We start from the raw sequence: 288,358 nt of genomic DNA on the forward strand, positions 1-288,358 counted from the left end.
GAACAGTGTCCATGTCTTATCCAGCTGATCTTTCGGTGTCTGCTTTGAAGGCTCACTTTTTCTCTCTTTGGCTATATCTCATGCTATCCAAAATATTTCACTTGATTCAGATTTGGTTTCCATAAAGAAAAGGGGGGGTGATTTCTTAGAGGGCAGCATCTTTAGCCAAGAAAAATGAAAGGAGACACGCTGAGCAGATGTGGAGGACCATTTCTGCTCAAGGTGTGAAGGGTTGGGTGGACATTCGTGATCTGGGGGGAAGCAGTCTCCATTTCTCTAAGACACCCATTCCCATTTCCTGGAAGCAAAAAGGGCATGTGTTAATGGCTAACATCACAATATTATCGCAGTGCTATCCTGGCTTCTCCCGGCAATGTCACAATGCACTTCTTTTTACCCTTAAAAATGTGTTTCTTCCAGGTTATCCTCAGTACCATTTCTCTTAGGTCTCCAAAAGGGGAAACATTGGCCAACCCTCTGATTTGGGTTGTCCACATCTTTTTCTCTCTTCCTGAAATTTATTTATAATTTGCTCTCCTCCGAAACTCATTCCCATTTATAGGTTTCTCTACTGAACGTTTTCTCTCTTCCTCCTCAATCTCTCTCCCTCTCTTCCTCCCCGCTCTCTCACTGTCATGGATAAAAAGGCTGCCATGGATCAGAATGTGGTCATCTTTGCAAAACAGAATCATAGCAGAGTGATAAATATGAAGAGTGTATTTGGTTCTAGAATAACAGCTTTGCTCCATCGCTTCAAGTTTTGTGTGATAATATATGATTAATTTTGGATTTAAATATTACTAGAAGAGGGAGGGAGATTTTTATCAAATGAAGTCAGGTTCTAAGTGATGGTGAAGCCCTGCCCTGGTGGGACTCAGAGCCAGAGAGACACGTCGTATTTTAGCACCTTCATTTCCTCCGTATGCCCATCATACTTACATTATTTTCCTAAGGTCCTTCTACTGATGGGAGATTGGAACAACTAGTGATATCGGATGATGAAGATTCAATTTTCAGTTTTCCATCAGACATTTCAGTGTTTGTTCTACACTAACATTTAGGGGGGCAGAAATCAACTTATCTTGATTTGCCTCGATGGGATGTAATAGTGTCCTAAATGATTTATGTTCTCATACTGTTCCCCTCTTGGAAAGGAAACAGCTTTTGAAAAGAATCGCATATACTTTTTAATCTCTAAGTGGAATCTATAAGGTTCATTTTTTCAATTTGGACTCAAGAAATAGAGGTTTCAGATACAAAGTACTGGATCATTGCACTTACCGGTGGCTCATTGAATACACACACAATCAGTGTTTTGTCCAATTGAAAATTAAATGTCTTTTTTTTTAAATATTTTATTTATTTATTTGATAGAGATCATAGACAGGCAGAGAGATAGGCATAGAGAGAAGGGGGAAGCAGGCTCCTTGCTGAGCAGAGAGCCTGACGTGGGGCTTGATCCCAGGACCCTGAGATCATGACCCGAGCGAAGGCAGAGGCTTAACCCACTGAGCCACCCAGGGACCCAAAAATTAAATGTCTTAAGTTCTGTCACCCCACCACCAATATCTCCTATATAGTCAACATGTCATTAAATCAAATACCCACAAGATGCAGGCATACCTTGGCTATAGATGACAAGTCTGAGGATACATCTGTGAGCAGGCATAGTGAAGGGGGACACACAGAGCTAATCATGCATATCCTCAGAGTTCTGATAAGTCTGAGCATGTGTGGATGGTGCCTGAGGGATCTAGCTACAAGAAGTTTATGGGAAGTTGTTTATCTGTATGGAAGGAAATCGCATTAACGAGATTGAATGATAACAATTCCATGTAACAGAAAAAGCAACAATTTAGGGGCTACACGAATGACCTCATGCCAAGGACCTTGTACCCAGTGCCTCCAAGGTGAGGCAATGGTGAGACCACCCTGCAGCCCAGCTGCCAAGGTCCTGTGGCTGAGCAAGGGCTGCGCTCCTCTCGGGAGGGAGTCCGAGGGCACTGCTGCTGTTGTCTCTCGGATACCCATTCAGTGGGTTCTGTAATGTATCCAGAGCTTCAGCTGATCTCTAATGCATGTGTTTCTCTGTCCAGGTTCCTGTGTCTGTTGGTTAGATATCCTGGAAGCCTGAGGTAGAGAATCTCTAGAGGAATGCTGTTGCGTGAGCGTTAGCTTGAGATTGAAGGTTTTCCCGTCCTGGGACCACTTTTCTGAGTCTGTCAACTTTTGCTTACTTCCCTTGTCTCCGGTGTTCTAGTCTTTCTTCATCCATGGACCATCCACCCAAACTACCCTGGTTCCCATGAGTCAGACTGTATTCCTACCTTGGCTATTCTCTCTACACAAGATGAGTGAAATAGTGTCCACTGGGTTGCTGCTTTTTGCCCTGTTGATCTTCAGGACCACTTCTCATGCTGGCTTCAATGCGGCCCACCTCCCATATTAGCTTGCATGCTCTATTGACCATGCAAGTAGTAAGCGAGCTTTGCCTTTCTCCTTCTCAGTTGTAAGTAATAGGACAACCCAGCGTGGGCATAAGTTTGAGCTGAGGAAGAAACCACCGTGGGTGGTTTCCAATAGTGGATAACAGGGAGGTAGCCTACCCAGGAAGCTGATTTGAGTCCTCTCATTCTGTTTGTTCCTGATCTGGAATATGCCATCTCTACCTCATGACAGACATCTGCTGGGTCACCCTCATCTTTGACTTGTTGTCTTTCCCAGAAACTGGATTATGACAGACCAGTTCTTCTCTCATGGTCTCTTGAGGGAGGCATCTGGATGTCAGACTTTCAGGTGTATAGCTCTCAAGAGCTATTTTTTAAATCATGTACAACGATGTGCTGCCAGTGTCCCAAACTGGGTCATCAGCCTAGAGTTCTTTGTGGTTTTCATGCTGGGGATGCCAGGGTATTTTCCAACCTCCTAGAGACCTCTAATGTCCATAAGAATTCTGTTGTTCCAGTGGTAGGGCTGCTTGAATTGTCCCCTGGACCTCAGAGCCCTTTCAGATTCTGAATCCCACTCAGAACGGATGGTCTTTCCTGTCTCAGTCATCTCGGGCTGCTCTAGCAAAATTCCATAAACTGGGTCTGTGTCGAACAGCAGACATTTATTTCTCACAGTTTTGGAGGCAGCCAAAAATCTTTCTGGGATTATTTATGAGTCTTGAGTTTGTCTGCTTATTTGTGTTGTCAGTTGTTTACAAAGGTTTTTATTATCATGATCAAATTAAAATAATGAATGTGTGATGTATGAAACTGAGTTCTACCATTTTTGGGGTTTGTCATCTAAGGGTTCAATTTCCTTAACAAATTAAACAAGCGTTACCATTTTTATTTCATATAATTTGTTGTAAGGAAGCAGAATTAAATCAACTAAATATACACAGGGCAATATATTGTTTTAAATTATGTATTTGAACACAAAATCAAAATTGATATAAGTAAATTTGCATTAGTAATAGCACAAGATCTATCATTCTCTATAAAGCCATATCTCAGCATCCTCTGGGCATCTGTGAAATATAATCTATTCAGAAAGACTGTACTCTTTTCATTTTCCCCCAGATTGTTGGCACTGAGACATATCAGAACACCAATTAGGCTTACTTTGGTAAATCATATATGAAATGTGATCTCTCGCTAATAAGCACATGGATAGTATTATGCAAAATTATATTTCATTTAATTTAAATGCTTCAATTTATGTGGTTGACATAATCCTGTAGCTTCACATTTATAGCTAGGACAAAACAATTCTTTATTCAAGGATTTTTTTCAGCAGAATGGATTGCATTTAAATATAAATTCAATTTTATGAAGCTTAGGAAATATGTTTTTTTGACATGGAGAAATTTGAAAAAGATAATGAAATGAACTGATGTAACACAAACAAGAATAATCCCTCAAATCTTAATCAGCTAAAGAGGGGGTATAGTTTCATTAAAGAAAAATAGTTATATTAAAGTCAGAAGTAATTTAAATATGATAAAGAAAAATAAAGAAAAATTATATCATCACTATATTTATGTGGAAAGAAGGAATTAGCTAACTCTAAATTATTATAGTAAATCATCTGCTGGAGTTTTATGAAGCTTTTTATAGTAATATTTTCAATTTTTGCACATACCTTTTTTGTGGTCTAAGCCTGTACTTTCTGTGTTTTTATTATTAAAAATGATAATATATTGCTGCTAGAAACTGGGTATGTCATGTGCACTTAAGTTCAATAAATTTTCTAAGGGACAGGTGCTATCTTGTTATACGTACATAGATGAGAAACAATAGAAATAATGCTTAGTAGTACTTGGAGATAGCAGAGTAAGAAACCATCAGAATAAAACATATGATAATTCTCATTTTGATTAGGGATAAACTCAATTGAACTGATACTCTGAAATGTTTAAAAGCCTGCTCACTTGTATAGTTGCAGTAGGTTACATAACTTCCAAAGAATACTTTTACATTTATAGATCATGTAACATATGAATATTTGATTCACTTGTTAAGTGGAGTAAAATACACGTATGTTACCTTTGTGTTCCAAGGAAAAGAAAGAAGGATCCTACTGAGGCCATTCCATGATTAGCTTCCATAGTCACATTGAAGGTTCTTAGATCACATAGAATTAATGTCAGGGTTATTAACACCAACAGTGAGTTTCAGGCTTTCAGTTTATGGAAATTTCCCACTTTTGCAACTGTGTCTAACTGATGAAAGCTGTGGAAATAGTGTTGCCTAGCAATATTTTTATTTCTATTGTTTATTTTCTTTATTTCACAGATGGTCACTCTAACAGTGTAGAACCTATCACAAAGTAACAGCAAGAACTACAGGATACCTCAACTACATTAGTGTTTTTACTGGGAATACAGTTGGTCAGTAGGTAGCAGAGAAAAGTATAATTTGAAATATCTGACATGTGCAGTCTAGGGATTTGACAAGTGAGTTATGCTGTCTTAGAACATTGAACTAAAAAAAAAATAGTTTTTATTTAAATGCCAAACAACTAAAAGCCAGCTTCACATTTTCCTTCATGTGGCAAGAAAACTTAGCTGTACAGTGTTTTAGAATCTAAAATGCATACCTTCAAAACATTTATATGGACCAAGTCATCAAGTTATTAGAGAAATTTTTGTCAAACATAATTCACAGAAAGTGTCTGAGTACACTACATAAGTAATAACCAAAACTCATGTAAATTTATTCAGTGATGGTTCTGCTCTACTTTTGGAAGCATTTCCTATGGCAGGGATATTAATGTACACTCTTCCATTTGTTAGAAAAAAAAAAACTGGAGTCAATAGCTGGTGCCTCATAAGGTCCATTTTCAAGTAATGATATAAATAGTATGGGATTTAATCACCACTCCTATGACTGAGATTTTTCCCCTCTATTGAGCTTACTCATTTTGGTATGAAAAGCCCTATGTTCTCTTTGCTTTTACTAGGGGTTCTGGGAAACCTACAGATTAACAGATAGATCCTACTAATAGGGTTTCAGTGGAAGCACACATCTTGAGCTGACCACATTTTCTCATCTCATTTTATAACTTAACACTGTGGTAAATGCAGGGGTGCAGATCTAATGGCTTTCTGAGGCACACTGTTATAATATCAAGGTGTAAACCCTCTGAAATTCTTCTTTAATGTCATGTGTGTTGCCCTTGTTGGGGTCAGATTTCTACATAAATATGGTAGGTTGATTAGGCACTTTCACTTCCACCTCCACTGAATCCCACTGGTGACAGGAAGGGACTTTTCAAAAGACATAAGATCTCAGGAAAAAAAGAGAACAGAAGAAGAAAAAAAAAATTGTGAAGACTGAAAGACAGATGCCTAGTCCAGAATCCTAAATCAGCAGTGGATAGAGTAAAACAGGTTACCCTACTGCATCTTCCAGGAGGCACAGAATAGCAGCATCTAGGACAAACTGATGGCCAAAATTGGGGGTAAAACTGAATGCTTACATTAAGTTTGTTTGTTTGTTTGTTTGTTTGTTTTTAATGTTAAAACCTTCTTTACTTTGAGAATCTGGACGGTTACTCCTCTCTCATGGGACAGAATATTCGAAGTATGTTTTCTAGAAAACATAAAGCAGAATGGGGAACAGAAGGCACAGAAGCAGTGTAATTAAAACAGGGCCATGGGGCCATGGATTGAAATTTACTTTGTGAATACTGAGTTCCCACCCTTTTCTCTCATTTGGTTCCTAGAATGATGGCGGCCAGATCGACAGCTGTTGTATTGCGGATTTGGTGTACAGATGGAATATCACCATCCAAAAGGAAAAACCGTTAAATGTAGTAAGATTCCCCCCACGAACAAACAATACCAGTGAGTCCCACAGTTACCAGCAGCCCACTGTGGACACCAAACCTCCACTCAGCTTTTACCTAGCCGTCTCTTAATAGAGGAGCAGGCTGATAAAGACTGCCATATACTGGGGCGCCTGGGTGGCTCAGTGGGTTAAGCCACTGCCTTCGGCTCAGGTCATGATCTCAGAGTACTGGGATCAAGCCCCGCATGGGGCTCTCTGCTCAGCGGGGAGCCTGCTTCCTCCTCTCTCTCTGCCTGCCTCTCTGCCTGCTTGTGATCTCCGTCTGTCAAATAAATAAATAAAATCTTTAAAAAAAGAAAAAAGACTGCCATATACTTGATGAAGCCACTATGTCAAAATCAGAGACTAAACAAACGAACACAAAACCAATTTGGAGGAAAGAGAAGAAACTCAAAATGTATTTCAGTAATATCACTAGAGGAGAAAAGCATCATTAAGTAGGAAAGACAACACTGGGCCATCTCACATGCGAATAGGTGGCTTTTCCTTGCCTGCCCCTTACTGACCCTGGAGGGAGCAGACAACAGCCTGCCCAGCCGAGCAAGCCAAGAAGAAGCCACTGACATGGGCTGCGCAGACTGATTTCTTGGTCTGGGTACCGCCATCCACAACAGCTCTGCCAGGAACATACGATTTACTCTTGTCCCAGGGAACTCACGATAGTACCACGTTTCACCCTCAACCGTTTCCAGTTTGGAAGAACACTTGGATGGCCATCTTACTCAGAGTGCAGCCCGCCTATCTCAGCTCACTGTTAGCTCAGCAGCCTGAGATCAGAGAGCGAAGTTCACCAGGGATTCCTCTGCTCATTACTGAATCCAAGCCGTTGGAGGATCCGGACCATGGCTCCCACCTTAGGATGGCCAGCAGGCTCTGTTCTGAGCCTTCGCCTGCCAGGTGTGAGCTCTCTGCAGGCTCTGCTCTGTAGCCAGGATCAGGAGGCACTGCGTTGTCCCAAATCCAGCCTGTACCTGCCACATGCAGTCACCCGTCCCGTGATAGCTTCCATCAAGGACCAGCAGTGGGCCCAGGACTGTGCTGGGCTTTAAGGATAGAGTTTTTAGCTACATTGATTCCTTTCTTCTGAAAATCTTCTAGTAAGGAATCTTTGAAAGGGTATCTTTAAATTGCTGAATAGAGAATTAACATAAATGAGTTCTCCATTTCTGCATTGGCTTTGTTAGTTGGAAAGAAATTGTTTTACTAATGAGCCAAAACACGCCATTAAATGATGTGAATTCACCTTCTCTGGGTGCCTGGGGGTCCAGTACAGAAGAATTTGATTCTTTGGACTTGAGTAGGCTAACAGCATTTCTGTCTTCCCTAAAATGATTCAATCCTGGACCGAAGGAGCCAATAAATTCCACTGACCACAGTGCAGGGTGACTAGAGATCAGAAGCACACTGTTTTCTCCTAGAGGAAATCCCTCATGGCATTATCATTCCTTAAGAACAATGAGATTTATCCTTCCTTTCAAAACCTACAGCTCCAGAGGGAAGAGTCAGCTCTGATATATAGTCAGCCCAGTGGGGACTGTTGAATGAGTGACTCTCCTTTGGCACCTGCTGGAAGAGCTGAGGTCTAGGCAAGGTGTGCTCTTGGCCATAAAAAGGAGCCAGTGGACACACACACAGCCCATTGCACAAGGCTGCACATAGAGTCCCAACAGGCATCTGTGTGGGGAGGCTTTCTGGAAGCCCGGTGCCCGAAGCCAGGATGGATGGTTCTGACATGCCTCACATGTGGGGGCGCTTGTTAGTGCTAACTTGAGGCACCTGAGCAAATGCTGAGTCAGTCATATTTGCTGAAATGAGTAGCATCCTCTGCTTTCCTTGTGGCGTTACCTTCATCACTCTACATTTCAAAAGTCCACATGTATGAAATCACACCTCATTTTGTTTTTTCAGAGCTTAAAAAATGATAAAAAGTAAAGCGATAAAGTAAAAGATCCTGGCTCATATTTTCTCTTTCACATCAAAGCACCAAATGAATTTTTTAAATTAATGTTTTGTCAGAACTTAAAAAAAAAAAGGTTACATGGAGCAAAGATGAATTGTTCAGATTACGGCATCTGTGGCTTCTTTAGACCAGCTGCTGGTCAACCAACCCACTAAGCCGTAACCGGCTGCAAGAGGGCAAATGAGCCAGAAAGCCCACCCACACCGACAACGATACCCCACAAATTCATGAGCCAAATAAAGACTTCCTATTTTATGCCACTGATGTTTTGAGTTATTTGCCATGCAACGTTATCATGGCAGTAGACCACAGATATCACTACATGTACTTAAACGCTGGAATTGTCGCCAGACGCGCAACCATAGACAGATTTGAGAACAGATGAGAAGGACTGATGGGAGCAGAGTGGTGAGCAACTGCTAGGGACGAGCCTGCGAGGGAAACACGAGGACAGGGAATCGATTGTGCCATCTCTGGGGAAGTAGAGGTAGGTTACTGTACTTAACAATTATTTGTATGTAAGTATATACTATGCTTATAAAATATATTAACACGTATTTGGGATGCCTGGGTGGCTCTGTGGTTAAAGCCTCTGCCTTCAGCTCAGGTCATGATCCCAGGGTCCTGGGATCGAGCCCTGCATCGGGCTCTCTGCTCAGCAGGAAGCCTGCTTCCCTTCCTCTCTCTCTGCCTGCTTGTGATCTCTGTCTGTCAAATAAATAAATAAAAATTAAAGAAAAATAAAATATATTACACATATTCATATTTTACATACCATTTTATATACTTATGTAATTTCTATATAATACAGATTGTATTCATATTCATATTACATACTACACATAAGTCTATAATATACTGGCCAATATACTACTGTGTGTTGACCACCTAATATTTACAATTGGTGTTGAATGAGGGAATGCATTTCCACTTAATAGGGATTGAGCTTGGGGCGCCTGGGTGGCTCAGTGGGTTAAGCTGCTGCCTTCAGCTCAGGTCATGACCTCAGGGTCCTGGGATCAAGTCCCGAATGGGGCTCTCTGCTCAGCAGGGAGCCTGCTTCCCTTCCTCTCTCTCTGCCTGCCTCTCTGCTTACTTGTGATCTCTCTCTGTCAAATGAATAAATAAAATCTTAAAAAAAAAAAAATAGGGATCGAGCTTGGGTTTTTAGAGGTTAAATAGTGGGGCTGATGTCAAATTAGCAAGAAGAACCAAAACCCCAAAATATACCTGATTCCAAAGTCTGCATTTCTTTGTCTCTACGTTGTATTGATGGCATATCCTGGGCCCAGGACTATGCTGGGCTTTGAGGATAAAGTTTTTAGCTACATTGATTCCTTTCTCTCACATTATCCACAAACATGAATTGGTTTGGGTATTTCTAAGGGGAAAACATTTTGTTTTTGTTTGTTTGTTTTACCCATTTCAAGAAGGACACATTCCCAAGATCTGGCCCTCTCGGGAAACAAACATCCTCGTGTAGCTGACTGTTAATCCAGAGACCCCTGGACACCTTTATATTGAGGTTCACGGTCAGATGTCAGAGTTAACGTGAAGTGGAAAACTGAGGTAAAAGGGAATAAGGTGCGGGGGTGTTGGGTTGAGGAATCAGGAACTGAATTTAAAGTTAGAAACAAAAAGTCCAGGAAAGAAATGTTCTCATGTCTCACAATGGACAGGCAGTTGGGCTCCCACACAATGAGTTCGCAAGCAATACACTTGTTTTACTGGTTACTATCAAAATACACACCACACACTCACATCCACGCACACACAATAGGTCTAAACTACATAATCCTATTTATTAGGGAAGGCACGTGTTCTTCATGTAACCTATGCTATCAAATACAGAATTACAATTAAACAAATGTGTTTGGAAAATTATCTTCTGCTGCAGTCATGCACTTGAAAGCTTTCTTATTTACAGCCTAATGTGGGTGGCTGTTAAAGAAAATTGTAACACAGCATTAAATTTTTATAGCACTGCTCAAGTCCCCAGAAAAGAGGCTTAGCAAAATTCTTTTGTTTTCGGTGAGTTTAGTGCTGGCCTTTGACAGGTCACAGAAGAAATCAAATGTAACACCGTCTGTGGGCTATTAGCCATTTGTACAAATCCAGATTTGATTTTGGCCCTGTTTATTTCCCATGGCCTCATAAACATATAATTCCAAATCTTCTGCTTGCTCCCCACTCCTAACCCAGGATGTGGCTAATCATTGAGGAAATACATTAGGAGGGAACTTTTGAATGTGGCATTAAATAGTACCTAGGCATTTGTTCTTGTGTGTGTGGCAGAATGACTGATTCATGTTGGCAAGTGACTATGTCTAAGATGAATTTGCTGGGGTGTCTCAGAAAGAGACCCACCATTTTGAATACAAATAGATGGACAGAAATATACACGTGCATACATGAAATACACTTTCTATCTCTGTAATCTCTACAACTTCACTAATAGCTTGCACATTTGGAAAAGGAACCCAGGCACATTCTCAACAGGGGAGTGGTGTACCTGTTCTATAATATTACTTGAATATTGGTGCATCAGTAAAATTTCCTCAAAAATATGTTTGTTTCTTGCTAACAATCTGGCAACTACTCGGTTGAACTGCCCGCATTTTTAGTTCATTACAAAGCCAGTAGATTCCCCAGAACCACATTAAAGTGCAATCATGCAGGCAAACATTTTTTTTTTTTGATTCACACTTATGTCTCTTGTGAGAGTATTGATATATTGCGCTTTATCCTTAATATGATGGATCTAATGGAAGTTTGAGAAAAATAAGAAAGAGTTTCCTTATTTACTTACAATAAGCTCTCACTCAGACACTTACTGGAAAATATTAATTGGGCAAAATCCTTTATTCCTGTTAGAATCCTATACCTGTAAAATTTATGATTCTTAAATATGAATATAGATGTTCACCAGAAAGATAAAAATAAATTATAGTAAAAGCAAGTTAATATGACATCAGTATGTTTATGTGATTAAACACATTTATAGCATTTTACAGAATTTTGTAAAGTTTATAAAACATATCATGAAAAAAATCTCATTGTGGTCTTGCATTATATTTTTATTAAAAAGTTAGAAAGTTTTGAAACTATAATGTATTAAATTAATAAAATAAATTTATGAAACTTAATCCCATCTCTTTTTTAAAAGATTTGATTTATTTATTTGACAGACAGAGATCACAAGTAGGCAGAGAGACAGGCAGAGAGAGAGGGGGAAGCAGGGTCCCCGCTGAGCAGGGAACCTGATGTGGGGCTCGATCCCAGGACCCCAAGATCATGACCTGAGCTGAAGGCAGAGGCTTAAACCACTGAGCCACCCAGGCACCCCAAAACTCAATCACATCTTAAGAAAACTTTCTACCTTGCAATTCATGTTAGTAATATTCCTTTCTGTATAGGGATTACATCACTACTCTTGCAAAAGCAAATGCAACCTCAATATTATGCATATGTAATAGCTATCTACTGAAAAATGGCTAATGAGTTTGCATCAACAATGTGCAAATATGTGGTGAAATACAGTTATAATACTAATGATAATTGCTTGGTATGATTCTGCCCTTAGACATCTAGTAATATGTTTTCATATTTAGGTCAACACTTGTTATATTTCCTGCCATCCTATTGGCAAAACTGTGCATTTACTATAGGGCTACAACATCAAGTAAAATACACCATTGAAGAGTTCTTTGTTTTATTCTCAATGAATTCAATAAATATTGACATATCAGTCATTAAATTCTAGTTTATAAAATTGGCTCATATGGTTTAAAAAAGAGATAATTTCTGTCCTCAAACAACAAGATAAAATTAAAGTGAGTAAGGGGAGAAGTTCATATTTTGATACTTTCATGTGGTGCTGCAGTGGAGGGAAGAACAGGTCTGCAGAGTGGAAGGATTTGAGGCCCCCAAGGTGTCAGGAGGGTTACAACGATGGAGAGCAGAACAAGACCCAGGCTCACAGTGTGCACTCTGGTGCCTGAAAGCGTAGTTTACTTACTTCAAGATTCGTTTGCTGTTCCCATGGTTGGTGGATGAAAAGAAATTTCTTCCTCTTTCTGATTGTAAGCACCACCTATTTCCAAGTAGCTAGTGAAAAAGTTGCATTCGTGTGTAATAGACCTTTTCTCCCAATGCGAGAGGCAGAGAGCGGTCTTACTAACACTGCACGTTTGCCCATTGGGGTCCACCAGCCACGTAAACATACATTTTACAAGTGTGTTAAAGACTTCTTCAAAAGCACTCAGTGAGTGAGAACTCATGTCCTAACTGGTATTTAATTTACTACTTAGCTTCAAATACACAGAAAACTCTCAAAGTCTTACACTTTTTGAAATTTTTTAAAAAATTAGTTTTTCCCAGTAATTATTGATCAAGAAATTTTTCATCACATGGAAACACTGACAGTTCTTTGTTGTTTGTTTACGAATGTTTCCACAGCTGGCCTGTTTGGAAAACATTTAGGAAGTTTATTCAATTTCTTTGAAGAACATTGCAGCCTCATACTGACAACTTCGTGTGTGTTGAATATAGAATACAAACACTTTTTAATGTTGAATCCACTGGTTGATAATACCTAGTTTTAAGAGGCAGGCCCTTCCCTCAACTGTGTTTTGTTTTTTGTTTTTTTTAAGATCAAGCAGATGTTGTTCAAGAGGATAAACTTGCAGTGAATAGTAAATAATTCCTAGAGATTTAATGCACAGTACAGCAAATAGACAATATTGTATTACAATCATTAAACTTGCTAAGAGATGAGATCTTAATTACCCAACTACTAAAAAAAATTATAATCATGTGATGTGATAAGGTGCTAATTAGTGCTACAATGGCAGTCTTATTACAGTATAGAAATATATCCATCAACATGTACTATAATGTATGTAGATCCAATATGTGTAGATCCAATATGTTTCAATTAGTATATATATCCAGTATATTTATGTTATAAATATTGGATATATATTATATATAATATATTACATATTAATATAATATATAACACATTAATATATTTTAATATAAATGAATTAATATATTTATATAATATATACACTATACTTATATATTTATACAATTAAAATAATATACTATAATAATTAGTATTACATATTAATATAATGTTTATATATTATATAAGCATACATATTATATATAACATATATCTGATATATTTCAATTATAGAAAATATACCAACCAAACTCCTGAGGATCAGAGCTCTTGGTAAAATTTATAATTTTGATAAATATTAAAATAGAGTATTATAACGTAAATAGACTCATAATTTTATTGTAAAAATGACTAATTTCTTTTATTTTAAGATTTTTCTTTATTTGAGAGAAGGAGAGAGAGCACAGGCAGGGGTAGCAGCAGGCAGAGGGTGAGGAAGAAGCAGACTCCCTGCTAAGCAGGGAGCCCCACCTGGGACTTGATTCCCGGAACCTGAGATCATGACCTGATGCTTAACCGACTAAGCCACCCAGATACCCCCCAAAATGACTAATTTCTAATCTATATATTAACATTATAGATAAGGGAACAGATTCAGAGAAGTATATTTTTGGACATTAAGTGCCATGTATTACAGAGAATGTTGCTGCTTCTATCTGTAGTTCAAATCGGTTGAAGAATATATTTGAAAATACTATCCTTTGAAAAGTATCAGAAGGATAGAATTCAATCCAGTTTGACAAATATCATTGCTTAATGGAATGGAAACTATTTATTTAAAGGAAAAATTACTATAATTTTTTATTCGCAGTGTTAGTTTTATCCTAGTTAACAAAATAAAAACATAATTATTCAGTTTTGGGTTTTTTTGTTTGTTTGTTTGTTTTGTTTTGTTTTGTTTTTTAATGAGAACTGTTTTCCCCAATCTGATGTTATTAACAGTTTTGGGTTGTGTGTGTGTGTGTGTTTTAAAGATAGAATGTACAGTTCTCATATAAACAACTGATGTCAGGAAAATATCCAATCTTGTTTATCTCATGTTTTGCCTTGACAGTGGTTTCATACAAAAAAGGTAAAACAATATTACTCTGGTCCTTGTGTTTCCATGGGAACAAGCTGACACTAAAATATTTTAGTGTAGCTTTGTTGTTGTACTTACTGGCATCATTCAAATGTGCTCCAAATTTTCCCACCTCAAAGGAAGTTCTGTGATACCTGAGGGGAAATGGGCGGTGGGGACAGAACGGCTTGGGACCCCTCCACCCCTCCTCTGCACCCAAGGGTCCCTGGGACTCTGAGCTGCTCCTACAGTCGCTCCTGGTTGGGTGAGTGGGGTGGAGGTTCTATGAAGATGGGAAATGGTGCTGGGCTAGAGCCTCTCAATACTTTTGACTTCTTCTTCTCGCTTCTGGGGTTTGTCCTGGCTCTTTCCCCACTTCAGTAAGGTTGGCACTGATATTTTTGTGCTGCTCAAAATCTCCACCAACTGACACCAGCACATGCACCTCAGTGTGTTGAAATGAATTATCAACATCAGCACCTCCTAAATTAGGATTTATTTTGAATTTGATTGTACTGACAATTTCCAGTATATTCATCTAGCTTGTCTAGTATTCTAGAGTATAACCAGGAAGGTGATATTTTAGATATGTGACACATGAATCAAGGCTATTCCATGTGGCTTTAATTAAATAGTTTCTTTAAGAGCAGTGACAAGATTTCATGGGCCTGCATTTTTCTAGTAAGGGGCCATTTAGTTCATTGTATAAATAGGGAAGAGCCTGTAGGTAGGCAATTAATGTTGGTAATCTCATCGGAATTGGTTTAGGATTTTCTTTTCTGTTTCAGTTAGACCTATACTTCCACTGAATTGGAAGAATCTTATCATCAGCCTTGCTCACTTCCCTAAATCGGTGAGATATGTGCCCCCCACATTTCTGTTCTTTTTCTCACTTCCACCACCCTCTCCCAGGTCATGTCTTGTACCTCGCTGTGTCCTTGTGCCTGTTAATTATGCAAATCAAGGTTTATGCCTTTGAGATAGGTTAGTGTCATGAATAAAACTTAAGTTTCTTTTAAAAGAGCTATGATTAATAAAAATACTGATTATTTTAGCTAATGTAAACAAAACAGGCAAGAAAATTATATGAGAAAATATACATGTAAATTAAATATGTCACAGTCCATCAAAATTCTGATCTTATCAATATTTCTATACCACACTTACAAAATTAGAGAATAAAATATCAGTAATTTTGACAGTATTTAGAAAGATAAATTTACCCTCCAATTCTGTAAGAAAACAATAATGTAGGGAGAGGGAGACATTTATTAGAGCAAGAAAATAAAAAGTGTTGTCAAGTATTTCTTGACAAAGGAAATCACTTTCCTCCCAGCAGCAGTCAGGCTCAGATGCAATGATGAACCGCCGCCTTCCAACACACTCTTCTGAGAGTGACTTTGGGCACTCAGCATCTGGTCCCTTAGTAGAAGAGATGCCCAAATTGACCTGCACAATCCTTTTTGTGGTGGTGAGAGAGGCAAGAGAAACCAAGTCACAGAATTCTTATCCAACAGAAGTTAATTTACATCTTTCCTCAAGTGGGACTTAGGTATTATTTCCTTTTATTTCATGAAGTTCATTCCATGTCTGGCTTTCAGCACGCGCGCGCGCGCACACACACACACACAGTAATTTTCATGACTTTACCATTTCTTAAAAGATTTTATTTACTTGTCAGAGAGAGAGCGAGAGCACGTGCGCACAAACGGGGGAGTGCCTGGCAGAAGGAGAAGCAGGCTCCCCACTGAGCAAGACGGCCAGATGCGGGACTCCATCCCAGGACCTGTGATCATGACCTGAGCTGAAGGGAGATGCTTAACTGACTGAGCCACCCAGGCACCCTATATTTTTACCGTTTTAGAGATAATTCATATATATTCTCACAGAGGGAACACGATGTTATAGGCAGAGCTGAAATAATTGGTAATGGATCAAGGCTCAAATCCTAACTGCATCAATCATTTGTCTGTAGATGGTTCACCTAAATTTTCTTAACATAATTGCTTTATGTGGGGGGTAAAGAGGTTGGACTAAATAAGTTGCACCATCTTTCGCGTCTCATCAGTCTGTCAGCATTTTAAAGCGACATCTGTATTGGAAACTGCAGTGTCCGTTGCAGTGACTGTGTGCGTATGCTCATCACATTCCCGCGGACGCAGCTGCATTTCTCTCTGCTGCTGGAGGGCATGTTACCATGAACTTAGCGCATGAGGCAATACACACTTACTATCTCACGGTCTCCATGGGTCAGGATCAGGGCTCGGTCTTGTTGGGCTCTTGCTCAAGGACTCACAGAGAGAAATCACATTGGCTGGGCTGTGTTCTTATCTGGACTCTCAAGGAGGGACATGTCCATTTCTGAGCTGCTCAGGTTGCTGGCAAATGTATTTCCTCATGGCTACAGAATTCATGTCAGCATGCCTCTTCAAAGCCCACAGTAAGGAGCAAAGTGTCTGCTTCTTCAGATCTCTGCTTCCAGAAAAGGCCTGGAGCGTCTTTTATGGGCTCACCTGATTCTGTCAGGCTCACCCAAGAAAAGCTCTCTCTGGGGTAACTCACTTGGTTGATTAGGAGTCAACCCAACTCACATGCAAAGCCTCTTCACTTCTACCATATACAATGAGACAGTCTTGGGGGTTATATCAGGCAGTCTTGCCATATTTTCTTGTTTGATGAAGACCACCTGTCCAACGCACACTCCAGGGGAAAAGATTGCATATAGACATGAGCACTAAGGAGCAGAAATCATGAGGGCCTCCATGGGGTATGCCTGCTACACCAGGTCTGTCACAAGCACTGTGCTAAACCCTAAGATTAAGAAATATGAGTAAGACAATGTACTTTCCCCCCCCAAGAATGTATTATCTAAGCACTGGAGACACAAGTAACACGCACACAGGCATGTAGGGATAACCAGCACTATGAGAGAAGGGACATGAACGAGCAGTTCCACTGAAGCTGGAGACAGAAGCGAGTGTGGAGATGGTGATGGGTTCTCAGGAGAGGGAACCCCTGTTCACAGACATGACAAGCATTAGATTGAAGGAGTGGATCTTCTTTAGAAGAAGAAATAGAAAAAAAAATTGAAAATTGAAGAATTTAATGAAGAGTGGGGGATGTGGGAAAGCTTTCTTGATATCACTCAGATATCAGCCTTAGAATGCAACCTTTCAGAACTTCTCTCTACTTCTTTAAAATGCAAGTTTGGGGAAGTAGTTAGCTGTGAAGGAGTAGTGCAGAGAATTTGATTAGCCTTTCCTCTGTTCTGCCAAGTGACACGTTCTAGTTTGATTGTTTTTAAAGCTGTTGCAAAAGCACAGCTCCTTCCACCTTTAAACTTCAGCTCTTCAAATAATTTATTAACTTGTTATCATGAGAGGCACTCAATAAGAGTTTAACAGCAAAGGAAAAACACATGCTTTGTATTAATATATGTTTTCTGTTCTCCCTTCAAAAGGAGGTCAATATGCTAAGGCAGAATTGTGAACACAGAGCTTGAAGACGTTACATATGACATGTACACAATCCATGTACCTGGGGAGGCTGTTGGGTGAGAATTACAAGAAAAAACATTCCAAAAACTTGGATTTGGTGTTTTTACTTATTGACCTACAATTCTAAGTTATTAGATTGGCATTGGATTCAAATTGTGTTCAATGTTAATAATAAAGATGGAAAAAACCCAATCAGTCCATCCATGTATGAGAAATGACAGCCCCGCATTGAATTTGGTTTACCCTATCAGGAAAATTTCATTTACTTCAGCTAATAACAAAAGCTGCATTTGGAAAAAATAAACAAACAAACAAACAAACAAACAAAAACAACAACAGTAAGTTTAAGTAAGATCTTTAATTAGTAACATTTGCTTATAGTGTCATGCAAAGTAAAGCTAAAGATACACGCCCATCTCGATATTTCCTGCAGAGGGTGCGATGGAGTGGCTCAGAGCAGAGCTAAAGTCATCTGAGTGCTTCCTCACCATGCATCAGACAGTTGATGTCGGGATGGCACAGACAGCTGGGGATTGGAAACACTGGGGGCTTCTCGGATGACCCCATCCCATGTGGTCTCTCCAGCATAGAAACTTCAGGGAACTATAATTCTTATGGGTTAGCTGAGGAATCCCATGGAGCTTGTTGAGAGAGAGCCCCGTGGAAGCCATATTGCTTTTGGAAACCTCAGTGTGAATATCAGGTGGCCTCAGTTGGGCTGTCCTGGTCCATGGGGTCCCAAAGATTTGCCCAAGGAGAGAAAACAGCCCTCCCGCTCTCATTGGAGGTGTATTAGTGTCACAGTCTAAGAACAACACCGAAGATGGGCTGTGTATTGGTACAGCCATCTTTGGTCACACCCACTTGGTTCAGCATTAGAACAACTGGGGTTAACATTACTATGTTCTAGTTTAAAGGGTCCATGGACAGTTTTTCTAAAGTTACTGATCTTTTTTATTTTTTTTCAAATTTTATTTTATTTTTTCAGTGTTCCAAGATTCATTGTTTATGCACCACACCCAGTGCTCCATGCAATACCTGCCCTCCTTAATACCCACCCCCAGGCTCACCCAACCCCTACCCCTACCCCTCCAAAATCCTCAATTTGTTTCTCAGAGTCCACAGTCTTTCATGGTTTTTCTCCCCCTCCAATTTCCAACTGACTTCTCCTCTCCTTCACCCAACGTCTTCCGTGTTATTCCTTATGCTCCACAAGTAAGTGAAACCATATGATAATTGACTCTCTCTGCTTGACTTATTTCACTCAGCATAATCTCCTCCAGTCCCGCCCATGTTGATACAAAAGTTGGCTCTTCTGTTCACTACATCTGTATCTTTGGAGTAAATACCAGTAGTGCAATTGCAGGGTCATAAGATAGCTCTATTTTTAATTTCTTAAGGAATCTCCATACTCTTTTCCAAAGTGGCTACACAAACTTGCATTCCCACCAAAAGCATAAGAGGGTTCCCCTTTCTCCACATCCTTCCAACAGTTGTTTTTTATTGTCTTGTTAATTTTGGCCATTTCATCTTGTTAATTTTGGTATCTCAGTGTGGTTTTGATTTGAATCTCCCTGATGGCTAGTGATGATGAACATTGTTCCATGTGCTTGTTAGCCATTTGTATGTTTTCTTTGGAGAAGTATCTGTTCATATCTTCTGCTCATTTTTTGATGTGATTATCTTTTTTGAGTGTTGAGTTTGAGGAGTTCTTTATAGATCTTGGATAACAGCCCTTAGTCTGTAGTGTCATTTGTGAATATCTTCTCCCATTCTGTGGGCTGCCTCTTTGTTTTGTTGACTGTTTCCTTTGCTCTGCAGAAGCTTTTGATCTTGATGAAGTCCCAAAAGTTCATTTTCACTTTTGTTTCCTTTGCCTTTGGAGACGTGTCTTGAAAGAAGTTGCTGTGGCTGATGGTGAAGAGGCTACTGCCTATGTTCTCCTCTAGTATTCTGATGGATTCCTGCCTCACATTGAGGTCTTTTGTCCATTTCAAGTTTATCTTTGTGTATGGTGTAAGATAATGGTCAAATTTCATTCTTCTATACATAGCTGTCCAATTTGCTGAGCACTATTTATTGAAGGAACTGTCTTATTTCCACTTTTTTTTTTCCTGCTTTGTCAAAGATTAGTTGACCATAGAGTTGCAGGTCTATATCTGGGTTCTGTACTCTGTTCCGTTTGTCTGTGTGTCTGTTTTTGTGCGAGTACCATGCTGTCTTGGTGATCACAGCTTTGTAATAAAGCTTGAAATCAAGCAACATGATGTCCCCAGTTTTGTTTTTCTTTTTCAACATTTCCTCAGCAATTCAGGGTCTCTTCTGGTTCCATACAAATTTTAAGATTGTTTGTTCCAGCACTTTGAGAAATGCCTGTAGAATTTTGATTGGGATGGCATCTAAAGGATAGATTGTTCTAGGCAGTATAGATATTTTAACAATGTTTATTCTTCCAATCCCTGAACATGGGATACTTTTCCATATTTTTGTGTCTTCAATTTCTTTCATGAGTGTTCTGTAGTTCCTCGAGTACATATCCTTTAACTCTTTGCTTAGGTTTATTCCCAGGTATTTTATGGTTCTTGGTGTTACAGTAAATGGAATTGATTCTCTAATTTCCTTTTCTATACTTTCATTGTTAGTGTATAAGAAGGCAACTGATTTTTGTACATTGATTTTGTATCCTGCCACATTACTGAATTGCTATATGAGTTCTAGGAGATTGGGGGTGGAGTCTTGGGTTTTTCATATAAAGTATCATGTCATCTGCAAAGAGAGAGAGTTTGACTTCTTCTTTGCCAATTTGAATATCTTTTATTTCTTTTTTGTTGTCTGATTAAAGTTACGGATCTATTAGGAAATATCAGGTGACGTGATACATACCATAAGCACAATATCTTATGCTATCTTCCCAATAACTTTATGAGATGTTAACTAATGTTTTTCCCATTTTGCAGAAAATATTTAGGAAGGTAGATAACTTTCCATAGGTCCATGGGAATGGACATTTTGAATTCACATTTGACTTCTGAGCAGTTGCTCCCAACCACTCTGCTTTAGATCAGTAGATTTACTCATGATCACACAGTTCTGTGGCCACTGACCCAAGACTAGAGCCTAATATTCCTGAATCCCTGCCCAAACCAGACTGTTCCTAATGAGTAATATTGAAGTGAGCAACCTTGATAGTTTACTTGCAAGAATGTTTTGGAAGGTGACATAATATTTAAATGGATCAGAGTCGGGCCAGAGTTTACTCTGGATAATAAGCTGGGCAGGCCGCCAGATCCTTGATGATCAGTTCTCTTGATGGAAATGTTTACAAAATTGCTCTTATTATAGTCTCCCAGAAACTGTGCCAATATGTGCTTATGCACCCCTCTTACCTCCAGATGGTGCCCTCAGCCTTCCAGAAAGCCCTCAGCTGACCCTGGCCAGTGAACAGAATTCAGTGTGAGGTGTGCCCCCTCTCCTGGCCACCTCTCATCCTGTGACCTTCCCTTTCTGCCTTCCTTCAGCTTCAGAAGGCCATTCTCTTTTTCTTCTATGAAGATTGGATTTCAATCAAACCAAAAGAAACCTGGGTAGTTTTTAACTGTGTGTGTGTGTGTGTGTGTGTGTGTGCGCGCGCGCATATACATACACATATACATATACATATATATACACATATATGTGTATATCTATAAACACCTGAATTTCAAAACAACCATTTGTGATAAAAGATTTAACCCATTTTTAGGTTAAAACTTCTGGGTATGAAAATAACATCCTAAGTATCACACAAAGACAGAAGATTTGAACTTGAGATTTTGAACTAAAAAAAATAGTTGTTTTCACTCTCCAAATTTACTCCTTTTATGTGAAATAAATCTGTCTTCATGTCCCTGATTTATGCTTGTAGTCCTGATGTCACTGGAACCAAAGCACTCTTTGACCCTCAACATGTCTTAAAGACAAAGTCAGCCTTCCTTGATGCTCTGGAAAACCAAGCCGAAGCCACTGCCTCCCATCCTGGCACCCACATGGTGTTGACCTGAAGGGTCTCTGGTTGGCTGGAACCATCTTCTTTCTGTAAAGGAAATTCAGACATCAGTGAATGTGTGTGCGCACACACACAAATTTTCCCTCTTCAGGGGTTTGTGAGTGTCATGATCTCACAATCCAAAGAGTGATGGAGACACCCTGAGCACTTCTAGACCCAGTTGAACTCCTAAACCCTTTCCATGATGTTTGATCTGAACCTTAATGCACATGGCCCATATGTTTTAGATAGAATTGTATTAGCTATGTTGCAAATTATAAAATTGGCCTCTCTTAAGCCAATTTAAACCAACAGAGGAATTTAACATCACATAACTGAAAAGCTCACAGGAAGTGGTCTGCTGGAGCCACTTTGGAACCAGACCTCCAATAATGTCCTTAGTTCATTTTATTCCGTCCCTCCCTTCCTTCCACCTCTCTCCCACCTTCTCTATCTCTCCCTCACTTTCTCCATATGTGCTTGCTCTTTTCCTGTAGGGGCCCTTATTATTCTTCTCAAGAAGTCTCATTTACTGCAGTGACCAACAAGCAACTCCAGGCTTAGCTTACACCAACTATACCTCTCTTTTTCACTAATACCAGCAAAAGCTCTGGGGTCTGATTCTTATAGGGATGATGTGGGTCACATGCTCATTTCTGAACCAGACTCTGTGGTCAGGAATAGAGAACATTCTAGTTTGCCAGGCATATCATCGTGTGTTCATCCTTGAGTCTATAAGCTGATATTATTTGATACTAACCCAAAGACATAGCCAGGAATTGGGAGAACAGTATGTCCCTAAAAGAAGTAAGAATGGGGAAGTGGATGGGTGCTGGGAAATTAAACACTGGCCATGCATGTTCTGCTTTGTTGCTCAAGTTAAAAAGCAGACAACTAAGTGGGCTGGACTTTGTGTAACTAGAAAGTTGTTATTTTTTCCACAAATGAAACAAATTGACACCCATAAGTTAGTTATATTTTAGGGAAAAATAGGTATTTCCATGCTTTTTCAGATTTATGGCTCTAGCTTTTCTGTCCTACTTGTTCTAAATACCTAGCACAGGTCTTTCCAGCTTGGGACACACTTGACTTTTTTTTTTTTTTTTTTTCCTTTTGGATATGATTCCCCCTCACTCTCTATCTCTCACCACTGAGACTCTGGTTAAGAGATACTCCTTTCCTCCTTTGCCTTATGGGGTGTGTTGAGACCAGACTGTGTATGTCTCGTTCTATAGGACAACAGTATTGATGGCAGAACGAAGTTTTCATGTTTACTAAGGCTGGGGATGTCTCATCTTGGTCTCACCCTGCACCTCCTACTAGCTCCTTGTACAATATGCCTCCCCTGTTGTAGGCAAAGAGCAAATATCATAAGCCTTTTGAATGGCACATATCTGTTCTCAGATTTTTAGTACACTCTCAATAAAAGAAGTGATTGAAAAGAAGATACATTTTCTTAGAAACAGTGCTTCATTTTACAGGAAAAAAAATCACACTGTCAAAAATTCAGATTTTTTTTTCTGCAAGAGAAATTAATAGAGAATTCAAACCAGTTTGATTTATTTGTGATAGAACAATTTACTGGGTGCCTCCATTTTGCCAGATCTGTATTATCTATAGTGAATTGCAAAAGGTCCCTTGTCTCAGAGAATAGTCTGTTGACCGAGGCACACAGATGGAGAAAACCATGAGCTAGCAGATGCTCTTAATAGGGGTGAATATCAGATTTATACAGGGAACTTTATCAAAATGCACAGGCCTTGGTGGGGTGCCCCCAAACTGGGGAGGTCTGGCGAGAGTCCTGAGTACCGCTGACTTGTAAGTTTCTTTTCAAGTGATTTTTGGAAGACATGCCTCATTAAGTCTGTATATTGTTTTTGAAGGTGTTCCAGACAGAATGGCTCCAATATCCCTTGAGCCCTTTCCAGCTCCACGTATGCAGGTAAGTAGCAAGCCGTTCCACTCAAACACCACTCCTTGAAGGGATGATGCAAACATTGGGATTTCTCAAGATTTTCGAACTATTGACTTCGTGGGGATGAAATACACAAAATCGTGCAGATAAATAAAAGTGGTAGTTAACTTTTCCATTTTGTTATGTTGAGGGTTAATTCACTGAGTTTGCCTTTGTTGCAATCTTAAATTTAGATCTACTATATTTCCCAAACATTAATATTGTTACAGTTATTTGTATGTGAGGCAGGGGACCATTGGGAAGAGTCATTAAAATGCCACCATTGTCCAGGGGAGTTAGAAACACCTGTAATTGGAATTCAGACCTCCTCCTTCTCCTTTTTCTCCTTTTTATTTAAAAGTGGCAGAAACCAAATTGAGACAGAATGGGAATTTATTAACGCATGTAGGTTAGTACAACCAAGATTAGAGGAACAAATCATGTGCTGTGTCTCCCAATCTCCCAAACTGTATATGAAGGGGAAGAAGGGGGGAAATGGCCATGGTCAGCTGCAAGTTTGCATTATGCCAGTGGAGCAGCTTAGAGAAAAGACAGTCTTCTTCCAAGTGGGCATCAGAAACGGAGGACAGGCTCTGCTCAGCCCAGCGGGTGTCATGGGCCCAGTCCTGGGGACCATCACCATGGCTGGTCAGCGGCACACTGTGATTAGAAACTTGGCCAGAATGATGTGGGATGGAATCAAGAGTCACAGTTCCCCTAAAGGGTGTATGTGTGTCTGTGTATGTGTATATGTGAATGTCTGTGTATGTGTGTCTGTGTGTGTGTTTGTGTGTATGTGTATGTCTTTGTGTATGTGTCTCTGTGTGTATGCATACCTGTGCTTGTGTGTCTGTGTGTGTTTGTGTATGTGTATATGTGAATGTCTGTGTATGTGTGTCTGTGTGTGTGTGTATGTATATGTCTTTGTGTATGTGTCTCTGTGTGTATGCATACCTGTGCTTGTGTGTCTGTGTGTGTTTGTGTATGTATGTGTGTGTCTGTGTGCATGTGTATGTGTGTGCATGTGTATATTTCTGTGTGTGTGTGTCTGTCTGTCCATGTGTGTCTGTGTGTGTATATGTCTGTCTATGTGTGTCTGTGTCTGTGTGTGTTTTGGGGAAGAGTCGATGTGGGAGTTACCCCTAACAGAAGAAGGAGAGGACAGGCACTGAGCATAGTAAATCCACAAATCCACAGTGCCCATTCTGAGCACTAATTGTCCCAACTAAGAATGTGCTTTGCAGTGACACTCAGACCCAGCAGTGAGAATTCCTCAGCAAGAACTTTGTTCTCGGGGATGGTATATTAGGAAGCCTACAGAATTCACAGGAAAATATTGGCTTAATTTTATGTTTAAAAGAAGGTATTATGGACACTAAAATAAAATACAGAAGTCAAAGACTTCATTTAGTCGTATTGAGGGTATATCCAAGGGGTTTTTTGTTTGTTTGTTTGTTTTATAGTTTTCCATTTGTGGCCAATGTAGTAGCCCCAGATGATGTTAGTGTTCATTGCTGGTTTCTGACCTGAGACGGGGCAGTAATGTCAGCATCAGGGTGCCCAGCTCCGGCTGTCCTAGCAGCCAATCCCAGAACCCAAAGCCCCTGACCAGGGGAAGCTTCCTTGATTGTCCCTTCTTTTCTCCTCCATCCTTGAAATCTGCCCCCTTCAATATACGCAAACAAACTTAACTTTCCTCACGTAGCGAGCAGAGCACAGCTGCTGTCACATTTTGCACTCCCGGACAGGACACATAAAAGTGTCCTCATGCTTCTATTCGCCACTTAAAAAATATTTTAAAATCTTTGAACTAAACTGAGTTTCACATTTGCTATCAAAAGAGATGTGCTAGCTTATTTCTCTTATTATCTCTTCTTGAAAATTTCTGATAGATATAATGGCGTAAATCATAGTGAATAGCATTGTTTTACCAGAACACTATGCAACTAACTTTCATTGAATGGAGGACCTGAACAAACATGTCTTATTCCAGAATAGGATTAGAATGCCTGGAGTTTAATCCCCACTTCTGCTTTTTAGAGGCTATTTTCCTTGGGGCAAATAATTTCATCTCTTTGTCCCTCAATTTCCTCACCTGTACAATAATAATGCTATGGTTCTGTTACAGAATTGTTGTGGGAGTTATATTAGTAGTGAGCTGCTTTGGCGCAGTACTTAGAATGGTGCCTGGCATATAATAAGGATTAATATGTATCGAGTATCGTATCTGCTATCTTACTGCAATTAGGCTCATTCTCATTACTGCTCGACTGTTGTTAAAATTCAATCTGCAAAGAAACCATTTATGTAGCAACAGAAGAAGCCGATGCTTTGTCTTGAAATGGAGATAGCTGGACTGCTTAATCCATCTGCTAGTAAAGTATAGAACACGAGTGGATGGATCAACTGTTGTACAGAAAGGCCCATCTTTTATTTTAAATTTAAAAGAATAAAAATCAAAAGTAACTAAGAGTTGGATAATAGGAAAAGTGACAAAGTGACATTAGCTAACGGACATTACTGTGCCATCTTCAATAGAAAGCTTAGTCAGGAAATAACTGCAACTCAATTTTTAAGAAGCCTACAGACTAATGCTTCGGCTTTTGACTATCCGCTAATCTATTGGTACAAAATGTGAGGTTTTTTCTCCCACGTTTTAGAGTCAGTTGGAATAACAGTACACCTGGGAATGTGTGAAAACTACAACAGCAATACAGCTTGATGACCTCACTGAAGCCTGATTGGATTTTCACTGGTGGGCGCTTCTTGCTATGGGGATCTGAGATCCTACAGTGACACCACACACATCATTCCAGTCATAATATGCTATGATGCAAATCCAAGGGATTTCTTTTTGAGACAGAGGGGGAATAATTTTTTGAAAGAGATACATTCGGAGGAACATTACTTTAAACATAAGACCATTAAAAACACTTTGGCTTTAACATAAAACCCATTTCTCTCTCTTTTTTAAAGATGTTATGTAATTTATTTGAGAGAGAGCATGCGTGTGCATGGAGGGAGCGGGGAGAAGCAGATTCCCCACTGAGCAGAAAGCCCACTGGGGGCTCAATCCCGGGACCCTGAGATCATGACCGGTACCCCAAAACCTGTTTCTCTTAAACAAAAAAAAAAAAAAAGAAAAGAAAGAAAGAAAACATTTATGTCTAGATCCTTTAGAGACATCCATTCACTATGTGGAATATCTTTTCCGCTTTGTTTGTGTCATTGTTAATTCTTGATTTGTTGTTGTTGTTGCTGTTGTTCTATTCAATGTAGGGTTCTAATTCCAAAAACTTGGGGTTTGGTGGTATGTTAGAAGGCTGGTGACATAATTATAATAAATAATAGCATACTTTTAACTGGCAGAAGAAAATTAGTGCACATTTCTGTAAATCGAAGACTTTCAAATACATTCCAGTCACATGTGTTTGTGCATGTGTTCTGCATAATATATAATTGTAGAAAAATTGAAAATGTTTTTGTATGTCTTAATACACAGCAATTTTGTATGGAAAAGACTTAGCATGCACCAAAGGAAATGTCCACTACGTGTAACACTGAACACAGAGCCCAGACAGGTTTTAACATACAGCAAAGCACGGAGAATCAAATCTTGTTAAAGAACAGTTGTTTATCTAATTTTGCCTTATTTGGACACCAGGCTCCACGATGACATGGTACTGTCATCTTCGCATGACAGTTCTCGAAATGATTCCTTAGTTTGGAATTTGAGAAAATATGAAAATAATTTTTGGAGAGTGTGCTGATAATAATATATCATTAAAAACATAACCTCGTTCACACTGACCCACAAGAATATGTACCAAATTTTGGCATCAGTATTCAGTCCTCCTGTTCAAGAATTTTGTGATAACCCTTTATCCGTTGACTGAGGCAATGGTTCTCATCTGATCTGGTGTCATAGCCCCCCCCCTTCTGCAACCCACATCATTGTGTTCAATACCATCCTATGCATCTGATTCTTTTTTCTGGGTTCTAATCAGAGACAGAATATAGCTGCTAGATTGCAGAATTTGGCTGGATATTCACAGACATTGATAATTTGTCATACTTCAGAAGATAAATATAAGGGTTTTAGTACAGTGCCTTTTAAAATTGACTTCTGAGCAAGAATTTTCTTCCTTCCATAGCTTTTTTAAAATGCTGGCTGCTTGCTTCTCCTGATCTCAGGAATGTCTCCAAGAAGCTTCAGATCTTGGTCCCCAAGCCATGTGTGATCTCCTCCCAGATGGGTCTTCTCCACCCTTGTCATCAGCCTTCATACATGGCCATGAAAGTCCTGTTTTAGAATCTCTTTGCTGGAAAAATCAATTTTTGTTTGAAGATAGCTTTGAAATTTTTGCTCGTATTATCACATAAGCATTCATGTCAATATTGCAGAACATACATGTATTAAAGGTTATAAAGTCAAGAGAATAATATTATCATTTAATGAAACATTGACTCTCAACTCTTAACTGCCAAGGTCCATGTAGAATACCAGAGAAGATGACCAAATAGGGAATTTACAGTTTTTAACTGCTTTAGCCACATCACAGAGGTAACTGATTAGATGTTAGGTATTTGGTGGGAATGTACTAGTTTGGAGGCGTCAGCTTCCACAGTTTATCTAAACAAATTAGACCTGAGAAAATAAAATGGAGTCATTTAGCCTGGAGGTGGCACAAGGGGGGACCACCATATCATCTGGCACGTGCAAGGCTGGGACTGGACTTACATGTGAGGTACATCCAAAGGTATCCATAACTTTATGCCTATTTTTAAAGGGATCTGTAATCAATGAATGTTTAAGGACCGTTCTGATAGTTCTGAAGCCAACTAAGTAGAGGAAGAGTGACTGCACGAAGAGTCCTTCTGAAAATACCATGTGAGTCGAGTAAGAAGACCAAAAACTGTGTACACCCATGATAAAGGAAATACATATGTTTACCTGTGAACAAGGAAAATAATTGCACATCTACTAGATATCTCATTAACTTTTAAAATTCCAACTTTACAGATACTAAATTTTCACCAGGTCAGCTAAAAATGAACTTTTAGGTCCAATAGCAGAAAAATAATCCTTGTACTTTCTTGTTTCCCCAAATCCCTTTGTGTTCTGGTAAGGGATTTAAGGTTTGGAAAAGTTAATCATTCTAGGTCTCAGTTTCTATGAATAATGAATAAGTATACAACAGAGTGAGGAGGATTAAATGAATAAATGTATGTAAGGCTTGCACAGGACACTACTTAGAACTTGCTAAATTCTTGATAAATACTAGCTGTTGTTGTCATGAATGAACAGATGATGTTTTTCTCTGAACATCTTCAGAATGTGGAAAGATTATTTCTGCAATCTATAATTTATAAATCCACAGTGTAACAGTTGCTTTGTAAGATTTGATTGAGTCTCTGTAGACCTCGATCATTTGTCCTACTTCAGAGCCTCAGTAGCATGGCAGAGGTTCCAATCTATTTCAGAATCCTCATAACAACTCCAAGGGAGTCCCTCTGATAATACCAAGAAGGATGAAAAGGTTGAAAAAGGATGAAAAGACAAACTTCAGACTTATTTGCAGACCATATATCCAACATAGGACTAGTATCTAGAATATATAAAGAACTATCAAGATGCAACAGTAAAAACATGGCCCAGACACCTGTTTCAACTAGGAAATGAGCAATGGGCATGAATGCACCTTTTACTTGGAAGCATATATAGATGGAAGATATGCCCATGAAAGGATTTTCAGCGTAATTAGCCATGTGGGAAATGCAAATTAAAGCCACAAGGGGATATCACTGCATATTTATCAGAATAACTAAAATAAAAAATTGTGACAACACTGAATACTGGCGAGCACGCAGAGGAGCTGGGTCCCTCACAAATTGCTGGCAGGGAGGTCAATGGCAGGGTTACTCAGGAAGAGAGTTAAAATCCCCTTCAGACAGCTAACTGTAGCTCTGGAGTTGATCTCTTGGACGTTTAGCTCACAAAAATAAAAAGGTATGATCATATAAAAACCTCTCCACAATGTCAATAGCAGCTTTTTCAAAATAGCCCAAAACGTGAAGACAATCCAAATATTCTTCACAGGATGAGCAGTTAAATAAGCTGTGACACATTCATACCTTGAAATTCTTCGCAGCAGTGAAAAGACTCAAACCCATGACTCCTTGACCTGGGACTTCCCATCCCTCGTGCTAATGGAAGGGTTCTGTGTTCTGACTGTGCTGTCGGGAGTTTGCTAACCTGTGCATTCATGTGAGGAAAGTTGACAGAGTCAAATATACATGTACACACACTGAACCCACGTAAAACAGGGAAATCTGAATGACATTGTAGAGTGGATTCAGGGCAATATCTTGGCTGTAATATTAGAGTATCGTTTTGCAAGATGTTACATTTAGGGAAAACTAAAAAGTATGCAGATTCTCCCTGTACCCTCTTTATAATTGCATGGAAATTTAAAATTGTACTAATACTATTTTTTATTAAAAATGACTTAAAAATAGGGGCCCTTCATCCTCCTTGTTAAATTATTTATGCCTATTTTTATAATTTGTGTTGTTATTGTTATCAGGATTTTTTTACCAATTAATTTGGACAGATTATTCAAAGGTAGACAAAGTCAAAATAGTCTTTATCTGAGGAAAGTAAAGATAATTCAACATCATTGAACTATCAATATAGTTTATTCTATTTTCAATTATGGGAGGAAAAAAGCATTCTTTTACTACTGTAGGTGGACCTCATCTAACAAATTCCAGTATGGCTGTGAAGTATAACCTGACTACCAGCATAGGTTAACTCCTGCCTCTGTCTGTGTGAAATCAGCTTGAATTATACATTATGTCTACACTCCACCTGCCCGTGGGGATTTAATCTAAGTCACTTCAATTTCATGGGAGTGAGGTGTTTGAGGACCGTCGTGTCAGTGTCTATAGGGAAGAGTTCCGGCTGTTCTTTGTTACCTGGACACGCTGAATCCTTTGAGATATGCATTTCACCATTTCATACTGTCTTTTATCCACATAACTTATTGATAAATCACCCTTTTTATCTGCGCAAGGCCTCTGAGGTTTTAGCTTTCTCATAATAAATGTCATTCCGCTCTCAAGGGTACGGAACCTATTTGGTTGTTCTCTCTGCTGTCCCCATCATTCTGGGTCTGCATTAAACTTGATGCGACTTAAGACTGTGCACTTGCTCAGGGTTATCTACAGATAGAGCGGGTATCATTCCCCGGTATCAGCACCGGGGAAGAGCCTGTGGCAAATCATCTGCAGAAACAGTGCGGGTCATGAGAGCTGCACGAGTTTTCTATTGTTTTGTAAAACAAAATAAAACGTAACACCCACACACACACACACACACAAATCAAAGATAACACCTCAAAACTTAGTGGATTAAAAGCACAAACATATTCCTGGGATCAGGAATCCAGGCCAGCGGTGTCTCGGCCACGGGGTCTCTCACCACTGCAAGCAAGATGGCGTCGGAGGCTGGAGGCGCACGGGCGCGTCTCCCATGGCTGCGGGCAGACCTCACATCCTCACCTGAATTCGAGGCTTGTTTCCTCCCTGGCTCGATGAAGAAAGCAGCCATTTTAAGGCAAGACCACCTCACAAGGAACCGCGGGCTGACTCGGGAAGCCGAGGACCTTGTCTTACTACTACAAGGACCACGGTTCAGCCGACAACCCCACACGCTTGGAGGGGAGCCTGGAGTCTCCGAGGAGACGGTCGTCCCCTGACACCTTGACTGCAGATTCACGACTTTCCGCAGCAAAAGACCCAGTCCGGCGGGGCTGAGACTCGAAACCCATGGGCACTGAGATAAAAAGGTATTTTTGCTGTAAGCTGTGAGCTGTGAGGTAATGGTTTTCTCAACACCACAAACCTGATACAGAGTTTGATGCCTGGAAACATCGGGGCGTCTGAGGGCAGCTGTGGAACAGGCAGTAGGCAGACGCTGAGGTAGGTTTGAGGAACATGAGAGAGAAAGTCTAAATTACCTTGAACAGCTGTTAGTGCAAATACGGACATGGAAGGTATTGCCCGTGAGGGCCAGGAGGAGGGGGATCACTGTGCTGGACCCTGGAGGAAGGGCGGTCCTTCTTGGCCGGTGACAGGAAGGCCAGTGACAGGAAAGCAGGGCAGACAAAGGTCTCCTCCAGGCACTCAGGAAGCAGAATTTAACAGTATCGAGCGTCTTAGGTAGTGAAGGGCATTTCTAGGCAGTGTTGAGAATGCCACCCAATTGCTTCTTGCTGTTTATAATAAAACAGGAAAGGAGAGAGATTGATTGAGGGAAAAAACTAGTAGACAAACAATGAAACCAAACAAAACCGGGGCTTGATGGTTTAGAAAATTCTGTTTCTTCACATGGCAAAAGCTGTTAAAATTAAGAAATTGCTTCTGAAAGTATGACATAGAGAAAGAGGATGTGCCTGTAAAACCTTACTAAAACCATAGGAAAGTCAAACGGTCACAGAGTTCACTCACACACAGGCCTTCAGAGGGCCTACATGGTCAAACCACATGGTCACACCGCAGGGTCTCTGGGAATCTTGCAGGCACTGCCCTTCGGTCATCAGAAGTGCCAAAGATAGGGAAAGGGTTTTCATAAAGTGATATTATCAAGAAGTGGAAAACAAATCCATTGCAGACCCCCAAAGTTCTTGAGAAAACCGTGTCAGCAGAACACCCGCCCTATTAACCTGAAAATACAAGGAACACAAAATGGTAGGACCTATTGGACCCTCCAGTTGCCATTGTTGCAAAACACTTTGATAAAACTACTCAGCTGCAAACAGATCCAAACCATGTCATACAGCAAACAGCTCTACCATGGACCTTGTGTGAGATGGGGACAGCTATTTGGAATGTTCAGTTTGCCAAGATGGTATAAGTGTTTTCCACTGAGAAAATTCACTGGAAGAATGGGTGGGGTGGGGGACTGTGTCTTCTACCGTCCTCTTCGCAAAGGTTTTCAAGATCTTTGTGATACTATCAGGAGTTTTCTCAAACTGCACAGCCCCCCCCTTCCATGGCAGGTGGGGGAAATGATAACCAAATGGGGCTTCGTGATGCATAGTTTAATTATAAAAAGACATTTTGAAAAGGGTGGTTCTGTAGAAGGTTTACTAACAGTATGTTTTTCTGCAGAAAGCCCCCCAGGGCAAGAGATCGGTAATAGAGAGCAGAAGAATGTAATTTACAGAGGTGGTTGGTTAAGTCAAAGCCAGAAGCTTCCTGGCCAAGATGGGACCAAGGACCTGAGCTACCACTGAAACCTTGGCCCCTGGATTAGGTTCAGCACCCATCACCATAAAGACCAGTGTTTCAGGGGTAGTTGCACAGTTTATTAAATTGTCATTGGTCTGCATGATTCATTAAATAACAGATTATTTAGTAAGTCCTGTCTATGTGCTAGTATAGTTGGGTAAAATGTAAATTAAATTATCCTTATATAAAAACTGTGACTTCTGATCACACTCAGGATAACATTTAAAAACCAGTAAGATTTTACACAATATACTCCCTGCCTATATGGTTGCCCTTTTTCTCTTATCACGCCTGACTAGGTTATGACTTTGTTATTTTGTATTGTTTCGTCTCTATTTCTTCACTTGGATCCTCTATGTGCTGGAATGGTCACATCAGGATTTTCAGAAAATGCAGTTTTCTCTGGCTGCAATCCTCTGATTTATGCTCCCTCCTTACACACACACACACACACACACACACTCTCTCTCTCACGAGATCTCCTTACAAAGCAATTCCTGCTCAGCATTTGGCAGCTTCTGCAACCCCACCTACATTTGGTCTCCCTCATAGCATTTCTTTTCCGTCATTGCACTAAATGGATTTCACTATCATTGTGAGTTCTATTGTTCTATATGTCATTCCTTTTAGGCTGTAATTTCCATGAACAGAAGGCTTTGCTTTCCTTTTCATGGTTCATATGTGTAGGGTATTGTACATGGAATATGTAAAATATACAATGAGTATTTGAACATAAATTAGAAATGAATTATTAAAAGATATTTTATATAAATACATATATGCATATATATTCATCCTTAATATAATATCTGCATTAGCACTCTTCCTCTCCTTTTTTTCTTAGGGACCTGATATCTTTTGAATGTATTAGAAATTTTAAACTTTTGCTTACTTGATTATACTTTGCCAATTCCCAGTTAGACATGTCCCCTTTCCCTCATGCGCTCTGCTCCTAATGGGAACATCCTCGTCAGAGGGGCAATACCGGAGATCCTGAAACTAGGAAGCAGCAAGTCTTGCATGATGTTGGAACCAGTAAAATAATTTTGATTAAAACTCTGATGCAGAGATTCTCTTTTATATTCTACTGTTTATGTGAGGACGATTCTCGCTCAGCCTTCGCATCCTGTCTCAGTTAGATTCTCTCCTCCATCAGCCTGGCCATAATTGGGAGCCTAGAGAGCACATTTGTTCACTGCTGCTCATGTGTTTCCAGCAAAGTCCTTATCTGTCACCTTCCTGGCACAAAGAGCCCCTACAAAACCTCCAGCGATCCAGATTCCAGAGCAGAACACTGACCGTACCACTTGATACACTGCCTATGCAAAGGTGCACTGTTGGGAGAAAGGGGAATTTGAATCATTTAAGATTTCATCTATATACCCTGTTTCCTGGCAAAAGATACCCAGCAGTATCACCCTCTACATTTCTATGTTTGTTCTTGTTCTTTAAAGCTTTATCTACCAGCATCGTGTGGGAGAAGCCTGGAAGGATGAGTTTGAGGTTACTCTGACAGACTCATTAATTTAGTTAAGATATTCCCTCTTTTTTTCTAAATTCCAGTGTTCTCATCCGCAAAATTAATAAAATATGTTTGCCTAAAGCCAGAGTATAGAGAAGGCCCTCTGTCATAGGATCGGCCCCTGCTTACAGCAGGGAACACAGGGCATGTCTCACATTTCACACCAGAAAAATCTCAAATTGAAACGACAAAAAAAACAAAACAAAACAACAACACAACAAACTCTGTTTGTTAAAAGAATTTTAATTTAAAATCACTGTAGTAGATGTCTCCTCTTTTAAAATTTTGGTCTTTCCTTCAGCCTGTCAGTTGATTGTGTCCATGTTGCTTAATAATGATTAAAAATGGAAACTATTGTTTTAAAAATTCAACAAAGACTTGCCTATTTAATTACTCAGGCTTTCAATTTACTTTTCACCTCTCAAAGTATGCATTCTCATGCAAAAATGATGCATTAAAAACAAGTGAATCTTCAGCCATTTTACACTCTACTTCGAACGGGGTCTTGAAGTCTGTGAATACTCTTTAATGCAACAAAAAGATTCTGGAGTCTCGGCAATCCTGGGTGAATGGATTTGACTCAAACACAGGGCAGTTCTAAGAACTGTTATTGTCTGATGGCTGCTGGTTGCTTAAAATGCCTGGAGTTTATGACTTTATCCATCCCCCGCTGGGGAGTGGATGATGACTTTAGCAAGAGAAAACAACAACAAAAAAAAAATTTTTACAGGATCTGTAATAGGTCCTGAGCCCTGAGGTCTTGGGATTTGAAACCAAAGTTGTGGGGGGACAGACTGTACCCCACATCAGGTGCCAGGGCTGCTGTTGGTCGGCATCTTTGGGGCTGGTACAGAGTAAGGCATTTCTGATCAATAACATCCGAAGCCATTGCCAGCAGTGCTGCTTGGTGACCCAAGTACTGAGCATCTGCGTTTGCTCCCTAGACACAGCTCCCTTCCTCTGGCTGATCCCCAGAATCTCCACAATGCTTTTGCTACATTATTAGTTGCCAGGACCCATTACTAAAATGGGTCTGTAGTGGGGCCTTGGGATCTGAGCTTTTCAAAAACAACTTTCCAAAAGCCAACATAGATTTAAAAAAAAAAGAAAAGAAACTTAACTTGGCAGAGGCCGAAATAGTAGTTTGTCCTATACCTCAGAGATGTCTTTAAAATAAATTTAATTCTAAAATGGATATATGAAGTTATAGAAACAAAGAACGGTTGCAAAATATAATAAGAAAAAAAAATCACAAATCATTTATAACATCAAAGCAAAATATAACTATTAATGTTTTTTTATTGTTTTATTTCTAAAAATGCCCTATTACATGAAAAATGTACTTTATGCATATCATAAAAATATGGTAGCATTTTCTCGTGCCATTAAAAATTTTTTAAAATTATATTTCAATGGTGACAGTTTTTCATAATACAGGATTTATGCGGTAAGTACAGTTTGTCCTCTCGTTTTCGATTTATATTTGTATTTATGTAAAGGACTCTGACAAATTCTTCCATCCATTAAGGTTGGTCCACATTTTCCTCACCTCCTGGAGCAGGAGGTTGAAGACTCACACTGCACTGGAGAACCATGTGGAAGGCAGCCAGCACCTGCCCCAAGTCTGACCCTGCCCGAAGGGTCTGGAAGGTCAGAGGGACAGGACAAGTTATGTGAGCACCCCAATAGCATCCTAGATTCTCCTTTACATAGAACACGATGAGAGGGTTTTTGTCTTCAGCAAGGCTGTACTCCATGGGTAAAAAGGTTGCAGCATTTATGCCATGTAAGTTATCTTCCCTGCTCCCTCCCCCTCACGGGCTCTTTGCACACCTGTGGGCATTCTCAGAAATTTGTTGAACGCTTGGTTAAGAGAGGTTAATATTTGGCGAACGCAAGTTTGAAGTGTATTTGATTATATTTTTCTGAGACAGGTTATTTCAGTAATTCGGCAGTATAATTGCTATATCCAGGTACATAATTGAAAATAATTGACCTATATCTTTTAAACAGAAAGGGAAACCATTTCTGAATATCGAACAGACAACCTTGAGTTAGGACTTCTGACATAAGCTTGAGACCGGCTCTCTTTCTTAATTTTTGTAAATACTGTTGTTATTTATTTTATTTTCTCAGTGGTTTGGTTTCTGGAGACCTTTCACGCTGTTTCAGTGCTTCGCTGACAAGGGATTCCCTGGTGAACCCATGGTTCTGCAGTGAGCCAAGGTTGCCCAGTCTACCTAGGACTAGACTAAAAGTCACTCTGGAAGAACTCATTTTAGTGGTTGGTTCTTAATGACAATTTCTAGGCAGTGAAGTTGGTTTAACTGGCAAATACAACCATCAGAGTGAGAAATGATTAAAAATAAAATGGGGATAAACGTTAAATCGGCACATATCTCTTATACAAGATAGGCTAGACTGAACACTGTCTCCCTTCATCTCCTGGGTAGGGATTCAGACACTAGCTGGCTTGAGCCTTGTCTACTCCCCTGTGTGTGGCTGCTGTACGCAGAGAAGGGGGTCCTGGATGGACCGTCCATTTGCAACCTTTTGAAAATACCAGTCTGAGCTGAGCTCCAGCTGAGCTCCATAACAGCATGCTGAAAACACCAGCTTTCTAATGACAAGACAGGATTTGCAAGCCCGATGGGCAACAGTCTTCCACTAAGACTCGCTGGGTAACAGGAGGCAGATTATTCTCAGCAAGGCAGCATGTTGCTCCTACACGTGTGGTTTTGTCATTGTCCACCCACTCCCCACCCCTGCAGTCCCCTTGGTAGGGAAAGGGCCTCAATATGCATTGTAAGGAGAGCAGCCCCAGATCCTCACCAGCACCTGGGCCCTGCTAATTGTACGTACAGTTCCTAGACAAATAAATAACAATTTCCAGTATTTTAATTGTGCACTTAAACATTCATGAGAAACTTCCTCGTGTCATACTTAAGAGAAGTCCAGTGAATCGACGTGGCCTGTGGAAGCCTGGGGAGCTAACGTGGGGCCCATGTCCTCGCTGTGATTTTGGTGCCTGCAGCAGTCTCTGCTCACACCGTGGATGGAGACAGGCCTGGATAGTTGGGTTTCAGTCTGCTGGGCTGTCAGATCCTTCAGAGCCTCACGGACCCACATCTGCTTTTTTTTTTTTCTTTAATTATTTTTATTTTATTTTACACGGAGAAAGAGATCACAAGTAAACGGCGGTGGGGGGAGGGAGAAGCAGGCTCCCCACTGAGCAGAAAGCCCGATGTGGGGCTCAATCCCAGGACCCTAAGATCATGACCTGAGCTAAAGGCAGAGGCTTAACCCACTGAGCCACCCAAGCACCCCCCCATCTGCTTTTCTTATCAACTGTTCTTGTTTTGCCGAAAACTATTGTTTCTCTTCTTTCAGAGTAATGAAGAAGCGAGAAATTATGGACAGAAATTTAGAGGTTAAACCCAGAGCAAACGTTAGCATGGTTCTCATTATGACACTTAATCCAATTTCTCAACCTGGTTCAAACTTCTTAGTGTGTTCTGTGTGTTTTTAAATATATTCTCAAGGATATTTTATGATCTATGGCTTTAAAGACAAAATTCTGTTTTAATTAATGCAGCTTATCTTTCTATTTTTTACTTCTGCAAGTGTTATGTATCTACAAATTATATGTTATCACAAGGCCCAAAATCTCTCTATTTAACTCAAAGTTTCTATTTAACTCAGCAGAATGGCAAAGTTTCTATTTAACTCAGCAGAATGGCAATACTTCCTTTCCTTTTTTTATAAAACGAGAATGTGCCTAAATATATTCCTAGTAAAAAATATCTTATACGGAATAACTTGGACATTGAGTAAAATATAGATTATTATTATGCTGCCTTTTAAAATAGTTTCATGTTAAGTAATCATGAAAATTTGAATAACTATGTGCAAATAATGTAAATTAATATATTCTGTTAGTATCACCCGAAAAATTTCGCTTGCCCAAATTTGATCTGTTAACTAGATGGAATTCCAAGCAAAATCTTGTGGGTTTTTTTCCCCCCAGAAAAATTGAAAGGCTAATTCTTTTTTAATTTAATTTTATTTTATTTATTTATTTGACAGAGAGAGAGAGCACAAACAGGGGGAGTAGCAGGAAGAGGGAGAAGCAGGCTTCCTGCAGAGCAGGGAGCCTGATGTGGGACTCGATCTGAGGACCCTGGGACCATGACCTGAGCTGAAGGCAGATGCTCAGTTGACTGAGCAACTCAGGCACCCCTGAAAGGCTAATTCTTAAATTTATATAAAAATATAGAAATAATAGTTAAGGTAATTTTGAAGAAGAAAAAGAAATTGTAGCACTTGAAATACCCAATATAGTTTTATGATAAACGTGTGGTAATAAAAGTGCTATGGTAATTGCTCTCAGATGGAAACAGACAAATGGGAAGAATGAAGTTGAGAAATGATGTCGTACGTATGTGAGCTTGTAGTTTGTTACAATGGTCTTCCTGAAGAACACAGTCAGAAAAGGACATTCTGATCAATGTCCTGTATAAAATAATGGGACGCCTGGGTGGCTCAGTTGGTTAAGCCGCTGCCTTCAGCTCAGCTCATGATCCCAGGGTCCTGGGATCGAGTCCCACATCGGGCTCCTTGCTAGGCAGGGAGCCTGCTTCTCTCGCTGCCTCTGCCTGCCACTCTGTCTGCTTGTGTGTACTCTCTCTCTTTAAATAAAATCTTAAAAAAAAAAAATTAACATTAGCCTCTTCTTCATATCATCAGCAAGAACCAATTCTATGTGGTTTTTAGATTTAAAATTTTTTAAAAGATTTTGTTTATTTATTTGACAGAGATCATAAGTAGGCAAAGAGGCAGGCAGAGAGGGGGGAAGCAGGCTCCCCACTGAGCAGAGAGCCTGATGCGGGCCTCGATCCCAAGACCCTGAGACCATGACCTGAGCCGAAGGCAGAGGCCCAACCCACCAAGCCACCCAGGTGCCCCTAGATTTAAATTTTTTAAAAAATCGTTTCATGACCTTGAGATGGGCAAGATTTCCCAAACAAGATACAAAAGGTCAATAACTGTAAATAAAACACTGTTAAAATAAACTGCATTAAAATTAGAATAGTCATTCATCAAAAGACACAATTTAGGATCTACAGTCTACAGAGCTTGAAAAGATCCTCATAATACTGAGTATAATTCACAAAGGACTTGTATCAATTATATGAAAAAGGCTTCTACAAAGCAATCAGGAGAAGACAGACAACCTGACAGACGACGGACAAGAGCTGAGGATGAACCCCTCATAGAAAAGGTGATCTAAGTCAGCAGTCAATGCAGACACAGCAGCTCGACCTCATTAAAACCCGGAGGCACAGAGAGAAGTCTCAGTCCCACACCTACAAACGGCCGTCAGAGTGGATGAACTCAGGCACTGAGGACACTCAGTTTGGGCAAGGCTGTGTAGCAAAGGGAACGTTTGCATGCAGCTGGGGCAGGGGCACTTCTTAGTGTGTAGATTTAGGAAAATTATTTATGGCTCCTTAATGACGCTAAAAACACAGCTCCCCTTTATACCACTGTGTAATATTCCACAGATAACGCAGATGCCACAGTTATCACCATGAAGTTGTTCACAGGTTTTCATCATTATCTTGTAATGTCTTGAGGATCTGCTGTGAAGTCCCTCTTTGATTTGTAATGGTTTTCCCTTCCTCCGCCCTCCCCCTCCTCCCCCTTTTCCTGCTTCTCTTCCTCTGGCTCCTCCTTCCTCTCTTCCTGCTGTTTCTCTTCCCTCCCTCCTCCTCCTCCCCTCCTCTTGCTCCTCTTCCCCTTTCCCGCTCCTCCTCCTCCCTTTCTCCTCTCCCTTCTTCCTCTCCCCCTCCCCCTCCTCCTTCTTACCTTGTCCACCCCTCCTCCTCTTCTCCTCCTCCTCTCCTCCCTCTCCTGCTTCCCCCCTTCTTCTTTTTCTTCTCCTCTCCCCCTCCCCTTCTCCCCATCCTCCCCCTACTTCCTTCCTCTCTTTCTGTCTCTCCCCTCCAGTATTTTTTAACAACTGCTTAGCTCTAAGCCTGTACAGAGCCCCCCCCCCGCCTGCTCTCTGTGCTCCCTGGGTTAGCTCTTGATTATACAGATCCAGGTAGCTGCTCTCTGCTTCAGTGCTCCTTTCTCCCTGTTCCCACGTATCTCAGAATCACAGAAACTTGGGGCCTTACCTGCAAGCAAGAAAACGCCTCCTCAGAAATTACAGAATTACAGCCATTCACAATTGAGTATCTTTTTACCCCTGTCATAGTGAGACTACAATTCCAAATCTTCCTAGCAAAATTTATGTATAGAAAGAATAACAAAAGACACTGCTATTCATCAGTACGTCGTGATTTAAATTTTCAGACACATTTGGGAAATAGAATCTGCAGGGAGAGGGAGAAGAAAAACAAATCATGGAAGTTTTAATGAGGAGACTGTCATTTTTCATAGAGGTGAGAACAGGGCAGGACTCCAATGTATATAAAAAGAAAGGACTTGGTATTTGATAAATGGTCAAGAGGACTTGGTAAGGAAAAGGGACACATTTTATTTTCCATCTTGCTTTGTGCTACATTGTTCATTCGTACCTCTAGACTTAAAAAGACTGTTCTGCAAGCCTTAGCTCACTTTGTTTGAGGTCTGATTACTCAAAAGAGAATAAGAAATTAGGTGACATAACTATGAAGTCAACAAAATAGTATTGGAACATAGATTAATCACAGAAAAGTCTACATTTATGAAAGTTCATTTAAAAATTTTCTTTTATAAAACTGCTTTGTTAGTATAATATTTAAGAAAAGTGTTTTTTTAAAGGGTAGAATTAATATTTTATTGTAACTAATAATCAGATGGCAGTTGGGTATAGAGTCTTCATAAAAGACTTGTAAATAAATTTTAAAAAGTCAGAAGTTTTCAACAGCCAAGGGCTGCTTATGTTTTCAGAAAACATAATTAGATTAATTCATTTGTGGTGGCTTAAAATTTTTCCTTATTAGCTCCAGAAAATTCACCCACCTTCTGTCCCTTTTTAAAAAAACTGGAAGGTCAGCATGTATTTGACCTCACACCAAATGGACATCCTGACAGTCATCCATGTCTACTTCAAGGAACACCACATCGGAATACATCTCAGAGAGGGAATGAAAGAAAGGCTTGATCATTGCAAGGCTCAGACCATGTGGTTGAGAAGTCAGCTACTAACAGGTTTATCCCCTGCACCGTCCAAGGCTTCCTGAAAAGCATACTTGCTCTCAATCTGCCTTATCGTTTTGGCGGCTGGCGGTCTGACAAGCAACCGTAAGAACTGATGAAAGTGGATCCAAAATACAGGACGGAGCTTAAGAAAAGTGTTTTGATTTTCTTTCTCTTTCATAATATTCCTTATTTTCTCATGACTTAGAAATATTCAGGATCCCCAAATCAGGAAGCTTCTTGTCATGGCACAGTCATTGCTGATCAATACTTAGTCTTAATAGCTTGCAGCATCCATTCATGGCCCTTTCCGTATGTGCCCATCCACTCATGACTCATTCAATCCGGGGGAGCAAGTGAGTCTGAAACCCACTGGAATGAAGCCGCAATGGAAATTCAGTATTTCCACTATGCATTAATTTCCCTCAGAAATGAAAACAAGGCATGCAGAGGTTGTGTTACAAGCCTGGAAGGAGTTGTGCATTGGTGGGGAGAGACAAGAATTAAAACATACACTACAAGTAATGATCAGTTTGTGCTAACATGACAGCTAACATCCCATGGGGAAAAACAGTAAATGTCTTCCTAACCCTACAGTGCATGGAATTAACAGCTTTGACTGTCCGCGTTCTCCTGGACCAAGACCTAGGTAATCTTGGAAGATCTCCACCACAAGCACCAGCAAAGTCCCACAAGGGTTTTATATTACATTGCACAGTGAAAGACACCAGAGAGAACTTCAGTAAGCTCATGGTTGAAGAACTTTAATTTTTAAGGACTGTTGGTCCTGTTAGCATGATAGATTCCATCTACTAGCATAATCAGCATTGGGATCCAGCTTTGTAATATGATAGGTGAGATCATTTGTTTACTCCTTACAAATGCAGTTTCTGTACAGTTACTGTAGGCAGGGTTTTGTTTTTCTTTTAAGATTTTATTTATTTATTTGTGAAAGAGAGTGAGAAAGAACACAAGAGCGGGGTGAAGGGCAGAGGGAGAAGCAGGCTTCCCACTAAGCAGGTAGCCTGATGCGGGATCCATCCCAGGACCCTGGGACCAAGACATGAGCAGAAGGAAGATGCTTAACCAACTGAGCCAGGTTTTTTGTTTGATGAGGTAAATGTAAAGATTGATGAAATGTATTTTTTGCTGTCGGGAGTTTGTAGTCTATGATCCTGGTTTACAGGTTTGTTATCTTTGGGCTGTTCACTAATATCCGAGACAAACAGTAGGGCATGTGCCTTGCCCTCATTTACAAAATGTAAATCTTGTGTTACTTCCCTGTAATGACTGTTCCTTTACTCTTCACATGGTAACAGATAAGTACCAAATGTGAATGTTTCATCAGCCTGAATGTATGATTTTTTTTAAAAAAGTGTCATGCAGAGCCCTCTGACACGTCAGATGGCTACAAAGTTTGAACAAAAATCTATTAATATTTGCTACTTGAAGCCTGAAGTTTCATTGTTGCTGTTATTATGGCATAAAAGAATATACCATATTCTTTTTCTCTTATAATCCTACTTATCTCCAGGATCCTCATCTCTCCTCTAGATGGTTCTATCCATGAGCTTACTTACTGGATCTGGGATCCCTAGTTTGCAGGCAGCATATCCAGAACCACAGCCATGCTCCCATGAGTGGGGAGAGAAAGGAGGTGCAAAATCACTGGGGCTCCATTTGTTACTGCTCACCGGGGGACAAGTTTGGCACCAGAGGGGAGACTGAATGTGGTAACAAGGCACAAACCAAACATGTAGTCTGACTTTACAAAAGAAATGGGAAAAGAAGAATGGATTGGAAAAGTCCTACAACAGTGGGAGAACTCAGGACTCATAGAGGGTGAAGGTCCAGAGAAAGTAAGGAGCCTGGTGCTCATCTTGGGTGACAATGGTATTGGTAGTGGTACCAACTGACATTCATTGTGCCAGAGAGTTAGCTTAGTACACTCTCTACTTAACCTCATTTATCCCCAGTAACAGCCTTACAAGCCCAGTACCATTATTTCTGCCACTTTAAAAATGAGCTTACTGAAGATCAGAAAAAGTTGAAGATTTGCCTAAAACTGTCATTATTAAGAGAAACTATGATTCAGGTCCTTTCAGGGTGTGTCCAGAGTCAGTACTGTCTCCAGTGCTGTTTTTCCTCAATTAAAATGACAAAGAAGAAACCCATGCACTCTTTTACTAGGAACTGTGTACAGACATCAGTTTGTGCCTTTATTCAAAGCTGAGATCTCCCTTTTCATGTTTCTCTTTCTAATTTAGTTCCTACCAGCTGCTTATACCAATTCTAACTTTGCGGGCACAGAATGATTCGTAGAGAGTTGTTGGCTTGCACTGGCTTGGCCTGAACCCCAGAATCTTGACTATCAAAGAGTGAGATGAGCACCATCACATTTCAGGAGCTTTTACAACTTAGGAAATGAGAAGGAAAAAACATTTTAATTGGTTAAAGGCTGAACTTACTCTTTTAAGGAGAAGTACGCTTATTACACCTCTTTGTTCTTAAATAATGTATTTTTTAATTTACTATTTCTGATATAGGTACCTATATTTATTGCCATTAGGCTTAATTTTCCTCAGCTAGTCTAGTGGGAGTAATAGTTTGAATGCTTGCCTGGTGTATGCTGCTTCAAGGTATTATTGCAGAGCCTTATACTTCGTTACTGTAATTGTTTTTAATATTGATCATTATAAAATTGATTTCTGTGGACAATACTCCTTCCCAAATATCCCCCAGTCCCAGCAGCACAAGCACTGGAAACCTAGTCAGTAAAGCATCTAGTCCGTGCAATATCCCCGGTTTGCAGAATGTTTGCCATAGCCAGCGAGAACTCTGTGGCTTGTCTGTCTCTGTTAACTCTGTGATTCAACAATAGGGAGACTTCCTTAATTTGGTATAAAGAAAAGAACTGCTGTGTTGACATAAAAAGTTACCAGTTCTTTGCAGTTCCCAAACTTCAAAGATAATCTGGTTTTTATCCCATGATTTCATAGCCCAAAGTTTTGCTTTGCAATGATGTCAAGTCAATTACATCTTTGCCAATCATGTGTTCATATGGCCTGGAACAGGGACAGCAAATGGTGTCTATTTACTAGGCCAAGATTAGACATTTGGGAGCAACTACCTAACCCAGGCTAGAAAGAAAATGAGGTTAAAAAAAAAAATCTATTGTGCCTGTCATGTTGTAGGAGGGGAAAGACAACTTTAATACATTAGCATTTCTCAAAGACATTTGAAATGTGATAATATTAACTTATAAAGTCATTTGTCTTCACACTTGTTGTATACATTACTTTTTATATTGTTTAACAGACTTTAAAATGATATATATGTTCATCTTGTAATGTGCTTTAACATTTGCATTCAACAAAAAAAGACAAAGAAAAAAACCTTACTCTTCTAGAAAAATTGAAATCAAGGAAATGTTAGGTCGTGTCTGTATCAATCTGTGGTCGTGCTCACTGCTGTTAGCAGAGCGTCAATGACAATCATCATCTTAGTGAAGGAAGTGATTCCTGGCTCAGTCAGCTGTGTGTGCCCTACAGACTTCCCTGGTTCTTCTAAGCCCAGAAAAAGAAAGAAATATGCATTCACTGGATGCAAGGAAAATCCTCACCAACAATGTGTGAGAAGAGAGTGCCATCGCCTTGAGCTACCAACATGGGAGTGGTTTTTCATTTCCTTATTTTCATTCTCCCTGAACACTCTTGTTAGCGCAAATGCTAGGTCTTGCTGTGGAATTATGTATTCACGTTATATCAATCAATGTATGATAGGCAGTGTAAACCCATGCAAAACCAATGTAGTCTTTTGTAGGCCCGTAGATGGACATCGTTAGTGCAATTAATATTTAATCAGTTTGAGAAAGGTGTTACAATTTGCTATGCATGCTTTTTAATTATTTTTTTTCTTTTGGAATAACAAACAACAAAATGCTGATGAATTCTGTAATTTCCCAGATGCTGTTTTTCAGTGAACAATGAACAATGAGCAGTACCTGCAGGCTCTCAAATGATAAATACAAAATGATCTTAGTGAGAAACAAACAACTGAAGACATTCCAGAAGAATATTTTATGGGGTCTATAATTAGGAATAATCTTTCAGCAAAGTAGGAGTTAGACATTTCTTTGGGAAATTATTTGCTTTGAAAGTACTTAATTTTTAGTTCATGTTTCGTATGTCTTTACCCATCCTTCTGATCAACTGTGAATATTAGCTATATACCTGCGGTTGTCCCATAACATCTGTAAGTTTCAGTTTTTACTTTAGTCACTAGTAAAGGCTGTCATGACACTCAGAAGAAAGCATGAATATAAAATTATGGGATGGACAGAGCTGGGTGGTTGACTGCATGGGATTCACATTCATATAGGCCCAGCTTTAGCCCGGATATCCTCACTAGCTCTCAGCTGGGTGTGGTACCTGAAGTCTCTAAAAGTCTCTAAACCTGAGGTCCTTCCTTTGCAAAATGAGGTTACCTTTAGTACCACCTCATGGAGTAGGGTAGGATGTTTGGAGATAACGCCTGTAAATGACTTAACCTGGTGCCATGTGCATAGAGACCGACGGTGGATGCTGGCTCTTAACCCTTCAGTTGTAGAAATCAGAACATGAGAGAGATTGTACTATTTCTCATTAATCTTTTATCTTTTACTTCTTCCTTTTTTTAAAATTTTCTAAAATTTTTAATTTTTTAAAAATTTTATTTTATTTTTATTATGTTCAGTTAGCCAACATATAGTACCTCATTACCTTTTATTGTATTAAGGAAGGCACATGTTGTGATGAGCGCTGGGTGTTCTTTGCAACTATTGAATCGTTGAACACTACATCTTCCTTCTTTCATTATTCAGCAGCCTTAGGAATGGTCAGCTCAATCCCGAGATTGCTTTCTTTCCATCATTCTTACACACTGGTCTTTCAGTGGCCTTTCCCCTCACCTCTGTGAGCCTAATATGGTAGTCTGAGCTCTTGGAGGCAGAGTTGTGTGTTGTTTCAGTGGCCTGGGTATCTTTTGTGTTCAAGTAGTAACTACAGCAGAACTTAGCTGTTACTCCCTCTAAGCCTCAATTCATTCTTATATAGGGAAAAAAAAAATAAATGTATATCGGCATCCTGTAGGGTTTTATACAGTCAGAAAGAGATAATAAAGCTCTTAATACAATACTTGGTATGTAAGGTCCATAAATGCTAGCTAATTGTATTCTCTTGCTAAAGAGCTCCATTTCAGGAAGTTTCTCCTCATCCGTCTTCAAAGTTTTCTTACCTCCCACATATAGTCTTGGGTTTCTAGTTACCCTTTGGAGTACCATTAGGTTTTTTATATTCATTTACAGTGGAAATTTCTTCAAAAGCTGTTCCTTAATAAGAATGTTTGAGGATGACTGTAAGTTTGCTTTAACTATGAACAAAATACTACTTATATTTATTCAAATAGACATTCCTGTCCAATGATTTATGATGTTTTTAAGGGTCAAGTCAAGAATGAATACTCCCCACTAACAAAAACCTGCAGAGTAATGCTGATGGAAAACTAGAAGAGAGTGGGAGAACTCTGCTTAGAACAGATGAAAGGGAAAATCATATTGGCGTCCCTTTCCATTTTTCAGTTGCTTCCACCAGTGTCTGATACTTTTCAGAGTACGGGTGTTTCATTGTCTTTGAGTAATTTTACAACTGTGTAAATCATAGGAAACTAAGAGTAACACAGACTATTCTTGTAGAGAGAAATGTAAATTGTGTGATGAGGAATGTAATTGATTATTGCCCTGTGGATATTGACCCACTTTTGATCAATTTATAATTCATTTTGGCATTCCTTATTTGACCCCCTATGTACAGTGATTTGATGTTCCTTTCAATCTGGTGATAAATCACTGGTCCCTGCTCTAATTAATGAATTAAGTAAAATCTTTGACATTCAAAAAGAAATTCTGTCTCTTTCAAGCTTTGATTACATGTATGTTACCAGAATTTACCTACAAGTTTTATCAAGCTTCCCAAATGCATATTGGTTACATGCGTTACCAGAAGAACCAACAGGATTGCCCGAAAAATGCCACCCCTCAACAATGTGTACCTATCAGGATTGATATGTAACAGTTAACCTATGCGAGTCACTCTTGAGAATACATATTTTATCTCATTTCATTTTCACAACAACCCCATGAGTTGTGTACCATTATTATCTCCTTTTCAAGAGGAGACAAACAGGGTGAGTAACTCCCAAGGTCACATGTTCCGTAAAGGGTAGTAGGGCTGTGGTGAAAACCCAGGCAAGAGGCTAGCTGTAGTACCCATGCTACATTTCCTCTTAAAATACAACTTTAAGACAATCTGCTGGGGTTTTACACTAAGTATTAATGTTGATCTCAGTATTTTTAGTCGCATGTTTATTTGTTAAATTTAATTCTCTAAATGTTGCTGTTACTTGCTTGCTGCTTCTCTTTTCCCCCCACTTTTCTTCCATTTGAGTGTTTAATCCCACCCTTGCTTGGATCTCACGTGAAAATAAATTTTTTTAACTGTGTCAAAGTGAATCCTATTTCAGGAGTTTAAACTTTCTCCTGGAGTGCTTTTTGTAGGTTTCTTATCACTTCTTGAAACCTCAAAAGAGGTCATAAGCAAGCACTTCCCAGAAATTACTCATACATTAAAGGCCAGAGAGGGTAGTTTAAAGACAGTTTTTTGAGAAGATTTGCACTGTGAAATCTTTAACTACATCTAAGCCAGTAAAGTATGCCAAACCATGAATTTTCTTGAAAATCTCTCTTTGATTCCATTTATTGGGGAACTACAAAAAAGTGTTAATAGGATTAATAGGAGTAATTCAGAATCTTTCTAAATTTTCCTAAAGGCAAGGGAAACATATTTGTAGGACTTTATAATAACACATGAAATGTATACCCATGTGCTGATGCAGTCATTCAACCAACATTTACTTACATAAACAAGTAAGGGTTTGAATTTTGGCTTATAACTTATTAGCTCTGTGATCTGGAACAAGCTGCTTGATGGTTTGAGTTCCTATAAAATAAAATAAAAATACAAATTGTACCATCTTCAAGGAATACCTTTAGGTCATTTAATGAGGAAATGTGTGAAAAAGCACATGGACGGTTTGGTATATATAGTAAGTTACTAAATTTTTCTCATCTCTAATCTTTCTTTTACGATCTACACAAAATTTCACTGCCATGTGAATAAGACTGTGTCACAAGGCCCATCTGTAAGTGTCACAGTTATCTATTACTGCATAACAAATAGTCTCCAGACTTGCTACCTTCTACACAACAGACTTACTATGCACACAGTTTGAGGGTCAGGGATCTGTGAGGAGTTGACTGTAAGGTTCTGCTTGGGGTCTGTCCTGTTGTTGTAGTCACGATGCTGAGTGGGGCAGTGAGTGCTGCCAGACTACTCCTGTAGTTACCGGTGGGACGTTTCAGCTCTTCACTGTGTGTGTCACTATAGGGCTGCTAACGGCATGGCTTCCCCAGGAATGAGTGACCAGATGGGGAGACAGAGGGACAGAGAGAAGAAGATGGCGTATACTTTACCGCCTACTCTTGGAAGTGGTGTGCATCCATCTGCCATGTCCTATTGGTCACACAGACAGAATGGGAGGGTACGGAAGTGTGCCTCAGAAATGTGCGGATCCTGGTGAGCTGGGATCACTGCAGGCTCTCCTGGGGTGAGTTCATTTCCCCTACTAACAGAACTTGAAGAGGCTCCCTTGTTTTTCTGAGATGGAGTTTTTTTTTAAGATTTTTATTTATTTATTTGACAGAGAAAGATCACAAGTAGGCAGAGGCAGGCAGAGAGAGAGAGAGGGAAGCAGGCTCCCCACTGAGCAGAGAGCCCGATGTGGGACTCGATCCCAGGACCCTGAGATCATGACCTGAGCCAAAGGCAGCGGCTTAACCCACTGAGACACCCAGGTGCCCCTGAGATGGAATTTTTTAATTCTTGTTTTCCATCATGCTGACAAAGGTCCTTGACACCATTCCCCTGTGTCCCCACGCTCCTGTCTGGTCATGTTTCCCATGACTGTCACCTGTGGGTGGCACAGTCATCCTCAGAAAACCATCCATACCACACAGTTTCAGGATTGTGTTTACTACATTTTTTTCTGCTAAACTTCCCTATCCCCTCTTTGCCAGGGATTGAAACTCTCCCTGTGGTTGAAAGTCCATTTAAATTCTGTCTTCTCCACAAGAATTATCTCAGTCTTACAATAGCTGGCTTCTCTCTTTGTGAATCCTGATTGACTGCTCTATAAGTTTCTTGTATGGTAATTTTCTTATGCTAATATTCTGATATTTCTGTTTTACCCTCATCCTCATAAACTGATGAGGTGAGGTCATGAGACCCAGTCATCTTTGAATCCCCTTCAGTGTCTAACACACTGTGTAGTGCATATAATGCACACATCAAATATTTGGTCAGTTGAACTAAGTGAATTAATGCATGCTGGTGTGGAGAATATGGTAAAGGAAGGGCAGCAGCAGGACCTTCTGTGTGACTGAGTTTTTCGGCTGTGGTCATTTCCCTTTACTTTCGCCAACAGATGGGCAGGTAGCAGGATCATTAGGTTAATTTTAAGGATGTGGATTTGGTTATGATATTGAATGGACATCAGCACATTTTGTTGTGAATAGCTCTTGAAATGTCCTTTAATGGGATGCACTTAAGCAGAGAAATGTCCATTGAAGGCAATGAAGAGCAGATAATAGCATGGAATCTCTACTTTTTATCCTCCACAGCAATTTTCTAAGTATGGCTATCTACAGGAAAACTTACTGTATTGAAAAAGTGGGTCACTAGGAACTTACGTGGCTGCTGTTCCCCAAGACCATCTCCCTTACCCATTTCTTATCCAAGTCCCTCCCTGAAATCCTGAGATCAAATGAAGTCCTTACAACATTTGACCCCATGGTGAACATTGGCCATCCGTCTGTAGAGGCAATATGAAGAAATCCGTTTTGAGGTTCTCAGTCCAGTTGATGCTGAGCACCCTTGAAAGGTTTTGGGGGAAGCATTCATGAGTTCTCACATGTTGTTTTCCATAAGACATCCCCCAGTAGACACCCCACACCCATTTTACCTGAGTGATTTGTACACGTGGTCAGAAATTGAGCCACACTCTCATGAAGGGCAGCTCTGGATGGTCGTTAGCCATTTGTGGGCATGAGAGGAGCAATATGTCTGCATGTGGGAAGGTTACAAGGGCTGCATGTCCTGGCCAAGCCCCACGGCATTTGTGACACTCAGGAGCACACTGGGGGGCATTTGACTATGTTGGTGGAAGGAATCAAAAGCAAAGAATTGACTTTTGGTCTGGTAACACATGAGAGTGCAGAGCTGAGGTATAGCAGGAAACTGTGCAGCTGGGTCACTTGAGGATGAGAATCAGACTCCTGTAACTACATTTGCCAAAAGGAAAGACAAAAAAGTTTGGAATCCCTATGTATTTTGTAATTACTTATAATCATGGAAATCTTGATATAATTATGCCATTAGGTCACGTTCCTTTCTTTTCCCTATAAGAAAAATTTTATGGTCTTTTGTCCAAAAAATATACTCTGGAAGAATACCTAAGAAGTCTAAGATAGAAAGTAAAAATATATCATGGAGTAGTATCTAAACAATCTAAGATAAAATGCATCCTACTATTCTAATATTTGTCTAGATTTTAACCCCAGGAGATTCTAGATGTGGAGGCAGTAGTTTGTATATAAATTCTAGGAAGAATTTTCCATTCCATGTAAGTTCTAAGTCTCTCATTACAAATTAACACTCAGGATCCTATGACTTAATTAAGGTAGGAGTTTTACCATTAAAATATCTAGGCAAATTTAAATTATATTTGCTAAGAACTTAACATTAAAATGTATTGTTACCAAGTATTAAATATTTCCTCAGAGCTAAAAATTAAGCATATAACAGTCACTTTTCTCAGTTAAAAAGTACAGAAACATGTTTAGAAGAACATAAATGTGCCTGTCATGTGACAGGCACTCCAGACTCCATACTGATTTTTGATGCTGTATATTTCTGCATAGTTGACGACTCCTAAAACATTATACTAGTGAATTGAGTACAGCATTTGTACTACACCTCTGCTAGGCATTTCCTTGTCGATAAAATAGACAATGGAGTACAATTAGTTCTTTGGCAGAACTCTATGTATATAGCCTGTCTTCACTAATCTTGTCTTAACTCCGCATTGCCTGAGTGCATCTCAGCAACAGGTCAAAAGACACTATTCATATGAGCCATTTCTTATTCTTTTTCAGGCTGATAGATTTCTTTCTGATAGTTTTTCTTTCAGCATTTACTCTTCAATGCTACAGAATTTGAAATTGAATTTAAATCTTGAAATTTAATCACTGGTTCCTATTAATGTATCTTACGATCACACTTGGAAAATCACTGTTTCCTCTGCTTCTGAATTTAACACGTATATTTTAAACAATTTTGTTACAGTTTTAGACAAGAAACTTCCAAAGCAACAAATGTGGGAAGGTGATTTTTGTGCTTTTGGGGAGATATATCACCTTCTTTAAACAGGTGAAATACAAAAGACCTATTTATATGTAAATAAGGTACCTATTAAATAGTATAATGTATAAATGGGGACCATGGGCACCTACTTTTTAATTTCTATCTGTTACCCCAGGATGATTGTAAAAAACATTTCCTTTCAGGCAAAAATATATTTGGTTTGCTGGTGATTCACAGACATGTACCCCTGGGGATAAAAATATATGTTTATAAAAAATAAAAAATTAAAGTCTAAAAAAAATATATATATATTTGGTTTGGAGGACAAATTACATAATCATCCTAGATACATCAGTCTGAGAAGAAAGTGACAATCACCATCTATTTAGGTACTATAAAGGAGAAAGTTGTACTGAAACCAAATACTTCAACATCTATTTGTATATAAAATAATTCATATATCAGTTGAATTGTGAATTTAATAAATATTTCATTAAGTCTCCGTAAGCCAAGCAGTATGCCAGGCATTTGCTAATTATTAGTAATACTAGAGAGAAGATGGTGACAGGATGGTTTTACATCTCGCTGAATACCAGAATACGACAGAGACATCTGGGCACCGGAAATAAAACAGTCACAATGGAACAGGCCACAGGCTCCAAACACCAACACAGATGGCTACAGAGGTAGCATGCTATCTGCATCTGCTGGAAAGAAGATGTTTCCATTGAAACAACAGGGTGTCTGGAGATCCTTAGATGCTGAGAACCCCCAGACTTCCTTCCAGCCAGCTCCAGAAGGTTCTGCCGACCAGAACATGGAGGTGGGAGTGCTGCTTCTCCAACTGTGAGTGAGCCAAGGAGGTATACAGCCCCACCTGGCTCCTTCCCCATCTGGGGTCTGGGGTTCTGAGAGACTGAGAAGATGTTGAAGTATAGAATCAGATCCCAGTGGGAAAGCAATGATGGGAACAGAAGCTCAGAGAGAAGCAGGGACAGAGCAGTCACGGAATCTTGAAGCCAAGAACCTGTCTTTTTACTTTATAAGGAAGTAGAGAGGGAGCTCTGGACTCTATAGGAGAGCTACTCCATATCACAATGTTCCTTAAACATTCGGAAAAATGAATTGCAAATGAAAATGGCAACATGAAAATTACATACAATATCAGATTATGACAAGAAAAAAGAAAAGACAGAAGCGTACCAAAGAGACACATCCAGGGAACACATCCAAACTTCAATTCCTATTTCCAAGTGAATCAAAGACACATTACAAATAATGAAAAACATAAGCAGAGCTCATAATACTTTCAGAAAAATAGACAAGAGGGAACAAAATGAAAATGAAATCAAAGAAAAAAGATTTTAAAAAGTGATTTGAGAGAAATTGATAAAAATAAAGATTAGAAAAACACATCCAAATATGGATAATGAGAGTCCCTGAAGAAGAAAAGCAACATAAAACAGAACAAACTAGAACTAAACAAAAGATTTTAAGGTTTGGTTACAAAAATTGACAGTATGTATGGAATGAGCAAATCACGTGCTTAGCAATAGTAACACAGAAAATCACTACTAACTACATACAAACTGCTGGAATGTCCAATAATTATTTTTAGATCACTAGCTGACATAGCTAGTTAGTTATAAGGGAATGAATTTTTAAAGGACCCAAGGGAAGGTAACGTAATAAAGCCGTTCTGAGGTCATGTGGTCAATAATTCTGGAAAGAGTATCCGGAGTTTCTCTATCACACAAACATGGGCACACGTATGTATGTGCAGACAAGGACACACAAAATGCATGCATGCACACACACACACAGTAGAAACGGTCAGCAGGGTGTTCTGACGATTAGCATGAAGTTCGTTTCTTTCTCAAAAAAAATTGCAATGCCAATTTTACTCTGTGACGTGTGGGTCAATTTGATATAAAGAAATTCTACTTTGAAGAACCTACTGGCAAAGTTGGAACAATTTAATCTTCAAAAAGGATAATAATTAAAATTTATTGAAGCCCATCCAATAGGTTTAAATGCATAAACTCATAATAATATTTTTAAAAACTAGTTTGAGATGTTATTAAGAACCAATTATTTCTCCTGAAAACTGGTGGATAAAGGGGAAGAGTCAAGAACTTATTTTCTCTTTCCTATGTGAGCTCACTACTGCTGCGTGGTCAAAATAGAGGAGTAGAATTTTCTCTTTACATTTGCTAGTGAGAGTTAGAATATCACCACTTAGCAAACTCAGATGGAATGACCAATCTAAGCATTGCATTTCTACATCAGCTAAGTACATAAAGGACAACCAGTCATAACGGGCCTTCTGATAAAAGAACACAACAATTTGGTCAAAGGGACCAAACCTGTGGGTCCAGCTTCCAATTTGGAAAAGTTACAGAGGTTGTTTCTCTGTCAAATTCTACAGGACAAGTGCTCTGAACTCTTCAACAGATAAAACTGAAGGAGGAAAAATGGTTGAACAGGGAATGTGTCAAATAAAAGAGACCTAAAAGCCCTAAAAATAAACTTTGAAAAAAAAGCACAAGGCAGGGACGCCTGAGGGGCTCAGTGGGTTGGGCCTCTGCCTTCCACTTAGGTCATGATCTCAGAGTCTTGGGATGGAGCCCCACCTCGGTCTTTCTGCTCAGGAGGGAGCCTGCTTACCTGCCTCTCTCTGCCTGCTGCTCTGCCTACTTGTGCTCTCTCTGTTAAATAAGTAAATAAAATCTTAAAAAAAAAAAAAAAAAAGCACAAGGCGGTAGTGGCTGTACTAGTCAGGTAGGTAATGGTTATTCTGGGAGGAGGGAAGGGAAGCAGCCTGGTGAGGGGGCTCCGTGGTGCCTGTTGGAGCGAATCTTCATGGCGCACAGACCTAAGAGCATTCATCTACACTGTGCAGTACTCATTAAGCTGTCCATTTGTGTTTTGTGATTTCCTGGGTCTCTGTTTTGTGTGTATAAGTTTTTAAAAATAAAAATGGGCGTTCTGTTCAACCCTGTGGTGTTATAAATACTTAATGTGCACATTGTTTCTCTCGGTGTCTATAAGTGCCTGGTTGATTACTTTGTAATGGACAAATAGAACCCATAACATCAAATTAATAACAATAATCCCTTCTATTGACTGATTATTATATGTAGCTGGTACAGCTGCTCCCCATCTCCCTGAACCTCGGACCCAAACACCCAACCTTGCCTGGGATGTCTCTTCAGGCAAAAAGTCATAGAACCACTAATCTTCCGTCTTTCATTAGTTTCCCAAGACCCAAGAAGCCCACCTGCGTCCTCTGATGCCTAGAACTGAATGACTGTAGCGGTGTGTTTGGAGGGCTGCTCCCCCCTCCCCACCCTTCCCCACACCACCTCCCACTTGTCTGTAGAGTGTCTTTAGTCTAGGAGTTAAAACCACAAGACAAATGGATGAAATTCCCCTCCTTCAGGCTCATCGCTGCCCCCCAGTCGCTGTCTGCTTTGTCTCTTCCTAGAATTGTTGTGTCCCGAACATTTTGCCTGGATTACATATCTGAATGATGATTATTTCAATAGGGGCTATGATTAGGAGACACTGATTTTATGGTGGCTGAGTGACTAATTTCTGTTTTCAGACATGTGTTTTGATATCATATAAGTTCTAGGTGGGGTCACCTGGGTGGCTCAGTAGTTAAGAGTCTGCCTTTGGCTCAGGTTTTGATCCCAGAGTCCTGGGATAGAGTCCCACATTGGGCTCCCTGCTCAGCAAGGAGCCTGCTTCTGCCACTTCCCCTGCTTGTGTCCGTGTGCTGCCCTTTCTCAAATAAAAAATAATATCTTTTTTTAAAAAATCCCAGGTTACACTATACTCTTGTTAAAAGAACAGCACTAAGAAGAAGCAATGCCCTGACTTGGCCAAGAATATTTCTGTAAGGAAGGCAGACATTAATAATTTTGACGAAGGGATGATTACATACATGCAGAATCCCTGAGAGTGTTTGCTTGCTCAGTCATTTCAAACAGACCAATCAATAATTACTTGGGTTCACTGGGGAAATAGCACTACTAAGAATAATTTAATGCAGTTGGAACCAGAAGATGAATTTGCATTATCACTCCCCATACTGCAAAAAAGACGACGTTAAAACATGAGTCATACTCTCTTAGAGCACAGAATTTATATAGGTGACAATAAGCTGCTTTTGTACTAATTGTCTCACTTAGCATTTGCCAAATCTATCATATTTTTGATACAATAAATTACTCTCCATTTCTTTTCTTTATATCTTTCCTTGGTTAAAAATAAAAAATGGAGTGATTTTTTTTTTTTTTTTTTCATTTCAACCATGGCGTGTCCCTTTAGGATTTGGAAGCATACTTTCTATGATTTCTAATAAATTTTACTTTTTTCTCTACATTAAGTTGACCCTAATCCTCAGCGTAACAGCATATTCCTATCATGAAAGGTCTAAAAACAAGTATTGTGGTTAAAGTTAGATATATCAGATACTCAAAGGAGGATAGAAGTAATACAAAAGATAATGAAGTAGCTAAAGTTGTTAGAATTTAGCCTTCAACAAAGTTTCACAAGACATTGTAAATTCCATTACATTTTTCTTTTTCTGAGAACACAGACTATTACTTCCAGCTTCTTTTGTAGTTAAGTTTGAGATTGTATCTGGGTTTCGCAAAAGATACATCCAGAAATGTCCTATCTTCTTTCAAATTCAGTGCTTCAGGCATTCCATATGATTCTTAAGTTCTTTCTTCACATTTCTCACTGAAATGTGGAGATTTGTGTCCCTAAGGAAGGGGCTCATGTCAGATGGGAGACTCCTTTCAGCCTGGTTATGGAGTGACAGGATGGTGTGATTTCCCACTCCTCAAACCACCAGTCATTAACTCCAGATCTCGCATGAACAAGACATAAATAAACCTTTTTATGGGCAGCCACAAAGACTTAATGGCTACTTCGTTTTCACACCTGAGCCTCATGAATCCTGCGCAGTACAGAAGAAATATGGTGGCAATAGGCCAAGTCTTGGGGCTCTGCCCTCTGAAGATTAATTTAACCAACTTTGTAGCTTTTAATTATTACATTATATCTTTTTTCTTTTGAACCCTTATCTTTAAAAAGATTACAGTCAAGTGCTGTTACTTAGCAAAGGCCAATTTAGTGGGTTGGATTGTTAATTCTAGTCCATTCATGAATCTGCATTTCCAGAAATAGACAGAATGTCAAAATGCCCATATTTTCAGTCCCTTATGACTGAGTTCAGTCAAACATGGTACTTCTGGATTTCTGTTCTCTACAGACTTAAGCTTTTTAACTTGGGTTGCCATCCTGAATAGCATTTTTCATAAGGAATACACCCAAATTTAGTTGTAAAAAGGAGAAAAAAAGGCATTTGTTCATAGGTTCTGTGGATACAAAATTTAGAAAGGGCAGAGAGGAAGCACCTTGTTTCTGCCCAAGATTCACTCATCTGCTCCAAAGATTTAGAGCTTGGAGGTGACTTAGTATTCAAGACTAAAGTGCTATAAAGTCATATTTTGTTCTTATATCTGGCCTTAGGACTATAAGAGCTCAAAGACTGGGACTCCAACCACAGATCCTATGACACATGGCCCCTCCATGTGGGTTGGCCTTCTTACTGTAGGGTGGCCTTGGGTTAGACAGACTTCTTACAGAACAGCTCAGAGTCTCAGGAAAACAAGGGGGAAGATGTATTGAGACTTTATTTTTTGATTGAAGTATAGCTAACATGCAATATATATGTTTCAGGTGTACAAGATAGGAACTCAACAATTATATAATTAGGAAGTGCTTACCATGATAACTGTAGTTACCATCTGTCAGCACACAATGTTCTCATACTATTATTGACTGCATTTCCCATACTTTAGTTCTCATCTCCATAACTTACTCATTTTATAACTGGAAGAGTTGTACCTTTTAATCCCATCACTACTTCAGTCAGTCCTCCTGTTCCCTCCCCACTGGCAACCACCAGTCTATCCTCCATATCTATAGTTCTGTTTCTGTTTGTGTGTGTGCCTGTTTATCCATATAAGTGAAATCAAATGGTGTTTGTCTTCTTCAAGGTGTATCAGTTTTTGTGACCCAGCCATCATTGTCATTCCTGCATGTTCTGTTGGTTACAAGTGAATCACAGCCCACTCAGCATCAAGGAAAGCAGTTTTAGACCCCTATCTCTGAAAACAAGGATATCAAGAAACTTGTGACTATTTATTTCAAAACTGTCATAGTTGGGAGCCCCATGAGCTTCTTGAATCATGAATCACCTGAAATATATGCATATGTTTTACATACATACATTTTCATTTTTGAGTGGGTCTAAAATACTCATCTTTGAAGCTGACAGCAGAATAACAACATCTTGAGCATTATTCTTATGGCTGACTCTGCACTTATAACATCAATAAATTGAGAACTATTGCTCCCACCCACTTAGTCCATAAAACATCTAAAGTAGTTCCCTGAAAATACATGCAATAGTATAGTGGTATGAATGGCTACAAATTAAAATACACATAAATGTAATGCTAAGGGAAAGTTCCTTGGAGAATGTGTTGATCAGAAACCTAGCCAAAGGTGTTAGTATGTAAGCTGTATATAAAATGTCTGGATTAATTTAGCCTTTCTACTTTGTATCTGATGCTTCGATGATGTTAACACAGCTCAAAGAATTTTTCTTCGGAAGTCAGCAGCCCATTCTCAACAAAAAATGTTTTCATTAGACGAAAATACTGATGCCTATTACATTTCAACAGATGTCTAACATTTTTGAAGATGTAGTAGTAGCTCTCTTTTCATGTGATTCTTTTTAGAGCTACAAACATAGTGACAGATACCATATATATTTTTAACCATGGTTGATTTGCTTTTTTAAAAATACTTTCTGACTAAGACACAGAGCGTCCTTGATAATAGATCCCTGAAGCATTCCCTGCAGTTATCCTGTTCATAATCTGCCAGTAATTCCCATTTCCTCTTGCTGAGGATACAAAGTGTGGCTGTTCAGACAGAAACAGGACATTGCAAGTTTAACAAAATGGACTGAGTCTGTGAAGCCATCTACCTGCTGCTCACCTCTCTCTTCCAGAAAACCAACTGACCTAATTTTGAAATGCAGGGAGATGCCTAAATCTGGCCTTAATAATCAAAAGAAGAAAATAAACAGACAGTAAAGCAGTGGCAGCAGTCATTTTGTGTACCAACATCACATCTGTAGCCTGAAATACAGAGATGGACTCACCTCTCTTTTCTAGGGTTCTTGTTCTTGCAGACTGACTGGTTCTGAGCTTCCAGAGGCTGTGGGATTGCACAGGTCAACATGGGGTGGGGAAAGGATACATCAGGAAGAGAGGAGCATGGCCGAAAGCAAAGAAGGGCAGGATGTCCTGGTCTGGGAACAGACACATAACTGCAAGGAAGAGGTATAGACACAGCCCATAGGTTGGGGTCGTAATGTTAAAGTCCTTGAAAGTGGGACCACCAACTGCCTTGGCTTTTCAACTACATGACGGCCGTTGTGCACAGAGAAGACCAGCCTGGAAGAGGGTTTGTGTCTGAATGAAGAGCGGGAGCCACATGAAGCACGGTTAGGACGCTCGCTGGCTGGAGAGCTGGTACCCTTCAGGGCATCGTGGTCAGAGGCTCGCTCTCCAACTCACCCAAACATTAATGTAGATTTGAATTATTTGAGGAAATAGGTGCAAATAGTGATTTTCCTTTCCACTCAACAAAGGGAAACCACACACACATCTGGCTCTTTGGTAATATCTTCAGAAACCTGGTACCTTTATTATGTATGTACGTATGCATTGCATTTCTCTGTAGCTACTCATTTTGCCAGAGGGAAGGTTTAGAACTCATCTTTCCAAATAATCAGCTCTTCAGCAGCCCGCAGAGATAGACTGCCAGAGTGCAGTGGATTTTGACAAAATCTGAAGGGAAAAGGCAATAAAATGTTAATAGAAAATACAGTAATAAAATAGGAAACAGTACAGATTAAGAATGAGCAAGCCTTAAGACCTCCTATGTTAGAAAGTGAGGCCTGGACTTCTGTAGAAGCACAGTGTTCAGTGAGAAAAATGCTTGAGAAAACTGTGAGTAGGCAAGTAAGATGGGAGATCAGGTTTGCCCCGAGAAATGTGGCTGTGGGGCTAGAATTGAAGCTAATTTCATCCCCATTGGGCCAACTGCTGCTGGCAAGCAGTCTGAAGACTTTGGCTGCTAATTCATTGCCACGTATATAAATCTGATGCTCATTTCCATGAGGTGGGTTTTCCCAGGAGATCAAATCAAACTGTGCATAACTTAAGAGTGGCCTACCTTCCATGGCATTTTAAGGCTAAAAGGATGGAAAGAGGAAAATGTTGATGGAAATCTAATGAGCTAGATGTAATCACAAAAAGAGTCATTATGCAGAAATTAAATTGATCTGTTGAGTGCCAATTCTAGTGAGCAAGCCTGCAATCAAATTAGAAATGAAAGTGAAAATAGACCTTGCATCTTCTCAAAAGACCCATCAGGCTATAAGGGACCTGAACTGATCAAATGATTCTAGACTGGTAAGCTACCAGTAAATAACAATAATGTGGGTTTTTAGCAGTATATGAAATATAGGACTGAACATTTCAACTTGCTTGAATTCATTTAGTCCACAACAACCCGATCTATCATTAATTACCCTCAATTTATAGAAAATTGGAGGCACATATTAGTTGAGAAATGTGCCTGAGGTCTCACAACTCATAAGTATTTGTGGAAAAACTGGAATCAGGACAGCATAGCTCCTAACTACTCTGTTGCCACAATTTATTAAAAAGGCACAAATCTGGGATAATGACCCCTCCGTAGTTCATCTTGGGAGTGCATTCAAGTGTTTGAATCTAACAATTTTTAAAAATTATCCAAAAATGCATTTCTTGCAAAGTCCCAAAGCAGTATAGAAAAAGAGATGCTAACTTTCAGGAGAGCCAAGAGCTCTTGTATGGCTGCGTTCATTGAGTTGTGACTAGAATGGAGCCTGACACCATATTTGAATACTTACCCCGCTCCATCTACTGCATCAGACCCTCATCTTCAGAGCTAATCCTCTCAATCTGATGCTCAGAGAGATCAGCCAACTGCTCAAAGTCACACCACCAATTAATGATAGATCCTGTCAGCCTGCTTCCAAAGATCATGTTCTGTCCTCCTACACGTTATGGCACTCTTGTTAACCCATTCTAGGGTGACTCATTAAATACACAATTTTCAGTATACCCATAGAAAATCTGTAATGCTAGGAAGGTAGACATTTGTATCATTTTAGTTAATTGTATTAAACTTTGCCTCAGATTTTGCTTGTGTTAACCCAGCATCGTGCAGTAGACAAGATAATATTCTGGTGCTACATAACATGTTATGTATTATGTTAATTGTTAGCTATTATGTTGTACTTTTTAATTCTTAGACAGCAATATGCTAGATTCCATAATTATCAAATACTTCATCAAACCGAGGTCCTATTACAAATATATAGTACTCCTTTTTGCACATTTTTTCACTTAGAGTTCTTGAAGAAAATTTAGAAGATTTTTTTTTCTCAATTTATAAAAATAACTACTGATGTTTCACTTAGTTAAGTAAATAAGTACAGGAATTTATATTAAGGTATCAAAGATAGAAGTAATAGAATAACCTAGAAAATTCTGAATAACAAGTTTACAAAACTGCTCCTAGGTTTTTATGCAGATTTATTATTATTATTATTATTATTATTATCAGAAGGAGGCTCATGTACCAGGGGCAGCTGGGTGGCTCAGCCAGTTTAGTGAGTTGATTTTGGCTCAGGTTATGATCTTGGGGTCCTGAGATGGAGCCCCATGTCTAGCCCCCACACAGGGCTCTGTGCTCAGCATGGTGTCTGCTTGAGATTCTTTCCTCTCCCTCTCCCTCCCCCACCGCTCCTTCCCCTGTTCTCTCTCTCTCTCTCAAATAAATGAATAAAATCTCTAAAAAAAAAAAAGGAGAGAGAGAGAGAACCTCATGTACATATATAAACAATTCAATACTTAAATGTGGTGTGCCTTCTCAGCCTTTCCTCAACACATATATCTGGGGAAAAAATCAATTTTTAATTTTTTTTAAAGATTTGTTTTATTATTTATTTATTTGACTACAGAGATCACAAGTAGGCAGAGAGAGAGGAGAAGCAGGCTCCCCACTGAGCAGACAGCCTGATGCAGGGCTCGATGCCAGGACCCTAGGATCATGACCTGAGCTGAAGGTAGAGGCTTTAACCACTCAGCCACCCAGGCGCCCCAAAGATCAATTTTTACATTTCAGATTCAATAAGGGTTCATTTCTACACATGCCCCAGAGCTCTCTGGATCCAATCCAGATTCTCTCTCCTGGTTTGGGAGGATTAGATAACAGTCTTTGCCAAAACCACAAACTTTTTTGCTCCTTAAAACTTCACATTTAACAAGGTCAGTTATTTGTGTGAGGCTTTCAAAGAATTCACCACAGGGAAGCTGGAGTGTCTGCTGGTGTTTTTTGTCCCTTCTAAGTGGTCACCTACCTGGCCACCCAGGATATTGTCCCTTTGAATTAACTCAAAGTCAAACAGATCAGAAATCTTAATTACATCTGCAAATTTTTGCCATATAAGGTAAAACTATCCTAAGAATGATATTCTATCATATTTGCAGTCTGCCCACACTTGAGAGAAAGGGAATATATGAGCACCTGAGCCATTGGGGGTCATTTTAGAATTCTGTTTATCACAGATGTATTTTAATTAAAAATAATCAAATTGATTTTGTATATTCTATGCATATGTGTACACAAGACATTTGCACCATTATCCAATAACTTTGAAGGCATTTTTGCATACATTTTTACCAGAATGTACAGCCTATTAAAATTTTATAAATGCAGTTATATAAACTGCTTATTAGGCAGATTTGAAATAATGATTTCACTTATTGTTTCAGTGCTCCCAGAGTGGGATAACCTATAATTCAAAATATATTTTGAACAAATTATGTACTTCCATTTTTGAAGTTAATACTGTTGATAATCAAGAAAAAGGTTGTCTCAAGTTAATTCAGATTTCTTGCCCACTCACATTCCTATCCCAAGGCCCAACTTATTGGAATGACAAACCACAGTAGACACAGCTTTAATACAAACCACACAATCCAAATGTAAATTAAAGCTGTTCATGAGGTGGGAGTTAGAACCATATTAAATTGCTTTTGTATATTAAAGTTGGAGTATGCCTCTAGAATAATGGTTGCATACAATTATTAGTAAGTAACCATTAGCTCTGCTGCCCGTGTGCACATTTTCCTGAGGTGATTGTTTGGTGATTTGATTCATCTTATACATTGGTCTTTTCCTTCCCCCAATTATCTTCACAGTTACAGATACATTATGCACTCTTCAATTCTTTCTACTTAATAGTTCTTGACTGAATCATAACTAAAGGAGAAATCGTTTCTTTATTACAAATAATATTACAAGGTCCCTTGGCAATACACTTCGATAAAGCTAAAGGATTTCATCAGAGAGCATATTTAACTAAATGGCAATTTTTCTATTTATCCACATTGTTCAATATCTAATTATTTGTTGAATTGTTTATTGCCTTTTTTTTTTCATAATGATTAGTGTCAAAGAATTTAATTCTGACAGGGGACTTCTACATCATTTGAAATAAGCTTCTCCCCAGGGGAAGGTCACCTGCAAAACATTCCTCACCAAACACCATTGTATTTCATTTAATTCCATCAGTGATGGATAAAACCCAACACTCAATGCAGCCATTTCTATCATTGAACTCCTGCAGTTATTCAAAAATGACTTCCCATTTTAGTAGAAATCTTACGCATTGTGTCTGTTTCAACCTTCTGGAGGAAGAGAAATGTATTTATGTGGTACGTCCAAACCTATATATTCTAAAGGAATTCACCCCAAAGAACCATACTCTCAGGGTTTCTTCTTCTTGGTCCTTTCGACCACCCAGGTAACCCATTTCACACCCTGTCACGAGGCCCCAGTTTGCTCATCCTAGCTAGGATAGAGAAACCGATCACATTTATAGGCTGCCACATTGGTAGCATCAAAGTCAACTCATAAAAGCCATCAGGAGAATGAGCACTGTTTTCAAGCAAGGGGCACTTGGGTATGGTAATTCTAGTCAGGTGTGGATTCATGAGCATGTGATTTATTGATACTGTTCTCATATGAGAGACATCCCTGAGGTACTTAAGAAATTACCCACATGAAGGGTCCTACACAGTGCCTTTTAGAGACATGTCAGTACTCTCACCTTCAATCCCTCCCTTTTTCCCATGTGCAGGGCCTCATGGTCACCTGGGAGCCCTTTTCCTGAGATGCTGTGAGTTCAGAGTATTGGATCATGCATCTGATGATACCAAACAACCTTGTTCTCTGTATTTTGACAGCTTTCTCAATACCTTTTGGATGGAGACTCAATGCATGTCATAGTATCTTAAAATAATTAAGCATCCTGCATTAATATACATAAGCATATTTTCTACAGTATTTTCACCAAATATAATTTACACATTTAAAAGGTAACCAAGTGATTTGCCTCTTTTATTCCAATAAATTATATCTAAACCAGTATCATCCACTTAGATCCCTCAATACTAATTTTGGATTCAAATACTGATTACACCACTATCAGCAAAATGGCCATGGAGAAATTAATTCTATAAAATGTTGATTAAGAATATGGATCAGTGGTGCCTGGGTGGCTCAGGTAGTTGAGCGTCCGTCCCACTCTTGATCTCAGCTTAGGTATGATCTTGGTCATGGAATCAAGCCCCACATCAGGCTCCATGCTCAGCTGAGTCTGCTTCTCTCCTTCATTCTCTCCCTCTGCTCCTCCCCAACTTAAATAAATAAATCTTAAAAAGAATATGCATCACTTGGGTTAATATGAAGACTGAAGACAGCATGTGTAAAATCACCTAAAATATTACTTTGATTGGGGTGCTTTGCATGTTCTTGTTTGTCAACCAAAGATCCTCCTCCTCCTCCTCTTCCTGTTAAAGCAAATTTTCAATATCAAATTTTAAATTTATTTCCGTTTTCTTAAATATGAATGTAGTTCTTTGATTTTTGTCTGGTCCAATTCATTTTGTGATTGTCCATCTATTTTAGGCCAATGTTGTCATATTTAACAAAATGTATCTGTTTTAGTTTTAAGTTACTCACAGATTTGCTCTGCATGCCTTTTCATTTCTAAATGAAGTGAAAGGTCGGTCATAAAGGTGTTGACTATCCCAGTGCTACTCCTGTCACTTCCAGCTCCAGCCTGTCCTGGTGCAGTGATGAGGACACAAACTGTCCATCTATATCGTCCCCAAACACCATGTTATTGGCAGTTTTTACTACTAGTCCTTATTCTGCAATGTACTTGCTGATTTAATTGACTGTTTTCTCCAAGTGAGCAGGCATGTCCCTTAAGGTCAAGAGCACAGCTTGTTCAGGATCCTGCCCCCTTTGTCTCATTAGCCCGAATTATCAGCCTGATTCCTATTCCTATTTTCCTCTTTCCAAACTGATGGTGATCCACTTACCAACTCTTTTTTTTTTTTTTCAATCAGAAAGAAGTTTCACATCAAAGGTATTGAAAACTTGCACACCCTGCTGTCTGCTTTGCTCTATTATGATCAATTACAAAAGGCAGGAAGGTATTATCTCCTCTCCTCACCCCACTCCCCCCCCCCCGCCCTGTTTTTTGTTGTTGTTGTTGTTGTTGTTGTTTGTTTGTTTGTTTTTGGTCATTACTGAACTTCCAGAAGTAATCCTGCAGCTAATAACACTGACAACCATGGCTCCTTGCTTGTCTGGGGTTTCTAAGGCCCCTTGGTTAACAATCTGTGTCTGTTGGACCATGTAGGGCTGCAGTCAAAATAAAGACAGAATTCACAGTTTAGAAATGATCCAGTGTAAGAAGCACAAGTAAAATTTAGAAAGTATTTTATTGTGGTTTCAGAATAGGTTGAAGAGAAGAGATGAGAAGGAACTGAGTAAGAGGGGGAAGGAATATAAACCCATTCACATGGCCAGTTTGGGCAACTTCATTAGGGAGAAAAATTAGTACAGAAACTAATTCGAAAGAGTCAAGGAAAATCTTAAGAAGCTCTGTAGTGTTTAGCAGGAGATAATGAAGATATAAAAACAAAGAGACTGAAAGTCATGGACACAGACTGGAGAAAAGAGAACCAATCTCCAGATAGTCTGCTTTGATGAAAGTGAAACAAGAGCTATAATTAAAGATGTAAGGGGATAAAATGTGCCAAATGGAAGATAATATATTCCAAACCAAGACGTTTACTCCAAAATTAATTCCGCATGCATTTATAAGTAGATATTAGAACACCTTAAAATCAAAAAAATAAGAATAATGGTTTTTAGCTTTTTATAAAAGCAAGATAAGAATTTTTTTTTAATGTAGATAAAATCAGATACATAGATCCCTAGACTTAATGTCAGGATCATAAAGAATTTTCAGGCATATTTTGTAATCACCAGATACACAATACTGAATTCCCTGATTATTCAAAGAGTGAAGTGCTTTTTCAGATGTTCACTGCCATATGGATTCTTCCTTTGTGAATTTCAAGTTTTACCTATTTTTGTGAATCGTCTGCCATTTTGCTACTGATTTGTTTGGTTTTATGTGAAAATGTAATCTAACTCCTTACTATCCATTTAACTCTTCTGTATGTATTTTAATTTCTTTATACTGACTAGTTATTTTCATGACGAGTTTGGTCCATGTAAATTTAGTCAAGCATTAATCAAAGTAAAAGTTCCTATTGTGTTCCTTGAAAGCATTTAGAATCTTTTTACATCTAATATTCTGTAATTTTGTGACTCTGTGGGTATAACTTTGTTACAGGTATTTGATGAACACATTCATTCTGAAGAACAAGTTTTTATAATTCTCTTGTATTTTTGTTTTAATTGTTTCTTCTATGTTCTCCATTTTAATGAAACATTTATTATCTTTCTGTTGAACTCCCTGGGCTGATCTTTCACTCATATTTCTTCCTTCTCTCTCCCTTTCTCATGATTTTCAATGGAATGTCAAAATTACTTATGATAACATCTAATTAAATATTTTTTCGGCATTTTAAAAATTTTTCTAGATAATTTCTTTTTTGTTTTCTGTTGGTATTTTTTTTTCAAAATACCTAATTCTTGCTTTGTGGATTGAACGCTGTATTCAGATGTTTCCATGCATACAATATAGTTTTTTCTACCATATTTTTTCTGCATCTCAAGGGGTAAAAAAAAAAGCAGTTGCGGGGCGGGGGGTGATTGACAACACTGAGTTCAGCATGGGGGCTTCTCACTGAGTGAGTTTCACTGATGATGAGGGATCCAAAACACCAGAAATCAGAAGCTTTTGTATTTCCTACCCACTCAAGCATGCAGAGATCCCAGAGTTCAAATTTATGTATAAACCCTTCCATATCTTTCATGTATTGTTGAGAAGAAAATCGCAGTATTTGTAGTCACAAATTTCATTCCTATCTACTTAGTGCCTCACTGTTCTGTGCACCAAGAGCCTCCAAGTTTTTGCCACACCGTCTTGCTCTTTCTAGATTATATTTTGTTCTTCACATACTCCAGGCTAAACATTTTTCTGATCTATCCTTATCGATTACCATATTCTTCTCTTTGTCCATTAGAAACATTGACATTTTTGCTGCATTGATGTCTTCCCTCCCTTCTCTTCTTAACTGAAGACTTGTACTATTCTATGTCTTTACCCTTGCTTAGTGGAATGTTGGTAGAGAAGCATAGCTATGTAGTCTTCCCTCTATGCTGGGAATTGCACAGTACTTTTTGACTGAGGACCTAAACCTCCTTGGGAAAAACTGAGAAAGGAAGAGCTTCTAGTTGCAGCTTCATACAGTCTGGACAATGGATGTTAGATAAAGTCCCTGAGCTAAATGATGGAATATAGGATCAGGATGGAGAAGGCTTTGAGAGCAGTGCAGAGTGGTTTTATTATCATAGCTTCGTGAGTCATCCTAGTCATCAGACTGCATCTTTTTATAAAGGCAGCTACATTATGAAATCACTGACTTAATCCTAATCAGCTTTTATAGTTAACGCAGAATGTAACTTAATAGAAAAGAACTGAGTTTGTGCTTGTTATAGCTCCTGAGTGCTTGTGGAACATTCCTCTAGCGGATTTTATGCCCGCAGCAGAGCTGGGCAGGGGATGCCCTCCGAGCTCTTGCGGAGCCTCCACGTCCATGTTTGAGTGACGGCGAAAATGAGGATCTAAAGCCATCATATCCCTACTTCACCACCAGAAATAAAGGGCAGGAATAAAGCCTTGCATTTTGTCAACTTGTCACCAAGGCAATAAAAGAAGGCCCCGAGCCTGAAGACGTGTGATAGGGAAGGGATGGATTGGTTTGAGCAGGTGAGGAGACGTGCTTGTAAGAGAAATGTACTCCCTCGATTAGTATGCAGCAGACTGTGGGACGCAAAAAGGGCTGAGATAAAATTAATGGCTTAAAAAATTCTGAGAGCAGAAAAAGCCATTAACCATTATGCTCACAAACAAAGCAAGCACCTGCTGCAAGGTGTCTTGTCAGGGCGTGAGGCGGCCACCGATGTGCTGGGAATAGCATCACGCCAGGAACCATCTTCCCCACTGACAGAAGTTCTCCTAGGACTTTCCATAAAGAACACACATGCGTTTTCTTCAGTGCCTTGGACCAGACTGATATCGTTTCATATATTCAAGTAGTTAATCTTGGGGTTTATTCAAATTATGGTGCTAGATGAAGCAGTAAACACTTGGGATCTAAGTTCTCTAAGGACCACTGACATTGGTTCCTGTAGTGACACATGAAATACCCACTAACATTACCATTTCCTCTTTGGAAATGTACCTGATGAGATTCCGCTGGGTGAGAAGGACCAGTATGGACCAGGTCATGGAATCAGTTTATATGTTATGAAATGGTCAGCAGAGACACTCATGAAACACTAACAAAAAAGTTTTAACCTGAAAAACTCATTCTTGCCCACGTTCTGGTAATAATTGTTCATTGTGATTGAATTGCCAAACAGGTAGGAGGGACCACACCGAACTTTGAGAACCAGCCAACAGGATGAATAATAAAATAAAGCACAAAATAAACGTGAGTGGATTACAGTTATCAACGAGCTTTTACTAAATGAAGCTGAATAGGGAAGACCCTTAAATATCGTGCACTCAAACTAATACACAATGCACCATTACAGGATGCATTTCAAAAGCTGGAGGTCACTGTGACAAGCAGCGTTTACCTCGCTAGACTGAAACAAAAGGTTGGCAAACCGTGGCCTGCAAGCCAAATCCAGTCAACAGCCAACTTTATAAATAAAATTTTATTGACTGTCGACATTTCATTTTGTTTCTCTGTTGTGTACAGGGGTGTCCTTCACTGAAACAGCAGAGTTGGGTAATTTCAACAGAGACCCCCTGGCTAACAAAACCTGGAATACTTATTCTCTGGCCCTTTATGGTAAATGTCTATCATCTCAGCACAGTGATTTGGCTGCAAGGCAAATGATGACTGTTTCTTATAGGTTTGGTGTTTGGAGAAAGTTAGTGAGAACCCATGATTTTCTCTACTTAGACTGTACTAGAAGCATAGTTTCCATGCACATTTTAACAGGAGGAAAGTACATGGTGTCCCAAAACAGGATACCATAGCCATACAAAGGTTTGAAATAATATTTCCGGGATGCCTGGGTTGTGCTCTGACCCTTGGTTTCTCTCAGGTCATGATCTCAGGGTCGTGAGATGGAGCCCCATGTTAGGTTCCTATGCTGGGCATGGAGTCTGCTTGAGAGTCTTTCTCTCTCTGCCTTCTTGCCCCTCCTTATGGCTTGTGGGTGCATGCTCTCTCTTAAATAAGTAGTAGTAGTAGTAGTAGTAGTAGTAGTAGTAATAATATTGTCAATTGTGGATGAAAAAAAACCATGGAGGTGTTTTTATCTTACAAATGGGGGATGGTTAGGGAGGATAATTCTGGCGAGTAAATTCCATCACATTTTAGGAAGTCTATCATGTGGAGGGATTGTTTGATCTCATCTTGGATCATTTAAAAGGTAAGCCCAGAGATTATAAATTTTACAGAAAGGTGTGTTTTGGCTAAAATCAGAAAGGACATGCAAATGTTTAGAACCATCTGAAAATGAAAAGGGTTGGGTCTGTATGAGAGCCGGGCGGATAGATCAGCTGGCTAGCTACAGTCAGGAAAGTCACAGATGTGACTGTTGCACAAACCTTCTAGGAACAGAGAGGAAACTTGTCAGAATCCCTAATTAGATTGTATTTATATTCTCTGTATTTAAATTATATATGTTGACATGCATTTTGAAGCTATTTAATTGTAAAACATAACCAAAACAGTGATGTTTCCTTTTTTTTTTTTATTAAGTAGCTTTAAAATAACCTTTCCCTCATTACTTAAAAGATTTAATTCAGATTTCTTTTATGACTCCTCCTAACGTTAGCTCATCATCTCAAATTTTGTTCATTTGATGAATAATCTCCTTTGGTGCATAAAACATGTAAACATGGGACTTTAAAAAAATATATGGTATCTACATTCTCTCTCTCTCTCTCTCTCTCTATATATATATATATATATATATAATTTTTTATTTAAAAAAATTTTTTTAATATATAATGTATTATTAGCCCCAGGGGTACAGGTCTGTGAATCGTCAGGCTTACACACTTCACAGCACTCACTATAGCACATACCCTCCCCAATGTCCCTAACCCAACCACCCTCTCCATACTTCCCTCCCCTCCTATCCCCTCCCCTTAGTTTAACTCTCAGTTACACATGGGACTTTTAATGAATACTATTTTTTAAGTAGTTCAGAGGAAAAGGCCATTGAATCCACATACATGTAGAAAATGAAACATAGACTCAATCAGTAACTTCTGGGGATAAACAGCTTGACTGTTTTAACAAAGGAGTATTTTGAATGTATGCAAGAGCCCAGTCCTTGGGCATCTCCAGGTACCTCCAGCTAGGAACATTATAGTGTCAAATATAACAAAAAGGCTTCTTTTACATGATTTGTTGATCAGAAGCCCACAGGGGGAAGGCCTCTAACGTGTATGGGGGAAGGGTCCATTTGTTTTCCTCTTGTTGGTACAGAAGAAGAAATCCTTTTCCTGCCTGTGTCTCCACAGATGGCACTAAACCTTCAAAGCTAACACGGGGGGGTGCCTGGGTGGCTCAGTGGGTTAAGCCGCTGCCTTCGGCTCAGGTCATGATCTCGGGGTCCTGGGATCGAGCCCCACATCGGGATCTCTGCTCAGCAGGGAGCATGCTTCCCTCTCTTTCTCTCTCTGCCTCTCCATCTACTTGTGATTTCTCTCGGTCAAATAAATAAATAAAATCTTAAAAAAAAAAAAAAAAGCTAACACAGGGGAGCATCAGGTAAGCTGCATGGGTCTGTTAGTTCATAGCAAAAATACTGGTTTTAAACATTTCTAATGCATAAACTGGATGTTTCCTGATCGACATATTTTTCATCTCAGGCTTTTTTTTTTTTTTTTTAATTCCGTGTGTATTTTTATTTTCATTTTTACTTTGGTATTTAATGCCTGCAGAACTCTCAGGTTTCTTGATTTCTTTCCCAGAAATGTGTCTCCGATGCTGACAATAGCACAAAGACCTTATGTTCTGTGTTGGGAAATACTTTGTGTCTTAAGAATAAAAATTTTCATTAGAGTTAGTCCATGCATCATGGATATTATCCTTCTTGGCAAGAGGAAAAGAAAGCACAGACATTGTGTTGGTCTATGGTTCTCAAAGGAAAAATAAAGCTTTTCAAAATGTTAGTCATTGCCACGGTAGATGTTTCTGTAAGTCATTTTTACAACCTGTTTTGATGGATTATAAGAATCCATGTGACAGTACTTTTCCTATAGCTTACTGTTAAAATCAAATTCATAATATTGACTGTTATTCACTGAGTACTATGTACCAACATTATGAACCGAAAAGTAATTTATACTTAACCCTCATAACACTCCTGCAAAGCAGAAATTATTATTCCACATTGTAGATGAAAAACAGGCTCAGAAAAGAGATAATTTACCCGCATCACAAAATTAGTAAGTGGTGGAACCAAAATGCAAATAGGATCTGCCTGGTCACAAAGTCAGTGATTTTTTCCTCTGTAGCAGGTGGATGCTATAAACCCTCTCCATTTTAAGTGAAATGCACTCAGTTTAACTGAAATGCACTTAGCTAGTAAGTGGACATGACTGTCAGTGTGACTGTAATTATAGAAAAGCCCCCTCCCCGAAAATGTTGAAAACAAGACAGTGCAGCAGCCTTCTAGGAATAGACCCATGTGGACAAGCAACACAGTTACCTCCCCGCCCCCGCCCCCCGGGCTGAGTATTCACGTCCCATGTACACGTATCGTATTTCTGTAGGTGTTCCTTGATAACATTCAGATCTGCCTCTGATGAATAAGAGTTTCTTATGAAACCTAACCTTAGGGACAGGGTTAGCTTCAGGTAAAACTGTGAGTTGCTAGCTAACAAAAGTGGGTTAATATTTTAACTAAATGCCCTCCTATTAAACAAAATGCCATCATTCTTTACATGGATTAATCAGTTTAATTGCCAGGGGAGCCTGGGTGGCTCAGTGGGTTAAGCCTCTGCCTTCAGCTCAGGTCATGATCTCAGGGTCCTGGGATCGTGCCCCACATCGGGCTCTCTGCTCGCAGGGAGCCTGCTTCCTCCTCTCTCTCTCTTTCTCTCTGCCTGGCTCTCTGCCTGCTTGTGCTCTCTGTCTGTGTGAAATAAATAAATAAAATCTTTTAAAAAAATAAGTTTAATTGTCAGCATTCTGTTATTACCTACCATTTAAATGATCATTTAACAGAAACGCTGAATGTCTTACCCAAGGTCATCTTGCAGAAGATCAGAATTTCTTTTTTTTTTTTTAAGATTTTATTTATTTGACAGACAGAGATCACAAGTAGGCAGAGAGGCAGGCAGAGAGAGAGGAGGAAGCAGGCTCCCCGCTGAACAGAGAGCCCAATGTGGGGCTCCATCCCAGGACCCTGGGATCATGACCCAAGCTGAGAGCAGAGGCTTTAACCCACTGAGCCACCAAGGAGCCCCAGAAGATCAGAATTTCTATCTCAGTTGTGTAGACTACTCACTACATGTTAATCATTAAACAGTCACGTGTGGATACTCAGTGTCTCCCGGCCCTTCTGTTGCTTGTGGCATCACCTGGCTCCTTCCTTTGCAAGACAACTCCCCTGGACTCTCCTCCATACCCCAGAACTCCTCATCCTGCTCACTCTCTCATCCCCTCACACACCTCTGCATGGTAGCCGACATGAAGGAACTCATACCAAGGCGATGACATGCTCAATTTGTAAAATTTTCCAGAGTTAAGTAGCTAGGGTGAGGGGTTCCATTGTCCCTCTATAAACAATGCTGAATTTTACTTTAATGCATAATAAATACAATTTTGACATCTAATTCACCGTCTTCATGAGTGATATCCTATCATGGTCCATATTCTCACATGCATACATTAATGGTTTCTACACCCACCCTTAGTCAGCCATCTCCTCTGCCCCCATGCATTAGAATGGGTCTGAAAACTAAATTTTGAAAAGAAGTTTGAACATTTTGAATGTTTCTTTATTTTTACTTAAAGAAAATGATGAATAATAACCTGATTGTCTGAAAATATTCTAGGTATAAAGGAGAACGATCCTTCTGATAATAGTTGGTATAAATTGGCACAGGCAGTGTCCGACTCTGTTATAAACAATTACTCATGTTCCTTGCTTTCCATAGTTTATTTTCATTCTGTCGCTGTTGATCTTCAGGAATAATTTCAATAGTCCAATCTGTTTAATTCGTCTGATTCTGGAAACATGAGCTAGAGCACAAATCCTTCAGTTTAATCCATCAGGTCCTGGGGAACAGATCTGAACATGCCGGATCTCTGACTCCAGATCTCCAGAACTTAGAAATTTAAAAAACAATTATCTCTAGGGAAATAACACGTCTTGACAGCTTCCAGGTTAATGGGGTGGAGAGAGAATATAGCGTCCTGGAGCTGACAGGCCAGCAGTGCAGCACACTTAGAGACAAAGGGCAGGAACAGGCTACTCTGAGCCCTGTGGAGAGGCTGGAAATGTCTTGTCCTGAGAATGAGTGAGGGAACAGGTGAGATCTACCTGTGGACAGCCCAAGAGGAGACTCACGGTTTGCAAGCTCCTCAAGGAAAACCCCAGAGTCTCTGGGATGGATGCACCCCCTTTCTACTCCTTTGTTGTTGCAAGGTCCTAATACCTGTCAGAGGCTGAGTTCTTAAATAACAAAACACTTAGGAGACAAGAGGAAGTCCCTCCCTGATCCATATGCTAATTTTAAGGATTTAATTAGGGACTTGTGATGTTATTTTACTACAAAAGCAACTTTTTCTGTCACAGAATACAGATGTTCTAACACAGAGTGAGTTATTTATTTATTTATTTATTTTCTTGTTCCTTCACAAAGGCAGAGGTTCCCATGCGGCAATAATCTCTAGAAACAGAGGTTTCTGTGAAAACAGTGCATGGCTCTTTCTGGCTGTTTATATAGGCATGAATAGCATTTTGCTTTTTAGCCTTGGAGATGCATCATATATGGTACTCTGACCCTGTTGGTATAGCTTCCTCAAAAATTACTTGAATATAAGCAAGCGTGCACTTAATGTCTAAAATATACCATAGTATCGTATTACTGCTTTGAGAAATATGGGAATTCAATGATGAAATATTGTAGCAGTCATTCATGTTCACAGGAAAATTGGTCAAAGGTTTTGAGATTTTGACAAGTTTGAGGCAGGAAAGGAAACAGAGGTCATGCTTTGTACTGCAAGTCACCTGTTCTAAATGATGTTTCTTACAAATCGGCTGCCAATCAGCCACAGTCTTAGCAGATGTCTACTTGAGCCTTGGGTTTTCTATGTGTTTTGCTGTTGTTCTTTTTAATCAGAAAGACAGAGTGCACAAGCAGGGGAAGCAGAGGCAGAGGGAGGAGGAGACTCCTGGCTGAGCAGGGAGCCTGATGCGGGGCTTGATCCCAGGACTCTGAGATTATGACCTGAGCTAAAGGCAGACGCTTAGTGACTGAGCTTCCAGACATCCCAGGTTTTCTCTTCTTTCCGTCTCTTTCTGTCTCCTGGAAGATGGGACACAGCCCCCATGGATGGCAGGATGCCTGTCCTTCAAGCTCTCAAGGCAGCCAGAGCTCCCCTTGAGTTCATACAGCATCTGTTGTAAGGAGGTTAAAACTACCACAAGAACTCTATTCCTTTTAGCAGAAGGACAACAGAAGTGAATTTGAGTATTTCCTTGAAGAGTGCTGCTTTAGAGAAAGCACATTTTTGTAGCCACTAATCCCTAGTAAAGGGACTTGGCTTCCAGGGTTGGTTTTGCCTTTAGGCAAGTGGCTTTGTTATTTACTTAAATAAGCCCTTAAACCCTTCTGTTGGTCTCCGTTCTACCCAGGCCCCCTGCTACCTGTAATCCTGCAGGGATAATAGGAACAAACTTGTTGTTTTAAGTATGTGAAGGTAAAAAAATGCTTGGCATTCAAACTGGCTCTGTATGATACCCACCAAGTGGCAAGTAGTTATCCTCAGATTACAAATCAGGATAAGGAATTAGAGCCTTGCACCCTCCCCCCAAATTCTCTGTGATTACTTAAAAAGTAGTGAGGAGGAAAAGGGTACTGGCAAGTTCTTGCAATCTCAACGCACATCCTAACTTAATGGCCATGACAGTGGTAATCGTGGCCTTTAGGCTGAAGGATTATCTTCCTCCTCTGGGACTGTGAATACTGGAGGAAATTGGGATACAAATCCTACAGCTACAGTAGGTTTCCAGTGCTCACTTTGACTTTTTCTTTGATGATGTTCTTCTTAAATGTGTTATTATTCCAGGGAGAGGTAAGAAGTAAGCTACAGAACTGGGGGAGGCTGTGGAGAGTGGTATTTGCTAATAAGGATGTTATTTAGGGAGAAGGGCTTATGACCATCCTCAGCATTTATGCATATGATAGATCACATCGAGTGCTGCTGCCTTCTTCATTGCCAAAAAGAAAGCAAGTATAATGGTATTGAAATGGTATTGAAATCTTAATTGGATTAATTAGGCCTTCTGAGGGTATACAACAGGTCTATTAAATTAAAGGGCAGCTCTGCCAACGTTTTTGTGAAATAGAAACTGTAGAAGAAACAAGATTTTAAGGGACATTCCTGTATCCTTCTGGCATTTCCTGTGACTTTCCTTCCTCCAGCCCCTTCCCTAGCCCCAGGTCCTAATGTCATAAACACAAGGTTGGATGACATCATGGCTGTGAGAATTCTGACAGGGTCGTATCAGAGAGGATGAGTCTGATACTGAGTATGAGAAATCACTTCTTGCTCGCATCTTACCTTTTCATATTTCAGACTTCCCTGCTTTTTTAGAAGGATTGAGAAGACACAGAAAGCTGCTTCTTTTATGACTATAGGTGGATTTAACAATTCATTAAATACGTATTGGATGTGCAATACCGCAGAGGAAAGAAAATTGACATAAGAAGAGTCCTATCTTCAAGGACTCTAATCTACTCCCAAGAGGAACTCTAAGACACCACAATCAAACAATTATCTTCTCTCTCTAGCACAGATTATGATGGTCTCCACTCCTAAATCCAACATAATAATCGTACATTTAGGATCTGATATAAAAATGCAAAATAAAATTTAGACCTTTATTTGATGTAAGACTTCACTGGGTAAATGTATTGGTAGCAGACACTGCAAAGAATTTAAATGCACCTACTTCCTTTGGAAGGCAGGAAGAACTCATTATTGTCATATATACGCTCATGCCAACCAGTGGATTTATATGGAAATTCTAGAGGGGGTCACAAGTAAGTGGAGTAACTTAATAGCCCAGTAATCTAAAAACACAAAACCAGGGAGACAATACAACAAATATGTACAGGTCAAGGATTATTAAAAATAATGTGTGTGAGCATAGATTAATATGGAAATTAATATGGACCATTGGGTCTTTTCACAGGAAAAGAGGGATTAAAATAGTCCAAAAATGAATTATTTACCTTTTGAATAATTTAAACTGTGTATTTGGAAGCTTCGGTAAATATCTATGAACTTATAAGCACACCCATATATACAAATGGGTAGAAAGATTAGATGCATAATAATCGATTCCTTTAGTAGCCAAAAAATATTTTTTGGAAGTAGAAGATGAAAGAAAGTGGTATGGAGAGAATCAGAAGATCCTTCTTATAACCCAATCAGGAACAGAGAGAGAAAATAAGTGATGAGAGCATTCAGCTACCAAAGCAAAATTATTTCCATTTCTAAATTTTCATACCCCAAAACCTATGTTCCCCCAAAGGCTAACCTCATCTTAGTGGTGACATGCCATCACTCTGGCTCACACTGTTGGCCACATAGGCCAACCTGTTATGCCATGGGAGGGAACTACACACAGGTGTGAATGCCCAAAAGTAATGACCACGGGAAGCCCTGTCAGCAGCCAGCCAATATTGCCTGCTCCCTGGTCCCCAATTCTTCATGCCCCACTAACAGCATTGCAAGTTCCTGAAAATCTTATTCCTTCACAGAGTCTGCTGGAACCCAGAGTCTTTCACTGGCAAGTGCAGGGGCATAAATGTTTCTTTGGGTACCACTTCTTGAGTAGAGTTTCCTTCAATCTGAAGGCATAGGAGACTGAAGATACGCCTCCTCCCACCTCCATCATAAAATGGTGCAATGGGCATAGAATAATCCCCTTGGGCACTCTAGCTCAACCAGGGAGCATGAGAGGCGTACAGAAGGCCTGGGTCCATGAGAGTTCTTGGAGTCTCCTTGACTAGGATTTGGTGCTGCGCCTGCCCAGAGACGACCCTCCACACCTCTCTGTTCCATGCTCCAGGCTCTTTCTCTGTCCTTTGAGCCGTCCCGCTTTATCTGTGAAGGTTAGCACACGTTTGAGTCCGTGGGCTCTACTCAACCTACTGCCCACTGGAAGAAATTTGGGGAAATGTTTTTGAAATGTCTCCATCTCTTTTCGGCCAAACTGTCAGTTTGTACAGATGTAATTTTCTGTAAGACTTTTTGAGCTGACTGTAATTCTTATGGGGCTTCACTCTATTAAACAAGTGCAGACCCTTTAATCTCTCCAGAACCATCTCTTCTTCACATCAGGCTTCTGTGGAGAAGGCTGTGGGATGATATCCAGGCTCTATTGCTTGCCTGAGTGTCTCCAAGTATCACTCACTTTACATTGTAGAGAACGTTTTGTTTAACTCAATAGCCTCCCAAAGCACCACCTTTGCTCTGTTTGATATTGAAGAATTTTACAGTTACAAATCTTTGGCTTCACCTTTGGCCATCATTTCCCAGCAGTGACTTGGATCTGACCTGTATTCAAAAATCACTTCCTCTGGGCACCTGGGTGGCTCAGTGGGTTAAGTCTCTGCCTTCAGCTAAGGTCATGATCTCAGAGTCCTGGGATCAAGCACATGAGGCTCTCAGCTAGGCAGGGAGCCTGCTTCCTCTGCTCTCTCTGCCTTCTGCTCTGCCTACTTGTGATCTCTCTCTCTCTCTCTGTCAAATAAATAAATAAATAAAAATCTTTAAAAAAAAAAAAATCGGGGTTCCTGGGTGGCTCAGTGGGTTAAGCTGCTGCCTTTGGCTCAGGTCATGATCTCAGGGTCCTGGGATCGAGTCCCGCATCGAGCTCTCTGCTCAGCAGGGAGCCTGCTTCCTCCTCTCTCTCTGCCTGTCTCTTTGCCTGCTTGTGATCTCTCTCTGTCAAATAAATAAATAAAATCTTTAAAAAAAAAATAAAATAAAGTGGCTGCAGCATTTAAAAAAAAAAAAAAAAAAAAATCACTTCCTAACCTTAGCATCACTTCCATCTGTAGAAACAGGATTTTCAAAGCTATCAATTCCATTATTTCTCCACTTTATTTTATTTTTTGTGTACAGGGTAGACGACTGCAAGCAGGCATGAAAGATCAACCTTTAGAGGCTACAGAATATCTTAGATGGAACTTTTCAAGATATTTACAGAATATCTTAGATGGATCAGTGTTGTGTTATGCCAAAAAGAGACAAAGTCCGTACTTTCATAGTGGTTACATGAGATTGAGGGCAGACAGATAATAGTGAATACTTTAAAAAAAATTTTAGGGAGTACAAAGACAGTGAATCAGGGCAATGCTCTAGTGATAGTGGTATTCTCTGTTTCAGTGTGGACCATCAGGAATTGGCCGTCATGACTCAGACAGAGGAAATAGGAAACACCTATCTCTGAGACGTCATTTAAGCGAAATGATGAAGACCAGGCAGCCACATCATGGTCCTGTAGGATTCCGGATAAACAGTGGTATGTGCAAAGACACTGGGATGGGAAGAAAAAAAAAAATCTTCGTATGTAGTTCTTCTGTGAAATTGTAGTTTAGATACGGGATTAAAATAGAGAGAGAGAAAAAAAAAAAAAAAACTATGTCTTTTTCCTAAGAGGAAAACTTCAACTGATAATTTCATAAAATTTATAATTTTAAATTAATAGCAATTTTTATTTCCTGAGGATTCTTTGCTGTGAAAGTACTGGCTTACAGTTTATCTTCATATATTTTCCCTCCATGTCACTGAATCTCTAAGATTATCGCTTATAGTATTGCTATGACTGGTATCATAAACTAATGAGTTGTGTCATCCTTTCCTAGCTCAGTCATTTTCCACAAATTATATCTTCTGAAAACATATATCTTCTGTTTAGATTTGACAAGGCAAAGACGTGGAAAAATAGAAGGTAAGATCACAATGATGAGTTTTTGATTGTTTGTTTGTTTGTTTTTAAAGATTTTATTTATTTATTTGACAGGCAGAGATTACAAGTAGGCTGAGAGGCAGGCAGAGAGAGAGGAGGAAGCAGGCTCCCCACTGAGCAGAGAGCCCGATGCGGGGCTCGATCCCAGGACCCTGGTATCATGACCTGAGCCGAAGGCAGAGGCTTTAACCCACTGAGCCACCCAGGCGCCCCAATGATGAGTTTTGAACGTCTATTTTAACTTTTCTTTTGTGATAACTTGTACATGTATGTGCGTGTGCATTGGAAGTCTTTTCCCAAAGAAAGCATTGTCCCTGCTCAGACTTTAAATATACCTTTTCTGATCTTAAATTTTACATAAAAGATATATATATATATATGTTTTGTAGTTATATATTTTATTACCCTCCTGTCTCCATTAGACACACAACATGATGCTTATCAAACATAGACTCAAACCATAAAAAATATTGTTTGCTATCTGAAAGAGCACGCAGAGAACTGGAGAGCTGCTATGGGAAGATTTTCACGGGAGTCTAAGAGGAAATAATAGAATAAATGCACCACTTTCTCATTACTTCCTTCTAAATACTTGCTTCACTTTGGTCAGCACCAACTTTCTATAATTTCTGCACAAGCATATGCAAACACGTACCCATGAATATTTTTTAAAAAGTCACATTAAATGTGTGGGTAATTAAGGGTAAGCAGATGGGTTATTCATGGTTTTTATTTTAAATTGTATTTTGATTCATTCATGTAACTAATAAATTTCCATATAGAGTGTGGACCAAAAAAAAAAAAAAAGCCATTAGCTGCATTTACTGAGCCCATAAAAATTAACATGTAAATATAGGAAACATAATTGCCAAATTATTTATGGACCTCTTGTTGGCATAAATATTTTTAAGGCTGTGTATTTCCAGGTAAATCTGACAGCAGACGAACTGAATAAATCCAATCAGGAGATACAAAACCATGTACCCCACTCCACATCCCTCAGTAATATCCTGGGATGAGTGTAGGCAACAGCGCCTAGGGCAGATTGAAGCTTGCTGGCACTGAGGCTGCTGGGTACTGGAATTTAGAACAAGCAAAGACTTAGATAGACTCATATACGATCACAGTTGAGGTTTGTGTAGTTATCACGTCCTGGAATGAAGACTCGAACATCCAGAAGATCAAGAAAAAAGCCAGCACAAGATACTAGGTTTTAAAAACCATGTATTTTAACACCCTGGGGGTAGAATGCCATTCTTGCCCACTGCAGAAATAGAATCAAAAAGTCAGGGAAGATTAAAAAAAATAAAAAATAAAAAGAACAAAAGCAAGAAATCATTTGTAAATTCTTTCCTTCTAATAAAGATGGCCCTGAAAGAAAGAAAAAAAAATCAGGGAAAGAGAAGACATTTTGATTGGTGGATTCCTTTTTGACACGTTCAACGAGGACTATAGGTGCAGTCTGAGCACATGACCTGGAAGTGTGGCCCAGGGGTGAGAGCTGGCTGGGAGGCTGGCGCACGGGACCGGAGAGGATCCCAGGTGAGAAGAGGACTGCTAACAGGTGCCTGAACCCTCGGTTGCAACAGACAGCATCTGTGTCCTGTTTGCTTTTTTCAGTGCCAGAGGAGAAACCCACAACTTTTCTATTTCGAATCGACCAAGGACAAGATCTTTGAAATGTGTTTTTGGTTATCTTTCATTCTACGTCTTGAAAACTGTAGATGAGGCAGCTCTCCAGTGCGTTACCGCCAACGTGTATGGCTTGAAAGACTTTCGTAATGGGAAAGAAGGACTAACTGGGTCTCATCTTTAGAGGTCTCATCTTTAGAGGCTCATCTTTAGAGCCAGAGCATGAATCAGAAGTTGAAAGAGCAAATATTAATAAAAAAAAAATTACCTTTCACCCTAGCTATCACATTTTAGGATGAAAAAAAACATCAGTTACTGGTATCATACTAAAGGTATTGTTTTATAATTTTTTCTACTTTTATCCATAATTAGGGCGACCACATATGTTCTTGTCAAAACTGGGACTCTTTAGACATGGGAGGAGGGGGAGGAATAGGTGCTTAGCCAGTCTGGTCATCAAGACAGCCCAGGTACAAGCAAGAACCTGCCGGTGGAGACACAGGGGGCCCGACTCGATGCCTCCTCTGTGTTTCACATTTTGCGGTCCTTGTTTCAGTGGCATCTCAACATCTTAATCCGAAATCTATTTGTAACTCAGTAGCTTCTCTCCTTATTATTATCTGTGGTTTTCCCCTAAGGTGAGCATGTGATAGAATCATAATAAGCATTCACGGGTGACATTGTCGGTACCATCAACTTCCTCTGTTTGATGAGAAAACAGGTGCATTTTCTATCACACGAAGCTTGTTTGTTTTCATTTGCTGGAAAAAAAAATACACTGGAATCAGAAGTATGAGAAATACTTGACTACATATTTTCTTTATTTACAAAGGGCTAGAAGTGGAATACTTCTGGAATTTCTGTAAGAAGATGAAAGCAAATATTTGTGTTTCGCCTAACTAAAATTCTGTCACCATCTTCCTAGAGGGAAATCTCAAGAATGTCCTTTCTTGCTTTTAAAAGTTAATAATGTGAAAATTTTGGTCTCAGCTTCTCCGGAGACAATGAGAAATGACTCATTCAAAAATTTACATTGATCTCTCATCCAACTATATTCCAACTGATAAAATTGATTTCCTTTTCCTCTGTAAATGTATTATTCAGTCAAAAGAGATTTCTTGATAGGTTAATAGTGATTTCCCACTGTCTGCTTGAATAGTACTATTGAAATATCAGTTTGTTAATCATAACCGTGTTTATTTGTGTATTTCTTTTTGACAAATACTCCGCTCTGTTTGCTGCAATTTTAAAGAGGAAAAAAAAAAGAGCTTTCTCAGCATCTCTACGGTGAGAGGAGAGAAATTACACCCAGAAAAGGAGGCTATAGGCCACAGCTCACCCTGTTGGAGCTGTCAGAGGCCAGTAAAATGCTACGTAAGGGATATGTATTACCAGGCAGGGGGAGAGCTCTGCACCCACTTCCTAACCCTCACAAAATCCAGTTGTCAATAGCTCGACGCAGAACAACTCGTGAAACAGGAATTCCAGTTGGAATCATTAATACTAGACATATCCATCTCATCAGGATTAGCAGTTCTTGGTGGTTAGAAGGATTTTATTAAGGGGTCTGAATTGAGTGACACTCCCCATCGAAATCGGCTGAGGAAGTAAGTGGGTAAGATCAGCCAGAGAGAAATGAGAAAGGTTTTGGAGGAGAGACCCAGGGACATGGGTGGTGGGGAGTTATACATGGTTCCCTCCGGGAAACAGAAGAAAGAGAAATCTTTGATTTCACTGAGCTGGAAGTGGAAAGGAACAACTCGGGGAGAGACTGCCCTAACCCAGCTGCTGTTCCTTGTGCATGAACTGGAAAGGAAATGCAGAGAGCCTGGACAACTTGTTAGGGATGAGGAGACAATCTCCATATTTGAGAGAGTATGCCAAATCCCCTCTGGTTCAGGAAAAGTTATTCAGAGGGACGACAAATCTGGACGTTCCTTTCCCAGAGACTAGCTCACTGACTCCCTCCGGGTGGGGGTGGTCCTTGTTTCCACTGAGCCCAGAACATCCGGCCACCGTGTCCTCTGCTCACATCCCCTAAGTGTCTTCACACCCTTTTCCACACCTGTTCTCTACCAACCAAGTCCGTGTTTCCCATGGCAGGTCAGAATAGATCTGTTTAAAAAATCATCAGCTGGGTGAAGGTGGACCCAAGATTGGGTACCAGTCTCTTATTATAGATCCAGTTCTCTTTCCATAGCATGGTCCCATGTTAAGGAAAAAATTATTTAATTTAATAAAGTACCAAGAAGATGGCCAGACATGGGGAGAAGCTCTGCACCCACTTCCTAACCCTCACAAACAATGTCCAGAAGCAGGAGACCACCTCCTCCCTTACTGAATTCCAAGACATTTTGCCCTGTTTTTCTTCACTCTGCTTATTTTTTTATTGTGTTTTCATTAACATAAAAACCTAATACAATTATGATACATTAGAATGTGACTCAATCTCAAAAAAATATAGGACAGACATGGTAGGAATATAATTTCACTAGTGGAAAGTGAATAATTACAATAGAACTTAAGTTTGAAAACTTTTCAGGGAGAAAAACATTCTTTCTCTTCTCATTCTATTTCTTCATTCATTTTGTGATAATTACATTCATTTTGCAGATCTAGATGTATTTTTTCACAAATATAAAATGTGCTATTACATATATTTTTACATTTTCAGTTAAATATATCCTGCGTTTAATTTTTTTTTCTATTTAAATAAATTCACTGCATGTAGGAACACACAACCAGTTTCCCTTCCTGCTCCCCTGTGAAGTAATTGAGTGTTGGTGTGTGTTAATAAAAGAAAATAGTGATTAAGTACAAAGAACTTCTTAATTCAAGCTAAAACCCTTGTTCTTGAAACACAACTCTTATTTGTCTATACCATTAATAGTAATAGTAACATACTATTACTTTTAATGTCCTTTCATGATCCATGCTTCTGGACAGAGCAATGAGATAAAAAAGCATTGTAATTATCTATAATAGGAAATGCAATTTCATTTCCAAAGAACAAATACATCATAATACTTAAACATTGTAGAAAGAATACGACTGATCTAATCAATAATTAAATAGTCAAAGGAATGTGACCTTCAAGGCTGTGGCTAGATAATTTTGAATGGTTCAGAGTAATGGAATCACATTCTGTTTCAAATTGAAAAAGTGTACGTATTGGTCAGCTCAGGCTGGTGTAATAACATACCACACACTGGGTGGTTTAAACAACAGAAATTCATATTCTTGCAGGTCAGGAGCCTGGAAATCCAAGATCGAGTTACCGGGGCAGAAGAGGACCTCATATCTCCCAGGCAAGCAAAAGAAGCCTGAGCCCAAGCCCAGTGTCCCAGGTCTGCGGTGCTGCCGGCAGGAAGGGCTGGATTCTTTGTCATCTGCTGTAGACTGTGACACACAGGTATGCCCGGGAGATCTGAAGGACACAGAGAGCTCAGTGGTTGAGACAGTGTAAGAAAAACACAGTAAACGTTCTAACTGGGAAATTACATGCACAGGCCCAGAGAAAATGCATTTTCAGAAAAGGTTTGCAAGGCCTCCCAAAATCTCTAGCTGGGCTGACCGGTGAAGGTCTTTTCCTGCATGAAGCCACCACATAAGAATGATAGAGGGGCTGCTTTCAAATGAGTGATTCCAATACAAAATTATAGGGCACACGGAGAAAAAGGAAAACACCTCCCAATCAGAGGAACCAAAGGCATCCTAATGATATTAGCATAATAGTATTTTAATGATGTGTTTATTTATTTCTCCTCTGTTGACAATTTTATTCTCACTTCCACGATTTGTATAGCACTCTTTATATCAGGCCATGAGTGAACTGGGGCCAGGAGAGTAAACACAGGTAGCTCAACACATTCCCAGTGACTTCTCACGTAAAAAGTTTAGGGGCTAATGGTGTATCAACAATTGTGTTATCCATTAAATGAAATATCCACAAGCTGGGCACAGGGGCTCCAACAAAGGCACAGCCTGCATTAGCAGTTGGAGGGGCATTAGCCGTGACATGTTAGTCCTTGACGTTCAAAGGCATTAGCCAATGTGTGGTTTTTGACTCCATATGTAAACGTATTTGCAAAACCAAAGGATGTGACCAGCTGCTCACAGGTGAAAGCTCTCCAGTACCTTTCATTCTTGGCAGTTCAGCGGCTTTGACTCATGCCCCACATATGCCATCGATCTGGAAAATGTGCAGAATCTCTGTGGTTTCACACCAGCTCCGTGGCCTTGTTGCTGTTCCCACCGTGGCACAGCTGTGGCAGCAGGTCTGAGGGCCGCCCCCATGGTGACAACGATAAGCTTATGAGCAGACCCTTTTAAGTAGAGCATCCGTTGTGACTTCCAGAAGCACTGTTTGAAAGCCACAACATGCAGGACTGGAAAGAATCACAAATTTTATGCAAAGCCTTTTATTTTATTAAAAAAAACACATAAGTTTAAGGAATATAAATTGATAGTCAATGATTCGTCATTAACACAAGTGAAGCGGGTATTCTTTCCAAAGTGTCATGTTGTCATTAGAATAGCCCATTGGCACCTAAAATGTTCCCAGATCATTGTGAAATGCTAAGTATGTAAAAATAGAAGTTATAACCACAGCTTTAAAATTAACAGCTAAGGGGCGCCTGGCTGGCTCCGTCAGTGAAGGGTCTGCCTTCAGCTCAGGGCTCAGGTCATGATCCTGGGGTCCTGGGATCCAGACCCGCACTGGGCTCCCTCCTCAGCTGGAAGTCTGCTTCTCCCTCTCCCTCTGCCCCTCCCCCAGCTTGTGCTTGCTCTCTCTTTGTCTCTCTCAAATAAATAAACACACTCGTGAAGGAAAAAAAAAGAAAGAAAGAAATACCCTTCCTGAGACTTAACTTTTAGCTTATGAAGTTATTACTCCTTTCCCAGGAACTATGATTCTGAGAGTCAGTGAGTCTGATGTTAGCTACAGCTAAGCTTTCTTGGAATTTTCAGATCAATACACAACTTGTCATTTGAGGGCGAATCTCCATGTTTAGCATCTAAATTGCGGATCATAAAGCAATTCTTCCCTTGATTTGCTGGTTCCAGATGGATAGATTCTGACTTAGACTCCGTTCGGTTCCCTATTTCAGTCCGTTGTGCCTCTAACAATGCTCGGCATCCTTGCAATTTGGACACAGACCATCAGAACTAAATTGCAAGACCCCCTTGAGAAAGGATGTCTCGCTAGGAGCAAATGCCCATGAAAGCCTTTTGAATCTTTTCTAATCACCATCTCACCCTCCAGCTTCTTCCTCTTTGTTTTCTGACAGTAATGAACCAGAACACAGTGATGAAAGTCTGAAAGCTAAAGGGATTATTTTTAATTCTGAAACTCATTTTTATGGATCGGTTGCACTTATAATCATGTTTAGATTGTTCCTGTTGCTTTCCCTCTAATTTTCAAGGGAGATAATTTCACTTTCTGTAAATCTTTCCCTTTCAGTTTGAGAAGAGTTATCTGTTTCCCTTCGTAGACGAAACTGAGGGATAAACTGATTTGGTTTTTATCACTGAACAACCTTCGAGACTCATCCAGGAAAGACTGTGCCCCTAAGGTGCACAAAGTGAGTGGCCTGGGGAAGAAAGAGGGACAGACACAATTCAGAGGTTCCCCCCACTTCATTCATATCCATCCACTCTACAATACTGCAATGTTGCCACAGAGATTACTAATCCCTTTGAAATTATTTTTGTGTTTATACATGACAACGGGAGAAAAAGTCGTAAGTCTTCAGGTCACTTTACATTTCCATTAAGTCAAGTGCATTAAAAACTAAAATAATAGTCAGCCCCTTTATATCTCACAGATACACTATGTCCAAAAACAACATGATTTGAACCGTTATTTTGGTTTCCAGAAAGTAAAAATTGTTTAAAGTCCTGGTGATGGCAATGCAGGCTCTCCCTATTTCAGGGTCCCAAGGTACTGTGCTGTTTTAAAAGTAGCTATTAAGGGCGCCTGGGTGGCTCAGTGGGTTAAGCCGCTGCCTTCGGCTCAGGTCATGATCTCAGGGTCCTGGGATCGAGTCCCACATGGGGCTTTCTGCTCGGCAGGGAGCCTGCTTCCCTCTCTTTCTCTCTGCCAGCCTCTCTACCTACCTGTGATCTCTCTCTGTCAAATAAATGGATAAAATCTTTAAAAAAAAAAAGTAGCTATTAAGACTATACTTGCAGGGATCATTTCCATAGTTTGTTAAAAGTAGCTACTTACTGGTATTTTTTTTCAGTTATTTTGGCAGTTTTAAATATATGGATATCAATATTTTTAAAGTAAGGTGTACAAAGATATTTCATGTATTATTTCATGTATTTCAATTTTATATTTCATGTAAAATTTCAGTTGAATAAAAGTACATCAAAAACCCCTCCACTGATTAAAATTTTTCAAATTATTATATTACTTTAATTATATTTCCCTGGATATCTAGTAAGATCCAATTTTTTTCTTAATTCTATTAATGATTTTTGTTTTCCAAAGAGCCAGTTAAAGTCTCTATCAAGTTATAGGCCTCCTCGAAGGAACAGTCTTAGTATAAGAATTTGGGGAATATGAAAGATATCTGAAGGACACAAGTAGAATCTCCTTCATGAAGTGTCTGATAAAATATTTTGCCCATTTTTAAATGTTGGGTTTGACTTCCTCTTACTGAGTTGTAGGTGTTCTTTATGTATTCTGAACACAAGAACTTTGCCAGATGTATGTTTTATAAAAAATTTCTCTTCAACTGTCGCTAATTTTTGCAGTTTCTTAATGGCATTCACAAAGAATATACTCTAAAAAATCCAACTTGGTCTTAGTTTAATTTATAATGTTTTATTTTGTGATCTGTGCTCTCATATGTCTCACTCCAGAAATATTTGCCTAAGCCAGGGATACAAGGATTGTCCTCAAACGTCTTGCCAGAAAATTTGTTTGACACCCTCGTTTATATCTAAGATCCATTTCAAGTAAGTTTTTGTGTGTATGTTGAGATAAGGGCTGAGGTTCATTGGTTCATGTTAATATCCAAGCAAGTTGGCACATTTTGTTGAAAAGATTATCTTTCTCCTTTATTTTGGCAATTCTGTAAGAAAGAAATGGATCATATCTATGTTGGTCCGATTCTGGATTTTATATTCCACTTCATTCATCTATTGGTCTCTTCCGATGCCAATCCTGGAGTCTTGACTACTACAGTTTTCTATTAATGCTGGTAATGAGTTAGCGTATACCCACTAGACTTGTTCATGTTCAAAATGGTTTTGGCTATTTCAGGTACTGTAAATTTCCATTTCCATGGTATAATTGACATCACTGTCTTTAAAGGATTTCCTTAGATTTGGATTGTGTTTGCATGGCAATGTCTAGATGAAGTTGGTGAGGATCCCATATTAATAACATTGACTCGTCAAATCCAGGAACATAAGCAACTGTCTAGTTATAGATGTGCTCTGCAGTTACTCCAGCAACACTTGGCAGGAACGCTTCCTGCACTTCCAAAAGTTTTCCCTATTTCTTCTAGGTTATGTACATTATTGGCATAATAGGGTTAATGGTTTTTCACTATCTTTTAATGTCTTGGACATCTGTAATGATGTTCTCTCTCCATACCCCTCGATTCCTCTAGCAGGAATTTTAATGGTTTGTAGATTGTTTTTTCATAAATGGCTTTGGGTTTATTGACTTTTCTCTATAGATTTCATTGTCAGGGTCATCGAGGTAGGGTTGTAGGTCCGTTACTCCCTGGAGGATCCTACACATGTGAAAGAGCTTGTGGTTAGTGGCGGGGTTCAGATGGCCCAATTCTGGATCCTTTCCTGCTGTGTAGCCCACGACTGGCTGCAGGTGGACCGCTGAAACCCGCCTGCCCTGCAGGCTTGTCTCCTTTCAGCTCAGGCCTTTCTCCTCGTGGTGATGACACTCTTCTGGTTGGTGCAAACGCATCTGAGACCTAAATTACTGCTGGTTGGGAAACTGATGTTCTCATCATTATGTGATGTTCATATTTGTTCCTAGTAATTTTATTTGCTCTTAGAACTGTTTCTTCTAGTATTCATATAGGCATTGTTGTGATTTGTGATTTGCAAAATGTGATTTGTATTACATTTCCCATTCTTTTACTTTCAATCTATTTTGTTAGGTGTGATTTTCTTGTGTACAGAGTATAGTTGGGTCATGAGTTTTTTTCTCTATTCTGCTAATCACTGCCTTTCAATTTGTAAATTTAGACATTTTAATATATAAGTTAAATTTGTATATGCTGAGGCTTAATTTTGTCTTACTTGTTTGTATTTTTCTTTTTTTTTTAAAGGTTTTCTTTACTTATTTGACAGAGATCACAAGTAGGCAGAGGGGCAGGCAGAGAGAGAGGGAGAGGGAAGCAGGCTCCCTGCTGAGCTGAGAACACGATGCGGGACTCGATCCCAGGACCCTGAGATCATGACCTGAGCCGAAGGCAGCAGCTTAACCCACTGAGCTATCCAGGCACCCCTGTTTGTATTTTTCCTTGTGTTTCTTGTTCCTTCCTTCTTTTTTCCTTCATGTCCATCTTTAGGTACCTTAAAAATCTTTTAGAGTTACATTTTGATTTATTTATGATGATTTCGAGTCTATCGATTTGTACAGTTTCTCTGAGTGATTGTTATACTTCTTGCTATGATGTGTATAATTTATTGCAAGCTATTGGTGTCAGTGTTTCACAACTTAGAGTGGGGTGCAGAATGTTTGTTTCTCTTTAGGTCCCTTTCCCTTCCACCCTAAAAATATAATTGTCTTAATCATAATATTATTAAAACTTAAATATTATTAAATAATATTTAATATCAGTAATATTAATAAAATAATGTTCAATATTATTCTATTATATTAAAATATAACTAGCACCACATCAGTTATACCTTTTGTTCCAGCCAAAATATTTGAAAGAAGCTCTCATGCAGTGAAGAATAGCCTATTATATTAATAATTAATTTTTATATAAATTATAATAAATATATATAAACATAATACAATTTATATACATTATAATACATTATCATACTAATAAATTATATTATATTAATAGTAGATGGTTGGAAGAAAGGCAGGCAGGGACAGGGGCCCCCGTCCTAAGAGAAACCACCCTTTAAAGATTTTACACCACCCTGCAAGGAGCCCCCCACTCTCTCCCAGGTGACAGAAACCTGAGTGCGTGACAGATGCATGAGAGTTAATCAGATTAAAGCCGCTCACCAACAAGCCCATAAAACCCCCTGGACTTAGAAACTCTGGTGGCAACCCTCTGGGGTCCTCTCCCTCTTCAGAGCTTTGTACTGTCACTTTGCTATCACTTTGTTGACCATCCCTCTGTCTGGTCTCCCTCTTTATTCTTCGCAGAGGTGTGACCAAGAACCCTGGGCACTGGCAGAGAAATATTCCTATAACAATACTTCCTCCCATGTTTCCCCATCCATCATTCTTTCTCCTTTTCTGAAGATCCCTTCTGCCTCTGTCACCATTTCCTCTGAGTTTAGAGAGCTTCCTTTAGGTGCCATTTAAGGGTAGACTTGCTAGCAAATTTTCATGTTCCTTTGACTGAGAATGTCTTCATTTCCTCCTTACTCCTGACGGATAGCTTCATTACTGGATATAGAATTTCCAGTTGTTGTTTTTGGTTTGAATCTCTATGTTAATGACTTTTTACCGAATTTGGGAAGTGTTCATTGTTCCTTCAAATACTTTTTTTTGAGTACCACACTCTCTCTTCTTCTGTGTTCTGAACACGGAAGAAATTTTTAAATTTTTAATTTTTAAATTTTAAATTTTTCTACAGAAACTTGAGACAGTTAGTATTTGCTATGCATTGGTCAAATTGAATCAATTCTGTTGACCCACCTTCCCATTCAGTGATTCCGGCCTTTGCATCAGTATTCTGTTGAGAACAGCGAGTGAGCATTCTCCAAAAACCTCAGTTATTGCAGTTTTCAGTTCTCTAGCTTCCTTCCTGTTCTTTTATAGAACTTCTATTTCTCTGCTGAGGTTTTCTATTTTCATGTGTTTCAAGACATTCTGGAATTGACTTATAAAGCCTTTATAAGAGAGTTGTTTTTAAATATTTCCAACATTGGATTAAACTCCACATCAGAATTTGTTGGTTGTCTTTTTTCATGAAATGGTGGTTGTCCTGTTTGCTGGTATAAGGAGTGATTTTCTGTTCTACATCAGGCACTCTGTTTATCTCGGTCGGGACTCTTGTTCTTATCTAACTGCCATATCCCTGTGTATCCCTCAAAGGCAGCAACTGTGTTTATGTTTAGGCTGTGAGTTCTACTTAATTCTCTGAACTTTAATTCCCATCAGAATTTCGTTTTTGAGTCTTTGCCATGTCATGCTTGTCGGCTTGGTTTTCAGGTACTGCTGGGACCCCTGCTCAAGCCCCACCAGTGTCATGTGGGGGGTCCCCAGGCAGTTTTCTGGGGTAGAGAGAAGCCATGGATGGTCCTGGTCCCCTCATCCCACCTGGGGGAGGTCAGGGACCCTCAGGTTTTTGGCCCCAGGCCTGGCTCTGGACCAGGGGTGAGGTAGCCATGTCTCTGTTGCTTCGCCTGGGGCATGAAGCAGGGACTGCAGCCTAGGCCTTTGCTGTGGTGACTGCTCTTGGTGGTTTGGATGACCAGCAAAGGCCCTGCTGGAAAGAAGCTTGTGATCCCCTCGGTCTCTGCTGGATGGCTACTGTCCCAGTCCCTCAGTCAGAGAGAGCAGAGGTTTCCTTGCCTTTCTCTCCCTTTCTCCTTCTGTTGTCTACCCCTTCTATTCCTCGTTGCCTCTCCATTCATTACACAGCCCGGAGTGTGTGGAGATGGAAGAACAGGGGGTGTTGTTCCTACTGACCCTGCACTCCCCAGAACTCCCCAGTCCAACAGAAGATAGGTGAGATACAAACTATTGAACAAGCTGGTCATTGGAGTGCTGTAACAAAGAGTAACTAAATATCTGTATGTACTGATGTATGCCCCCTCTTGACTATCTCAGTGTCTGAAATTACCAATCAGTGATGTTTTAAAGTTTCAGAAACCATGCATATAAGGCATACACATTTTGGAGGGTAATGCTCTACTACTTCACGTAGGTAGAACAGGACAGGGACAAAATAGCAAAACCACCGCAACTCAGCTTTCAATACCTTGGGAACCAGGGAGCAAGGGACATGCTAATGCCTCAAGGGGACACACTGCCCAGACCTCTGAGGTCCAACTGCATTCGGTGCAGGTAAGAGAGAGAGCGGCTTCAGTGTCCCACAGATGAGTTTCAGATGTTGCTTTGCAGTTTACTACTCTGTGGCCTTGTCTAAGTTACTTTGACTAGTTACGCTTTCCTGAGCTTCTGTTTCCTTTCTTTTAGTTTGGAAATGATAAAAGTTAGTTCAGACAGCGTCTGTGTGGCTACTAATGAAAATGTGTTTATTATTTTTTAAAACCTAGTAGAGTGCTTTGGGATTAATAAATGTGAGTTTCATCCATCAGGCACAGAGTTTCCATAGATGCCAGGTTTGGTCATTTTCTTTTCCAAATCTCAGAATGAGCACCTCCGTTGAGAATTTGCTGTTGCTCTTTTCAGAACACTAAGATGATTGGCTCCTGAAATTTTCAGAGAGTGTATGTTTTCTTATATTTTTATGAGGGGAAAAAAGTACCTAATGGGTCAGAGCAAATTATCTCACTTTATCAATATATTACCATGTCCTGTTAATGAAATATTTAATCTCTGTGCCTACTTTCTATTAAATAAGGTGAGTTATTGTGTCAAGTTCTTTTAGTTGAATATAAAATTCTTTCCAAAAGTCTAACTGGCCATCTCTCTGTTTAAGATATTTATCTAGAGAAAGAAGAATTTACTGGCCTAGAATTTGATCTCGCCAGCTCCAGAATATTGTGGAGACACCCAGTAGTTGTTGGTCCAGTGTCTAAGTCTGGTACTTAGTCTTCTCTAAAAATTATTGGCAGCCAACCTTTGAAATGCCATATGCTGGTAAAAATAAAGGTAATTAAAAAAAAAGAAAAACACAAAGGCAAAGAGAAACCATACCACATACCTTGAGATATAGAAAAAAAAAATCCATCAGCCAACGGTCTAAAATGATATAACAGGGCACCTGGGTGGCTCAGTGGGTTAAAATCTCTGCCTTCAGCTCAGGTCATGATCCCAGGGTCCTGGGATTGAGCCCTGCATCTGGCTCTCTGCTCAGCGGGGAGCCTGCTTCTCTCTCTCTCCTGCCTGCTTCTCTGCCTACTTGTGATCTCTCTCTCTCTTTCTCTCTCTCTGTCAAGTAAATAAATAAAATCTTTAAAAAAAATGATATAAACATAGAAAAATATTCCTATGTTGAGGACCTCAGGAAAGAGAAAACACTTTGACAGTTTTATTTCAATAATGAATATAATTTAATACATTTTTTGAAAATGTCCTGGCACAAATCACTATTGCTTTAGCCTCTGAATTAATAAAAATCACAGTGGAATTACATGTTAGTAACCTGTGCATGATTGTGACATGGAAGGAAAAAAAAAAAACAGTGATTCTACAGAGAAAAAAAGCTAGCTTTAAAGTTCTAGGAAAAGATATATAGGATTTAAAAATATGACTTTTCATTTGATGTTTATGGTGTAAGATACACAAACACACGCATAAAGACGTGTGTGAAGACAGAGATAGTTAGGCAAATAGTTACAATATACATACCTATTTATATGCAATGTTTTATTCATTGGATTTCCCTTGATCTATTTAGAGGAACTCGTCCCAGGGCGCAGAAGTTCTGGAAATGCAACTTCAAATCCTAAAACAATGCTGGGAGAGGTGGACATACCCAATAGAAGTTTCTGTGCAGTTGGAAATCAGTGCCCAAAACATGATTTATTGTCTTTAATGTTTTATAAAGTACTGGAGGAGTTTTTCTGTGGTCAGTTGCAAAGACACGTCTTATCGCATTACTTATATTTGCTTATCGCTCTATGAATTTCGGATGAATCTTCCCCACAATCACTTCATGTTTCCTGAAACAACAGTTGATATTCCATTTGAATGCTAGCCTAAGTGCTACTTTCGAAACCATTTCACATGTGGTACACAATAAAAGCTTCAAAATGAGTGAGGAAATTTTCTGTTTTCGGGAGTGTATGCTTTATTTTTTCTACTTGCCACTTGTTCAGTGATTGAATAGACGTCACCATCTTAAAAAGGAAAATATAATTCCCATGTCAGTTATTTACTTAAGGGACTTCACTTCCTCTCTGGTCATGCTCTTACTTCTGCAACAAATGAAGATTGGTTGATTGGTTGAAGAACACAAAATTTCTATGTATAATTTATGGAGGGCTTTAGGGTTGGATTAGATTCAAACAAGCACTCCTTAAAATTATAAACACGTACAGTCTGTGTATGGGGAACTTCTTTACTGCAAATGTTACATTTTTTAAACTATGGAATTCTTTTTAACCTCCCGGTTATGTTGAAACTAATGTACATATAAACTTTTGTACACGAAGTACAGTATATACATGTCTAATATACTTACAATTTATTTTTGAAACACTGCTTCCATCAGTGGAAGTATTCTTTCTCTCTAAGATTTTATTTATTTATGTGTGTCTGTGTGAGAGAGAGAGGATACAGGAGCAGGGAGAGGGGCAGATAGAGTAGGAGAAGCAGATTCGCCACTGAGCTCTGACCCAGATATGGGGCTCCCAGGGCGGGATCTCGGGACCCTTAGATCATATTTGGAGGAAACCAAGATTCTGCACTCACCAATTGAGCCACCTCAACTCCCCATCTCTGGAAATACTCTAAAATTTTCATTGTCTGGCATGACAGAAGTTAGTTATACATTGCTACCACTCATTGAAATGTTGCTAATGTGATTTAGAAACTAATTTTTAAAATTTTAGCTAGTTTACCCTAACTGCTAAATTTAGATGTAAGATGAGGTCATTTAATATATTTGGGAAAGAATGATTCAAAAGTCAGTATTTCCATGGAAGTTTATAATAAATAGATAAAAGGGACCCAAACCTTCAAACACAAACAGATTAACAAAATCAATACTCATCTAATCAAATGTGTCTTTTTAGAAAGTATCATTTATTTTTTTATTTTTAAATATTTTATTTATCTATTTGTGAGAGAGAGAGAGCATGCACAAGCAGGCAGAGTGGCAGGCAGAGGAAGAGAAGCAGGCTCCCCACCGAAACAAGGATCCTGATGTGGGACTTGATCCCAGGATCCTAGGATTATGACCCGAGCCGAAGGCAGTGGCCTATCCCACTGAGTCACTCAGGCATCCCTAGAAAGCATCATTTAAAGAAAAAAGAATCATTTATTTTATATATGTAAAATATTTAGAGTATTAAAAAATAGGTTCATCAAGCAGGAAGAACTCTTAAGAATCAGGCAGGAAGTTTTTTTACTGAAAGCAGAGGCATATCACATTACAAGTATGTACATAATACAAATTACAGTGGAGTTTATTAAAACTTCATTGAAGAACTGATTTGAGAGTTGGCATGACCACATTCTAATGTATTCTGCCAAAATTCTCCTAAGAACGTTTTGTATAACATACTTGCATTTCTTGGCTTTAATGCTTCTATGCAATCCGCCTCATTTAAATTCTGTATAGCCTGGTTTCTGTGTTCTTAGAACTCCATCAAACATCTCTCACAGTGGGTACTAATAATCACCCTGTCGCTAACTCCAGTCAATAATTTCCATCCTGTCTTACTTCACTGCTCAGTATCTCTCTCTTTTTGGAAACCTTCTTTTCCCTTGCCTGCAGCATATCACACTTGATTGCATTTATTTTTTAATCATGGCAGACTTTTCTTTCTTCTTAAAAGTCATCCTTTCTCCATAAATCCATAAAACATCAGTTACTCAGCTGTATTGGTTCCAGCCACCTCTCCTTTTTCATTACATACCATCAAAGATGGCTTCAGTTCCCCCATACAATTATAACTAGGAAATGCATATTTCCTGTTCTACCCTTCTTCTACATTCTAAACCTCCTTGTCTATGAATCTTAAAAACATCCACTTGCTCAGCCGAAACACTGAAAAGTTCAGCAGAGACAGGTCAAGGATCTTTCCCTTACTCCCCAAACAGGATTCTCTTCCAGAAATGGTTATTTCAAGAAATGGCCACATAATTCACCCAGTTGCATAGTCAAAAATCTAAGCTCATGTTTGATATGCAGTTTAGCAACTTCAGTATATCCAGATCCACTCAATCGTAACATCTATGGATGATTCCATCCGGATACATCAAGTTATTTCTGTTTCCACTGACTCTTCACCAAACAGAATCCTATACTCCAGAAATGTTCTCATCTCTTCCTAAGACTACTGGAACAGTATCACTTTGCAGTCTTTTTTTTTTTTTCACCCAGAATTCAGGTTTAATTTTACTATACTGAAATCTGACTTGCCATCTAATAACCAAGAAACCTTCAATAGTTGTAATTACTCTTATGACAAAGCTAGCATCCTTAAAATAGCCTATTAAGACCTTGCATAAAACTCTCTCTCTCTTACAATATGTATATAACAAATCATTATTAATTGCTTACCATTGGTTATGAGCAAAAATATATCCAACTCATGCCCTCAATGAGTTTACTGATTAGAAAAGGAGAAATATATCATTCAAGTAATTGTATAATCGAATGTAAAAATGCGACTACCATCAGTATTAAAAAGTCCACAGTTTTGTGAACCTATGATAAAGAGGCTTGATTTAGGCTTATAGGTAAAGGATTTTGAGCAGAAATCTAAGGACAGTTTAACAGTTAACTTGATTTTTTTAAAAAAAATAGAAAAGACTGCTCCATGAGAGCACATCATCATTTTTAAAACATGTAGAGGAAATTATTTGGATCCTTTACAGACATAAAACACACTTTGTATGCTTCTGTTCATTTGTATTTAAGATGCATTTTATGACCCATAATAAGGGCTTGTTGGATCATTTGGTGTGCACTGGGGAAGCATGAGTATTCTGCTGTTTCGTATAGTATTCTATCAAATATTGTAAATTCCTTACTGCAATCCCAGCTGTAACTATAGATTTATTTCTCCATTCAAATCAGCCAGTTTTTGATTCACATATTTTGATGGTCTCTGATTTGATGTGAATAATCATTTATGAGTATTAAGTTCACATGATGAACTGACCACTTGATGATTATGAAATCACCTTCTTTATTTCTGGTAGTATTTTTTTGCTCTGAATATACACATATATAACAAAATAACCACCCTACATTCTTTTAATTAGCCTCAGCATGACAAAATTTTCCCCGCCCTTTTACTTGATCAATTTGTCTTTATATTTAGTGCATTTTTTAAAAGATTTTTTATTTTAGAGAGAAAGAGCACATAGAAATGGAGAGGGGGCCAGAGTTTGAGAAGAGAGAGAAAGAGAGAGAGAATCCTCAAGCAGACCCCGGCCAGTCGCATCCCTCCCAGGACTCTGAGATCATAACCTGAGTGGAAATCAAGAGTCAGATGCCTGACCATCTGTAGCACCCAGGTACCCCTGGTGCTTCTCTTAATGTAATTGCTTTGCTTTTAGATCCAATCTGATAATCTCTGCCTTTTGTATACTTAAGGCACCATTTAATGCACCTATTCATATAATTGGGCTTAAAGTCTATCATTTTGGTATTTGTTTTTTATTTCCCTCATCTCGTCTTCCTTATTCCCTTTTTCTGCTTCGTTTGGATTTGTTACTATTACTCAGATTTTATTTTATCTATTTTATTGGCTTATTAGCTGTAACTCTTACTTCCTTATTTTAGAAGTTGCTTGTACTAGTTTTCTATTGCTGCACGCAAATCACCACAATTCAGTCTTTTTTTTTTTTTTTAAGATTTAATTTATTCATTTGACAGATAGAGATAACAAGTAGGCAGAGAAGCAGGGGGAAGCAGGCTCCCCGCTGAGCAGAAAGCCCAACTCCCGGCTTGATCCCAGGGCCCTGAGATCATGATCTGAGCTGAAGGCAGTAGCCTTAACCCACTCAGGCACCCCACACAATTCAGCGTCTTAAAGTAACACTCATTTGTTATCTCCCACATGGGTCAGGATTTCAGGCAGTTTCCATAGGACAGGATTTTTGCATTCTTTTCAGAGTCTTATAAGGTGGCCGTCAAGATGTGAACCTGGCTGGAGTCTTTTCGGGAGGCTCATTTAGGGAAGAATCTGCTTCCAGGAACCACTTTACCCTCTTGTGGTTGTGTAAGGAAGGGCCCCAGCTCACCAGCCATGGACTAGAATATATTTCTGCTACTAGACATCCCCCCCACCGCCCGGCCTCCATTTTCACCACTAGCAGTTTGTTTCTTCAAGGCCAGCAGGAGGGCTCCCTCTCTGGTTTGCTGAGGAGCATGATGTCATGAAATGATGTCATCAGAGTGACCTGTTTTGCCTAATGTAGCCTGATCAATAGATGAATACCCCGCCACCAGTACTATATTCTATCATGTAGAAACAAGTCCTAGGTTTCACTGGGAAAGATTACGCAAGACTGACTCATTCGTGGTCACCCTGAGGGATATTAGCACCACTTCTAAAAGAGTTATAATCCATCGCTTTATTTTACCTGAATCCACTTTTACCCAATATGACATAATGTGTCATACCCATAAAAGACAAAAATGTGTAATTTACTTTTGTTTCTCCCCCCCACCCTTTTTGTGTGCTACATTTTACTTTTGCGTATGCTATAAATCCCACATTATTGCTATTTGTATTAATGTAGTTCATTATCTTTTTTTTTTTTAAGAATTTATTTATTTGAGAGCAAGAGAGAACATAGGCAGGGGGAGGGGCAGAGGGAGAAGCAGACTCCCCGCAGAGCAGAAAGCGCAATGCCAGGCTGGATCCCAGGACCCTGAGATCATGACCTGAGCCAAATGCAGAGGCTTAACCAACTGAGCCACCCAGGTACCCCTGTAGTTCATTATCTTTTTAAAAAAGATTTAAGTATTGGGGTGTCTGGGTGGCTCCATTGTTAAGCAACTGGCTTCAGCTCAGTTCATGATCCCAGGGTCCTGGGATTGAGCCCCTCATCCAGCTCCCTGCTCAGCGGGAAGCCTGCCTGCTTCTCCCTCTCCCGCTCCCACTGCCTATGTTCCCTCTCTCTCCGTGTCTCTCTCTGTCAAATAAATAAATAAAATCTTTAAAAAAAGAAAAAAGATTTAAATAATGCATTTGTATACGTGTAGTTACTATTTCTGGTGTTTTTCATTTCTTTGTATATATTCAGATTTCAATCTAATGTCGTTTCCTTCTGCCTAATAGACTTCTTTCACATTTCTTGTATTGTGGATTTGCTAATGATAAATTCCTTCAGCTTGTGTATGTCTGAATGTGTCTTTAGTTAACATACATTTTCTGGAAGGTTCTGCAACAGTTTATTTATTTATTTATATGTTTACTAATTTATTTTCTAGCAGTACTTTGAATATGTTGCTTCACTCCGGTGTTTATTGCATTATTTGCAATAGGAAAGTTACTATAATCGTTATTTTTGTTTCTTTGTATACAACGTGCCCTTTCCCTGGCTCCCAGCCCCCCCCACCCTACCCAAGCTGCTTTCAAAAATAAAAAAGTATAAAGATTTTCTCATATCAATGGTTTCAAGCTACACAATTATGTAGGTCTTGGTTAGTTTTCTTCATGTTACTGTGAATTTACAGTTTTCATCAAATTTCAAATTCTTTGTTCATTATTAGTTTTTGTCCTCTTGCCTCCTTCAGGGACTTCCTTTTTAAGTATATTAAGCTTTACAAACTGTCTCACAGCTTACTATTATTTTATTCTTTTTATTTCATTTTAACTTTCTATAATGTATCTTAGCTTTTAAGTTGAAGTCTTCAATTTCATTTTTTTCTTTATGTAATGTTTAGTCTGCTACTCCCCTATTTCATCTTTCACATTGTAGTCTTCGTCATTGTAATTTTCACAAGTTTGATTTAGGTGTTTATTATATGTTTCATAACTCTGATTAACTTTTTAAGATTTTATTTATTTTTGACAGACACAGATCACAAGTAGGCAGAGAGAGGGAGAAGCAGGCTCCCCGCTGAGCAGAGATGTGGGGCTCTATTTCAGGAGCCTGAGTTCATGACCTGAACAAAAGGCAGAGGCCTAACCAACTGAGCTACCCACACGCCCCTCTGATTAACTTTTTAAAGAGCTTTATGGAGACTCATTTAAAGTATAAACCGAATTGCTCTTTGTATACAATTGTGTAACCTCTCCATAATCTAATTTTAGGACATTTTAATTTATCCCCTACAAAAAACGCCATGTCCCTTTGTAGACCCTCTGCATACCCTAGCCACCCCCAACCTGTGCCCCACCACCGCTCCCATCCCTGTCCGAGCCCCGGACAACCATCAGTCTACTTTCTTATTTGGATTTGCCTATCTGGACATTTCATCTAAGTGCCATCATAGACTATGGTCTTTTGTGACTGGTTTCTTTCACTTTGCACCATGTTTTCAAGGTTCATCTGTGCTTAAGCACGTATACCTCATTTTCTGTTTTTACTGAAAAATACCCCCATTGAATGATGTAGATTTTGTTTTCCAGGTCATCTGCTGATGGACATTTGGGTTGCTTCTACTTTTTGGCCCTTGTAAATAACACTGCTGTGGACACTCGTGTACAAGTTTTCTGCGAACACGCTTTCATTTCTCTTGGATATATACCTAGAAGTGGAACTGGGGTCCATATGGTCACCCGGTGTTTAACATTTTGAGGAACTGGTATTTCCCGAGCAGATGCATTATTTTTATATTCCCACCACATCAGCATTCCACACTCTGCACATCCTAACCTTTTAATACTTTTTATACCTCTGCTTATTTTTTTTGAACATAACTTTTCCTTGCCTGTTTGATTCTAACATTGATTTCTGTTCTGTTCAGTGATTTTATTTTTTTCTTCTCATTATGGTTTTTCTTTTCTTCCTTATTTTTTTTGCAAACTTTGTGGTTTTTAACTGGATGCCAGACATGGTAAACCGTACGTTGAAGGCTGCTGTTCCGGCATGCCGGTCGGAGCGCTCTTCCCAGGGCCCCCAGCTGGTGCAGCTTTCGGCCTTAGCGGGAGGAGCCGATCCCGGTTCCTGCCTCTCAGCGTCTTCCAGTTCCTCACGTCCTTTCCCCGCAGCCCCCCTGGGGCCGATGGTGCCAGGCACTCAGCTAACCCAGAGCAGCGTGCGGAACAGGTTCTCCGCCGCGGTCCGGGGCGGATCCCGGCCGGCGGGCGGAGCCCCGGAGTGGCGAGCAGGCACTGGTGGGGCCGGGAGTCGGATCCTCGGACCGGTCCGTCAGAAAGCGACGCGTTCCGGCGCTGCAATCAGCGGCCCCCTGCGCCTCTAGGATCCCTGTTCTTTCCTAAGAATGCCAAGCGTCGGTGGGAAAGCACGCCCACTGTTCTCCCTCTACCACAACATAATTTTTAAAGTGATCTCAGGGCTTAAAGACTCCCCTAAACCCCGAACTCAGAGACTTAGTCTCCACGTCCTGTCAAGAGCGAAGCGGCCGCGCTCCCTTGACCTGGCCCAGAGAACACTCGCAGCCTACAGCCCGACTACGGGCTGCGCGCAGGCGCAGAACTCGGTGCGCCGGCCGCCAGGGCGCCGGCGCAAACATCCGGCGTTCCAACGGCTCGCTCGTCAGCGCTTACCAATCAGAGTGCACGCTGGCCCTTGGTTTCCGCCCCCTGGCCCCGCAGCCAATCGCTTGTCCAGGCGCGCAGCCGCGGCGAATCCAAACGGCATTGCGGCCTGGCGGCGGAAGAGCCGAAGCCCACCGGCTGCAGACATGGAGGGGCGGGAAGCCGGGGTGCGAGCGCCAGCGCTAGAGTAAGCTAGGTGACAGCCGGGAGCGGGAGAGGTGGACCCTGCCGCACCACGCGGACCCCCGGTGGTCCCGGCACCCAGCTGTGCGGGCCGCGGCGACTGAGGGAGGGACTTCCCTCTCCCCGCGCGCGCACACCCTGGCCTGTCCCCGCGCACCTCCACGTCCCCTCGCGGTTAGCTGCGTCCACGCAGGACGCGTGCGGCAGTTACTTAGCTTCTGTGTCCCCTCCGTCCTCGCACACTTCCCCACCCCTGCCTGCCTGCCTGGGGACGCTTTAGCCCCCAGGGAGGAAGGTCCAGGGAGAGCCTGGACCACCCTCCTCCAACTCTGCCCGAGGTTGCTACCTGCCTGGGACTCCCCTGCGCGTCGGAGCGGGGGCCCCTTGTCTTCCTGTCCCTGTGCTGCCTTGACTCCCCTTGCTCTGCTTAACTTATTCAGGGTGTGTATTGCCTTTATACACACTGGCCAGGACTAGCACCCAAGGAGTCTCCCTTTTCCCCCGTCTTCTTTCCCTCAGGGCCCTGGCCAAGCTGGCAGACATCATGGAGCCCATTGGCCGGCAAGAAGAGACAGAGCTGCCGGCCCAGATCCTGGCGGAGTTTGTGATGGTATGTGCAGGATTGGCCACCGGGGGCTCTCCTGGGTCCTCTGGGTGGGGGGTAGTGGGTGGTGGGGATGGTGAGCACACAGGAAGGCATTCTCAGCCTACCAGGGCACACAGGTAATGATGTTCCCTGACTTTGCCTGCTCTCCAAACAGGACTCCCGGAAGAAGGACAAACTGCTCTGCAGCCAGCTTCAGGTAGTAGACTTCCTGCAGAACTTCTTGGCTCAGGAGGACGTTGTCCAGGGACTAGACCCCTTGGCTTCTGAAGACACCAGCCGTGAGTGGGGGTGGGGGAGGGATGGGAAAGGAAGGAGCTGTCAGTAGGGTCAGCTGATGGGAAAGCAGAGGCCTCAGTGTTGTAGGCAGGCAGGTTAGTCTCCTTTATGTTCTTATCTTTGGTGGATCCTTTCAGGGCAGAAGGCACTTGCAGCCAAGGAGCAGTGGAAAGAGCTGAAGGCCTCCTACCAAGAGCATGTGGAAGCCATCACAGGTGCCCTGACCCAGGCTTTGCCCACAATGGTGGAGGCCCAGAGGAAGCGGGCGCAGCTCCTTGGAGCCCTGGAAGAGCTCCAGGCCAAGGTGAGCCAGGCTGAGGAGAGAGAATGTCAGGCAGAGAGGAGGGAAAGGGCACACATGCTGAGCCTACTGGCCACCTCCCAGAATCCAACCAGAAAAACACTCCTCCTCTTCTTGTTCCTCTCCTTTGTTTCCCTGCAGAAGCAGGTGGCCATGGAAAGACTGAGAACAGCCCAGAAGCAGTGGCAGCTGCAACAGGTGGGTCCACATCCCTAGGAAAATCTCCCTTCCCTACCACCATGTCATTGCATGAGCTAAATCCTCTGCCTGGAGGACCTTCTTTCCCCTCCTCTCTTGTGAGGCATTATAGCACAGGGGCCAGCATAACCACGTCCTGTGTTAGGACTTTGGGCAGTTCCCTCACTTCCTGTGCATCGAGTCTTGTCTGGAGTGGAAGTGAGGTTAGCACCTACCGTATGGATCTCAGTTGATGAAGTCGTTAGCAGAGCAAGTGCTTACATGGCCACATGGCACTTAGCAGGCTAGAGAAGTTATCCTATATGTGCCCTTTTCCTTCAGAATGCTTTCCACTGGAATAGCTCATTCCTTTTTCTCTAGGGCCCCTGTTTTGCCTAAAGCGGCTAGGGTCCCCCTTTCCATCTGTGCGTCTGAGCCCCAAGCCTGGAGGGGTTAAGAAAATGGCTGTAAGACCTGCACATCCAAGGAGCCACGTTTGCCTTCTCATTCCCGGTAGGAGAAGCATCTGCAGCATCTGGCAGAAGCCTCTGCAGAGGTGAGGCAGCGGCAGAGAGGAGCTCAGCAGGAGCTTGAACAACTGTCTCAGGAGCTTGGAAGTCTGCAACAGCAGGCAGAGAAGAAGCGGGACACGCTTCACAGGTGAGTCTGGGAGTGTGAGCTACAGATTCAGCCCGGTCCAGTTTCCCTTCTTTACAACTCTCTTTATCCCTCTCCTTCAGGCACCAGACCTTCCTCCAGCTGTTATACACTCTGCAAGGGCAGCTGCCATTTCCTGAGGCAGAGACAGAGCTGCCACAGATGCTGGATCTTTCTAAGGATAAGCCCCAGAAACAGAACCCTGGGGATACCATAGGGGAAGACAGGAGTATGCTGTCCAAGGTGAATGAGAGATGGGCTGGGAGCCAGGGAGGTGGAGAAAGAAGCTGGGAGATAGGCTTCACCCACTACCCATACCCTGTCTCTGTCCCCAAGGCTGATGGCCCACAGCCTGCTGGAGATCCGAGCTCACCTGGACTTCCTGAGGGACAACAACATGGGAAAGGAACCTAGAGCAGGTCCGACTCTGGACTCTGGTGTCCCTGGACTGCAGGTATGGAAGGAAGGAGGACCTCTGGTCTCTGTCTCTGGGCTCTGTTTTCACAGAGGGGCAGAAGATGGGAAGGATTAATCTATGGCTGAAGCTTATCGCTATATCCTGTACCCAGCTGCCTTGGGCTAACCCCTTTCTCTTCCTGAACTCCCTAGTCCCACCCTATTGCAGGATGGACTAGGAATTCCTGACCAGTCTGGTTTCTGACCATGACCTAGATGGGGGTGGGCTCTGGATTCTGTTGATTAAGAGCCCTAGAGGTCTGTTAGTTATCTTTTTCCTGTTCCTGTGTTGGTGGGAAGAGCCACACTTGAAGCCAGCAATATGACAGGTGCTGGGACTGGTGTGAATAGAGAGGGTGCAGATGGGAAAGGGGCCCTGGCCTGGAGCCTCATGGGTTGCTCGTCCAAATTCATATGAATCAAACATGCTGAGCTGATTAATTCAGTGAAGAGGAGAATGCTTTGTGCAGGTGGTTAGATACAGGAAGATAATTTTAATTGCTGACCCAAATATCGATTGAATCCATGCTTTGTGTCAGGGCCCTTGCTATGAACTGGAGCTATAGCAGCGGGCTTACCTGACTAGTCCTTGGCTGGCTGTGGGGAACATAATGATCATGAGCAAGTAAACAGGTCGATACCTGATTGCAGAGTGTGGTAAACATGGGAAAACAATAGTATGGTAAATTTAGAGCAGTAGTAACAGAGAGACCCTTCTTTGCAGGGGGGTGTGTGTTCTCTGTCAGTTTGCCCCCTCTCCTCCACGGGTCTCTTGCTGGGCGCGGGAACAGTGGGGATATGGCTGCTTGGGAGAGATTACCTCTCTGATTGGGAGCGAAAGGCTGCTTGCGAAGAGAGGGAGGAACACCAGTGACAGCTGCAGTGGGAAAACCATTCTCCCATTGAAAACAGGACCCTCCTCTGTGAGCAGGACTCAAGCATCTCTGAGAAAGAGACAGTGAGGCTTTGTTTGTAGTGAGAGAGTTTCAAGAGATGCTGCTGCTCTCTGCTGTGTCTCTGACCAGGGGCCTCCTAGCAGGTAGAGATTGAGATCCTTGGGCACGCTGGTCATTTCCTCTGCCTTTCGGAGGTCCCAAGTGTTCTAATTGTTCTTTTGAATGTGTTGGCCCATTGTGTATATATGAAGTGGGACAGATACCAGAGGTCTTTGATGACTCCACAGTGACAGAGTGAGAGGGGTGGTGAGGATTGAGGATTTTTCTCCAAGGAGCACACAGATACCTGAAGGGGTGCTCTCCATCTGCCCATCCAGCCACTCACACACGGTCCTGAATGTAGCCTTCTAGCAACCCCCATAGCAGTCTAGTCCTTCCTCTGCTTCCCACTGGGTGGGCTCCCCTCCCCTGCATTCTGGATCATTTTTGTAGTCTTGTAGACCCTGAAATTTTTACGGTATGTAGGGCAGAGCAGAAATACCCATAGTGAGGAAGGAGGGCCTCCTAGGGGGCGCTTGGGGTATAGGTTGGGCTCCTGTGGACTCACCATGTCCTTGCACACATGTTGACTGCCAGAGAGTCAGCAGAGACAGGATACTCTGTGGAGCCTGCATGTGCAGGTCAAGGAATGTTTTGAGATGCTCCATGTCAAGGTACAGGGGAAGATATTGGGTAGATGACTAGTAATCCCACTTAGACATCTGAGGAACTTCTGGGAACCAGCTTTCTCTCAGGGAGTACGAACAAGTCAGTGCACACATGAGGCCAAAGGGGAGGGGAGGCTCGAGTGTTCTGTTGGCCAATGTGGTCCATGGTGTTGGTGCTCTGCACTGACAAGCTCAGGAATTGGGATTTGTTTTCAGTTAGGATAGCTACTCTGTCTTCACTTAGGTTCCCCTAAACACTGTCCTGTTCACTATTTTTGCACCAGACATCCCTGTTTAGGGTGGGAGCCTCCCCCTGGGAAATTGTGGTCTCTGCTGCCTGCTGAATATTTCCTCTTCCTCTTTTCCATCTGGTGGAGGGACACGGAGACCATTAAGGCACAGGGAGGGATGGACACTAGTAAGGACCAGGAGTATCCCTGATAAACAAAATGGACAGTAGGCTTAGTCTGATTACAGAAACACTCTCTCTGATATCCATAAAAACAATGTTTTCCTTTTAAACAAAATTTTCTTTTGTGGTGAAATACATTTTGCTTTTTTCCCAAGTTATAATTTCATATTTCCTAGCTACTGTTACATTTTTCTAAGAATTTTTCATTTCTAATTTTTTAAGGTTATTGGTATAAAGTTATGATTTTTTTTTTTTTTTACCCTTTTAATGTCTGCAGTCTGTTGTAGAATGGCCTAATGTTGGACTCCTGATATTTTTGTGCCTTACCTGATTTTCTCGCTGACCTATTTTGGATGTTCATTCAGTTGCAAATATCAATAGAGTCAGAGATTAGCTTTTGTGATCCCACTGTCATCTGTCTGTTTTGACTCGATTGGTAGTCCTTTCTTGGCCATTTCCTATCTTCTGTATTTCGGTGAAGATGATGTACTTTTTTGTAAACTTCTAATATGTATCAGTTGATAGGCTTGTGCATTTGGTTCTTCGTTCATTTTCTCAAATAAACATGTAAGGGTATACATTTTTTCTGGTTTTCTCTAAGTATTTTCATGGTCATTCAATTCACAGAATTTTCTGTTTTCCATTATTTGATTCCTGAGTTTCTTAGGAGAATAATTTTGAAATTTTCTACTTTATGTGGGAAGATAATCCTTCTAAGTTTATTCTAAGTTGGTCAGAAAATGTCATCTATATGATGAATTTGGTGTAGAGAGCAGTTACAGCCATGAATGTAGTCTCTTTTTTTTGTTTGTTTTGTTTTATGTTTCACATGGATTCGAATAGAGTATTTGTTTTGCAATTGTCGCGTTTGCTGTTTTCTATATATCTTTTAGGTGGTGCTTGTTATGTGTTTGGTTAATCTTCTGTATACTTAATTTTTTGTTTTCTGATTATTACCTTCTGAGAGGTGTGTTCAGGTCTCCAAGTGTTGACAGTGCGTCAGTTTATTTCTCCTTGCAGTTCTGGTAAAGTTGGCTTTTCATGCTCTGTGGCTACTAGAAGCCACGATGCATTTACATGTGTGTCTCTCTTCTTAATGGAACTGGACAGTCACGTAGTGGCCTCCTTTATCTCCAGGTGAGTGTTCCTTAGCTTGCAATACAATGGATTCTGGTACAACCTAGCCAGCTCCGTGGTTGATCCCTCGCCTGCTACGTCTCTCCTACAACCTTCTGAATTTCAACATTTCTTTACCCTTATGTTTATCACTTTTGTACCACATTTAAAGATGTTTTTAAAGATCCAGTTTCATAATTTTTGTACCTAAGACTGTATTTGTGTCAGTTTTTTCATTCACTTTTCCTTGTTTCTTATATATTCCTTTTTTGCCTTTGGTTTCGTTTATTATTTATTTATTATAATTTTGTTCTCGTTATTTTTATCTTTTTCTCCTGAAGTTCTTCCTGATTATTATCCCAGTTTAGCTTTGGTAGTTAATAAAGTCTGCAGTGAAATGTAACAAGTACTGAAGCTGAGAAGACTTGACCATTGATCATACTATAAACTTCTATAAGATACTTTTGTCCAGTTTATTACTTCTAGCTTGTTCTCTTCTCACAAATCAGACTTCTTGTTCTCTACGGTGTTGTGTTAATGTTCACTCATTTATTTTGATTTTTTTCTTTTTCCTCCTACTTGATTTTTAGAAGTCAGCTTTCATATGGCATGATGGCCCCATGTGAAATACATGTATTGGGCTTTCTTATAGTTAGGGTCCAGAGGCTCTATAACACTTATTTCTTACTATGAAATATTTTTTATTTTATTCTCATTCTTTTTCTTTTTTTTTTTACGACTTTATTTATTTATTTGAGAGAGAGAGAGCAAGAGAGCACACGCAGGTAGAACTGCAGAGGGAGAGGAAGAAGCATGCTTGCCGCTGAGCAGAGAGCCAGATGTGGGGCTCCATCCCAGGACCCTGAGATCATGACCTGAGCTGAAGGCAGACACCTCACTGACTGAGCCACCCAGGAACCCCTTTTATTCTTATTCTTAAAAGATCTTTTTGGAGAAAAGCACTTGGTTACTCTGTCTCCCCAGCCTCCAGCCACTGGTGCTTGGAGAGGAGCGCTCGGTCGCTCCGTCTCCCTGGCCTGCAGCCGTGCTCTCAATTACTCTGTTTCCCTCGTCACTGGCCACACTCTGAGCTCACCCAGCCTGTGCCCAGTTCAAGGTAACCGGGAAATACAAATCAAAATCACAATGAGATACCACCTCACACCAGTCAGAATGGCTAAAATTAACAAGTCAGGAAATGACAGATGCTGGCGAGGATGCGAAGAAAGGGGAACCCTCCTACACTGTAGGTGGAAATGCAAGATGGTGCAACCACTCTGGAAAACAGTGTGGAGGTTCCTCAGAAAGTTGAAAATAGAGCTACCCTATGACCCAGCGGTTGCACTACTGGGTATATACCCTAAAGATAAAAATGTGGTGCTCTGAAGGAGCACGAGCACCCGAATGTTTATAGCAGCAATGTCCACAATAGCCAAACTATGGAAAGAACCTAGATGTCCATCAACAGATGAATGGATAAAGAAGATGTGGTGTGTGTGTGTATATATATACACACACACACACACACACACACACACACACACACACACACACACACACATATATATATATGCATATGCAATGGAATACTATGCAGCCATCAAAAGAAATGAAATCTTGCCATTTGCGATGACGTGGATGGAACTAGAGAGTATTATGCTTAGTGAAATAAGTCAATCAGAGAAAGACAACTATCATATGAGTTCCCTGATATGAGGAAGTGGAGATGCAACATGGGGGGTTTGGGGGGTAGGAAAAGAAAAAATGAAAGATTATGGGATCTGGAGGGAGACAAACCATAAAAGACCCAATCTCAAAAAAATAGACTGAGGGTTGCTGGGGGGAGGAGGGGAGGGAGCGGGTGGTGGGGATATGGACATTGGGGAGTGTATGTGCTATGGTGAGTGCTGTGAAATGTGTAAACCTGGCAATTCACAGACCTGTACCCCTGGGGATAAAAATACATTGTATGTTTATAAAAAAAAAGAGAAATGAGAGGTGATCACAATCCACGAGATGAATAATTCTGGTTGGGAAGCCATGACTTGCCAATGATTCGAGAGGAAATGAGTCCATGTTACCTACCACGGCAACACTGACAACTGTGTACTTGTATGCAGTTTTTCTCCTCTTTTGTCTCATTCTATTTGTACTTCTCAGGATCACTTACCACACCTATATTCGAGTTGGGCACTGTCTTAAGAGAATAAACTACATCAGAGGATTGTATATTCACTTGAATAACCAGTGACACCTTTTTTTTTTTTTGCCCAAGAATAAAATGAAAATCTCTAAAAAAAAAAAAAAAGGGTGTTTTTGTTATGTAGAGAATGCTGAGTAGACAGGTACTTTCATTTAAAATTTAAAACATTGATGACCGGGACACCTGGGTGGCTCAGTCCGTTAAGCGGCTGCCTTCAGCTCAGGTCATGATTCCAGCATCCTGAGATCCAGTCCCACATCGGGCTCCTTGCTCAGCAGGGAGCCTGCTTCTCCCTCTGCCTCTGCCTATCACTTTGCTTGTGCTCACTCTCGCTCCTCTCTCTCTCTCTGACGAATAAATAAATAAAATCTAAATTAAAAATAAAAAAATAAAAATAAAAATAAAAGATCTTGTTCCGTGATTATCTGCTTTGACTTTGCTGACAAGTCAGCTACCTGTTAAAAGCTCTTCCTATACTTCTGGTTCATTTATTCATTCATTTGTTCTGCTTACAGTTAGTTGGCCTTGCTAAATCTGAAATTGCCAGTCCCAATCTTTCAACAGTTCTGGAGTTTTTTCAGGTTGCTTAAAAAATGGTCTTACCTCTTCTGCACAGGCTTCTTCCACACCAATTAGACATCAGTTAGATGTTTTAACTTCATTCTTCATGTTATATAAACTTTGTTTTATATTTATAATGTTTTCTCTCTATAATGCATTTAGATGCTTTTCTTTATTTTGTTACTAATTTGTGTGTTAATTGTTACATTTGTCACATACATTTGTTACTAATCTCTTGTTTTATCATTCATTTCTTAATTTTTGTTCTTAATTTTCAAGCAGATACAGTGACCCCAGTCTATGTTATTTGGATTTTTGTTGTTATTCTGGGCTACGCTTTGAGTTTGTCTTTTCTTACCGTAATACAATATATACAGGCCTTTTGTCTGTGTTGGAAAGCTTCATGATTTCCATCTTTGCAGGGCTGGGTTCTTTATCACACACACTCCTTGTTTCTTTGCATGGTCACATTTGATGGAACTCTATTGAGAATTCTTGTGGCTGGTTACAGAGTTGAGAATATTTGTGTTTACTTCTGTCAGTCACTTGTAGATAGCAGCAATACAACCTTTAGAAAAAAATGTTTCAAGATATATGTTAATGTTCTTTATGGCTTTCCTCATTTTCATTCTGTTCTTTGAAGATTTTTTTTCTTTTTATTAGTATTTCTCAAAGATATATTTTTTCCTGTTTTTCAAAATCACAAGCTTTTGGCATTATTTTAATACTGTTTTAATGTTCTTTTATTACATTAAATTTCCAAGGTACCATCCTGCAATTCTCTATTGAATTCTATTTTTATGTGACTGACTTCTTCCAGGAAGATAGTCTTGTTAACCCTTGGATAGTTTCAGCAAAGTTTTTTTTTTTTGTTGTTTTGGTTTTTTTTTTAGATTTTTATTTATTTATTTGACAGAGAGAGATCACAAGCAGGCAGAGAGGCAGGCAGAGAGAGGAGGAAGCAGGCTCTCTGCTCAGCAGGGGCGCGATCCCAGGACTCTGAGATCATGACCTGAGCCGAAGGCAGCGGCTTAACCCACTGAGCCACCCAGGCGCCACCAGTTTCAGCAAAGTTAATCCCTCATTCTTTCTTTACGATGCTAAGATTTATAAAACTAAGGTTTCACTTTGAATATTTTACCCTACTGTGAAAAAAAAGCTATACTAGAATAAAAGAATAATATAAAATATATGTGTTCTAGAATGACAAATTATATGATTGGAAAAGAAAGCTATTATAACCATTCTAGGATCTCTGCTAGTACCCCATTCTTACCTTATACAATTTATACACCTTTTTGTATTTCAATTTGTATGTATCTTTGAGGCAATTTGTGTATATTTTGAAATACAAAGTGTGAAATTAAATAATTTCATTATTATTCCTAGCCTAGTACTTAAATGGATCTTTTGCTAATTTGAACACTGAGGAATTTAGTATTTGGGTCTTGATATACTTTGTTCTTGAAATGTAGGGTAGCCTAGGCATTAAGTGTCAGTCTCAGGAATTAGTGTCTTTTATGTTTGTTTCAGGCCTTTTTAAATAGTTTTTGGGGGATTGTACATTTTTTTAATTTATGTTGTTAAGTTGTATTTATATAACTGTTGATGTAGTTTTTAAAATAAACCTTGTTAATGTTCATGGAGCTCTGAAATATACAAAAATTAGTTGTCAGATACCATATTCCCATATGTTTCTAAATTTTAAATTGTCCGGTGGACTTTAGCGAACAGGCCTATATACAAGGCATGCATGATTTCATGTCGCCCTGCATTTCTTTGTTATTAAGTGAAGGAGTTGATAATTACTTAAATGGATAATTACTAAATGCCTAAAATAGTGTTTTGAAATAGAAAACAGGGGTAAACCCAGAACTGTGCTTTCAGAGGATGACCAGACTATTAGAAATAAGAGATTATCACACGTAAACATTATAAAAGAAATAAGCCAAGAAAAAATATATATGTGTGTATATGTATGTGTAATCCAGTGCATAAGAACTTATTCTATTTACACCATGCTATAAAAAAATGATGGGAAAAAAACAATATGAGTTGGAATCATCAAAGTAGGGTTTGTTTTTGAAAGAAGGATTGAGTTTAAATTATGCTCTAGATTCTTTGTGTTATGAAATTGTATTGCAAAGATTTCAGGTCTAAACTTAATACCAATCATAAATAGTAAGCATATCAGTTTAATTAATTAAAATACAAGTTTAAAAAGTAGGTATATTAAATTATCCAGTTTTTCATGTAATTTTTCAGTGGACAAGAAGTTATGCTTTAGGGGCGCCTGGGTGGCTCAGTGGGTTAAAGCCTCTGCCTTCAGCTCAGGTCATGATCTCAGAGTCCTGGGATTAAGCTCTGCATCAGGCTCTCTTCTCAGCGGGGAGCCTGCTTCCTCTTCTCTCTCTGCCTGCCTCTCTGCCTACTTGTGATCTCTGTCTGTCAAATAGATAAATAAAATCTTAAAAAAAAAAAAAAAAGAAGTTATGCTTTATGTGGCTTTGAGAGAAAGAAATACAGGGACTGAGGCCAGTCCACTCTCTCCATATCTGTGAGGTCTGGATTATCTGGCTCAGATGTTCTAGAAATAAAAGAGGAATTTAAAGTAATGTGTTCAGTGAAGTTTGGCTTTATTTCTGGCTGTTTGATTGGATCACTCCATGAGGACAGACTCTGAAGAGCATGTGCAGCTTCGTGTTTGGAGACTCTGCTCTTGGTGATGACTGAGACACACTTTGTGTGTCATTATCAACATGAGAAAGGCAAGTTCAGTCCCCAAAATACGCACACATAAACCAGGCAGAGAGCATGTAGATTCGACGGAGGAAGGAATTACACTGCTCTTCTCAGCTCCAGATCCTGCCGTTCAGCACTGGCACTCTTAGCTCCTCTGTCCAGGAACATGCATAACTTCCATCCCCAGGTGAACACCTAGCAGTGCCTTCATACTTTAAAAGGACTTATTAAATATTCACTGGGTTATGTTCAGGGAAGATTTCCCAAAGAGCTGCCTCTTGAGCTCAATTTCAAACAAATTATCCAGAGGTTGATTTCATCATTTATTGAATGTTAGCTATGTCCTGAGCATAAGTTTAGAGAATTAAAAGAAAAAAAGAAAGAAAGAAAAAAGATGATAAAGACAATGTGAGTTTAAATTTGAAGACAGGAAGGATGACTCTGTAAAGAAACTAATTCCATGGGTACTTGGGTGGCTCAGTCAGTTAAGCTCTGCCTTCAGCTTAGGGTCTTGGGATGGAGTCCCATGTTGGGCTCTCTGCTCAGCAGGGAGTCTGGTTTTCCCTCTCTACCTCTTTAAAGTTAATAAATAAAATCTTCCAAAAAAAAAAAAATAGGTAGAACAGGGATCACAATTATGAGCAAGTGCATGTTACACCCACCAGAGCCATCATAAAAGCATTTCAGTAACACTAGCATTCCTGGATGGTGGTAGTTACCCATCAGAACAATGTGTACCGGGGCACCTGGGTGGCTCAGTGGGTTAAGCCGCTGCCTTCGGCTCGGGTCATGATCGCAGGGTCCTGGGATCAAGCCCCGCATAGGGCTCTCTGCTCAGCAGGGAGCCTGTTTACTTCTCTCTCTCTCTCTCTCTGCCTGCCTCTCTGCCTGCTTGTGATCTCTCTCTGTCAAATAAATAAATAAAATCTTAAAAAAAACAAAACAAAACAAAAAAAACAATGTGTACCAACTAGAAACTGATGAACTGCCTTACCTGCGGCTCACTGCTTTTTGGTGTGTGAGTCGCTGAAAGCTCGTGACTTCCTGAGAATGTTGGAAAGCATTTACAACAACGCAGAATTATTGTGCCTGAGTAATATTCTGCTTATCAAGGTTTAGGGCCGAACACTAACTGCTTGGTGGGGAGCCTGCTTCCCCCTCTCTCTGCCTGCCTCAGTACCTACTTGTGATCTTTCTCTCTCTGTTGAATAAATGAATGAAATCTTAAAAAGAAAAAAAAAATCAGCTGTGATTTAAAATGTTTATGATAAGGATTGGTGACCAACTTCCCATCAGTTTGCAAAATGAGTATGTTTTTTTAAACAATACCCTATGACTACCATAATAACTTTAGTTTTTAATAATTATGTTGAAAGGTATTCAGAGATACTGGAATGTACAGATGAGAGGAGCTTTACATGAGGTTCCCGAATCACTCTTGGTGGTAGCAACAGGCTGTTCTTACTCTTGAAAAAGAATACGAGAAATCTTATTTGAATTAAAAAAAAAAAGTGGTTGTGATTTTAAGAGATTATTCTGTTTTACCCCTTCCACTATCTCTATCCCATCTCAGGAATTTTTGGGAACTAATTCACTAACTTTAACTCTGTTGTGTGGTGGTGGTCTGAAGAAGTAGGTAGTGAAACAAACTTGAGGTTTATAACAACAAAAAGGAAGGGCTATTAGATATTTATGTAGTTCTGATTATCATTGTTATACATCGAGTATCTTTTGTTTTGAAGAATGACTAAAACTGTGGGGTTCCATGTGCCTCAAGGAAGCAGTTTTGTTTTCTAAGTAATGAAATAGGTTCTGTTTGGTACTGGATATTCTACAACAGTGTAACCGGTGTGAGTCTACCTGTAATTTACCACTCATGTTGTCCAGCTTGAACAGGGGATAGTCTGGTGGATAGTAGTGAGGATTTCCATATGAGGTTTACAGTTTCTGGGAAATTTCTTGCCTTGTTTGCTCTTTTTCTGAAAGTGTGTGTGTGGGCGTGCACATGTGCATACCCAGTCATATTCATATAAGGTGCTTCTTTATAGTTGGAGGTTAAGTTGATAATTACATGCAGATTCAGAATTGTACTACTACCAGGTAATTTTTCTGTTAGTATGTATTAATGATGCACTTCAGCAAACTTTTCTGAGCACTTATGTGCCAGTTACTCTTCCATTTTTTAATAAAAATATATTTGACATATAAATATGTTTGTAAATATATGACATGTAAATATATTTGACGTGCATAAATTTAAGGTGTAAAACATGTTAATTTGATAGTTGATATACTGTGATTGCCGTTGTAATGTAGAGGTGCCATAATTAGCACCTCTGTCACATTATTTAATTATTATTTCTTTTAGTGGTTAGAATAATTAAGTTCTAATCTCCTAGCAAGTTTGATGGTGATCCTACAGTATTACACTGCATTATATCTCTAGGGCTTATTTACTACTCCTTGTAAGTTTGTCCACTAAGCAATAGGACTCTAAGCAGTCCTTAGATGAGTCCACCCCTCATACTTTGGTAATCACCATTGTGTTGTGTTTCCATGAGTTTGGCTTTTTTAGATTCCGCATATAAGTATACCATATTTTACTTGGCCTTTCTCTTCCGACATACCTCACTTAGAATGATTGCTCAAGGTCCATCCACGTTGTCTCAAATGGCAAGATGTTCTTCTTTCACATGGTTGGATGATATTTATGTGTATATACGTGAATATATACGATACATATGGGTAATAAATAGAATGTAATATATATGCATCACATCTTCTTCATCAGTTCCTCCAATGATGAACATTTATGTTGTTTCCGTATCTTGGCTATTATGAATAATGCTGCAGCGAAAATGGGAGTTCAGAAATATTTTTGATATATTGTTTTCATTCCCTTTGGGTGTATACACAGCAATAGTGTTGCCAAGTCATATGGTAGATATGTTTTTAATTTTTTGAGGAACATCTGTATTGTTTTACATATTGGCTGAACCAGTACACAGTGGGAAAGGTCCAGGGAATATAGCTCAGAGGTAGAGCATTTGACTGCATTGGGAAGGGTTCCCCTTCCTCCACATCCTCACTGTACTTGTTCTATCTTCTTGATTCTGGTCAGTCTAACAGGTGTGACTTGATACCTCATGGTGGTTTTGGTTTGACTTTCCCTAATGATGAGTAATGTTGAGCATCTGTTCAATCTGTTCATGTACCTGGTTGCAATTCGGATGTCTGTGGAGAAATGTCTGTTCAGGTCCTGTGCCCATCTACTTTTTTTTTTTTTTTTTTTATATGTTGTTTGTTTTGTTATTGAGTTGTCTGAATTCTTTATGTATTTTGGATATTAACTCCTGTTAGATATATCTGGTTTGCAAAAATGCCCCCCCCCCACCGTAGGTTGCCCTTTCATTTTGTTACTTGTTTCTTTTGCTGCACAGAACCTTTTAATTAAGTGTTATGTACTCCCATTTGCTGATTTTTGTTTTTGTTCAAAGTTTGTGCTTTTGGTGTTATCTCCAGAAATTCATTGCCAAATCCAATGTGAAGGAGCTTCTTCCGTACATTTTCTTGTTACAGTGTCGGGTCTTGTGTTTCAATCTTTGATCCATTTTCGGTGAATTTTTGTGAGTGTTGTTAAGAGAGCAGTCTGATTTCTATGCTCTGCATGTGTTTTTTCAGTGCTGTCAGCAGCATTTGTTAGAGACTTTTTCTCTGTTGTGTGTTCTTGGTCCCATGCGGAATATTAATTGACAGTATATGTGGAACTTTAATTCTGAGCTCTATATTCTATTGTCTTGGTCTCTCTGTCTGTTTTTATGCTAGTGGCATATTGTTTTTATTACTGTGGAGTGTAGTATACTCAGAAGTGTGGTAGCTTCAGCTTTGTTCTTCCCCAGTGTTGCTTTGGCTATCCAGGGTCTTTTCTGGTTCCATACAAATTTTAGGTTTGTTCGGTTTTGTTTTGTTTTTAGTTTCTTTGAAGCAGTTGGAATTTTGATGGGGATTGTGTTGAATCTCTCTATAGGTGACTTTGGGTAGTATGGACATGGTAACTATTCTTTCAGTCCATGAACTCCATGAACACAAGATGTCTTTCCACTTATTTGTGACTTCTTCAAATTCTTTCAGCAAGGTCTTGTACTTTTCAATGTACAGATCTTTCACTCCCTTGATTAAATTTATTCCTAGGTATTTTATTGTTTTTGAAGATATTGTAAATAGGATAGTTTTCTTTATCTCATTTTTGGATGTTGCATCATTAGTATACAGAAATGCAACTGTTCATCATGCGCAGATTTTATGTCCTGCAACTTTCCTTAAGTTCTGACAGTTTTTTGATAGGTTTTGGGATTTTGTATATACGAAATCAAAACATATGCAAATAATGGCAGTTTTACTTCTTCCTTTCCACGTTGGATGCCTTTTTTGTCTTGATTAAATGCTCTAGGTAGGAATTCCAGTAGTGTATGGTGTAAGGGGTGGGGTGGGGGGAATGGGTATCCTTGTCTTTTTTTTTATCTTAGAGGAAAAGCTTTAAAATTTTCTATGTTGAGTATAATGTTAATTATGGGTTTGTTGTATACAGTCTTTATTATGTTGGGTTGTATTCTTTCCATGCCCAATTTCTTGAGGGTTTTATCAAGAAAGGATGTTGCATTTTGTCAAATACCTTTTCATCATCTATTGTGATGATCACATGATTTTTAAAAAAATTTTTTTTTATTAATTTTTTATTTTTTATAAACATATATTTTTATCCCCAGGGGTACAGGTCTGTGAATCACCAGGTTTACACACTTCACAGCACTCACCAAAGCACATACCCTCCCCAATGTCCATAATCCCACCCCCTTCTCCCAAACCCCCTCCCCCCAGCAACCCTCAGTTTGTTTTGTGAGATTAAGAGTCACTTATGGTTTGTCTCCCTCCCAATCCCATCTTGTTTCATTTATTCTTCTCCTACCCACTTAAGCCCCCATGTTGCATCACCACTTCCTCATATCAGGGAGATCATATGATAGTTGTCTTTCTCTGCTTGACTTATTTCACTAAGCATGATACGCTCTAGTTCCATCCAAGTTGTCGCAAATGGCAAGATTTCATTTCTTTTGATGGCTGCATAGTATTCCATCGTGTATATATACCACATCTTCTTGATCCATTCATCTGTTGATGGACATCTAGGTTCTTCCCATAGTTTGGCTATTGTGGACATTGCTGCTATAAACATTCGGGTGCACATGCTGCTTCGGATCACCTCGTTTGTATCTTTAGGGTAAATACCCAATAGTGCAATTGCTGGGTCATAGGGCAGTTTTATTTTCAACATTTTGAGGAACCTCCATGCTGTTTTCCAGAGTGGCTGCACCAGCTTGCATTCCCACCAACAGTGTAGGAGGGTTCCCCTTTCTCTGCATCCTCGCCAGCATCTGTCATTTCCTGACTGGTGTGAGGTGATATCTCATTGTGGTTTTGATTTGTATTTCCCTGATGCCAAGTGATCACATGATTTTTTAATCTTTCTTTCTGCTATTGTGCTCTATTACATTGATTGGTTTGTGTATGTTCGAACCATTCTTGCATCCCAGGGATGAATCCCGCTTGGTCATGGTATATCATCATTATTATGTGCTTTAATCTGTTTTGAATTTTTTTAATGTATTCTTGAATTTGGTCTGCCAATATTTTGTTGACATTTTTTGCATTTATATTCACCAGGGATATTGGTCTATAATTTTACTTTCTTGTAGTGGTTCTTTTCTGGCTTAGGTTGCATGGTAGTATTGGTGTCATAGAATGAACTTGGAGGGGGCGCCTGGGTGGCTTAGTGGGTTAAAGCCTCTGCCTTTGGTGCAGGTCATGATCCCAGGGTCCTGCGGTTCCCAGGGTCCCAGGCTCCACGTTGGGCTCTCTGCTCAGCAGGGAGTCTGCTTCCTCCTCTCTCTCTCTCTCTGCCTGCCTGTCTGCCTACTTGTGATCTCTACCTGTCAAATAAATAAATAAAAATCTTTAAAAAAAAAGAAGAATGAACTTGGAGGTGTTCCCCACTCTTCATTTTTTTGGAATAGTTTGAGAACACTTGGCATTAATTCTTCTTTAAATATTTGGTAGAATTCACCAGTGAAGCCTTCTGGTTCTGGAGTTTTCTGTGTTAGATTTTTGATTACTTATTCAATTACTTTACTAGTTATTGGTCTGTTCAGATTTTTTTCCTCTCTTTATTCAGTCTTTGTATATATTGTGTTACTAGAAATTCATCCATTCTTGTAGGTTATATTTTTTGGCACATAATTATTAATATAGTCTCTTAAGATCCTATATATTTCTGTAGTATCAGTTGATTTCTAATTTTATCTATTTGAGTCTTCTTTTTTAATTAGTCTAGCAAAAGGTTTGTCCATTTTGTTTATCTTTTTGAAAAATGAGCTCTTAATTTCATTGATCCTTTCCATTGTTTTTCTGGTCTGTATTTCTTTTATTTCTGCTGTGATCATTATTACCTTCTTTCTTCTAACTTTGGACTTAGATCTTTTTCTAGTTCCTTGAGGTATAAAATCAGGCTTTTAATTTGTGATTTTTCTAATTTTTTAATATATACATTTACCACTATAATGTATAAACTTTCTTCTCAGAACTGCTTTTCAGCATCCCATAGGATTTGATATATTTCCTTTTCCTTTGTTTCAAGATAATTTTTTTTTCCATTTTGATTTTTCCTTTGATCCAGTGGTTGTTCAGAAATGTGTTCCTTAGTTTCCTTCTATTTGTAGAATTTTCACTTTTTTTTTTTTTTTAAGTAGGCTCTACGCCCAAAGTAGGGCTCAAACCCACAACCCCAATGTCAAGAGTTGCACATTCCACTGACTGAGCCAGCCACCCCCCCCCCCAACTTTTACTGATTCCTATTTCATACCATTGTGGTCAGAAAAGACCCTTAGTATGATTTTAGTCTCCTTAAATTTGCTAACATGTTTTGTGTCCTATCATAAGATCTATCCTAGAGAAGGTTTCATGTATACTTGAGAAGAATGTGTATTCTGCTGCTGTTTGTTGGAATGATGTATATATGTCATTTAAACCATTTAGTCTAAGATGTGCTTCAATTCTAGTGTTTCTTTGTTGATTTTCTGTCTGGATCATCTATCTATTGCTGACAGTGGAGCATTGAAGTTCACTAGTACTTTTGTAGTGTTGTCTCTTTCTCCCTTCATACCTGTTAGTATTTGCTTACTGTATTTAGGTGTCGCAGGGGTAAGTGGGTATGTGTTTCCAATTGTTTTATCTTGTTGATATTTCAAACCCTCTATCATCACATCACAGCCTTCTTTGTCTCTTATTAGTGTTTTTGGCTTGAAGTTTATTTTCTCTGATATAAGTATGGCTACCCTTGCTTTTTTTTAGATTTCCATTTACATGGAATATCTTCTTCCATCTCTTCACTTTGAACCTCTGTGTTGAGAGCTGAAATGAGTCTCTCTAGGCAACATAAACTTGAGTCTTGTTTTAGTTTAGTTTTTTTTTTTTAATCCATTAAGTCACTCTATACCTTTTGATTGAATAATTCAGTCCTTATTTTGTAGTGATTATTGATATGTAAGGACTTGCAACTGCCATCTTATTGTTTGCCTTCTAGTTCTTTTTCATAGTGATTTGCTCAGTGCTCTCCCCCCCACCCTCATTTTGAAGGTTTTGTGAATCTAGTCTGAATTTTTGCAGTGGTTACCATGAGGTTTATGTAAAATATCTCCAAGATAAAACAGGTCATTTTATGCTGAAAGCAGCTTCTCTTTCTTCCTATATAAAAGCTCGGCCCTTTTATTCCTCCCCTTTATGTTTTTAATGCCACAGTTCACTGATTTTATGCTCTGAATTTGTTAACAAATTATAGTAGCTGTAGGTTTTAATACTCTTTTCCTTTAACCTTTATACCTTAGTTAAGTGACAACAGTGCTAATACAGTTACTGTTTTCTAGTTCTATAGCAGAGCAGAGTGTGTTTTTGGGTTGCTGATTAGCATCTTTCCTTACAGTTTGAAGAACTCCCTTTAGCATTTCTTGCAAGTCAGGCCTCATGATAGTAACCTTGCTTTAGCTTTTATCTGGGAAAGCCTTCAATTCTCCTTCATATCTGAAGAGTAGTTTTGCCAAACAAAGTATATTTGGCTGGCAGTCTCTATCTTTCAACACTTTGAGTGTCATTCTACTCTTTCCAGGCCTGCAGAGTTTCTGCTGAGAAATCTGCTGAAAGCCTACTAGGGTTCCTTTTTGCAAGATTACTTTCCTTTCCCTGGCTGCCTGGAAGGTTCTTGATCATTGGTTTTTGACACTTTCATTATAATGTGTTCTGGAAAAGATTTTTTTGCATTGAGATAATAGGCTGTTTTAGTCGTTTTGTGGAATCATACCAATTTCTTGCCAGGTTTGGGAAGTTCCCAGCTATTATTTCTTTTGTCTGCTTCTCCCCCTTTTCTCCTTCTGGTATACCAGATACTCTTATATTTGCCTTTTTGACCTTTCTGATTGAAACTGATAGCTCTTGCTGGGTTTCTTCACTATTTTAAAATCTTAGTTTTCCCTCCTCATCAAACTGAACTATTTCTCTATTCCTATCCTCCAAGTCACTTATCCTCTCTCCCATCTGGTCGGCCTGGTTACTCATGGTTCATTCTCCATCTCATTTATCAAATTCTTCAATTCTAGAATTTGTTTGGTTCTTCCATATAATTTTAATCTCTTTGGTAAAGAACTGCTGTGTTCATTACTTTCGTTCCTGAGTTCCCTGAATGACCTTTCTGAGTTTTCTTATAGCTTGTTGAATTTCTTCATGACAGCTATTTCAAGTTATTTGTCAGAGTGTGGTATTCTGTGCCTCTGAGTTTGGTTGCTGGAGAATTAGTTTCTTTTTTTGTGATACCGTATTTCCTTGATTGTTTGTGGTATTTGAAAACATGCACATCTGCTTTAGCCTTTGAGGTAGCGTTTTATGTTTACTTTGGATCTTACTGTTCAACAGGCTGGCCATTAGAAGCCTTTCTTTTCTATTTTGGAAGGTGGCGCTGTAGCTCGTTTGTGGTTTCTCCTCTAACAGCTGGCTCTTGTGAATGCATTTGGTTGGTGGCAGAGTAGGGGGTGTTTTGGCCTTGGCAGCTGGGGTTTTGGGGTGTCACTGGGCCTGGCGTGAGAGCAAGTGTGACATATCCAGAGGCCCATGGGCAGTCCTGCTAACCTCCTGAAGCAGACAATAGGAAGCCCATTTGGTATTCTTGACTGCCTCCTTCTCTTTCCTCTCAAACCCCTCAGTCACAGGTTCCTCCTCAGAAATCCAGGTGCTGCTGGGGAGAAAGGGGTCCTTCCTGCTGCAGCCTGGACAGCTGCCTCAAACGTCATTCCCCTGACCAGTAACAGGGTGTTGGCCTTAGCCTTGCGGTCTGTGTATCTCTAGAACTTAGTTCCCAGTCACTAGGGGGTCACTTAGAGGAAATACCTTTGTTAAATGACTCTTCCACAAAATGTATTTTCTATCAGATATGTTATAATATTTAATTTTTGTTTGAAAACTTAAGTTATAAAGCTGCTTAATGTTGTGTTTTGTTTTTTCTAGCTAGGTATCCTGAATATCACATTTTTAAAATATATATGCATTTACATATATTCTAAACTGTGAAAACAGGTATTATTCTCGCTTTATAATTTAATTTTCTTTCCTGTTATTTTTTAAGGAGTCATTTATTCGAGTCATGAAGACACATGGACACTATGGGAAATCTTTCTCAGTTTATTGCAGTACTGACCACTATTTGTGGTCTGCTGTTTTTTATGAGTGTTCAGTTTATTTATGAAGAAGTTGAATGGACATCCTGGCTCATTTTAAATTTTGTATTAGGAGTGGAGTTCACATTTAGCGCTGTCAAAAAACTCAAGAGATGTTTGCTTCTTGGATGTTGTTAGTTGGACAGTGTTAAAGTTCTGCGACAAGAACAGTGCACTTATTTTATTTAGTGTCATTTGAAGCCTATCTAATATTTCCTAGGTGGTTAAGTATATGAAATGATATATAATACAAATTATAGAAAAATTAAAAATCTAATGTCTTCCTCCAGGCATTATTGTCTTCACAGAAGTATATATGCCTGGCAGAAATGTGGATGAGGAATCTTCTTCCTTGTAACAAATCCTCCAGAGAATTCAAAAAAGTTTCGTACTTTAAGTCCTCAGTCCCTTGAATTGCAATGTCTCTAACCCCTTGCGGCATTTGTATTAACATTGAACTTCACATATTTCTTTGACCAACTGTCTCATTGATTTTATTCTTCTTATGAACTGTTACTGCTCAGACTTCATCAGCAGTGGTTGCTTGCTTCTTTAATGATGGTTTTTGCTGAACAACTGAAACCTGGGAAAACAGAGAAACCTGAACTTGCTAAATCTCTATTTATTTAACCTCTGCTATCCTAAGTATATCTGGCATGCGAACAGCCCTATGAAGGCACCCAGAGGCGCTTTGAACATTGCATTTGCCTTCATGAAGTGATCTTTCAAAAATCCACTTGAAATTCATGGACCAAGAGAATGAAGGACTGAGAGAAGCAAATGAAACTCCTGTGGTTTAATCATAACAAACAATTCAAGTATCCTTTGAGCACAGACATCACTGACAATCTATGACAGTGGGTTTTATGATGTGAATTTAAATGAAAGCTTGCTTCACTGTTCGGTGTCCCCGATTCTAACTGGTTATGAGCCCTGTGGGTCTGAATTGTTCAGTGTAGAAGTTACACAGAACGGACGTCCAGTCAACCTTGGCCCTTCCCAGACGCACGCAATATGGTAGATCACCCCCCACCCCACCCCAGCACCCTGTTGAGCCACTCCTGATTGATAGACCTTGGCATGTAAGAAAACTATTTTTGCTCTGCCTACTAAAATAGGTTGAAATCAGCATGCTCCAGAAATATGTGAGGTAGGGAGGTAATTCCCTGGAATAAACCCAGGGGATGTTTGGAAATAGTTCCTTATTCCTGGTACAAAGGAACCAGGCCTTTTTAAAAGGTACATTTTGTCAGGGAATTTTAGAGTAAAGTAGACTAAACAAAATTCCACATATAGGGTAAGTAGGGTAACATGAGACTGTGTGAAGGAGCTTTGACAGCCGGATGTGATGCCGCCGGAAGGCTGTGGTATATGTGGTGTCCCCGGGAGACGTTAGAGGCCAGTGGTTGGACAGAGGGCACTGAATGACATCCTCAGATGCTCAAAGGTTAGAGACGCAGATGTTGAAACAGTGAATTTTTATCTGCTTGTCTTCCTATTGATTTTTGTCACATTTTTTCTTAGTGAAAAAAGCGGATTTTTGTCAGTTTGCAACTTTTAAACAGATTGTCAATCCATAGGTCAATATCCAATGCTTTCAGGTAGTAACTGGTTAAATAGTATTGTTACTGTTTGTAGACTAAGTAACTGGGTCCAAATTCAGGGTCGTCACTGAACTTCAGCGAGGGTTTTTTACAGAAGCGTCAGTGCAAGGTCCCTGTTGATTAAATCATGGGCCATTGGTGATCACCCCTGACCCCTCAAGGATGGCCGCAGGTGATTCTTCCTCCTCTTTCAAGCCCTAGAGCTGAAGCCCAGGAGGTCAGCAAAGGACGACCTAAAGAAAAACAACAGCCATGGTGTTGGGGGCTAGTATGCTCCATTTCTTCCCCCACGTCATTGACACACACACACAGTGACTCACTGTAATAGACCCAGATATATTATCAGGGAAGATGTAAGGGTAACCCTTTGGTTCTTATAATTTGATGTGTAGTAGAGTCACCTCGAGGTGTTTCTTAAAATGTTGATTTCAGTTGTTTTTGAAGATTCTAATTCCCAGTTCCTGGTTTAGATGTTGCAAATTTAACAAACACCTCCAGTGATTATGATCCAATGGATTTAGGGTCCATTTTATGAGGAACACTTTGCTCTTTCCCACCAAGACTTTAGCATTCATCGTATTATCAGCTCGGAGGTCATCCTGGAGACCATGAAACAGTGGACTCACCCATTTTGAACTGGGCTGGGTACCTGGATGAACTGGAAGTGATGTGGGGATGGGAGGGCTGTGTTGTGGCACAGTCTGTAGTGGGAGGTGAGAGCAGCGGAGGGGAGAGCAATGAGGGCTAAAGGCAAACGTGTGCTGTCAAGGGTTCCAGCCTACCTGTGCGGTCCGGCACACGAGCCTGGAGGGCAGACAGATCCCTTCTTGTCCTGTTCCCAAGGAAAGTAAACTCTGGAACTGAAAATGTTGATCTATGAAGAGATAAATTGCCTAAGTTGATTACAAATAGACATTTATGAATTGAGCCTCAGGCCCACAGCTGAGCACATTTTACTGTCCTGTCACATTTGGTGAGGCCCTTGTGTCTAGACTTCACCTAAGATGGGACAGCAGTGTGACATCAGGCCTGGCTGGGGAAGACCCTGGCACTGGCTGAAAAGGACACAGGTGGCGGGGAAGGTGCAGATAACAGCTGGAGGGGCCTGGTTCCTGGGGTCAGCTGTGAGTCAGGAACAGACTTTTATATTCGAAGAAGCCACTGAGGCTTGGAGGTGGTTCTATTAGAATCTGACACCTTAGGGATCAGCAGCCAAACTTGCCAGGAAAACCCCTTAACTTTTGGTGGTGATAATTAAACATTCGTTAGACTAGAAAAGGGGCTTCTTGGAAGATCTTCATGTCAAGTAAATAAAAGTTTGTAGGCAGCAAATGGATGCTGGTCAGGGACAGGGTAGTAGCTTGATGAAGTTGCCCACTGTTTACAGTAAAGGTGCAGGTATATCACCATGAGCTTCACTCACCACCCTATAGTTACTGCCCTGCAGTCTCTTGCTGGTGCTGAAACCTCAAGACCTGTCTGATTGAAGACACGACTGCTAAACTGTTCGGAGCAGAAAACCTGCAAGTCCTGCATTTCCCTCTGTTTTCGGAAAGCTGAACAGTTTGAATCATTTGGCCTCCCACTTGGAAAGGAGTCCAAAGATTATAAATCCTCCTAACGTGAGTTTTAAAGCGACTGTTGTGTCCTCCCTGAGCTGGCGTGGCTCTGAACACCAGGCAGGAAGTTTGCAATATGCCAGCGGTAGCCTATAAGCAGCAGACCCCTGGATGTCGTTCGGAGCTGGGGGCACTGTCCACTTCTGGCCTCATGTCTCCTGTTGGCTCGGTTGCTGTATTTCCTCGGCTGCGAGACGATCACACGTGCTTGTGTGAACTTTGTGCCCGTTTGCTTCTGCTGTCAGCTGTGGGGCTTTCTGTCTTGTTCCCAGCCCCAAGAAGCAAAGAGAGGCTGGGGGACCGCCGTCACGAACGGTTCTCAGAAGGTGTTCTTACAGTACCTGCAGCAGCCTAAATCCGTGTGGCTCTTCTGAATTCAAGTGCTCCTGGGCTTCAGTGAGAAGTTTTTTATCAAAGCTGTGATGATTTCCTCTTACCTGTTTTCTAATTTTCAGAAGCCATATGTCACATCTCACATTGTAATATTTAGTTTGTAATTACTTCCCCAACCCCAGTCAAACACACACACACACACACACACACACACACACACACACACGGGTGAGAACTGTTTAGGGTGATAAGAGTTTGGGGGAGGCCATTTTTCATCATTTCTTTTTCTGAACTTACTGATCTTGAAGACTGTTTACCTGTGAAGAACATGTTTTAATACTGTCTTCTTAAAAAAATTTAGTCTCCAACAATTGTCATCTTTTTTTAAAAGTATAATTAGTAAAAGTGAAAACGTAGATTTTCAACAGTATGGTGTTTTAATCTAATCTCTAAGTATCTCAAGATAACTGAGTTGCCATAGTAACCTATTAGATGTGCAAATGCAAGAAAACTTTAAACAAGAAATGTTTTAATCGTGTCTGTTCCTAATTGATACTCATTCATCTCCACTATTTCCATTTGATGTTCTTATAACACTTTAATGGAGTAGATATTTATCAGCAGTTAGAAGTTGCTTTATAGAGTTTAACTATTACAACTATATAGTTTTCATCTTAAAAATATGAAATATATCTGCAGTACTTTGAATAGTTGTACTTACCTGCTATCTTTGGCATTTTCAGAACAGAAAACCAATATTTGCTCCTCTCCTTCCACACACTGAGCATGGGGTCCCACCTGGCATGTACCATATTTTATGGAAAATAGTGCTAACATTGCTCATTTTGTGCTAACACTTTATCTTTATGTATCATTACTACAAAATACAGTGCCTACTCCATGGTAGGTATCCACAACTTGTTTCTTGGCTTGTTCTTTTTATAACTCTTGAACCTGAACCTTATGTCTTAGGAGCTTGGACTCAGTTCAAACCAGGCACTTTGTCAAGATATACAAATGACCTGGGGCACATGAAGCTTTCAAGGAAATCTCCAAATGCATGAAGGAGGCTCCTTCACACTACAGTGTAACACTTTGAAATAGATGTTGCAGTTTTTTGTTGTTGGTGGAAAAACTTACATAAAAAAATTACCATTTTATCTGTTTATAAACGTATAATTAAGTGGCATTAAGTACATTCATGCTGTTGTGCAACCGTCACTGCCATCCAGCTTCAGAATGTTTCCATGTTCCCAGGTTGCAACTCCTTCCCCATGAACCAGTGACCAACTCCAGGCACCTCATATAAATAGAAGCATGTAAAACTTATTTCTTAGGGAATGGTTTACTCTTAACACAGTGTTTTCAATGTCAGATCTTCTTTCTTAAGGCTGAATAACCATTCTGGATGAATATACCACATTTCGTCTATCTGTTCATCTGTCAGCGGATGCTTAGGTTGCTTTACTTTTTGGCTCTTGTGAATGATGTTGCTATGAACGTGTATACAGATACCCAGAGGACTCCCTGCTTTCACTTATTTTGAAATTCCAGAAGAGAAATTGTTGGATAGTATTAGGTAAGCCTATGTTTCATTTCTGGAGAAACCACTGTATGGTTTTCTACTGTGGCTGCACCATTTTACCTCCCACCAGCTTAAAGTTTCCGTTATTCCATGTCATCACCAAAACCTGTTATTTTCTGTTTTTTGTTTGTTTGTTTGTTTGTTTTTGGTAATAGCCACCCTAGTTGGTATGAAGTGGTACCTCATTGCGGTTTTGATTTACATTTCCCTATCAATTATCAGTTACCAGTTTTGAGCATCTTTTCATACACTAGTTGATCATTTCTTTAGTGAAATGTCTATTTGGTCCTTTGTTTCTTAACCAGGTTGTTTTTGTTGTTGTTGTTGAATTATAGGAGATCTTTCTATATTCTTGGTAGTAATCCTTTATTTTATATGTAGGGATTTTCTCTCATTCTATGGGTTACCTTTTTACTCTTTTTTTTTTTTTTAAGATTTTATTTATTTATTTGACAGAGATTACAAGTAGGTAGAGAGGCAGACAGAGAGATAGGAGGAAGCAGGCTCCCCACTGAGCAGAGAGCCTGATGTGGGGCTCAGTCCCAGGAACCCTGGATCATGACCTGAGCCGAAGGCAGAGGCTTTAACCCACTAAGCCAACCAGCTGCCCCGTACCTTTTTACTCTTGATTATGTCCTTGATACACAAATATTTTTAATTTTGTTAAATCCAGTTTATCTATTTTTTTCTTCTGTTGCCCTGCTTTTAGTGTTTTATCCAAGAAATCATTGCCAAATCCAATGTAGTGGAGCTTTTCTCCTATGTATCCTTCTAAAAGCTTCATAGTTTTAGTTCTTTAGGTAAAGCCTTTGATTCATTTGAGTCATCTTGTATGTGGTACATGCTAAGAGTATAACTTCATTCTTTTTCACATGAGGGAATCCAGTTAGCTAAAACCAATTGTTGAAAAGAGTCCTTTTCCTTTGAGTGGTCATGGCACCATTGTCAAATATTTTACCATACATGTGAGGGGTTTTTTTGTTGTTGGTTGTTTGTTTTTGTAACAGTGCTAAATTTGTTTACTAGTTCCAGCAGATATTTTCTGTGTGGAATCTTTAGGGTTTTCTTTATATAAGGATATGTCATTTGTGAACGAAGTTAGTTTTACTTCTTCCTCTTTTATTTGGATACCTTTTATTTCTTTTTCTTGTCTAATTGCTCTGGCTAGGACTTACATTATTATGTTCAATAAGAGTGGAACGAGTGGGGATTCTTGCCTTATTCCTAATCTTAGAGGAAAAGCTTTCAGGTTTTTACCTTTGAATGTGATGGTTGCATGTGTTTTTCATATATGGCCTTTCTTATGTTAGAAGGTTCTCTTCCTAGTTTGTTGAGTGCTTTTATCATGAAGGATTGTTTTATTCTGGCAAAGGTTTTTGTTTTTCTTTTTCATCAATTGAGGTAATCATGGGTTTTTTGCTTTCATTCTGTTAATGTGATGTATGTCATTGTTTTTTTTTTTTTAAATTTTTTATTTTTTATAAACATATATTTTTATGTCATTGTTTGAATTTCATATGCTAAACTATTTTGGCGTTGCAGGACTAAATCCTACTTGGTTTGGAGACTAGTTCTCTTAATATACTCTGGAATTTTGGTTTGATGGTATTTTGTTGAATATTCTTATATCAGTGTTCATGAGAAGTATTTGGTCTGTAGTTTTGTTGCTGTTTTTTCATTATCTAGCTTTGATAGCAGGGTAATGCTAGCTGTATAGAAGGAGTTAGTCAGTTCAGACTGCTATAATAAAAATACCATAAACTGGTGTCTTGTAAACAACAGAAATTTATTTCATAAAGTTCCTGAGGCTGGAAAATCCAAGATCAAGGTGCCAGAAGATTCAGTGCCTAGCAAGAGCCCTCTTTCTGGTTTATAACCAGCACCTTCTCAGTATGTCCTCACGTAATGGAAGGATGAGGAAGCTCTGTGGTCCGCTTTTATAAAGGAACTAATCCCATTCACAGGGTCTCCACCATCATGATCTAATTACCTTTCAAGGACCCCAGCTTTTGATACCATCACATTGGATGTTAGTATTTCTGCATGTGACTTTTGGGGGGATACAAACAGTCTATTGGAAGAAGTTGAAAAAGATTGACTTAATCCTATTTTAAATGTTTGGTAGAATTCATTGAAGACACCATTTGGTCCTGGGTGGTTCTATGTTAGAGGCTTTGAATACTGATTGAATCAAACTTAATTATAGATTTATTCAGATTTATTTCTTCATGATTCAGTCTTGGTTGTCTGTGTGTTAATGTTTAAGTAAGGAATTAGGACTTGTAACTTCTTTTTCTTTTTTTTTTTAAAGATTTTTTATTTATTTATTTGACAGAGATCACAAGTAGGCAGAGAGGCAGGCAGAGAGAGAGGAGGAAGCAGGCCCCCCGCTGAGCAGAGAGCCCAGATGTGGGACTCGATCCCAGGACCCTGAGATCATGACCCGAGCCGAAGGCAGTGGCTTAACCCACTGAGCCACCCAGGCGCCCCAGGACCTGGAACTTCTTGGTCTACCATCTTGCTGGCATCACTGTCTGTTGAATTCTTTTTACATTGTGTTACTGTCCTATAAATTGTTAGTGGTATTACAAAATGGTTTATGTAATAAGAGCTTTTCTTTTCTTGTTTTCCAGCAAGTGTTCTCTCTCACTTTTGCACTGATACATGTGTACGATTGCATCACTAAAATCAGTGCTTAGTGGCTATCACTGACCTTGCCATGCATGATTAAAGCACATGAAAGCACATGTCTTAGTCCAGAGAGTGATGACCCTGCTTTTGGAGAAGCATGGATTCATGTTCCAAATCTGGTAATAAACAGCACTTGTATTTTTGTGATTCCGTTGTCTTATATGTAAAATGAGAATGTTAAAATAAATGCTGTTTAAGGTTCTTTTATATCTACTTCTCTGTTTCTGTAATGTAGATAGTAATTTAAATTTTGAAACAATGTAAGTGAGTGCAAGAATATTTTTATGTGTACCTACTCAGGATGCCTATCTGAAACGCTTTGGATTAGGTAAACAGGTAGCCCTTACAAAAATAGTGAAGAGGGCACTGAGATAAATTATTGGGACCTAAAAAGATAGAATCAGACCCTAAAATCAACATGTGCCTGCACCAGCCTTTCAGAGAATGTTGTAGGTTGTCTGTGAGCCTTACCCTGGGGGTAAAATAGAACACATTGCTGGATATTTTCTGGGAGGAAAGATCTTTGTGAGAATAACAGTGTATGATACACCCCCATTACCCTTTGATTTTGTCCTAAGAGAATATGGTTCAAGTTTTTTAATAAAAGGGGTTATAAGAATATGACAGAATAAGCCCACCCTTGCTGAAATATAAAAAAAATATTGAAGAAAAAGAAAATAGTAACAACTTCAGTTTCAATAGAAAATGAAACTGGGGGAGCCCTGGATGGTTCAGTTGGTTAAGTGTCTGCCTTCTGCTGAGGTCATGATCTCAAGGTCCTGTCATGCATTGGGCTCTTTGCTTAGCATGGGGTCTGCTTCTCCCTCTCTCTCTGTCCCTTCTGCTCATGATCTCTCTTTCTCTCTAGCTTGCTCTCTCTCAAATAAATAATGAAAATCTTTAAAAAAAGGAAAAGGAAACTTTGGTTCATAAAGATGGAAGAAACCATATGGTATTTGGATGCAAGATCCACCCAGAAAACTTGCACAAACTGGCCATTCAAATATGAGAGAAAATAAGATTGCTTTAATATTGCTTATTGCCTAAAAAATTATTATTGGCTATTTTAGGACTTGAGACCTGTTTAACACTACCATGAAGAAAATCTGTGTACACAGAATGAGATTTTTCTTTATTTTCAGAAATCATAGCATGGAAAATACAACAAAATATACTTGAGGAGGCTTCTAAAAGCAAACAAAATTCTATAAACAGTTTACTTTAGATGGTAAAATGTAATGTTTGTGAATAATAGCTACAAATATTTCTTTTGGGTAGTATGCTTTTCTGTTTGCTTATAAATTATACATAACTGAAGATGGTTACACTTTATAAATATCTAATGTGCATTGCTATTTATATGATTTTCTTTATGCTATTAATAAAATGTGCAGTGTCACTATCCATTATTTTCAGTTCACATTTTCACACTTACGATACTGTTAATTTATGTTATTTTTTTCTGCTCATGACTGTCAATAATGATAGAGAAAAGAGACCTGAAAAATAATGAAAATGATGAAGAGTCCATCAAAGTGTGAATAAAATGGTTCAGAAATAGGTGAAAGTTAATGAATTTTGCAAAGGTTTTCATAAAAATTAAGTTCACTAATGTGAGTTAAAAAACTAGTAAATTTGGTCAAGATACTTGGTCCTAGCATCTATATAAGTGGGATCCAGGCAAAATACAAAAGAGCCAAGTATGGAGGAATATGGTGGTGGTCGTGGTGTTCTGGCTCTCTCCTTCAGTCAGGCATGACTCCCTCAAGCCCTTGTGAGATATCACTGATGAAGACACTTCAAAGAGAGGATTCTGGGAAGAAGGCAGAAGAGGAAGTGCAAGGACATAGTCTCCCAACTCATGCAACCAGTCATGCTGCTAGAATCTGTCTAATGTAACTCTTTTGGAACTTTGGAGACCTTACAGCTTTAGGGCAATGGCTTTGATGGTAACTTGTGATTAATTGCAGTCAGTTTCATCTCTGAGCCCCAACCCCAGGGCAGACAGCCAGGCACACACTCCTGGAGCCCATTGCATACAGCTTGTAGGCCCGGGTGAGCAATAAGGACCCGTCCTCCCAATACGGGTCATCTGTGTTCTGATCACCGATTGCTGACTTAAGCTATATCCTGGGATGTCTGAAATATGACCAACTCTCCCTGTTGGAGGCTTATTCACAAGTGATGAAGTTTGGGGCCCTGGGCAACATGGTTGAAGCCAATACTATGCATTGGCCTAATATTACTACTTGAACTTCTGTTGAGAGTAGCCTTAATTATATTCTATACAGGACAAATTAAACATAGCTTCAGTCTGTTGGTCAGATTTATCAGAATGGCGGATGGAGTGATGCACTTATGTAGATATTCAAGTTCAACCAAGAAAATGTCGGGTCAGATATTGGGAAGGCAAACTGCCATAGACCCTGAGCATTCCTGCACATAATTGCTGGTCGTGCCAAGAATACAAAGACCCAACCGCTCTTTCTTGGGGCTATGTCTCAATGTTATATATGCAGTAGGAAACCCTGAGAAATGAGTTAGTAGCCCCCCTCCAGGAGAGAGAGCAGACTTGCTTACTGCCTTCTAGAAAAGAGGTGGGTTCCCCATGGTTGGTGCTCCTCAGATGTGGCACAAGCCCACTGCATGTGTAGCATAGAGACGATGCCTCCCTACTGGCCCCTTGGGACTCAGCAGGGCCTGGGAAACCAACAGAAGCACGATGCTTTTGCTATGCAGTGTGATATGAACACTAAAGTTCTTCATCTCTGAGGGAAAAAAAAATCCAATAGAAGCCTAAAAAGAAAAATAAATATGTACTAAAGGAGTGTATAAAATAAGGTAGAAATAGTCTGGATAATTGCTAATAAAAGCTTATATAGATTAAATTTACTTGATAAAATGCAGAAGTTCTGAGAAGGAATTTTAAAATGATCTGTGACATATACAAGAGACACTTAGATTACATAAAAAGACAAATGATGAAAGTCATGGAGTGGTCCAACATCCGATCAAATAATTAGAAAGACTTCTGCTAGTAAGTATTTAATATACACCAAATATCTTATATTATTTAATATTTTTATGCTACCATAAAGCTTGAAACAATTGCTCTTGTTAGAATGCCGCCAGATGATAGCTATGTTGAACTTATTTAAGGTTTATAACAAACTTGGAAAACAGCTATTTTTAAGAAGCAGAGACTGAAGTTATGAGTCTTCAGTTTCTCAAGAACTTATTTAGAACATATGACCTAACTAGGACTCAGTCCAGGTGTTTGCTTCCTCTTTCTCTCTCCTTCCCTTTTCCTCCTCCCTCCCCTCCCTCCTTTACTTCCATTCTTCCTATCTTATTCCTAACTCCAAAACTGTTAAACTTTCTGTCACTAAGTCTCTTATTCATGCACTAGTTATGAGGACCTTATAAATAGGAGACCATTTGGAACTATTGATGATATGGCAAATGGAAAAGGCTGTGTTATACTGTTCACTCTGGAGACATGACCAAATCATTCCAACCCATTTTGCATTCTACTTGTCACTTTAAAAAAAAAAAAATAATGAATTCATCTAATGTAATGAGTAATGAGTGCAAATCATTTGCTGTGGTCTTGGAAAGTATGTGTGTGGGGGAGCAAGGGGAGGTGCAGGCAGGTGTCCAGGGAGGCTAAAAGGCATAAGGAGTGTGCTGGTATCTTTCCTTGTGGAGGAGAGACTTCTTTGTTTTTTGGGTCTCCTAGAGTTTGAGGTGAACCCTTTCCCTTTCCCACCCTAGATCAGTGATTCTACTGACAGTCTGGTTTCCACTATGTAATTCCCTTTGCATATCTTAGGTGGGAAATAAGACAAAGTTACTTATCGTACTTGCAAGATATTGAATACATTGTATTCATTCAGTAAGTCATCATGAATGAATGGAAGTATTGGGAGTTACTTCTAGAAATGTGGCAGAAGTACAATAGCATCTTTCCTCTCTGCATTGCTCATTTGTTATGTTGACATTCCAGAGTTGTTCCTCTCCATAGTGATGCTTCAGCACTTTCCAGGCTCAAATTTGGTTGCACTTTTTGTCAGTTTATATCCCATTCTACTCAGGCTATCACTCACACTGCAAAAACCATTGCCTGTAGCACAACTTTTATTACTATGGCAGGAAAACAGATTGGTATGTCCTCAAACTCTGTATAAATTATAGAACGTGCGGTTAGATGATTTAGTCATACAATATGACTTTTTAACTCTTAAAATACCAATATAAAAAAATACATATATAAAAGGACAGTGAAGCCAGTCATCATTGGCATTGTCTGAAGACAAGCAGCATCCCCAAGGTGGTTCTTACAAAGAATATTCTGGGTCTCAATCCCAGATTTACTGAATCAATTTTTTTTTAAAGATTTTATTTATTTATTTATTTGTCAGAGATAGAGAGAGAAAGAGCGAGTAAGTGCACAAGTAGACAGATTGGCAGGCAGAGGCACAGAGAAGCAGGCTCCCTGCCAAGCAAGGAGCCCGATGTGGGACTCAATCCCAGGACCCTGGGATCATGACCTAAGCTGAAGGCAGTGGCTTAACCGACTGAGCCACCCAGGCATCCCTTGAATCAAATCTTTTGAGTGAAGGCCCTGAATCTGTGTTTTAATAAGTAGCGCAGGTAATGTTCACACAAAATAAATGTGTGAACCAGTAGTTCAGTTTTTGTTTCTGTTTGTTTTTTTTTTTTTTTTCCCCTGTAGCAAAATAAGAGGTAAGACTTTTCTGGACTCTTTAAAAAGAGTAAAGAAACGATTCCCAAGTAGTTTAGTATTGAGTTACTGGTATGGACAAGGAATTAATATCATAATAGAGCAGAGTGACAGGAGTTGTGAGGGTCCAGTAATCTATGTGTGTCACTCGGATGTGACATCCTATAAGTGTCATGGTTCTAACATGCTCCTTTGTACAGCTTAATGTACTTTGTAATCAGTATGAGTCTTACAACCAGTGCAACTAGAAATATTACATCTTGACTAATTAATAGCTGTCCTCTTTCTTGATTGCCTTAGATTAAAAAAAAAGTACTGCATTTTTGCATGTGTGTGCCATGTCATTCACTCCTTTGTTTTTACATTCCTGTCTTTTGTCCATGGAACACAGCAAAACCAAGTTGTCCAGGTCTTTGCTCTGTCATTAACTTCCTGTCCTACCTTACCCAGGTCCCTGAAGTTCTGTGAGCGTCAGACTCTTCATTCATAAACCCGGTGGTCAGAATTGCACTCTTCCTCATCTGTATGCTAGGGAAATCAGTTGTCTCTCCAACCCTATAATTTTATGGATTCGATGAAATATTATTTGAAATTAGACCAATTCATGGTGATGGATGCAGATATTTAGGGTTGCGGGACTTAGTGGGACAAGAATCTCATGAAGGAATGATTTTGCACGATAAGGAGCTTTTTGGCCTGGACAGAAAGAATAAAAGAAGGAGATAATATAATGACACTGGCAAAAATAATGAGGATCTATTCCCTTTATCAACATTGGAGATACCTTTGGGATCATGTTTTCAGGAGAGGGTGGGCCACAGAGGAAGTGATTCCTGGGCAGCCTGTGGGTTTCTCAAGAGAGTGCAGAGATCACCGTCATGGTGACTGAAGATTTCGGGGACTGAGAATAAAGGGTGGCTCAGCTGGGAGGCATGGCAGAGGGTTTGGGCCCTTTGCAGATTTCAGAGTGGCCCAAGTCTCCACAAAACTGGGACCTTTCACAGAGGACGGGTGTACTCATGACTCCCATGTACCTGCTTGGACGTAGGAATAAAGCCACAGTGCTGTGTTCTTCATTGTGTTTCCTAATGTGCTTTGCAGTAAAACATGCTCGTCTCATACGGCAAATGTTCCCTGAAGTATTAGAGGTAAAACCAGGTACCCTCAGAGTATTTCATTGCATTCGTGTCTTTGCTTCAATCCCTGAAAGAGATTTGTGATAAAGGTCTGAACACAGGTGGTTTGTTCAAGTGGTTCTAGGAAGTTTCGGCTTTGAATGTGAAATGCATAGTGATGGAAAGGAAGGAAGTCAATACCCAGTGTTTAAGGAGCACATTACTGTTGTAGGTGATCGGGTCACCACCGCTGTGATCCCTGGGTGATGGTTGAGGACCTGTTTAGTGCTGTCCTAGGCAGCAGGAGAGCCAGGGTAGATGGGCATTTTTCAGTTGCCCTGTGGTAGGTTGTTTAGAGGATGAACTTCCTGGTGCTTCCCCTCTGCCCTATACATGGACAGAGTATGTGCTTCCAGCTGGAGGCAGCTGATAGAGTCCAACATGAGACAAATCAGTGCGAGGATACGAATGAAAACGTGATTTCTTCTATGGCCTCTGCTCGTGCTCCTCAACGCATCTGTGCCTTACATTCTCTTCCTCGCATCTCATCTTTGCTTTAACATCATTGCCCATCAAGATTTGACATATACACTTAAACATTTTTTCTGTTTGAAATAGTAATTTTAAAATTCCGTAGACTTTTAAGAAACAACACAGATCCCATATTTCACTCATTTTTCCCAATTGCAGTTAGCTTAGATTATATTGTTAATAATCACTTTTCCCTTCATACCAGATTCCAGATTTACCTCAACCAGCATCAACACATCTGATCATCTTGGTTGCTTGCTCAGCAAAGTAATCAAGATATGCCTCCTTAGGGGCGCCTGGGTGGCTCAGTGGGTTGGGCTGCTGCCTTCAGCTCAGGTCATGATCGCAGGGTCCTGGGATCGAGTCCCACATTGGGTTCTCTGCTCAGCAGGAGCCTGCTTCCCTCTCTCTCTCTCTGCCTGCCTCTCCGTCTACTTGTGATTTCTCTCTGTCAAATAAATAAATAAAATCTTTAAAAAAAAAATAAAAAGATATGCCTCCTTAAAGTATACGAACATCTGGGGTCTTTGCTCTTCCAGACCATGATTTCTGCAGTTGCCCACTGAAGGTCATCACCAAGGTTGGATGTCCCAATGAGTGCCCCCCTCAGTCTCCTGAGCTCAAGACAGACACATCTTCGCCCTTGGTTGCCACAGTCCTGTCTCGTGACCTGAAGGTTTCATTGCTTCCTGTAGTATAGTGTTGTATCTCCTGGCCCCCTATGGTTCTACTGGCAAGAGAAGCTCAGATAACTCAGTGGTTGTCACAGCTTTGTGTTTATCAGAACTCAAGTCTCTTCTGGGAGGAATGTCCCCCACCTAACCTTCCTCTAAGACAGACCCTGACTTCATAGACTCTAATGTTAGAGGGACAGGAAGTATGGATTATGTGCTGGGTCACTGAGAATGATCATGAGATGAGCCACTCTTAACCACCTCCCTTTGGTTTTTTGACCCATGTATTTCTGTTCCAGATGCACAGGACTCCAACCTCACAGGTGTCTTTTCTAAGCCAGCCGTCTCATCTTAGCTGTACCTTAGTGAAGCTCTTCCAAACTTCCAATATTCCACTGGGAAAGAAGTTTCCAGGTGATAAAGTACATGCTAGAACTAGGCCATCCTATTTTCATGAGCTGTCTGGGCTTCTCAGAAGCAGCCATTTAGATGTCCCCTGCCATATGTCGCCATCTCAGTCTTCTTTCGCACGGGTGACTTACTACAGCTAGTTCAGCCTTTTGTCTCACTCTGGCGATAAAGTCGTCATCTTCATGTGTAACATGTTCTACTTTTTGGTTGTAAGTAGAGGTGAAGTTCTTTCAAGGCTGCCACAGAGGCCTTCTGTACTACACAGCATGCACTGAGTTAGAAGGCCAGCCTCAGGCTGTATTTTTGTTTCGCTTATTTTGCTGTTGTTGGTTTAAGAGCTCTAGTTTACAGTTACTTTTGGCTTAAAATATGATAGGCCTGAGGATACTGTGAGGGCAAACGTGGCTCCTTATCTCAGCCCTCATCCCAGTTCATTAGAGCTGAGTATTAGAACTTCATTGCTCCAGTAAATCATAGGTTAACGCCATACAGCTTTCCATCAGCAGTGGCAACCTTGTTAGCATTTTCTGAGAGATCTCATAACTCCATCATAAAAATCTGATTTCTAATGCCATGTGTACTACCAGTGGTCTTTGGGTCTCACCAAAAAAGACCCTGACACAAATTTGAGTGCAAGTTGTTTATTTTGGCAATGATCCAGGCAGCACTGTGCTGGTGAGTCATTTGGGTAAGGAAAGGAAAGAGTCAAGTACAGGTAAGCTAGTGACTGCTCCTTCCAGGGGTGACTGATTCACACACCTTCTCGGGACTGCAGTGAGCTGGTATATCTGTAGAATGAGGAACAGGCTCATCCTCGGCTGAGAACTGTGCTCCTTAATCATCGTCTTAGCAGTTTGCGTATGTGCCCAGGAAACTTCCTTGCCAAGGAGAGTTCTCATTCATCACAGAAGGAACTGCAGTTTCTTGCAGTAAGAAATCATGGATATGTATAGAAAAGTTATGGGTACAGGGGCGCCTGGGTGGTGCAGTTGGTTAAGTGTCTGATCTTGGTTCCGGTTTGTGTTGTGATCTCAGGGTTGTGAGATCGAGCCCTGTGCTGGGGCTCTGCCCTCAGCAGGGAGTTTGCTTGTGTTTCTCTCTCCCTCTCCCCTTCCTGCTTATGCTCTCTCAAGTACATTAATAAATATATCTAAAAAAAGAAAAGTTAAGGGCGCCTGGGTGGCTCAGTGGGTTAAGCCGCTGCCTTCGGCTCAGGTCATGATCTCAGGGTCCTGGGATCGAGTCCCACATCGGGCTCTCTGCTCAGCAGGGAGCCTGCTCCCCTCCCCCTCTCTCTCTGCCAGCCTCTCTACCTACCTGTGATCTCTCTCTGTCAAATAAATAAATAAATAATCTTAAAAAAAAAAAAAAAAAAAGTTAAGAATACATAAGGAGATAAGGCCCTTAGTATCTATTATTATACTCTTCAAACAAATTCATATAAACTTCCTGAAAAGTTACTTATTTTAAATACAGCAAAGAGAAGGAAGTTACATGCTTTATTTTACTCCTTATGCACTCAGGTGTATTACCCATCACTATACTTATGAGGTGAGCTAAAATTTCTAGCATCACAAGAGAAAGTAATAATCCTATTATCACTGAGAACACATTACTAAATAGAGATTTTCACCAAAACTTGTCTGTGCCCATTCACCAGACAGTCCCAGGTGGGAGCCAGGTTGGACCATTTTCATGATGTGATATTAAATTATGCAACTAATTATCAGTCTTCTTGTTTGATGACCCCAAACACCATATATAACTAAGAAAAATAATTTCTGTTCAGTTTTATAAATGGGAAATCTGCACTTAGGACATTTAGTCTCAGCTAGTGACTAATCATACAAGGAAGACTCAGAGTTCCTTGCAATTACCCACTGAAGTCACAGATTTACCCAGAGTTAAATGACCTCAGAAACTGTCAAATATGTGTGTACTACAAGCTCTCAGTGAGTATTAAAGTATTGCTGTACATGGTTTCTAATTCTGAAAGCAAAACATCACTATTATCATTAGTCACAACCACCTCCACCGCCAGCTCCACTGCTGCCATCACCATCACCACCTGCACCATCACCAGCACGAAAACCACCACCACCACCTCCACTGCCATCACCACCACCATTGCCACCACCACCATCACTACCATCATCATCACTGCCACCACCTTCACCGCCACCACCATCACCAACCATCACCACCACTGTTGCCACTGCCACCACCACCACCGTCACCTGCACCTCCCCACCACCACCACCCCTACCCCATCACTCCTACCGCACCCCCACCACCATCACCCCCCCCACACACACACACACACAATCACCACCACCACTATCACCACCAGCACTGTTTTGGAAGAGTGTGCAAATGGTGGTGAGAATGGTGAAAACACTGCATCTTAGTACTCAGGATTTGGGTTCTTCCTATCTGGGTTTCTTGTGTCTGTTTCTCACCTTTTCAAATGTGGCTGCATTTCTATTGACTCCAGCTCTGCTGGAAAAAAATATGCATGTTTATAGTTTGGACCAGTGATTCATTTCACTGAGTTCCTTTTTTGATTTGCTGAAATACATTTAAGTAACAAAAATAAGGGTATTCTTTCTCATAGCACATTCAGTACTTACTTGGTGTGGTGCTGTTTCTCATCATGTGGGATACAGTGATAAAACCAAAGTTCCTGACTTTATGACTTATAATTCAATGGAGGAGACCGAGCAAACAATCGGGAAATAGGGATTATAACATCCTATCATACTCTAAAGAAAAAACATGAAACGGAAGTTAAAAGGACATAATGAAAACTTCTATGTTAGATAGGTAGCCTGCCCTGATAGGGTGACATATGAGCAGGGACAGGAACAAAATGTGGCAGAAATTTAAATCAGTGAATGAGGGAAGCAGGGTCCTGGTAGGAGGAAGTAGTCAAGCAGAGGCCCTAAGACAGGACAGTGTGCCCTGTCTCTGTGGGAGAGTTTGACACCTGCAATGGTTAGAGCAGAGAGGAGGGACAGAAGTAAAGAACATCTGACAAGACGTTCATGGCCAGACAGTAGGGGCCTTTTAGCCCATGGTGAAGAGTTACGTGTGTTTTGAGTGAGTTAAGAAGCTGATAAGAATTTCGAGCGAGGGAATGTTATGGTCTGTCTCCTATCTTAAAAGAGCACATGGCTATGATACGAAGAGTCAAATACAGATAAAATGTAGGAAGGCAAAAGGTGACAGTGTTTGGGTTGTGTAGTACCATTGGAGGTGGTGATAAATTGTCAGATTATGGATGGATTTTTTGAGATTATGGCTGGCGGGATACATTTTGGGATGGGTTCCTGATATGTACATGATCATATTAATGTTGTCTGGTCAACTGAGGGCCTGCTGTGGCCCTGCTTTATCTGGTAGAATTTATCTAGCCAGTGTCTTGATATTACTTTAATACTTCGAATGACACCACACGCATATCCAAAGGGATAACTATGAGATAAAGATGAGATGAGATAAAAGAGCTGTTTGAAACCACATAGAGACTTACTTAAAACCGAGAACTCTGGCTGGAGAGGAGAGGATGGAGTCACTCTGGCCCAGGACAATGTCAGTCGGCCTGCCACGCCTGCCTTCCAGTGTTTGCTAGTGATTCCTGTGTCGGGCTTGCTCGCCATGGAATTTAATGGTCTGTGATCAAGTGTATCTGTGTTACCTTAATGTTCAAGACTTGATAGGGAGAGGGGTGCAGCCACCCAGGCATGGAGGTGGGGCTCTTTTGGGGAGGAGCCTGCCACTTCCAGATGGAGGTTAGCTTCCCCATCTGTATTCCCAGTGTGGACACAGCTGCTCTCACTGACACATCACATGCCTCAGGAAATCTCTCCTTGATACTGAGCTTTCCAATGTTCAGGATCAGAGAATCCTGGAATTGAAGTGTTGGGGGCTGTCTTAGAGATGATTTTATCCGATAGAGATGAAAGCTAAGGTGTAAATGTCAAAGATAATTTGCTGTCACCACACAGTGGATAGAGACAAAGCTGGAACCAGCTTACACCTTCAGTGGCTTTTCCTTTAAACGTCTGTCTGATTATGTGAAGATTTAATCCTGCAGGAGTTTTAACTGGAGCGCCTTTTGGACTGAATTCCATTTTTAACACCAGGACATGTAATTATTCACATGAGTTTGTTATTCTTAGCTTTGACAAAAAAGCATTCCATTCATCTATTTTGGACGCTTATCTGAAAATTAGTCCCAGATGTTTCCCTTTGTCTCATTTTATTATAAAATAGTTTAAGTTGTGATAGAGTCCAGACCAAGATGACAACATAGGAGGCTCCTGAGCTTTTATCCTCCCACACATGCAACAAATATATAGCTCCACACAGAGCATTTCCCTCTGAGAGAAATCTTGAAATGACAAGACATTAACCATAGGGTTACTCTATACTCAAAATGGATAGATTATCAAGTCAAAACCAATAAGGACAAAATGAGACTTAATTAGATCAGTTGTACCTAACTGGCCACAGACACATAGAGAACTTTCCATCCAACAGCAACAGAACACACATTCTTCTCAAGCACATGTGGAACATTCTTCAGGGTAGATCACATATTAGGCCAAAAAACAAGTCCTAAAAATGTTTTAAAAAATTGAAATTATGTTACTTATCTTTTCTAACCACAATGGTTTGAAACTGAAAATCAATTACAAGAGAAAAACTGGAAAATCCACACACATATAGAGATTAATTAACATGCTAGTGAACAACTAGTAGTGGGTCAAAGATGAAATCAAAAGGGAAATCAAAAAATACATTGAGATAGAGGAAAATGGAAACACAAAATATCAAAACATATGGGATGTAGCAAGAGCAGTTCCCAGAAGTTTATAGTGATGAACGATTACAATTAGAAAAGATATCCCAAATAAACGTAAATTTAGATTTCAAGAAACTAGAAAAAGAAGGACAAATTAAAGAAGGAAATAACTCAGGTGATGGGAATCAATATGAAATAGAGACTAGGAAGTTATAGAATAGATCAGTGCAACTAAGAAACAAAATTGACCAAAAAAAAAAAAAAAAAGGAATACTCAGATCTGAAATGAAAGAAGACATTGTAATTGATACCTAGAAATACTAAGGTTCAGAAAAGAGTGCTATGGGCAATTTTGCCAACAAATCAGATTACTTAAAAGGAATGGATAAGTACTGAGAAACCTACAACATTATCAAGACTGAATCAAGAGGAAATAGAAAACTTGAATGGATCACTAATGAAGGAGATTGAAGTATAATCATAAATTGGGGATAAAAGGAGCACCTGGGTGGCTCAGTGGGTTAAGCATCTGCCTTCAGCTCAGGTCATGATCTCAAGGTCCTGGGATCGAGCCCCACATCGGGCTCTCTGCTCAGCAGGGACCCTGCTTCCCCCTCTATCTCTGCCTGCCTCTGCCTACTTGTGATCTCTGTCTGTCAAATAAATAAATAAAATCTTTAAAAAAATAAAAAGAAAAAAAATAAATTGGGGATAGAAGGAATGGACCTCAACATAAAGGCAGGTTTCCTCCAGTTTGCAAAAGTAGAGCATTGCCGGGAGACCTTTCTTAAGTTAAAGTGATCATAAAGCAAAGAAGCAATTGTTACTTCATAAAAGCAGAAACCCTCTTTGGATATCTTTTGGTTAGCAAAAACAGATACTAATGTAGGTCTTTTGCAAAAGCAAAATGGCATAAAGGGAACTTTTGAATAGCAGGGGAAATCTGTAGGCCATATATGACAAATCCACAAATAAATCCTACACAAGTGAAAAGCAGAAAGCTTTCTTTTTTTTTTTCTTTTCTTTTTTTTTTAAGTTTTGTCAGGTGTTTTATTTTTATTTATTTTTTTAAGATTTTAATATAATTTTTTTATTTTTTATAAACATATATTTTTATCCCCAGGGGTACAGGTCTGTGAATCACCAGGTTTACACACTTCACAGCACTCACCAAAACACATACCCTCCCCAATGTCCATAATACCACCCCCTTCTCCCAAACCCCCTCCCCCCAGCAACCCTCAGTTTGTTTTGTGAGATTAAGAGTCACTTATGGTTTGTCTCCCCCCCAATCCCATCTTCTTTCATTTATTCTTCTCGTACTCACTTAAGCCCCCATGTTGCATCACCACTTCCTCATATCAGGGAGATCATATGATAGTTGTCTTTCTCCGCTTGACTTATTTCGCTAAGCATGATACGCTCTAGTTCCATCCATGTTGTCGCAAATGGCAAGATTTCATTTCTTTTGATGGCTGCATAGTATTCCATTGTGTATATATACCACATCTTCTTGATCCATTCATCTGTTGATGGACATCTAGGTTCTTTCCATAGTTTGGCTATTGTGGACATTGCTGCTATAAACATTCGAGTACACGTGCCCCTTTGGATCACTACGTTTGTATCTTTAGGGTAAATACCCAGTAGTGCAATTGCTGGGTCATAGGGCAGTTCTATTTTCAACATTTTGAGGAACCTCCATGCTGTTTTCCAGAGAGGTTGCACCAGCTTGCATTCCCACCAACAGTGTAGGAGGGTTCCCCTTTCTCCGCATCCTCGCCAGCATCTGTCATTTCCTGACTTGTTGATTTTAGCCATTCTGACTGGTGTGAGGTGATATCGCATTGTGGTTTTGATTTGTATTTCCCTGATGCCGAGTGATATGGAGCACTTTTTCATGTGTCTGTTTGCCATCTGGATGTCTTCTTTGCAGAAATGTCTGTTCATGTCCTCTGCCCATTTCTTGATTGAGCAGAAAGCTTTCTAAGATCAGGTACAAAAAACAAGGAAGCCCACTCTCATTTTATTCAATGTATTAGTAGAAACCCTAGCCAGAGCAATTATGCAAGAAGAGCAATGAAAGGCATCCAAATAAGAAAGGAAGAAGTAAAATTGCCTTTTCTGCAGATGACATGATACTGTACAGAAAAGCTACAAAGACCACCAAGAATCTGTTAGAACTAACATGTTTGGTAAAGTTGTAGGATACAAAATCAATTACCACAATCAGTTGCATTTTTATACACTAACAATGAACTGTCAGAATTAAAAACAAAACAAAACAAAAAATTTTATTTGTCAGAGAGAGAGCAAGCACAGGCAGAGGGAGCAGCACGCAGAGGGAGAAGCAGACTTCCCAATGAGCAAGGAGCCCGATGTGGGGCTTGATGTCAGGATCCCAGGATGGTGAACAAAGCCGAAGGGAGAGATGCCTAACCAACTGAGCCACCCAGGTTCCCCCAGAATTTTTTTTTAAGTCCCATTTACAGTAACATCAAAAACAATAAAATATTTGGGAATAAGTTTAGCCAAGCAGTGAGGCAATCTGTACACTGAAAACTATAAAACATCAATGAAAGGAATGTAAAAAAGATACTAATAAATGGAAAGATACTTGTTGCTCATAGGTTAGAATAAGTGGAAGAATAAATATTGCAAGATGTCCATACTCCCCAACCAATCTACAAATTGCATACAGTCCTTATCAAAATTCCAATAGTGTTTCTCCCAGAAATGCGAAAAAATCATGCTTCTTGACATCAGGTATGATTTGAAGGTGTAATAATCAACATGGTATGGTACTGGCATTAGAACAGACACATAGATAAATGGAATAGAATAGGGAGCCCCGAAATAAACCTATTACTTATATGGTCAATTAACTTTCAACAAAGGAGCCAAGAGTATACAATGGGTAAAGGATAGTCTCTTAAGTAGATCATGTTGGAAAAACTGAATGTCTACTTATAAAGAGATTAACCTAGACCCCTATATTGTAACATACATGAAAATTGACTCAAAACGGATTAAAGACTTAAACACAAGACTTGAAACCATAAAAGTCCTAGAAGAAAACATAAGGAAAATCTCCTTGATGTTGGTCTTGCCAGTGACTTTGGGTTTCACACCAAAAACAAAAGAAAAAACTCCTAAGAAAATAAATAGGACCGCATCAAACCAAAATGCTTCTGCAAAGGAAACTATCAACAAAATGAAAAGCAACCAGTGGAAAGGGAGAGAATGTTTGCAGACCACAAATCTGACAACAGGTCAGTACTCAGGCATAAAATGAACTCATATGACATGATAGGAAAGAAACAAATTACTGTCCCCCCCCCATCCCTGAAATGGGCAAAGGACATTTTCTTAGAAGAAACCTACAAATGGCCAACAGGTACATGTCATCAGGGAAATTCAAATCCAAACCACAGTGAGATACCAACTCATACAAACAAGAGGTACATGCTGGTGAGGATGAGTAGAAAAGTGACTCCTTATACTCTGTTGGTGGGAATACAAACTTGTGCAGCCATTGTGGAAAACAGTATGGAGGTTCTTCAAGAAATTAACAACAGAACTTTGTGTGCTAAAGTAATCTTATTTCTAGATACATTTCCAAAGGAAATAAAATCACTGTTGTAAGGATTTATCCATAATCCTGTGTTCATTGCATCATTATTCACAATACCCAAGGTATGGAAACAACCTAATTGTCAGTCCATGGATGAGTGGATAAAGAAAATGTGATACACAGACATACACACACAAAAGCACTAAAATATTTTTCAGCTTTAAAAAAGAAGGAAGTCTTGCCATTTGCAACAACATGGATAAAACTGGGTGGCATTATGCCAAGTGGAATAGACAGGCAGAGGAAGGCAGATATTCTATGGTCTATTTTTTATGAGGAGTCTAACCAAAAAAAAAAGTCAAACTCATAGAAATAGATTGGTGTGGTGGTTGCCATGGCTAGGGGGGTGAGGGAAATAGGGTTGGCAAACGGGTACAGACTCTTAGTAGTTACAGGATGAGTAAGGTCTGATCACCTAATATATACAACAATGATTGTGGTTGATGCTGTTGTTTTGCATAATTGAATTTGCTAATAGAGTACAATGTAAGTGTTCTCCCCTCCACTCCCCATCGAAAGTTTAATATGCAGGATCATGGATGTGCTGTTGCTCCAGTGAAGTTGAGATGGAAAAGAAGCTGTCCTTCGAAAAGCCTGACAATTCAGTGATTGTCAGATAATAGAGCTGCTAGTAGTAAAACTTGTTGTCTAAGCATCTGCCTGGAAACTCATTTTTGTGAGAAAAAGTGCATTTTTTTTTAAATGCTCTTGTGTTAAACTCGGTTTTCATCCCAGGTCTTAGGAGAAACAAGAGCAGTGACTCTCAAATTATGTCATTTGAGTTTTCCTCCTGAAAATGTAGCAATTTATTTCACTTACAGATTTCTGACAAACCCGTGATAAAGGTCTTTACCTCATAGAGGCTGACACCACTACAAGGAATCAGACGTTTGGTAGAATTTCCCTCAAAGTCCTCCAAACATATGCAGTGTGATATTTGAGGGCAAGAGATGCTATTTCCCCTCTCACCCTATGTGATCCACAGATTTTACACGGACACTTAAGATTGTTTCATCAGAATTAAAAATTTTTCTCAAAACCTTTTTTTTCTTCTTCATAGCCTTTTTTTTTTGTTGTTGTTGTTTTGTTTTAGAGATTTATTTACTATAGATTCATGACTTTACTTTTTTTTTTTAAATTTTTTATTTTTGATAAACATATATTTTTATCCCCAGGGGTACAGGTCTGTGAATCACCAGGTTTACACACTTCACAGCACTCACCAAATGACATACCCTCCCCAATGTCCATAATCCCACCCCCTCTCCCAAACCCCCTCCCCCCGGCAACCCTCAGTTTGTTTTGTGAGATTAAGAGTCACTTATGGTTTGTCTCCCTCCCAATCCCATCTTGTTTCATTTATTCTTCTTCTACCCACTTAAGCCTCCATGTTGTATCACCACTTCCTCATATCAGGGAGATCATATGATAGTTGTCTTTCTCTGCTTGACTTATTTCGCTAAGCATGATACGCTCTAGTTCCATCCATGTTGTTGCAAATGGCAATATTTCATTTCTTTTGATGGCTGCATAGTATTCCATTGTGTATATATAGCCTTTTTATCTTTCTATCTTTGTTACAGTCTGAACTTTTGACTATATGAGCATGTATAGCTTGTGTATTTTAAAAATTTATATTGGTTTTTATAAAAACTCATGCAGAGTTTGAAAGTTTGAGTTTTAGACCATGGTAAAATTTTCACAAGTCAAACATTTGTATTCAAATATCACATAGTACACAAAAATATGTACTATATACCAGATACACTATAAAAAGAGCATTTAGCTGTGTATTTCTAAACCCACTTTCTTTTCCACTTTAAGCTTTTCACCTTTCAATGTGTGGAGTTACCAGCACTCTTCCTCATGTTTAAGCTGTTGTCATTGGTATTTAACATGTAATCTCAAGGTATTTATATGTTTAAAAATCAAATAATGCTCATTGTTTAGTAAAAAGTATGATTCCATGCATAGGGCGATTGGGAGGATACAACGGAAAGGTTTTCTATTGCTAACTTTAGAAATTATGTCCTGTTAGACTGATGGTTGATTTAAATGTAACTTCTTGTTACATTTGTTGTATCTGTTTCCAGAATCAGATTATTATGACTCTAGTTTTCCTGATGCCTTAGGCTCACATTTCTGTTTGCTTTGCGTGGTTTTAAGAAAATGAAAAGGGGCACTTGAGTGGCTTGGCTGAGTGTCCAACTCTTGATTTCTGTTCAGGTCCGGGGATCAAGCCCTGTGTTGGGCTCCACACTCAGGGGGCATCTGCTTGAGATTCTTTCCCCCCGAGCACCTGGGTAGGCTCAGTTGCTTAAGGGTCTGCCTTGGCTCAGGTGGTTATCCCAGGGTCCTGGGATGGAGTCCCACATTGGGCTCCTTGCTCAGTGGGGAGTCTGCTTTTCCCTCTCACTCTCCTTCTGTGCTCTATCTCAAATAAATAAATAAATAAATAAATAAATAAATAATCTTTAAAAAAAAAAAGATTCTTCCCCTTCCTTCTCTCTGCCCCTCCCCCTGCTCGCATGCTCAGTCTCTCCCTCCTTCTCTCTAAAATAAATAAATAATTAAAAAAAAGAAAATGAAGAGTGTGAAAGTAAATTGTTTTTTTCCTTTTGTACTTACTTATATTTATATTTTTTGTGATGATAAGTATACTCTTTAATTTCCATCACCTATTTCACCCATCCCCCTGCCTACCCCTCCTCTGGCAACCAGTTTGTTCTCTGTAAGAGTGTTTCTTGGTTTCTGTCTCTCACTTGCTCACTTACCTGTTTTGTTTCTTAAATTCCACATGAGTGAAATCATATGTTAATTGTCTTTCTCTGATTGAATTATTTTGCTTGGCATAATATTCTCTAGTTTCATCCATGCCGTTGCAAATGGTAAGATTTCATTCCTTCTTCTGGCTGAGTAATATTCCATTATGTATACGGACCACATGTTCTTTATCCACTCATCTGTTGATGGACATCTGGGCTTGTTCCATAGTTTGGCTATTGTGGACATTGCTGCTATAAACATTGGGGTGCATATATCCATTGAATTAAGTGTTTTTATATTTTTGGGATAAATACCTAGTAATATAATTCCTGAATTGTAGGTTAGTTCTATTTTTGAGTTTTTTGAGGATCCTCCCTACTGTTTTCCACAGTGGTTCACCAGCTTGCATTTCTACCAACAGTGCACGAGGGTCCCCCTTTTCCACATCCTTGCCAATACTTGTTGTTTCTTGTCTTTTTGATACAGACATTCTGACAGGTGTGAGGTGATATCTCATTGTAGCTTTGGATTTGCATTTCCCTGATGGGAGTGACGTTGAGTATCTTTTCTTCAGAACTTTTAAGAAGAAAAGCACTAACTTTAGCAAAGGTTGCCCTTTTGTGTCTTATAAATATGGGCAGCCTAGGAGCTGGATGCCAAGTAGTGATGAAGGCATATAAAGCACACTGAGGCACTTTGAGAAACTTGGAGATAAATGGACCCACAGTACAATTCCATTTCTAGCTGCTCGATAAGCTGCCATCCCGCTGAGGAGAATCTGGCATATTATCATAAGCGAAAACCAGGTGTGGAGGAATGTGAGGTCTCCTGCCAAGCAGCGGGCTAGTGTGGGCCGCACAGAAATGAGCCGCGCCACTGAGCATGACCGTTGGCACATCTGAGACCCAGTATCTCCATTTTTACCTTTGACTCTGCTCATTCGTATGGTATCTCAGAATACACTTACTTGCCAATCACACACACAATAGTAAATACTTTTCCCAGTAGCAGTTTACAAAAATAATTCAGAAGAGATACTACTTTCAGAATTGTTAATGAAGTCAGATACAGAAAATGTCAGCTTTTCTTTTCCCCAAACTCACATTCTTTTTACAGTGCCAGAAAGCTTTTCCCAGAATTGTCTCATGCCTAAATTAATACTGTAAAATGGAGGTAACTCTGTAAAATAAACTCTAAGGATTAGCATAATATGGTATTGGCTTTTAGACTCCATTTTTTCCTGCTATTTTCTAGATGACCTGTAACTTTATAAAATGAACTCCAGTCAACATGTATTGAGCCAAAATAGCATTGCAGAAATGTGATTCTTTTTGTTTTACTTTTCATGGTTTTTTTTTTGTAAATTTCAGCTTTATTTCCTTTCTCATGTCATTTTCTAATTCTAGGACATCATTAAACCAAACTCCCTACGTGGTAGTTGTGTGTAAAGAATTTCTTACCACATTTTCCCAGTTTTCTGCTCCTTACATTTCACTGCAGATGTTAAAACAGACCGATAAGTAAAACATAGCAGCAAAAGTGCTGTGAATAAAAATATAGCCAAAGGGGAGGATAATTGCCAGGGGAGGATGAGGGTTAGTGTGGGATAGGCTATTGGTTAAAGACAACGGTAAATCGGGGCTCTGAAAGTTGTGTTCAGAGGAGCAAGAAAGATGGAGTGACCTCACACAGAGGTGGAGGGATGGTGTGAACTGAAGATGTGGTCACCTGTGAGAAGCTCAGCTTCGAGACTGTCTGGTTTGGGGTGCCTGTTAGAAGTCCAAGGGGTGAATCAGCCAGCAGCTGTATTTGCGAGTGTGTAGATCGGGGGTGAGGTCCACAATGGAAATCAAATCTTGAATGCTTCTGCAATAGATCTCATATTCGGCTGTCAGGGTGGATGTGTTCAGCAAGTGTAGGAAGAAAAGAGCAAACACCCAGGAGGATGACAATACCTGATGATGGGGGAGATGAGAACTCTGTGCAGAGGATCTGGTCGGTGGCCAGTTGAAGGATACCGGGGAGATGGGTGGCGATGGAGCGGGGGGGTCTCTTCCAAAGCCTTCTGTTTGTCCAGCACGGCAGTAGCATCAAGATTTTACATGATGATTTATGTATCTTACATTTTACAAAAAAGCATAAATGTATGTTGTCCTGGGAGATAGACATTATCAGCTGAGAATGAGAATTTGAAGGATGTGCTGGATATTTGAGAAGAGAGAACGGTCTGTAGACATTGTCTAGAGCAGTTAAGAAGTGCTTAGTCATGGAAACATGGTTAGATGGGTTCTCCAGGTTCATGGTGACTGATTCAGCACTACTGCCCTCGGCCACACATGCAGACCGAGTAGGCTAAGGATTGAATTCAACTAGAAGAGTCTTTGACCAAGAAAACACTACAATTTAAAAAAAAAAAAATGGATCCTTTGTGGATTGATATGACTATGTGATTTGTTGTAGGTGAAGAGTTAAGAGTCATTTTCTGACTTCTGGACTGAAACATTTATAAAGGAATGCACATAATTCTCTGTGCTTTTTCCTTGATGCAGCAGTAGTTAGCATGTTCTATTGAGAAGGACTCGGTTCACATGGGAGTGGCCTCGAATGCTGAGCTACTGCAAGGGGAGAGCCTCCCTGGAGAACTCAGACTGATGGGGAATTCTAGAAGAAAAGGAAGGAACCTTCTGTTGTTTCCAACCACTGAGCTTATGGTGATCTTGTTACCATGGTGATCCAGTGTGTCCTCCCTAATGACAAGGCAAATCCTGCAGGGTCTGATGGCTGAGGTCAGGTGAAGGACGAGGTCAGAAGGGCCCAGGCATAGAAGCATCATCTGTGTGAAGATTTAAGTCACCAAGAACCATGAGGAAAGAAGTGATGGAGGAAGTGAGGTTGAGTCAGAAGATAATCTGACCAAAGAGCAGGGAAGGAGAGGAACTGAAAGCATGTGGATGGCTGCAGAGAGCAGGGATAATGAGGGTGCATGACCCCAGAGCACGGAGGATGAGGGGACTGAAGAAGGCTCTGGAAGGATCTGTAAAAAGCACACAGAGGTAATCACTAACCAACATGAACTATAGAGGATGTGGCCGTTAAAGAATTGGGTGACGGGGCGCCCGGGTGGCTCAGTTGGTTGAGCGGCTACCTTCAGCTCGGGTCATGATTTCAGGGTCCTGGGATCGAGCCCCGCATCGGGCTCTCAGCAGAGAGCCTGCTACTCTCTCTCCCCATCTCCCTGCCACTCTGCTTACTTGTGCTCTCTCTCTAGCTGTCAAATAAACAAATAAAATATTAAAAAAAAAAAGAATTGGGTGACTTTTCAAAGGGAATGCATCTGAAGCACATAACCTTTATCAGCATTTCAAGGTCCATAGCAAATGGAAACTTTAACAATGGGTCATTCTCTTGGATTTTAGACCTCAGAAGCAACATCAGAATATCCTCCTAAAGTAAGCAGTTTCCCATCGTGGAGTCTCCAAACAATAAAAGACTATTTGGACTGAAATTATAATGTGTTCACGCAATTTACAAACCTGACCTCCACTACTGTTTCTCAAAGGTTGTTTGGTGTTTTTTTTAGATTAATTCACAGTTGTGCTATTTGTCTTTTTTACAAGTATGTCAGTTTCTTATGTTATTTGGAAAGAAAAACACAATCTCTATACCTTCCACTCAATTTTACTGTGAAGTTAAAATGCCTAAGAAATGAAATCTCCTTTAAAAATACAGTCTGCCTGATTCCATTTCTATGAATAAATATATATATATATATTTAATACATTTTTTTATTTCAAAAACTTGGAGTCATATATTTGACAGCGTGAATCTTTTGTAACTAGTACATAATGAGCAGTAGTGCTTCTTCTTCTTCTTTTTTTTTCCCTTAAGATTTCATTTATTTGAGGGCTCCTGGATGGCTCAGTCTATTAAGCATCTGCCCTCCGCTCAGGTCCTGATCTCAGGGTCCTGGGATTGAGTTCCGTGTCAGGCTCTTTGCTCATTAAGGAGTCTGTTTCTCCTCCTACCCCCACCACCCTGGCATGTGCTCGCTCTCTCTCTCTATAAAATGAAGAAAAAAAATCTTCAAAAAATTTTTTAAAAGTTAACAAAAATATTTTATCTATTTGAGAGAAAGAGGAAATAAAGGAGTGAGCCTGAGCCAAAGGCCACCCAGGCGCCCCTCAACAGAGCTTTAAAAAAAAAAATTCTCAAAAAAACTACTATTCTTTTGCTTTGAATATAGATAAGAAACTGCTGAAAGGTACATTTTTTTTTAAAAGATTTTATTTATTTGACAGACAGAGATCACAAGTAGGCAAGGAAGGGAGGCAGCAGAGAGAGAGGGAGGAGGAAGCAGGCTCCCCGCTGAGCAGAGAGCCCAATGCGGGACTCGATCCCAGGACCCTGAGATCATGACCTGAGCTGAAGGCAGAGGCTTAACCCACTGAGCCACCCAGGTGCCCCTGAAAGGTACCTTTTTAAAAAAATTATGTACATTTGACTTCATCAATGACCATGACATGTGACTGAAATAATTGAAAATATTCATAAAACACAGTGGAAGTTATTTATGTATTAAGGTTTTATAAATAGACTAACAATAATAATAACAATTCCATTTTTATTTTTTTATTTTATTTTTTTTAACGATTTCATTTTATTTAACAGACAAAGATCACAAGTAGGCAGAGAGGCAGGCAGAGAGAGAGAGAGTGGGGGGGGAAGCAGGCTCCCTGCTGAGCAGACAGCCTGAAGCGGGGCTCCATCCCAGGACCCCTGGGATCATGACACGAGCTGAAGGCAGAGGCTTCCCTTCATTTTTATTTTTAAGAAATGTTTATTATTTTCTATAGTCCTACGATTATTTCTTTTGCCTTTGCTGTTAGTATTAGCATAAATGGAAGTATACTAGCTGAAGTTTCATCTTCATTCTTTCAGAAATACCTAAAAGGACGTAATAAAATATAACTTTATATAAAACATCTAGAACTTATGTCTTTCCTTCCTGATGTAAATTTTTAAATCTATACAGATTGCTTTTTTCATTTCCTTTAGAATTCAGTTTCTCAATCACTGCTTACTACAGTCAAGTTTTCCTAGAATAATTTTTTTAAAATACTGTATTCATTTATTTGACAGATTTATTTGACAGAGACAGAGCAAGAGAGGGAACACGAGCAGGTGGAGTGGGAGAAGGAGAAGCAGGGAGCCCGACGTGAGGCTCCATCCTAGGATCCTGGGATCATGACTTGAGTTGAAGACAGACCCTTAACCACTGAGCCACCCACTTGTGCCTTTTAGAATAATCTTGGTTATGGCTGTGGCTGTCAACCCAGTGCCCTCTGTGCCATCCTGGGGAAATGGGAGCCATGGGCCCCTCATCCTAGAGCACCAACCCTCCATCCATTGTTTATAGTGTGCTCTGCAACATGCGTCCGTGGTTTTAAACAGAGTGGTTACGTTTGCCCCGCCAGAAGGAGAGTACAGCAGTTCATAATGATTCCACTACCAAACAGTTACCATGTTTTGCTTGGTCCTCCCTCCATAATGATAAAAAGGAAGTTCGTTCGTTATAAGTAATTTCTGAGTGTTTTCTCTGTGCCATGCCCAGTTCTTAATGTTTTCTACGGGCCCCCTCACAGTAATATTTTGAGATAGGTTCACTTCCTGTTTTTCCTGAACCAGGGAGTGTAAGTGTGCTCTGTTTTTCCTCCCACAGTTAGGGTGCGGCCCAATCATTCCACCTCTTAACCACTCTACTTCTGTCAGAGTGTGGTCTTCAGACCACATGACATACATCTTCTCTCAGTACGATGCCTGGGCTCCAGCCTGGATCTGATGAATCAGACTTCAGTGGCTGAGGACGAGTTAATGGTAGGAATCGGAATTTTCACCAAGTCCCTCAAGGAATTCTTCTACACTTGAGATTTGAGTGATCACATAACTCTTGCCTTAATTCCCCCGACAGTGGGTGGTATGGTCCCATGTTCTGTCTCCGTCCTGCCTCACTGCTAGGAGCTATTCTTACCTGACCTAAGAGAAATGGAAAGCTCTGACATTAAAAGGATGTGTGTCCCGTGCTGTGTGTCTTCTGCAGATGAACCCTTGTCTCGAGAGTTCCAGCCATGAGGCTGCTGTAAGATCCTTACAGGCTCAACTGTTTGGGTTAGAGCGGACCTCTTCCATGTACTCTGAGAAAGTTCTGATGACAGTGAATTTGGGCTCTTAACTTCCAGATGCCTATCTCCATGCTCTGCCCATCTTTGGGTGTGTTCTGCCACCTGCTGTTGGTTAACTGAGGGAGCTGAGCACCAACTACATTGCTGGACTCCGACTTCTCACCCCTCACTTTAGGAGAACCTGGTTTTCGAGGTACGTCCAGTGACCTGGAGCCCGATGGTCTGTGTTCTTTGGTGCATCGGGCATCATATGTTAAAACAGACCACAGCACAGCTCTCCGGTAGTATTAAGGGGACGATAACAACAACACAGAACAACACAGAACTTCAGTCTTAGTCTGACAGATGAGTCATGGAAACAATGTAGTTTCTGGGTCCAGGATCAGGATAATATGAAGATTTTTAATTTATGCATTTATTGTATGTGTAAGAAAGCTTTTCCAGTGCAACTTCATTCACATGAGACAAAATTGTACATTCTGACCACCTGTTTTAACTGCAGTACTTTGCTTGGAAAATTCCATGATTGTGTCTGTGTATATTACATCTTTTTCCTAAAATTACCATAGTGATCCCATTAAAAAGACTTCTGGCAGGAAAACAAGTATTTTTTCCCTCTGGATTTGGTTTAAAATAAATTTATTTATTTATTTATTTATTTAATATATATATATATATATATAATCTAAACAAATCATTTAAAGAGGACATTTTAGTCTTAAACTTTACAAAATGAACAGTTTTCACTGTTTACATTTTCTGTTTCTTTTTTTAACATCTTTATAATTTATTTTCTAAAGCTAAGTAAATACAGCTTTTTAAAATTTATTTTTAATTTTCAGCATAACAGTATTCATTATTTTTTGCACCACACCCAGTGCTCCATGCAATCCATGCCCTCTATAATACCCACCACCTGGTACCTCGACCTCCCACCCCCTGCCCCTTCAAAACCCTCAGATTGTTTTTCAGAGTCCGTAGTCTCTCATGGTTCACCTCCCCTTCCAATTTACCCCAACTCCTTCTCCTCTCTATCTCCCCGTGTCCTCCATGCTATTTGTTATGCTCCACAAATAAGTGAAACCATATGATAATTGACTCTCTCTGCTTGACTGATTTCACTCAGCATAATCTCTTCCAGTCCCGTCCATGTTGCTACAAAAGTTGGGTATTCGTTCTTTCTGATGGAGGTATACTACTCCATAGGGTATATGGACCACATCTTCCTTATCCATTCATCCGTTGAAGGGCATCTTGGTTCTTTCCAGTTTGGCCACCGTGGCCATTGCTGCTATAACATTGGGGTACAGATGGCCCTTCTTTTCACTCCATCTGTATCTTTGGGGTAAATACCCAGTAATGCAATGGCAGGGTCATAGGGAAGTTCTATTTTTAATTTCTTGAGGAATCTCCACACTGTTCTCCAAAGAGGCTGCACCAACTTGCATACCCACCAACAGTGTAAGAGGGTTCCCCTTTCTCCACATCCCTTCCAACACATGTTGTTTCCTGTCTTGCTAATTTTGGCTATTCTAACTGGTGTAAGGTGATATCTCAATGTAGTTTTAATTTGAATCTCCCTGATGGCTAGTGATGATGAACATTTTTTCATGTGTCTGATAGCCATTTAGCCACAGCAACTTCTTTCAAGATATGTCTCCAAAGGCAAAAGAAACAAAAGCGAAGATGAACTTTTGGGACTTCATCAAAATCAAAAGCTTCTGCACAGCAAAGGAAACAGTCAAGAAAACAAAGAGGCAACCCACGGAATGGGAGAAGATATTTGCAAATGACAGTACAGACAAAAGGTTGATATCCAGGATCTATAATGAACTCCTCAAACTCAACACACATAAAACAGACAATCATATCAAAAAATGGGCAGAAGATATGAACAGACACTTCTCCAATGAAGACATACATAAGGCAAACAGAAAGGATGAATACCCAACTTTTGTAGCAACATGGACGGGACTGGAAGAGGTTATACTGAGTGAAATCAGTCAAGCAGAGAGAGTCAAATATCATATGGTTTCACTTATTTGTGGAGCATAACAAAAAGCATAGAGGACATGGGGAGTTAGAGAGAAGGGGGTTGGGGTAAATTGGAAGGGGAGGTGACTCATGAGAGACTATGGACTCTGAAAAACAATCTGAGGGGTTTGAAAGGGTGGGGGGGTGGGAGGTCGAGGTACCAGGTGGTGGGTATTATAGAGGGCACGGATTGCATGGAGCACTGAGTGTGGTGAAAAAATAATGATACTGTTACGCTGAAAATAAATAAATGAAAAAAATATCAAAAGCTTCTGCACAGCAAAGGAAACAGTCAAGAAAACAAAGAGGCAACCCACGGAATGGGAGAAGATATTTGCAAATGACAGTACAGACAAAAGGTTGATATCCAAGATCTATAATGAACTCCTCAAACTCAACACACACAAAACAGACAAGCATATCAAATAATGGGCAGAAGATATGGACAGACACTTCTCCAATGAAGACATTTTCTGTTTCTTATTCCTCAATACTATTTGTATGATTTTGGTCAAGATTTTTTAGAACTTGATTTAAATACAATTAACTACACATCTTTAGAATGTACAGTTGGACTGGTTTCCACAGGTTCACACATGGAGCAATGGTGATGGTCCAGATGATGAAAATATCACCATGAGGCCCTCTGTCACGCTCCTTTGGAATCCCTTCCCCTCCCAAGCTCCTGATTCTGTCCCTGGGCACCCACTGATGTGCTCTCTGTCACCTTCAGTTTGCTTGCATTTTCTAGGATTTTATATCATCAGAATCATGTAATATAGAGTCTTTTTTGTTATGTTGGCTTCTTTTACTTAGCTTAGTTTGAGATACACCATGTGGTTATGTGGATCCTTTTTTCATTGCATTTTATTTTACTTTTAGTTTATTGTGTAGACATACTGCAGTTCTTTTATTCAGTCACTTGTTAATGGGCCTTTTGGATTGTTCCTAGTTTTAGAAATTTTTTCCCTAATTTTAGCTATCATGAATAAAGTTGCTATGACCTTTCCTGTGCAGTCTTTGTATGAAATTGTGCTTTTATTCTCAAGGGTAAATCCCTGTAGCTGGTACAGGGTGAATTCTATGGAATGTCAGGAACTTTTCAAGAAATCGACAGACTGCTTTTCAGAGTGTTTCTAATAAGAATTCTGGTGTTCCTTGTCCTCAACACCGGTACAGTCAGCTTTGTTAATTTTAGACATTCCTATAGCAGTAGTGTTATTCCTATAGGTATATCTGTTTTAATTTTTAATGAGTTTGCAGCTAGTAATGTGGAGCATCTTTTCACGTGCATAATTACTATCGTGTATCTTATTTGCTAAAGTGCCAACTCGAACAATTTGCCTGCTTATGAGAAATTAATTGTTTGCCTTCTTCATTTTGTGAGTCTTTGAATATTGTGGATACAAGTTCTTTATTAAATATGTTATCTGAAAATAATTAGTGGTTTTATTGTCTTTTGAGGAGCAGAAATTCTGATTTTAGTGCATTATAATTGATCAGTTATTTCTTTTTATGGTCCATGCATTTGGTGCTGTAAGAAATCTTCACCTGACTCAAATATTTGCTTTAGTCCAGCAGGTTGAAAGATTTGCTATATTCTCAGCCCTGTGTGGCTCTGTTGCTGTGCCATGTGCTCTTTTCAGGTGCTCCTTTCTCTGGACAACAGCAGTCTTTTCACAAACACGCAGTTTGGTACTCATCTAAAGATGCAAGATGGACTCACATCCCCAGAACTGGGTCTCTCTCTGTGCACTCCACCCTCTCCAGTGCTCTGCCCCATGCATCTAAGCTCCTGCAACCTCCCTGGACTTCTAGCTCCATTTCCTCACTTCAGGAGGACTTCTGGGCTGGGTGTTGACCCTGAACCTCAGCCAGGAAGCTATCTTAAGGCAGCAAGCTGAGGCAGTGAGGAAGATACCTTCTTTATTTTTCCCTTCCTCAGGGATCTTGGTCCTGCATCGTGTGTTGTACATGGTTGGATAATAGTTGTTTCGTGTCTTTGTCTAGTTGTTCATCTGTTGTGGGGGAAAGGGTGACTCCTATCCCTGCCAGTCTGCCTCAGCCAGACGCGGAAGAATCAGTGGTATTAATCTGATGTTCATTGACTTCACTCTCCTCTCCTCATCTGCTGTGTGCTACATAGTTGTTTTGCCTTCCAGATGTTACTCCTGTGATGCATGTTTCTTTGTCAGAGTCACTGAGTCTAGAGCTATTAATGAAATTGGTCAAATATATTACTAAGTCTCCATAAATTGACTAAGTAATTTATTTCTAGTGCTCACTTACGATGAATTAATTGCATGCTTTTTAGGGGAAACAACTCTATGGGTTCTTGTGTTTCTTCATGTCATGTGAGCTGAGGAACTAACTACTTTTCTTCTTGATTATCTTTTCAAAGATGTTTGCATAGAGACTGTCCTTGGAAGACAGAGATGATGTTGTCATTTGAAGCAAAGGCCTTGTTTGCTTACTGTCTTGGGAGATAGAGATAACATCTCTCTCCAAAGCAAAGGACAGGCATGCTTACTGCCCATTATAAAACATTCAGGTTATCTGACTTCAGGTTTTCTCTCTTGTAATGAAAGCTACTCTATACTCACCTGTAATCTGGCTCTTTCAGTATAGCCCTTTGGGAATTAGGACCCAAGGAACCAGCACAAGAAAATGTTAGTATTCTGACTACTGCTATTTCTGGGAGTAGCTAATCCTTTGTCTCTGACCAAGGAGTCTTCTGACAATGTTCATGACATTTAAATTCTTATTTAAAAGTAGGACAAAATTTCAGACTTTTTACTGTTTTGATGTATTTTTGCAAATACATCAACTTCACATGGGACAGAATTGGACACTCTGACTACCTGCTTTAACTGTAGTATTTTGGTAGGTTAAATAGAATTATTAATTGGAATAAGTTTCTTGTATAGGTTTTAAGTCATAATTGATGAGTGACAGCTGCTTTAAAAGAGTGTTTTAGACCACATTGGTGTACTATAACATATTATGCTACCATCTCTTAAAATAAGTACATGGAATGAAGGAAACATTTTGGCGTGCTAACTTAAATGGATTGTCAAATTTAACATCAATGCATAGAAGGAGATTCTCTTAACCATTAAGTAAGTCTTGAGGAATTTTTTTTGCTGCCCACCTCACCATTCTGTCTAAGACATATCAAAACATAGGAAGTGTCAGGAGGAAAGAGCCTCTTGGATGAAGAGAAATGACTTTTCCTTTTCTTTTTTGGTTCTTTCCAGTAGTCCCTTTTTCTGAGCAAGTGGCACGTGTGAACTATAACAAGATGTTTAGATACTCATGCTTGAGAGGTTGTAACTACTAAGATTAAGCAACCTGGCTCCCAAGTAATACACATTTATTTTGAGTGGTTTATAACATATCAAGCAAAGTGAAGTCAGTATGAAACACAGATACCCATCAATATGAAAGACAAACAGAAGTAACTTACCCAAGAAAGTTTTGTGTTTCTTAGGCCTCATCAATTAACCTTTGTGTGATTCTGCATCTTCTTTTATAAAAAGAAACATAATGGCATTTACTTCAAAGGATTGTTGTAGGAATTAAATGAGCTTGTATATGCAAAACATATATAACATAGAACATAACCTTGCACTTAGAGCTATTATTCTATAATACATCACCGAATCTAGTTGTAAAGGAATCAGCATATTACCCAAGTGTTACACAATAAAGGAAGAAATGTGTATTATTTTCCTGGGTAGTTGTAACAAAGCATCACAAATTGGGTGGCTTAGAACAACAGAAATTTATTGTCTCACAATTTGTGAGGCTGGAATATGAAATCAAGGTGTTGGGAGAGCCATACTCCCTCCAAAACCCACAGGGTTGCCTCTTCCACCTTCTGGCAGTTCCAGACAGTCATTTGTGTGGGCACCATAGCCCTGGTCCTTGTGTTCACCTTTAGATGGCATTCTTCATCTTATTTTCTCTTCATCATCCTCCCTTTGTGCAGGTCTGTGTCTGAATTTTTCCTTTTCATAAGGACACCTTCATTTTGGAGTAGGGCCCGCTCTTGTGACCTCATTTTAACAATTTGATTCCTTCCATAGAGACCCTATTTCCAAATAAAGTGACATTCTGAGGTAGTGGGACTTCAGTACCTCTCTTTTGCAAGAAAGAATTTAATCCCTAGCAAAAGGAATTATTCTACCTATGTAATTAAGTAATAAGGAGATTTTATTTTTTAAAATGTATCTAAAAATATAAGAATATATTCTAAAAAACTTACCTTTACTTAAAATATTTAGGATAATCTTGACAATGTACAGAGAATGCTTTGTTAGTTAAAGTGATACCGCCCATGTGGCAACAATGTAAATGCAATTTACAGTTCAATTCACTTGGCCACCATCCTTTGAAATTCCATGGTTGGTGATCATGAAATAAGAGCACAGATTAAAAGATATTAGAGTTTTTATATTAGGTCAGTTTTTCTTAATAAGCAATATTACATAAAGTTAAAATAATTTGAATGAGATCAAATGCAACAACACTAAGCTGCTGAATTACTCAGTACATTTGTGCAGAGCCAGCCTTATTGTAGGTAATGCCTGGTGAATTCCAAGACTTTGAAGTCTGTGTATCTTGACATTAAATCCCACAAAGTAGTGGGGTTTCTAATACTTAACGGGGTCCTGATTAATTGGTGATAGTTAAGAAAAATTACTTAGGTCTTCAAATCACATTAATTTGGTACAATAAGTCTTCATTCACTCAGCTATGAAAACAAGACATGCAGACATACATTAAACAATTACTTTTACACTTTTGGAATTGGATTTTATTATCTTTTATTTGCAATTTCAGGATTAGGTAGGCTAATTAGAGTGCTAAAACATAGAGTCATAAACATGCTCTCAGGGGGAGCAGAGCTTCTCAGCATTTCGTTCTAGATTCTTCGTTGTTGGTCTAGCATGAATTGGGGAAATACCGGAAAGCAGATTATCAATGCTCTTGATCAAGCGTTCTGATAAAGAGAAGCGTAAGAAGGATCGAAGAATATACCCTTTGCCTCAAAACCTAGGCCTTTGTGGATCAAACATTAAAATAATCCAGGTGTTTTACCATACACCCAAGCAGAGAACTGCATGTACGGATGGGTACTGCTTCCTCCCTACATTTTCTCAGAAAAAGACTTTTCTCAGAACTCCAGGGATTGAATTCAGTCAGCTACAAAGGAACAGAAAATTTAAGAATACATGAAGGTGAAATATTAGAATTTCATGAGTAGAATATTCTGTGCCTTTCATATCATTTAAATATAAAAGGGGGTTGATTTGCATTGGAAGATCCAAGGTATCACTTAGACTTAATTATTTTTAATAAATTCCGATTGGTCTAGGGTAGGGCAAAGTCACACTTTCCTAGGAACCATATTGTAATTCTCTTCTGGACTGTCCAAATTCTAGAGGAATCCCAAATGTACAAGGTGCATTGCTTTATTTAAATAAACGACAGTGTAAGATGATCTGACAGTTCTACAAATATCTATCAATAAAGATAAAGAAGCAAAACCAAGTGGAATAAGGGTCCAGGGAAAATTGCTGAAATGTGGGATTTGCCTCTATTATGGTAGCTAAATCTTCTAAGGCTTGAGGAAAAAAGGGCCATGAGGGGCCTGAACTTGGTTTAAGAATTTTACAATATTCATTCATGTATCATGCTAAAGACAATTATAATTATAGCTGTCAAAATAGAATAGTCTGTATGTGTCAGACTTTGTGATAAATGTTTGATGGTAGATATTTAATTAACCCATTGTGTTCATAGTCTTGTTTCCAGTGTAGAGATGAGGGAAGTAAGACCTCAGGGAACATGCCATGTCCACAAGCTCCAGGTTAACATCATGGTAGAAACTGTTCAGGCAGCCAACAGCCATCAAAGTCATCTGTGGCTCTTGGTGAGAAGTCCACATAGAACATGAGATAGCAAGATGGTGGGGCCTATGGAGGCCGCCATCCTGCTTCCCACAGAATCAGTCTGAAAAGAGACAGAAAAAAACAAGGATTGTGTTTTTTAATTGTGTTTTTAATTGCCATGAGGCTACAGTGAGGAATTTTCATGTCTTACTGGGAGTCAGAGTGTTTGACATGAAACCTGAGTCTGTTTAGCAGTAAAAACCCACAGACACGTGCTGTGAATGACTGCTGTATACTTCGCATTCACACTGCCTGATCCTGACAAATGACTTACTCTAAGTCATACACATAGGGACCATCTCAGGTAGGATTCAGGCCCAGGCCCACCAAACTCCCAAAACCATGGAATTTCCACTGTATATTAATAATTTACCTGTAGGGACCAGAGTAACACTGAGGTATAAAGACAGCCATGGCCCCCAGATGTTCAGGCACTTAGGAACTGCTTGAAAGTGATGTCAGCTGGCCAAACAACTTCTCTGATGGAAGATCAGGAATACTCAGGTACACCTAAAAGTGTGAGAAAAAGGTTATCTCTTGAAGTAAACAATTTAAGTAAAGAAATGACCTCTTAATCAGTCAGCCAGCAAATAAGCATATTAATTAGTTAATTATGATATCAGTTTCTCCTTTTTTTGACTTTTTATTTTTTCATTTTCTTCATTTACAATTGAACTATAATGAACATACAGTGTTATATTAGTTTCAAGTGTATAATGTAGTGATTCAGCAATTCTATGCTTTAACCAGAGCTTATCCTGGCAGGTGTGCTTCTGGATCCCTGTCTGTTATGTCACCCATCCCCCATCCTCCTCCCCTCTGGAAACCAACTGTTTGTTTCTGTATGTAAGAGGTTTTTTTTTTTTTTTTTAAAGATTTTATTTATTAATTTGACAGAGAGAAATCACAAGTAGATGGAGAGGCAGCCAGAGAGAGAGAGAGATAGGGAAGCAGGCTCCCTGCTGAGCAGAGAGCCCAGATGTGGGACTCTATCCTAGGATCCTGAGATCATGACCTGAGCCGAAGGCAGCGGCTTAACCCACTGAGCCACCCACGCGCCCTGTAAGAGGGGTTTTTTGTTTGTTTGTCTCTTTTTTCTTTTGTTTGTTCACTTGTTTTTTTCCCTTAAGTTCCACATAGTGAAATTATATGGTATTTGTATTCCTCTAACTTATTTCACGTAACATTTTACGCTCTAGATCCAAACACGTCATTGCAAATGGCAAGATTCTATTCTTTTTTCATGACTGAATAATATTTGTGTGTGTGTGTGTGTGTGTGTGTGTGTGTGTGTGTGTTACACATCTTCTTTAAACCATTCATCTGTAGATAGAGACTTGGGCGGGTTCCGTATCTTGGCTGTTGTAAATAAAGCTGATAACATAGGAGTGTTTATATCTTTTTGAATTGGTATTTTCATATTGTCTGGGTAAATATCCAGTAGTGGAATTATTGGATCATAGTGTAGTTCTATTTTTAATTTTTTTAGGACCCTCCATCCAGTTTTCCACAGTTGGCTTCACCAGTGTGCCTTCCCACCGACAGTGCATGAAGGGTTCTCTCTTCTCCACCTCCTTGTCAACAGCTTATTATTTCTTGTGTTTTTGATTCTAACCATTCTGGCAGGTGTGAGGTGATATCTTGTTGTTTTAGTTTGCATTTCCCTGATGAGTGATATTGAACATCTTTTCATGTGTTTGTTGATCAACTGCCTGTCTTCTTTGGAAAGTACTTTTTCAGGTCCTTTGTCCATTTTTTAATTGTATTATTTGGGGTTTTTAGTGTTGAGTTGTATAACTTTTTTTTACATATGTTGGATATTAATCTCTTATCAGATATGTCATTTGTAAATTTCCCAAGGAAGATGTAAAAATGGCCAAGAGGTACATAAAAAGGTACTCAACATCATTCCTCATTAGGGAAATGCAAAGCAAAACCACAATAAGCTATCACCTCACATCTGTCAGAATAATTCTGTCAAAGAGAAAAAAAAAAACAAACCCAATAAGTTGGTGAGAATGTGGAGTAAAGGGAACCTTCATGCACTGTTGGTGGGAATGTTAATTGGTTCAGCCACTGTGGAGGACAGTATGGAGTCCCTCAAGAAATTTTAAAAATAGAACTACCACATGATCTAGCAATTCCATTTCTGTGTATTTTTCTGAAGAAAATGAAAACAACAAATACAAAAAATTATGTGCCTTCCCCATGTTCATTGCAGCAGTATTTACAGTAACCAAGATATGGAAACAGCCTAAGTGTCCATAGATGGATAAATGGATAAAGATATGGTGTGTGTGTGTGTGTGTGTTTGTAAAATGAGATACAATGAAATACTATGCAGCTATGCAAAGGAAATAAATCTCGCTATTTGTGATAATGTAGATTGAACTTGAGCTCATTATGCCAAATGAAGTAATCACATAGAGAAAGATAAATCACGTAGAGAAAGATAAATAAAGATAAATGTATGATCTCACTTATATGTGCAGTTTTATTTTATTTATTTATTTATTTTTAAAATTGTATTTATTTATTTGAGAGAGAGACAATGAAAGAGAACATGAGAGAGGAGAAGTTCAGAGAGAGAAGCAGACTCTCCATGGAGCAGGGAGCCCAATGCAGGACTTGATCCCGGGACTCCAGGATCATGACCTGAGCCAAAGACAGTTGCTTAACCAACTGAGCCACCCAGGTGCCCTTATTTTATTTTATTTAAAATTTATTTATTAGAGAGAGGAGGGGACAGGCAAAGGGAGAGAGAGAATGTCAAGCAGACTCTCTGCTGAGCACAGAGCCTGATATGAGGCTTGATCTCAGGACCCTGAGATCTTGACCTGAGTGGAAACTAAGAGACTGATGCTTAACTAACTGAGCCCAGAAATCCTGCTGTAGCATCATAATTAAGTAATACACATACCTACCAGATTATTTTGTACTGAATTTCTTTAAAGCACATTGTATTTTTAGGGATACATTTAGAATACTGTACTCCTTGCCCTTCTTTTCCACAAATGGCCCATTTGACAGTTTTCAGTCTGTGATATATTTGGAGTAACAACACTTCATTTATTCTTTTAGTTTTAATGTTTGTGGAATTTCTTATTCAAGACTGAATTTGAAGTTCATTTCATCTAGGTTGCTTAACTTATTGGCATATAACTGTTGCTAATAATTTCTCATGATTGCTTCTATTTCCTTGGTGTTAGTCGTGATCTCTCCCTTTTCATTCATAATTTTATTAATTTGGGTCCTCTTTTCTTTTGAATAAGTTTGGCCAATGGTTTATCAATCTTATTGATTCTTTCAAAAAAAAAAAAAACCAGCTTCTAGTTTTGTTGATGTGTTCTACTGTATCTCTAGTTTCTATCTCATTGATCTCTGCTCTAATCTTGATTATTTCCCTTCTTGTTTGTAGGGTTGACTTAATTTGTTGTTGAGTCTCCAGTTCTTAAAGGTGCAAAGAGAGCTGGTGTATTCTGGATTTTTCCCTTTGTTTTCTTTTTTTTTTTTTTTTTCTTGAGGGGGGCTTGGATAGCTACGTGTTTCCCCCTTACGACTGCCTTTCCTGTATCCCATAGGTTTTGGACCGAAGTGTTTTCATTCTCATTGGTTTCCATGAATTGTTTAAATTCTTCTTTGATTTCCTGGTTGATCCAAATATTCTTAAGCAATGTGGCTTTAGCTTCCAGGTGTTTGAATTCCTTCCAAACTTTTTCTTGTGGTTGAGTTCCAGTTTCAAAGCATTGTGGTCTGAGAATATGCAGGGAATAATCTCAGTCTTTTGGTATTGGTTGAGCCCTGATTTGTGACCCAGTATGTGGTCTATTCTGGAGAGAGTTCCATGTGCACTTGAGAAGAATGAGCATTCTGTTGTTTTAGGGTGGAATGTTCTGTATATATCTATGAGGTCCATCTGGTCCAATGTGTCATTCAGTGCTCTTGTTTATTGATTTTCTGCTTGGATGATCTGTCTATTACTGAGTGGAGTGTTAAGATCCCCTATTATTAATGTATTCATACCAATATGATTCTTTATCTTGATTAACAGTTGCTTTATGTAGTTGACTGCTCCCGTATTGGGGGCATAAATATTTACAATTGTTAGATCTTCTTGGTGGATAGACCCTTTAAGAATAATGTAGTTCTGGGTGCCTGGGTGGCTCAGTGGGTTAAAGCCACTGTCTTCAGCCCAGGTTATGATCTCAGGGTACTGCGATCGGGCCCTGCATCGGGCTTTCTGCTCGACAGGGAACCTGCTTCCCTCCTCTCTCTCTGCTTGCCTCTCTGCCTACTTGTGATCTCTGTCTGTCAAATAAATTAAAAAAAAAAAAAAGAATGATGTAGTGTCCTTCTTTATCTCTGACTACGTTCTTTAGTTTAAAATCTAATTTATCTGATACAAGAATCTCTACCCCAGGTTTCTTTTGAGGCCCATTGGCATAAAAGATGAGTTTCCATTCCTTCACTTTCAGTCTGGATGTATCCTTAGGTTCAGAATGGGTCTCTTGTAGACAACATATGGACGGGTCCTATTGTTTTATCCAGTCTGCAGCCCTGTGCTGTTTTATCGGAGCATTTAGGCCATTCACATGAGGGTGATTATTGAGAGATGCGTTTTTATTGATATCGTGTTGCCTGTGAAGTCCTAGTTTCTATAGATTGTCTCCATAAATTTCTGTTCTATGATACTCTTGAGTTCTTTCTTCTTTTATAGAACACCCCCCTTAATATTTCTTGTAGTGATGGCTTGGTGGTCACATACTCTTTTAAACCTTGCCAGTCTTGGAAGATCTTTATCTTTCCATCCATTTTTAATGTCAGTCTTCCTGGAGAAAGTATTCTTGGCTGCATGTTCTTCTCATTTAGTGCTCTGGATACATCTTGACAGCCCTTTCAGGCTTGCCAGGTTTCTGTAGAAAGGTTTGATGTTATTCTGATGTTATTCTGTACATAAAGAATCTCTTCCCCCTAGCTGCCCTCAAGAGTTCCTGTCTAAAATTATGACTTATAAGTTTCACAATCAGGTTTCTTGAGGTCTTTCTAGATTCTGTGATCTTGGGGATAGACCTTTCTGCCTCTGGGACATGAACACTGGTTCCATTACTCAGACTGGAAATATTTTCATGGAGAATTTGTTTGACTATATCTTCTGGTTTTCTTTCTTTCTCCTCCCCCTCAGGAATTCCAATAATTCTGACTTTGGAATGTTTTATGGCATCATTTAAATCCCTAATTCTGTTTTCATGGCTTCAAACTTGTTTGTTTCAGGCCTCCTCCTGATCCTTTTTCTCTATCAGTTTGTCGTTTAGATCACTAATTCTATCTTCTGCCTCAATTACCCTAGCTGTTAGAGAATTTAGATTAGATTGGAACTCATTGATAGCATTTTTAACTTCCTCCTTGGTGGCTTTCACTTCTGCCCTAATCAATTCCATGTTATCACTAATGGTTTTCTCCAACCTAGCCATTGCCTGGATAATTGTTACCCTGAATTCCCTTTCCAGCATACTGTTTTTGTCCATATCCAGTAGCTTTGATGGAGAGGGCCCAGTCTCTGAATTTCTTCTCTCTTGGGCATTCCTCCTCCTAGTCATTTTGGTGAGAGGTGGTTGAGGGGATGTGTAGCTGAATGTATCAACCATGATCCAGGCAAGGTGCACCCTGGAATGCTTCTGAGCAATCGGGAGCCCCCACCAAAAAGAAAGAAAAAAGAAAAAAAGAGTGAGAAAGAGAGAGACAGAAAAAAAAATAAATAAAAGGGAAGACCCAGCCAGAATGGGCCCCAAAGGTAAGATTTATAAGGTATACAAACAAAAACAAACAAACAAAAAGACTGACAAAAGTAAATGACAAGAAAAAAGAACCCAGCCAAAATGAACCCCAACTATAAGATTTATATAATACCAGAACAAAAGCAAATACACGGAAACACTGACAGAAGAAAAAGATGGGAAGGTGGTTATAAATCTTCAGTGTGGGTGAGAAAGGGTATTTTGAAGTTCAATACTATATAACTATTTGGCACGTCTCTAAAACACAAAATCTAAACAAGATTAATATTTGGGGGGAGGGCAGAGCAAGAGGATAAGCCCAGGCACAGTCCAGTCCACAACTTGCTGTTTATAACTATTGTTTTTCTTTAATTGATATGTATATAAAAATTTACAATATATCTTACCCCATTAGATAAGCTAAATCCTTAGCAAAGTGGTAACAAGATATAGAATTAAAATGGCATTAGCATCTATTCCTAAGAGCATCAAGAATCTATTTTAAAGTATTTGCCATTGAAACAATAAATTATTATAGTGGACATTAAAGATTTTGCTCTCAATTATATAGAAAATTCACACATGCTGTTGAACTCATTATCCGAGAATGAAATACTATCGATAAATAAACTGTACTAGTCATTTTTGGGAATCTCTATCTTTATTTTTTTTAACTTCATGGAGCATATTTCAGGGCCAATGAAAAGTTAGAATTATGGGCTAGAGGGGTCATCTGACACTAAAATTACAGGTATACACGTGTACATACACATATACAGATGTATACAAACATATACATATAAAGAAATCCATGGTAAATATTCTGGAGCAATTTTACAGCTAAAGCTGAATGGATTCTCTCCTTCCTAATGGTATAATATGGATGTTTATACAAACTACAGGAAATCTGCTGTCCAGATGTGTGTTTCCTATCATTAGATAGAAAACCTCCCCTTAACAGCTGGTGACTGCAAATAAGTTGAGGAAGCAGATGATGGCAAGAAGTTAACTCAGTTCAGCAATCCTCAAAACAGCCAGGTACTCTATTTGTATCAGGCCCACCATCCACTGGACTTCTAAACATGACAGAAATATGTCTTCCAAGAACTTTCATTTTTACTGAGTTCCAGATCAAAGCCCTATGAGCCTCTGTCATCCTCATAGGGACATCATAGCTGCCAGATACCTCAGTTGGAGTTTAGGTAAGATAGGAGACTTACCTTCTTCCCCCAAACTTCCAGGCTCTTCTTTGACAATAGCACTTGCTTGTAGTACACACAGTATACTTTGATTCAATTTTCCCTCAGCTGCTTCAGTTTTGCGAGGGTAAGGAGTAGACTATTCATGTGAGTGTGTGCCTCTCCTTGTGGGCTGGGAGTGGAGGATCTGAGCACTGCAGGGCTGCCCACTCAGACTCAGAAGGAAGTGTGTTGTAGGAAGCTGAGCACAGAGCTGGAAGCTTAATGTCCAGGTGACTGCCCTTGAGACGTTTACTTCTGCAAGCACCACCACCTATAAAGGAGAGAGAGTTCATCATCTATACAGTGAGGATATTGGACCTGGAGCACCTCATTCAGACAAGCAATGTGTTACTCCCCATTAAGTGCTCCATTCTCATAACAAGTAATGAGTACCTTGATGTACTTTCTGTGAAGGGCACCAGCCTGGGCCACCTGCTCCACGAATTTCATTCAGCTCATTGGCTCTGAACTTGGTGCTGGAGACACAGTGGATGAACAGGGCAAGAAAAAGGCCACCTGTTGCTTTATTTGTCATGCTATGTTCTCAATAGGGTAAACTGAACTTTCTCAGAAACCCAAGCTTTCACCACAAGAAAATGTGAAAATATATAAAGAGATGTCAAGACATCATAGCAATCATTTGAAAACAGTTATAAAACAGAGGAGAGAGAATATTCATCTACCTACTTGAAAACCTGGCTTACTCCAGGTGCCCAGGAAAGTAGTTTGCACAGTAGAAGGTGTGCAGTGAATGTTTGTTGGCTTGATTTTTTTATTAGTTGATGATGGCACCTACATAATATAGGCAGTTAAGGAAGTGACACTATCCGCAGGAAGATTATATGATCCGCATGGGGAGAACTCTTTCACTGTTCTGGACCATATCAGCTGATCATACTGCATCTTGTCTTTTGTAGACTGTGTCCCCTTGTCTTGTATCGTCCTGTACACAGCACGATCCAGAGGATAGAAGATTTGAAAATACAAGAAGTATGGTAACTGTGAAATAGCTACCAAGGTCCTTGTGTAGCTTTGATGCAAAAAAAAAAAAAAAAGAAAGAAAGAAAGAAATCATTCTTCCAGCCTACTAAGAGACAGAAACCACAATGCACAGAAGTAGAACACATACAGAAATGCCTACAGGGATGACAAGATGCAGCTATGTGGGAAGTATTTCCTGAACAAGGCGTAAGCTGCTACTTTCAGCAGAGAACTCTTGGCATGGTCCAGTACAATAATAAACACATAAAGCTTCTTAAACAGATTAAATAGAGAGCACAGTAAGGTAAATCTGAATGGAGATGTTCAGTGAGTACAGGCCTGACTCTTGAGTTGAAACCTGAACAAAGCTTTCTTGCTGAGCCCTCAATGTATTAAGAATTGAAAATAGGAAAAAAATAAAACAAAAACAAAACAAAACAAAAAAAACCCTCACATGTGCATTTTTTTTTAAAACTCTAAAGAAGGGGAATTGATCTTTATAATGATTATACAGATGAATGCAAAATCCCAAAGTACCTAGAGAAATTTAAAAAGAGGAGTAAAACTTGATTTAGGTTCATTTCTGAGCTAAATATATTTTGTTGAAAGTCAGTATTCTGATGACTGTCAAGCCGTTGGGAATGTTTGATGGTGTGAGCACATACTACTACTAGCTACCTTTTCCACACAGGACAACATACTTTTTGATTTGGGAGAAAAGGTAAGATGCTTTTCCAACTTGCTTATAATTTACTAGTGGGGCTAGGTAAATATACAACTGTTTTATATAATTGTGTGGTAGTAATAATTTGAAATATTCTGACTTTTAAATAAGATGGGGAATTTGGATATTGATAAATCTCATGTTTGAGTCATAAAAGAACTTTCCATGATATGTTGAAACAGAGATTTAAGTAGGTCTCAAAGAAATCAGAGGTAATCTTTACTAACTCCCTACTGCTTTCAGAATTAATTATAGATTTTCCCACTTGTTTCTAAAAGTGTTTTTTGTCATGACCCAAGCTTTCTACTATTGTTGCCCAAGACTCCTGTGTAAATGCCCAATAAAAAAGAGTTTAGATTTGTATGCCCTGACTAGTCTATGCTTTCCTGACAATGCCTTTGCCTATGTTCTAGGATATCACTCACACTACTAAAAATTCTCTTTTTAGGTGTAAGTAAGTCAATGTCTACTACTCTCATGAATGTTATTCTACTGCCTTTGTTTCTATTTCAGAATTGTAATGATGCTTTGCTCAATCTCTCTTTCAAAGTGCCCGTTATGCAGGTTGAAAGCTGTCTGGTGGAAAGCTGTCTGTAAATAGTGTTTTTTCTTCTCTCTCCTTTTCTTCACTCTTCAAATATCTGAGGAGTAACTCTATGCACCAAACAGCTTGGGGCGAGTTGAATCTCAAGAGACTCAGGATCCCATGGCAGGGAGAAATGACTAAGCTGAGGACATGTAGAGTATAGCAGAGGACGGACTGAGGCAGAGTGCAGAGGACACAAGGAGGGGGAGCAAATGAATCCAAATTTACAAAGTCATGAAACACATTCCAAAAGCCCAGGAACTGGGGGACACCTGGAGAAGGGAGTGAGTTTGCAGGCTGTTGGGAGAGGAGTCTGCAGGGAATGGAAGATGGTCATGAACCATCCTGTGTGCTAAGCAAGCTGAGTCTTGTATGAGCTGTGATTGACACAGAGAGGCTGGGTGTGCCTGTCAGGAGGGCTGGCGTGGCATCAGTGTGATCATAATTACAGGGGCTGGAAAAAGAGAGTGCAGCTACATGGCTCTGGGGGGAGATTAGGGGAGAAATGATGAGAGCCAGGCTGGACGGTGGCTGGGAAGGATGGGGCAGCGATGAAGAAGCCCAGATAGTGAACCACGTAGCTGGCCTGGGAAACAGCATTTCTCTGTTCCCAAAGAGAGAGGGCTGACATGTGGGAACACAAGAGAAAGGGGAAGATGATACTTTCTGCTGAGACCTTGTAAATTTAGGAGGAGACTTTAGCAAGTAGTCAAATGTGCAAGTCTGAAACAGGTTGTCCTAAAAAGACTCCCCGAGGGGAAAGAAGGCTCATGTGATGTCTGTGATTCCAGCGCCATGCCATTCATTCCAGTGTGATGCCCTTCTGCTCAGATTTCCATTTCCTGTTTCCAGAGCTGGAGATCTGTCACGTCCTCACAAAGTTGACTTCGACAGTCCGGGTAGGTCTGCTATGACAAAGGATTTTTGAAGAGGGTAATTCATGATTATTGTTTTTCTTTGGAGACCCTTTGAAACTAGCTAAGGACATAGATGTCAACATGGTCCTCAGTCCAAATCCTTTGTTGAAATGCTCTTCTCAAAAGCAGGACAAATCATCTGAATTCTTTAACAGTTTGCTGCTCATTTATAAAACAGGAACATATCTAAAATAGGATTAACTGATTCTTAACTTACTGTTATGTAGTGAGAAATAAACACAAAATGTACATAGCGTTCTTACCAGAGATATTGGCATGTAAGAACAATCTCCAAAAAATGATAAATAGTATTGTTTGCGTGGTCTTCCTCCTCTTCTCCACCATCTCATCATCGCTCGGGCTTGGTTCTTACTAGTTCTATCAGTGAGGTAGACTGGCAGCTACACTGCATCATCAGTGAGAACTTTTTGATATCTTCCAGTAAATGGTTTTATGTTTCTTAGAATCTTGTTCTACCCTCAGAATAGATTTCCATTATCATATCACAATATCCCCTATTTGTTCTTCTCTTCTCTAAGAAACTAGGAATAATATGTCAAATTCTGAAAAATGTTTTGAAGATTCCACACTAATGTTCTTAGTTTTCTGCAGCACAGAGAGATATGAGACTATTAAAATGTTCTTAATTCATATATTTTGAAGATGCCCTTTTAGAGATTTTGAAGTTCCACTATTTCCCAAATAATGTGTCTGAAAGGCTAAACGCACCTTACGTGTATGCCTACCCGACCTCATAACTTTTTTTGCATTTCTAATAATATAAATTGGTATTGTAGAATCATTAATGACAAACACATAAATTAGAATTTATGAATACTCATGTTATTACAATATATATGTTCAAAATTAAAATCAAAGTACAGAAATGTCATGCAATTTATATTACTAAAAATACAGTTATCACATTTGGCTCAGATTTAAGTGAGCAAAGAAGAAATCACTTTTATAGAGGTGATTATAAGATCAATAAGGGCAGGATAGGTCTCTATGACATTGTTCGGCTTGAATTTGTAGAGACAATTACAATCCCCTATAATTTTTTGAGAGAACAGCTGGATGAATGAATGGGTGGATGAACAAAAAATGTGTAAGGATCTTGGAATTGCAAGAGTCAAGTTTCTAAAACAAGTATGTTGTCTGACTTTTTGATTTGTTTGTGTGTCTGTAGGATTTTTCAGATAATCAGGTCTAAGATACACATTATATTACGATTAATTGAGACTCAATCAATATGGGTCACCGAGTAGATTTTCTCTTGCTGCCTAACAAGTTATTGCAACACTGGTGGTTGAAAACAGCCCCAATTTATTAGTTCACAGTTCTGTAGGTCAGCGAGCCAGCACGGCATGGCTGGCCTTTCTGTTCAGGATGTCACATGCCTAAATTAAGATTTTGGCTAGGCTGGGTTCCTATCTGGAGGCTCTAGGGGAGGACACTCTGTTGGTCTCATTTAAGTCGTTGGCAGAATTCAGCTCCTTGAAGTTCCAGGACTGAAGCCCCACATTTTTTGCTGGCCATCCGCTGGGGACCCCTTTCAGCTCCTAGAGGCTCCTTGTAGGGCCCTGCACTGACGCCTCTCCATTTCAGCAGTAATGACAAAACATCAGATCCCTCTCCAGCTTAGAATCTCAAACTTCCACACCTGCTACCAGCCAGACAGAAGCTCTGGGATGAAAGCAATCACATGATGAGATTAGCAATACCCAGATCCTCTCTCTTGCTTAAGAGTAACTGATAAATGACCTTAGTTACATATGGAGCATACTTTCTGTCCTATGGTGTATTGATAAACCAAAGGAAAGCACTGAAGGGTAGAGTCATTTTAGATTTCTGCCTACCAAAATCAAGGTTGTCAATATGCCAAACACTGTTGCATAGGTAGTTAATTTAGAGGTAAAGATAACTAAAATTAACCAGTTGGTGATTTTCCAAGAATTTTTTTGATTATGCAAGTATGCTGCCTTAGTAATTATAACAGGTTGTTTCAGTATCTGCTGTGGATCCGCATTTAGGTAGAGTGTATACTGGCCTCAGCACAAAATTGCTTTTTTGTATTATAGAGGCTTTTATGAGTTTATTTTTGATGGCTGCTATCTTTTCAGAGGAAAATAGCTGTTTTTACTTTTTTGCCAGTGAAATTATGGACCTTATATTCAATGGTGAGGATAAGCTCTAACCAAATGTATTTGATATCTAAAATTTTGTATCTAAAATACATAAATTTTCATTTGCATAACACAACCTACTAGATTGACTCTTCTAAATATGGGTGTTACTATTGACAATCTCAAATATAAACCATGGATTAATCAGTTTTTAAGATTTTTATATGTTTTCAAATGGAATGTACAGCATATTTTGTTCTCTGAAATACCCTGCCCTTTAAGTTTACCTTACAAAGACTAGAAACACACTTAGAATGTACATTATGGGTCAGACAAGGTTGCGGTTAGGGCATACTGTTGATCTCCAGCAGCTTGGGTCTCAGGAGCAAACCCAATGTCCGCACATATTCTGACTCTATAGCCAAACACCATTCCATTAGTTTTCCTTATCACTTAGCCTTAGTTTTGTTTTCAGACCTTGCAGATCAGAGCTATATAGGAATGCCATGTCACATGGTTTAATCAGTAAGTTTTCATGGTAATGTCGTTATTTTCATTGGAATCAAGTGAGAGTTTTTATAGTGGCTTACTCTCTTCTCAGTCAAGTGAATGGTCAAGTTAGCAACTTGAGCTGACTCTAAGTTACACAATGCAGAGTACTAACCACTATACGATCACGGCTGAGCTGACTCTAAATTACAAAGTGGAAGACGAGGGTTAGAAAGTTATGTGTTTAAAATACAGTCATTGTTTATAAAGCTAGCCAGCCTTTGACAGAGAAACAACCAATTAAAATCAGTCAACAATGACAATTGAAAAATGAATATGGTTGCCTAATGTGGACATAGTTCTTCTTTGACTAAAACAATTTAAATTCTATTTTCCTTTTACTTTTTTTTACCCTATTTTATACACACATACACAAACACACACATAACACACACGATATTGCATGTAACATTTAATTTTAGGAAAGAATCAAAGACCTTGAAGAACAGCCCATTAAGCATGTTGTATTGGGTATGGGACTTTGTTTTGTTTGTTTATTTGAGCAAATTTTGGCTATAGAATTTTTATAAACCATTACAGTCAGTCCCTAGGATTAGACTGCAGACTCTGGATTGAAGTAGGCTAAGGAGTTAATTCAGATTTTGTGACCTATAAGATATGAAAACAAAATGCATCATGTTGTGCCATCTATTTAGAGAAAGAACATAATAGAAATAAACATAAATTCAACAATAGAACTAAATAGTTACTCTTTGACTTAAATCATCATTTTGCAAGCTTAATTTAAAGAAACATACTACCCATTGTAGAACCGGAGAGTGTCTAAAGGACTTCAAAGTGTCTCTGAATTTATCTCTTTCAAAAAGTGGAACCCTATTCATTCAGGAGATTTGAGGATTTTTTTTCAAAATCCTTACATTTTAATATAAGAATATGTATGCTTATATTAAAACAACTAAAATTAGTTGCAGGAGGAGTTTATTGAAAGCTAGGCTTTTTGATTTTTCTTATGAACCTTGCAGGAAAACAATATCCATATAATATTTGTCAGAGTATAATATAGTCTACAGGGAGGTAGTTTGGTTATAGTGAAAGAAACAAGGCACAGGTAGTATAAGCTCAATACCAGTAATTAAAAGTTGGTGACTTTTGGCAAGTTACCTAGCCTCTCTGAATTACAACTTTATTATCCATGAAAAGTATGAAAAAATATACTTATGGAACTGGTTGAGTATTAAACATCATAATTTATATAAAGGAACTGTTTATAATGGTGCACCTGGGTGGCTCCACCAGTTGGTGATCAACTCTCAGATCTTAGCTCAGATCATCATCTCAGGATCCTGGGATCAAGTGGGCTCTGCACTCAGCAGGGCGACTGCTTGTCCCTCTGCCCATCCCCAACTTGTGCTTGCTTGTGCGTGAACTCCCTCTCAAATAAATAAAATCTTAAAAAGTAATGAAGGAGCTAGTTAAGTGCTTATAGGAAAGGAAAGTAAAAATCAGAGTTTTTTTTAAATGTGATCTCAGAAATTGGGTCCATACAACCTCATATAAGTAATGAAGTCTAGCTCTGCCCTCAAAAGGCACAGAGAAGAACATTGCCCCACAATTTGAAGATACTCGTGTTCTAGCCCTGTGTCTAGCTTCCTGGCTATGTGCGCTGTGTTTCTTTAAACCTAGAGTTGTTTTAATACATTAAAACCTTTCACTCTTTTAGTTGGTTTCCTCAGCTCAGGTGTAAGAATGGAAACTAGAAATGAGCGTAACACTCAAGCAATAGATTTGGTAGTGTGAACTGAGATGGTCCCCATTCCTTGTTTATGACACAGTAGTTCCATCAGAGATGGCCAGCATGGCAGACAGGTTTTCTGTTTCAGTATGATGCATACTGAGCTTGTCCACACTGAATCTTTCTTTTCCTTTCACATGAAATGGTAAATCTAATCACATTATACATGTTGTGTTTATACTTGCGTACTTCATCTTGTCTTCAATAGCCATTTCCACAGGATAACTTCTCCTAATGATGTTTCTTAAAGTTCAGATAAAAACAATGTCAAGGGGGAAAAAAAAGAGTTAACTGTCTGTGATTCTACATAATGATTGTATTTGAGAAGAGAATGAGAGAAATGATGAAATATGCGGTGCTTTGATCTTTACTCCAAAGCTCAACAACTTCAGATGTGTGATTTGTTTAAAAGACAACACTGCTGTCCTCTCCAACCAAAAAATACAGAGCTATTGGATATTTATAACATTATCTTATGTGCAAGACGATTACTATGGAAACAGCGCTAACATTATTCCAATGATGTAATGTTGACTTTTAGTCAGCTCAAGGAAGCTCTTGTGGCCAGTTGACTCAGAAACAAACTGCCAGAGAGTCTTCCAGCCCAAAATAATTTATCAGACTTCATAAAAAGTTAAATGTAGCTCTCATTTGTGATAGCACTGGACACCCAAGATTTTAAATTTTTCTTAAAATATCTGATTATTTCAAAAAATTATTTCAAAAAGTGATTTTGATCTACCATTGCTATTAAACACATGACATTGCCCCCACCAGGGATTAGTATGAACTACTGAGGAACTGATTTTTTATAGAAGGGAAAATGGAGGCCCAAAATCTGAGAAATGAGTAAGATTGCTGAGCTGATGATGTCTTTTTTAAATTGATCTATAATTGACATATAAAACTGTGTATGTTTCAGATGCACTGTTTTGATTTGATGCATGTCTCTGCTGCAGTAGGATTACCGGTACAGGCTTAGCCAACACCTCCATTATGTCTTTCTGGGGTGAGAACATTTGGAATCTTGTCTCTATTTTACATTACTCGCAAAAATTGACTTAAAAGGGATTAGAAGACTTGAACACAAGACCTGAAACCATAAAAACTGCTAGAAGAAAACACAGGGGAGAAGCTTCTGGACATTGGTCTTGGCTGTGGTTTCCTGGCTGCGACACCAAATGTACAAGGAACAGAGCAGAAATCAACAAGTGGGACTTCACACTGCAAAGCTTCTGCCCAGTGAAGGAGACCACGACTACATGAAAAAGCAACCTACAGAATGAGAGACAATATCTGCCAATGATATATCTGACAAGAGGTTAATATCCAAAATATGTAAGGAACTCCAACAATTCAAGAACAAAAAATAAAAAATCTGATAAAAAAAATTGGCAGATAAACTGAATAGACATTTTTGCAAAGAAGATATCCAGATGGCCAACGGACACATGAAAAGATGCTCGACATCACTTATCACCAGGGAAATGCAAACAATCAAAGCTACAAGGAAATATTACCTTAAACCTGTTAGAATGGCCATTATCAAAAACACAAGAGATAATGTGTTGGTGTGGATGTACAGGGAAAGGACAATTGTTTCTGTTACTATGGAAAACAATATGAAGATTCCTCGAAAAATTGAAAATAGAACTACAATTTATTCCAGCAATCCAATGTCTAGGTATATATCCAAAGGAAATGAAAACAGGGTTTTGAAAAGATATCTGTATTCCCATGTTTATTGCCACATTAATCACAGTAGCCAAGACGTAGAAACAACCTAAGTGACAATGGATGAATGGATAAAGATGTGGCATCTAGACAATGCAGTATTATCCAGCCATGGGAAGGAAGGAAGTCCTGCCGTCCGCAACAACTTGAGTGGACCTTGAGGACATTATACAAATAAGTCAGAGAAAGACAAGGTCTGTATGATATCACTTATTTGTAGAATCTGAAAATGCTACACTCACAGAAACAGAGAGGAGAATGCAGTCCCCTGGGTCTGGGGTTTGGAGGAGTCTTGGAGAAGGTGGTCAAAGAGGACAAACCTGCAGTTAGAAAATGAAGAAGTTCTGATGAGGTAATGCTTGTCCCCAAGATGAGAGTACCCAGTATGGGCTACATACAGCAAAGTTGAAGATGCCTTTTAGGATAGTGTTTTTATTGAACTTCTCATGCCTGGTAATCATAGACACATAATTTGGGACTGTACATAAGTAAATATCAGTGAGTATCTGGGGAAATGTGAAAAAAAATGTCCGTTTTCAGAGCTTACAGTTGGGAGTTCGAGTTTTGCTCCAGCATTTTCAGCTGTGGGACCTGATGTGAGTGGTTGAATCCATCCATCCTGTTTTCCCATTCATAAAATATAACTGTAGTAATCCTTATAATATATGAACAAAGAAATTAGGGATACATCAGATTATGGCTTCAAGCTGCTTAGTAGAGTACTTGGCACCTTAATAATAATGATTGGCAGAAAATAAAATCTATGGTGAGACAAAAGGATTCTTAAGTCCTTCCCCATCCACTCAGTAGTAGGTAGCACTGGTGTAGGGGTCCGGGGGCCGAGTTAAGGAAACAGATGGCAGAGCAGATCCCACGGTAGCTGCTATGACCCTAGTGAAGCTCTGGGATTTAGGGAGCCTTGATTGTGCCATAGAGTCTGAGGCTAGCCCAAATCAGAGGCCTTTGCTGGTAGCTGCTTGAATACCACAACAATGGTGATTTATGTTGAAACCTGAAGATATATTGCATTTGGGGAAGACAACCTTGGAAGGATAGAGTGAGAAGTTCTTGCCTATCTCCTGACTTCTCAAATAAAAATTACTTCCCCAGAAGCCCTGTTTACTTGGCATTTCCCTGTTAGAGCTGTCTTTCAGTGTTTCACTTTGTATTTATGAAACATAATTGTAAGAATGGCAGCAAGTTGTCATCTAACTACTTTGTCATCTAACAAATTGTCATCTAACTACCTAATCTTTTCCTGGTCTGTATGCATTAATAAGGCAGCTTGATTACTAAATGCAGCTGTTCCTAGAATGGGATAATCTCCACTAAGCTGTTTCTTGAGTAATGATCACAAGAATAGGGCCCAGAGATTACATAGACATATTTTGAAAATTTTGCCGTGATCATTCCTGGGTGTGATGTATCATTCTTTATCCTCAACGTCACTAGGCCAGTCTGGTTGGCAAACCCCAAGGCTGGCAGCTTGGTTGAAAGATCGTCTAAGGGGTTTGGAACTAAATAGGCTTAATTTTTATGAAAATGTTTTGTTTCTCTTGCATTCAACCCTTTTGGACCAGGGTCTATCTGCAAGTGGGAGAAGATTGGGGGGGAAATGAAATTATAACTACTGAAGTGAGACATACCAATTTTGTGATGTGGAGGGAGAGCAAAAATCCCCAAATCAAAGAAAAGAACACCTTAGACCCCAAGAAGTGCTGGAGAGAGTTGTGTTAACGATCTTTGTTCTTCAGAATGCCTGTGGAATCTTTCCCAGGAGGGGACTGCTGGGCAGCTATTCTCCCAAACAGTTGAAAGAGTCTGAATTTTAACTGACTATTGATTCTGACTACAGTATCAAGCAGATTTGTTCATTTACAAGTAGCATAACATATCAGACCCTTCACAGTTTGGGATGCAACACTGTATTGTAGACATTCCATTTTCTGTCTAATTAGTGCAGAGATATTAGAGAAGTGTTAAGACTGAAGTAAGCAAGCAAAAGTTTTGTTTTCAAATGTGTGATACATTTTTGGAAGCAGTTGTATTTTCTTTGAAGTTGACTTTATACTATTGAACATTTTGAAGTTTTAGATGAATATCTAAATATTTAAAGTGAATATCTTTGTCTGTGCTACCGTCCCCAAAAATGACAACACAAAGGCAATATTGGTCATTATATAGCTTTAATAAGATATACATTTCCAAATTGTTAAGACAATAAGAGGATGCTAATTTTCTGTGATGTTACAATATCACAGAGGGCAACAAGGACAACCATCCAGAATTTGGTTATAGACAAGTTTGGGTCAAGTTTAACAGAACAAGAAAAGGGTCGTGAACATTCAGTACCTCCTTTTTTAAAAAGATTTAATTATTTATAAGATATAATTATTATCTTATAGGGAGAGTGTGCATGATTTGGGAGGAGGAGCAGAATGAGGGGGAAAGGGACAAGCAGCTCCCCGCTAATCACAGAGCCCGATGGGCTGGATCTCAGAACCCTGAGATCATGACCTGAGCTGAAATCAAGAGTTACATGCCTAACCAACTGAGGCATCCAGGCATCCTTTATTAGGGAGCACTTTCTTTGATTTGGCCAAAAATACATAGCACTTTCTATGTAGTATATAAGAAATACATAGCACTTTCTTTGATTTGGCCCAGAAAACTTTAGGATTAGACAGAAATGAATTGGGATATGACCTGTAAAAGCTATCCAGTGTGGACAGAGTCTTGTTCTCTTTCCTCTTCTGTGGGATGTTTAGTTGTAAAGATGAATTGAGGTAAAGATAAAATCTTCTGACATATATTAGGCACTTAGTAGATGTTAGATATTTTTGCTAAAGATAATAAAAAGTGTATATAAAGAGAGGTGGAAATAGTTCTATATAGTAGTTTTGGGATACTTCTAGATAAACATCTTAGGTGGCATGTTAAACTATTCATAAGAAATAGTGGAATTATTCAAAATGTAATATGTGACATATAAAACTTCAAAAAACAGTTTTTGAATGAATGTATTAACTATAGTGTTCTTGTGATTCAAAATTATTTTCTTTTCAGGAAAGCCTTTTTAAACAACCTTATATATTTTTTGACTTAATAGTAGCATAAAACTCAAAAGGGTCTACATGTAAGAAAGGAACAAATACAGTGAAGGTCTGACCTCTAAGAATTGACAGTATATTCACAAATATATATTTCTGTTTAATTTTTTTTTTTTTTTTTTTTTTTTTTTAAATTAAATTTTTTTTTAATGATACCAATATTTACTTCCCACGACAGCCTTATGAAATATCTACTTTTTTTTTAATGCCAAAGTTTTTTTGTTTTTGTTTTGTTTCTGTTTCTGTTTTTTTTTTTTAATTATTATTATTTTTAAGAGTCTTGTTACCTTGATATTCAAGAACTAAAGAGTTGTAAATGCTTGGGATGCCTGGGTGCTTCAGTCAGTTGGCATCTTCCTTTAGCTCAGGTCAGGATCTCAGGGTCCTGGGATCAAGCCCCACCTTGGGCTCCCTGCTCAGCCAGGAACCTGCTTCTCCCTCTGCCTCTGCCCCCCCTCTACTTAGGGTCTCTAAAACAAACAAACAAGCAAACAAATAAATAAACTTTTAAAAAATAAAAGAGTTTTAGATGCTTTAAATTCAAGTTATGAGTATTCAGTAGGCAAATAGTATTCCAAGTTATTAACTAACACCAGGCTTCAATATTTACTTAAGTTGTTAGTCAAAGGAATGGAAGTCTACGTTGAGATGCAAGGAACTTAATATAATTTTTCATCTTTAATTTATCTCCACAATCAGACAATATAGACCTTTGTTTATGTGATGTTCCCCTCCATTAAAGCTCATTAATAGTCCTGATGGTTCTTTGTAGCTCTTAGAGATGACCTACTCACCTCTCAGGTAGGGGAAAGTAAGAGGGTCAAGTGCACAGTGGGATCTCAGTTTTCTTACTGAAGTTCAAGGCACTTGTATGTTTCACTTTTTAGCTGAGACAGCTATTTGACTGAGTCTTATGGAATATAAGTAAGAAAAAAAGCAACAATAGCAACAAAACCTTAAGGAACAGCAATGTTTCTCTTTTCCTCTGGTTGGTTATTGCATGTCACCAAAAATTGTACTGACCTTCTCGGAAGAGCATGCACCATATCCAGTAAGATGCAATAGTGAAGATTTGCAACCCCTGCAACTTGAGAAAGGGATGGATTTTATTTATTTGGATGTGGCTGTTTAAATTCCTAAAGGAAGTAATTGGATTATTTTTAATAGTTTTAATGTCTAAATTCATTTGGCGTATTAAAATATATTTACCCACATTTGAATATTAGTAATTGTTCAAACAATAACACACATAGACAAAAAGTCAATAAACAATTAAAAAGCATTATCCATATAACATTTTAATATAAATTATCTGAATTAAAAATAGATAATTATACTTTATTTAACTGATACAATTAACATACAATAATTGCTTTTTACAGAGGAGTATTCAGGCTTTATAAAAAGGTGCTCAGGTAGGAAACACACAAACAAGATTTTTGTAATTTGACATATCATCAAGAATGAATCTTGGGGCTCCTGGTGGCTCAGTGGGTTAAACCTCTGCCTTTACCTCAGGTCATTATCTCAGGGTCCTGGGATCGAGCCCCGCATCAGGCTCTCTGCACAGTGGGGGGCCTGCTTCCCTCCACCCCTGCGCCTCTGCCTGCCTCTCTGCCTGCTTGTGCTCTCTCTGTCAAATAAATAAGATTTCAAAAAAGAAATGAATCTAATTGTATAACAATTGTAAAATACATGATTTCTTTTATACACATTGCAAGATTAACTACAGGTGAGTGTAGGAAATAGAAAAATACTAACTCATTAGATTAGTTCCCTCTTCCTACCCCTTAGTGATAACAGTAGGTTAGGGGAAGCTGCTATACAAACTATTTTTAAAGTGAAGTTTCTCTCAATGTTTTCACCCTTCAGATGGAATCATTTCCAAGGTTTATCACAGCAACACAGCATTGACATAAGATGTATGACTTCCCCCTTTTGGACAACACACAATATCAGGGGCTGAATTTACTGGGTTGATGAAAAACTGTGCAAGGCCAATGAACAGACGTTTCCCAAGACACTATCTACCAGGTAACAGGCCACGGTGTTTCTGGAGAGCTGAGATATGCAAATGAGGTGAGCTTTATCACTTCCAGCGGCTTCAGGGACAAATGAGTGTTTCCAGGCCCAGGCAATGGGAGGAGGGACCCAGGCAAATCCAGGTGAACTCCTTGGGTGGAGAAATGGGAACCAGGAGCCCAGGGGGGTGGTGGTGGCAGGGGACAAGGAAACCAGAGTTTGTACAGCTAAGTAACCGAGGGGAGAAAGCAGTATATAGACTTCCAGATATCTTCAGAAACCCCCTCAAGTGTTTAGGTAAGTATTGATGAACACTCAAGGTGGGGGAAAGAACTACCAAAAAGGAATAAAGATATAAACCCCCAGAGATGCAGGACTTCGAATAGGGCCTATTCCCAACACTTAGTCTGGAAAACCTCTTGGTTAGAGTGTAAAGAAGGGTCTTGCCTTGGGAAAGGGGACTGATTAGCCCTAGACAGGAAACAAGTCCAGCCTTGCCTACAAGTCTTAGAAGTAAGACTCCAAAGGCAGACTAGTGTAATTACGTCTAAAACAAAGACTGTGACTATCTTTCAAAAATATTCAGCAATGAATAAGGTAAATTCCCAGTGCCTGGTGTCCTATTAAAAATTACTCAGCTGCTAGGAAGGTGGAGAGTAAAACCATAAAAAGAGAAAGTTAGTCGATCAAAGCTGACACAGACCTGACACAGATGATAGAATTATCAATCACATTAAAACCCTTATTATTACTGTATTCCAAGTACACATAGAACATTTATCAAGATAGATCATATTCTGTGTCCTTAAAATGGCTTCCATAAAATGGAAAAGATTTAAGACCATAGAAAGTATCCTTCCATTAAATAGTAGAACTGAATTAGAAACCAGTAACAGAAAAACCTCTGGCAAAGCTCCCAAATTTGGAAATTTAAATAAGACAATTCCAGATAATTCATTGTTCACCGAAAAAATTCCAAGATTGAGTTAAAAACATATTTGAACTTAGTGAAAATGAAAATGTGGCATTTCAAAACGTGTGTGATGCTGCTAGAGTGATTTTGGGGGGCAAATGTTAGTGCTAAATGTTAATTCTAGAAAAGAAGGGTCTCCAATCAATGATACTAGATTCCTCCTCTAAGGAACTAGAAAAGGATGAGAAAATTGAGGGCAAGATAAGTAGAAATAATGAAGATCAAAGTGCAAACGGTTAAATATGACAGGAAAATAATAGAGAAAATTAGTGAAACTAAATGCTGGGTGTTTGAGAAGATACATAAAACTGATAAATCTCTAGGCACTTTGATCAGGAAAATAGAGAAAACAAACTTAACCAATATCAGGAATGAACAAGGTGACACCACTAGAAAATATACCAATATTAAAAAGGTAAGAGAATAATATGAAAAACATATCAGTACATTTGAAAACTTTTTTTTATATAAAATTGATAAATTCCTTGAAAGACACTAGTTACCAAAATCACATGAAAATAGTGCTCACTTTGGCAGTACATATATTAAAATTGGAAAAATAACAGAGGTAACATGTCCCCTTAGCAAGGATGATATGTAAATTCATGAAGTTTTCTGTAAATAAAAGGCATTCAAATCAGTAAGGAAGAAGTAAAACATTCATTATTTGCAGATGACATGATATTTATATAGAAAACCTGATAGACTCCACCCAAAAATTGCTAGAACTGATATATGAATTCAGTCAAGTTGCAGGATACAAAATCATTGTATAGAAATCCATTGCATTTCTATGCATCAGTAATGAAGCAGTAAAAAGAGATAAGGAATCACTCCAATTCACAACTGCATCAAGAACAATAAGATACGTAGGAATAAACCTGACCAAAGAGGTGAAAGACTTGTACTCTGAAAACTGTAAGACACTGATGAAAGAAACTGAAGATACCATGAAGAAATGGAAAGACATTCTATGCTCATGGATTAGAAGAACAAATATTGTTAAAATGTCTATATTACCCAAAGGAATCTACAGATTGAATGCAATCCCCATCAAAATGCCAATGGCAGTTTTCATAGAGCTAGAACAAACAATCCTAGAATTTATATGGAACCAGGAAAGAACCCAAATATCCAAGGCAATATTGAAAAAGAAAAGCAAAGCTGGCGGCATCACATTCTAGACTTCAAACTCTATTACAAAGCTTTAGTGATCAAAAATAGTATGGTACTTTAACAAAAATAGACACAGAAATCACTAGAACAGAATAAAACCCCCAGAAAGAACCCATGATAATATGGTCAACTAATCTTCAACAAAGCAGGAAAGAATGGGCAATGGGAAAAATACAGTCTCTTCGACAAATGGTGTTGGACAAACCAGATGGTTACATGCAGCAGGATGAAACTGGACCATTTCCTGCACCACACACAAAACTAAATTCAAAATGGATCAAAGCCTTCATGTGAGACAGGAAACCATAGAAATGCTAGAGGAAAGCACATGCAGTAACCTCTTTGACGTCGGCTGTAATAATTTTTTTCTAGATATATCTCCTGAAGTTAGGGAAACAAAACCAAAAACTAAATAGCTTTCGCACAGCAAAGGAAACAATCAGCAAAACTTAAAGACAACCTATGCAAATAGGAGAAAATATTTGCAAATGACATATGTGAATAAAGGATTAGTATAAAAATATATAAAGAACTCAATACTCACAAAATGAATAATCCAATTAAAAATGGACAGAAGACATGAATAGGGATTTTTCCAAAGAAGACATCCAGATGGGCAACAAACACAAAAAATACTCTACATTGTCAGGGAAGTACAAATCAAAATTATAGTGAAATATCACCTCACACCTGTCAGAAGGGCTACAATCAACAACAAACAACAGGTGTTAGTGAGGATGTGGAAAAAGGGGAGCCCTCTTGCACTGTTTATGGGGATGCAAACTGCTACAGTAACTGTGGAAAATAGTATGGAGTTTCCTCCAAAAGTTAAAAATAGAATTACTCAAGATTCAGCATTTGCACTACTATTTACCCAAAGAATTAAAAAAATACTGATTCAAAGGGACATATGCACTCTGATGTTTATAGCACCATTATCAACAATAGCCAAATCATGGAAATAACCCAAGCATCTACCAACAGATGAATGGATAAAGAAGAATGTGATATATATATATATATATATATATGGAATGGATTGGAACATTAAGTAGCCATAAAAAGGAGAAATCTTGCCATTGCAATAACTTGGATGGAACTAGAGAGTATTATGCTAAGTGAAATAAGTCAGAGAAAGAGAAATACCATATAACTTCATTCATATGTGCAATTTAAGAAACAAAATAAAGGAGCAATGGTGGGAAAAAAGAGAGAGAGGCAAACCAAGAAACGGACTCTTTTTTTTTTTTTTAAGATTTTATTTATTTATTTGACCGACAGAGATCCCAAGTAGGCAGAGAGGCAGGCAGAGAGAGTGGGGGGGGGGGCAGGAAGCAGGCTCCCTGCAGAGCAGAGAGCCTGATGTGGGGCTCAATCTCAGGACCCTGGGATCATGACCTGAGCCGAAGGCAGAGGCTTTAATCCCCTAGCCACCCGGGTACCCCCAAGAAACAGACTCTTAACTGTAGAGACCACACTGATGATCACCAGAGGAAGGGTGGGTGGGGAATAGGGAAAACAGGTGATGGGGATGAAGGAGGGCACCTGTGATGAGCACCAGGTAATGTACGGAAGTGTTGAATCACTATATTATAAACCTGAAACTAATATAACACTGTACGTTAATGAATTGGGATTTAAATAGTTTTCAAAGTTAAAAAGGAAACATGCAATGAGAGTGCAAATTATTGCTGAGAGAATTTCTACATGGCTTAAAGAAATGGGAACTATATTCACAGATTGGAACAGTAAATATTGTGAGGATATTTGTTTTCCCAAAATTGTATAAATTAAATCCCATCAAAACACCGTTGTGGGGGTGCCTGGGTGGCTCAGTGGGTTAAAGCCTCTGCCTTCGGCTCAGGTCATGATCCCGGGGTCCTGGGATCGAGCCCCGCATCGGGCTCTCTGCTCAGCAAGTAGCCTGCTTCCTCCTCTCTCTCTCTGCCTGCCTCTCTGCCTACTTGTGATCTCTGTCAAATAAATAAAAATCTTTATAAAAAAAAACACCATTGTGGTTTTTGTGGTAGAAATCTATAAACTGATTCTGTAATTCCAGTGGCAATTCAAAAAGCCTAAATGATAAAAACATTTAAGATTTAAAAAAAAATCAGAGGATTACACCTGAATTTAAGATTTATTATTAATAATCATGAAAGTGTGGAATTAAGATAAATAGATCAATGGAACACAATAGAGGATCCAGAACTAGACTCAGATATAAATGGACAATTCCTATTTGACAAGATTAGAAAGAAACTCAAGGTAGAGAGAATTAGTCTTTTATGAATGGTCCTGGAAAAATTGGTTATGGGGAGAATGGTTATAAAAAACCCATAAAGAAAACTTAAATAAAAAAAAAACCTTAATATAAAACCTAAACATAAAAAAACCTTAATACACCTCTCATACTTAACATTAAAATAAGCTAAACTGGGGTGCCTGGGTGGCTCAGTTGGTGAAGCATCTGCCTTTGGTTCAGGTCATGATCTCAGGGTCCTGGGATCGAGTCCCACATCGAGCTCTCTGCTCAGCGAAGTATCTGCTTGGGTGTCTCTCTACCTCTGCCCTCTGTGCGCATTCCCCTCTTCAAATAAATAAATAAATCTTAAAAACAAACAAACAAACAAAAAAAACAGAACCTTCCAGGTAGAAGGAAGCAAAGAATCCATTGAGCATCACCCTTTCTTGTAACAGGTGTGAAATAGCAGACATACAGAGGGGAAACGACTTTAACAAAAACATGTAATTTAGCTACTCTTCCCTGACAGAAAAATTAACAGTTTCCCTTCAACACTTTAGTTACAATCCTAAAGAATATTTTTTTTCCTCTTGAATTAAGCCAGAACCACTTTCTCTGTAACAGATATATACTTGTCACATCCATTTTCATATTTTCCAGTAAATGTCAAAGTCCTTATTGTACATAACTTTTTTCACTTTTATTCTTTCTCTTGAAAAGAGACACTTTAATAATACATGTTGAGAAGTCATCCTACTTGTTTTTATAAGGTAAGGATTCTTAGTATCATTAGCCAAAAAACTTCACTTCTGATCCATCATCTCGTTTTTCAAAGAGAGGTTTCCCTCGGTTAATTACTTCAGAAACAGACTGCAGGGTATTTACCCTTCCTGGGCACCAGTGCTCTTAGGGAATTGGGTGATACAGAAGTCTATGCTGGGGAATCCTTTTTCCTTTAAACTAGGGTTTCTGAAACTCTTTCTGCAAGTGTCAGTGAATATTTTGGCCTTTGCAGTTACAGCCCCTGAGTGCTGCGGCTGGAGGGCCAAGGCAGCCAGAATGTGGACAAACATGAGTATAGTATGTTCCAGTGAGGCATTTCTCCAGCAGGTGGATGGTCAGACTTGGTGAGCAGGCTGTGGTTTGCTGACTGTTGGAAACTGTGAATAATTCAAGAAACAGTAATCCTGAAAGCTGTAAACTCAATAGAGTGAATACGGACGGTCAGGATGGTGACAGCACAGGGATGTATCTACAGGACCCACACCCTCCTGAGCCCTTCAAGGAGAGATCTAAATGTGCTGGCCCATATATTCCTGAAAATAATTTCATGGACGAAATGATCCTGCCTTCATTTTACGGATGAAGAAACTGACCCTCGGAAAATTATGGTAACTTCTCAAAATCATTGTGATAATAATCAATAGAGGGGGAAAAAATCTAGCTCTGAAGAACTGAGTTCCAAGTAAAACCATTAATGCAGCCTCATTTGAAAGGCCTTGTAATGTGTTTGGTTCTGGAACACTTTGGCTACTTCATCCATATTAATCCTCCCATGTGACGGAATGCAAAGTTGAATTGAATCCAACCTGATTGATATAATAATGATGACTGGACACAGTAAGCCAACAGTGATCTCATTCTCAATAGTGTGTGAGGGGGTCGCAACATTTTCTCTGAATATTTTCATGTTTGCTTCCTTCTCTCCCTTCCGTGATGGATTAGGGTTAAAAGTTTGATCATTAATAACCATATGTTTGGTACTACCTTCCCTGCACAGGTTACCTGACTGGTTGGAGTAACAGGAAAGAATCTGACGAAGGTTACCTCAGGGCTTGTAATTGCCTACCATGTGCTTGGACTGATCAAGCCCATAGCGTCAAACAGCCCCGGAAATGGGGGCCTGACACCTTGGGGATTCTGAAATCAGGGGGTCCAATGTAGGAGAAGAGAGCAGCAGGCAAGGAGGGGCAATCAAATGTGACTGTGTAAAGAGGGAGTTTTCTGTGACCACAAACAAGCTGAGAGTGGGGGATCCGGGCGACCAGTGGGGTGAGGTTGGAATAGCAGTAGTTAGTGATGAGTAATGAAGGATGTCAGTGAAAGCAACATTACTATGATCTGGAGACTGACACAGATTTCTTTCTCAAGCAGAGCGGGTGTTCGGAGTGGGCCGTGTCCAAACTCTGATGTAAGTTTAGAGCAATGATCTTCTGTTTGCTGGTGTAATTGGTGGTCTGACTGTTGGAGCAGGAGTGAAAGAGCAAAGCTTCAAGTAGAACTGGTAGCCTGTGTTCATACGGAGAGACCTTCCAGTGGAAAAGACGCCATGTGTCTTGTTCAAAATGTTGTTCCTGGCTTCCAGCACAGTGCTGGACACACAGTAATAGTTTAAATTCTTGATGAATGAATCATGGATGGATGGAAGTTAGCTGCTTGGATAAAGTGAGTGAAGCTGAAAGAATGCAGCCTCAGAGTTCTGCTTTCCCCTAAACAAATGGACTGGGAGGGAGCTAGGTATCCTTCAGTTCAATTGGTTCATTTTACAAATAGTCTGTGTCTGAGGGTGATTGAGATTCGAGGCCAAGCTCATTGGTGAAATAGTAATATCATCTTGTGAGCATCTTTTTTTCTTGTGATATATAGTTGATAGTGAGATACAACGTCACTAAGTTTGAGAAAGATCCATTTTAGTTACATTAACTATTCTGTAATTTATTTGCCATTTAAGAATGAGTAGCTACTTGTGATTATTATCAATTATGATAAAAATAATTTCAATTTAATTACTTTGTGCAATTATACTCACCTTGTTATAATATCTGTGTAGGGTTTTTATAACTTGGTTCATTGTTAAAGAACCTGACCATGTCTCTACAATGTAAAAAGTTTACATTTTGGGGGGACACCTGGGTGGTGTCCTTTTCTTTCCCTTTGTTCCTCCCCACGCCCCTCTCAGGCTCTCTCTCTCTCTGTCAGATAAGTAAAAATCTTTTTTTAAAAAGGAAAGCATATATTTTTATAACCTTCAATAAAACTTTTTATGAAATAAATTACATAAAATTATCTAAGTGAAATCAAAATCATCCATTTGTATAAGAATTAATACAGGCACAATGCTTTTTTAGCAACTCAGTAAAAGCTTTATACAAATGGAAATAGTCTTCCATCACATTACACAAAAGTGTGTGCGAAAACTGCATTCCCATATAGGCTCCAGCGTTTGATGCAGGAGAGAAATAGAGAAAAATGTGATTTAACGTAAAAAGTTTTATGCATTAATTTTTAAAAATGACATTTTAAAAGCCTATTCAATTTTCATCATTTAGAAGCATTTGATGTTAATTTCTTGGATAATTATTACTTTAATGCATAATTGGATTGAATTGAAGACTGAATTGCTTAACTCGTAGTTCTTCTTTGACCAATGGATCATAAATTGTGTGGCTGGTTTTTATCCATCTGGTTTCCTTGCCACAGTGTAACTCCTGACAGGCATCCTGAAGACAGTGAGATTTGGGAAGAGTGGCCCTCTTTCGATGCTCTCTCCACCCTGACCCCAGCAACCACATATCCAGCCTCTGACCCTCTAGGGGAGAAAAATATCTTGGAATAAACTATTCTCTGCTTCTGAAAGGTTTTCCAGGTGGATGGATGGATGGATAGATGGATGGATGGATGATAGGTGAGAAAACGCCCTTTGCAAACTTCTAAATGTCCCATGGCAGGCAGAGAAGTTTGGTGACATTTAAAGGTGGTCCCCATAATGAGCATATGCCTTAGTATTTGAGATCTAATCCATTAACTGTCAGCCCTGAGCTAACTGCTCTTATGTAATTATGGAGTAATTCAATATGGCTGTTATGAGCTGAATATCTTGAAGGTCCAAACCCTATTTGGAATTAGGGTTTTCAGAGGTAATCAAGGGAAAATGAGATCACTGGAGTAGGCCCTAACTCAAGAGGACTGCTGCCCTTATAGAAAGGGTCCTTTGGACACAAAGGCATGCAGAGAAGGAGGATGGTGTGAAGGGACACAGAGAGAAGGCAGAGACTGGGGCAGGGTGTCACCAGGCCAAGGAGCACCTGTTTCTGATGGACCACCAGTGGCTGGAGCAGGGCTCCAAATGGTCTTCCCCAGGGCTCTTGGAAGGAACCAGCACTGCCCACAGGTGAGACTCCAACTGCTAATATCCAGACCTGTGAGACGATAAACAAGTGTTGCTTAGGAGCACTGGGGTGGCTTGGTCAGTTAAGTATCTGATTTTTGGTTTCTGCTCAGGTGGTGGTCTCAGGATTGGGAGATCCAGCCCATCGGGCTCCAAGCTCAGCACAAAGTCGGCCTGATACTCCCTTCTCTCTCTCTCTCTGTCTTTCTGCCCCTCCCTCTCTATCTCTCCAAAATAAATAATTAAATCTTAAAAAACAAAAATTCTCTCTCTCTTAAAAAAAAAAGTAATAATAATACCAACTCTTGCTTAAATAGACCAGTTTGTGATGTTTTGTTTGTAGCCCTAGGAAAGTAACACATTGCCCAAGAAGTTTAAAAAAATAACATGGTAATTATCCAGGAGGCAGAGCCAAAAGACAGCTTGAAAACATAGAAAGTTAAGGCAGCAATTCCTCATAATTTATAATTGGAAGTTTTATTTGTTTTGATTTCTCTGGTATCTTCATAAGTGTTATGTTATTGAATACTTCTTTAAGCATAATGTATATTGCATTTAGTACTTAAGGTTACACACATTTAGGATAAAATTATAAGAACATAGATGAACGTATCAATACCTACTTTGGGATTGTATTTAACTTGGAAGAAGGTAAAAAGCATAAACAAATGGATTCTATGAGGAATTCAGCAACTTCAATCACATTTTGCTTCAGAAAAACTGAAATAGCTATGTGACATTTTTAACATTTGTTACATCTAGGTAACAGCTACCTTGGTGTTTGTTACAATATTCTCTGTACTTTTATTATCTTTTTTACTGTGATCAAAAATATACCACCTAAAATTTACTTTTTCATGCTTTTTGAGTGTATTGTACATTAGTGTGAACTATGTCTAGAACAAATCTAGACTATTCTAGATTTCAAATCTAAACTATTTTTGTTACAAAACAGAAACTCTATATCCATGGAACTGAAACTCTGAAACTCTGATTTTCAATCTTGTATATTTATGTGTATTTTATAACTGGAAAAGGATCACTTATTTAATATGCCAAACTTTTTACCTTTAGAAGGCAAAGTTTTGTTTCTCATTAAATATATATATATATATGTAGGGGGCCAAAAAGAATCCCAGAGGAGACTCTGTTGGTTGAGATGGTTCACTAAACCATGACCATGACTTCATATGCTGTTAGAGTGATGACTGGGTCTGTCTAGTGTGTTGTGGACTCCAGGCTGAATTTTATTCTACATCATGGAATTTGCCCATCACTGCAGTATATATTCTTTCCTCCCCGTGGAGTATCCCAGAGCTACACAGAATGCCAATAAGACCATTACTCCTACTTGACATTTTGCTAAAAGGGAAACAATTAGGGGACCAATTCCATTTGTAGCTAATATAGTGTCCAAGATTTCCTCTTTCAGGATAAAGATATCATCGGTCTGTCTAAAGCAAGGCTCAATTCTGCAACATTCCTCATGGATTTGTTCAGTGAGGCTTAGTTAACTCATTTAGAAAATATGACTTGGTTCTCACATGCCCCAGATCAAAATTCTGTCTGGACATTGCCCAAAAGTCTTGCTATTTAACATAACAGGTGCATTTTCTTATTCCTAAAAGAAAAGTTCTTGCACAAACAATTCAAAGAAAAGGAATGAGAATCTGTTTCATAGGCATTCAGGTAAAGGAGATTCATTTCCTACACTGTCAGATAAAATGGTTGAAACTTTGCTTTAATGATTTTGTTCCTACGCCTCCTCTCTAAGACAAACACAGCAATAGTCCATTTTATAGGAGGTCACCTTCTGAAATTATTGATTTTTCTAATAGGAATCTAGGAAGGCCTTATGATATAAATACACATTGTATTTACTCCCATGATGCTTACTCTTTAAGGGTCTGGAAATAGTCTGTCTTTAGGGAATGATTCTGAGGATCATATTCAATTTTGCAATAATACCAAAAACGTTGTTGCCTACATTATTGGAAAAAAAAGCAACAGCAGTATTTTGGTGTTATATGAAAAAAGGGTACTCCAAACTTCTATTTTTCATAAAATGGAAGTAACAGTTACAGGTATTTAAAAAGTAGAGGGCACCTGTGTGGCTCAGTCAGTTGAGCATCTCTCTTCAGCTCAGGTCATGATCCTGGGTTCCTGGGATCAAGCCCCGCAATGGGCTTCCTGCTCAGTGGTGAGTCTGCTTCTCCCTCACCCTCTGTGATTTCTCTCAGTCTTGCTCTCTCTCAAATAAATAAATACAAATCTTAAAAAAAAAAAGAAAGAAAAAAAGTAGAAAAATCCAACCATTTCCAGGAACATAGATCAGGTTTTGAAATTTTTGAGAGAGAAATATGAAGACTCGTGTAAGTGCCACCTGGAACTTTGTAGCACATATTTGCTGAGGGATATATTTTAGTTCTTTAGATCTTTAAGTTAATTTCCTCCCATCTCATTTTAACTTTAAATAATAGTTAAAAAGATTTTTGTATAACTAATAGTATTTAATTTAAAATTTTCAAGTATTCAAATGGCTACTTTGGGAAATAAGTCCATCAGAGAAAGACAATTATCATATGATCTCTCTGATATGAGGGATTTGAGAGGCAGGGTGGTGGCTTGGGGGGTAGGGAAGGAAAACATGAAACAAAATAGGATCCGGAGGGAGACAAACCACAAGAGACTCTTAGTCATGAAACAAACGAGGGTTGCTGGAGGGGAGGGTGATGGGAGGGATGGGGTGGCTGGGAGATGGACATTGGGGAGGGTATGTGCTATGGTGAGAGCTGTGAATTGTGTAAGACTGATGATTCACAGACCTGTACCCCACAAATAATATATTACATGTTAATAAAACAAAAACAAACAAACAAAAAAACCAAATGGCTGCTTTGTAACTCTGGTGTTATAAAAATGGCTTATTTTAAAATAAATAGTTTTTCTTCAGGAAATAGCAATGTTAAAACTAAACTTGATTGGTACTTGGTATTGTAAATTGATCTTTACAATAGCCCATAAGCCTTATGATGGGATATTCCATTTATAATGCTACCAGTGGGGAATCTGAAGTGACCCAGGTACCTTAGCTAGACATTGATGGAGAGGAGTTAGTTGCCTACTTTCCGGAGGTCACATTTTTGGTGCTAAACAACATCCCAACTTAGAAGCAAGTACGTTGAAGGGACTAAATTTAAAAGCAAAATAGTACTTACCTATTTTTTCATACTTTGTAGTTCTTTTAATATTCAAATCCACTTTTCTGTTTTGTCTCTTAGTGATGGGAACAACTAAGAAGTCATACTTCATTTGAAATTTGGGGGCACCTTGATGGCTCAGTTGGTTAAGCATCTGCCTTTAGCTCAGGTCATGATCCCAAGGGAGACTGCTTCTCCCTCTGCCTGGCACTCCCCCTGCTTGTGCCTGTGTTCTCTCTCTCTCTCTACCAAATAAATAAGTGAAATCTTAAAAAAAAAAAAAAAAAGAATAAGAAATTTGAAGAGGTTATCTCATTGGATATTTCTGTGGAAGAGTGGCTATATTATAATAATAATTGTTCTTTCACTATCATGGGAATGAAGTATGCATTATAGGGTTATATCTAAATTTTTTTGGACTATGTCTTAATGCACACTCTGTATGATCTATATGGCCTATATGCTTAAATTGATATTTGTGCCCACATGGAAAAGTTTTCACAGTTTGGACTCTTTCTATCTCTGTTTCTCGGTCTCTGGATCTGTGTCTCTGTCTGAGGAGGAGCTTTCTAAACTTTGCTAAAATAAAAATCTCAAGTTTGTCTTCCATCACTGCTTATTTCAAAGCCAGCTAGAACACATGGTAGTATAAAGTTATATTTTGTGATTTAATAAAGAATTGGATGGAGATATAGAGATTCTTTTAATTTAGAATAGAATGGCACCTCTTACTCAGAATGTCAAAGTGCCATATGAAGATCAGTTAAATTACATTTTTGAAAAGCAAGATAGGGAATGAATGATGATTTCATCAAATTCAGTTAATTTCCCTTCTACCATTTCAAGTGCATTTTTAGTAGGGAAGAAAATGTTAGTTACTGTGCTGGAGTTTCTTCTCCACCATTCTTGCTGCAAAAGTGTATATTGGTTGATCGATAAATAACAAAATTTGAAGGAGTCCCTGTCAGAAAAGTCTGTGCAAAAAAACCAGAAATATAAGTGAATCAGTCCCTACAACCTGCTGTTGTTTCTAATCAAAACCTGAGTGACAGGGGCTAAGATTATGTTGCTGACCCAGCAGTTTAGAGCAGGGTCGGGAGGCGACGTGAGCAGCACAGCAGACTGTGAAAGTGAAGCCGATGAATTAAATGAAAACACGGAAGTGAGCAAGGGGCAGTGGAGATAGGGCTGGCATTTAGAGTTACCGCATCCCTCAGCCAGCACTCTGGCCAACCTTCCCAGTGGGTTCTATGCCAGAAGCTCACAGCATTTCCTCTTATTGTAAACGCTAAGAAGTCATTCAGATAGAAAATAACTGATAATGCTGGGTACTGTTGCTTACAATGTGCAAGGTTAAATACCATTGTAGTCTTAACAATCAGTTACAAGACCTGAGATGTGTTGATTGGGAGCTGTTCTTGCCATATTGTCCCCTGTAGACCAACAGTCTTAATTCCAAGCTCATGAAAGCCCATGGAAAATTGCTGGTCACGTTTTATGCCAGAATGATTAGCTGCAGAAGACCAAAGCTTGGTGGTATATCCTCTTTGTACTGGTGCAGTTTCTGTGACCTTTTCATTTGGAAGGAGAATTATTTAAATACGATTTGGGGTTTACTGTTTATTGAACTGTGGGAAATTACCGAGGAACAAAATAATTGGATGGTTTTCCTTCAGTATAAGAACAAAGGTGTTATAAATATCAACTATACTGATTCTTTGGGTTGTAAATTCCAACAAATCTGGGAGAACTAATTACCTGAACAAACTTTTCTGTACTTGTCTTTTGTTTTATAAAACTAGGCTTCACTTTTGCTGTGTGGAGTTTATAAACTTAATATATAATAGCCATTCACTGAATGGTAAAATGTGAAAAATCTGAATAAACCCCAAAATATATTAATTCAATATATTAGGACAAGAACAGTGAAAATATTAAAAATAAATTTAAAATATACTTATATAGTTTATATATTATAGCTTATTCTACTGTAAGCTCTCAACAAAAGTAGGTTGAGTATCTAAAAATAACAACTATGATAATGCAAGATCAGCCTAAAACAAAAATGTCTCAGTTCATCAGTTTTACAACAGTGTGATTTTTTGTTTTTGTTTTTTTCCAGTTTTAATGTGAAATAATGGATATCACTGTGTAAGTTTAGGGAGCATAGCATGAGGGTTTGATTTCATCTGTTGTGAGATCATTTCCATGATAGGTGCAGCTAACATCCATCTTTTCATGTAGGTACAAGAAAACGTAAAGAGAGAAGAAAAGAATTAAGGGGAAAAAAAATCTCTTTCTGATGAGAACTTAGGATTTATTCACTTGAGAACCTTTCTATGTGTCATACATCACGGTTACCTGTATCCCTAGGACTTACTGTCCCACAATGGGGAGTCTGTACCTTTGGGCCACCTTCCAAATCTCCCTTCCTCTACCCATGAATTTTTAAGAGTAGATTTGAAAAAGAATACCGAAAATGGTGAAATAACATATATTGCTACATTATGCTGTTTAAAGTTTGAAGAATGTCAGGGAAATAATAAAACCAGCAAATCTTATTTATCAAGTACAAGAATTTAGAAGGACAGTTTCTTCAACAGCAAAATGATGATTTATCCAATAAATATAATTTGGAAATTAAATTTGGATTTATACACATACACAGTTAATGATAGACAATAAGCCAGGGTATGATTTGTTGTTTTATAAATTTTTAATGATGTAAAGAAATGAGTACTTTGGAAGTCTTTATTAAGGAGTTATTAAAGAGCCTGTGAGAATTACACCAGCATCTACTAACGTGAACACTGCCATCTAGCTATTTCTTCTCTAATACATACAAAGACATATATTTTTCCCCTGAATTTCCTAAATAATGGCACATATGTACATTTTCTAGATGAGAAAATGTTACCTTTTTTGTGTGTGTGTCAGAAAGTTATTTCAACTTGTCCAAGGAATCATCCGAAACAATTATTGCTGCTCTTTTTTTTTTTTTTTCAGAACAATTATTGCTTTTTTGGGAGGGTACAATGGCGGTGCCTTGTTATATTTATTGTTACTTCTATGATTCATTGTCATAAGCATATATAATTTGTAGCACTTTTTGTATCAGTAATAAAATAAGTGATACCGTTGAGAATAATGTGAGTAATGCTGGTTCATGCTATGCTAAAAAACTCAAATCACATAGGGATTCTTAACCAAAGTTATGTTGAATTTTAGTCTCTTCTTTTGCTTTAAGAGCTAGCTTTTTAATTCTTCAACACCACTGCCATTTCAGTGAGCTTTCATTCTTAAATTTAGTGAAATATGGAAAGCCAAATATCTAAGTTTATTAGCAGTGTGTGTAAAATAAATCAGTACCTTATGAGGTCTGTATATTTTACTTGTAAATTTTTTATTTGCATTTTAATAGTGGATGTTGTCAAATTTGTCTTATTGAGTTAAAAGTCTTTTCAGCAAAATAATTTCCCATGTTTTAATGGAGTTACAAACATACACTATTCACTTACAGGTAAATATTTCAATTCTATCAATTTATCTGATCATATCATATCTATTATCAGTTCTATAATACATACTGCATAGTCATAGCTGCATGACATCTAAACCTGTTACTTGCATTAGCCAGTTTCAGGGTTATATCCTTACCTGATAGGGGAGTCACTGAATTTATCTTCTAGAGATAAGAGGTGTTACCAGCATTTTACTATTGGTAAAAAGGAGAATTTCTAATTGAGTCCACTTTATTACATCAAATAGTATACTGGGGTAAAGAATTGTATTGATAAGTATTTGGTAAATATCAGCATAGGCCAGCATTGCATTAATTTATTAATGTTTTCACATGGTTTTATTTAAATACCTTTTTCACCAATGACACCGTTTAACACATGAAACAGGGGTACATGCGTCTAAATATGTTTTTAGCAAAAACAAACAGCAATTATTAAAGGAGATCTCATAAAAAACAAGGTACAGAAAACACTTGATCACAGGTAAGTTTAAGGTAAGGTAAGTTTCGTAATAAACATGATATAAAGCAATAGAAAACAATTTTCAGGAAAATGTGGAAGAATAGCAGGGACACCTCCTGCTTTAAATGACCGGAAAGCCGGAGACACTATGAAGCCACACTTGAGACACGTGGCGCCTGCCGCTATCTGTCAGCTGGTGATGGGGAGCCGGGCGCTGGGGCCCCTCCATCAGCGAGCAGCACCCAGGCTGGCCGGGTGCTGACAGGTGCTCCAGCCGTCAGGCCTGCGGCGTGTGCATGGAGCGGGAGGCTCCCTGGGAAGGGAAGGCGCGCAGTGAGTGGCCCGCCCTCTGGACGGCCTTGCGGCTGCATGTGTATAAATGAGTAAGTGCGGGCCCCTTGGCACTCGGGGCAGGCAGGGCTAATAGCTGCCTGGGTAAGAAGCAATCCCGCATCCACACTTCCGGGAGGAAGCTCCCTCTAGTCTCTCCGGAATACCACGGGGAGGAGAGGGCCTAAGGGGGTTCTGGGACGGGAGAAGTCGGCTCGGCTTCTTGCCGTGCAAACATGTCTGCCCTTCCTTGTGCGCTTGCCCGCCAGGCTGGTCCTCAAGCTCCGCGCCCCGGGCCTCAGTGGAAAGACCAGCCACGTAGGAGCGGAAGCCTCGGCAGGCCGAGGGCCAGGGCCGCATGAAGACTTGCCCCATGCGCTGGGGTTCCTGTCCCAGGCATCCGAGTGCAAGGCTGGGCCTGCCAATGCGGCGTCCCTTCACACCTGTGTCGGGGTGTGGGGTCTGCAGCAGGTCCCCATGACCCCGCTGCCTCTTGCTGAGCCGGTGCTGTGAACAACAGCCACAGGCCATGCCCTCTGACCCCTCGCCTCTCTGGCGTCTTGACATGGGGAGCTGGACGTGTAGACCACGCGTGTGCATCAGGAAGCGCGCATGGACCCGGGGAGCCTGCCCCACCCCCCGGAGCCTGGCCCAGGTGAGTGCAGCTGGGGGTTCCCCCGGGAAGGCCAGCTGGGCGCACGTGCTGCTCGCAAGGTTGCCAAGCGGCCTTTGGTGTGTGCAGTGGGCAGGGCTGGGCTGAGTTGCTAGAAGTGAGCATCCAGGAGGAAGCATGCGACAGTGGGGGAGTGGCAAATAGGGGCGATGCACAGATCATGGAAATTAGCTCATTGAGCTCTTTGAGGATCCCAGTGCACTGCTTGGAAACAGATTTTGAGACATGAGTGTTAGGGTCCGTGATCAAAGGAACGAGACTGATACAAAGCGAAGGTCAAACAAAACTTTATTTCGCGCCAAGCATCAAGAATCAAACTGACCGGTCAGGGCTATCTCTTACGAAAAGGCGAGGACGATGATCCCGACAAGGTCACTCCCAAGAAGGCCGCTCCCCACGAGGCTGCTCTAGATGAGGCTTCTCCGCAGGTGAGGCTGCTCCATGATCGGAGCTGCTCCCAAGAAGAGGCCACTCCCAAGACAAGGCTGCTGCTCGATGAGGTTGCTCCCCAGATAAGGCCGCTCCCAAGAAGAGGCCATTCTGGACAAGACCGCTTCCCGGATGAGGCCGCTCCCAACGACGAAGAGGCAACGATGACAGCGACGATGACAAGGAGGACAACCCAGATGGCACAGACTCTGCTCCCCACGATGCCACTCTGACAAGGCTGCCACCCAGAGGAGGCCACCGCTGCAGACAAGGCCGCTTGTGGCTCGGGGTGGCAAGGCATTTTGCGGCAAGGCTGCTGGTGGCTAGGGGCTGTTGACATCTCTGGGCCACTGGCATCTCGGGACCACTGGCATCCAGGGGCTGCAGGCATCAGGACCACTGACCGCTGGGCTGCTGGTGTCTCGGCACTGCTGACGTCTAGGGGCTGCAGGTGTGGGGACCGCTGACCACTGGACTGCTGGACCACTGGTATCTCAGGACCGCTGACCGCTGGGCCGCTGGACCACTGGAGTCTCAGGGCCACAGGCGTCGAGGGACCGCTGACAGCTGGACCACTGGTGTCTGGGCAGCTCGGGGCCGCTGAAGGCTGCAGGTGGCTCAGGGCTGCCGGAGGCGGGGCCTCAGGCAGCTTGAAGCTGCAGGTGGCTGGAGGCCGCAGGCGGCTGCTCAGGGCCGCCAGAGGCAGGACCGCCAAAGGCGGCTGGAAGCTGCAGGCGGCTGCAGGCGGCTGGAGGCTGCAGGCGGCTGGAGGCCAGAGGCAGGACCACCAGAGGCGGGGCGCAGGCGGCTGGAGGCTGCAGGGGGCTGGAGGCTGCAGGCGCAGGGACTGCCAGTGGTGGGACCGCTTGCAGCGGTTATAGCTCTTACAAGTGCTGTTATAGCTCCTCCACTCCGCCGACTCTTCGCTCCCCTCGACTCTTCTTTTGCTCCCGCGCAGCTCTCCTCCTGCTCCCGATGCAGCTCTCCTCCGCCTCTGCTAGCCTCACAGCAACCTTTATGCGGTTGGTTGAGTCCCACCCCTATACAGGTGGCCAATCGGATCTCAATCCACCCTAGTGGATATACACATGCTGCACGATTGGACATCTCCACCTGGCCTGCCCCACCCCTACATCGGGGTCCACAAGCAAGTTCCTCTGGGAGGGGCAGGCCCTTACAATGAGAACACGAAAGGAGGCCACAGTCTCCGTGAGTCAGAGAAGCAGCGTCTGGAGTCCAGAAGCCAAGGCTTCAGGCATTTGTGACACAGTAGAAAAGGAGAAGAAGGGGCACAGAGAGCTCTGGTGGTTTGCCGATCTGGGGTTTCCCTAAGTCCTTAGCTGGGTCCTGATCTATGCAGGGGTCTTGCTGAACTACCAGTGTGAAGCAAAGAAAGGAATTAACCTTGAGGTCGTGCTGGAACATGGTGACTTCTGAATTCAGTGTGACTAGTGTCTTTATAAAAAGAGAATATGGACAGGTACAAACACACGGAAGGATGTCAGGACACTTGGGAAACACAAAGAAAATGTCAGGTGAGGACAGAGAAACCCTAGGTGGAAAAAAAATCACGTGACCGTGGAGGGAGAAGTTGAGGTTAAGCAGCTACACACCAGCAAATGGTAAAGACTGCCAGCAATCCTCCAAAGGTAGGAGAGAGACCACTGCCCTTATGGCAACTGAACTTTCACTTCTGTTTCCACCATGGTGACAGAATCCATTTCTGTTGTTTATATGTCACTCAGTATGTGGTAGTTTTTATGGTAGCCCTGGGAGAGTAATACAGGCTAGTAGGATCCTTCGAAAAATAGGCTAAAGACTGTTCTAGGCACAGTGATCAATGTGATGAGTCCACACTCATCACATTTAAAGTTAAAAACAAGGATTGGGGGCACCTGTGTGGCTCTCTGCCTCTCTCCACTGCTTGTGCTCTCTCTCAAATAAATAAAATTTAAAAAAACAACAACAAGAAAAGATCAGACTAATTGCACACAACTTTCTCAGAACAGAACCCAAATCAAATTGAAATAATATATAAAAACCACACAAACTTAAAATTCAAAAAATGTTACTTTTTAAGACATTTTTCAGGCACACAAGAAATAGAAAAACATAACTCATAACCAGGAAAAAGATGAGACAGAACTAGAAATGACTGAGCAGATAAAATTTTTTAAAAGGTACTTTAATCTCTTTTTATAGATATACTTCAGATATTCAAGAAGCTAGAGAAAAGCATTAAGTATGATAAAGATCTGCAACATGTAAAAACAACCCAACTCAAGCTGCTAGAAAAGTACACTACCTTTAATGAAAATACATTGTATGGAATTAAAAACAGATTAGACAATTTAAATAAAAAAATTATTAAACTTAAAACTCTAACATTGGAAATTATCCAAAATGAAACACAGAATAAATACCAGAAAGGGCAAATCGTATATCAGTGGGCTGTAGGAACATAGCACAAGGTGTTCTCAGAGATGGGTAGAGAAGGGTGTGAAGGAAAAACATGGAAATAATTAGCATTTATAGATTTATGCAATTTTACGAAAACTGTAAACCCACAGTTCCAAAATGCTCACAGGTTCCTGACAAAGGAAATGTGAAGAATATCACACCAAAGCTCATCACCATCAAGTTGTTGAAAACCAGTGATAATGAAGAAAAATTAAAAAATGAAACAGAGAGAAACAAAAGAATAACATTGGATTTCTTATCAGAAACAGTACAGTTGTAAGATAATTTATATATTTTAAGTACTGAAAGAAAAGTGTAGTATCATTTTTCATTTTTTTCAAAAATGAATACAAATTGGTGGCTTACCTATTCATATGTAGAAAGGTAGAAGGAATTTCTTACACTAAATGAAATTCAGACAGAAGGAAGATGCCAGGTGAAAATTTGGATCTGTGCAAATGAAGGAGATAAACATGAAAAATATGATGGTAGTTTATAGGTGTTTCCTTTCCATAGCTGTTTTAAAATCATTTTTTTAAGAGATTTTATTTATTTATTTGACAGAGAGAGAGGGAGAGCATTAGCCAGGGGGAGCGGTAGAGGGAAAAGGAGAAGCAGGCTTCTCTCTGGGCTGGGAGTCCGATGGGGGGCTTGATCCCAGGACCTTAAGATACTGATCTGAACCCAAGGCACATGCTTAACCAACTAAGCCAGCCAGGTGCCCCCAAATAGTTTGATGTTTAATTTATATATGATATTAACACATCATGGCCTCATAAACTTTGTAGATGTAAAATGTATGATAAAATATTTTAAAGGGTAAGAAGGAAATGCACGGTCCTGCTTCTTATACTCTGTTTAGGGTGGTAAAACATCATCTACCATGAAGAGAATCTACCATGAAGATCTACCATGAAGAGAGTTTGTAAATTCTCTATAATTTTGGATTTAGTCATTGTTTTTCATTCTATCACTTTATGTATCATACATTTTGAATTTTCACAGTTAGTTGCATACTAACTTATACTGTTAGGTCCTTCTGCAGAATTAACCCACCATGAAGATCTTCATCTTCATCTACCATGAAGATCTACCATGAAGAGAATGACCACAGTAAACAAACAAAGAAACACAGAGATACAGCTAAAGCGAACAAGCTGGGAATGGAAATAACATGGAATCATAAAGATTCAGTGATTCAGAAAAGTCATGGTTACATTTACATGAAATTCTAGAAAATTGAGGCGAATCTATAATGATTAAAGGTAATCAGTGCCTTCCTGGGTTAGAGGAGAGACCAGATGTTGGACTACAAAGAGGAGCAAGGAAAACCTGGGGATGCTGGGTATGTTGTTTATTGATTGTGGCAGTGGCTTCATGGGTCTTTATGTGTGTTAAAAATGATCAAATTGTTCACTTTCAATAAATGCAATTTATGGTAAATCAATGTTACTGTAACAGAGTGCTAAAAATAATTTGAGATTAGTGTAACTTGGAAGAAATGTAAGCAAAACAAAAGGAAAACAAAGCCAGTAACAGAAGGGAAAATATAAGACAGCAGTCTGGTAAATTTAAACCCCATCATAAATTTAATTACATCAAGTATAAATTCATTAAGTATTTATATTAAAAAAGATTGATCACATTGCATAAAAAAGCATGACCAAGAAGTATGCTGTCTACAACACATATGCTTTATAAAATATCACAGAGGGAAGTTAAACAGAAAAGGATGAGAGGAGATAATGACTCCAGCTAAGAAGAAAGAAAGAAAGCAGACGTGTTTATATTAGAATCAGCCAGAGTACATTTCACAGCCAGGCAAAAAAACCTTCATTTTATTATGACAAGTGGGTTAATTCTGCAGAAGGACCTAACAGTATAAGTCAGTATGCAACTAACTGTGAAAATTCAAAATGTATGATACATAAAGTGATAGAATGAAAAACAATGACTAAATCCAAAATTATAGAGAATTTACAAACTCTCTCAATAACTGAGAAAACAAGGTGATGTAAAATCAGAGATAATAATGGTTTAAAACATGCTCAGTTGTGATAATCGTAACAAAATTCCAACCAACAGTAGCATTATACAAATTCATTGCAAGTATACACAGAAAAGATAATGCAAGGGGACATTCTCTAGGCCATACAGTAAGTTTCAATGTATCAAAAGAATTAAAATCATACCATATATAGTCTCTGATCCTAGTGGAATTAAATTAGAAATCAGTAACAAAAAGATAATTGAGAAACCCTTAAATTTTTAGGAGATGAAACAATTCTAAATAAACCATGATAAAACAATCATAATGAAGTTCTAAAAAATATTCACACCTGAAAGAAAATGAAAGAAAAACATTCAAATTTATGGGAGATGCCTCAAACATTTATAGCAATAAATGTTTATGGTAGAAGAAAAACTCAGTAATCTAAGCTACTACCTTAACAGTCCAGAAAAAAGCTCATGAAACCCAAATTTGCAGTAGTGCTCCTATTCATGTCAGATGGGGAGTGTTACTGCACAATACAGAGGAGTAAAGGACTGATCTATGCAACAAAGTATTTGTATGTCCAAAGCACTGTGATGAGGGAAGGAATCCAGATGTAAACCACCAAAACCAGTTGGATTCTATTTATTTAAATTCTAAAAAGGGCAAAATTGAAGGGATAGAAAGCTAGAGACAGCATTAAACAAGGAAGGCCTTTTCCTTTATGCCATGATTGGATGGAAATAAATAACGTGTTTTCAATTACGCTTTACTAAAAGATGGCAAGTTCTCATTTCACCTTTGACACTTTGAGGGAGAGGAAAGAACAGAAGATAATTTTAAGCAAGATGTTGTAAAATGTCATTCCAAAATGAGTGATATTATTGTACTATTTAAATAATTTTCTTCCTCTTTCTTCGTGGTTTACTTGAACTAAAAAAAGAAGCGTGCTAGCGCTCTCCAGTAATGTTAGCAAATTTCTAAAAAACAAAACAAAAACAAACTGAAAAGCAAAAGGTTACCGTAAAGTATAAATAAGAAGGAAAAATAACAGAAAATATCAATTGGATTTTAAGAATTGTATAAAAGCCATGAAGCAGTAAGTTCCTGTGAACACTTAACCATATGTGCTTGCATTGATTAATGGCAGGGTAAATAAAATGAAGGCTTTTTACTCTGGGAAGCAAAAAAGCTGTTAACCTTCTGCAGACTGGACCTCATGCAGCAGTTTTTAAATGTGCTCCTAGAGCTGAAACGATAAGAGAGGAAATGTCCTATTGAAATTCTCATTACTGTAAATGGTTATTAATGGTACAGATCAATGTGCATATTCGAGAAGGGAAGCAGGAAGATTTGTAGCAGTCTGGTAAATATATCAGCCAGATCATCAAAAGCAATGAACAGTGTTGATAATGGCACTTCTCAAATGTTAATCAGATTATTAAATTAAAAACAATAACTGAGGAGGGTGTCATTTTCTAAAATGGACTGATCCCCTGGAATCTTGAGGAATAAGATAAAATCAGTTACCTCCTGGAGGCCTAGAAACTGCATCTTCATTCTGGTCTACTTCTGGTATAGTCTTTTTTCAAAAAGTGCCTATCCTCTAATCAGGGTTACAGCAGGCACCAGAATTCTGTATAGAAAAACACATTTTTGGGAGAGAAATGACAAATAAAAACACTTCCAGACAAACAAAAAGAATGGAACTGAGCAGACCTGCATATCTCAAGACATTGGAGATGTAGGCCTGGAAGTAGGAATTTTGGGGAAAGATTTCTAATATAGGAATGACATTGTTCAGTTGCTGAGTATTTTGATAGTTAGAACCTTTGCTCTATAATTAACATTGGAGATGTAGGCCTGGAAGTAGGCATTTTGGGGAAAGATTTCTAATATAGGAATGACATTGTTCAGTTGCTGAGTATTTTGATAGTTAGAACCTTTGCTCTATAATTATTGACAGAGCTGATACATTGTGTTGAGTCCTTGGAAGTAAATATGCCTTTGAATGCCCAAACTAATTTTTGTTTGCTATATAATGATGTAGTTAAAGGAAATACTGTATGTCAGTAGCCAGTGAGGTTGTGAAAGCATGAGAGAGAAAATCTTTAAAGTCAGTTACTGTAAGATTATGTCATTGCTAATAGAAGCTTGCCTGAAGATGACTGAGAGGCCACAGGAGATATGTGGACATTCTTTATGTCCTGTGCCAGGTGGACTGTTCTCTTTTGAACTGAAGCTTGTGTGCACTGGTAGGGCTCTTTTGTTCAGAAAACATCTAAGTGCAAAAAACATTGACAAATCAATTAATTACTTTCTCCATACCTTGCTCTCCACCTATTTTCTGATCATAGAGTCTATTTTCCATGGAAAACTCATATTGACTGCTTTGAGTGCTAATTCATAAGCTGGCTGCAGTATGGACATTTTGTATCATCCCGATGTGAGCTTGGGGTGTCTTTATAAAGTAACCCAAAATGAGTGCTTAAAACAACAGGAGTTTCCTGTCTCCCCAGTTAGGGAACCTTGGAGTTTGAGATCAAAGTGTGGGCAGGGTCTTGCTCCCTCTGAAAACTATAGGACAGAATACCTGCCTCTTTCTAGCCTCCAGTGGTTTTCTGGAAATCCTCCTTTTCTTGCTTGTACATCCAGCACTTCAGTTTCTGCCTCCACTGTCACATGACTGCCCCATGTGTATGGCTTCTGTGCTGCTCTACCTCTTCTTAGAAGGACTGGTCATTGGACACTGGCTGAGGGGCCCACATTGCTCCAGTATGTCCTTGTCTTAACTGAATGGTTTACAGGTGCAACTACCCTGTTGCCAGTAAGGCCATGGGGTGAAGTACTGGGGTTTGGGGCATCAGCACTCTTGTGGGTAGATACATCCTGTAACAGGCAGCTTCTGTAGCCAGTCATGGTGTCTTTCATGGACTTCGTCTACAGCAGCCTTCTTGGAGTGTGTGTTTGTGTGCTCTGTCAGGATTGGCGATACTTACTCATTCTGGTTTGGGCGTGTTCTCTGGCACACTGAAAGTGAAAAGTTCCTGCTGTTACATGAGTGTAACACTTCAGACATCATCGTTGGTTAGTGTTTTCTTGTCTCTCTAAACTCCACAAACATGACAGTATCAAGTGCTTATCAGGTCACCTATCACACAATACACACCCAATGAATAATCAAACTAGTAGAGTTATGACTCCATTCTCCTTTACTCTTCATCTCCCTGTTCCAGTACCCGATCTTCCTCTTCCAGTTCCACAGCTGGAGTTTGCCTTCTTATTGATACCAAACTCATCTCAAAGTATAAGATGATTATAGGTGAAACTCAAATGGAAAAATAAGCATGTATTCTTGCAGTAGAATTAGTAACAAATCATAATAAACTTTTTTATAGTTGTGGCTCCTCCTTTGAGAAAATCTTTTTTATTTTTATTGAAGTAGGGTTGATGCACAAACTGGATGTTTTTCAAAGACATCATTTCCTCCTAAATATTCTCTCTGCTGGTTGATACACTTTTTTTTTTAAAGAATTATTCTTTTTAAATTTATTTACTTGAGAGACAGAGAGGAAGAAAGCAGGAGCTGGGAGAGGGAGAAGCAGACTCCCTGCTGAGCAGAAAACCGAATGCAGAACTCAATCCCAGGATGCTGGGATCATGTCTTGAGCTGAAGGCAGATGTTAAACCGACTGAGCCACCCAGGCACCCCAGGCTGATACACCCTTCTAGCATACTATGAGAGATTTGTGTAACTCTGTGGTACTGTTTATGATAAATATAAAATTCTACAAAAGGCTGCTTTAAAGATTGATTCAAAGGGAAGGATGAAAATGACGGCATCACAAGATTCCATTCTAGCTAACCCTTGAACTGTGAGGAGATGAGTGAGGTAGCAGTGTTTCAGAACTGAAGGAGGAAGGCTTCTGTTGTGTGTTGTGTAGTTAGGGAATCATGAGCAACAGGAGAGAACAAAGCTCAGGGTTGACCAGGGCGGAGTCCGGGGAGATGCTGCTGCTGGAGGTCGTGCAGGCCACGTTGGAGTGATGCCAGTTGCTATACTGAGATTTTGCCTTGCAAGTCTTCAAACCTACTTAGAATCTGAATTTAGAAACATCATTTGTGTCAAGAATTGGTTTCAGTGGGATGAGGATGTTTGCTGAGATGTTGTAATAACACAGCAGTAGTAGGTCCAGAGTAACAGTGGGATGAAAACCCAGCTGCTCAGAATTTAGAGTTATTCCCTAAGTCATGTCAGTAGAACAGTTTTAACTTTGTCTATATGGGTATTTAACAGTGATAAAATAAGGGCTAGAACCAAAATCTTATTTGATAATTATTAATGTCATTGATCTGACCTTTGGCAAATATTGAAAAGCCTATACATTTTGGGGGGGATTTCCAGTGCATTTTGGTGTATTGGTGGCCTTAGAATTCCTTTAAGAAAAGAGAGACTGGGTAACTGCTTTAATCCACAATGTCCCAAATGATTGTGGTCATGAGACCCATCTACCAAGTAAAAATATTTCATGTAAAAATGTTTTCAACATGTTGATAAAACACATTTTCTGTGTATCTATAAGAGGTAGGTAATGAATGGCTCTGATATGAACACATTATGAGCTGAAGATAAGACTGTCAATGCAAATCTGTTCTGTTAGTGTAGAATTAAAGCCAAATTTAGTCATGTAAAATAATACTGTAAATGAATATTTGATTCATTATCTCACCTTTATTGAAATGATAAAAATAATATAAAATTCTTACTCCTGAGTATAGTTGTCACTTAAATTAATTGCCGTATCACATCTACAAGGCAACACAAAGTCATATAATTAACATGCCTGGGACTCGTGTATTGTTAATAATTAGTAACATCTTTGGGTGCATCTAGATCCGATATTGTATAACACAAACTCATTTTCCCATATTACATATATTAACAGCTTTTATCAGTTTTTGAATATAAAAAGATTCTCCCTCAAGCAAACCTCTTAAAATTCAAAGACTCATTTAAATATGTCTACTCTATTATGGATTTTGTAAAATTAGAGATTGCATTACATTGCCAGCGCAACACTTACCTGCCAGGTTTAGTTCTAAATTATTAAAGCATTGATATTTGATAAACATATTAAGAAAACAGTAAATAATTATAGCCATTATACTGTAAAAATCACTTTATCTTTAAGGTTTTCACTTGGCTAGTTTTCCCTTTCTCCAGTACTTCACTGCCTCAGAACATAGGGTTTTGTACAAAATGGAGGTGTGATAATTCTTCAGGTCTTCGAATTCTCATAGTGTTGGAAAAGGACTAATCATAGTTCAGTACCGTATAAAGTAAGACATTCTCTTATAGGTTTATTTACAACTGGTCATCACTTAACAGGTAGGACTTATTTGGTTACCTGCTGAGATTCCTGTCAAAGGGATCTTTGTTACCTTTCCGTTCTCTGCAAATTTTGTAGATCGTGATTGTGTCGATTGTATAGCTCCTTGCTCTGTATTTTGTTTATAAGTTACCTGTAGTTATTTCATGTGTTTATTAACAGAAAGGAAACTGGGCTATATTATAGGTAGGACAGATATAGCAAATGAAAGACTCCTACCCTAGCTCTGTTGAAAGTTAGAAATTATTTTTAGAGCAATGTCTTTGCTTTTTCTCCTGTTTCCCACCCTCCCTCCTTCCTTCCCTTCCTTCATTCTTTTAAACACAGAAGCAAATATTTTTGTGAGCAGATAATAAAATAGGAACCTTCATACTGTTTCTAAAGCAGAATGGCAGTGTGACTCCAGAGTTTCCTAAGTCTGTGGGCTTCATGCAGTGATATCACTTCTGGAAATGCACCTGTATTAGTTTGATAGCACTGCCTAAACAGAATAACACACCCTGGGTGGCTTCATCAGTGAAAATTTATTTTTCTTACAGTGTGGAAGCTAAGAGTTGTCAGGTTTGGTTTCTTCTGAAGCTTCTCTCCTTGGATCACAGATGGGTGCCTTCTCATTGTATCCTTACATGGTCCTTCCTCTGTATGCATGCACCATCTGTGGTGTCTCTTTCTTGTGTCTCTGAATTTCCTCTTCTTAGAAAGACACTGGTCAGACTGGTTTTGGTCTCACTCAAATGGCCTTGTTCTAACCTCGTCACCTCTTTCATGGCCCTGTCTTCAAACTCATTCACACTCTGAGGCACTGGTTGTAGGGCTTTGGACATATGGGTTTGGAGGGGACACAGTTCAATTTATAATTGAACTCTTGCAAAATATCAGACAAGTTTGGAAATATGTAAGTCAAATTTTTTGTACTACTACTTTAACACTTGATTTCTCTTAGAGTAGTTCAAGGTTTATAGTTAAGTTTGAGAGGAAGACACAGTGAGTCTGATACATCCATACCCCGGACACATGCACAGCCTCCCCCGTGGTCAGCGTGCCCCACCAGAGTGGTACATTTATTACAGTCAAAGAACCTGCAGCAACACATCATCACCCAAAGTCTGTGATTTGTACTAAGGTTCATTCTTGGTGTTGTCCATCGTGTGGGTTTGGAAAAACGCATAATGCCATGTATCTGTCATTATGGCATCTTGCAGAGTATTTTCCTTTGTGCTCTGCCCATTTATCCCTCCTGATTTCCTCTACACACACACACTCCTGGCAGTCACTGACCTTCTCAGTTTTGCCTTTTTCAGAATGTCACATAGTGGAATCATACAGTAGGCTTCTTTCACTTAGTAATGTACATTGAAAGTTCCTCCATACTTTTTCATGGTTTGATAGCTCATTTTGTTTTAGCACTGAGTAATATTTTATTGTCTGATGTTACACAGTTGCTTGATCCATCACCCACTGAAGGACAGCTTGGTTGCTTCCAGGTTTGGGCAATTATGAATAATGCTGCTATAAACCTCTGTGTGCTGATTTGTGTGTGGACATAAATTCTCAGCTCCACTGGGTAAATACCAAGGAGAACAATTGCTGTATCATATGGTAAGAAAATGTTTAATTTTGCAAGAAGCTGCCAAAATGTCTTCCAAAGTGGCTGCACCCTGTTGCATCCCTACTAGCAATAAATGAGAGTTCCTGTTGCTCCACATCATCACCAGCATCTGCTATTGCCAGGGTTCCATCATTTGGCCATTCTGATAGGTGTGTGGTGCTTTCTCATTTTAATTTGCATTTCCTTGATGTCGTATGATATGGAGCGTCTGTTCATATGCTTATATGCCAACTTTATATCTTCTCTGCCAAGGTGTCCCTTAAGATCTTTTGCTCATCATTTTATTGGGTTGTTTCTTACTGTTGAGTTTTAAGAGTTCTTTGTATATTTTGGATAATAGTCCTTTATCAGATGTGTCCTTTTCAAATATTTTCTCCCAGTCTGTGTCTTATTTTCTTGAGGTCTTTTTTTTTAAAGGTTTATTTATGTATTTATTTGACACAGAAGAGAGAGATTGTAAGTAGGCAGAGAGAAAAGTAGAGAGAGAAGGGGAAGCACACTCCCTGCTGAGCAGAGAGCCCAATGCGGGGCTCGATCCCAGGACTCTGGGATCATGACCTGAGCCCAAGGCAGAGACTTAACCCACTGAGCCACCCAGGCGCCCCTTGAGGTCTTTTACAGAGCTGAACTTTTTAATTTTAATGAAGACTGGTTTATCAGTTATTTCTTTCATGGGTATTGTAGCTACAAAGTTATTGTTGTAAGGTTATCGAGGTTTTATCCTATGTTATTTTCCAGGAATTTTATATTTTTTCTCTGAATCCATTTTGAATAAATTTTTGTGAGGGGAGTTATCTTTGTCTGGAGTCTTTTTTTTTTTTTTTTTTTTTTGGCATGTGGTTGTCCTCCTATTCAGTACCATTTGTTGAAAAGTCTATCTTTGCCCAGTTTTCTTGCCTCTGCTTCCTTGTCGAAGGTCACTCAACTGCACTTTTTTAAAGGTCTATTTCTGGTTTTTCTATTCAGTTCCTTTGATGTATCTGTCTGTTCTATGGCCTGTACCACACAGCCTTGATGACTGCAGCCTTGCAGTCGGATAGCATCAGTCCTCCAACTTTGTTCATATCCTTTAATATTGTGTTGACTCTTTTGGGTCTTTTGACTCTGTATATAAACTTTATAAATCAGTTTGTCAATATCTACAAAATAACTTGCTGGAATTTTGGTTGAATTGCTTTGATTCTATAAATCAAGCTGGGAAAAGAACTGACATCTTGGCAATATTGAATCTTCCTGTCTGTGAATATAGCCTGTCTCTTTCTTTATTTGGTTCTTTGATTTCATCAGAGTTTTGTAGTTTTCTTCATATAGATCTTGTATGTATGTTTTTAGATTTATACCTAAGTATTTCATTTTTTTTGGTGCTAAAGTAAATGGTACTGTGTTTTTAATTTCAAATTCCATTTGTTAATTTCTGGTATGCAGGAAAGTGATTGACAATTGTACATCAAATTGTATCCTACAACCTGCCATATTGCTTATTCACTGCAATATTTTGAGGGCCCTTCTGTGATGAGTCTCCTAGGGGCTTCTAATACTCATCTACACTGAGATGCAGCACTCTGCCGGTTAGAGTTCAGGTTTGCCTACGCTGACACTGGTTCCCTTGGTGGTTTCTGCTCAGGGGCCTGCTCCAGTAATCTTATTTTGACTATATGTGTTCACCTGTCTGTTTCTCTAGTCTCGGGGGAATGATTTGCCTAGTTGCACCTTCTCCCAGGGATCCAAAATGGTTGTTGATTTTCAGTCTGTTCTGCTTTTGACTCATTGTTGGGATATTGAGCTCCTTATGTGAGGAACTAGAAACTGAAAGTTGCAGTATTATTTTTTTAAGATAGATGCTCGAGAACAAACTGAGTGCCTAGAAATAGATGATAGTTAAAGAAGAATTATATTATAGCCACATAAATCTAATGCCAGTCACTAAAACAAGACTTGGAGATTATTTTAATTATATGAGAGCATGAAATTTTATTAAATGAAATTAACCACTTTCAAAAATGTGTATTCAGTAGATTTTCAACTTTGTGTCACAAAGACAAGTTGGGTAAGTATGTCAAGAAGAGATGTCATTTAAAATCATCATTTCCAGTTGGGATGATGATGAACACATTTTAATTTCTTTCTTTATTTCTCTATCACTTTCAAAGATTATAGCATTTAAAATGAAAATATACTTTTAAGTTCATTCATGAAATTCAAGTTTCTTAGTGCGGATTTCTAAAAAATTTCTATATGCCCAAATATAAAAATACTATTGTAAGAAACTATCAATTTCATAGTGTTTAGTCCTTTAAAACTGAACTTATTTAATTACTTTTGTTAAAGTAGAAATAGAAATAGCTCCATATGGGGCGCCTGGGTGGCTCAGTGGGTTAAAGCCTCTGCTTTCGGCTCAGGTCATGATCCCAGGGTCCTGGGATCGAGCCCCGCATCGGGCTCTCTGCTCAGCAGGGAGCCTGCTTCCTCCTCTCTCTGCCTGCCTCTCTGCCTACTTGTAATCTCTGTCTGTCAAATAAATAAATAAAATCTTTAAAAAAAAAAAAAAAAAAAAAGAAATAGCTCCATATGAAAAAATATAATTCAGTTGACACCTCTAGGCAAATTAAAAACCTTTATGTGCCAAAGCTATGTTTTTTTTTTAATTTTATTTATTTATTTGACAGAGAGAGATCACAAGCAGGCAGAGAGGAAGGCAGAGAGAGAGAAGGAAGCAGGCTCCCCGCTGAGCAGAGAGCCCGATACGGGGCTCGATCCCAGGACCCCGAGATCATGACCTGAGCCGAAGGCAGAGGCTTTAACCCACTGAGCCACCCAGGCGCCCCTCAAAGCTATGTTTTAAAGTTGTGGTCATTGTATATGCATGCTTTCTTTATACCACATCTCTTTTAAGCAATAACAAGCTTCACCACAGTGTTGAAGATTCTAGAGGAAGACCACTAAAGAACAGGATGGCCAGTTAAAACATGAGGTTGTTGCTACTTTTTGACACTTAGAAATTCTTTTACAGTCTTATAGTCTCTTATATCAATTAGTTTTCATTTGGTCGTGAGGAAATAGAAGAATAGAGGTGTGAGGGAGGGGTAGGACAGTACTTAGTCAGCATTTCTTGGCTCTCAGACACAATGTCCTGCAGTGGTAGATGTATTATAAGGTAAAGGGAGGGGGCATCATGTAGGTCAGAGACTTGCAAATCATTTTTACATGGGTATTAGAACTATCCTAACTCTTTAAACCGTAATCAAAAATTATTATTTTTTTTTACATTGAAATTGGATAATGCTTCAATTGTGGTCACTTGTGAAGAGAAGCAGGACTTAGATTCATAAACATGCCTTTGATTTCTAGACTCTCTTCTCTCTTACTAGAGTATGTTTCTTGTTATTGATCCAGGAATGATGATAAAAGTAATTATTTCCTTGCTAGACTGACCACACAGTGTTTATGAGTCATCAATATACAGAGTGACCATCTAGTGTAAAAACATAGATTACGGGGCGCCTGGGTGGCTCAGTGGGTTAAGCTGCTGCCTTCGGCTAGGGTCATGATCTCAGGGTCCTGGGATCGAGTCCTACATCGGGCTCACCTGCTTCCCTCTCTCTCTCTCTCTACTTGTGATTTCTCTCTGTCAAATAAATAAATAAAATCTTAAAAAAATAAAAAAACAGAAAACATAGATTACATTCTTTTGTATTTTTACAGAGTGAAGACTTTCTGGACTATAGTTTGTGTATGCACTCTTTCCCCCCTGAATTGATGGACCCATTGTGGTGGTATTCTTATACAAATAAAAGGATCTCATGAACAATGGGAAGAAAAATCAATACTTTGCATCATTGAGACAGGGACTTAAAATCAAAGCTCTCTATTGAAAGACAGAGGATTCTATAAATGGTTTAGAAATTTCTCTTAGTATAGTATTGCCTCACATTGCTATTGATTTTCTAAAAAAGAACTATAGAAACCTGAAGTGCTCAGAGTATATTTCTTCAATAGAAGTATACTTTCCTAGGCTCAGGAAAGAGTTCTTTTTGTGCTTTTTAACCTGAAGCTTAAAATTACAGCATGTTGACCTGTTCTGTCCTTACAGCCCTCTTGTGAAGGGGGCTCGACCCTCCTTGGCAAAAGCAAGAAGGGACAATTCTTTATTACAGTAGTCTGCTGTGTTCACCAGTTTACAGACCCAAGACAGGCCTTTCTGTTGGGTCTCAGCCCATGTTCCCTTCCATGTAACAAGACTGACAGCCAGAATAATTGGACTAACAGGCGTCTACAAAACTGCTTGTTTTCTTTGCAATGAGTCTGTTCAATCAGTGGAAGAAACCTGTGTTACATCCAACAAGTTCTCTGGGAAACAGGCTCAACAATTTTTTTGTTTACAACATGTGTCCATCTGCTTGAGATTTCATCCTTTGCTCTTTACAATTTCCTTTCAAATCCCTGTCCAGAAATTTGATAAAGGATGATATTGCTGTTCTACCTATGATTAGTCAGTAATTACTGTTTAATTATTTAACCTAATAGTTATCTCATTATATTATCATTAACTTGGGCAAGAGGCACTTAATCCAGGAAATTCTGCTTATTTTGGGCTTGAGGCTATAAGTATGTAAAGTAATTTGGTTTTATCTGCTAATAACCAATGTACATTTTTCTTCTTTATTGTGCTAACTTGAGTAACTCAACAAAATATTTAAAATATACTCAAATCCATCTGTTTTTCTTAAACCTTTCAAAGGCTTTTTACCAAATAAAATTATAATGGATACTATTTTATGACTATGAATACATTTCATCCTGTATTACTATTATTTTATCATTAATAAAATGAGTTGCCTTTTTTATACTCCACTGTCCCATCAGACCCATCCTCGGGCAAAATTGAGCTACAAGGAAATGTTTTGTCATTTGAGAGCATTTGACAGTTTGTCAGTTTTATACATCTTTTCCTCTGCTTTCTTTTGACTGAGTCAAACTCTAAAAATATCTTCTTTCTACAGAAATTCTACTATTGGGAGACCTGGGTGGCTCAGTCGGTTAAGTGCCTGACTTTGACTCAGGTCACGATCTGAGGGTCCTGGGATCAAGTCCCACATTGGGCTCCCTGCTCAGCAAGGAGTCTGCTTCTCCCTCTCACTATCCCTCTGTGTTCTTCTCTCTTTTGCTGTCTCTCTCTCAAATAAATAAAATCTTTGAAAAACTAAATTTTACTATTAAAGGTTACCATTAATATGTGTCACTTTCTCTGACATAACACTTTCTTATTTCAATGAGTGTGCTTCCCCCCACCCCCCACCATGTTCCCTCTGAATATTATACTGTCAGTTTTGTTCTCTAATTTCAAAGTTTCAGCTGGTTTTCATTTGGTTTATTTAAATGAAATTTAGAGACTAAGGTGATAGTGACTAATTTATTAATATCTTAATTCTCTCAAGGTCTATCTACATTTTCACTTGAGACTGTTGGACAGACTTTAACCCCAAAACTAAAAACCATGAGCTTCCAACAAAGTGATTGTCTTGATTGTCATGGATATCATTTCTATTCCTTCTGTGGTGTAATGTTTCCAGTTGTCACATTACATGTCTCCTGATACTCCTTTTTGCTGTGACAGGTTCTCACAATGTCTGTTTGTGTGCACACTGATGGCTTTTGAGGAGTATTGGTTAGATGTTTGGGATGATGTCTCTCTGGTATTTTCTTGTGACGAGGATAGAGCTGTGTGTCTCAGGGAGGAAACAGAGATAGTGTCCTTTCTTCACATCACCTCAGAGGTACACACTGCCATTGTGACCTGTCACTGTTGATGTAACCATGGCATCTGGCTCAGGTTGCCTCTGTCAGGTTTCTCTGCAATAAGATTCTCCCTTCCTTTTCCTGGACAGTACTCTTCAGAAGGATATCCCTGTGCACAGCCACACTCAAGAAGTGGGGACTTGTGCTCTGTCTTTTGAGAATGGTGTATTTTTATTTTTATTATTTTTAAATTTTTATTATTATTATTTTTAAATTAAATTGAGGGTGATACTATTTTTTTTAAGATTTTATTTATTTATTTGACAGGCAGAGATTACAAGTAGGCAGAAAGGCAGGTGGGAGATGGGGGAAGCGGGGAGAAGCAGACTCCCTGCTGAGCAGAGAGCCAGATGTGGGACTCGATCCCAGGACCCTGGGATCATGACCTGAGCCAAAGGCAGAGGGTTAACCCACATAGCCACCCAGGCACCCCAAGAATGGTATATTTTAAAAAATAATTTGGAAGTGTGCTGTGCTAGAGATTTCTTTTTGTGATAAAATTTAAGTTTTCTATTAGCAAATTTCAGTTCTATAATACAGTGCTATCAACTATAGTACCGTGTTATACATGAGATTTTCAGGTGCCTTTTGTCTTATAACTCAGAGTTTTTCCTCTTTTACCAGTCTCTGCCTGTTGTCCTCACCACATAGAGGTGGTGTCATGAAGTATCTGTCTTTCCCTCTCTGGCTTATTTCACTTACCATAATGCCCTCCATTTTGACCTGTGTTCTTACAAATGAGAGGATTTCCTCCTTCCTTTTATTTTTAATTTTCATTTATTTTTGTTTGTTTGTTGCTTTGTTTATTCAGGCCTCTAATATGGGGCTTGAACTCAAGAACCTGAGATCATGACCTGAACAGAGATCAAGAGTCAGACGCTGAACCTACTGAGCAACCCGGACACTCCAGGATTTCCTCCTTCTTTAAGGCTAAGTTGTATTGCATTGCATATATCTACCACATTTTTTGATTCATTCATCTGTGTACAGACGCATAGGTGATTTCCATATCTTGCGTATTGTGCTTCAATGAGCATGGGAGTTCAGATAATTTGTTGAAGTGATTATTTCATTTCCTTTGGATACATACCCAGAAGTAGGATTTCTATGGCATGTGGTAGTCCTATCATAATTTTTTGAGTAGTCCTATACTGTTTTCCATGCTGATGCACTACTTTACATTCTTGCAAATGGTGCATGAGGGTTCTCTGTTTTCTATATCCCTGCCAGCACTGGTTATTTCTTCTTTTTTGAAGTGATCTCTTCACTTCAAAGTGTGAAGTGATTTCTCATTATGTAGGAGATTTTCCTTTGCCCCACTTTATCTGTACAGTAATTTCTTGATACCAGTATAAACTCCTGGGTACTTATATGTTCACTTGTAATCCAATACATCAGTGTGGGGGTTGTTGGATGATGTGTGAGTCCTTCCTAACTTCCTGCTCTAGAATCAGCCATTTTCCCCCAGGACTCCTGGTCCTTGTCATTGGAGAATTTCATTAAAAGCCAAGGTCTGGGTACTGGGCATGTCCCTTCTTTCTGGAGTGACATGACTTCTCGAACTCCAAGATGACAGAGAAAGAATATACATGTGAGTATCTTAGCAGGTGAAGGTACACACATCGATACACATTTTTATGTGTGAGTGCTGCTGGGTAAAGCTAAGCATGAGTTCATGCTGATGCCTCCGTTTTTGATCCATCCACTGCAAGGATGAGCAAGCCTCTCCCATTTGCCTGCCTAGAATCATCTCTCTGGCATTGTGGGTGTTTGCCTGTCTGTTTTTGTTCATATGTATTTGTTACGTTGCAATGCATGTTTATAGTGGTGTCAGAATTGTTACCTGCATCTCTGTGGGAAAGAGACTCCTCTAGAATATGAAATAAAATGTGTACGACTATGTTTGACCTTGCTAAGCACATCAGTTTGTCAGGTGGTCTTCACTGCGGGTGCACCATACTTGTGCTCAGGGAGACACGGCTGCCCACAGAGGAGAGTCACCTATAACAGAACAACCCACGGGACCCATGGGACGGCTTTGCGATGCCGCGCTCGGTGGGGATCAGGCCTCTTCATGCTGTGAGTCCAAGTTAGGGCTGTCTGGTATGTGGGAGGAAAACAGATACCCTTACTTTTAACTGATGATGCTGGCCTACTGGATTGTAACAGAACATGTGCGGGTTTTTTTGTTTTTTGGTTTTTGTTGTTGTTTTAATCATTCTACTGACTTTTCTTTGAGATTTGTGGATTGCATATGCCAGCTTTCAGGAGGATAAAGTAATAGTTTATAAAACTAGTGATTTATAGAAAGAGAAAAAATATTTTGTCCAGTCAGGCCTATGTGAGAAGGACAGTTGTCTCACTCAGGTATTTTTGGGGGAAAAACAAACAAACAAACAAACAAACTGTATCTAAGATACAAGTCTGTAGTGCTAGAAAATGTCAGGAAACATCTCCAACTCTTCACGTGTGGTTCCCCCCAGACCCCCCTTGTTTACCTTACCTTAGGGTATGGCTTTGCCATTTCTTGACTGATCTGTTCCTCCATTCTTAAATGTTTCTGTTCTAATTATTGTCAAAGAATATGTGGAAGAAATTTGTGTCTCTCTGGAAGTTACACAAAATTAGACATTCTTCTTTCCCTTTAACATTTGATGGGCTGGTAGCCTAGGTTTTTGTGATTTTCCCCCCTATATTGTTGACAAGCCTCCATTTTATGAGGATATGTTTCTCTTCCTCCAAATCAAATGCATAGTTACTATTTTTCTGGGTTGCAGTTGTTGCATTTTTCATGCTGAAGGCTTTTTCTTCCACCTAAATGTTATTTTAATGAGACCCGTTCTTGAATTCTCTAAGCCCCTACCATTTCCTTGCTTCCTCCCAGTGAATGCAGTAATAAGCAGAAAAGATGAGCTTGTTTGGGTTTTCTGTTTTAAATGAAAGAACAGGATTGTTGCCCAGGCACATGGTGATTTTACAGCTAAAGGCATTTCTTTGAATGTTTCTTTGTATTTTCTCCAGAGTCTTGGTCTATGAACTTGCCCAAATTCACCACTTTGGGCAGGTTCCTTGTTAAGCTTCTGGGAAGCTCTGATTCCACATGTAAGAAATAACCACCAGTCACAAATAATTCATTTCAGACTTCAACGTATCCAGTTTCTTTTGTGAGACATTCCTTTAGTTTTTCTTCTTGAAGCAGCTTCTCTACTAAGAGCTCTCAAAGGGCCTATTTCTTGGGGAAAGAACTAAGTATAATTTACTACTTAAAAAGAAATGTTCTTGTGTGTGTGTGTATGTGGGCATGTAGATGCACGTATGTTGTTAAACTAAGAGGACATTTGTTAGTTTAAACTTAACTGCTCCTCCTCTAAATTCTCAAAACCAAACTCTTTTTGTTTCCAATCTTACTTCATTGTTAAAATCAGGAATTTGGGGAGGACTGTTGGAGCTAATGTTGGAGCACTGAGGTAATGTGATTTCAGGGAATGAGAGTGTGAACATTACTGAAAGATGCCAGAATTGTAAAATAGCAATGAAGCTGGTAAAATAGCACTGAAGAAAAAAGAATATTCATTTTAGAGCCCAATGTGTCAGAGGTATATATTTAGAAAACACTTTCAGCACCATCCTATGATGTTCTTAGAATTAAGAAGTAAAATTAAATATTTCTAGAATTGATGTCCTCTGTGGGATTAGTTAATCACATTACTGATGCAGATCAATGCGTATTCTGTAAGAATTATCAGTATTGAGTGATGAGGGGCTCATAAAAACATATGAAATAAGATTTTTGCTTTTAATGGATATGTTACATTGTTGTAAACATTGGCCACATACCTAAAGGGAAAAAAAAAAATAGTTGCCACCCTTTTTATCCATACAAATTAAGTCCCAAGTACTACATGTAATTGAAAATATAACCACAAATACTTGGTTGACATGACTTGTGTTTTGCAGGCCAGAAAACATTCTGTATGACATTAAGTAACTTACTCGAGGCTACACAACCAGTAGGTAGATGTCTTTGGCCCCCTTTCCTAAGAGTTCCATTCTGCTTGTTTAGCAGATGCCCTCTGTCCTTGAATCCAGTCTGGTTCCTCTGAGTAATTTTCCACCCACTGGCTCCACACTCTGTCCGTGTGTGTTGTGTGCAGAGTTGAGCTCAATTCTACATGGAGTGCTTTCCCCTACCATCGTAGCTCAAACAATATTTATCATGTTGTTTTAGTAAGTGTCTGGTGCAAAATTTTCCCTTGATGCTATCCTTCTGATCTCATTTACCATGATTTTCCCAAAAACCAACATGTGCTGCTCCTCATGGATTTGCTTGTCTTTCTTAATTTTTCCCAGTGCAGTCTTTATAACTTACATATAAATACCTCCCAAGCCCATCCATTGGAGTTTCAGCAAGCCCTTTGCTATTCACTCTCCCCCCACTCAAACTGCCAGTGCCCTGGCATTGTTATTCTGATAGGAGCAGCAAACTTGACATTTAATCCTCATGGTGACAGCACCCAGGAGCATGTCCATGGCACCTGCAGCATTTTCCCAGTCTCGCACACTTCTCTGGGCTCTGCTGAGTGTGCTGAACTTTGATCTCTTCCTCTGTCTGGATTATGGTCTTTTATTCAATTCTCTATCTCATACAGACAAACTATATCAAAGGTGCCTTTAAATTACTTGCACAAATGAAGCTATACATCATCAGCCTAAAGAAAAAAAATATAAAAAATTAAAGAATGAAAAATGTACTAAATAATGCGGGTGGTTCTACTCATTATTCCACCCAAAGTGTTTATACTCTAGAATATAGCTTTAATTTTTTAATCCAGCAGAACTACCAAAAACAAGCCAACTACTTTATGTACTGATACTTGGAGAAGAATAGCTGTGCCAGTGCTGGGGGAGAAAACTGGCAGTGTTAGATTTATTGAGAGATAGTGTAGAATATTGGTCCTTAGAGTAGTAACTTTCTTAAGTATTTTTAAGAATAACTTGGGCATATGCATAAATTACCATTTCAAAATCAATTTAGAACTTGACCCTGTAGAAGATGTGTTATAGCTAAAGTATCCCCTGCACAACCCCAGATGATTTTGAAGTAATTTGGTTATTCCCCTGGTTTTGAGAGCTTTCTCCCCAGGTCCTGCAAATGTATTAACAGTTTTCTCCATTCACTGCTGCTCGACATCAGGTGGCCCTCTGAGGGCTCATGTCACATTCAGGGTTGGGAGTACAATTGTCCATACTGACTGTTGTCCAGATTTTGTGACTGACTTTTTATACTACTGGTCCTCAGTCTGGGTTAGTTCTGCCACCCAGGAGGCATTTGGAGATGTCTGAAGATATTTTGGTTGTCCAAACAGGGTCGGGGTATGGATGTGTGGGCATCTAGTCAGTAGGGGCCAGGATGCTGCTGAATATCCCGTAATGTATGGGAAGCCCCACAACTAGGGATTATCAGGCCCCAAATGTCAATAGTGCTGAAGTTGAGAAAACATGGTTTTAACAGATGACATGTTTCCCCTGGGGACCTATGAGCTCTTGAAAGATGAAGATAGTAGTAGAAATACTTTGGTATTTCCTTTGGGAGCCATTTTTTTCACCAACAGCTATGTATCAAGGTCTTCCTCTCTGTTGGGAAGTTTACTAAGTGCCAAGCACAAAATTGTGTACAGTCCCATGATATGAGCAAAAAGTCTGTAACTGCTGGTTGAATGGGTGCCTTATGCATTACTTCATACCCCACACAGAGCACAGGCATGGCATAAAAATGTTGCTATGTAGATTTATGAGTTTTTTCAAAATTAATGGAGGAAAAATGGTGTATAGCACTTAAAATGTCAGGGGAGATGGAAGTTTTGTGATAAATGTATTGAGGGTACACATAGGAGGTTGTTAGAGTCAGTTGTTGATTCTTATTCCTAATATCAGACACAAAGGATCTATTTCTAGCATATAATGAATTCTGACCCTTAACAGAATAAATGAAACCTATATGGCAGAAATTTCATGTATTTTGGGGGGGAAAAATTCACGAGTATTCTAATCAGGGACTCAGAATAACCCAGATTGATCACTCTTGGGGCCAGCTGTGTTAGAGCATAGTCATTTCAAATCTTTGAGTCCAGCAGGTAGCTCCAGCTTAGTGTTTATAATTGGTCCTTACAAGAGCCAATGCAAAACAAATACTATTTCTCTTTATAATTAGATGGAAGTGTTTTGGACTTAATTTCATGGTAAGGGAATCTGACCAACACATCTCCCTGGGAGGGTGACCAACATGTTCCAGTTGGCCCAGGACGTTTTTGGTTTCAGCACTGGGCGTCCTGTGAATTAGATGCTCAGTCCCAGCAAACTGAATTGGTGGGTCATCTGTAGGACAGAGTTACTGCAATACTTGGGACTGAGTTCTGGGAGGTGCTTATTTTTAAAGTACTTTATATAAGCACAGCTTTTGTCCAAGTTTAAATATTCTGGCAAGAGTCTGTAGTTGTATTAGGTGAAGCTTTGGTAAGAAATGTCTTACATATTCACTGACATATAGAGAGAAAAGTAGTGTGAAAAAAATCTGTTGAATAAAGTCTTAGAGTTTCACGTGTGGTGTTGCTCATTGAGGTTAAACAGATAATTCTTACATTAGATATTCTCTTTCTTGAGTGCTTTGATTATAGCTTGAGGTATCCTTTACCAAGATTAAATCTGCCAAAATACTGGAAGTAAAATCTAAGAATCTGTAAGGGGGGCATTTTATCTTCATTTTTGTATGTATGAGATGAAAATAAAACGTGACCTTGCATAGTATCTGGGAGGATGAAGCCAGGTAACAGTATAGAGGGCTTGGGCTACGTGAAGAGAAGAGTCTGTAATCGCAGGGGCCAGTATGCAATTGGACATTTTGTCGTGATCATTAAAGTTATTATGTTCTCCGGTCACAGGTGCGTAGATAAGTTCACGTGGATTTTATGCAGAAGAACAGAGTTGGTGCATCAGTGAGGGTTCATCATTGTTAATGTTTGTGCACCGTGTCTGTGCCAGGAAAACATTTTGTTAGAGTAGAAGCATACCTGTTGTGATCATCAGAATGGATAGACTTTGCCTTTATTTACATCCCTGGACAACCCAGAAAGCCATCTATTTACTCTTATAAATCATAGTTTCTACACCTCCTTTAACAATTTTTGGATTATAAGGAGACAGGTAACTTCTGAAAAGTGCACTTATGGTATACTTAGGTCAAGTCATCTTTTTCTCTCGAGAAGATATTCATATTTAATCATCTGTTTGTCAAAAACCCTGGATATTTTTTTTATAAGCCTCTGGATTTGACTGGAGAGATGTATTTGTCATGCTAAGTGAGCATCTGATTCTGTGCTTCTATGTGCTGGGCCCTGATTAACCTCTTTAAAGAACCCTCCTGGTGCTGAGGGAAGCTGGCTGAGCTGCATATGGAAGCGGCATCCATGGGGGGCTTGCTTTCATGGAGCTCTCCCCAGAGCCATTCGCATTTCCTCACCTTCTACCTCTGCCTCCTCATCCCTCCCGTGTTCCAGCCTTTCTTCTTGTCTTCATTCATTCTCCACGCATGACTTTGCCTGCAACCTACAATGTCACGTGAATTGGTTACATGCACTAATTCAGATCTTGCCTTTGTGCCGCATCAAAGCTTCATCACAGATTGATCACTGAGGAATAGTTCCTTATTAGTCAAATTTTCAGGGCTATGGTCTGAAAGCAGCCACCAATAAACAGAGGAGTCCTACGGCTGAGGTCTGGACACTAAAAAATTTTGGTGTGGGGGTGTATCTTTGTTTTCTTTCTAAGGACACCGAGAATGAGGAGAATGAGTCACACATGAGGCAGACCACCTCCTCCATCCCACAGAAACATGAAAATAGGTAACTTGTTGCATAAAAATGAGAGGTTTGGGGCACCTGGGTGGCTCAGTGGGTTAAGCCTCCACCTTCGGCTCAGGTCATGATCTCAGGGTCATGGGATCGAGCCCCGCATCAGGCTCTCTGCTCAGCAGGGAGCCTGCTTCCTCCTCTGCCTACTTGTGATCTCTCTCTATGTCAAATAAATAAATAAAACCTTTAAAAAAACAAACAGAAAAAAACCCAAAAGATTTAAAAAATGAGGTAGAGGGGCACCTGGGTGGCTCAGTGGGTTAAAGCCTCTGCCTTCAGCTCAGGTCATGATCTCAGGGTCTTGTGATCGAGCCCCACATTGGGCTCTCTGCTCAGTGGGGAATCTGCTTTCTCCTCTCTCTCTGCCTGCCTCTGCCTACTTGTCATCTCTATCTGTCAAATAAATAAATAAAATCTTTAAAAAAAAATGAGGTAGAATAAAATATTTATTCAAGTCCATGCAAAATCAGATGTTAATATTAACCTGTTTATTAGCTGGTGTCCAGAAGCAAAATTATCATTACCACAATAGAAATAATAGTAGTAACAAAAAATTACAGATTTATTAAATTCTGCCTATATAAGGCAATTTTTCGTATACCTCTTATAAACCCTGCTGATCTATGCTTAGGTAGGTACTGTCATTTAGTTTTCTGAGGGAAAATAGACTCAAGAACCAAGGAGAGTAATATTTTAATTCAGATTTTCTAACTTCAGACCACAGAACCTCTACCAAGGAACCTCTACAAATGAATTCAGAAGGCTACATCCAAAACTTCCTGAGAATTGATAAAGAAATTGGTTGAAGGTTGAATACACCCTTTAGATAATCTTGAGTTGACCTTCAGTTTTTAATCTTCTTATCACTCCAAACCAAGCACAGTCCCCAGCGAAAATGAACCACAGGACACAAGTTTCTGCCACAGCCCACAGTCTCATGGGAACATCCTCTGGTTTTGTTGTTGTTGACTGTACTTGCTTCTTCCTGGGCTCAGTTCCCAGAGACCAGACCCAGCCCATCTTGATGCTGACAAATACTGACAATAATGTGGAGTACCTTGCTACCAGAGCTGATGTTTTGGATATTGGCATCAGTCCATGCTATGCATAAACATGTCCTGTTGCTCATTGCTTTGGGGAATACAACTATCTTGGGAAACTTTACTTTTATTGACCCTGGTCCTAGTTCTGATTAATTCCAATTCAGATGCCTCACAGTTAAGCTTGTGGCTTTGTGAAAATACATTTTAAAATATCTGCTTATTGATTACTTCTCTATAAAATAAATACTGGATAAAAATACTAATTATAGGGGAGGAGTCAAGATGGCAGAGAAGTAGCAGGCTGAGACTACATCAGGTAGCAAGAGATCAGCTAGATAGCTTATCAATCCATTGCGAACATCTACAAATCCAACAGGATACCTAAGAGAAGAGCAGCAACAATTCTAGAAACAGAAAATCGACCACTTTCTGAAAGGTAGGACCGGTGGAAAAGTGAATCCAAGGTGATGGGAAGATAGACCACAGGGGGAGGGGCCAGTTCCCAGCAAGTGGTGGAGTAACGGAGCGCAAAATCAGGACTTTTAAAAGTATGCTCCACTGAGGGACATCGCTCCAGAGACTAAACTGGGGTGAAGCCCATGAGGGGTCAGCATGGCCCCAGGTCCCGCGGGGTCACAGAAGGACCGGGGGTGGCTGAATGTCACAGAGCTCGCAGGTATTAGAGTGGGGAAGCTGGCTACAGAGACGGAACCGAGGAGTGAGCTCTCAGCTCGGTGTTACCTTGAACTGGTCGCAGGCTGGGTGAGCTTGGAGTGCAGCCAGAAGCAGGGACCTGGGACTGATTGAGCACTTGTCTCTGAGGACGCACTGAGGAGTGGGGCCCCGAGCTCTTGGCTCCTCTGGGCTGGAGATTGGGAGGCTGCCATTTTCATTCCTGTCCTCCGAAACTCTATGGAAACTGTTCAGGGAACAAAAGCTCCCAAAAGCGAACCAGAGCAGATTACTTAGCCCGGCCCCTGGTAAGGGTGGAGCAATTCCGCCTGGGGCAAAGACACTTGAGAATCACTACAACAGGCCCCTCCCCCAGAAGATCAACAAGAAATCCAGCCAAGACCAAGTTAATGTACCAAAGAGAATAGCAGAATCCCAGAGGAGAAAGCAAAGCATGGAATTCATGGCTTTCTCCCCATGATTTCTTAGTCTTGCAGTTAATTTAATTTTTTAAATATTATTTTTTTCTTCTTCTAAATTTTTTTAAACTTTTACCTTTCTGCTTTTAATGTTTTTTGACTTTATCTTAAGTTTATCTTAATATCTTTCATTAAAAAATGATAACAATGTTCTTTTTTGAACCTTCATTATTATAGTCATATTTTATCCTTCATTGTATCTAACTTTACTTTTTGTATACACATAGGGTTTTTTCTTCTAAAAAATTTGGGGTACAACTTCTTCTAATAGGTCAAAATATGCCCTAAATCTAGCTCTGGGCTTGTTATAGTCTTCAGCCTGAGCAAAATCTCTCCACTTTCTTTTTCTTTATTCTCCCAACCAACTTTCTTTATCAACTTCTTTTTCAGAAATTAAAAAAAATTTGTTTTTTCATCTTTATAGGCATATTCCATCCCTTCATTGTGTTTACCCTTACATATGTTTTTCATTCTTTAAAATTTTGGGACATAGTTTCTTCTAAGAGACCAAAATACTCCCAAAATTAAGTGGGTGACCCTGTTCTAGTCACCAGTCTAGTATATATATTTTCTTCTTTTTTATATGTTTTAAAATTTGTTTTCTTTCTTTCTTTTTCTTTTTTTTTTCCTGAACTTTTTTATTTAATCCCCTTCTCCCCCCCCCCCCCAATGATTTGGGGTCCCTTCTGATTTGGCTAAAGCACATTTTCCTAGGGTCTTTGCTACCAGTTTAATATTTTATTTGCTCCTTCTTATATTCTTATCTGGACAAAATGACGAGGCAGAAAAACTCACCACACACACACAAAAAAAAGAACAGGCAATACCAAAAGCTAGGGACATAATCAATACAGACATGGGTAATATGTCAGATCTAGAGTTCAGAATGACGATTCTCAAGGTCCTAGCCAGGCTCAAAAAAGGCATGGAAGATATTAGAGAAACACTCTCTGGAGATATAAAAGCCCTTCCTGGAGAAATAAAAGAACTAAAATCTAACCAAGTTAAAATCAAAAAAGCTATTAATGAGGTGCAATAAAAAAATGGAGGCTCTCACTGCTAGGATAGATGAGGCAGAAGAAAGAATTAGTGATATAGAAGACCAAATGACAGAGAATAAAGAAGCTGAGGAAAAGAGGGACAAACAGCTACTGGACCACGAGGGGAGAATTCAAGAGATAAGTGACACCATAAGATGAAACAACATTAGAATAATTGGGATTCCAGAAGAAGAAGAAAAAGAGAGGGGAGCAGAAGGTATACTGGAGAGAATTATTGGGGAGAATTTCCCCAATATGGCAAACGGAACAAGCATCAAAACCCAGGAGGTGCAGAGAATCCCCCTCAAAATCAACAAGAATAGGTCCACACTGTGTCACCTAATAGTAAAATTTATAAGTCTAAGTGACAAAAATCCTGAAAGAAAATCCTGAAAGCAGCCCGGGAAAAGAAGTCTGTAACATACAATGGTAAAAGTATTAGATTGGTAGTATACTTATCCACAGAGACCTGACAGGCCAGAAAGAACTGGCATGATATATTCAGAGCACTAAACAAGAAAAACATGCAGCCAAGAATACTATATCCAGCTAGGCTATCATTGAAAATAGAAGGAGAGATAAAAAGCTTCCAGTACAAACAAAAACTGAATTTGCAAACACCAATCCAGCTCTACAGGAAATATTGAAGGGGGTCCTCTAAGCAAAGAGAGACCCTAAAAGTAGTAAATCAGAAAGGAACAGACAGTATACTGTAACAGTCATCTTACAGGCAATACAATGGCACTAAACTCATATCTCTCAATACTTACCCTGAATGTTAATGGGCTAAGTGACCCAATCAAAAGATACAGGGTATCAGAATGGATAAAAAAAAAAGACAAAACCCATCAATATGCTGCCTACAAGAAACTCATTTTAGACCTGAAGACACCTCCAGATTTAAATTGAGGGGGGTGGAAAACAATTTACCATGCTAATGGACATCAGAAGAAGGCTGGGGTGGCAATCCTTATATCAGATCAATTAGACTTTAAACCAAAGAGTATAACAAGAGATGAGGAAGGACACTATATCATACTCAAAGGGTCTATCCAACAAGAAGATCTAGCAGTTTTAAATATCTATGCCCCTAACATGGAAGCAGCCTACTATATAAACCAATTAATAACAAAATCAAAGAAATACATTGACAACAATACAATAATAGTAGGGGACTTTAACACTCCCTCACTGAAATGGACAGATCATCCAAGCAAAAGATCAACAAGGAAATAAAGGCCTTAAATGACACACTGGACCAGATGGACATCACAGATATATTCAGAACATTTCATACCAAAGCAACAGAGTACACATTCTTCTCTAGTGCAGATGGAACATTCTCCAGAATAGATCACATCCTGGGTCACAAATCAGGTCTCAACCAGTATCAAAAGATTGGGATCCTTCCCTGCATATTTTCAGACCACAATGTTCTGAAGCTAGAACTCAGTCACAAGAGGAAATTTGCGAAGAACCCAAATACATGGAGGTGAAACAGCATCCTTCTAAAGAATGAATGGATCAACCAAGAAATGAAGGAAGAATTGAAAAAATTCATGGAAATAAATGATAGTGAAAACACAACAGTTGAAAATCTGTGGGACACAGCAAAGGCAGTCCTGTGAGGAAAATATATAGTGGTACAAGCCTTTCTCGAGAAACAAGAAAGGTCTCAAATACACAACCTAACCCTACATCTAAAGGAGCTAGAGAAAGAACAACAAAGAAACCCTAAACCCAGCAGGAGAAGAGAAATCACAAAGATCAGAGCAGAAATCAATGAAATAGAAACTAAAAAAAAATAGAACAAATCAACGAAACTAGGAGCTGGTTCTTTGAAAGAATTAATAAGATTGATAAACCCCTGGCCAGACTTATCAAAAAGAAAAGAGAAAGGATGCAAATAAATATAAACATGAGTGAAAGAGGAGAGATCACAACTAATACCAAAGAAATACAAACAATTACAAGAACATATTATGAACAACTCTATGGCAACAAATTTGACAATCTGGAAGAAATGGTTGCATTCCTGGAGACATACAAACTACTGCAACTGAACCAGGAAGAAATAGAAAGCCTGAACAGACCTATAACCAGTAAGGAGATTGAAACAGTCATCAAAATCTCCAAACAAAAGCACAGGGCCAGATGGCTTCCCAGGGGAATTCTACCAAACATTTAAAGAATAATTAATACCTATTCTCCTGAAAGTGTACCAAAAAATAGAAATGGAAGGAAAACTTCCAAACTCATTTTATGAGACCAGCATCACCTTGATCCCAAAACCAGACAAGGATCCCATCAAAAAAGAGAATTACAGACCAATATCCTTGATGAACACAGATGCAAAAATTCTCACCAAAATACTAGCCAATAGGATCCAACAGTGCATTAAAAAGATTATTCACCACGACCAAGTGGGATTTATTCCAGGGCTACAAGGTTGGTTCAACATCTGCAAATCAATCAATGTGATATAATACATTAATAAAAGAAAGAATAAGAAACATATGATACTCTCAATGGATGCTGAAAATGCATTTGACAAAGTACAGAATCCCTTCGTGATCAAAACTCTTCAAAGTGTAGGGATAGAGGGCACATACCTCAATATCATCAAAGCCATCTATGACAAACTCACTGTAAATACCACTCTCAATGGAGAAAAACTGAAAGCTTTTCCGCTCAGGTCAGGAACACAGGAGGGATGTCCATTATTACCACTGCTATTCAACATAATACTAGAAATTCTAGCTTCAGCAATCAAACAACTAAAATAAACTAAAGGCATCCAAATCAGCAGAGAAGAAGTCAAACTATCACTTTTTGCAGATGAGATGATACTACATGTGGAAAACCCAAAAGGGTCCACTCCAAAATTGCTAGAACTTGTACAGGAATTCAGTAAAGTGTCAGGATATAAAATCAATGCACAGAAATCAGTTGCATTTCTTTTCACCAACAACAAGACAGAAGAGAAATTAAGGAGGCAATCCCATTTACAGTTGCACCCAAAACCATAAGGTACCTAGGAATAAACCTAACCAAAGAGGCTAAGAATCTATACTCAGAAAATTAAAGTACTCACGAAAGAAATTGAGGAAGACACAAGAAAATGGAAAAATGTTCCATGCTCCTAGATTGGAAGAATAAATATTGTGAAAATGTCCCTCTACCTAAAACAATCTACACATTTAATGCAATCCCTATCAAAATCTCATCCATTTTTTTCAAAGAAATGGAACAAATAATCCTAAAACTTATATGGAACCAAAAAAGAATTCAAATAGCCAACGGAATATTGAAAAAGAAACCCAAAGTTGGTGGCATCACAATTCTGGACTTCAAGCTCTATTACAAAGTTGTTATCATCAAGACAGTATGGTACTGGCACAAAAACAGACATATAGATCAATGGAACAGAATAGAGAGCCCAGAAATAGACCCTCACCTCTATGGTCAACTAATCTTCGACAAAGTAGGAAAGAATGTCCAATGAAAAAAAGATAGTCTGTTCAACAAGTGGTGTTGGGAAAATTGGATAGTCACATGCAGAAAAATGAAATTGGACCATTTCCTTACACCACACACGAGAGTAGACTCAAAATGGATGAAGTACATCAATGTGAGAAAGGAATTCATCCAAATCCTTGAGGAGAACACAGGCCGCAACCTCTTTGACCTCAGCCGCAGGAACTTCTTCCTGGGAATATCGCCAAATGCAAGGGAAGCAAGGGCAAAAATGAATTATTGGGATTTCATCAAGATCAAAAGCTTTTGTAAGCAAAGGAAACAGTTAACAAAACCAAAAGACAACTGACAGAATGGGAGAAGATATTTGTAAATGACATATCAGATAAAGGGCTAGTATCCAAAATCTATAAAGAGCTTAGCAAACTCAACCCCTAAAGAACAAATAATCCAATCAAGAAATGGGCAGAGGACATGAACAAACATTTCTGCAGGGAAGACATCCAGATGGCCAACAGACACATGAAAAAGTGCTCCACATCACTCTGCATCAGAGAAATACAAATCAAAACCACAATGCGATACCACCTCACACCAGTCAGAATGGCTAAAATTAACAAGTCAGATGCTGGGGAGGATGTGGAGAAAGGGGTACTCTCCTACACTGTTGGTGGGAATGCAAGCTGGTGCAACCACTTTGGAAAACAGCATGGATATTCCTCAAAAAGTTAAAAATAGAGCTACCCTATGACCCAGCAATTGCACTACTGGGTATTTACCCTAAAGATACAAACATAGTGATCCGAAGGGGCATGTGCACTCAAATGTTTATAGCAGCAATGTCTACAGTAGCCAAACTATGGAAAGAACCTAGATGTCCATCAACAGATGAATGGATAAAGAATGTGTGTTGTATATACACAATGGGATACTATGCAGCCATCAGAAGAAATGAAATCTTTCCTTTTGCAACGATGTGGATGGAACTAGAGGGTATTTTGCTTAGCAAAACAAGTCAGTTGGAGAAAGACAACTATTATATGATCTCCCTGATATGAGAAAGTGGAGATGCTATGTGGGAGGTTTGGGGAGTAGGAAAAGAATGAATGAAGCAAGATGGAATTGGGAGGGAGACAAAAATAAGTGACTTTTAATCTCACAAAAGAAACTGAGGGTTGCTGGGGGGAGGGGGGAGTGAGAGAGGGGTGGGGTTATAGACATTGGGGAGGGTATGTGCTATGGTGAGTGCTGTGAAGTGTGTAAACCTGTCGATTCACAGACCTGTACCCCTGGGGATAAAAATACATTATATGTCTATAAAAAAAAATTTTTTTTAAGTAAAATAAAAAAATACTAATTATAGTATTCTCCAAAAGCACAATATGAGACAGTTTTGAAAATAAATTGTATTTTACTTTTAATTAATCATAGTTAAATTTCATTTGAAGAATGTATATGAATGTCATTTAATAGTGTAATGACAGACACTTTAGTAGCCTGAAAGATCATTTTCAATATCAGATAATTACATCTGAATTTACCTTTTGGATGTAGGAGAACAAAATTGGCTTTTTGCTATTTACGTGTTTATTTTTTAAGCAGCCAATTTGCTTAATGTAGAAAGGACTTGTGTTTACATGGAATATTCTTGATATTATTCCTCTTTATTAATACACTCTTTAGAGAGGGTGGGGTGGAGGCAGAGAGAGAGAATCTGAAGCAGACTCCCCAGCACAGAGCCCAACAGGACTGGATTGCACAATCTTGAGATCATGACCTGAGCTGAAATCATGGGTCGGATGCTCAACTGACTGAGCCACCCAGGTGCCCTTGTTAATATGTATATTTATTTACTTGAGTGAATTACTTATATTTGGGTCAGTTCAATTGTATTTATACCCAGTTATGAAAAATTTTTGCCATTTGCATGTGGATATAAAATTAAATTATATACTGGTAGCTCTCATAGTTAAAAGAAAAATCAACCTGTAATACATCTCCAAGAATGTGAGAAAATATGTTATTGAAATTGAGATGAGGAAGTTTGGCACAATCCAAGAGAAGGAAGATGTTCGTATCTTAACCTAAAAATGCATCAACCATAACTGTAAAAACATGAAACATCCTCTTTAAATTCTTTTTCCAAAATTGATTTTCATGGGTTTCAAACTTATGTATTTCAAGATCAAATGAACCATATTACTCAGAGTGAAATTCAAGTAAAACTAATGAGACTTTCCTTCTTTGTGGCCTAAATTGTTTGATTAAATGACATATAATATTTGCATTAAGTTATTCTTTGCTGTATTGAAGTCTTAGATTTCTGGAATTGGCTCTCTCAGGGCTCTTGTAATTCATTATGGCACTTTCTTTTAGCCTCCATAGTGTAATAAAATTCAATCAGAAATGTTACTTAGTTGAAGTCTTAGATTTTAGTAATCAAGAAAAATTTTATCATATAACGAAGAATCATTATGAAATGCCTAATTTTTTTTAATTTTTAATTTTTTATAAACATATATTTTTATTGTATGCTATTATTAGGAGATTTTTTAGTAAGAGAACCTGATTCAAGGAAAAAATTTTGATTTTTCCAGTTTTGTTAAAGTACAAGTTCTATGGGGCCATTCTTATATATATTTTTATATTCTTAATGATACATTTTTAAAAAGATTTATTTATTTTAGAGAGACTATATGCACATGTGTGTGCACATGGTGGGAGGGAAGGGCAGAAGGAGGTGGAGAGAGAGAATCTCAAGCAGATCCGTACCAAGCTTAATCCCATGGCCCTGAGATCACGACCTGAGCTGAATTCAAGAGTTGGATGCTTAATTACCTGAGCCACCCAGGCGCCCCAATGATATTTTTGTTAAGTACATCTGAAATCAAATGAATTACTTAGGGAAAAAATTTCTTTGGAAAATTCAGCCTCTCTCTAGTCTAGTACTGTCAAATAGAAATATAATAGCTAGACATATAATTGAAAATTTGTTTATCGTAATATTAGAAATTAAGCATTTATCTAAAATATTATCTTTCAAACACAGTAATATGAAATTATTAGAGAAGTATTGTGTATCATTTTTTAGACTTCATTTTTCAAAAAGATCATGTATTTCACCATATAATATTCTATAGTACATCTCAGTTCACACTCCCCACAGTCTCAATGCTAGGTAGCCATGCGTGCACAGCTAGTGGTTATTGTGTTGGAAGAGCAGCTGCAGACTGTGAGGCAAAACAGAGTGAGGTGTATGGTCTAAGAACGTCTGTAATTACACTATTATCTGAAAGTGCCGTATGCTCTGCATGGCATTCAGATCTGCTGGGAGTTCATATGGGACACATACACATGCATCTTTTGTGTTAGGATTCAGCCCTCCGGAACTGATTTCTTTGTTCATAACTACCAGCCCTTCCTTTGAACTCCAGTTTCTTGTCTTTAACTCTCATTCACTCTCATTCAGGTTAAATGCTGAACTGAGTGACCAGTGTTTAATGTTAATTTAATTGGACCTTTTTTTTTTTTTGACTCTTAATCTGACCTGTGTGTGATATGAGTAGGTATAAACCTGAGGTTTTTTTCTTGTTGATGTTGTTGTTTTTTCCATTTTATTTTATTTCTTTTCAGTATTCCAGCATTCATTGTTTATTTAGCACACCCAGTGCTCCATGCAATACATGCCCTCCATAATATCCACCACAAGGCTCACCCAACCCCCCATCCCCTCCCCACCAAAATCCTCAGTTCGTTTCTCAGAGTCCACCAGTTCGTCTCCCCTTCTGATTCTCCCCACTCACTTCTCCTCTCCATCTCCCCATGTCCTCTATGTTGTTCCTTATGCTCCACAAGTATGCGAAATCATATGATAATTGACTCTCTCTGCTTAACTTATTTCACTCAGCATAATCTCCTCCAGTCCTGTCCATGTTGATATAAAAGTTGGGTATTCATCCTTTCTAATGGAGGCATAATACTCCATTGTATTTATGGACCATATCTTCTTTATCCATTTGTCCATTGAAGGATATCTTGGTTCTTTCCACAGTTTGGTGACTGTGGCCATTGCTGCTATGAACATTGGGGTACATGTGGCCCTTCTTTTCACTACATCAGTATCTTTGGGGTAAATACCCAGTAGTGCAATTGCAGGGTCATAAGATAGCTCTATTTTTAATTTATTAAGGGATCTCCACACTGTTTTCCAAAGTGGCTGCACCAACTTGCATTCCCACCAACAGTGTAAGAGGGTTCCCCTTTCTCCACGTCTTCTCCAACACATGGTATTTATTGTCTTGTTAATTTTGGCCATTCTAACTTAAACCTGAGTTTTAAAGACTCCCTGTTAGCTCTAATTTGAAATGGAAGTTTCAGCTTGGTATTCCAGAAATCTACTTTTGTTCTCAAATAAAACACTATGATGAAGTAGTAAGCTGTAGAATTATAAGAATTCTATAAAAGAAAGTTTACCTAATATTGAAACAGTGACAAGTTAGCATGTTAAGTGTATGTAGTAGCAAAAATACAGTGAAGTCTAGACTACTGGTTTCTAGTGATTAAAATAGTTTCAAATACTTTACAAAATGTAAATATAAAATGTATACTTTTTAACTCTTAAACTGTTTTAGTACCCTGTATTCCAATGTCTGATACATTATGGCTAGTATGTACTTAAGATTTCAAGTGTATGACATTTATGTCTATATCAGTAATTGCTTATTAAATTTTACATTTGGCCATTTTGCACATTGATAAACAAGGTAATCTGTGTAAATAAGTCTGCTTTTGTTAGCTTAATATAAGAAAAAAAAGAGGACTTAAAAATACAAGTGGGAGGCACAGTTTAAGGAAAAACAGAGAACATAAGCACAAAAGATTATTTCTCACACCATAAGATCTAATTATCATGGCAAGTCATAATGGGAGTTAGTAAGTTTAGTTATAATTACAGATTATTAAAATGTGCATGAAGAAATATGATAGGTGGGAGCTAGCTAGTAATCCTTTCATTTATTCATCATGTGTTATTGCTTTGTCTTTCATTATTATGTATTGAAAAAAAGGTTGGGGAAAGTGGAGACTTAATGGATTACAAGTCAACTAAATTTATGGAATATAATACTTTGAATAAAGTTTGATAGTCCTTGATGTGGAGGAATAAAATCTTTTGATAATTTAGTTATCAAGTTTCTAGGAGCTCTGTTTGGCACAAAGAATTATTGGGTCAGTAGAATAATTTCAGAATAATATACTGGGAAGGTATAAGAATTCACAGAATTTTTGCAAATATCTTCTCCCATTCTGTCAGTTGTCTTTTGATTTTGTTAACTGTTTCCTTTGCTGTGCAAAAGCTTCTGATCTTGATGAAATCCCAATAGTTCATTTTTGCCCTTGCTTCCCTTGCCTTTGGCGTTGTTCCTAGGAAGATGTTGCTGCGGCTGAGGTCAAAGAGGTTGCTGCCTGTGTTCTCCTCAAGGATTTTGATGGATTCCTTTCGCACATTGAGGTCCTTCATCCATTTTGAGTCTATTTTCGTGTGTGGTGTAAGGAAATGGTCCAATTTCATTTTTCTGCATGTGGCTGTCCAATTTTTCCAGCACCATTTATTGAAGAGGTTGTCTTTTTTCCATTGGACATTCTTTCCTGCGTTGTCGAAGATTAGTTGACTGTAGAGTTGAGGGTCTATTTCTGGTCCAAAATCTATAAAGAACTTAGCAAACTCAACACCCAAAGAACAAATAATCCAATCAAGAAATGGGCAGAGGACATGAACAGACATTTCTGCAAAGAAGACATCCAGATGGCCAACAGACACATGAAAAAGTGCTCCATATCACTCGGCATCAGGGAAATACAAATCAAAACCACAATGCGATATCACCTCACACCAGTCAGAATGGCTAAAATCAACAAGTCAGGAAATGACAGATGCTGGCGAGGATGCGGGGAAAGGGGAACCCTCCTACACTGTTGGTGGGAATGCAAGCTGGTGCAGCCACTCTGGAAAACAGCATGGAGGTTCCTCAAAATGTTGAAAATAGAACTGCCCTATGACCCAGAAATTGCACTATTGGGTATTTAACCTAAAGATACAAACGTAGTGATCCAAAGGGGCACTATGAATGTTTATAGCAGCAATGTACACAATAGCCAAACTATGGAAAGAACCTAGATGTCCATCAACAGATGAATGGATCAAGAAGATGTGGTATATTTACACAATGGAATACTATGCAGCCATCAAAAGAAATGAAATCTTGCCATTTGCAACAACATGGATGGAACTAGAGCATATCATGCTTAGCGAAATAAGTCAAGCAGAGAAAGACAACTATCATATGATCTCCCTGATATGAGGAAGTGGTGATGGGGGCTTAAGTGGGTAGGAGAAGAATAAATGAAAGAAGATGGGATTGGGAGGGAGACAAACCATAAGTGACTCTTAATCTCACAAAACAAACTGAGGGTTGCTGGGGGGAGGGGGTTTGGGAGAAGGGGGTGGGATTATGGACATTGGGGAGGGTATGTGCTTTGGTGAGTGCTGTGAAGTGTGTAAACCTGGCGATTCACAGACCTGTACCCCTGGGGATAAAAATATATGTTTACAAAAAATAAAAAATTTAAAAAAAAAAAATTAAAAAAAAAAAAGAATTCACAGAATTGAGTAGGCCACCCTTGTCTCATGTTGTGACTAATTATAGCACAACTCCTCAGTTCTCAGACCCTTCTCCTCTCCGAATCAACATCCATTGCCATATGGCTTCATATCTTCTTGACTAAAGAGGAAAAGTAGATGTTCCCACCCCTTGACTTTGATTTGACTCCAAGATTTGCTTTGGTCAATGGAATGTTAAGGGGTGTGATTTGACTGAATGTTTGTCTCTTGTGCCACTGCCATCACCAGGAGACCACATACCTGTGGTGATTCACTTGTCTTCTGAGAATAGGAGTGATGCGTGGAGCAGGTGCTAGTCTAGCCTAGACCAGTCGACCCTTAAACCGCCTGCAGATTTGTAAGCTAAATGAATGCTTACTACTAACAATAAATGCAGTGCTAGCTAATCTTCTCAAAAGCAGACTGATTTTAGTGACAGATGAGAAGGTAGGTTGGTGGTGGGTAGAGAGGAGCAAGAGGGAGGGTAGCAGAGAACATGAGGACGCTTCTCAGAGTGGTGGATATGTTTAGTCTCGACTGTAGCTGTGGCCTCACAGGGTAGTCGTGAGTCATGTGCATCACGTTTTCCTTTTTTAGATATATGCAGTTTGCTGTTGGCAGCATGTTGGGGCTATCTAAATTACTTGACTCCATGTAGGAGGGCTCCAGACCGTTTTGTTCTGTGGTTCCACCATGGCAGCTTCACTGTAACGGGAATATAGTCATGCCAATGTGATTTTGAATACTGATGCAATTTCTCCATTCCTTTATAAGTGCTACTTAGATTTCATTTATCAGTCACTAGCTGTGTTTCATGCCCTAGTCCAGGCTCTGAGGAGATGAAGTGAATGAAATAGTCCAAAATATTTGCCCACGAGGAGCTTAAATTCTTATAGATGCAAGAAACATAAGCATGAAGTAAATACTAAAACATCATGTGCATTCAATTTGATCAGTCCTAAATGAGATAAAAAAGGAAAATAAAAGGGGGAAAATAAAAGAAAAAAGGGGAGAAGAGAGTATTCAGAAATGGAAAAAATTATAATGGTTTTTTAGTTATTATGTAGAATACTTATACCCTTTGCAGTAGTTAGGTAATCAAGGCATGCTCTAATTGAAACACATTTTATATGAAATTCCAAACATGTTCATTATTAAATAAATATTTATTAAGCACACATCTGTGCTAAGCAATGGGAAGATCGGGAATGATATGGGGTATTCATTTTGAAATATTTAGTACATGTGCATAAAAGAAATAGAAAATAGTTTCAAATTTTAAAAAGAGGAGTATAGTCTCAAATGTCTTCAGGAATTACACAGCTAATTAAACCTGCACAATATAGACAAAAGACTGATGGAGGCAGTGCTGGCTATATGATACTGACAAAGCATGACCTGGCTGCAGGCATTTTACAGACTGTACAGTTATTTATTTATTTTAGAGAAAGAGAGCAAACAAGCACTTGCATGAGTGCGAGTTGGGGGGTAACTCAGATGGGATGGGGGAGAGAGAGGAAATCTCAGGCAGACTCCCCACTGAACATGGAGCCCAGGACTGCAAGATCATGACCTGAGCCAGAATCAGCAGTTGGCCGCTTAACTGACTGAGCCACCCAGGCTCCCCCATGCCTATCGTTAAACATTTGACAGTGTCTGCGAAGCACTAAAGGTTTTCATGCCAAGTAGAGGCCTTTAACTTCCAGTCTTTAGCCTATGACTGTATATAGTTGACCTTCCCACACTTGTAGCCCCAAAGCCTCCTATAACTTTGGAATCCCCCAAACCTTCACTACTGGAAACCTTATGGATGATATTAATGGTGGATGGAAACATATTTTGTGTATGTACTATATTACTGTATCCTTAAAGTAACTAGAGAAAAGAAAATGTTATTAAGAAGTTCATAAGAAAAAGAAAATACATTTTTAGTGCTCTACTGTATTAAAAAATCCCCATCAGTTCAAACCCAGGTTGCTTCAGAGTCAACTGCATGTTTAAATGGTAGTATCTCTTTATATTAGTTGTGAGTTAATCACTTCAAAGAAAGGATACAATCACAGTGATTAAACAAAACAACAGCAGCAGCACCCTATTTATTCTTCATGCAGCATCCTTGGCAGTGTTCCTAGTTGGGTGGTTGTATTTGCTGTCTTCCCAGTAAGCCTGAGGGACCTTGCTTCTCCCTACACGGACATTTCTAGATCCACTTGGTATAGATGGGCAGTGGCTCCCTGAGCATTCAATCTCTTTCCTCCCAAGTGGGGACAGCATTTCTCTTGGGGAGATGAGGGCAGATCCTGAGGGGGATAAACACCATCTGGTGATGTTTTCACCAAGCGAAGCTTTGTGTTGTCTCTGGGACAGAGGGAACAGCTTTCTTAAAGTGCCAGGGGGCGAGGATTTCTTTATGAGATTGCTCAGGTAAATGTGGGAGTTTGCAGTTCTCAAAGCATCCAGCCAAATAGGCTATCCTCCATTGTAAGGTCTGACTTCTTCCCTACTGTTGTCCTGATTTTTAGCAGGCTGCTTGTAAGGGCTGTTTAATTCGTGGTTTGTTTTTTGTATTTATGGCACACCATCAGAAACACGAGGTCCTTGTTACTGTTTGCTCAGAGGGTGATCCACTTTCATCACATCCAGGTGAGGGTTCTAGTTGTGAGGATCATTTCTGGTGTGAGGGTTTTTTTTTTTTTTTTTAAGATTTTATTTATTTATTTGACAGACAGAGATCACAGGTAAGCAGAGAGGCAGGCAGAGAGAGAGAGAGGAGGAAGCAGGCTCCCCGCTGATCAGAGAGCCTGATGTGGGGCTCGATCCCAGGACCCTGAGGCCATGACCTGAGCCGAAAGCAGAGGCTTTAACCCACTGAGCCACCCAGGTGCCCCTCTGGTTTGAGTTGTTTTAAGATTGATTCCCCCAGTAAGAGATTCTGACAGAAGTTTGTGTGTTCCAGTCTAGTATTTATTTGAAAGGTGATAGTAATAAAAGTAATTGATGGTAGCCAATAAGAGGCTTTGTTTAATGGGTTACAACTCTAAGCAAGTGGGATTTTAGAATTTGTATGTTGTTGTCACTTGCAGCCAAACTTAATTCTAGGTAACGGAGTTAGAGTACATTTCTGTTGTTTGCTACCAAGAATTGTGACTGGGGAGGCACATTTGTTTAGTTATATCAACTATAAAGTCATCCCTATGTATTGAGTGTTCTCTGTTGTAACAGGCACTGTGCTAAGTATTTTACATACACTACCATTTGATCCTTCCAATACTTCAATATAAATACTGTTATCCACCTTTCACAGATGACGGATTTGAAGCTCAGAGCATTGCCTCATTTTCCTGGGGTCGCACAATTCATTAAGTGACAGAACCACATCTTACTTACATATCTTCCTGATTAGAAAGTTGCACTTTGATTGCTGCAACACCTCACAACTGATTCTATAGTAAAAAATCCACACTGTCATTGAGTTGAACTTCTTTCTTGCTCTAGCTTAGGTTCTTTGTGCCCAACCAATGTCCTTTATCATTGTATCTCTTCATCTGAAGGCTTAAAAAATCCCTCATGGTAAGAGTTACTCTATCTTCTGTTTCATCAGTATTCTTTCTACAGGCAAACAAATCTTTAGTTTCTCATTTTATTGTGTGTGTGTGTGTGTTACAATAATGTACACATGCTATAGATTGTGTCCTGACAAGTACTATCTAGAATGAAATACAAAATCGTGTGAATGGTGTTTCTGTTTGGTATATACGAGGATGATCATCTCTTGTAGAATGTAAATTAGGACTACTATTGCTTAAACTTCTCATACTTCTGAATCATGTTGAATAAATTTAATTTTAACCTTTTCATATGAACTTTTAGCTAGCTTTTCTCCATTCCGAATGTACCATTTTTTAGACCCAAGTGTAGGATCTTGAACTTATTACCATTTTTACTTTATGAATATTAATGTGTTGATTTCGATCTGTCAGTATCTCTCTCTCTCTCTTTTAAAGAGAGAAGGCATGAGAGGGGGAAGGTCAGAGGGAGAAGCAGACTCCTGCTGAGCAGGAAGCCCAATGCAGGACTGGAACCCAGGACTCTAGGATCATGACCTGAACAGAAGGCAGTCGGTTAACCAACTGAGCCACCCACAACAACCCCAGTATCTCTTTCAATCTGTTATCAAACGTAGTCAGCAAGCCTTCCAGCTTTGTGTTTTTCTCAAATATAAGTAAATAGACTTTTATAGCTTCTCAGGGTTATAGTAAATTGAATGAGGCTAAACATTATAGTAGTTGAAATTTCCAGAATCTCTTAGTATGGTAATGAGTGTATTAAAAGGAGAGGGGGAAAGTGGCTCATTAATTAGTTTTTAGAAAACTCACTTCTATAATTGCAAATAATGATTGCTAGATTGTCATCTTAAATAGTCATTCTAAAATCTTATTTTTGGCTTAATAACACAACACAGTTAGTGGGCAGAGAGGCAGGCAGAGAGAGAGTGGAGGAAGCAGGCTCCCCACTGAGCAGAGAGCCTGATGGGGGCGGGACTTGATCCCAGGACCCTGGGATTATGACCTGAGCCGAAGGCAGAGGATTAACCCACTGAGCCAACCAGGGGCCCCAGGAGAGAGAGTCTTAAGCAGACTCTAAGCTGAGTGCAGAGGAATTTTGAGGAATTGGGTGCCTGGGTGACTCAGTGGGTTAGGCCTCTCTGCCTACTTGTGATCTCTCTCTGTCAAATAAATAAATACATTTTTTAAATATATATATATATATATATATATATATATATATATCCAGCTGTGGGATGTAAATTCTCCACATTTTTCCCACATCTGCTTACATTTTGTTGTGGCAGACCTGAGCATGATTACTGAAACCTAACTATGAGAACCAATGTAAAAAATAAAACATTTTAAGAAAAAAGATTTTATAAAACTGTGTTGTTAGGAATACATGACCCTCTGATTCATAAGTGTTAATAATGGAAATTCACTGAACACTGGATAGTGCAGGAAACTCAAGAATGGTCCCAGGCTTCCTTAGGCTTCTTGGGGGATCAGTCTTAGCTAAATTATGTGAGCATGTGCAGTGTTCATCCCCTAACCCAGAGCTGAAAAGCCAAGGGAAATGTATACCATGAATTAAGTGAGAGAGCAGGAAGCTCTACAAAGTTGAAAGTCTCAGAGATCACAAATGGTGCATGCAATGCCCTGCAGGAAGAACCAAGCAAATGAAGGAGGACATGGAACTGCCAATAAGAAAGCCATGAAACTGAGATGATTTCTAAATACTCTTTGACCTTTATTTTAATCAACCATCAGTTGGCTGCCCTCAAATTATAGTGGTTTTGGCAACTGCTAGAGATAGAAAAGTGATGAGTGAAACCGAACTGTTTTGAGTCAGAGCTTCTAACATCAAGGAAGATGCTGTGTACACAGTTAAAATGAGGGCTGGTACCTGGTTGTGACTCTGAACATGTTGCTGAGAGACATACAGGTGGAGCCCTTCCACAGGCATGGAGGAGTTGGGTAGGGCTTTTGTGAGAACTGGGATCTGAGACAAGCCATAGGGATTTGCATTGTTTGGTATGAAGAGAGAAATAGCAATAGATACTGAGAAGTTTATGAATTATTTGAATTCCCTGTAGAATCTGGTGCCTCTGACTGTTTTTCTGGTGAGTCCTTTCAAGGACTCTTTTCATATAACCTTGGGCTATTAAAAATTGAACTGGATCTTGAGGCGCCTGGGTGGCTCAGTGGGTTAAAGCCTCTGCCTTCGGCTCAGGTCATGAATTCAGGGTCCTGGGATTGAGCCCCAAGTTGGGCTCTCTTCTCAGCGGGGAGCCTGCTTCCTCCTCTTTCTCTGCCTGCCTCTCTGCCTACTTGTGAACTCTGTCTGTCAAATTAAAAAAAAAAAAAATTGAACTGGATCTTTTCCCAGCTTCATTAGTTCCCAGGACCTTCATTGAGAGAGCTCCGCTGTGTGTCGGGAACTACAGCAGCTCCAGACCAGGAATCTCTGTGTTTCTGTAGGTGAGGCTTGATCATCCAAGGACAGCCCTCTCTTTTCTGGGTTTTATGAAGACACAGGCTTCGTCAGGGTGACATCTCATAGACTCACACATTATGTAGAAGAGTGGTTTTGTGAGCGGTGGGAGGAAATGAGAGGTAGTAGAGCAGTGGAAAAGGATAAAACTTCTCTGAACACTTTGGAAGTTAGAGTATTTTGTTTAATAAATTTGAACTGCTATATCAAACATACATTTGAAACAAAATTAACATTGCTTTAATTTATTCAAAGATTCTAAAATGGGAAATGGATATGTAACATTAAATGAATGTGTTTTCAAAGGTTACTCATTATTAACGTTCATCCTCATGTTTACTTTATTTAATCATAGATAATTAGAAAGATTATGTGATTCAGCTCAGAAAATATACAGAATAATAAATGGAAAATAAAGTGTATTTGAAAGGCTCTGAAAATCTATGATGGCATCAAGTTCAGCTCTCTGAACTGCAGACATTATTGCTCACATGTATCACTGCTTGATATTGAGCAAAGATGTTTTATATTGAACAAAGGCATGAATATTATTAAAGTTGAATATCTTGCAATACAGAAACATATGAGGCATATGCTCTTGGAAACCAATATCTGGTAAATATACCACAAGTCTCTATGTACCATAGTCATAGAGACTGTGCCATAATGCAAAGGGACATATACTTCACTTTATTTTATTTTGCTGGAATCCTTCCCTAATTCTCCATATGCATAATTGGGACCACCCTAGATCTTAGCTCTTTGACTTTGATATAGAGTTTAGCTTTGACTTCTTCCCAGTAATAAATTTGAATGTCTTCCCAAACATGACTTCTGGGTGGGATAGCAAGGATGCTTCGTTAACGTAAATCTTGTAATAATACATTACTAAATACAAAGAGGGAAATGTCCAAAGACATCTTTTTCTGGATATTAGAATGATAGTCTTAATTAATTTAGATTATGAGAATATATTGTTAACATAGTGAATGAATTGTGTATCAGATAACCAAATCATAACTCATCAATAGTGAAATAGTAACCAAAATAATTTCCAACCTTCCTCATTGAAAAATTTTCAATAATCTAGAAATGCTGCGTGCAAGAGACATTTCCTACTGATTTACAATACATACTAGCATAGGAGAAAGGGTCAGAGAACTTCTGTATTAAAGAATTCCACATAACTGTTTTAATCTGTGTACTGTGAAGCTGTTTTCTCTATTTAATTCCTCCTAACCTTTGCACATTTGAATTTAAAATCAGAAACAAAATAAAGCTATTGGTATATTTACAAAATTCTTACGATATTTTTAAGTCTTTACAATGAACTTATATTACTTTTAAAATAAGAATATATAGTAAAGGTTTTTTTGAGAAAAGTTTTCATTGAACAATTTTGACAGAAGCATTTTGAAAAATATGAATATCATAGCAAGAGTTTCCTATTTAAAAGAGTATGATGGCAGCATAGAAATATATTGACCTTTAAATTTTATTGGCTTACAGCAACAGTGACTTATTTTTATTCCTGATTTTGTTGGTTGGGAACAGGTCTTCACCAGGGGCTCATCTGCTGCCCATGGTAGAGGCAGGAGTGGTGCTGGTTACCAGCTTCCTCGGGCAGGAAGGCTGGGCTTAAACTCCAAAAAAAGCTTTGTTGGGTCACATGTCGGACTGCTCAGAGCTCCTCTGTGGTTCTGTCTTCTTCGTTACTGTTGTGTCATGATCGCCAGCGTCTAGCTAGAGCTTCTGTTCTGCAGGGCAGCTTGGTTTTTAGTGACACTAATATTTTAAACCATTAGTGCACACTTTGTTTATTTTATAAGTGGTGAGAACATCATTAAGTAGGAGGAAAGCTAAGAGCTCAGAAATTTGAAGAGATTCGAGGTAGGGTTCAGGTATTACAGTTCACCTTTCCTCTTGTTAAGGACAGTTTGACAGTTTTTAGTTTCTCACATGACTAACTTTTCCTTCGGTATGTCTCTGTTTTATTTGCGGGGGATTTTAATACTGGTCTATCAGATGAATTTTAATAGATTAGATAGTAGGATTTAAACGCTCAAGAGGAAATTCCTACTCGAGGATTGAAATTGAGGTTTCCAGGCCTTTTCGCCGATGAAAGATCGGTGCCTTCTCTGGGTGACACCAAGGTTTACCTGCTGAATGTACTGGTTCAGGGCTCACTTCTTGATCTGTCTGGAAGATTCCTGGGTCTTGGGACTTATTTAGAGAATATTCAGGTACTTCTTTTGGGTGAATATGTGACGCCAAAATATGTCGCTGTGGCACATGTTTTATTTTGAGCTGAAGGCAGTCAAGATCCAGCAGCCTCAAGAAGATCTTTTTACCTCTCCCTAAACTACCTACAGTGATTTAGATGGGAGTGGGGACCTGGCTCAGAGAGAGCTATTCTCAGAGATAACGTTTATCTGAGTGACGTGTCTGTACAGCAAGCAAACATCTGATCATCTATCAGATTTGTGCTCTTTACAGTGTCCTGTTACTCTCCTCCCTCCTGATCTAAAGTCCCAGGCCCCCACACACTGCTTAGCTCAGGATGGCACAGAAGCCTTGACCGCTCCTCATGCTTCTGGGTTCATAGTTGTGCAGGGCTCCTACGCAATACAAAGTTAAGTTTGTTTTGCTTCTGTTCATCTGTCTTATGCCAATTAGAGTATTAGACAAGCCAGAGAACCTAGAAAAGTAGGAAAAAAAATTTTTCCTCCCCTGTGTGTGGACTTCCCAGAAATTTAATTCAGTAAGATGAATCTATAGTAAAAACTGAGATGATGTATTTTAGAAAATACAGGAATGCTTTAAAAAGCCTATACCAGTTGTTTTTGTACTTTTATAATGTTTATAGTACAGGGGAGATAATAAGCAGAATTAAACTTTTTGAAAAACTTTTCCAAGTTAATTTCATTCCAGTTTCTAAAAACTATCCTGTCCACTGATTAACCTTAATACAGGTGTCCTTCTGTTCTGCCATGCTTTGTTTTACCACACTTCACAGACTGCATTTCTTACACAGTGAAGGTTTGCGGCAGCCCTGTGCCGAACAAAGACTATTGGCACCCTTTTCCCCACTAGCATCTGCTCATTCTGTGTCTCATTTGGTAATTCTTATAGTATTTCAAACTTTGTCATTACTGTTATATCTGTTACAGTGATCTGTGACCAGTGATTACAGTTCACTGAAAGCTCATATAATGGTTAGCATTTTTTTTTTAGCAATAGGGATATTAATATTAAGATACATAAATTCTTTTATACATAATGCTATTTCAAACTTAGACTACACTGTAGACTATAGTGTCATGTAAACAGAACTTTTATATGTAGTAGGAAAGCAAAACGTTCATTTGACTCCCTTTATTGTAATGCTCACTTTATTGTGGCCTAGAACTGAACTCTTAATATCTTTGAGATATTCATATGTTTTCTTAAGTAAAAAAATAGAAAACATACAATATTTTAAATTTTTCTCCTGAAGACACTGAAAAACAAAAGTCTCTCAAGAACAGGTAGCCATATCTGTTAAAAAAAAAAAAAAAGATTGAATTCATAGTTAAAAACCATCCAACAAGAAAATTTCCAATCTAGATTTTTTTTTCTTTCTGGTGGCAAATACCTAACAAACATTTAAAGAAGAAATAACGCTAATTTTCCACAGTCTCTTCCTGAGATTAGAAGAGGAGAAAATACTCCCAAGTCATTTTATGAAGCTAGCATTTTCTTAATGTATTACAAGATACTATAAGAAAAGTAAGTGGTACTTGGCTGACTCAGTAGAGCACTACAACTCTTGATCTCCAGGTCATTGTTTCAAGCCTCATGTTGGGCATGTAGCCTACATAAAAAGCAAAATACAGGCCCAGATCCCTCATGAACAAAGATATAAAGGTTCTTAACAAAATTAGTGGTTTAAATCCACAACCACTTTGCAAAGCGGTTTGGCAGTTTCTTATATGGTTAAACGTACATTTATCATGTGATTCTGGAGTTCCCCTTTTAGAAATATGAAAGCTTTGGTCACAGATGTATCGGTATGCAAATGTCTATATTTACAATCCCAGTAACTGGAAACCCACTAGATCTCCTTTAACCAGTTATAAATAAGCATCCCTACAATTGCATAGCACTTACCAATAAAGAATGAAGTATCAGTTCCTAGAACACTAGTGACTCTCACATGCATTTAGGTGAGAGGATCCACACTCAGAAAGCTACCTGTTGTATGACACTGTGGGACAGGAGGAACTCTAGGGGAATGGGCTGACTGGAGGGGAATCAGGACATTCTGGCAGTGATGGAGTTCTTTTCTGAGAGACTGTGATGATCAGTACATGACTGTGAGTTTGACTCACAGAGTAAAAATCACATGTTGTGTGACTAAAACCATGCTGACATCTCTGGTGCCCAAGGGCACAGTGTCAGAGATGAGCAGGGGCACGGGGGCAGAGGTCAGGAGAGGGTGGGGCAGGGAGGCCCCACCTGACCCTGAACTCAGGGCCTGGTTCTCTTTGCAGCTTCTGGTGGGCGAGGACAGTGCTGTGCTTCTGGGTGACAAGGACTCTAGCAGGCGCAAGGCTGGCTTCACCGGTGGCAGGGCCCCTGGATGGAAGGACACACCTGGCAGCAGGTAGGGCAGTCAGTTGGGGGTCTCACTCAGCAAGGGAGATGGTGGCAGCAGGCAGAGGTGAGGCCTGGCTTCTCCATGGGGGTGGGGCTCTGAGTAAAACTTTCTGCAAAATTTTAAACAGGACTTGAGAATTTGGACACAACCCATAAGCATGGTGAGAATTGTGAAGAAGAAAGGATCTAACCTGAGTAACTGGAAAACTCTTTAACTGGCTGTTGCAGGGCTAATGACTGTGAACTCTGCTCAAACCCTCTTCAGTAGTTAGACTTGTTCACAGAGCTCTGCCATAGCATTTCTGGAACTAGTATACACGTTACAGGGCTTGATCAAGTGCAGAAGTGCGCTGTAACAGCGAGAGACTGGGCTCTCTGACTCAGAGAGTGAGGGGTGCAGACGGGGGGGGGGGAGGCTGGAACCCACCCTGTGACACTGGGCTGGAGGGAGAGGCTACTCTGTGAGGGTCTCATGTCCACACAGCGTACAGAGTCTCAAGTACAAACAAGGACAGACGCATGTGGAAATGCAGGGTAGCAGCTTAGTGTACGTACTTGCTAATACATGTGCTCCATGCACAGCATGTTCGGTGTATTTATATATAGCTCACAGAAATCATAGGAATGAGCAAAACCAATGCAGTAGATCCCAATTTCCAATAAATTAATCAGGCTTCTGTGGAAAATTTGTAGATTGCTGGACTGGACAGTGAGAATACAAAATAAGCCTGGGGCATTTTAGGGTTCCTGAAAACAAGGAAGTGACTGGAAGTAAATAAAGGATGTCATCATATCAAAGGACATTGAAGGGGCGCCTGGGTGGCTCAATGGGTTAAAGCCTCTGCCTTCGGCTCAGGTCATGATCCCAGGGTCCTGGGAATGAGTCCCACATCGGGCTCTCTGCACTGCAGGGAACCTGCTTCCTCTCCTCTCTCTCTCTGCCTGCTTCTGCCTACTTGTGATTTCTCTCTCTCTCTGTAAAATAAATAAAATCTTAAAAAAAAAAAAAAAAAAAGGACATTGAAGCCAGTTTTAAAGGGCTCCCCATGGCCAAACCTAGAGCAGGCGTGTTACTGACTACATCCCTCTTTACATATAAGAGAGGATACCATGGTGAAGGCTAGTTATCCAGCCTAAATATATAAACACTTAACAATCTCTTTATAGAGATAATACTTGTAAAAACTACCAGGTCATTAATAGTTCCATGAACTATGTAATTTAATTTAATCTTCAACAACTGTGTTTCGGAAGTCTCACAAATTATGCATAAGAGAAGGAAGACAAGGCAAGGTTTAGAAATTTGCTTGTCATTTGGTTGACATTGCAGAGCAAAAATTCAAAGTTTAGATTGCATGTCTTCTTAAAGTGTGCTTTTAACTTTTAAATTTCAAGATATTAAATTACACGTTTGTCTTATTTGTCTTGTATGTGGAGTGAAAGTAGCTTTGGCATTTTGCTTTCCAGAGCATTCATTTAATATGTTATATTCTTTATAATCATTCAGAGGGAAACATAGCCAGTCACCAAAGAAATTCATTGACAAGATTAAAACAAATATACTATCAGCAACAGAAATAAAGTACTAGAATTAAGTATTCACTGCTGCTATAAGGAATATTCATTCAACAAATATTTATCATGCATTCATGTACTTACCACTGTTCTACAAAATGGGACATCGGAATTTTAAAAAGAGAAACTTCTGCCTTCATGAAGCTTATTGTAGTTGTCATATAAGGGAAAGAAACAAATACCAGTTAAATAGTGTACGAGAAAAGATTATGGTGATGAATTTCATCAAAAAGTTGGACTTAACCTCTATAGGACTAAAGTTTTTTCATACTGCAAAAGCATTCATTCTTGAAAGATTTTTGGGTATTCTGTTCAGTATGGGATAGACTGATTATCTAGATACCTCTCTGAACCCTGAACAGGTTTGGAAGGTATGCTTACTTTCATCTAAATCTGTGTTGTTCAAAAGATCATCCCCACTAAATTCTGTTTCTTGAAAACAGGTCACTGTCTGTTATTAAATGAGGGGAACATGTCCATGTATAAGACATATTAGACAAATACTCCATCATTTAAAATGGAATGGACTTGAAGATACATGAAAGTAAATATGTGTGCTGTGTTGGAATATTATATGAACTATCACCTGTCTTTCATTAAGGGCAATCTGTGTTTGATTTAAAGAATTTATTACAAGGGCTGACACGTGATTTGAAAAACAGAATGGTGACTGATGATAGGACTTCAGAAGAAGATGAACCTGACTGTTTTGCACTGAAACAAGGGCAGTCTTTGAGACTCAAGAATAGGGAGGAACAGATAGAGCGGGATATCTATCAAGCAATAGATAATTGCTTGAACTCATGGCTGCAGGATGGCCTAAGTTGTTGTTAAGAAAATGAAGCCTGCTGCTTTATTTGAACTCAATGGTATTATTGGAAATAGGTACATATTTAATGAACTTTGATGACATCATGATATGCATTGAACCAAGGGGAGATTATGTATCTCAACAAACTGGTAAGAAAGAGAACTGTGTTTTAAAGGGAAAAATTGGAATATAAATTTTAAAGAGCCAGGGGTGTGGCCAGCCATCAGGAATTTGCTGAAATCTTGAAGTCTTTGATCTTTGTCAGGACAAGATGCTAGGTATCAGAAAATGTTGGGTATGATTGTCCCAGATAATGAGTGATAGGTCATAGCTCACAGTTAGGTTGTAAATATACAGAAATATGATTTCTGGGAAATTTTTATTTAAAAATTGTCAATTCTGCAATAGCACAGACACTGTGGCTAAATATGGAAGCATGTTTCCTCTCAGTTGGCCGAGCAGAATGAGAGCAGTAGCCAATCGAAATTATAATTTCTTTTTCATGTACCAGGTAAACTGACCCTGGATTCCTCTTTGGTGTTCACCCCAACCACCACCTGTGCTACACAGCGTCATAGTGCCGAAGTTGGAGTTCACGAGTGCAATGCTGCCTTACTAATTGATTTTGGGGACAGTATAGTTATGATCCACAATCTCTGAGACTTTGTTGACTGTCACTTCTTATACATCCTGAGTTAGTCACAGTTTCAGTTTTCCCAGGCTCACTCTTCTAGGAACTGATACCACTGTGTCTGTCGTGTCTATAGAAAGTATCAGACTGAATTTCAGGAACTAACATGCACACGTGCTATTTCCAGGTAAGGAGATAAAATATATACATGACATTTCCAGTTAAGTTAAAAGACTGTTTTGTCACAGTTTTTATTGATAATGATACTGAATCCAAGATGTTTTGTAAGGAAATAAAAATATGAAGAGCAGAGCGCCTGGGTGGCTCCGGGGGTTAAAGCCTCTGCCTTCAGCTCAGGTCACGATCCCAGGGTCCTGGGATCAAGCCCCACATCGGGCTCTCTGCTCAGCGGGAAGCCTGCCTCCTCTCTCTCTCTCTCTGCCAACTTGTGATCTCTGTCAAATAAATAAATAAAATCTTTAATTAAAAAAAATATGGGAGGAGTCAAGATGGCGGAGAAGTAGCAGGCTGAGACTGCTTCAGCTAGCCGGAGATCAGCTAGATAGCTTATCTAAAGATTGCAAACACCTGAAAATCCATCGGCAGATCCAAGACAAGAAGAACAGCAATTCTGGAAACAGAAAAACAACCACTTTCTGAAAGGTAGGACCGGCGGAGAAGTGAATCCAAAGCGATGGGAAGACAGACCCCGGGGGGAGGGGCTGGCTCCCGGCAAGCGGCGGAGCAACGGCGCACAAAATCAGGACTTTTAAAAGTCTGTTCCGCTGAGGGACATCGCTCCAGAGGCTAAACCGGAGTGAAGCCCACGCGGGGTCAGCGTGGCCTCAGGTCCCGCAGGGTCACAGAAAGATTGGGGGTGTCTGAGTGTCGCAGAGCTTGCGGGTATTGGAACGGGAAAGCTGGCTACAGAGACAGAGCCGACAGTAAGCTCGCAGCTCGGTGTTACCTTGAACTGGTCGCAGGCTCGGTGAGCTCGGAGCGCAGCCGGAGGTCAGGCAGACGGGAGTAACTGGGCGCTGTTCTCTGAGGGCGCACTGAGGAGTGGGGCCCTGGGCTCTCGGCTCCTCCGGGCCGGAGACCAGGAGGCCGCCATTTGTATTCCCGCCCTCCAGGAACTCTAAGGAAAGCGCTTAGGGAACAAAAGCTCCTGAAAGCAAACCCGAGCGGATTACTCACCCCGGCCCCCCGGGTAAGGGCGGTGAAATTCCGCCTGGGGCAAAGACACTTGAGAATCACTACAACAGGCCCCTCCCCCAGAAGATCAACAAGAAATCCAGCTGAGACCACCTTCACCTACCAAGGAGTGCGGTTTCAATACCAAGGAGAGCAGCAGAATTCCAGAGGAGGAGAAAGCCAAGCACGGAACTCATGGCTTTTTCCCTGTGATTTTTTTTTAGTCTTGCAGTTAATTTAATTTTTATCTTTTTCATTTTTTGTTGTTTTTTTTCTCGCCTTTGGGTAAAATTTTTTTTTAACTGTTACCTTTTTCTTTTTTAACGATTTTTTACTAATTTATCTAATAGATATATTTTTTCTTTTTTACATTTTTCTTCGGTGTTTTCTTTTTTTAAATTCTTTTCTTTTCTTTTTTTTTTTTCTTTCTTCCTTTTTGAACCGCTTTTTATCCCCTTTCCCCCCCTCACGATTTTGGATCTCTTCTAAATCGGTTAAAGCATATTTTCCTGGGGTTGTTGCCAACCTTTTAGTATTTTACTGGCCCCTTCATATGCCCTTATCTGGACAAAATGACAAGTCGGAAAAATTCAACACAATAAAAAGAACAAGAGGCAGTACCGAAGGCTAGGGACCTAATCAATACAGACATTGGTAATATGTCAGATCTAGAGTTCAGAATGACAATTCTCAAGGTTCTAGCTGGGCTCGAAAAAGGCATGGAAGATATTAGAGAAACCCTCTCGAGAGATATAAAAGCCCTTTCTGGAGAAATAAAAGAACTAAAATCTAACCAAGTTGAAATCAAAAAAGCTATTAATGAGGTGCAATAAAAAATGGAGGCTCTCACTGCTAGGATAAATGAGGCAGAAGAAAGAATTAGTGATATAGAAGACCAAATGACAGAGAATAAAGAAGTTGAGCAAAAGAGGGACAAACAGCTACTGGACCACGAGGGGAGAATTCGAGAGATAAGTGACACCATAAGACGAAACAACATTAGAATAATTGGGATTCCAGAAGAAGAAGAAAGAGAAAGGGGAGTAGAAGGTATACTGGAGAAAATTATTGGGGAGAATTTCCCCAATATGCCAAAGGGAACGAGCATCAAAATTCAGGAGGTTCAGAGAACGCCCCTCAAAATCAATAAGAATAGGCCCACACCCCGTCACCTAATAGTAAAATTTACAAGTCTCAGTGACGAAGAGAAAATCCTGAAAGCAGCCCGGGAAAAGAAGTCTGTAACATACAATGGTAAAAATATTAGATTGGCAGCTGACTTATCCACAGAGACCTGGCAGGCCAGAAAGAGCTGGGATGATATTTTCAGAGCACTAAACAAGAAAAACATGCAGCCAAGAATACTATATCCAGCTAGGCTATCATTGAAAATAGAAGGAGAGATTAAAAGCTTCCAGGACAAACAAAAACTGAAAGAATTTGCAAACACCAAACCAGCTCTACAGGAAATATTGAAAGGGGTCCTCTAAGCAAAGAGAGAGCCTACAAGTGGTAGATCAGAAAGGAACAGAGACCATATACAATAACAGTCACCTTACAGGCAATACAATGGCACTAAATTCGTATCTCTCAATAGTTACCCTGAATGTTAATGGGCTAAATGCCCCTGTCAAAAGACACAGGGTATCAGAATGGATAAAAAAACAAAACCCATCTATATGTTGCCTCCAAGAAACTCATTTTAAGCCCGAAGACACCTCCAGATTTAAAGTGAGGGGGTGGAAAAGAATTTACCATGCTAATGGACATCAGAAGAAAGCAGGAGTGGCAATCCTTATATCAGATCAATTACATTTTAAGCCAAAGACTATTATAAGAGATGAGGAAGGACACTATATCATACTCAAAGGGTCTGTCCAACAAGAAGATTTAACAATTTTAAATATCTATGCCCCCAACGTGGGAGCAGCCAACTATATAAACCAATTAATAACAAAATCAAAGAAACACATCAACAATAATACAACAATAGTAGGGGACATTAACACTCCCCTCACTGAAATGGACAGATCATCCAAGCAAAAGATCAGCAAGGAAATAAAGGCCTTAAACGACACACTGGACCAGATGGACATCACAGATATATTCAGAATATTTCATCCCCAAGCAACAGAATACACATTCTTCTCTAGTGCACATGGAACATTCTCCAGAATAGATCACATCCTCGGTCCTAAATCAGGACTCAACCGGTATCAAAAGATTGGGATCATTCCCTGCATATTTTCAGACCACAATGCTCTAAAGCTAGAACTCAACCACAAAAGGAAGTTTGGAAAGAACCCAAATACATGGAGACTAAACAGCATTCTTCTAAAGAATGAATGGGTCAACCGGGAAATTAAAGAAGAATTGAAAAAAATCATGGAAACAAATGATAATGAATATACAACGGTTCAAAATCTCTGGGACACAACAAAGGCAGTCCTGAGAGGAAAATATATAGCAGTAAAAGCCTTTCTCAAGAAACAAGAAAGGTCTCAGGTACACAACCTAACCCTACACCTAAAGGAGCTGGAGAAAGAACAAGAAAGAAACCCTAAGCCCAGCAGGAGAAGAGAAATCATAAAGATCAGAGCAGAAATCAATGAAATAGAAACCAAAAAAACAATATAACAAATCAACGAACGTAGGAGCTGGTTCTTTGAAAGAATTAATAAAATTGATAAACCCCTGGCCCGACTTATCAAAAAGAAAAGAGAAAGGACCCAAATAAATAAAATCATGAATGAAAGAGGAGAGATCACAACTAACACCAAAGAAATACAAACTATTATAAGAACATACTATGAGCAACTCTACGGCAATAAATTGACAATCTGGAAGAAATGGATACATTCCTAGAAACATATAAACTACCACAACTGAACCAGAAAGAAATAGAAAGCCTGAATAGACCCATAACCAGTAAGGAGATTGAAACTGTCATTAAAAATCTCCAAACAAACAAAAGCCCAGGGCCAGACGGCTTCCCGGGGGAATTCTACCAAACATTTAAAGAAGAACTAATTCCTATTCTCCTGAAACTGTTCCAAAAAATAGAAATGGAAGGAAAACTTCCAAACTCATTTTAAGAGGCCAGCATCACCTTGATCCCAAAACCAGACAAGGATCCCACCAAAAAAGAGAGCTATAGACCAATATCCTTGATGAACACAGATGCGAAAATACTCAACAAAATACTAGCCAATAGGATTCAACAGTACATTAAAAGGATTATTCACCATGACCAAGTGGGATTTATTCCAGGGCTGCAAGGTTGGTTCAACATCCGCAAATCAGTCAATGTGATACAACACATCAATAAAAGAAAGAACAAGAACCATATGATACTCTCAATAGATGCTGAAAAAGCATTTGACAAAGTACAGCATCCCTTCCTGATCAAAACTCTTCAAAGTGTAGGGATAGAGGGCACATACCTCAATATCATCAAAGCCATCTATGAAAAACCCACCGCAAATATCATTCTCAATGGAGAAAAACTGAAAGCTTTTCCGTTAAGGTTCGGAGCACGGCAGGGATGTCCATTATCACCACTGCTATTCAACATAGTACTAGAGGTCCTAGCCTCAGCAATCAGACAACAAAAGGAAATTAAAGGCATCCAAATCGGCAAAGAAGAAGTCAAATTATCACTCTTCGCAGATGATATGATACTATATGTGAAAAACCCAAAAGACTCCACTCCAAAACTGCTAGAACTTATACAGGAATTCAGTAAAGTGTCAGGATATAAAATCAATGCACAGAAATCAGTTGCATTTCTCTACACCAACAGCAAGACAGAAGAAAGAGAAATTAAGGAGTCAATCCCATTTACAATTGCATCAAAAACCATAAGATACCTAGGAATAAACCTAACCAAAGAGACACAGAATCTATACTCAGAAAACTATAAAGTACTCATGAAAGAAATTGAGGAAGACACAAAGAAATGGAAAAATGTTCCATGCTCCTGGATTGGAAGAATAAATATTGTGAAAATGTCTATGCTACCTAAAGCAATCTACACATTTAACGCAATTCCTATCAAAGTACCATCCATGTTTTTCAAAGAAATGGAACAAATAATGCTAAAATTTATATGGAACCAGAAAAGACCTTGAATAGCCAAAGGGATATTGAAAAAGAAAGCCAACGTTGGTGGCATCACAATTCCGGACTTCAAGCTCTATTACAAAGCTGTCATCATCAAGACAGCATGGTACTGGCACAAAAACAGACACATAGATCAATGGAACAGAATAGAGAGCCCAGAAATAGACCCTCAACTCTACAGTCAACTAATTTCGACAAAACAGGAAAGAAGGTCCAATGGAAAAAAGACAGCCTCTTCAATAAATGGTTCTGGGAAAATTGGACAGCCACATGCAGAAAAATGAAATTGGACCATTTCCTTACACCACACACAAAAATAGACTCAAATGGATGAAGGACCTCAATGTGCGAAAGGAATCCATCAAAATCCTTGAGGAGAACACAGGCAGCAACCTCTTCGACCTCAGCCGCAGCAACATCTTCCTTGGAACAACGCAAAAGGCAACGGAAGCAAGGGAAAAAATGAACTATTGGGACTTCATCAAGATCAAAAGCTTTCGCACAGCAAAGGAAACAGTAACAAAATCAAAAGACAACTGACAGAATGGGAGAAGATATTTGCAAATGACATATCAGATAAAGGACTAGTGTCCAGAATCTATAAAGAACTTAGCAAACTCAACACCCAGAGAACAAATAATCCAATCAAGAAATAGGCAGAGGACATGAGCAGACATTTCTGCAAAGAAGACATCCAGATGGCCAACAGACACATGAAAAAGTGCTCCATATCACTCGGCATCAGGGAAATACAAATCAAAACCACAATGCGATATCACCTCACACCAGTCAGAATGGCTAAAATCAACAAGTCAGGAAATGACAGATGCTGGCGAGGATGCGGAGAAAGGGGAACCCTCCTACACTGTTGGTGGGAATGCAAGCTGGTGCAGCCACTCTGGAAAACAGCATGGAGGTTCCTCAAAATGTTGAAAATAGAACTTCCCTATGACCCAGCAATTGCACTATTGGGTATTTACCCTAAAGATACAAACGTAGTGATCCAAAGGGGCACGTGCACCCGAATGTTTATAGCAGCAATGTCCACAATAGCCAAACTTTGGAAAGAACCTAGATGTCCATCAACAGATGAATGGATCAAGAAGATGTGGTATATATACACAATGGAATACTATGCAGCCATCAAAAGAAATGAAATCTTGCCATTTGCGACAACATGGATGGAACTAGAGCATATCATGCTTAGCGAAATAAGTCAAGCAGAGAAAGACAACTATCATATGATCTCCCTGATATGAGGAAGTGGTGATGCAACATGGGGGCTTACGTGGGTAGGAGAAGAATAAATGAAACAAGATGGGATTGGGAGGGAGACAAACCATAAGTGACTCTTAATCTCACAAAACAAACTGAGGGTTGCTGGGGGGAGGGGGTTTGGGAGAAGGGGGGTGGGATTATGGACATTGGGGAGGGTATGTGCTTGGGTGAGTGCTGTGAAGTGTGTAAACCTGGTGATTCACAGACCTGTACCTCTGGGGATAAAAATATATGTTTATAAAAAATAAAAAATTAATTAAAAAAAATATGAAGAGCAACTGCCCACTAATGTCATTGCAGATTAACTTCATTTTGGAAAAACATGACATATCTTTTAAAGTCTAATTTATCATGGTTAAGGAAACAGGCACTTTAAATATCTGGTATTTGTGGGTTCCTGGGTGGCTCAGTGGGTTAAGCCGCTGCCTTCGGCTCAGGTCATGATCTCAGGGTCCTGGGATCGAGTCCCACATCGGGCTCTCTGCTCAGCAGGGGGCCTGCTTCCCTTCCTCTCTCTCTGCCTGCCTCTCTGCCTACTTGTGATCTCTGTCAAATAAATAAATAAAATCTTTAAAAAAAAAATAAATATCTGGTATTTGTCATAGCTTTAATTTTTAACAACAAAAATGTATTTAATTTTTCTATCCATTATTTACCTTATGTGATTTTTCAAAAGAGACTTCTATGGGGAAAGGAGATTTATTTATTTTTTTAAATATTTTTAAAAAATTAAAAAAAATATTTGAGAGAGCACATGAGTTGCGAGAACAGGAGAGAGTGAGAATCTCAAGCAGGCTCCACGTTCAACACCCAGCCCAACATGGGGCTTGATCCCATGACCCTGAGAGCGTGACCTGAGCTGAAATTCAGTCCTCAGTATGAAATAAATACCTTTCGTTAATGACTGTTTTTTCCTTGGGAAATATTTCCTTATATTGATCCATATATACCATACTGCTTAAATCTGCCTGGAGTGAAATTCTCTAGCATAGATGAGTAAAGCAATACTGACATACATTGTTCTGTACTTACATAAAGACATCTTTTTTTTGGATCCTCTCATAGTCTAAGTTCAATAAGAGTGGTTCCTGGTCACAATATATGTTGGTCATAATTTCAGAATTTACTAAAGCATCATTCAACTTTATCCTTTATCCTCCCCTTACTGGAGATTAGTATAGTAGCCTTCTTTTTTCCAGCTGTTCTGACAGAAGACATCATTATGCGAAATTAGAAGTGTAGTCTTTATGAAGATGAAGAAAGTAAAGTGAAATTTTAAATATAATATGTTAAAAGTTTGTTTTAATCTCTGTCTAGAAGATAATTAGACAAGAGAAGCCTGGGTGGCTCAGTCTGTTAAACATCAGCCTTCGGCTCAGGTCATGATCTCAGCGTCCTGGGTAGATCCCTGTATTAGGCTTCCTGCTTGGTGGGAGCCTGCTTCTCCCTCTGCCTGCTATTCCCCCTGCTTGTGCGCTCTCTCTCTCTCTCTCAAATAAATAAATAAATAAATAAATAAAATTGTTTACCAAAAACAGAAAATAATTAGACACTATTCTTGTCTATCTTTAAAAATATCCATTACTGTAGATAGAACTCAACATAAACATGCTGAATTTTTATAGAAGATAAAGCTTCTCATTTTTTATGTGCTGATCCTTGTATTTTCGTGATTATGTTTCCACAAACCTCTGTGGTTTATGGTTTTCTGATGTCTTCCCCATCACAGAATTTCGAATCTGTAAGTTAGTACCCTTTCCACCCTTACCTCCAACACATGCACAGACTGAAACATAAAGGAAAATAAATACATGATGAGAACAAGTTTCAGAATTGCCATTTTGAAGCACTTTGTGTTTTATAACCCCTATTGGCATCCACCAGATGAGCTAAAACACATACGTGTGGTTGACCCCTGTCATGACTTGGGAACAGGTAGTGGTTTATAACTCACATGTTTCATCAGCCCCTTCAGTGCTCCAATAAACTGACTGTATGAGTCATCCAGTTAAAATTCTCTTTTTGCTAATTTTTTTTCTGCACAGAGTGATGATAGTAGCAGGAGTTTGTTAAAGGGTGAGAGGTAGTGGTTCTGACATCCCCCCAAACTGGACATCTCAAATCTTCCAGGAAAAGTGGATAGACCTCGAAAGAGTCTCAGAATCTACTTATGCTTTGTTGTCATTTCTTAGTCCCCATGGTGGGAACTGATCTCAGAGACAGGTGGTTATAAAACTGTTGGCTCAAAGCTATTCAGAACTGGACTGGCAATTTCATAATAATCGTAGGATTTTAGACTAGCATTATTGAGAAACATCACTAATTTCAGCCACCTTAGTTATAAGTGCTCTGAAGAACTTCATCATTTGTTCAAAGCAGAATCTTCCCTCGTGACACCATCAAATGATGAAACAGACACTGAGAATTCAGTGTGGAAGGGAAAAGAACATGAGGTGTGAGACTGATCTAAGGGGGCATTTCCCTTTGTGTGAGGATGTGTACGTGGTGAAGACTCAGGTGAGTTATAGTGGAGAGAGAGGCAAAAGGAAAACAAAGTAAAGACAAATTGGTAAAAGCAATGAGATAGAAGCTAAAAGTGGTTTCACGGTGCTAAGTAAATAGGAAACGTACTTCACTTCACTTGTGGGAATGACTGTTGAGTTTCTGAAAGGTGAAATGACTATGTATAAGGAGTTCAGAGCCCTAGTGGACTGTCGGGCTTAAAAATAATGACTGGGCAAGGTGATACTGTTTTTCCTATTGTGCTTTTTTTTTTTTTTAAGATTTTATTTATTTGACAGAAAGAGAGACAGTGAGAGGGAATACAAGCTGGGGGAGTGGGAGAGTGAGAGGGAGAAGCAGACTTCCCGCAGAGCAGGGAGCCCAGTGTGGGGCTCGGTCCCAGGACCCTGGGATCATGAACTAAGCTGAAGGCAGACGTTTAACAACTGAGCCACCCAGGTGCCCCTGTCGTGTTCTTTAAGGGAGATGTGTCCAACTCTGTTTTGTTTCCCAAGCTTGTCTTAAAGGGCTTCACATTATCCTTTTTAAAGTTTTTCTTTGGGTAAGAGAAGGACAGCCTTGTCACCGAGTGCTTTCCGGGGAGACTCTTCATAGACCCTACACTTGTAAGGTCCCCTACTTAGGAATTTGATGCCATGGTATGATTATTAATGAGATTTTATCTAGACCTTTTTAATAGACTCTAATTATAAGCTTTATTTCACCCTTTAATGCTCTGTGTTGTGATTACAAGGAGCATTTGATTCTCCTCTATAGTGTGCATAGCTGAGTGTCCTGAGACAAGGATCAAATGTGGAACAGTATTTAAATGTGTTTTCTTGTGAGTTAATACACAGGCATTAGGAATGAGGTAAAAGCAGAGATGCTCCTCGCTGAGGAGGAATAACTTTTATATTAACAAGATGAGTACATTCTTCACATTTCTGCCCCACAAACAAATGGTAAAAATGCAGTGGGGTTTTCAAATGTTAAATAAAACATCAACGTTCAGACCATTGCTTCAGAGCTGAAGGAAATTGTTACCGTGCAAATACAAGGTCATACTAGAAGAATGAAACTGTTCAGCCTGAGGTTCCAGAGAATAACCATTATTGCCGTTTTCCTTTAAAGTTCTCCAGGCTTAATGCTTTATGGAGAGTGGTGTATTCCCTATCATCCCACAGTTTGCCCATTGGCGTAGTGTTCATCTGTGCTCCACACATGAGGAGTGGATGCACAGTTGGCATGCCTCTAGTTTCCATCAGCACAGACCCCAGAAAGTCACAGTTAAGCCCTCATTTTCTGCAGCCTTAGGCATCCCAGTCACCATCATGTCCTCCGACTTCTGCCTCCTGAATAGGCCTCAGGTTTCTCTCCATTCACACTCACCACACATCTCCAGGCTGCAGCGATCTCTCCCCTGAAACACTGGGTCTCCACTACCTGGCCCTTAGGGTGATGGCGGTCAACACACAGTGACACGTATGACCGCATGCGCCAGGTGCTCATTTGGTAAGGGAGGTGTGTTTATGTATTAGCTTTCTAGGGCTGCAATAGAAATGATGATATGATTAGTCCCTTAATATGTCACAGATGGGTGTCATCATTGTGGTGGTGGTCAGCAGTCTGACAGGACAGTGTCAGCATGGCCACACTTGCTGCTCTTGCGGCTCCTCATGGAAGCCGGTGCTCCTGGCTCCTGGCAGCATTGGGCCAGGCTTTGTCTCTGTCTTCACATGGCTGTCTCAGTGTGCTTTCTCTCCTCCTCTTCTCTACAAGAAAACTGGACACTGATCTTAGAGAACACCCTAAGCTAGGATGTTCTGATCTTGAGATCCTTAGCTTACTTATATCTTTAAAAACCAGTTTTTCTAACAAGGTTACAATGGAAGATTGCAGGGGACAGTAACATTTTCATAGGTCCAACAGCTAATTAAGTGATGATAACTTATCTTTGTATTCAGGTTTGACAATCTAACATTGGATGGTTGAAATACCTCTTATGTTTGGGTTTAAACCCCACTCAGACTTAAGTCTTGCATTGAAATTCCTTTTTTTTTTTTTTTTAAATTTTTATTTATTTATTTATTTGACACAGAGAGAGAGAGAGAGATCATAAGTAGGCAGGCAGAGAGAGGGACAAGTAGTCAGGCAAAGAGAGAGGGGGAAGCAGGCTACCTGCCGAGCAGGGAGCTCAGTGCGGGGCTTGATCCCAGGACCCTGGGATCAGGAACTGAGCTGAAGGCAGAGGATTAACCCACTGAGCCACTCAGGAGCCCCTAAATTCTTTAATACCACAGAAAGCTTACAATTAAGTGTTCAGTATCATCAGAGAAACAAATACCAACAAAGAAGGCAGACGTTTAACAACTGAGCCACCCAGGTGCCCCTGTCGTGTTCTTTAAGGGAGATGTGTCCAACTCTGTTTTGTTTCCCAAGCTTGTCTTAAAGGGCTTCTCATTATCCTTTTTAAAGTTTTTCTTTGGGTAAGAGAAGGACAGCCTTGTCTCATAGGAAGAAAAACAGGCAGGTGGGAGGGCTTTATAAATTTTGATCATTGTCCAAGATGATGGAGGTATAGGTGTGGGGAGCTGGTTGGGTAAATGCACAGAAGTGAGCCAACTGATGAATAAATGAAGTTCATCTTTTTTCATTTGTTCTCTTTGTCCCTCCCCTAAAACACTTCCAAGTGCCTTCCTAGGTATTTTCAAAAATTTATTTGGGAAGGCACAACCCCATTACAAGTAATGGCTATTCACTGGAGATTAACCCTAGTCATCAGAAATCATCTATAGATTTTCTTGCTAAAAGAGTGGTGTTAGGCCTAGATATATACCACTTTCCTATTCTGCCCTTTTTTTCTCTCCCCCAGTATCTTCTTAAGGATTTTTTTTTCATTCATATATACATTTCTATTACATTAATTACCTGTTTATCTATTTTAACCTATTTCTTACTAAAGAATTACAAGGATAATTGTATTTCACCAAATCTCTTTGTTTCTAAATATTATAGGTTGGGATTTTCTTACTCTTTAAAATATAGTACATAATACTAACTTAAAATATATGATGTGAAATCACATTTTTTAAGACTGAGTAAGAAGACACATAGATTAGTGAAATACAGGTAAACAGTTCTTCATGTGGATAGTGTCTCTGAGCCATACTGGTCATTCATATGTTTAACATTTTAATTCACTTTTTCTTGGATGGAAGTGATGTATAGATTGACAGTTGTGAAAGCAGCAAAATACATAAATTGCATTCAAGAATGTAAAAAACTGAAATTTCAACATTCTTTCATTTTCCCCCTAATTTTATATATTTCCCAGTTACAAATATTTGGACAGTACTTTATAGAATCAGGGTTATAACTTAGCTTGAGGACTGTGCTTGCCCATTTGAGAGTGCCAATATATTTTACCAAAAAAGTACAATTCTAATTTTTGCTGTGCATGATCAGCAGTTTTTTAAAAAAAGCTTTGACATAATTTTTTTTTTAGTGGTAGTTATAGAAAAACTCAGTTTAATTTTTATTTCTAGGGTGACTTTGCAGTGCTTGTAGGAGATAGGGTAGGAAAATAGGAAGTGTCACATCAGAGCCCATCAGTACTTTCAGTACTGAAGCATGGTCTTAAAGTATTTGTAAGTGTGGATGGACATCTAGGTATTTGTTTTTTAGTTTAACTGGAACAAGTTACTCTTCCCCTTAGTTTCCTTACCAAAGATTACTACATATATACTGTATTATTTCCCAGAGTTTTGATAGCTGGCTTGCAGCTTCACTTTTAAGGCCTCTAATCTCTGAGATGTAATAAAATGGCAAATTTTAAAAATTAAACGTTTAATAAAGTTATGGTCATGGTATAGTTTTGGATTATGGGCTATAAGTACCTTTCATTAATGATGATTAGGTAATTACTAAATGGGAGAAGATACTTGGAAAATGACATATCCATTAAGGATTAGTGCCCAAATATATTTAGAACTTAAATAACTAGGCACCTCAAAAAACAAACAATCCAATTAAAAGTGTGCAGAATATGTGAATAGACATTTCTCCAAAGAGGACATCCAGATGGCCAACAAACACATGAAAAAATGCTCAACATCACTCATCATCAGGGAAATACAAGTCAAAAGCACCATGAGATATCCCTTCACATCAGTCAGGATGACTAAAATAAAAAATGCAAGAACTACCAGGTGTTGGTAAGGACACGGAGAAAGTGGGACCCTTGGGCACTGTCTGTGGGTATACAAACTGGTGTAGCCACTCTGGAAAACAGAAGGAGGTCCTTCAAAAAGTTATAAATGGAACTGCACTATGATCTAGTAGTCACACTATTGGGTAGCTACCCCCAAAATACAGAAACGCTAGTTTAAAGAGGTGCATGCACCCCTGTGTTGATAGCAGCGTTGTTTACAGTAGCCAAATTATGGAAGCAGCCCAAGGGCCCATCCACTGATGAATGGATAAAGAAGGTGTTGTATGTATGTGTGTGTGTGTGTGTGTGTGTGTGTGTGTATAATGAAATTTACTCAGCCCTAAAAAAGAATAAAATCTTACCATTTGCAACAACATGGATGGAACTAGAGAGTATTATGCTAAGCAGAATAAGGCAGTTCAGAGAAAGACAAATACCATATGATTGCAGTCATATATGGAATTGAAGAAACAAAATAAATGAGCAAAGGAAAAAAAAGAAACAAGGAAATGACCCTTAACAGCAGAGAAAACACTGCTGATCCCCAGAGGGGAGGTGGGTAAGAGATGGATTAAGCGGGTGATGGGGATGAGGGAGGGCACTTGTTCCGATGAGCACGGGGTGGTGTATGGAACTTTTGGATCACTATTGTACACCTGAAACTAATATTATACCCTATGTTAACTAACTAGAATTAGATGTTTTAAAAAATGATTAGGTAATAGCTTCTTATTTTGAAAGTGTGCTCTCAAAATAATTCACAGGGACTAGTTGGTATCAAGGATTGATCCAGTTACAGGGTGGGTAAGCTGCAGGAGTGTTATTTATGTAGAAGTTAGTAGATCCTGCGAGGTGACGACCTCTGCAGAGCCCAATCTATTTATCCAGTGGATTTTAGTGGTTTGTCAAAACATCCAAATTCCGCATTATAATTTCACATTTTGATGAGAAAAACACTGTGGGAAAGCTTTTGGATTGTCATTGATTTAAAAAGGAGATGTTTGCTCTGAAGAAGTCTTTCCACTTTGGAATGTGGGATTACTACGTATGTTAATACATGAAGTGTGTTCAGAAAGGGCAGTTCTTTGGTGTTTGTGGGAAGGGTGTGAGTGAATCTCAGGAGACAGCTCTGAGATGGCAGAAACTTGGAGCAGAGAGCAATATAAAACAGGGAGAGAGGCATGTTGAAGTCAGTCACAAATATACATACGGAGAAGATATTTTGGGATAATCTGGCTTTGTGATATTATTGAGGCCAGAAAGTCTAGTGATTTATTCATTTCCCGCTGGCCTTGACTTGTGCCCGCCTTCAGGTTGCACGTCCTAGGGAGGGACTTCTAGCTCCATACATGTGAAAGGAGCCACTGGTTGTTAAAGCCCCGATTCTCCACCCATGAGTAAGCATGGCTCTGACCTGTTAAGAATGGACCCAGGGACCAGACAGTCGATGCCATAGTTGACAGTCATACTCCAGATTTTAGTAAGTATGGAATTAGTAAATATAGTTCATTTTACTTGTTTAAACCTTGTTGACACTTCTCTATTTTTCCTCTCTCTTTTGTTTCCTTTATTTAATGCACCGTATATTATATTTTTAAAAAATTTTTTGTTAAAATGTAATGTATTATTTGCCCCAGGGGTACAGGTCAGTGAATCGTCAGGCTTAAACATTTCACAGCAATCACCATAGCACATACCCTCCCCAGTGTCCATAACCCAGCTACCCTATCCCTACCCCCACCCACTCCCCAGTAACCCTCAGTTTGTTTCCTGAGATTAAGAATCTCTTATGGTTTGTCTCCATCCTGATCCCATCTTGTTTCATTATTTCCTTACCTCCCCTCCACAACCCCCTGTGCTGCCTCTCAAATTTCTCATATCAGAGAGATCATATGATAATTGTCTCTCTCTGATTGACTTATTTTGCAGAGCATAATACTGTCTAGTTCTATCCACATCTTTGCAAATGGCAAGATTTCATTTCTATTCATGGTTGCATAGTATTCCATTATATGTATACACTACATCTTTATCCATTCATCTATTGACGGACATCTAGGTTGGCTATTGTGGACATTGCTGCCATAAACATTTGGGTGCATGTGCCCCTTCAGATCAGTACATTTGTATCTTTAAGGTAAATATCCAGTAGTGTGATTGCTGGGTCATAGGGTCTACTTTCAACTTTTTGAGGAACCTCCATACAGTTTCCCAGGTGGCTGCACCAGCTTGCATTCCCACCAACAGTGTAGGAGTGTTCCGCTTTCTCCACATCCCCACCAGCATCTGTTGTTTCCTGACTTGCTAACATCAGCCATTCTGACTGGTGTGAGGTGGTAACTCACTGTGGTTTTGATTTGTATTTCCCCAATGGCAAGTGATTTTTAGCACTTTTCCATGTGTCTCTTGGCCATCTGGATGCCTTCTTTGCAGAAATGTCTGTTCATGTCTTATGCCCATCTCTTGATTGTCTTATTTATTTTTGCAGTGTTGTGATAAATTCTTTATAGACTTTGGATACTAGCCCTTTATCTGATATGTCATTTGTGAATACCTTCTCCCATTCTGTCAGTTGTCTTTCGGTTTTGTTGATTGTTTCCTTTGCTGTGCAAAAGCTTTTGATCTTGATGAAGTCCCAATACTTCATTTTTGCCCATGCTTCCCTTGCTTTTGTCAATGTTTCTAAGGAAGAATTTGCTGTGTCTGAGGTCGAAGAGCTTACGGCCTGTGTTCTCCTCAAGAATTTTGTTGGATTCCTGTCTCACATTGAAATCTTTCATCCATTTTGAGTCTATTTTTGTGTGTGTGGTATAAGGAAATGGTCCACTTTCATTCTTCTGCATGTGGCTGTCCAATTTTCCCAGCAGCATTTGTTGAAGAGACTGTCAAGAGACTGGACATTCTTTTTCCCATTGGACATTCTTTGTCGAAGATTAGTTGACCAAAGAGTTGAGGGTCCATTTCTGGGCTCTCTATTATGTTGCACTGATCTGTGTGTCTGTTTTTATGCCAGTACCATACTGTCTTGATGATTATAGATTTGTAATAGAGCTTGAAGTCTGGAATTGTGATACCACCAACTTTGGCTTTCTTTTTCAACATTCCTCTGGCTATTTGGTTTTTTTTCTGGCTCCATATAAATTTTAGGATTGTTTGTTCCATTTCTTTGAAAAACAAATTGATGGTATTTTGAATAGGGACTTAATGTTAAATGTTCAGATTGCTTTAGGAAGCATAGACATATTCACCATATTTGTTGTTCCATTCCATGAGCGTGGAACATTTTTTCATTTCTTTATGTCTTCCTCTATTTATTTCATGAGTATTTTATAGTTTTCTGAGTACAGATTCTTTGCTTCTTTGGTTAGGTTTATTCCTAGGTATCCTGTGGTTTTGGGTGCAACTGTAAATGGGGTTGACTCCTTAATTTCTCTTTCTTCTGTCTTGCTGTTGGTGTATAGAAATGCAACTGATTTCTGTGCATTGGTTTTATATCCTGAATCTTTACTGAATTCCTTTATGAGTCTGTCAATTTTGGAGTGGAGTCTTTTGGCTTTTCCACATAAAGTATCATATCATCTGCAAAGAGTGAGAGTTTGACTACTTCTTTGCCAATTGGGATGACTTTAATTTCTTTTTGCTGTCTGATTGTCGAGGCTAGGTCTTCTAGTACTATGTTGAATAGCAGTGGTGATAGTGGGCATCCCTGCTGTGTTCCTGACCTTAGGGGAAGAGCTCTCAGTTTTTCCCCATTGAGATTGATACTCGCTGTGGGTTTTTCATAGATGGTTTTGATGATATTGAGGTGTGTACCCTCTATTCCTACACTTTTAAGAGTTTTGTTCAAGAGTGGATGCTGTACTTTGTCAAATGCTTTTTCAGCATCTATTGAGAGTATCATATGCTTCTTGTTCTTTCTTTTCTTAATATATTATATCACATTGATTGATTGGCAGATGTTGAACCAACCTTGCAGCCCAGTAATAAATCCAACTTGGTCGTGGTGAAGAAATCTTTTATTCATTCATTCATACATTCATTTATTTATTATTATTTTTATTTTTTAAAGATTTCATTTATTTTACAGAAAGACACAGTGAGAGAGGGAACACAAGCAGTGGGAGAGGGAGAGGGAGAAGCAGGCTCCTTGCTGAGCAGGGAGCCTGATGTAGGGCTCAATCCCAGGATCCCAGGATCATGTCCTGAGTCAAAGGCAGATGCTTAATGACTGAGCCCCCCAAGTACACCATGAATAATCCTTTTTATGTACTGTTGGATCCTGTTGGCTAGTATTTTGGTGAGAATTTTTGCATCCATGCTCATCAAGAATATTGGTCTGTAATTCTCCTTTTTGATGGGGTCTTTGTCTGGTTTTGAGATCAAGATAATGCTGGCCTCAAAAAATGAGTTTGGAAATTTTCCTTCCATTTCTATTTTTTGGTACAGTTTCAGGAAAATAGGTATTAATTCTTCTTTAAATGTTTGGTAGAATTTTTCTGGAAAGCCATCTGGCCCTGGGTTCTTGTTTGTTGGAAGATTTTTGATGACTGCTTCAGTCTCTTTAGTGGTTATGGGTCTGTTCAGGTTTTCTATTTCTTCCTGGTTCAGTTGTGGTAGTTTATATGTCTCTAGGAATGCATCCATTTCTTCCAGATTTTCAATTTTGCTGGCGTATACTTGCTCATAATATGTTCTTACAGTCATTTGTATTTCTTTGGTGTTGGTAATCTCTCATCTTTCATTCATGATTTTATTAATTTGGGCCTTTTCTCTTTTCTTTTAATAAATTCTCTCCAGGGGTTTATCAATCTTATTCTTTCAAAGAACAAGCTCCCTAGTTTCCTTGATCTGTTCTTCACTTCTTTTGGTTTCTATTTCATTGATTTCTGCTCTGATCTTTATGATTTCTCTTCTCCTGTTGGGTTTAGGCCTTCTTTGCTGTTCTTTCTCCAGCTCCTTTAGGTGTAGGATTAGGTTGTGTACTTGAGACCTTTCTTTTTTCTTGAGAAAGGCTTGTAGTACTTTGTGCTTTCCTCTCAGGACTGCCTTTGCTGTGTCCAAAATATTTTTGAGCAGTTGTGTTTTCATTTTCATTTGTTTCCATGAATTTTTCCAATTCTTCTTTAATTTCCTGGTTGACCCATTCATTCTTTAGTAGGATGCTCTTTAGCCTCCATGTAGTTGAGCTCTTCCCAACTTTCTTTTTGTGATTGAGTTCTAGTTTCAGAGCACTGTGGTCTGAAAATATGCAGCAAATGATCCTAGTCTTTTGGTACTGGTTGAGACCTGAGTACACCTGTATCAAGAAGTTTAACAACAGGTGACTATGCATTGGAAAAATCATTACAACAGTCTAAAGTAGTTCTCAGATACAGAATTAAATCAATAATAGGCTACTATGGTCAATGATGTGTGCAATATTTAAAATAATGTTATTAAAAATGTGAAATTTTATTATCCTAGCCAAATACTTTCAAATTTATGGTCTATAGATCCCTGATACCTTTGTTAATAGATATCTTCAAAGCAAAGGACAATAATGGATTACTAAATTGGAGAGTAAATTCCAGACAGCTAATTTTAATCTAATAGGACAATACCAGCTTGTTCTGAAAAGTTGGAATTTCAAAGAATATGTGGTATCAGGAATGTATGGATACAGAATGATTAATCCAGAAGTAAGATTTTGTAGAGGAGATACCTTTATCCTAGAAATGCAAGATGTACATATACTCAGACACCAAACAAATACATCAGTAGGTATTAGGGCAAACCACAGTCCTAAGTGGTAGAAAGAAATTAAATAAAGAGAATCCTGGAGTTTATAAACTTCCAGATAATTTGGTTTGGAGACTAAAGACATGAATATATATGAAAACCTACATATCAGTAAAAGATCCCTAAGTGTACTCTGCAGAGTAACTATCCTGACACCACAAGAGAATGGTTCAGATTCTCCCATACAAAAAGAAGCACTGTCATGTCACACTGGTAGAAGACGATCTTCTCCAGCAGTGTGAACAGTGTGAGAGAATGGACACTTAGCATAACTGGATAGCCAGCGTCTGTCTACACCGCTGCTCTGGTAGCTGTCATTAGTCGGAGTCAGTTTGTTCTTAGTTCTTTAGACTACTTCCAGACTTTAATGAAAGATAGCTTTACAATGACATTTCACGATTTTGCATTACAGGATATTCCTCTTCTTTAATAAAGCATTGTTCTATTCATATTCATATTAGAGCAACTTAAGTATTTATGTAAATGAAATAATTTTATTTAAATTGTCATCTAGAAAGTAATCTGTTTTCATGAATATTATTAACAGATGTCCTTCCCTGTCCTCCCCACTGCAAAATGGTATCTGTAAGAGAGAGAGAAAGACCTGGGAATTCAGAGACACTGGGTTTAGCTTGCTCCTGGAGACAAGTTTGCAGCTGGGAATTTTAAATGCCAGATAAGAATACTGCAGAGAATGAAGTCAGCACACATAAGAGAAAAGATCTAAAAAGAAGTATGAGGTTGGCGTGTCAAATGACAGCCAAACTTCTTTCCTTTCTGTTAGGGTTGGGTGAAACTTCCCACAGTCTCTCTGGGAGCAGAATCTGAATGGGAGGATGGGACACAGGGCACCAAGGTGAGCAGAGAAGGGTGTCCGAGGTCTCAAGGTGCTGAGCCTGCTGTAGGCTGCAACGTTGTCCCTGGCATCTTAACCACTTGTAACCTGCGTGATTTCTAGGTTCCCAGCCTACCCACCAGTCCTGGCTGATCTTGCATTTCTGTTTGGCTTGAAAGATACCTTATTCTGAGGTTTTGCATTCTTCCTAAATTGGGTAAAAATAAAATACAAGTTTCCAGATACTGGGCTCATCCAAAGAAAGGGCTTGCTCTAAAAGCTGGTTATTTTTTAGAGATTGTCTGTTTCACTGTGGCTTTACAGTGTAGCCTTGTATGCTAGCCTGAATGCACAGCTTTGGGCTTGTGGTCTCACCTCCTAGGATAGAGCTAGACTGTTCACCTTTTCTCAGGTGGACAGAGAATCCACATCCTAATATTTTTGCCCCACGGACAATCGCCAGTGATGGTGATCAAAATGAAAAATTTCTCCTCACATCTTTGTGTGTGCCTATGTCAGTTTTATTGTTTTCAATGACAAAGGCCAACCTGGCAAGGTAGCCATCAAACCAATGTAGTGATTTCTTTTTTAAATATAGGAGACATTTTGGAACAAACATTAGTATGTTCATAAATGAGATCAGTCATTGTCTTATTTTTCTCCAGCATGGTCAATTATTACCCAAAATGTAATTAATTTTCTTTAGCAGTTGTACTTGTATGTGGGGTTAACAAAGAGCTTGATTTCAAGCAACAAAGCAAGTATAAGCTCTTCTTCAGCATGGTGTTTCCCCAAAAGAATGACATTGCAGGGCAGGCCTTATCGTGTCCTTCAGTCAGTGGGTACGATGATTCACCACCAATATTAATGACATGAACTTCCAGTCGAAACTTAAGGTGACTTCTGAGGACTGGCAAATTCACCAAGTCCTTCAGCGTCATTATTTTATTATGTCTAAATTTCCACAGCTAATACTTCTTCAGAGATAAAAAGGCTTTTACATAATAGCTATTAATTATTGTTTTTCTTTGAGCATCCCTAATTTGAAGACCATTTATCTCTTGGTATCAGGCCTGCCTCATTTGTTCATAAGTATAAATAAAAGATTAAGGCCTTCACTCAGTCCCTTCTTTATTTTCATGATGTTTTCACTCTATTATTTTGTCCCTTTTTTCCAGGTCTCTTGTTTGATTTGTCTGTGTGGAGGCTGTGTTTATGACCCATTTTATTTAGCTGTTTTCTTGTGCAGCATGTTTTCTATGAAGAGCACTGTATGAGTGTGGCATTAGTCACCTTGGCCTAATAAATGTTTTATTGAACAGAGTTCCAGCATTCATAATCCTGCTTAGAAAATAGCACTTCAGAGATTAGGCCTTAAAGGAGAGTTTCACCTTTATAATCTTTTGTTTTATATTTTGTTTTGCTTTTTTACTTCTTCAATTATAAATTCAAGTAAAGAATTTCTTTTCTTTGAGAAATGGTAGAAGTATTTTTGAAATTGTTTCTGAGAGATTTAACCATGAAATACATAAAGATATGAGAGAGAGAGAGAAGGAGAGGGAGAGAGAGAGGTATCTGAAAGCCATACTGAGGGTCCATATTTCCGGACCACAGTTGTCATTGAGCCCCACCATCTTGCTGAACACTGTAGGTATAGACTGTCCAGATATATGTATTCCTGCTCAAATCTGTGCTGACTGACTCCTCGAAGTCAAATAATTTTACTTCCTGGGTTTTCTCATTCATAAATGGAGCTGTCCCTCCTGTAGTATTCTTGTGAGTAAGATAGAACCCATGTGATATGATAGAACCCATGAAATGACTTAGCCCTGTGGTTGAAATGATGAACTCATCATGTTAGTGATGAATATTGAATGTTACTGTTTTTCATGAATACGTTGCAAGGAATGGGTGCTGGTGCCCTCACGTCCACAGGACTCTCTGCTTCCCAGTTGTTGGATGTGAAGGAAGTATTAGGACAACTACATGTTAGGGCCAAGAGTTGTAACCTACTTTTGATCCATTCCAGGTTGGGAATTAGGTCAGATTTCATGCAGGAGCTAAAGGGGAATGATTTCATCACCCACACTGGCCGGGCATCCTGGTCCATGGGTGTGTGAGGGGTGTGTTGGGGTAGGGACACAGCAGGAGCCAGTGCACATGTGATCAGCGGTGGCCACAGGGCCGTGTGCAGTGTTTCGCAGACTTTGTCCCACACAGGGCATTTCTCTTCCTGTTTGGTCCCCATTCCAAGTTATTTAAGTAAAAAAAGGGAAATACGGGTATATCTGCTGAGTCATTACAGATGTTCTTACAAGTTCCTCCCAGAGAGGAAACAAAAACAGAGAGAAAAAAAAATTAAAATACCAACTCACTTTATTGTGTCTCATGTTTTAAACGGGAAATTCTCCATTCTCAGATAATGTTTTTGCAAACACCGGAGTTTCTGTGTCATCACCTATGAGGGAATTTAAAATTAAATGTGGCCTACAGGAGGTGCCTGGGTGGCTCAGTGGGTTAAAGCCTCTGCCTTCAGCTCAGGTCATGATCCCAGGGTCCTGGGATCGAGCCCCTCATCGGGCTCTCTGCTCAGCAGAGAGCCTGCTTCTTCCTCTCCTTCTGCCTGCTTCTCTGCCTACTTGTGATCTCTGTCTGTCAAATAAATACATAAAATCTTTAAAAAAAAATGTGGCCTACAGGTACTTTGAACAGTTCATCCTCATCTGTGACTGAGATTCCAGATTTCCTTTTACAAATTCTGAAAATGAGTGTCAGTGACGGTCCTCCATCCTGTGCATAGAACCATGGTTGAAAATAGGGGGATTGCAGATCTTGGCTTTGGGGAATTCTCTACTGATACGTGGATCACTTTTTCTTTCCTACTGGTACTTACACTGACACTGTTTTCTTCTAGATAATCCTGAGAGATAGATGGGTTCTTTCTGTGGTCCCCTTTTGTGCTACAAATGAGAAATTGCCTCCAGGAAGGCAGTCAGGGAAATTACAAGGTTTGTATCACCGTGTCACTTACTAGAGCTGTATGTTGCATGTTGAACCATGTCTGCAGCTTTTTGCATATTTTCCCCAATTTCTTGTTTTTCATGTAATGATATATTCAATACCAAATATTATGTTTTTGCCAAGGCAGAAATCTTATAAGTGTTCTTTTTGATTATAAGGTTTATATTATGAACTGGAAATTTCTGTGTATTTCAGGTGGTCTTCTCTCATAAGTATTGTCAGAAAACAAACACTAAGGGTGGCAGCTACCTGTAAAAAGTCTTCTGCATAACAGGAGCCCCTAAATTTAGTTATTAAACAATATACACATATTTTAACTTCGTAAATATTTGATACCTTTATAAAATTTAAAGCTGAGTGAAAGAATAAAGTTGTTAGCTCTAATTCTGATGTTTTTCCAATGAAGTTTCCATGAGGTAGTGGTGGCCCCCCCATGCCCACCCCCAGAAGCAGTTTGAGAGAGTGTGTATTCTCATGTAGTTTAATTCCATGTGCATGTCAATGACAAGACTTTGGAAAACTACAATATAAGTTCATAACCGGGTTACGTACATCATACACTCGAATACTTGTGTGTGGGTTTCCCTAGCTTTGCATGTGCTGCATGGTTGTTTATCTCTGTACTGTTTTGTCACATGGGTCATCTCACATGTCCATCCTCACAGTTGAACTACTGAACAGTCCCATTGCTTCTAGCATGTGTTGTATTATTGTGAAAATGCCATCCCATTTCCTCCTTTCATCTCTGCCATCAACCAATACCCTGCTCTTCATAGAGTTTGTCGTTACAGTTATTTTATTTTATTTTATTTTATTTTTTTAAGATTTTATTTATTTATTTGACAGACAGAGATCATAAGTAGGCATAGAGGCAGGCAGAGAGAGAGGAGGAAGCAGGCTCCCTGCTGAGCAGAGAGCCTGATGAGGGGCTCAATCCCAGGACCCTGAGATCATGACCTGAGCCGAAGGCAGAGGCTTAACCCACTGAGCCACCCAGGTGCACCCTACAGTTATTTTATAAACAGAATCCTAGAAGACAAAACATTTAAGATTGGCTTTTCTCACTTCGTATAATTTGAATTTAAAGTGGAGGTAATTCCATGACTCCATATCTAGAACAGGATGTTGGAACTCACATCTTATTCTTATTCTCATATCTTATTCACATCTTAGTTCTTATTGTTATACCAGGCATTTGAGACATAGTCTCAGTGTAGGTGAAGCCAGATTAGACTCCCACTTAGCTAGACTCCCACTCCTTTCTTCTAGAAGGAAAATATTCCAATAATCCAGAATTTAAAAACACCTCATGTTTAGAAATGACAAACTAAGTCAATATAGTTATCAGTCAGTGGCTCTATGATGTATTAGCTATGAGAGGAAACCATCTAGCCACCAAATGTAGCTGTAGAGAAAACTATTGACAGTTGGGTTTCCTGTACCCTCATAGAGGCCTACTGAAATGTAATTCCTGGGGTCAGGCCCTGTGACTGTATTGCTGTGATGCTTCCCAGATGGTATAGATAGGTTTGGAAAACATGACTCAATGCAAACAGATTACAAGTTCAGAAATGGTGTTTGTAGGATAATAAAAATCCAGGAAAGTAGAGTCAAAATTATAAGCAATGCTGAAATTATAAGCAAGCTGAAATGTATGGTACAACTACTATGGTATTTTTCCAAGTTCTGATTTTTTATAATGATTTTATTTATTTATTTATTTTTAGAAGATTTTATTTATTTATTTGACAGAGAGAGACACAAATAAAGAGGGAACACAGGCAGGGGAGTGGGAAAGGGAGAAGCAGACTCCCCACTGAGTAGGGAGCTGGATGCAGGACTCCATACAGGACCCTGGGATCATGACCTGAGCCAAAGGCAGAAGCTTAACAACTGAGCTACCTTAGCTCCATTTATAACGATTTTAAATGTGTCTGATAGAATGTTATTATTGGGCTCCTGAAATGAATAGAACTCTTTCTTGACCTAGAAATCAGCTTTTTATTTTCAAGGATCAGATTGCTCATGGAAGTAAATGAATATTCGTTTGTTATGGAAATAAATGAGTCTTATGAAGTGGGAATGATTTCTTGGCTTCTTTAGGATGTTAGGTGTTACTGACAGTAGGGTCACTGGAAGAGGCTTGGGAAGCAAATAATGATGTCGCTGAAACAACTGGGGTCCTTCCCTCGGGAATTTTCCAAGAAGCAATGAAATCTGCTGACATGGCTGCACAGTGGTCTGTGAATACAGCAGAAGATCGTGTGTCTTGAACACAATGTGGAATAATTTGTTAGAATTTATATATACATTTACATTCTTCTCCATGCCATTAACACATACAGAAGACCATTCAGAATAGAATTTGTGGAAACAGAACAGCCAAGCAAGACAACAATGCGTAGACCTATGGGGAAGTGCTCTCCAAAACATTTTCATTTTCAGTGCAATTTCTGTTACACACAAGTGCTCGTAGAATTACCATCTTTATTTTATTTACTTCTAAAGATTTTATTTATTTGACAGGAGAGAGAGACCACTGTTAGGGTCCGTGATCAAAGGAACAAGACTGATACAAAGCGAAGGTCAAGCAAAACTTTATTTCGCGCCAAGCATCAAGAATCAAACTGACCAGTCAGGGCTATCTCTTACGAAAAGGCGATGACGATTATCCCGACAAGGTCACTCCCAAGAAGGCCGCTCCGGACGAGGCTGCTCTAGATGAGGCTTCTCCGCAGGTGAGGCTGCTCCATGATCAGAGCCGCTCCCAAGAAGAGGCCACTCCCAAGACAAGGCTGCTGCTCGATGAGGTTGCTCCCCGAACAAGGCCGCTCCCAAGAAGAGGCCATTCTGGACAAGACCGCTTCCCAAACGAGGCCACTCCCGATGACGAAGAGGCAACGATGACAGCGATGATGACAAGGAGGACAAACCGGATGGCACAGACTCTGCTCCCCACGATGCCACTCTGACAAGGCTGCCACCCAGAGGAAGGCACCACTGTGGACAAGGCCGCTTGTGGCTCGGGGGGTTGGCAAGGCATTTTGCGGTGAGGCTGCTGGCAGCTAGGGGCAGTTGGCATCTCAGGGCCGCTGGCGGCTCGGGACCTCTGGCATCCAGGGGCTGCAGGCGTGGGGACTGCCGACCACTGGACTGCTGGACCGCTGGTGTCTGGGCAGCTCGGGGCTGCTGGAAGTTGCAGGCGGCTGAAGGCTGCAGGTGGCTCGGGGCCGCTGGAGGCGGGACTGCAGGAGGCTCGAAGCTGCAGGCGGCAGCTCGTTGCCGCCAGATGTGGGGCCTCAGGCGGCTGGAAGCTGCAGGCTGCTGGTGGCTGCAGGCGGCGGCTCTGGGCTGCCAGAGGCGGGACCCCCTGAGGCTGGAGACTGCGGGCGCAGGGACCTCAGGTGGTGGGACTGCTGGCGGTGGTTATAGCTCTTATAAGAGCTGTTACAGCTTTTCCATTCTGCTGACTCTTCTGCTCCCGTTGACTCTTCTGCTCCCATCACAGCTCTCCTCTTCCCCTGCTAGCCTCGCACAGCAACCTTTATGCGGTTGGTTGAGCCCCACCCCTATACAGGTGGCCAGTTGGATCTCAATTCACCCTAGTGGATATACACATGCTGCACCAATTGGACATCTCCACCTGGCCTGCCCCACCCCTACATCCGGGGTCCACAAGCAAGTTCCTCTGGGAGGGGCAGGCCCTTACATTCCCCCTTTTCTTTGGAGATTAGTCAAATCCTTGACTTTCCAGATAGTTCTATCTTATATTGAACATATAAGACTAACATTTTATCGCCCCAATTTTCTTTAGTATAGCAACAATAAACTTACAATTTTTTAGTCCATGGTCAGCTGGGTCTGTCGGCTGCCACTCCCATCTGGGGGGCATCCTTACTCTCAGCTCGTTTGACGTGACCCGCATGAACCCAGGCCCTAATGCCTTCTACTTTTACTGCCGTGGGGGTGGTTAGGATAACAGTAAATTGTCCCTTCCAGCGAGGCTTTTCCCCACTTGATAGTGATGTATCCAGATCAAGTCCCTGGGATATGGTTCCACCAGTGTCTCTTTTCCAGTGTGGGCAGTTTGGATCCCTTCTTTTTAAGACAGACTGTAATGCCTGCAGTGACTGGGGTATAGACTGATCAGTCATTTCTGCTAGGGCAACCTCCTGTAGCCTAGGACAGAGCAAGGGAGGGGTCCTCCCAAACATTATTTCAAATGGGGTCACCTTGTTTAAATAGGGTGTACATCGTGCCCTGAGGACAACAAAAGGAAGGAGATCCATCCATCCACCACCAGCCTCCAGAATTAACTTTGTCAAGGTCTCTTCGAGAGTCTGGTTCATTCTCTCTCCTTGCTCAGAGCTCTGGGGCCAGTAGCCACACTGTAGTTTCCAATTAGTGCCCGCAGCCTTGGCCATCTGTAGCGTCTTGGTGAATGCAATCAGCTTTGCTTTTCCACCGAGATCCTGTGTGGCAGGGCTGTCGTCCAGAGTCTCTGCTCAGGAGAAACCATTGCAGCCCCCACATACCTCTTTCCATTGACCATGTAACTACTACCTTCTGTGAACAGAGTCATTTCCGCATCCGGGAGGGGAGTGTCTCTGAGATCCTGCCTTATTCCTATGACTTGGGTTAGGACCTTCCCGCAGTCGTGTGGGTGGTCAGCCAGCACCTCTGGTAGCAACATGGCTGGATTTAGCACTGCCGGGGGCCGGAAGATCACTTTTTTTCGTTCAGGAGGAGGGCCTGATACCTCGTCACTCGGGCATTTGTCATCCGCTGGTCTGGTGGAGTCCAGAGAAGGCCCTCGATAACGTGGGTGGTGGTCAATATGAGATTTTAACCCAGAGTCAATTTGCATGCATCCTTGACCAGGAGGGCCATGGCAGCAATTATGCAGAAACAAAGGGGGAACCCAGCTGCTACTGGATCTAGTTTCTTGCTAAGATAGGCCACTGGCCTTCACCAAGGCCCCAGAGTCTGAGTCAAAACTCCTTTAGTCAGCCCTGCCTTTCCATCCACATACAAGTGGAAGGGCTTGGTAGCATCTGGGATGACCAATGCTGGGGCACACAGTAAGGCTCTTTGTAATTCCTGAAATGCTCCTTCTGCCTCAGCTGTCCACACTCTACCATAGTAAGTCCTCCCTTAGCCAGTTCGTAGAGAGGTTGTGCCATCTCCGTGAAGGCAGCATCCACAGCCTGCAGTAGCCCACCGTCCCAAGAAATTCCCTCTTGGAGATCAAAGCGAAAGCAACCGGTATTCCCTGGCAGTCTTCCATCCAAGTAATAACCAGGCCCGACCCTGCTTAGCTTCTGAGATCAGACGAGATCGGGCGCATTCAGGGTGGTATGGCCATAGACAATCATAGGCTTCTTACCCGATATTCTCAGATGAGTGTACGCGACACCCTATGTAACATGGAACTGTCCTTCCCTTGCTGGAGGAAGCTGAACTTTCTCATAACCTACTGTTACCTTAATCTGTCCAGGCTTGGTTAGCTACCATATCTCTCTCGTTCACAGTTACGTTGGCCCCCGGCCTTCTTGGGCTACTGATGCCTTGTGGTCATACCCATTCTGTACAAAGGAGGAAGTAGTGGAGGGTTTCTAAGTGCTTGGAACAGAATGATGTTTCAGACAGATGGACATGTCATTCAAAGATGCAGAGGCTGCAGAGAGCCAGCATATTCAGGAACGTGCCAGCAGCTGCACGTGTATCAATCGGGGGACAGGTCCCTGGCAGCCTCCGATGGCCAAGATTTGAAGCCTTGACTCCTGAGGCCCTTGTGTGACCCATCGAGTCCAGACATCAGAGAAGAGGGACGGGCAGCTCATGGAGCTTCAGAGAGTTTTCTTCCCCTTGGAAGATGGCTTCCTAGACTCAAAGTGGACCCTCAGATTCTCGTTTTTCTAGGTCTGAAAGCCAACACAGAGGTGCTGAGCAGAGTCCAAATTCATTGCACAGAATTTCCCCTGTTCCATCTCCCAGATTCTGGGTGGAAGAGCTCAGAGAGAACAGCTGTAGTCTGCTCTGCCATCAGAGCAGGGCTGTCCCTGGATGCTGTCCTGCTTGCATCCCTCGCGGGAACTTAGGAGCATCTTATCTAAGGTCTGTCCGTATAAACCCTGGACCAGGCTACTCCGTGGAGTAGAAGACCGTTATGCCATATGACGCCCTGCAAGATTCAGGGTACAGTCCATTCAGACTCCATAGTGGAAGCGGTGGAGCCATAGAGATACATTCACACAGTCAGGCACTCTCCAGATTCAAACAGGTTGGACATCCTCCCCTTTGGGTATCCCTGGCTAATGAGAGGTGATCAGTCTCCCCTTCCATTCTTTTACGAATGGATTTAGATCTGACAGTGGCCTCAGGGCTGTTTTTCTCTCTTTTTACATATCTCCTACTTTTTACATACAGAGTTGCTTTTCTCATTTCCATCAGTCTTAATTGCACTTAACAGAATTTTGTACTCTTAGAAATACCTTAACCTCTACTGAAGACTAAATATAAACCAATGGTGAGTTGTTACAACGGAATTCTTTAAATGGCAAATTTATCAATCAGTTAAGCACAGAACGTGTTCACCAGCAGATTTCAAAAGTACAAACCCAGTTCCAGCAACCAGCGCCCTAGCATTTCATCCCATTTGGTTAGGATCTAGATGTCCAACAAATTTAACTCCATTTGTGATTCAAGCAACCCTTCACAGTTTCAGGTTACCAAAGACTTCGGAAGCCACTTTAACAATTACTCATTAAACCCTTGAAACAGTTAACCAATAGCCCAGCCATCCCTTCACCAACAGACCTCATGTTCCACCTGGGCCCATTCCACTTCAGATGCCATGCTTTCCCTGCCAGCAAGGGGGAGGGGCTAGGCAGTCCACGTTGGACCAGAGAAGGCAAGGAATTCCCCGAAACAAAAGAAGTTTTGGCAGCTGCTTGGGAATATTCCTTAAAGTCTCTGTCTCGAGGTCAGTTCATCCCACAGTGCCAGTTCTGCTTACCAAAAGTGGCCCACTAGGCACTCATATTCCACACCTGGCTCTAATGAGCATCAGCATTGGACACCTCAACCCGGCATTTGACTAACTCCAGGTGGCTTGTTATAGCCCTTAACACATGAAATGAGTGAGGGAGAAGCCCCACATCTATTATGAGGAACAGAGAGATGAAAGCCAGCGTCCCCTTACTCTCTGCTTGCCACATTCCTTTAACCATAACAAACAACACAATAGACAACAAAAAGACAAACAAACAACCACAACCCCAGTGGCCCTCATCCAGAGCCTGCTGCTGGGGGGAACTTTCTAATATAGAAGTTTGAATCTTATTGTTTCAGTAGAATTTTATTCAGTTATCATTTTGGGAATGTCTTCCTATTCAATTTTTTTTTTTTTTTTTCTTCTTCACAGCTTCTTCTTGTAATTATGGTGGATTGTCTTTGCCTGGCTTCCCATATTTAACATTTTTTTCTAAAGAGTCCTTTTAAAGCTTTCTGTTTTCTACTTCCTCCTATTATTTTTTTCTCTTTTAAAATTCATTTATGAAACGTTTTTATTTTTCTTTCTTTCCTGAGCTCCATGAGCTTTTTCATATTCTCTATTATCTTGTTATTTACCTTTCTATTTGTTGTTCCTTTAGAGTTTCTATAACCTTTAAATGGTTTATTGAAATGTATACTTTAAAAGGATGAATTGTGTCCAATCAAGTTCTGGACATTTTCACCATCCTAAATGAAACCCCATACAAACATCCGTCACTCCCATCCCTTGGCAACCCATATTAAGTAACTATTAATTTACTTTCTGTTCCTATAGATCTGAGTTTTCTGGACATTTCATATATAAACAGGATCATACATGTATCTTTTATCCTTGGCTTCTTTAACTTGGCCTAATGTTTTCAAGGGTCATCGATATTCTAGCATATATCAGTTACCTTATAGAGTACAATATAGGTCTCTGATCCTTTTAAAATTTTGTATATTCTATGAGGTAGAAGTTCAACTTCATCCTTCAACATGTAAATATTTAGTTGTCCCAATGCCATTTGTTGAAGAGATTATTCTTCCCACTTGAATTGTCTTGGCACCTCTGCCAAGCATTAACTGACCACAAATTGTTATTTCTGTACTCAATTCCATTGATTTATATGTTTATCTTTATGCCTGCATGTACCACAGTCTAGATTATTGTAGCTTTAAGGTTTTATCTCCCCTGCTTGTTTCAGGTTCAGTTTGTTCTCTTCTCAATATTTTTAAGGTAGGGTTTGAGGTTTTTTGTATCCTTTAAAACAGGTGCTTACTGCTATAATTTCCCTTTAAGTACTGTTTTAGTGGCATTCCATAAGCTTTGGTGTGTTGCATTTTTGTTTTCGTATAGCTCAATGGATTTCCTAATTTGATTTTTCTCTTTGACCTACTGACCAAATTTATGGAGTGCATTAATTTCTACACACTTTTTAATTTACCCAGAGCTTGCCACTGGTGGGGGCTATCTTTATCTCCCAACCATCTAAGGGGACTTGAACCCCTCAACTGTCTAAGGGGAGGCAGGGGACTCAAACCCCCCGACCACCCAGGTGGACTCGAACCCCCTCAACTGGCAGGGGACTCGTACCCCCCAACTGTCCAGGGGACTCGAACCCCCTGACTGCCCAGGGGGACTCAACCCCCCTGACCATCTAGGGGGACTTGAACCCCCCGGGACCACTCAGGGGGACTTGAACCCCCTGTTGATCTATCAGCAGAGGGATGGGGCGTCCCCGCATCCACTTCAGCCCTGGGGAGCATGGCTGCATCCAGCTTCTCCCCGGTGGGCTATACCGTGGAGCTCCAACCAGACAGACAGATAGGATCCCAATACCTCCGATCCCAATACAGCCGATCCCAATACACCCGATCCCAATTCCTCCGATCCCAATACATCTCCGGAGGCTTTTCCTAAAAATTCCGATGCTGGCTCAGTTCTCTTCATTTGATCCCGGACGAGCCCCCAAATGTTAGGGTCCGTGATCAAAGGATCGAGACTGATACAAAGCGAAGGTCAAGCAAAACTTTATTTCGTGCCAAGCATCAAGAATCAAACTGACCAGTCAGGGCTATCTCTTACGAAAAGGTGATGATGATTATCCCGACAAGGTCACTCCCAAGAAGGCCGCTCCGGACGAGGCTGCTCTAGATGAGGCTTCTCCACAGATGAGGCTGCTCCATGATCGGAGCCACTCCCAAGAAGAGGCCACTCCCAAGACAAGGCTGCTGCTCGATGAGGTTGCTCCCCGGACAAGGCCGCTCCCAAGAAGAGGCCATTCTGGACAAGACCGCTTCCCGGACGAGGCCACTCCCGACGACGAAGAGGCAACAATGACAGCGACGATGACAAGGAGGACAACCCGGATGGCACAGACTCTGCTCCCCACAATGCCACTCTGTCAAGGCTGCCACCCAGAGGAAGGCACCACTGTGGACAAGGCCACTTGTGGCTCGGGGTGGCAAGGCATTTTGCGGCGAGGCTGCTGGCGGCTAGGGGCCGTTGGCATCTCAGGGCCGCTGGCGGCTCGGGACCTCTGGCATCCAGGGGCTGCAGGCATTGGGACCACAGACTGCTGGCGTCTCAGGACCGCTGCTGTCTAGGGGCTTCAGGCATTAGGACCACTGACCACTGGACCGCTGGCGTCTCAGGACCACTGGTGTCTAGGGGCTGCAGGCGGGGCCGGAGGCGGGGCCTCAGGCGGCTCGAAGTTGCAGACGGCTGGAGGCTGCAGGCGGCTGGTGGCTGCAGGCAGCGGCTCCGGGCTGCCAGAAGTGGGGCCGCCTGAGGCTGGAGACTGCCTGCGCAGGGACCGCCGGTGGCGGTTATAGCTCTTACAAGAGCTGTTACAGCTCTTCCACTCTGCCGACTCTCCCGCTCCCATGGACTCTTCTGCTCCCACCAACTCTTCCTTCTGCTCCCATCACAGTTCTCCTCTTCCCCTGCTAGCCTCACACAGCAACCTTTATGCAGTTGGTTGAGCCCCACCCCTATGGCCAATAGGATCTCAATTCACCCTAGTGGATATACACATGCTGCACCGA

General features: G+C 39.6%; 1 protein-coding gene, 1 non-coding gene and 2 pseudogenes across 9 annotated transcripts; 2 read left to right on the forward strand and 2 right to left on the reverse strand.

Moving 5' to 3' along the window:
- Positions 1–41,569: 41,569 nt before the first annotated feature.
- On the reverse strand, positions 41,570–102,000 carry LOC101694344 (annotated as a pseudogene).
- Positions 102,001–102,688: 688 nt separating this feature from the next.
- ZWINT (ZW10 interacting kinetochore protein) lies at positions 102,689–172,875 on the forward strand. 8 transcript variants are annotated; one of them, XM_004764094.3, is made up of 9 exons: positions 102,689–102,817; positions 103,333–103,423; positions 103,575–103,698; positions 103,834–104,000; positions 104,139–104,195; positions 104,692–104,834; positions 104,915–105,074; positions 105,168–105,285; positions 172,353–172,875. In XM_004764094.3, the coding sequence occupies exons 1-8, from the start codon at positions 102,777–102,779 to the stop codon at positions 105,243–105,245; spliced, it is 861 nt and encodes a 286-aa protein (XP_004764151.2). In that variant the 5' UTR covers positions 102,689–102,776; the 3' UTR covers positions 105,246–105,285; positions 172,353–172,875. The 8 variants fall into 8 exon arrangements, with proteins under 8 accessions (XP_004764151.2, XP_012917703.2, XP_004764150.2 ...); XM_013062249.2 differs by lacking the exon at positions 172,353–172,875 and adding an exon at positions 131,213–131,775; XM_004764093.3 differs by lacking the exon at positions 172,353–172,875 and adding an exon at positions 131,511–131,775.
- A 14,556-nt stretch (positions 172,876–187,431) lies between these two features.
- LOC123392449 lies at positions 187,432–187,535 on the forward strand. The gene has a single exon (XR_006607166.1). It is a non-coding gene; the product is annotated as a U6 spliceosomal RNA (small nuclear RNA).
- Positions 187,536–283,522: 95,987 nt separating this feature from the next.
- On the reverse strand, positions 283,523–283,641 carry LOC123392448 (annotated as a pseudogene).
- Positions 283,642–288,358: the final 4,717 nt, after the last annotated feature.

The sequence above is a fragment of the Mustela putorius genome, unplaced genomic scaffold, assembly GCF_011764305.1.
Source record: "Mustela putorius furo isolate JIRA1106 unplaced genomic scaffold, ASM1176430v1.1 tig00000577_pilon_pilon_pilon, whole genome shotgun sequence".
NCBI lineage: Eukaryota > Metazoa > Chordata > Mammalia > Carnivora > Mustelidae > Mustela > Mustela putorius.

Excerpts from the sequence above, each read along its gene's own strand:
- ZWINT (XM_004764094.3), top strand. The coding sequence starts at position 102,777 with ATGGAGGGGCGGGAAGCCGGGGTGCGAGCGCCAGCGCTAGA. Across the intron at positions 103,699-103,833 it reads GGCTTCTGAAGACACCAGCC|GGCAGAAGGCACTTGCAGCC; the intron begins GTGAGTGGGGGT and ends GGATCCTTTCAG. Across the intron at positions 104,001-104,138 it reads TGGAAGAGCTCCAGGCCAAG|AAGCAGGTGGCCATGGAAAG; the intron begins GTGAGCCAGGCT and ends GTTTCCCTGCAG.